General features: G+C 33.7%; 4 protein-coding genes and 1 long non-coding RNA gene across 8 annotated transcripts; 4 read left to right on the forward strand and 1 right to left on the reverse strand.

Moving 5' to 3' along the window:
* Positions 1-5,380: 5,380 nt before the first annotated feature.
* LOC147073583 (putative cytochrome P450 6a13) lies at positions 5,381-38,167 on the forward strand. Its single transcript, XM_085944634.1, has 10 exons — positions 5,381-5,633; positions 8,475-8,626; positions 10,098-10,224; positions 10,714-10,835; positions 11,841-12,022; positions 12,273-12,302; positions 12,817-12,887; positions 26,654-26,875; positions 28,022-28,273; positions 29,952-38,167. The coding sequence occupies exons 1-10, from the start codon at positions 5,381-5,383 to the stop codon at positions 30,122-30,124; spliced, it is 1,584 nt and encodes a 527-aa protein (XP_085800760.1). The 3' UTR covers positions 30,125-38,167.
* Positions 20,927-22,594, reverse strand: LOC147073584 (uncharacterized). Its single transcript, XR_015070406.1, has 3 exons — positions 22,532-22,594; positions 21,948-22,139; positions 20,927-21,532 (listed from the first exon to the last, which is right to left on the reverse strand). It is a non-coding gene; the product is annotated as an uncharacterized LOC147073584 (long non-coding RNA).
* Positions 38,168-47,274: 9,107 nt separating the features above from the next.
* On the forward strand, positions 47,275-53,573 carry LOC147073585 (AH receptor-interacting protein). The gene is made up of 6 exons (XM_085944557.1): positions 47,275-47,514; positions 49,232-49,417; positions 50,875-51,040; positions 52,031-52,217; positions 52,325-52,467; positions 53,022-53,573. The coding sequence occupies exons 1-6, from the start codon at positions 47,428-47,430 to the stop codon at positions 53,222-53,224; spliced, it is 972 nt and encodes a 323-aa protein (XP_085800683.1). The 5' UTR covers positions 47,275-47,427; the 3' UTR covers positions 53,225-53,573.
* Positions 53,574-68,973: 15,400 nt separating this feature from the next.
* LOC147073586 (uncharacterized) lies at positions 68,974-216,334 on the forward strand. Its single transcript, XM_085944840.1, has 5 exons — positions 68,974-69,530; positions 83,930-84,432; positions 198,686-198,791; positions 209,083-209,218; positions 215,052-216,334. The coding sequence occupies exons 2-5, from the start codon at positions 84,074-84,076 to the stop codon at positions 215,372-215,374; spliced, it is 924 nt and encodes a 307-aa protein (XP_085800966.1). The 5' UTR covers positions 68,974-69,530; positions 83,930-84,073; the 3' UTR covers positions 215,375-216,334.
* A 26,346-nt stretch (positions 216,335-242,680) lies between these two features.
* Rbpn-5 (Rab GTPase-binding effector protein rabaptin-5) lies at positions 242,681-274,746 on the forward strand. 4 transcript variants are annotated; one of them, XM_085944833.1, is made up of 15 exons: positions 242,681-242,902; positions 242,988-243,098; positions 250,046-250,183; positions 253,246-253,367; positions 253,494-253,619; positions 257,878-257,991; positions 258,952-259,012; positions 259,906-260,027; positions 261,194-261,426; positions 265,411-265,504; positions 266,358-266,521; positions 267,061-267,163; positions 267,415-267,531; positions 272,610-272,720; positions 273,228-274,746. In XM_085944833.1, exons 1-15 carry the CDS (start codon positions 242,848-242,850, stop codon positions 273,393-273,395), a joined length of 1,839 nt encoding a protein of 612 aa, XP_085800959.1. In that variant the 5' UTR covers positions 242,681-242,847; the 3' UTR covers positions 273,396-274,746. The 4 variants fall into 4 exon arrangements, with proteins under 4 accessions (XP_085800959.1, XP_085800961.1, XP_085800960.1 ...); XM_085944835.1 differs by having other exon boundaries at positions 253,494-253,607; XM_085944834.1 differs by having other exon boundaries at positions 242,991-243,098.
* The last annotated feature ends 13,612 nt before the right edge of the window (positions 274,747-288,358 follow it).

A 288,358-nucleotide genomic window follows, 5' to 3' on the forward strand; every position in this document is an offset into this window, starting at 1 on the left:
AGGTTGTTCCTACACGCAAACAGTTTTCCAAATGCACATCAGTGATTTGTGTTCTCACTCGGGATTTGATATGCTTCATATGACAAAAAAGCTGTTCACACGTGTAAGTGTTTCCAAATAGCGAAGTCATCATTAGAACATGTTTGTAAAATGCAGGATATTTCTCCTTGCCCCAATATTATGTTTTGTAAAACTCTTCCAAACCAACCTGATGGAATTTATCCTTTAACTGTTTATCGCAACATATTTCACAATATTACATTTGTAAATTTCCCGGTAATAAATTCACGTCTACGGAGAATGGCGTTGCAAATGCATCAAAAAGCACACGGTGCTTTTTAAAATCTTGAGCCAATATCGAATCTCAATTTGCGAAATTAGCACGACTAGCGGCAGCATTTGATATTATTTTTATTTTCTCACTGATCCACGGGCCACAAGTTGACACCCAGTGGGCTGCGGGTTGGCCACCCATGAGTTACACAGAACCTACCTACCGATAGTTACGTGCATTATAATGTAATTCTCCTAGGTACGAATATTATTTTCTTCTCAAAAAAAGGTTAACAATAGTTGAGGGAGGTTGCTTAGCACTGTGAATAAACTTCATTATTAAAATTTTATATTAACACTAGCTGACCCGACAAACGTTGTTCTGCCATATAAATTATTTCTAGTGAATATTTTGGTTGTTAAATAAAAAATAACGAATGTATCGTAAGTGTGTGGAAATGGAATATATGATAGAAAGAGGAATAGAGCGCTGTAGACGATGACCGCCGATAAAAACAAAAAAACATCAACCATTCATTTTCTCAATTCAAAATAAGTAATGATGTTCATAATGAATGAATTACCTGTGACAGGATCTCGTTGTTTAATGTTTATGCAATATCCGTCTTGTCCCTTCCAGAAAATTAGCGGATATTGGAGAGCGTCGTATGAACGGTGTGTGTCAGCGATGAACTCCAGATTATTGTTTCTTCTTCGAATCACGATTTCTCGCGTCGATGTGCGGTCGCCAACCATAATTCCAGCAATGTCGTCAACAACAGGCGCATTGAATCGACGCACGTGCTATCCAGCTGGTGTTTTATCAGGATTGATGACAATAGCGTGATTGTCACTTTGCAATTCATGCATGTTTGCTTTGAAGAATTTCAATAATTCATTGTGCTCATTCAACAGGGCGTCCAGTTCGCCGACGATGCGCCTGGCATTAGGCGAATTGAGGCTATTGTAGCCGCAACGTGCATCCACATGATTGATGTCCTCACCGCTCATGAAGTAGATTTGTAAAAATTTATGTGGTTCGTTTAGCATTGGCAGCAATGAGCCTACTTTGTGGTATACTTGGCCTTTGATTTTGAACGTAGAATGGAATTGTTGACCATTTGCCGCAGCATTGTGAACTATTTCTGTTGCTCCGAACGAAGTCTTTTGGAGGCATGAATTGAATGTGCGAATGGACTTCAGGAACAGGCTTGAATCTGGAACCGTACCGATGAGCAAGCCGTTCAATGGTTCTGATGGTATCTCAATTTCTGGGAGTTGCACTTTTCCTGATGCGCAACACATCCCGGCTGACTCATGTTTGAATTTGAGCGCATGACAATGGGGACATTATTTGTCCATAGCACCAATCAGCACTGTCGGATGAGCGGAATATTCAATATCTGGCTCGTACTCGAATGCGAGACGAAGAAATGAAGCGGATGGAAATGCTCGATGTACTTGTTGGCGTTGTCAATCATTTGCTCTGCGTGTGTTGACTACGAACCGGCGCGCTTGGCTCCGTTCCAATTGTCGTTGTTGATTTCGTTCAGCTCGTACCTCTTGTGATTGAGATGCACGCAATTGCGACATGTTCACACGCACGTTTTTGTTATCTTGTTGGATTTGTTCGTCTGTTTTTTCTGCTCTACTATTTCGCATGTTTGTTGCTTTATTCATTCGACGGCCCAAATGCCCCTCCTTGCGTCTTGATGGCATTGTGCACTGTAATACACGCACATAAAATAGATAAATTAAAATAAATCGTACAAAATTTTGCACGCACTGCGTTGTGATATGCCGAATGAAATGTCAAAATGACGCGATGCTTCTCTTGAATTCTACTCGGATGTAGCGCCATCTGTTATTCAACAACATAAATAATTTCGTTCTGTTTGAAATACGAACGACGGTTAAATTTGTTCATACAAAAATCATAAAATCGCGATTAAAAATGGGAGGGTGGGGGTAGGAGGATGAAAATTTGGATTTACAGGTATTTTTTGATGCAAAATAATAAAAAAAATACAAAAAGAAATTTTCAAAAAAATAAAAGAAAAAAATTTCTGGATAGAGATACCCTACTCACCTAGCGGTATGAAATATACTTGTTGACCTATTCTCATACCTAACAAATATACATAAAAAAATTCATAAAAATCGGTCGAGACATTTCGGAGGAGTTTGACCACAAACATCGTGACACGAGATTTTTATATATATAGAGATTATTTACCAGACATTTACTTAATATTATAATTTACTTAATATAATATTATCAAAACTAGGTAAGTACTTTCCTAAACAAGATGATATTTTCTTGCAATGTTATCGGAAAATTAGCCAACTCTTCAGTAACAATTAATAGAAAAATATTGGCCTTCGTTTAACAATATTGCTTTGTACCGCATCTTCCATGATGTTAAGAGAATTATTTTAAATATGTTTTCAATTTCAATTTAGTTCTCGAAAAACTTCATTAGGAACATGTCGTTTTCGATTTTTCTCAAGAATTATATAATTCTACTGCACAGGGGTCTCCCATTTTTCATGTTTATACTTACTCAATTATTTGACAGCAATTAAAAACCCACTTTTATATATCGACCGTGTTTAGGAAAACAGGCGTAACCCTCACAGAACAAATTTTACAGTAGGGGCAAAAAACGTTTTTTGAATGATTTTAGTTTAATATTTTAAAGGCACAGACATTGGGTACATGATGATTGATGATGTGGTGTAATATCTTTTCGATCTAATAATAATTAAAGAAGTTATTACAGAAAAATCATTAAAATTAAGCGTAAATGCTTTTTTCCTTAAATTAATCTTAATTAAAACATGAATTTAGATAATAATTCGGCATTTGCGACATACTTCCTTTTTACAGAACGTGTATTTTAGTTGTATAAATTGTTCATATCTAATAAAAGCACTTTTCCTAAGCACAGTCGATATCGTTTCATTAATTTAATTTTATATTTTATTGTGATGCTGGAAGTCATTTAGGGCGTGAGGACCAATTATTGGGCCCTATCGATCAAATCGGCCTAAGACCGAACCTGATGATAAATTTACACGTTAACTTAATAATATTGTATTACCAAATGTCATGGATTACTTATTATTAGTACTATATTTCTGGAGGGATATGAACCGTCTGCCGCGATCTTTTTTAACACGGGTCGTGATGAAATATTGAGAATTGAGAAGCTGCGATTTTGTAAGTTAATACTAATTTCCGATACGAGTGCTACAGTTACCACCCAACTCATCACCATAGATCAGGGATGGGCATACAAGAGGTCAACGAGAGCCACATTTTGGATTTTCATATATATATAAAGAGCCACACCATAGTCACATTCTCACATAGTATTAAATACACAAATTCAAATTTAAAATTTAATACACGCATCTTGTCACTTAGGTACATTTAGAAAGGAAAACTCGCGAAAGTACAAGTTTAAGGCGACCGAGCATACCGAGTGAACTAATTAAGTATACGACCCTATATTAAAAACTTATAAAACATTTCCCACCTAAACTCACTCTCATGTAAATGTAATATATCAATATCCGAAGCGATTTAATTGAAAACAGTTATTGCCCTCCCAATTGGCATTACCAATAACAGGTTAATTTTACATCTTTAATTTTTAAGATAATTAGAAAACGTTGTTAAAACCACAGTGATGTTCAAAATGTAAAAGAATTAAGATGATACTTCAGTGAAACGGCAAATAATTTTCAACTATAGGCGCGACGAAATTTCGGACAGGCTGGCAGTCAGAGAGCGAACGTCGAAGTGTGAATACGTCAATTTGTTTCGTGATGGCGACGGGGGTATTAATTCTTAAATCGTGTAAAGATGACTAAAAACGTTACCCATTTACTTTAAAAAGAAAACATGTCAATGAATATATTATTATTGTTACTAATATAACAATAAACAGAACATTAAATGGACACATGTTGGATTTATATGACAAATTATATTTCGTTCGGCATGCGTCATTTACACCCGCGACCCGCAATCCACGCATCGCCTAGCCACGATCTTTTTAGACCCCAACTGAGGTATAGCCTTAACGAAAGAAAATACCTATATTTTTATCAACAGATATTGGGAGCCACACTTAACCCAACGAAGAGCCGCATTTGCCCACGTCTGCCATAGATAATAATCTGTACAATTTGACGCTCTGTTTAAATACCCGATTAACCTTAATTAGGCCCTGATCAACTCGCTGAAGATATTAGTGGGTAATATTTTTTTATTTATTAATAGTTACAACTAGAACACAAATCGTTTGGTTTTGTCTGATTGTTATTATTTTTGTTATTGTCGATGTTACTAAAATGCAAACTTGGAAACAAAATCAGTGTTGGAAGTAAAGTGATAACCAGCTACTTAGGCTGGTTACTAACAGTCAGTATCAGCTATTTACCGTGAAAACCAATCGCGAATATCAGTGAATGCAGGGCTCGAAATGAACCGGAACGCACCGGAGCGCCGTTCCGATTAATAAAATCTCGTAGGAAAATAATTTGACCGTCTGAGCTAGATCGGCCATAAAACAAAAAAACCTAACACACGGAAACTCCGGTTCGTAAAATTTTCCATTTCGAGCGCTGAGTGAATGTGAACCTGCAACCCTAATCGAAGTTCACCGAGTAAGCTAATGTCATTTGTGATGGTATATCACGGTATATCAGTAGTGAAGGGTGGAAGTAGGCTGTTAAGATCGGACATAAATAGTGCAAATTAAACTTTGTCAGTCATACCATCTGTAATGTGTATTTTTAATTCAATGAAAACAAGTATGACTGAAAAAGTGTGCATTATTCTTTGTCAGATCGCCCATAGCATACCAAAACTATTATGGTTTGGTTTAGGCAGGGTTTCATTGATTTTTTTTTAAATAACCAATACTATCTGCAATTTGTAGTCTTCATTCAATGACAACAAATAAGTATGACTGACATTAGTGTGTACTATTTATTTTAGATCTTAACAGCCTGCCTACAGCCTTTGTCATGTTTTACATTGATGCTTAAACTGCTTTCTATTCTTCTAGATTAATATTAGAAAAAAAGAATAAACATGGATTTTCTAAGTCTGGACTATGTATGGCAGGCGCTTCTGCAAAACTTTACGATGGTTGCATGTATACTGCTGGGTGTCCTCATATGGCATCACTATACCAGTACGTTTGGACATTTTAGAAAGATGGGGGTGCCTTACATAAAGCCCACGATTTTTTTCGGAAACTTACTTGAGAGAGTTTTTCTGCGAATATCATTCCACGAGTATTGTATTAAAGTGTACAGGCATTTTGATGGATTACCGTATGGAGGTAAGACAATCATTCTTATCTTATTATTGACATGTATATGTCTTACCGCTCAACATGATATTAAAATTGTGTGCAGAAGTTCAAATGTAACGCAGAAAATGTTACTATGACTATTTTATCAAAAATTTTCACGTCATCGCTACGCTTACGGTAGCAGAGCGCTCTCAAAGCTTGTCGTCCGATCACCGATGTTAAGCAACATTGGGCGCTTATACTACCTGGATGGGTGACCGCTCTGGAACATTCTATTATAATTTTTCACGATCTAAGATTCAAATTCGCGTGGGTTCGAATCCATCTTCCGACAAATATTTCTTATATTTTAATTTTATTACTAATATTTGTATTTCTTAAATTATTAATTTATATTCTTAACCTTAGTAAGACAAATATACGTTAAAAGGGGGAGGATTGTACCTACAGAGGCACCTTGCGGAAAAATACGAAGCTTGCAATTTGAGACATTTTTTTGATAATTTACAGTTTCAACTGTATTAATTAATAAATATGTATCAGAAAACATTAAATCAGTAATTTAAATCAAAGATAAACTACTTACAATTGTAAAAAAAATGTGAATTTGTTACTTACATATTTAATTCCCCAGTTACGTTATTGTTACATTATATTTTATGGTCATATTTATTATTAGAATTTAGTTTATTAAGTTTTCATTTTTTTAACCTTCGTAAGACAAATATAGTGTTCATTGACAAGTGGATTCTATCATGGGCCCCACATCCTCAAGCGGCCCCCGAGGTCTGAATCTTTGGCGGGCTCACTTATCTATCGCTGAGGTTAAGGGCAGTGTGGTGTTCTAAAGCAGTGCTCCGCAACCTTTTCTCACCCACGGCACACCAAATGTCTTCACAAAATTTCGCGGCACACCACACGTAAAACAATTTATACAACAAAACAAGGATCTGTGGTATCAATGATATTGCTTGTATGTTTAGCGATTTTTTGTATTTATTAATACATTCACTTGAATTATGGTTAGTTGTCAGGTAAGGAATAATTATTTGTTGAGTATTGATACAATAATAATAAATTGTATCCTACAATCGCATGTTTTAAAATATTAGTACCAGCGTAAGAAAATAGCGCCGGAGGCAACTTTTTTTATTATTAGAGCAAAGTAATTTTTTTTATCTCACTTATCTGGTTACCTGCCACGCCAGGCCCCCAGGCTACAGCCCTGTCACCCCCCCCCCTGTGTGGGGGTCATGCACCAAAATTGCATTGATTTATATTTTTTTATTTGATAAATAATTCAATATACAAACAACTTAACACACGACGAAGAATTAAATGTACCTACATATTTCCATGTATTTGTATTATCAATAAAATAACTAATTAATATTGTGATACCCGAGTCTGTTTCAATGAACATAAAAGTTTTATATATTTTGATTTGATATTTGAAAGAGTAACCCGAAGTTCTTGGTCAAGACCCTTCAAGCAAGACTGCTTATTATTTTTAATTATAACTTGAGTTGAAAAACTTTACTCACATATATATTATGTCGGAGGATATTCTTTATTAATCAAAATCCAGAAAATGTTTAGTTCAAGTCCAGTTCAGTTATAGTTTCCTGTCGTTTCTCATTTCAACAAATTCCTCTCAAATTTATAGGGAAAGCGCTTCTATAGAATTTTTGGCATTGGTTGCAAAAGGGTTTCGAATTCAGTAGTATTGATTGTATGAAAGTAATGATGAAATTTTATTTCTTTATTTCTTTTGGAGCAAAGTTAAATGTTTTTGAGACGGATCCAAAATTAACAGCTTGTTTTCAATGGTTACATTGATTACATTTGTAGAGATCCTTGTCTTAACTTCTTCTAATTTATCAGAGCACGTCAATATATTTTTATTCTGATCTTGGATTGATTTATTAAGTTCATGCAGGTGCTCAACTATATTACCAGCCATCTACGCAAATTTGACATCAAGTAAGTTTTGTATATTATACAAAATTATTTGTGTGTTTTTTTTTGAAGCAATGCTCCACGGCACACCGGTTGCGGAGCACTGCTCTAAAGTAGTGTTTCCTAAATTATACACGGGAGTTGTAATTTAAGTATATAATCATTATAGGTATCACATCAAATTGCAACGCTCAATCAGATATTTAAAATATTTGGTAGCTCTGAAAGGCGACTTTCTTTACTATTAATAAAATAATGTGAAAAGTGCATTAGCAAACTAACCAAGAACTCAGTAAATAGATTTTTGTTTGCTTCAATATATAAAAGTGGAAACATGGCGAACTTATTTTTTTTGTATTTTTTTTTCCAAAGATCCAATTTTTTATGAATGCCTTCACTTTGTTTTTTTAAATCAGCGAATTCATTGGTGGTCCTTGCATTGATTTATTCACTCATTTTTTTTTAATTACAACCAAATAGACAAGTTTAACAACAAAATTATCGTTCCTAAACAAATTTGCCTTAAATTTCAATATTATGATTTGACCCTTTTATTTCATTTTTTCACGAAATAGCCAGCGCGCTTCACAATAGTATAGAAGTGAGGTATTATAAAATTCGACTACATATTTTCAGACAGGTTTGCAAACAACCTTTTATAGGACTGTTTTTTATGTAGTTTATAACTAGCAGCCGTTTTATAAACTATGCATTTGGTTTGAAATTAATTCTCCATTAATTGTGTTAAACTTTTCGCGCCTCCCTTTGCAACACTCCGCGCCTCCCAGTTTGGAAATCGCTGCAATATATAATAATTTTAAACTAAAAATTAAATGGAAGGTACATTGCCTAGGGACATCACTGATAATTCCCACACGGATAATCCAACATGGATTTGATCTTTTCCAGGATATTTTGAAGGTCGCCGTCCTTTGTTATTACTAAGAGACCCTGAACTCATCAAAACCATCATGATAAAGGATTTTGACTATTTCACAGACAGGTTTTCTTTTCTGGCCAGGGTTCCTATTTACGTTCAAAAGATGTTGATCAATTTGAAGGTGAGGAATATTATTATGCAATATTTGCCTTTTGATAATTTAATTTGAAGCTTAGGTGCACAATTCACAGAGTGTGATGGAACTAAGGAGCAGGTGTCAGTTTGGTGAATGGTGCGCGACCACTCACATATAATACAATGAAAATGTATAGTGTAGAATCTACTGGGCGTACCTCACCGGGTCAGGCTTGGACGGTCCATTTTATCACCATGCGAGGATCGGTGAAATGGCACGCTCTTTTCATGTCACGCATAGTTTGTTTTTGATGCCGTCAATTTGAAATCTTCACGATCGATTATTTGTGGTCAGTTAACAAATGGAAATGTAAAAAAACAATATGTCGTTGATCTACATTCCTAGATAATTAATGGTGTCACAACTAAACTTCGGAGTACAGTGGGTGTTCTCCAATGGTGTGCATTCAGCAGTAGCGATGGGTGGATGTACACCATCTGTAATAAGCATTCTTAATTCAACGAATAAAGTATGACTGAAAAAGTGTGCACTATTTTTGTCGGATCACCCATAGCATACCAAAACTATTGTGGTTTGGTTAGGCTGGGTTTAATTTATTTTTAAAAATAAACTAATACCATCTGCAATCTGTATACTTAGTTTAATGAAAACAAATAAGTATGACTGACAAAGTTTAGTGTGCACTATTTATGTCGAATCTTAACAGCCTACCTCCCACCCTTCGCCACTGCCATCTTCTGTGGGCTCTCCCCCCTTTCTCTGCTTCGCTTTACCTGAAGGCCACCAATTAGTTTAATGCCGGCGCTCCATTGGCACGCAAGTCAGACGATTTACAGTCTTCGGACCTTTTTTATTCGCGTGGAGCACCCCAGATCTGCGGACTTTTTAATCCGCAGACCAGGCTCGTTGGATTTCAATCATGTTTGATATTTTACTCTCTGAGTTGCAAGACTTCGTCCGTCGATCACTATGCAAATTCGATTTGACATTAATACGCAATCATTCGGACCGGAAAAAAAATCTGTAATTGTTTTAAACATTTTCATTGATTAAATTGTTAATTTACACATTAGAAAATGAGAGATTTATCAATTATTTTTTTATTTGTATTTATGAAATTCATAAAAGAAAACGTAAAACTTGTGTTGTTTTCACTGCTATATTATTTTATGCAAGTCTACATATAAATAACACAAAATTATAGGATTATCGGAAGACATTACGACAATCGAAACTTTTGACTTTTGACAGCTCGACTTTTTTATTCGTTCGTTGATCAGTAGCACAGCATAGACAAATCGGACAATTTATTGTCCTCGGACTTTTGGCTCGCCAATGGAGCGATGGCATAATAATGTTTTAAATATTTGGTTTTGGCTACCAACAGTATCTTCATATTCACCAGTCCACGACGGAATGCACCTTAGATATAATGTCGACAGCAGGGTAATGAAGAGAAAGACTAAAATAATATTGTTTCTTCTTTGATTCTCAGGGTAAAGAATGGAGGAGGGTGCGTTCAATTTTGACACCGTCATTCAGCTCAGGTAAACTCCGCGGAATGGAGAACCTGCTACAGCAATGTGGACAGCAAATGTCTGAGTTCCTCAAGAATCGTACTGGTAAGTATGTTGGTAATTGTGCCGCAGAGTACGAAAACAGTTTACGATTACGCTTGAAGACTGAGATTCGCGGGACAGTCAGCACTTTTGCGTGTAAACAGTTATTAACGCAATATGTAGTTTAATTTACACACTATTGGTGCCAGTAAATCCATGCAGGTGTACAGGCGCTATTTATTATACTAAACTTTTTGCGTCATGGTTATTACATAATTTACAATCATTGCTTTATTTATTTGTATAATAATAATAAATATCTTTATAAATAGCGACGGGTTTAGATGGACAAAATAAATAGTTAATTTAATTATGTACTTAATTAAGTTTGTATAAAAATATCGGACATGGGATGTGGGGACGGTCCCTACGAACCCTTAAGGTAGACCCGCCCCTACACATAACCACTAAAAACACTATACAGTAAAACGCCCCAATTTTACTTAGCACCCTCTTCTACCCATCTCATCATCTTCGTGTTTTTCATTTCAGACTCCGATGAAGCTATTGAGATAAAGGAGTTGGTTGGAAGATATACCTTGGAAGTGATTGGAAGTTGTACATTTGGGCTCGATTGTGCGTCACTGAGGGATCCAAATGCCACATTTGTGAAGGTAAAGTTACTTCTTATTTCTATGTTATAATTGTGAACATTTAAGACTTAAGACTTATCTGTGTCAGTAATTCGACTAGCAATATATGTCTACAATTCTCAATCTTTAAGAACTCAAAGAATCTTTATACAGTACGGGCGCCGTGAAGCAAAGATATTTGAAGACCACTGATCTACCCAATGATGCAATTTCCCAATGGTGGGCTATTTTTGTTTTTCGGCATGAACAAAAACTAACCGTAAATGTGAGTGAGAAAACATTCGGCACACGTATAATATTCACAATATCCCTTTACTGCATAATGTCGCAAATTTGCGACATTTCAAACTATTTCGATATAGCAAATGCCATATGTGTAAATTATTAAATAATATCCTTTTTCGATGCCTAGAAAACGGTTTTACCATAAACATCCTACTTTACCGATTTTGTTTGGACATTTCAAGAAATAAAGCATTTCTGCATTATAGTCTATGCATTTCTGCTTTGACAGTTGACGAATTCGTACGTACGCAAAAATCCGCATTTGTAAATAAATGAAAAAAAATGTATAGAAGATTGAAATTGGTTGAATAAAAATATCTACACATCAAATAAGGTGTGTACGTTAGTTTTTTATAATTGTTATCATTTGGTTTTGTATTTTGTCATTCTGAAATGTAGGATTTCCTAATGTCGTAAATCTGCGACAACACGCAGTAACATACAAAATTTAATGGAATTTTCAAACAAAAAAAAATTATTATTTTACCTCCATTCACAAGGCATTTTGACACCAAGAAAAAATAAAATTTTTCAAAAAAAAAAATCATGCAGTAAAGGGTTAAGCTATATTATCAAAACTGTTTCTTATAGCAGGACACAACTCCTCTCTTTAGTATTATTCCTCTGAGGTTGTGACAGTTTTTCATTCTACGGGAACCAGATTCACTCTACAAAAATGCTCTATCTCGTGTAAAAAAGATTAACTTCTATAATTAGATTTTAAAATGTTTGCGATTCCAGAAAGCAGCTAGATTTATGGAAATTCCGATGTTCAACAGCATGGTTTTCTTCATCTTTTTCCTGCTTTGTCCGTCATTATTGCGTTTTTTACCAGTCGGGATGTTCAATATTGCGGTGTTGAATCATCTCCAAGACATCTGCAACTGCACAAAAACTGAGCGGGAGAAATTTCCGGAAAAGAGGTAAGATTTATTTTATCAGGTCGGTTTTGTGCTCATGATGGTCGCGCGGCTTAAGCGTTGGCCTATAACGTTTTGGGTCTCAGATTCGAATCCTGGGTCTGGCAAGTACACATATTGTTTTTCAATTTGTGTTTGAGTCAGAGTATGGACCTAATAGGTTGCGCAAGTGGCTAACATGCATTTCTCGTAAAAGCAAAAAAATCTGTTAATAGAAACCTCCACTCTGTGAAGGCCCATATAATCTTATTAGAATCAGACATGGACAGAAGAATAAGGTTTTGTGTTGTAAGTGCGTTACACATTCATAAATGATTAAACTGGTACAAGCAGTGTTGCCAAGTCAAAATTTTTAATTACAGTAGAATGTGTAAAAAAAAATCAGTAGATTCGACAAAATATCAGTAGATTACTGTTTCGTACGCCGCAGGTTCCCAATTTTTCATGGTCGGCTCGTTTTTTTTAAGAAAAATAATTCACCGCGGGCCGCAAGTTCCCGAATTTTCAAAGACGACTCGTTTTTTTCCCGGATGGTGGGAATTTTGTGGAATGAAGAAATATCAGTAGATTTCATAAAATATCAGTAGATTCAGTATATTGCCAAAAATATCAAAAAATATCAGTAGATCTACTGAAATTTCAGTTGACATGGCAACGCTGGGTACAAGTGGCATATGATAGGTGCCGGTGTTGCCAGGTACTTCACACTTCACTTTATTTTTCATGACTAACTCGTCGGGCAATTCTTTATTATAATTTTAAAGACACAGTATTTTAATACACCTTATTTTTTCCAGGCGAAATGACTTCATGCAACTCATGATGGATACTGCCCAGAAAGAAGCAAATGACAACGTACAAGATAAAGGTTGACTCTCATTTTTACTATTAAGGGGCCGGAGATTCAAGTGAAAGTTGTAAAAAAAAACTTGTTACGAAACCTCTTCGTGAGGCGACCAGGGCTCGAAATGGACCGGAACGCACCGGAGCGCCGTTCCGATTAATAAAATCTCGTAGGAAAATAATTTGACCGTCTGAGCCAGATCGGCCATAAAACAAAAAAAAACCTAACACTTATTTTTATAACATACTCATAAATTTAGATAACTATAGATATATATTAGATATATTTTTTTTGGAATTTGTCTGTTTTTACACTTATTTTAGGAATTTTACAGGTTTTTTTTAAATTTCCAGATATCTCGAGAATTCTCGAGAATTCTTTTCTGGAAATCCCGAATCTCAAGAATTCAATATTTCATTCTTTCGAGAAATCCCGAATGTCGAGATTTAGATTTTCTCGGGAAATACCCAACTCTAATTGCAGCTAATGCAGAAAATCCCGTTTCGCGTAATATGATGTTACGAATGGTAGCAGTACTTTACTTACAACTTGCATTACTTTTCTTGATAAAGTATTATATTATACTTCACTTCAATTCAATCAAAATTATTGAACTAGGGTTTATTTTCAATGAATTATCGCATGATAATTCTATCATTTTTTTCCCTTTTCAATAGTAGTCAATCAAAATTCATCATCGTTCATTGACTAAGATCTTTGGCGGGCCCACCTACCTATCGCTAAGGTTAAGGGCAGTGTGGTGCTCTAAAGTAATGTTTCCTAAATTATACACTGGAGTTATCATTTTTTAAGTACCTATAGCAATCATCATATAGGTATCACATCAAATTATAAAGCATAACCACATATTTAAAATATTTTATAGTTTCGGAACAAAGTAGCCGCAGGCGACTTTTTTTTAAACTATTAGAGTAAATTTGTGATGTCTGTTATGCCCGGGCCCCCAGGCTCTTTATAAACTATGCATTTGCAAACTGCAAACCTGTGGCTACATTTGTGTTAAACTTTTCGCGCCTCCCTTTGCAGCACTCCGCGCCTCCCAGTTTGGAAATCGCTGAGATAGAGGCAGCCAAGTTGACTGTTCTTACAATGATTTCTCGAAAGCGTTTGACATTGAGTCGATCACGATATTCTAATGGAAATACTCCAACTAATTGGATTGTCTGATCGATTTCTCAGGTTATTCGGGAGTTATTTTAGGAATCGTCAACAATACGTATCGTACGGCCTTTATCAGTCACAGGTATTTGAAACATTTTCTGGTGTGCCTCAGGGCTCAAACTTGGGGCCATTGCTGTTCACGATTTTTATAACTGGCATAGCATTGGTAATTAAAAATGCTATGTTTTTGTTGTTTGCTGATGACTTGAAACTCTTCATGGAAGTTGTCACCTTGGACGATTGTCGTCAACTCCACCTTCATATAGATAATATATTAGATTGGGGCAGGCGTAACAAACTGGACTTCAATATTGACAAATGCAATGTTTTATCGTTTACTAAAGCTCACGAGTATTGTTTTTCCAGTAGTCGATGCATGGCAAAATTCTCTCGCGAATATCATCTGTAAGGGATCTTGGCATTTCGTGTGACAGTAAACTGACGTTTAGTGGTCATATACGTGCCATTTGTAAAAAGGCGCTACAACTGTTGGGCTTTGTCTTGCGTACTTCCCGGGTCTTTTCGGATGTTACGGTACTAAAAATTCTCTATAACTCCATAGTTAGAAGCAGACTTGAGAGTGGAATTTAGAAGGGATCTTTATTTGGCTACATATTTTTCCGATTTATATGGTCATATTCTTGGTGGTGTTAGCTTGTATGTCTCTGATAATTACATTAGGAATCGAGGGCATCCGTTGTTTGTTCTCCCAAGATGCAAAACTAACCTGCCATTAGTGATGCCAATTGGGAGGGCAATAACCATGTTTATTAAAATCGGTTTGGATATTGATATATTCCACCTACGCGAGGATGGGTATAGGTGGACGTTGTTTTATAAATCCTTAAAATAGGGTCTGCTTAACTCATCCGGTGTACTTCCTTGTACTTATCTAATTAATATTTTTTGTATTTACACTTTTCAACTGTTTAATAACTTAATACTGATCTATCTCTTTTTTATGTAATACTGTTTTAATAATATTTCTTTGTTTCTAAATGTCATGTTGTGAACGTCTTAAATTAATAATTTGTAATGTTCACTTTACGTAAAAATAAAATTTTAAATTTGAAATAAAATTTAGAGCTAGTACCTTAGAGTTGGAAATCACATATTCATTATTTTGCAGGAGAGCAGTTTTAACATAGTTAATTTCTAATCTAGTTAAAATACTGACTCGCGTTCGGACTAAAACTCAGTATGTTGGACTTCCGCACTTTTGCAATTAATCTAGGGGGAAGGTGTTCCATGTCAGCTATTTTCTGGTATTTTCGGAGGTTAAGCCTGAATCTTACGTAAGATTTATAGAAAAACTATTTATATAATTATGAAGCTTATTCATCGGCAAATATTTATGTTAAACATTTGATAACTGCATAAAGTATTTTTATGACGTAAAATAATATTCTTTGGAACCTTGAAATGTAATAATTGATAACGAAGCCATATTTTTGTGACATTAATAGACTGTGTTGATAACCGTTTTTTCCACTAAATATTATGTCAAAACGTTTATTATAGATAGCTTTAATGTTATCAAACATAATGTAGTAAAATATATTCAGTATAATTATAATATTTGCAGTTTCTGTTGGCTCTAAATCTAACGGAATCGACTGGATATTTTGTTATTAAAATATGCGATAATTATAGACATTCCAAATAATCTAAAGCTACGTATCAGAAGGGTTATCATTAATCATTGAATAAATGATGAAATATCTTGTTAAATATAAATTTATAATACTAAATAGATACATTTTAAAAACAACCATTTCACGAAATATTTGACCAACTCGATGGGACGTCAGACCGCCTGCAAATTTGGCGTTAGATGTATGGAATCTTTAGCTGGTGCTATTTTCACTTCATATGACCAAAAAAATACGCCAATCCACGAATATTGTATAAAAATATGTTTATAAAAGTGAATGCTACAAATTGAGCACAAAAATAGGTGATACAAACATAAATTCGGACAAATTATTCAAAAGGAAAACATATTTTGACATTTGAGGACAAAACAAAAAAAAATCTGAAGAAATTTGTATTTGCGTCAATTCTACGTTATGTCATACTAAATCATACATTACAATTTTTAACACTGTTGCAATCTATTTTGCCTAATATTGCAACATAGCAATCAGTTTTCTGTCCCTTTCTATAACTATCTCCCTCTACATTCAAAATAATTATGATTGTAGTAGGTATGTATTTTATAAATTGTGATAGATTTTATTTTATTTCAGTGAAATATATCAGGTCGTCCAGTATTGCCATATCTACTAAAATATTATTGGATTGATATTTTAGTAAATAATTGAAAGAAGTTTTTCACCATTTGTATCTACTATTAGTTTTACTATTTTTATTTAATAAATAATACACATGAGGTTTTACGAATTTCACATTTGTTATTAAACATACTTACATAATTTAGAACACCTCAAACACATCGCGAAGTAAAAATATCTATATTTTTTACTTAGCCAAATTATGAATCTACCTAGGTTAGGTACCTACTGATATTTATATTACAGAAAATTTAACTTTTACTAAATTATGAATTTGCGAGATTATAATAATACAGATGATTTTAAAGAATACTTTCATCAAATAATAACATAATAATGGATGCCTGTACTTACATAATATTTTCCAATGAAATATTTTTTTCTTTTAAATTAACTTTAATTTCGAAAGTTTAGCCTGGCAATACTATGAACGTCATTTATTTCAGCGGGAATGCGAAATTTTCATCCTCGGTTTTTGACATAGGTACCTAACAATATTATCACAATTATTTATATCGATTGTACTTACAAAAAATGCCACGAACTCACTATCCGATGGCTGGAAGTTCCAAAAAAAGACGTAGGAGAAAAGATGGAAATATTAATACATTAAAAACACAAAGGTTTGAATTTATTATTTTATAATTTGACATAATTATACATAGTTGAAAAAACCACATTTCACAGAAAATTTTGGTTCACAATATTTATTTATCTTGCAAAAGGAAGTTTTGCGTATTACTTATTAATACACACAATTAAGTATAATGATCATTTGTACTTATATTATGTTTGTGCCATGTCTTATTCGAAATTAGTGTGTCTGTGACAAAAATTATAATCTGGTACAATAATTAATAGCAGCTATACATTTTGTTTTCTGTTAACTATCTACTAAACTAATATTTTTGAATGTATTATAGTATTGATATATTGCCGAAGACTATGCCTGAGCATGGAAATCCTCAAAGCATACTACCTGAACCAGAATTTCATCCCACATTTGAACACGAACACGAAGAATTTATTATAGAAAATGAAATTGAAGATTCAAGCCCTAAATTCCGTGTAGAAGGCCGTAGAATTATAGACTTTTCATATTTTTTCCAACAACTTCAATTAATTAGCCACCATGATTCTCCATTTATTTGTAATTTATCACATTTAGAAATTTTGGGGAAAATCGGGATAACTTTAGTAGTACATTTTTTATCCAATGTAAACTTTGTGGTAAAAAATTAAAATTATATACCACTGAAATGAACAAAAACAAAATGAATCTGTGTGACGCATTTGTATCCAGTATAATCAGTATCGGCAGTGGATTTTCAAATCTGGAAGAAATGTGTTCAGCAATTGACGTACCATCGATTACAGCAAGAACATACAGAAAGAGTCAACAGAAGGTGTACGAGTGGTTTGAAGAAACCAAAAATAAGAGTATGGAAAACGCTGCGAAAGAAGAGCGACAACTTGCAATCGAAAATGGTGACGTCGATTCTTCTGGTATTCCCATGATATCAGTTGTTGCAGACGGCTGTTGGTCGAAACGTTCATACAGATGCAATTATTCCGCAGCATCTGGCGCTGCCACGATCATTGGTCAAAGAACCGGAAAGATTTTGTACATGTCAGTGAAAAATAAATATTGCGATTTGTGCGCCAAAGCTAAAAATAAAAGTATCCCTGCTCAACAACATAAATGCTTTTTAAATTACACCGGTCCGTCAGCTGGAATGGAATCTACAGCAATATTAGAAGGCTTTAAAGAATCTATTAATACACATGGATTGATTTATTCAAAATTGATTGCTGATGGAGATTCCAGCACATACAAAAAAATTCTTGATTGTCACCCATATCCGAATGTAACTGTCGAGAAAGTTGAATGTAAAAACCATTTAATTAGAAATTATTGTGGCAAAATAGAGGCATTAACCAAAGACACAAGATATCCCTTGAATGTAAGAAAAATCATTGCGTCAAGAAAAAGACGTCTGCGGAAAGCCGTCATAGGTGCAATCAAGTATAGAAAACTACAAGATAGTACTTTCGAAGAAAAGGTTATCGCTTTGAAAAAAGATTTAATTAATGGACCGCACCATGTTTTTGGAGACCATACTTCTTGTCTACCATATTTTTGTACAAATGAACCAAATACAGAGGACATGCTTGATGTAAATTATGTACCAGCATTAAAAGAATGCAGTCTATTTTCTCAATTAATGATATATAATTCTCGTTTGGTGCTAAATTCAAAAAGTTTAATTTATAATTTTTCTACTAATATTTCAGAATCTTTTAATAACATGATTGCAAAATTTGTAGGCGGCAAGAGAATTAACTACTCTCAAAGACAATCGTACATGGGACGATGTGCAGCGGCGGTAATCGCATTTAATACAAATAAGTTACATTGCACAATTCAAAAACAAGTTTATAAAAATAGCCCAAAAGCCTTCATAAATCGCTTAGAATCAAGAAGGTTGAAAAAAAATAAAAAAAAAATAGGAAAATCTTGGCGAAAACCAATACATTCTGTTCCTTTATCTAATCCAGATTATGGAGAGAGTTGCCAAAAACCTGATATGGACAAAAATCAATATCAATTGTTAAAAGAAACTTTTTTGAAAAAACTCAAACTGACAAACTATGAGAGGAGGGATATAGAAAGACGCACTGTATTACAATCTGAATGTGCAGAATGGCTAGAAAGGCGACGAAACCTTCTTACTGCCTCTGTTTTTGGAAAGGTGTGTAAGCGGCGAGAAAATACAAAATTTGGGCCTTTGGTAAAACGTTTATTATATAGCCAATCATTAGCCAACGTGAAAGCGGTAAAATATGGTAAAGAAAATGAATCAATAGCTTTACAACAGCTTAGTGTACAAGAACGAATTAAGATTGAGAGATGTGGATTGTTTATCGATGATTTGTATGATTTTATCGGTGCAACGCCAGATGGCATCAGCGATGATGATACAATTATTGAAATAAAATGTCCTTTCTCAGCTGCTGGAATAAGTGCAGATGAAGCTATTGTACAGAAAAAAATTAAATTTTGGAAAGTAGATAAAGACAGGAATATGGTAATAGATAAAAATCACGATTGGTACTTCCAGATTCAGGGGCAGCTTCATATTACTAAGAAAGATGTCTGTTTATTTGGAGTTTGGACGGGACATAATTTTCCTGTTAAAATAGAATTAATCAAAAAAGACGAGACATTTTGGATTGAAAAGATTGAAAAAAAGATATATCACTTTTATATGAATTGTCTACTGCCAGAAATAGTAGATCCCAGAACCAGTAGATCTATGAATATTAGAGAACCAGAAAGGCTGACTTTCTAAATTTTTATTTTAAATTTTATTATGCTTAATATATTTTCAACAAGTCTATATTACATCACTATTTTATAGTTCATCAAGATATATCTAATTTACTAATATAGTTTACTGTTACTAGACACCCACAACGAGTGTAATTTTATGAAATTCAAAATAATATGTATACTTACATCTAAATAATGATACCTAAAGATCTTGCTGGCGATTCCACTGTGCCATATATTGTATAAGCATTCGTCTCTGCAGCCGTGGAGTTTGGTCCCGTGTAAAAATTACATTTTGTTCTCAAGGTCAAAAACCAAATTGGTTGTGCCAATGGCTTATAACCATTCCTCATAAATGATTATAACTGATATCACCTCATAACTGATCAGTGCCATGCACGAGTTAACTCGCGGGATCTTTTAAACGTCATAACTTCTGAATGAACTGTTTGTGTATATTTTCTTAACAATATTTATCATTTTAGTGTGAAAAAATTCACGTTAAACATGTTGATTTGGTAAATTTTCACAAATATTTATCATTCTATTCTTATTTCATATTTTTTAAGGGATTCATTTTATTCCAAAAATAACTGACCTACAAGTACCCACCTGGTAAAAATTGGATTTGGATTGGATGGAATTTCCTAGTAGATTTTCCAACTAAACAACATGACGCTTTCTATATATTATTTACTGTTAGTTTTGAAATTATTGTATTTGAAATAAATAATGTATCAATAATACACATAGAAATCAATAGATATATAAAATAGATATCACAGTTTAAAAATCAGAAAGATCAATGCATATTACCATTGTTTATGTTACAATATAAAACAACATTTATCATTGAACGTAGGTACCAAGAAAAATAGACTTCATTAAAATGTGTCAATATAGTATATACCCGATATAATTATATAAATTATTATATTGTTAATTACTCTGTGGGGTCCATATATACTGCTTCAATAGTAATTTAATTTTGTACTTGATTTACTTATTATATGTACAAATGTAATATACTTACCTACTTATTAGGATATATCTTGGTGAATTTTAAAATAAGAGGAAATTAAATGGAGGTCATTGTGTCTAACTATATGTCAGTCGTTGTTAAATCTTATATAAATATTTATACATTATTAAATTGTTTTTCTGTTTTTTATTGATGTAAAGACATGGCATGTATTCAAAGTAATAACAAATTAGCTGTGTACTATTTATTTAACTTAATTAAAACCCCAAGATTGATTTCGTCTTACGACATATTTTATTCTTCTAAGTTTTACTATGACATTGTAATATGAACCATGGATATAGTATAGTACTTAAAAAAATCAAAACTGGTAATATATTATTTCAATATTTAATTGTCAATTTTCATTTGAAGTCAGCATTTAATTACTGGTATAACACATAATTATTAACTGATATCTACAACTTCAGATGGACAAATTAATTGATATATCATATTATCAGTTTTCATTTCCTTTCAACAATGTATTCATTCTAGCAGCTATTTTAAATATCTTACTAGTTTTTATGTCATGGCACCTTACAAAGGCTCCGAGCAACCGTATACTGAGCTTCGAGAACAGATGTTTACGACGGATACTGGGTGTGCGGTAATTTTAGAAGTAACGGGAGATAAAAGAACGCACCAAATAGCCTCCCATCACGCTGAGAGTGAATACGCAACTTTGTACCTGGCCCGGCCACGTGCTGCGAGTGCCTGAAGAGAATCCCAATCTGGTTTGCCTGTTCTTCAAGCCAACCGGATTCCGGCGTCCTGGATGGCCACTAAATACTATCTATATAGCATATCTGGCGGAGTTACGGGCTGCTAGTATGACCTGGAACGATGCAAAAAAACTAGAGTGACAGAGATTCTTGGAGGCGCCGCATTGTATCCATATGCTGCAACTAAGATGCGGATATAGCCGAAGAGAAGAAGTAATATACAGTATCTAGAAAACTTAAAGCCTTTGAAATGTGTGTGTATAGATACATGCACCTTTCATTGGTGTTGGAAAGACAATTTTTCTGATATCAAAGTGATATTGAGACTGAAAAAGACAAGACTTGGAGAGTAAGCTCTACCAAATGACATACCTAATATGATACAAGTAACTGATATGCACAATTATATTATATTTTATATTACGAATCAAAATAGCAACTTTTATATCATTATCGATAATAAATTTAGTGCAAAAATGTTTTTATAAAATTGTTTTATTTTTTAAACATTAGTCACTTTATATTTACCTTGTGTAATTGTACTATTAAATCTATAAAATGGGTGTATATGCTTGATGGTCGACGTCATAAATCACGCCATGTTCGAATCGTACGCCGAAAGTTGGATTTATTTCATTATTAATTAAAAGATTTATTTCATTCCATCTTATTCATATGAAACCGTCGACAAGCAAAGATCTCGGTAAACATTTTCTCCATCTGCAAAAAACATAACATAGGAACTGTTAATAGTGTGATTTTTAATCTTTTATAGTTGGCGACTGTTTGAAGAGTGGTAATTAAAACGGATTAGTGATAATACAAAGCATCAAAAAAGATTGATTAACTAAAATAAAGTAATCAGGTAGGTAACATGTTTAATAACAACTAGAACGCCTTAGATTATATCAAACAAATATATATGAAATCACAGGTTTTATATAATTCTGGAATGAATGTAACTAACCTCAAAAAAAGGATTGTATTACGTCGGAATTATGAAACATTGAAAGCATGTATAGACTAAGAAAACAATAAATAAACACTTGAATAATATATGCAAAACACACAGAATACTACGATAGTAATAAATAACATAATATTGTACTTACAGATAGTGTTTCTTATTCCTGATATAAAACACAATTGTTTTAGGTACCTTGCAATTTGTAAACATTAACATAATATTTGACACTTTTGACAGCAGAGAGATTTTTATATTAGTCTATGGCCAAGAATACGGATTTATTTGGCCGGCTAATAAAAAGATTTTAATAAAGCAAGAACATTTTAAATATGCGACAAATAAATAAAAGTATATATAATATAGTTGTTAAAAAAATCTGTGTACATTATAAAATATATTTAATATTATAAATACATATATTTTTTAAATTTATGTTATAATTTGTAAACGACGAAGCACGTCAGCTAATACGCATAGTAAATGTTTAAACTTCGGTAATCAAATTCGAATGTGACAGAAAGAGAAAGAATAACTTTTTAATCATATTAGCATGCGTAAAAGAGATGTAACATAATATCACTTTCACTTTAAAAATCATACCTAGTATTCAATGTCATAGTTCAACTTTAAATGAAAAAACAGAAACTCTAGGTAAGCATGTGTGCCCTTAAGGGGGATCATATATGCCAACAGAAAACCTAGCGGAAAAATTCGAAGCTTGCAATTTTAGATTTTTTTTTGATAATTTACAATTTCAACTTTTTTAATTAATAAATATGTATCTGAAAACATTAAAAAGATATTTTTTTTTAAGTCAAAGATAAACTTACAATTGTAAAAAAATGAGAATTTGTCACATATTTGGTACATAGCTTACGTTATTATTACTAGGGCCCGGATTTATATGCTAGTGTATGTTTTGTTAGGGTGTATGCACAGCTATGAGAGTTGCACAGAAATCTGTTTTGAAAGACACAGAATCCAAAAATAAAATTTTATTGAGCATATAAATGCATATTTGAGACTATAGAGCATATTTGAGACATTAGTGCATATTTCATAAATAAATGCATATTTTAGAGCTTTTAAATTTATAATTTAAGTTTTTTAAATTATTTTATCGAAATATAACTAAGTTAGGAAAGAAGATAAGTTAGATGCACTTGCATTTTTAATGCCATTTCCGAGCTGTGGATTTATCAGTGAAAAAAGTGAAGTTAACTCGGGCACTATTTTTTAAAGTTTGCCCAAGTGGACGTTGAGAGGTAGTTTTCCGCATATAAACAAAATACTGACACATACATATGCGGAAAAATTTAATGCCAGAGCATAATATTGAATAAAATAATGTAATTTTTTTTCGGGCAAAAAACAGAAAATAGTATTTAGGAATAGTTAAGTGTGTCGTTTTTGTTTTTTAAGTTATATTTGGTTTACATTGCATTTATTATTGAATTGTTTGTAGGTACTTGTGAAAAAACTATTTTGAAAATTGTAATTGATTAACATTATATTCTTTGTTTGTGTTTTTTGTTCTGATATCGTATTATGTTGAAAAATTGTTAACTAGTTATTCGATTTTTTGTCAGTAATATTGGGTAAAGTGGGTATTTACAATTTTTTCCCGCAAAAAATGTCAATTTTTAACTGCATATTTTATTGATTTTAAGTGCATACGTGCATGCATATAATCATGTTTTTTGTTGCATACAAATCCGGGCTCTAATTATTACATTATTTTTATGGTTATATTTATTATTAAAATTTAGTTTATTAAGTTTACAAATTTTCACTGCTTAGATTTTTGACTAATTCATAGTTTTAATATTTTTTATATCTATTTGGAAAAACATCGATTTTTATAAAAAATATAAATGTGTATAACTTGAAAGTTTATCTTTGACTTTAAAAAAAACAAAAAAAAATCTCAAATTGCAAGCTTCGTATTTTTCCGCGAGGTTCAGAGAAAAACAATACTCGTGAGCTTTAGTAAACGATAAAACATTGCATTTTGCATCCAGTTTGTTACGCCTGCCCCAATCTAATATATTATCTATATGAAGGTGGAGTTGACGACAATCGTCCAAGGTGACAACTTCCATGAAGAGTTTCAAGTCATCAGCAAACAACAAAAACATAGCATTTTTAATTACCAATGCTATGCCAGTTATAAAAATCGTGAACAGCAATGGCCCCAAGTTTGAGCCCTGAGGCACACCAGAAAATGTTTCAAATACCTGTGACTGATAAAGGCCGTACGATACGTATTGTTGACGATTCCTAAAATAACTCCCGAATAACCTGAGAAATCGATCAGACAATCCAATTAGTTGGAGTATGTCCATTAGAATATCGTGATCGACTCAATGTCAAATGCTTTCGAGAAATCATTGTAAGAACAGTCAACTTGGCTGCCTCTATCTCAGCGATTTCCAAACTGGGAGGCGCGGAGTGCTGCAAAGGGAGGCGCGAAAAGTTTAACACAAATGTAGCCACAGGTTTGCAGTTTGCAAATGCATAGTTTATAAAGAGCCTGGGGGCCCGGGCATAACAGACATCACAAATTTACTCTAATAGTTTGTTCCGAAACTATAAAATATTTTAAATATGTGGTTATGCTTTATAATTTGATGTGATACCTATATGATGATTGCTATAGGTACTTAAAAAATGATAACTCCAGTGTATAATTTAGGAAACATTACTTTAGAGCACCACACTGCCCTTAACCTTAGCGATAGGTAGGTGGGCCCGCCAAAGATCTTAGTCAATGGACGATGATGAATTTTGATTGACTACTATTGAAAAGGGAAAAAAATGATAGAATTATCATGCGATAATTCATTGAAAATAAACCCTAGTTCAATAATTATGATTGAATTGAAGTGAAGTATAATATAATACTTTATCAAGAAAAATAATGCAAGTTGTAAGTAAAGTACTGCTACCATTCGTAACATCATATTACGCGAAACGGGATTTTCTGCATTAGCTGCAATTAGAGTTGGGTATTTCCCGAGAAAATCTAAATCTCGACATTCGAGATTTCTCGAAAGGATGAAATATTGAATTCTTGAGATTCGGGATTTCCAGAAAAGAATTCTCGAGATATCGGGGAATTTAAAAAAAGCCTGTAAAATTCCCAAAATAAGTGTAAAAACAGACAAATTCCAAAAAAAATATGATTTTTTTTATTTGTGTAAGATGACAAACAAAATAGGAGTAGGAAATCAAAAATAATTCAAAACATTACTTATTAAAATGGAAAATCAAAAAACACAGACTGTCAATCGCTGCGCCTGACAATCGCGTACGAGTTTGAGACACAAAATTCCCAGATGTTGCAAAAATTGCGCTCATTTTGAGTCGACGTTGGATTAATTGTGTTAAATGCCCCGATCAGTCTTTGAAGGTTTTGTGTTTTCTGTCCACTTTTTTCACATAGAAAATCGTTTTTCAATTAATATTTGATAATAAAGAAATATTAAAAGTTTCAATTCTCGAGATTCGGGATGGAAAATCTCGAAAATTTCTCGAGAATTGCCGTCGGGAAATTCCCGAAACCCAACTCTAGCTGCAATGAAATCCAAATATCGACCCCGTTTAGTAGAAAAAGAGTACTTTGTGCTAATAAACAAGCACATCCATCGCATGAAAAACAAATTAATTTAAAAATTAATATAATCAAAGTAGTAGAATCTTGTTTATTTTTATAAACAAGTTTTTTTGTCATTGTTGTATTAAGTAGTACATTTTTGTCTATTTAAAAAGGTGTCACCAAAAAGTTTGAAAACCACTGCTCTATCTAGTGCTTATGACACATAATCAGTAAATACCATCAGGTTTGTTTCCGTTGAACGGCCTGCTCTAAATCCATGTTGCTCATTCATTATAAACGACTCAATCCTTGGAGAAATCATGCTGCGCATGATCATCTCAAGAACTTTTGCTGGTGCAGAGAAAACAGCTACCGGCCTATAGTTTTCCACTGATGACTCCGTACCACTCTTATGAATTGGACTATAATGAGGACCCCCTGTAATGTATTAATACATTACAGAGGGTCCTCATTATCTGAGTCGCCGCAAATACGAATTTGCATGATAATGCAAAAAAAAACAACTATAATAACACATAAAAAACACAAGCACGATAGCTCAGTGGTCAACTGTCACTTTTTATTTTAAAATTAACATTTAAATTCAAGTACCCTTAGTCGATAGTAGTATTTTTTTTTGATAACAATGTTGTTTGTTTTTATTGAAAGTTATGAAAGATGTAGTCATCCAGGCGCAGGTGATACTGTTTTTGTTTGCTGGCTTTGAAACCTCCAGTAGTTTGCTGAGCTTCGCGTGCACGGCTCTGGCTCAGCGTCAGGACATTCAGGATAAACTTCGCGAAGAAATATTAGAAGTGGCTGCCAAGAATGGCGGACATTGCACGTATGATTCCGTTAGCGAGCTACCGCTTCTTGAAATGGTGCTAATGGGTGAGTTTGTCTGGTAATATTATTATATTTTCTCATTGTCTGTGTGGTTGGAGTTCCATGACCTTTTTCTCTATTGAATACTGTTGAGTAGAAAGGTGCTAAGTACCAAAAATATAAAAAGCCCTATTTTACGTGGAATGGGTGCCAAGTACTATCATGTGTTAAACACCAAATAGGTTATGGCTCCATAAGTATAGAAAAATATTGTATAGGCACTTGGCCCTTTCTAATTTTACGACTACTGTGTGTTGTAGGTACATACAACACTATTACTTTTCAATTTTTTTTATCATATTGCTTTTTTTAAATATTGTAACATATGAGGTGATGTGGACGCTGCATTGTAATTTTACTGATAAAAATATATTTTCAACAATTATAATGTTTTTATGAATTTCTAATTTCACACGTGATTTAATAGCACCTATTTACTCAACGGTATTAATTTTTTCCATCAGCTGACTATGCCTTAACCATTTTTAACAGGGATAGTTTTTTGTCCTCAATCCTGATATCCTTTTTTCTTTTCATCACATTTACACCCTTTTTGCGCGAATTTACTGACCACATGGCTCCTGAACTCCTGACATCATTCTACAATGGTTTGAATTGAACACAAAATAATTCTAGGTACCCACCTATGTATCTTTCATCTTCATCGTTTTTTGACTGTCTCTTTTTGTTGAAATTGAACGTAGTTATGCAGAATGTAGCCAGTCCACAACAATGTCGAGCTGAGATAATGACACTTTAGCAACAACACGATATTAAAAATGTAAAATTGTAAATAGTATTTTATTTCATGAATATTTTTTTGCGGCTTGGCTATTTTCAGCAGAATGTAGAGAAAACCTTCTCGCATCAGATCTATATCATATCTCATTTTTTTATTTGTTGTGGACTGGCTACTTTCTGCATAACTATGTCCAATTAGCATCGGATGACGAGAAATTCTCAGTAGTGGTTGGGTACCTACATACAATTAATAATGGTCCGAGATTTTTGTATATGATACTGTTGTACGTGTGGTTAAGCAATCCGCCAAAAAACACCCACGGTAACAGCTTTTCAGTGCAATGTCTAGTCTAGTAATTAGTCTTAATGGTTAGGTACCTATTTTATAAACTGGGAACATTTTCATTCCAGAAACTCTCCGTATGTACCCTCCCGTCTCGAGAGTCGACAGAGTTTGCACAAAGCCATACACGATCCCCGGAACGAATGTAAACATGAAAGTGGGCGATGTGGCAGTGATATCAATCGTGGGAGTCATGCATGATCCCGAATTGTACCCGGATCCTGAGGTTTTCAATCCCGAAAGGTTCTCTCCTGAAGAGAAAGCGAGGAGACCACCCCAGCTTTTCCTACCGTTTGGTATGGGACCAAGAAATTGCATCGGTATGTTTATGCATTTACTTACACGAGGTGTTTATTTTCAAAAACCAAAAGTCCACAATCTAATTAGTTTTGACGTTTATCAACTAGCTGAATTACCTGCCTTCATTCGAGGAAGGTTCCGTAGATTTATATTTATCGTCAGTAATCATCAAAACTTGTCATTTATGTCAGAAGATTTTTAATTTAAGAGTTAATTTGGCACTGTTCTGTAAGAATGTCTGTTACGCCGAATGTGTGAAATTGCGATTTAGATAAAATCGGCAAAATTTTGCCTAAATGCAAGCCCGTTGCTTTATTCTTGAATTAGGCAAAATATCTGCCGAGTGTGTGAATTCGGCAGTAATTTTTCTGCCTAGTTCATGCATTGGGAAAATTAGATACTAGCGCTACGGTGGTGTTTTTTGCAACTAAACCAAATGTGTCAAAATGCTCGTGCATTGTTCAAAATAGATGGTCGCGCTCCGGTGGTGTTTTTTGCAACTAATCAAACTAACCAAATGTGTCAAACGTCATTGATTATAATATAAAAATACACCAATCAATAACTACAATGACGTTCATATCCATTTACTATGCCTAAAAAATTTAGAACTATAATATGATAACGGAAGAATTTTATTAAAAGGTATTTTCGCGATTTGATTCGTGCTTGGGTCTCAGGCAATGGTCGATTGTTTGTTTGTGATAGTATGATTTGATAGTTTGTTGACACTTGTTAGCTAACCTAAAAATGGACATTCAGTTGAATTCAGAATTAAAAAACCTAACCTAACCTAATAATAATAATATTATATTATGTCCAATTATAACTAATAAAACCATCTTATTAAATTTACTTTTTCTACTGTCATGTTGACAGTTAAAGAATTCCATACCCTGCCAAATTCACGCACTCGGCAGATAAATTGCCTAATTCATGAATAATGCAAGCCCGTTGTCCTATTCATGAATTAGGCAAAATATTTCCGATTTCGTGTAATATGCAATTTCACACATTCGGTGTAACATATATATTATGATCATTAAGCCCTGCCTAAACCAAACCATAATCGATAAAAAATATTTGTACATGCCAAACCCAGGATTCGAACCTGGAACCCACGGCTTGATAGTCCAACGCTTAAGCCGCGCGGCCACCGTTCAATTTATTTATTTTTTACATATTGTGGACATTACAAATTATAAGTTTAAGACATTCACAACATGACATCCATCATGTATGGTTTAATGGCATAATTTTAGATATTTTATAGATAAATGATATCTTTTGACAATTATCTACTATGGATTGGATTAGGTAAGGTTTAATTGAATTTTAAAAATTAACAGACCCTATCTGCAATTTGTAGTATTAGTTCAATGAAAACAAATACGTTTGACTGACAATGCTCAGTGTGCACTATTTATGTCGGATCTTAACAGCCTACCTCCACCCTTCACTGATGGAATATATACATATTTTTTGACAGATATTGACAATATTTGGGTTTATCAGTTTTTGGAAATAGACGCCTCATGAAGGTGTTAGGTGGTACTTAATGAGTTTTATTTTTGACAACATAATAATAACAATATGTAAAGTGTCTTATAGAAGTTTATTTATGGTAAAGAGACTTTAATTAGCAAAAGTAAACCTAACCTCATCTATGGTGACCACATTCTTTCGATTTTGTTTCAGGCTTAAGATTCGGAATGATAGCTTCAAAGTTCGCCATATTTTACCTTCTTAAAGATTTCAAACTTATAGCCTGCGAGAAAACCAAATTTCCCGTCGAGTTCGATAAGCGAGCCTTTTTACTCAAAGCAAAAGACGGGTTGTGGCTAAAAGCGGAACCATTGAATTCTGTGTGATAATTATAAAGTGATCTGTGTTAGTTAGTTAGTCTTTGGCCATAACTAACATAGCTGTCAACTATCACCCCCGTTTTACTCCGAGAAACATTCGCTGTTAGCTACTAAAGCTACATTATATCTTGAGATTGGCCTCTGAAACGTCAAGGAAAGAAAAATACATGTTGACAGCCCTGAAACATCTCTGATCACAGTTTTCTGTGAGCTGTCATACCAGTAACAGATGACTGTATAGCATTGAGATAAAAAAATGACTGTATGATATTATATTGTAATAAAAATAATTCGACTACTATAAAATGTAGTTTTATAATTATTAAGGTAAGTCAATAAAGAAGGAAAGTCTATTAGACATTTGATGGCAATAAAGTTAATAGTACCAACAAAATAACCAGAACATGAGATATTAACTTTCAGCACTTCCCTTAACATTGAGGACATGTTAGGCAGCGTCCAGACCCGTGTAATGTAACGCCAATTTGTCATATGGACGTAACTACGATCCTTACATGTAATCAAGCCCTCCGCATGAGCCGATTTTAGTGAGTAATGTTTTACCAAGTGCATAGCCAACTCGCCAGTATTGCCATAATATAATTTATAAAAACATCGCTTGTAAAATTATAACATTGGAATAAATATTCGATATCTGGCAACACTACGACACGCACACTGTCACACATATTTTCGAATAACCCAGGAAAGGGTCGCAGAGGAAGCGTGAAGGGGGCGAGGTAAGTGCGTGAAAAAGTTTGTCATGTTTTGAAGGACAAACACATGCAATAGCTCTATCTATATTTTTCTATAATCTAAGGGTAAAAGTCAATAAAGAAGGAAAGTCTATTAGACATTTGATGGCAATAAAGTTAATAGTACCAACAAAATAACCAGAACATGAGATATTAACTTTCAGCACTTCCCTTAACATTGAGGACATGTTAGGCAGCGTCCAGACGCGTGTAATGTAACGCGAATTTGTCATATGGATGTAACTACGATCCTTACATGTAATGCTCGTGGCGACGTTCGCGCTGATCAATCGGCTGTCGGTTTTTGACATGAACGCAACAACATGATTCGCGTCGAGATTCTGTGACATCCATACAATTCGCGTTACATTACACGTAGTCTGGACCCGGCATAAAATTCCAACCTAAAACAGGTTTTGATGGGCGCCACCTTTGTACTTAAAACACGGGATTTCAAATAATTATAATAATAAAGAAATGAGTTTAACATATTTCCAAACCTGCAAGGTTAGGTTAGGTTAGGTTGGTATACATGAACAGAACTGTGGTAACATTAAATCTATAAACAAACTTAAGATTAGAATAACAGACATTTGCCACCTTTAAATGAATGAGTCTGAGCCTGAGTATGTCTTACTCCCACTCCAGCGAAATTCTTATGCTCGCTCAACAAAAAGCGTTTATGTCAAGAGAATTTCGCTGGAGTGGGGGAAGAACAAACATTCGCTCGCTTGGTCTAAATGCGGCATTACTGAACGCCATTGTTGGCCGATCACATACTTTCACTTTTTGTCTGACCAGTTTGTTAAAGTTCAAATTACATTGGTAGATTCTCAGATCGCCAACAAGCCAACAAGCTAGCGACTATTTTGACAGAACATAGTTCGTTTTTTAACGGGAGGGCTCTACTGCGCAGACGCAGTAGGCCCACACGCCGGCGTGTAGCGTGTAAAGTTGACCGGCTTTCAACTTTTCCCGGTAGATTGTTTACAATCTGCTTGTAAGCTTGTTTGATGATGACACTGGGCGACTTTACAAGCAGATTGTAAATTCGCCAACAAGCAGCTCAATGTCATTGATGCTTAATGTCACAATATGAACACTGAATTTATACAATAACGAAACTTATGAGAATGTGCTGAGATGAGCTGTAACGTCAATGGGCCCGAATCCATCCAGGAGGTCGGTTTAATAGAGAAGGCAGGAAGGAATGTATATTTTTGAGACCCCTTGGTGGCTCAGTTTCGTTGCGTCTTCCACATTGTTACCCTCTGACGTTTTTTCAACATCGTACAATCATCACAGCCTAACTGAAACTTAATACAGATCAAAGTAGTAACTGTATCATATTATAGGCTGTAGACCTACATAACAGTTTTTAATATTATTATACATATATTTTAAGAGTTGGTTTATCAAAGAAACCAAATATCGTCACTGTTCTGGCAGAAGACACTAATTCGAAAAAATGACATATTGAGTTAGTTATACCAAAATGTTCCTTATTTCAAACTTTACCGTCTGGAAACCTTCTTAATAAATAAACAGTCTTTATTTTAAAGTCATCCTTTGTACAATTACTTAATAAACTCACATGATAGACCATTTCAAACATTCTAACAACTTCAAAGTCAAATTACTCAAAACTAGTATTCTCCAGTTAGTGTGTTCTACCAGAACAGAGACGATATGTAAAATTACCTTGATGATTTAGATCAGTATTTAAAAAACAAGAATAATTCTTGTGATTTTAAGTATTGAATTCTAGATATAACCATACAAGGTATTACATTGGATATTATATCTATGCATAGGCATCATAAACAAGTAATTATATTCAACGAAGATTTGCATTATGATTAGGCACGCACACAAGGGGGGGTTAAGTTAGGTTAGGTTAGTGATTTTAAGTATTGAAATCTAGATATTATAAACATACAAGAAGGTATCAATTTGGATATTATATCTATGCATAGGGATGATAAACAATTATAATCAATTCTTTCTTTCTGGTCTGGAATTATAAATTGGTGCTATTATCTGGGGCATCCAATGTTTGCTTTAATATACCGATACGGCATGTGTAAAAGATAGGACAGCACGGATGACATAAATGGACACTAACGATCCTAATAATTATGTGCATTCGATAGCCACTTGTGGATGTGACAGCTCGCAATAACACTTAAGTGAACACCCTTACCCGCAGGCCAGGTTTTTATCGATAGACTCAAAGTATGGAGTATCTGGGTATGATGAATGTATCTACCTATTGGAAAAGTGCAGTATTCGGGACAGTAGGCGGGGTAAATTTGGAAGTCAGTCACATCTGTTATATTTTGTTCACCCCGCCCCGTCTCGCTGCCTTATAAATCAATAAAAAATATAGATAATTTTTCAAAATGGACCCCCCTAACCATTTTTTTGTGTGCGCACCTAATTATGATATAATGCTTATAAACATCAACTTAATAATATAGTGTACAAGGATAAACTTGTACAGACGCGCGCCCCCTTTCTTCGAACAATCCTTTTTATAAAGTAGTGACTAAATAAATATTAGTCTATGTGTAGGCTCAAGCCTCGTTGATAATTCTTGGTCAAATTTTTAACATATGAAGAAAAGAATATACTTATACTAACACAATACATTGCTTAAATTTTAACGTAAACAAAGAAAATATAGTATTTATTTTGTAGTAACACAGTGCATTAGCACAATCTTACCATGAGTAGTTAATAATGCACTATAAATGTACACAAAATGTGTCCGGAAATTTGTACATATGCAGTTCGCCGTATCACACTTCACCGTGAAACGTGGTATCGGAAATATATGGTCGTATATTAAAGATCGTCCAACCTCTTTCGTTGTAAAACACGGTTCTTGTCGGTTTACAGGAAGCCAGCAGCAAACAAATTTTGAAAATAGGCGATATACTGGATTATTTGCTAGGTTAGGTAAAATTGAGACATTATTGTCAACAACGCGTAATTTTTTCATGTCTTTCTGAAAAGAAAGCCCACTGCGAACTGTGCTACGGTGAAATGTAATACGTACAATTTACATGTAACCACACAAAATACAGGTGTGATAAATATCATGATGTTACCAAACGTTTCTAAGTGTTTAATCCAATTTGAAATCATATTAGAAGTAGAGATTTTATATTCTGACATTTTGATTATATGATGAAATTGATGTTTTGGTTTTCTTCACACACAGCTAGAACAAGTTTTTAACGTTTTAAAGAGGTTTGGGTCTAGGATAAAGCTGGATTTATACTAGACTTACGTGTCGTGTTGTGATGCATCAAAAGCACATCGGAACCCTATATTTTGTATGAAGGCGTGCGCATTATTCTGACGCCCTCTGTCATGACGCAAACTGCTAGACTCTGATCGCATCAGTGCCCCCACCACCGCTCTGACGCGACACTTTAGTGTGAACGCCGTCAATTATGGCTGCAGAAGACGGACACGTATCACGTGTCCATTTAAACCAGGGGTAGTCAACCTGGTCCCTACCGCCCACTAGTGGATGTTCCAGCTTTCATGGTGGGCGGTAGGGTTTTAAAAACATTTTCATTATGTTTTCATATAATTCAATTTAATTTAAATTAAAGTACGACTGGATGAAATATCCTTTTACTGCAAATATTGAAGAGGGTGACACAACTTGCCAAGAAGAACTGTTAGAAATTACATATATGGGTATGAAAATCTATGGCAAAATAAAAAAAATCCCTGTCCAACTATGTGGAAAATGATATTCAGTTTATTGATACTTTTTCCTACCTCATATTTTGTGGAATCAGGCTTCAGTGCTGTTAATCATATTACCATCAGCCTCAGGGATCTCATTAATAATTCAATTAATTAAATGTAATTTCATCGGACTTCATACTTATATGTATGCAAAGTATAAATAAAAAGATAGATTTAATATTACAGTAAGTTGTTTTATAAAGATTTATTCTGCGAAACTTAGTGAAAGTCTGACATAAAGTATTTGGTTAATTATTATTATATGCTTTAACTTGCTGTAACTCTGCTCTATAAATTTTATAAAGTAAAGTTACTTCCCTACTTTATAAATCACCATTACTGTGGAACCGGTGGGAGGTTATAAAATTTTACTACTAACAGAGATACAAAAGTGGGTGGCAGGTATAAAAAGGTTGCCCTGATTTAAACATTAAAGAAACAACATGGACGAACTTATCGAATTGATTCGAATTCGTAAGGTGTCGTACGATACAACACTAAAAACATATAAAGGACAATGTGTGAGAACTGCTGCCCGGGAGGCTGACGAAATGGTGTATGCATCTTTTCTATGTCGTTCGCAATCATGGAATGGATTTCTTCAAACTGTACCTTATTCATTCTAACATATAAGAAGAGTCTTTCTTCATCGGCCTCAAGTTCTTTCACAAGACAGTGAAACTCTCATTTATTCCCTCTTAGTTTGTTTATGGGATGAACCCAATGTCTTCTTTTCTTCTTTTTTCCCCATAAGTTGAGCTAACAGAAGAAATACGAGGTCTTCTTCAAAATCCCTGCCTAACAACGTCAGAGCCCATCACGACACGACACGTAGGTCTAATATGAATCCGGCTTAATTCTACCAGAACTTTTTTCTTTTGTTATAGATTTAACAAATTTGCAATTGGAGTACAATAAAGAATGGATTAACTTTTTCTTCAGCAAGCGAACTTCACATCACAAAAATTCAATATGGCTTGCCAGCCATAGTTTTTCAGTTTCTTATGTTTATTACTAACTATATTTTTGACATCTATCTTCACCCCAGGGATAAAAAGAAGTTAGAAAAGATTTAAAGCTATACTTCAGCTGGGGCACGGTCTAAAACAATTGTGACTACGCGACGTGAAGATTGTGCAAACGACGCGTGCAGAACAAAACATAATTTGTCATTAAAATTTAATACGCGTCCATTTAATGTTATGTTTACTGTTCTATTAGTAATAATAATAATATATTCATTGACATGTTTTCTTTTTCAAGTAAATGGGTAACGTTTTTAGTCATATTAACACGATTTAAGAATTAATTCTCCCGACGCCATCATAAAACAAATTGACGTGTTCACAGCTCGATTTTCGCTCTCCGATTGACAGCAAGCCGGAAATTTCGTCGCACTTATAGTTGAAAATTATTTTCCGTTTCACTGAAGTATGCTCTTAACTAAAAAGATTTAAAAAAAATATATAGGTGTCTAACTTAAGACACACCTTTTAGATGTTAGACGAGATATGTCCGTCCCAATGCGCATTGTACAAATGAAATTGACTTTTTCTTCTTTAATTCTGATACAAGTTGCGTGCTGTGTCACAGATAGTTGAAATGAATGTAAATAAGCTACCGATCTTACCAGTGGTTGAGGGGATTATCTAATTAAAGGCGCGAGCACGTCGGGTGCAATTCTGCACTGTAATTCACTGCAATTCTGCCCAAAAGTCAATACCAAAAATCAATTCCGGAAAAAGGTTAGAATGATTATGAAAATTCAACTCGTTCAACGGTTACAGGGATACACGTACGGGTTGGCTTGTATAATCAGTTATGCTGACATGCGATTCGAAAATAATTATTATGGACCTTGCCAGGCCCGCGGCTCTTTTCCTGATTATGCAAGAGAGAGAGAGAGAGGCTCCCGAGTCTAATAAACCTTCCAGCTCGATGCCAATGAGCATGCGGAGGAACGGCTTTGTTTCCAATACCTTTGCATGTTACACCAGCACCACCAGCCTTAAAAATCAATCAGAATATTTCTCGTGGTAATTGTGCCGCAGATGCTGTCATGAGCTTTTATAATTTTTTTTTTTATGAAAACAGGTTATTCCGCGTAGACAATTATAATAAATACATTTTTCTGTCGGCGCATAAGCTTGTCGATCCAATAATTATTGTTAATTTAAAATTTTCATACATTTTGATGCATCGTTATCACAAACTAAGATTATATTAGGTAATATCGTCACTGTTCTGGCAGAAGACACTAATTCGAAAAAATGACATATTGAGTTAGTTATACCAAAATATTCCTTATTTCAAACTTTACCGTCTGGAAACCTTCCTAATAAATAAACAGTCTTTATTTTAAAGTCGTCCTTTTTACGATTACTTAATAAACTCACATGATAGACAATTTTAAACATTTTAACAACTTCAAAGTCAAATTACTCAAAACTAGTATTCTACAGTTAGTGTGTTCTGCCAGAACAGAGACGATATTAGGTTGGGGTAGGTTAGGTTATGTTATATTAGGTTAGGCTTGGTTTGGTATAAAAAGTAAGTTATTAAATCTCATGACGGTATCTGCGGCACATTTAGGTACCTTTCTCGTTTTTTTTTTTTATTATATTTAGGTTTTACTGTATCAATTAAAGAAATTAAGCCGTTATCAAAATTGTCTTGCATTCATTAGATTTTTATGATCGGACAGAACAGGAAATTGAGTTTGCCAATCGCGACAATTTCATTTATGTATTTGCGGGATCCATAGTCTTAGATTTTCATGTCTTCAATTTTTCTACATAAATTGTTTAGTTCGATGAACGATGTAATCTCCCTTGCTATTACGATGATTCGGTAGCGATGATGTAGTCCCATCTGAACTACTTCCAATAATTTGGTTTCACTATATTGGCCTTCTAATCTTCTTGCGATAGCTTCCATTTCTATTATATAATCAGTGGCTCTTTCATTCGGCTTTTGTCTGCGTGCCAATAGTTGTCCAAATAAGTCTACATATCCTTCAAACTGAAGATAGAGGGCACTCTTTAAATCCTCCCAGGAATGAATTTTCTGCCTTACCATTCGGTACCATTTCAATGCTTTACCACTTAGAATAAGCGGAAAACACCTTAACAAAGTTTGTGTCGATGTACCCCGACACTCTCTTAATTCCTCCAATCTAAGGATAAAGTCATGCACCGGAGTCTCCCCATCAAAAAGGACGTTATAGGAATCCAGACAATCTGTATATCGTATATTTGTATCGTCCGGTGTAATAACTGTCGGAATGACCTCCAGATTTATTTGATCTTTGTTCCAGCGGTTAACTTGAGCTTGCATCTCTGCCAGTTTGCACTAGAATTAACTAGTTAATTATTAAATATTAAATCTGAACTTTATTATGAGATCGTAGTATATTTTTCCATTGGATTCCTGGTTCCATTCATCGTTATCACTGCCCTGACTGGGACTCCGTTGAATGTATTTACATACGCATCACCATGCGGGTTTTCCTCTGATGCAACTGGAGCTGAAACTGCCAAGGTACAAAAGCGTGATTACTGAATCCTTTACAGAGGGCTTTAAACTGGTGTGTTATAGCCCGTTTACACGTGCATAATAAGAAAATGCAAGCGTAAACATGTATTAGCGTGCAAATTGCAAGACTGCATGCATGGGTCGAAAAATTTCAGCGGCTTCTGAATAGCGTCTGTATACATGCATAGATCTACTGGCACCAATAGTGTGTAAATTGAACTATAATAACTGTTTACACGTAAAACATGTGACTGTAGCGTCAATATCATTCGTCAAGCGTAAGCGACATGTGTTGTTGTCGCTGTGTGGTGCTATTTTATAGGTTCAGACAGGTAGTGAAAATTGGTAAACGTCAAAATGCTCTAGGCAGTGTAGTTTGTATTTTTTCCGTCAGGTTCGTCACTATATTTTCACTGCGCATGCGCAGATATCACGAAACAATTCAGAAGCTGCTGAATTTTTTTGATTCATGATGCAGTCTTGCAACTTGCACGATAATACGTGTGTATAGCGCCATTATATTTCTACTGCGCATGCGCAGATATCGTGCAAGTTTCAACTATCGGGTGAAAATTATAGCGTCTGTACACATGCATGGATTTACTTGCAGCAATACCTGGTGTGTATTTTGAACTATCGCGATAATAACTGTTTACACGTAAAAGTGATAACTGTCTCACCAATCTTACTCTTCAAGAGAAAGCATGACGTGATATTGTCAATTTATAGTACTATTTGACAGTTGTGAAAATCGGTAGTTCGTTTTTTTACCGAAAAGTTCGCCACTATCGTCGTGTGAAAGCTTCCGAACTTTTTGATTCATGCATGCAATCTTGCAACTTGCATGATAATACATGTGAATTTTCTTATTATGGCCGCGTTAATACGTACTGTCAGCAGTAAATCCATGCACGTGTAAACGGGATGTTATAGTCCGATTTTCACGACCTGTCAAATAGTACTATAAAATGACAACATCGCGTCTTGCTTACTCTTGAAGAATGAGATTGAAGAGACAGTCAGCACTTTTACGTGTAAACAGTTACTATCGCAATAGTTTAAAATACACACTACTGCTGCAAGTAAATCCATGCACGTGTATGTACAGTAAAAACAAAACAATGATTCGGTTGGTCGATGGTGTACGCGCAGATGTTTACCCCTACTAGTGCTCAGTGACGTCCCTAGACAAAATGCCGCCCCTGGGCAATGCCAAAATAACGCCCCATTTTGTATACAGTATTTTTTATCATCCGTGCACGTGTCATTTCTGGTCACCATGGACGTCAAAGGGCAACGGAAGTAAACTAGACATCGCGAACCCGACAAAAAAATACAGCCATGTTAAACCTGTTATGTTAATTAATACATTTTGCTTCCAACCAGTGAACTGGATTTTTTTATGAAAAGATATTTTCGTTATTACGTACTAAGTTTAGGTAGCTATTTCTGTATCTATCAAATGATTCTCTTCGATTTGCCGCCCTTTGAGTACCTGCCGCCCCCAAGCGACGCTCAATCTGCCTACCCCTATGGGACGTCGCTGCTAGTGCTACTAATTACCTGGCAGCCGATGTACTCGTAGCGCTGACGACGGTATACGTATTCGTACGCATACAATCCACGAATCGAATCATTGTTTTATTTTTACTATAAATGCGCTATAATTTTCACCCGATGGTTGAAACTTGCACGATATCTGCGCATGCGCAGTACAAATGTAGTGGTGAAAAAAATACGAAACTACACCGTGCAGAGCATTTTAACGTTTACCGATTTTCACAACCCGTTCAAACCTGTCAAAAAGCACATGACAACAACGCGTATCGCTGAAGAATGAGATGAGATTGGCAAGACAGTCAGCACTTTTGCGCGTGAAGTGGTCCCAGTTAATCCATAACAGGTGCTATTAGATTCGCAAACCTGCTGTTATTATTATAATACTTATATGTTTTTTTATTTAACAACTTTTCAGTTTCGAACTGAAAAATGTTCCAATGGCTTCATAGAAAAAAATATCTAGCCATGTGATTTGCGAATAACTACCGCAATCTACGAAAAGTATTAATAATTGTTACAAACACACTGTATTTAGAAGAGTACCTACCTAATTCTCCTAAATTAATCCTAGCACTTTTAGATATTTCAAAGATTATTAAAAATCACTGGTTGTTAATAATTAACATTATTCAATGCAAGTGCTGTACCTATTAGCAATGCTGTCTTGCTGTTATAAAAGTATATTATATTCTGTCAGTGCTTCCCGCCTCGTTCGACGTGTCGAGCGGAAACAGTGTTGCCATCTTTTTGTCCTCAAATTATAGTACGCGGGCAAAAAAATTATAGTATTTCGGCAAAATTTATAGTACGCGTTGTCATTTAGAAAATCCGAGGCCCTTTTGTTATTTAGGTACCTCTTCCGACCAAAACTGCTTACCAGAAAATTCGAGTTGTGGTGGGATTTTTACCTCTTTCGAGCAACACAATTTCTTCTATTACGAAATAATTAATAGTACTTCACACCAATTTACAGTATCGAAATTTTAGTGCTTTTGGCGTATTTTTTAATATCGAAATTAAGTCTTTAAGATAAAAATATGTATCTATGCAAAGAGATTGAAGACTGGAGAAACATGCCATCATTTATGTACTAAAAAATACGAATCGGAGAAAGAAAGTTGGTATTCTGGAGCTGTTACTTCAAGTTCGTGTCGTAAAACAACATGGCGGATATAATATTGTTATTCTCTTGATCTTGAAAGAAGTAAGATAAATTTCGTCGACGTTTTAAGTAAAAAAAAACATGGTCTCTTGCAGTGCAATAGGATGCAAAGCCAGAAGAAATGCCTTCAAATTATTTATACATTGATAGTGTTTCCTAAAAGATCTTTTACAATAACAATTCACAACTTTTACACCAAACGTCAAATGGTTGTTTATTGCGAAAAATCCAGGGCCGTATGTATAGTATTATTTTGAACCCAAAATATACAATGTGTTTTTCACAGTAAAAACTGTTAGTGCTAGTTAATGACACTCATTATTTACATAGATTTTATATTTCATTTCGGAGTCAAATATATTTTTAAGAATACCAAACAAAAAATTATTGTATTTATATGAAGTATGTAATGGAGTATAAAATGTAGCAATTTTATAATGTTGTATAAATTAAATTATTTCAGATTTCCGAAAAATGAAGTCCTTCGGAAATTGTGGATTGATGCAGTCGGGCGAGAGAGCTGGGTGCCATCTCAATATTCATTACTGTGTGGGAAGCATTTCTTGGAAAATGATTTCATCAGAGGTGGACACATTAAGCCTCCCCCAAACCAAAGCGAATATTCGCAGCGAATTCGCAACGCCCTCGCTATCGCTGTCGCTACCGCTTGGATTTGATGCGAATTTCGCGTTTGGCCCCACACCAAAGCGTCAGCGACGCAGCCATATACTAAATAATTTTATTTACGCGCCAGATTTAAAATTGTAAATATTATTAATATTTTACGCCAATTATTCTATAATTTTTATGAATTAAATATAAAAAATACACGTACACTATAGCGCTTTCAGAATTGCTACAACTTTTACCCACTTTGCGTAAAGTGTATTTTAATTATCTGAAACAAGGTGGCAGCATTGGATGCAGCCATAGACTAAATACATATACGAATGTCAAAGTGACAGTTGTGTGTTGACAAAATGTACACGTCTTCTGAATGCTTATTACACGCTGAAGATATAATGAGATGGCGTGCGACAAATTACATCGACATTTAATATAACCTTACTTTATGACAGGGCAAGATTGCCATGGCTCATAGGTAAGATAGATTTACTCAGTTTCATAACTGCACATATTATAAATAAGCATTTACCATGAAGGGTTAACAGGATTTGAAGGTAATATGCTATTGAAATAACATGTCTCCGTTATTTGAATTGTAGGTTTTGACTATTTTGCGTTTCTACGCAGAGAGAGCGTACCAAAAACGGGTAGGCCAAGTCTTCTGCGCAATGAGCCAGGCATCAGTAAGCAGATGCATAGGAAACGTGTCCGATGCTATAATAGCAGTGCTTAGTAATACTTACATACAGCGCTGACAGTCTTTAGTGTTGTGTTGATACCCTCTGATCAATTTATACAATATTACAATGTACATGTCATGTAACTAGAGTAACTGCGCATAGACACAACAAGTAAATTACCTACTCAATAAGAATTTAACGGGAATATTATTTTGTGTCGGTAAAAATATTTTTTAATTTCAGACTTCAAGAAAGGGCAGGTTTCCCGAAAATCATTGGGTGCATTAACTGCACCCATGTGCGAATATACCCGTCATACTTGGAGACTTTCAAAAATGAGCGCAGAAAATTTTCTGTAAATGTGAAATTCGTAATAAATATCATAACATGACATTTATTTTTATGCAGGTATCTGACATGTCTGACATGGACATTCTGGCAGTGAGTGCCAGATTTCCTTTGAGTGTTTATGACCAATTCATATTTAGTGGATCGTTGGTAAAAACTGAAATGAAACATCTACAGAACGACAAGAATTGGGAATTTTGTTTTATTAGGGAAGTATGTTAAACTTTACTTTACTATGGCAGTACCAGTAACAAATATTTTTGTTTGGTTTATATTCATCCGTATTTTGTACAGGTACTTCAAAGGAATCAAAATTTTGCATAGGTATGAATATGATATTTAATGAAACAGTTTTTTAATTATTTAAATCCTGATTTCTAATATTTTTACAACTTTCAGTCGAAAACATATTCAAATTAACAGACTGTGTATATTGAAATCATTCTAGTGCCACCATAGGCCAGCCAGACTCACTACACGGCTGCCCGCTGTTTGACCAGGGATGTGATTGAGTGTTTTTGGATAATGGACCACACCAGATCGCATAGCTACAGCAACAAGTGCAAGACCAACCGTGGCTATACATACAGTATACATGTATATATTAAATATAATTTATGTATATTTATTTATGGCTTATACACTGAAACAAAATATGTCACTTAACTGTACTTGAATTTTTTGCAGGATCATTCAATAAAAAATACTTGGCTTAGGTTAAGAAAGTTTTAATAATCATTTTTGCACAGAATACAAGAAAAATATTTATATAATTATTAGAATTACAATGAGCTTTAAAAGTAACACGATATTGTAATAAAATGGACAAATATGAAAAAAAATAACAATAAATTGTATATAGATAGGTGACAGGGTTCAGATGATTCTGGCAGTGCAGGCGACTCATTTAGGTGTCAGTATTGTTACTTTCAAATGACAATAACACCGTTCCAATGTGATTCGGTCGTGCCAGAAGACTCTGTCCTTCCTCTATTTAGTAACCGGGCGTTTTACAACTTTAAATGAAAATTAAGTGGGTATATAGATAGTATATTTTTTCTAGTATAATATTATTTAATTAGGTGACTTTTTATTTCTTTATTACTTGAAATGGTGTTTATATGGTAGATGGATTATAATGGTTTTGAAATATAGTTATTTTTGTTAATGAGTCATTTACCTTGACAGCTGTTTCGGCACATAAACTCATTTTCGGAACATTCAACAATAATTTGTGATTATAAAAGAGCTACAGGTCACGTAGCAAATTAAATACGCTTAGTTAAATAATAAATACATACCAAATATTTTACAAAATACACCACATACATCCATCGAATATGGTATATAAAATACAGATTCAAGTATCAAATAATTCTTGGATAAATAGATGTTTATGTAAGTATATGTTTTTTTAAATACTTACATGATACTGTGTTGTATAACATTTAAATTTATATTTTTGATTTTGATTTACATACTTAAATGTACCTACATAAATTTGTAATGTACAGTAGGTACTTAATTACATTTTTAACATTAGGAAATTACCATTATTCGATTCTATCCACCCGCCATGTCTATAATCACCCCAACGCTGGATAGAAAGAGACATCACACAAAATTGGCTGTTTGATAATAAATGGTAGTTGAAAAATATTTTAGAGTATGATTATGTCCATAGAAACAGGTTTTAAGTCATTCATATTTGTCCGAATAATGTGTAGCAGAAAAATAGAAATTTTAAAAAGGGTCTATTCAGTATTCACCCCATTCTACGGCAAACATTTTTCTTAATAAAAATAGGTACATCAATAGAGGAATCATAAAATGGACCTTGGCCCTCGCCCACGCCTTATTCATCCTTGTATATTATATTATCACACTTAATGTTTTGGAAAATTCATTAACATTGTGCACAAATGCCACTTTTGTTGATTGACACTTCACTTAGTTGATCTCTTTGTTCACGTGAAGTACAATAAAAGTATGTAGCAGCGAAGAACTAGAGACCGAAAATAGTAGAAGGAGCTAGAAGAGGCTTTCATCTAGCAGTGGAATGACCCCGACTGATGTTGATGATGAAATATTATTTTATTCCTGTTAATGCCGGGGATTTCATTTTTAATTTCTTCTGGTGCTTTGTACCTACGTTGAAAGGTTGAAGATCTTTGCTAAAATTAAATTCATCACAAAGCATTAGTATATCTCCAACATCATTCAGGTAGGTATCCATGATGATAATATAATATTATGTACTTAGAGGAGGTACCTGACCTTTATATTTACATGCACATAAAATTATTAATCTTATTGCCTAATGCAGACCAAGATATACCTACCTACATAATATTACATGAACAGAAGTTTAAGAACATCTCAATTAAGTTTAAAATGTTTGTAGGTAGGTATACAAATTAATGTGAAACAGAAAACATTGGTTATGTTAGGTAGGTACATGGAACATGTAGATATTATCTTGGTTCGCGGTCGGCACTGGGCAAAACCAGTTTATTAGCTCAATATACCTATACATAATGAAGGAAATATATACCTAGTAGGTATATAGGTACATAATATCGTTTTTGTGATTGAGGTCTCTTGAGATCAAAAAACAAACAACCTAGGTACCTATGTCCTACTGTAAATAACCCGATAGTAAGTAGTATGTAAGGTTTTTGGTCTAAAACCTTACAAAATACCACAATGACGACATGGAGTACCTACTTATCTACCTATATGTATATTATATCTTTAGCTACAATAGAAATGCTATGCTGCATAATGTTAGATGCAAAAAAATAATCTTAAAGACTACCTATCTAACCTAAAAAAATATTATCAACGAATATAAAATGGGTATTTACGTGACCGATACCGAATATGATTGAAGTAGGTATTGTAAATGATACCTAATTATAACATTATTGATATGACTGCTCGAAAGTCGAAACCAAAACGTCAAACGATCGCAATAAGTTAGAACTGTCAGTGCCCTAACAATCAAAGTTATAAAGTTTCTGTTATTAAAGGCTGTGCATGACGCAAATTAATAATATGTATTTTTTAAATATCGGGACCTTAGATTAAAGTTATTTATTTATAATAGCGTATTCATCCTGTCAAAAAACTTTACATACTTTGGTTAGACAAAGATAAAAGATATTATTATGATGACCTTCATACCATTTTCAACAATTTCCCTGCCAATTTCATCCCATATCTTATCTTTCTTTCTCATGTTTTGTAGTCACTGTCAGAGAAATTATAAAGGATTGGATATTTCCGGACCAACTCGATCAGCTGCTCAATGTCTTCGCCATTTTGATTTTACTAATTCCCTTGGCGAAATTGTCCGCCGCGAATAAATTCGCTGTCGACAGAGTTCCCGAAAATCGCAGCGAATATTCGCTGCAAATTCGCACTCAAGACGCAAGGCGGTCGCGCAAGCGTGCTCTGTCCCGTAAGCCAATACGAGCTTGATTGGCGAATAATTCGCTGCGAATATTCGCCGCGAATATTCGCTTTGGTTTGGGGGAGGCTTTATCCAGCTGAAAGAGTCTGACTTTCATCCATTATATTTTAAATAAAAACATTTTCGTTTTAAATAATCGAATTTTTTTGTATGAATTCATATTAAATAATATGCAGGGCTTCCCTGATAATATTATGTTAAATATATAAAATATTGCAATTAACTATATAATCAAATTTTCAACATACCTACCCGTATTTTGACTGTGTCTAATAGGTTTATATAAACAAGTAATTTTATACACAATAATATGTCAAAAACGAACCCATCTTATATTTTTATTTCATAAAATATTTTCAAAATACACATGTGTAAATAGGTAGGTAATAATATATAATGACTTTATTTTTGTTTGTACTGTAATTATTTGTGTTTTTTATTTAACAGTTTTATCTAAACAATAATGCTATGTTATTTTATATAGAACAATATGTAAAAACAAGACCATATTTCTTATTCCAATACTTAACCATTTGCTATTAACTGATTTGTGTTTAATTTTTCAAAATATTGTGTTTTTGTGTTATTAAAAATAAAATACTTACTTCCATTGGCATTATTCTTTCTTACCCTGAAAAATAGGTTTATCGTAAATTGGTTGTAAGCTGAAGTGTTGATAAAAAAATACTCAGTGGGGCGTTTTTATGTCCGAGTATGGCCCATTTGCAGAAAAGTGTACCTAATTTCAGAGAGAGAAAACTTTGTCTCACAAAACGAGTACGCACCAAAGAGATTGGAAGAGAGGAGTCCAATCTCTTTGGTACGCACTGACATTATTTGTGTGCTACCTCTGTGGGAGGAGTCCAATCTCTTTGTACCTATGATTTTTCCCATATTCAAAATAATTATAAACTATTACGCACTATAATCGTACATAGTACGCAGACTAAAATTATAGTTTTGTGTTATTATAGTGTAATTATAGTGTTCCAAATCCCAAATCACGAAGGCAATAGTAATAAAAAAAATGTATATTATTATTTTAATCGGAAATAAGTCTCGCTTTTTGTATGCTGACTAAATAAGGTTTGCCTATTTTTAGGTCATGTATTCCTTATTTATTTTTTATCGCACCGCTTAATTTTGCCTAGGTAGGTGTATTATATTATTCAGACGCGATTTTTGTATTTTCAAATCAGTGTTCTGTATTGTCTGTGACTGATTATGGTATATGAATGTGTACGGGTGTCTATGAAAAACATCTGTCATACTGTCAAAGTGTCAAAATACATACAATCCAATTTATTCTAAATCAACTGATAAGGAATTGAATATCACCATGGATAATTAATAAACGATTGTAATATTATATCCTTATTAATATATAGTTCCTCTCCAAAATGTGTTCACCCGCAGACTTAAAGCTTATAAAAAAGGAAATTCTACATCCAGGAAAAGGTTATAGACAGCTCAGAGATGGTTGTAAGGTAATTAATAAATCAGTATAAATTATTATAACAATAAAATCCAATGGTGCTCATTGTCCAGATGGAATACTTTATTATAATTATTATTAATAGATCTTAATTGGTTCAAATTTATGGTGGTTTTCAAGAATTATAGACATCTTTCCAATCAAAAGGAAGTCACCTAGGTGTCTTTGAAACACCAGAATGAACTCAAATAATAGTTATATTGGGAATGAGAAGTTTCCCAAGACTATGATAGTGTACTTAATTTTCGTGATTAGCTCCTCTAAACACTATAAGTACAGTAAGTACTCTCTCAGTAATCCGCCACCCCAAAAACCACCTAACAAGTGTCGAATTAGTGAAAGCAGTGGATTATAGTGCATACATACCTACAAAATATGGTAAAAATTAAAATAGGTGCCTATTTCGTAAAAATAGTTTGTTTGAGAAATTTGTACTAGAAAATTACAGTTTTATTTATAATTAAAATCAAGTATTTACTAAATTATACATATTTATAAACTAAGTTTATTAACTAAATATAGTTAATCACTTGACACAACCAGTTGTTCAGTATGGCAGATATTCTTGAAAGGCTTTTAGCATTCCTGGCTTTACCTATGACCAAAAGCTTCATTTTGTGTGTCCCGGTTGCATTGGAGCACGGTATAATAATTATGATGCGGTCCTTGGGCACTTTCCTCCCTGATAAATTACTTTCTTCGCGATGAACGTACGTTTTACGAAGGAGAAGTTTCCAAAATAAACCCGTCTCATCTGCGTTGTATACTTGTACGTGGTGGACTACTGAATTTGAAATCGAATACCGGCGAATTGTGGAGATTGATTTTGTACTTTCAAATAGAAAATTGTCAAATTTCAAATAGTAGTTGTCGGATAATCGAGCGGCGGATTACTGAAAGTGTACTGAATAAGTATGTTTATTTTGATGACTACTTAGTGTCATACAATATGGAAGACCTATTGAGCGACAGTAAATAATTATAAAAACGAAAAGAATAATAATACACATTTAGGCAGTGCTCAATGTGTTATAATATACTGATAATTATAGCTTCTGTACACGTGCATGGATTTACTGGGGAAATAACAATAGTATGTATTTTAAACTACAGTGAAACCCCGATTCTACGGTTTCAAGGGACCCTAAAAAAACGATAAATGCGGGATATATAAAAAAACTCATTTTTCTCCTGGATTTTTTTGACATCTTGAATTATTTTCAGTTTCTCAGCTAGAGTTCAAGTTTTTTTCATGTGTGGCATTTTACTTGCGACTTATAAAAATTCGTGATACGAGATATGACGCAAGAATGAGCGCCGACCGACCTTTGCAAACAAAGGTCTTAATATTTGTGACGGGACCATAATATTTAGATGATATATCGAGGAAAACGATAAATCGGGGATCGGTTAATGCTGGATTATTTAACATTGTTTTTATGGGTGTTTGGCGGGACTTTCAAAAATGAACAATCCTTGCAGGAAAACGATTTATGCGAGAACGGTAGATCGGGGTTCTACTGTACCACTAACTTTATATTTAACACAAAAACAATAAATATCAGTAACACGAGCTCGCAGTTTTTATGAATGTTATCAATCAAATTCATATTTACCGGCGACGTTTTCAAAAAATATTAATTTTATTTGGGTTTATTGAGGTTTTCATTCAGCATAAGAATTATGAAGCATTGTGTATTTGATTCTAGGTTCATTTTCATTTCCAAACGCGTAAAACAAACCCCGACAAGACCCTAATGGATGACAGCCGTAAAATAGGAAATAAGCAACCCATGGTTCTGGTCTTGGGGAAAAAATTCAAACTGGAGGCATGGGAAGCTATGGTTCAGCGGATGGCGGTTGACGAAGTCGCTAAGTTTACAGTCGACAAAAGTGTACGTATTTAAAAGATATCTCAAAATAGAACTATGTCCATGATACATGCCTAGCTGCGAATGCTGATGTCTTACTACCTCGGTTATCTGGATTTTTGATTATCTAGATGTCTTTTTGATCATCAGTTTCGTACGTATAATTTAAAACATCCTAATTAATAAAAGGTACCCCACGATGGCCATGCAATAACGACGATGATAATACATCAATTATTGCATTATTCTGAGACTGTTTTAAATTGGGTATAGACCCTTCAATTTCCCACCCGCGACTGGGCATAGGTACAGTACTAAAAATTCTCTATAACTTCTTAGTTAGAAGCAGACTTGAGAGTAGGTCTATTGTCTGGGCCCCGCATCAGTTGAAGTACGGCCTTATAGTGGAGAGGGTCCAGAAGAAGTTTTTGAGACTCCTTTACTTTTGGCTGTATGGATATTATCCGTGGCTGACAAAAGAAATGGCGTATTTCAAAAAAACACTACCTTATTCTTAGGTCAATAATTATTATAAAGCAATCATTATTCATAAGATGTTTATCACACTTGAATGGTCAAAGACATAGCTTATAATAAATATCTTTAGAATTATCTTCAAATGTGTTAATCTTGCCGATTTTTTGAATAATAAAATGCCTAGTTCTTGTCAAATTTGGGATCACAGAGATTATCAATATAATTTTTTATCGTGAATATTTTACAAAAATTATCTCGTAATAAATTATGCTAATGGTTTTATAAATGCGTTTAAAAATTAATAAATGTAAAAAATCTTAACACCGCTGCACAGTTATGTACCGAAATATGACTATATTCTAAAACATTAGAGCGAGAGGTTTAAAAGAATACTATTTTATGTAACAAAAATACTTTATGCAGTCATCAAATGTTTAAAATAACTATAAAGGATAATAAGGCTTCAAAATTATATAAATAGATTATCTACAACGTTTAAGGAGTGTCCAGGATCATGGTTTGAAAATACAATAAAAACTCAATTTTGACCTTCGACGAGCATGTCCCCCCTTAAGATATTGATATATTCCACTTACGTGAGCTGAATTTAGGTGGACGTTGTTTTATATGTTTTTAACATAGGGTCTATCAATCTAGTTCACTCGGTGTGCTTCCATGTGCTTTTATTTTTTCTTATTTTATTATTTACTTACATCATCCTGTGTTTTTATTTGAGAATTGTTATTACTTACTTTATGTCATGTCGGGAACGCTTTGAATTTATAATTTTGTCATGTTGTCATGTAAAATAAATAAATTTGAATTCTAATAGGTGTTGGATGTAGAGCAGCAAATGATTTTACGTGTTTAATTGCAATAATTGTGATAGCATAATTACAAAAATATGTCGATTAATATGTCGAGTAATTCCAATCGTTTCGCGACTATTTCATGGCCGTGTAAAGAAAGAAAAAAACTGATCCATATTAATTATTTGATTCCAGCTGGTCATACAATACCCGTTTGTTTCGAAGACTCTGCGTGATTTAGAAAAAGACGCGTGCGATAGAAGAACTCACTTCTGCGGTGTCACATTACAAAATGAAGGCATTGGTTATAAGGATCTAAACGAGTTTATCGCAAAACCGTGTGACTTGGAGTTTACGATAGGTAAATATATTTTTATTGGAAACATATCTTTTGTATCATGACAGGAAAATGTGGAAACCGAAGATATAGTAAAAACCTTTTTCTATAATGCAAAATGATACTTAGAAGCGTAATTATTCTAAAATTTGTAACAATATATCGCATGTTCTTTCTCATTGCCACTAAGATTGTCTAATAGGAATAATGTATTATGTTTTTCTCAATCAAACTAGGTTGCCAATATTAGTATTGTAAGTTAAGACGTATATCTTATGGTTTTGCATTATGCTTTAAATATTATAGTGCAGCTGAATAATGAAGACAACCAAAATGTGATGTTTGCTGCAAATGAATCCACAATGTGACATGCGTTACAGCTAATTTAATCATTAATGTTACTCAGTAGCGAAGGGTGGAGGTAGGCTGTTAAGATCAGACATAAATAGTGTACATTAAACTTTGTCAGTTAAACGTATTTGTTTCCTTTGAGCTAAGACCACAATGTGTAGATAGTGTTTATTAGTTTTTAAAATTCAATTAAACCCTTCCTAAATCAAACCATAACCACCCTTCGCCACTGGTGTTAATAGTCTTTTTCAGGTTCACATTTATATATTCAAGAGATGGTTTTTTTAACGTATTTGTCTAGGTGTGAGAATGAGGGGCTCAACACACACCAAAAGGAGACTCATACGGTACTGCTCAGTAAAGTTATGAAATGTTTGCCTTTAATTATCTCAGAAAGTAAATCGACAACTGGAAAGTAAAGATTTCAGATCGATTCGACCGATAACAAAAAAAGATATGCGAGTGGTGATAAATTTGGCCGCCCGTATCTAGTTTCGCCGAGTTATTCCGAGTGTGCTTTGCAGTGTTAATTTGCATTGTATTTTGGTTACCACTCACAAGACTGACATCCGGGAAGTCACCACACCGCCATCTCTGGGCTTTGCGCCTAAACAATCATAAATGTGGCATGGTTAAGTTGTGAATTTTCTTGCTGTTTTCCAGAGCTGCTGAAGGTTGAGTTTCCAGAGGAATATGAAAAGGATTCCTGGCAACTGTCTGATGAAGAGCGGTTAAATAACATTCCGATGCTGAAAGAGAAGGGGAACAATCTCTTCAAGAAAAAGCTCTACTTGGAAGCAGCTGATCACTATTCCGAGGCTATCGCTTTGTGCGAACAGCTGATGATCAAGTTAGTTTTCTGAAACATTCAAATATTCTTATATCAATAAATATCCAATAAGCAGCATTTCCCAAATAGTTTTATATTTTGTTTATTATTTTTTTTTATATTCACAGAGAAAAACCTCACGATGACGACTGGAACAAACTGGACGTGTTAAAAATTCCACTGTTGCTCAATTTTTCACAGTGTAAACTTTTCGAAGGGGACTATTACGCCGTAATCGAGCACTGTACGACTGTTTTAAAATCAGACCCAGGTAAGATTTCATAAAGCAATCATCACCACTTTTACTCGATAAACGTACTAGACGTCTACATAAATTGTCTCTACTCGCTTCTCCTCAGAGACAGTGTTACCAACTGTCATTCACAATGCTAGAAAATAATGCTAGAATCCTAAGAAAATAATGCTAGATTTTTTTTAAATTGTAAAAGTGTCTAGAAACTAGCAAAATAGCTTTCAAAAAAATGTGTCACAATTATAAACATCATTCTTAAACGCCTGCTAGATACTCATGCTTTACCACAAGTTTACCTGCGCAAACCGGTGGTTTGTATCGGGAAGCCCGTGTGTATGGATGGGAAAACTGTAGCTCGCGCAAACCGAAAAGTGTTCTGTATTTTTTTCACAAACTCTACCACGCAGGCAAGTCGCTGCCATTTAGCCGGCGCATTAGAAGAACAAGGATCAAAAAAAAAAAATAGCATTTTACAACTACTAATATAATAAAAATTTTAAATCAATGCAGGAAAGAAATTTAGTAATCATTGCAACTGTTTGCATATTTACCGAGTTCTGTGCTGTTTATAGATAACGTGAAGGCTCATTTCAAGCGGGCCAAGGCTCAAGTGGCAGCATGGAGTCCTGCCGCGGCCATCACTGACTTCAACCGAGTCATAGAGCTGGATCCGTCCCTCACGGCGGCCGTCAACAAAGAACTGAAACAACTCGAAGAACTCCAGAAGGAGCACGATCAACAGGATAAAATAAAATTGAAGAATATGTTCTCTTAAACTGGCCATCCACGGTCGCTCTATTTGAATCATGTGGATTTGGTTCAATTTATGTCTCCAAGTTGTAAAAATGGTGTTCGATTCGGAGTGACAGTGAATGTTTACGTTAAAAATATGTTTTATATGATGTGGCCTAAATGTCGCAGGTTTTTGTTTGCCATAATGTTTGGTTTGGATGTCAGTTTTATCGAGTGCTCTTGTTTCGAAAGATATGTTTTAACATTTTGACTTTAGTGCTTGTCTATAAATGATGTCATGCCTTGAAAGGGAGGGCGGTTTCTATAATATGATGATTTGCCATGAAAGGGATTGGAGGGGCCTAAAATTGTGTAATATATTGTAATGTCACAAACAGTGACGTCCCGTAGGGGTAGGCAGATTGAGCGTCGCTTGGGGGCGGCAGTTACTCGAAGGGCGGCAAAGCGAGGAGAATCATTTGGTAAATAGAAACAGCTACATAAACTTAGTACCTAATAAATATCTTTCCATAAAAAAATTAGGGTACTGTTCGGTTATGAGGAATACAGCGGAAAACACATTTTATTAGCCGATATACTGGATTATTTGTTAAGTTAACCTAACCAAACCTAACCTAACCCAACCTAACCTAACCCAACCTAACCTAACTTAAACTAACCCAAACTAACAAATAATCCAGTATGTCGGGTATTTTAAAAATGTGTTTTCCGCTGTATTCCTCATAACCGATCAGTACCAAAATTAGCTCACTAGTTGGAAACAAAATGAATTAATTAACATAAAATGTTTAACAGGACTGTAATTATTCTGTTGGGTTCGCGATATCTAGTTTACTTCCGTTGTCCTTCGACGTCCATGGTGACCAGAAATGACACGTGCACGGATGTTAAAAAAAAGTATAAAAAATGGGGCGTTATTTTGGCGTTGCCCAGGGGCGGCATTTTGTCTAAAGACATCACTGGTCACAAAACCAATGTAAAGTATTTTTTTTAACTCAGAGTAAAATATTCCATGTTATAGACATTCTCGTGTTGGTGGAAACATAAAATACTTGCTAATATAGACGAATAAATTGTAAATTATTGTTGCCAACCATACTATAGTAAATTATAATACAGTGCATTTAATTTGAACAAAATGGAAAACAGTAAGTTTATACCTTTGTATAATCATTATAATAATCAGCATAGAAGAAGATGGCAACACTGTTGTAAATAAATTCATGAGAAGGTAGAAAAAAGCATTGTATGTAAAAGAAAAAATGCCCTTTGAGTAAACAGTGCAGATTATGTTAATAAACAATTTACAGGGATTGGTTGTTAGTCTTTTACCAATCTCATTGGGTTAAACACACCTTGAAAAATGTATATTCAGATTGAGTCTGCACCCACGGATTCAGATACACGTGATCTACCAACTATAAAGATTTATGTGATTAGAACCATCCACACTTTAAGGCACACCAACTATCTTGGGAGATTAGGAGTAACTTCGAAATTACGGAGCCAGGATGTGGCAGGTCATGGGGAAAGGGAAAATCATGACATCTACAGTAAAATCATTCTTTCAAAATTCGAGAACGCAATAAAATTAACTAACGAAAACTAATTAGTATGTATATATTATTATAAAACATAATACTTTTAAACACACCTTTCTATGTAGTTAGAGGAAACTGCTGGTACAGTTTTATTCTACATAATTTACATAAATTCTACATAAATTACTTGATAATTTTTTTAAATGTACTTGATAACATAATTATAATATTACAAAATGTAACTTAAGTACCTACCTAACATAATATTAATTTATTATAAGAAAGTTCCAACCAGGAGATTGGAGCAGACGGATTTTTTAATTGTTTGACTTTGACATGAAAACGTTAAATTTGAATTGACCAATGTTCAAAAATTTTAAATCAATAACCTTTTGAAAATATACCAATCTTAATGATTATTATTGATTCTTAATTTCAGAGCAGAAAATAGTTGAAAATTCTGTTCTCCAGTTCTGTGGCATTGCTCTGCTACTCCATGCTCCATCCAGCTCCGAACTCTGCTTCAATGTTCTGGTTCCAACACATTGTCAATGCTATAGTACACAAACTCATACCTAAACCATATTAACAAAACAAATAGTGTAACAAAAGTGGTCCATTTCCTTGGACTGTTACACAATGGAACCCCGATTTTATATGCCTGGAATTCATGTTTTCCCGCCATTTGCGTGTAATTTCTGATATTTCTCGCAATTTAGTTACCTACCTGTTTGAAATGATCAAAATTTAATTCAAAATAAAAATTCTATTTATTTCAACGCATTCAATTCGATGCATGACAATCCGACCATGTCCGATCCTAATAAGATCATATGGGCCTCCACAGAGTGGAGGTTTGTATTAACAGATTTTGTTTTTACGAGAAATGGATGTCAGCCACTTGCTCAACCTATTAAATCCATTCTCTGACTCAAACACAAATTGAAAAACAATATGTGTACTTGCCAGACCCAGGATTCGAGACTTGGACCCACGACGCTGTAGGCTGACGCTTAAGCCACGTGGCCATTGTGAGTGATTTGTGCATGTGCATGACAATCATTGAGATGAATTCCAGACATGTGTGCATTTCTATTTATAAATGCTGCAGTGCCCAAGACCTAAGTTACATAATGCGATTGTATAAGGTTTTTGTTGTTCGGTTTTGTCGTTTCTCGTTCAAATAATGTCTCGACAAAGAAAAACATTGTCAGTTCAATTCTTGTAAGAGTGAAAGAACACGTTGACATAATATGCTCCAAACCAATTTCTACCTATACATTTATTTTTTCTGTATTTTCAATACCCCTAATATACATATTTTCTCGTTTATTTATGTTTTTTTTGTCAGTCCCTTCAAGTCGGGGTTTCACTGTATTTTAAAACCATTACAAAATTTTTGCAAAAAGAGAATCAGGTGTACAAACCTAATATTTATTTTTGAGTTGTGTTTATTGAGTCGAGAATAAAGTTTATTAATGGCCTCATTGCGTATGGCTGATAGACTCAAATGAATGGCGGAGCAATTTTAATAAGTATTGATCAATATTTTTTAGTATTTATTACTAAACATTTATAATCATTAAATTTTGATTGGTGTTGGCACTGAAAATAATATGTAAAACTGTGAAGTTCTGTGTTGATTGTTTATTAAATAAACAATAAAGCATGAGCTTGTGTTGGAACGATCATTGACTGTGTGTACTTTCTTTTGTTAATTTAACTATAGTATTTTTAAGTAGATAATTACTATTTTTGATGTTATAGAAATATAACCTTAATTATTTGAAACAAAATTCATAATATTGTTATTTTTCTATATAATATGTGTGGCACTTAGAATAATATGTTTGACAATCAACAATTTATTATTTATTTTATCATAGAAATCGTCTTCATAGAGCTTTGTCTATGTTGATTAAAATTCGTTCTGTCTGTCGGTCTATATGAATTGAGAATGATATTTCAAATTTTTAAAACACTAATTTTTTTTAAGTGTCAGATAATGTGAATACGTGTATTAAATAAGGCTCTAAGTACCAAAAAGTAATATTGCCTGTAGTTACAAAATACCGAGTCATTGCAGTAAAATTTCATGAAGCAGACCTTTTGAAAAATGTAGTTTTACAGTGTGAAGCAATCACGGCAGCTTCTATAATTTTAGGTATTAAGAACTCGCAAGTGTCAACACACCATCGTCAGCTATTTTATATTGAATGCCGTTGACCACTGCAGTGCTACTTACATCATTATAAATAAAACACGCCAACGGACTTACAACGTCGACAGGTTTAATTATTTTGCTGTATTTTTTTGACTTGCTTGAGGCACTTAGACTATAGTTGAAGTTATTGGCGTTGGTATGTAGAACATTTTTCTATAAAAATGTCAGTTTTTATGTTTTTGGTGCTTAGCGCCTTAATTAATACACGTATTCATGTGATATCATGCTTCAGTATCACTGATAACCTAGACCAGTTATGTACAATCGGTAGCTAGCTGACACTTAGTAGCCCGAGAAGATATTTGAAGGGACCTTTGAACAAATTTGTTTTAATTTTTTTTTTCAAATGTCAAATACAATTCCGTTTTGACATGTATATTTTTAATTTTTTTTAAAGAGTAATATATATAGGGCCCCGCCAATGTTTTTGAAATAGTTAAGGTAGCAGTTAGCTCCTAAAAGGTTGGATATCGCTGATTTAGACTGACAGTGGCGGTGTTATAAATTTCGACAATCACATCATTCTCTTTATTTTTGAAGATAACAATGCAATAAAAAACTACTATTTTTTACTATATATAATAGGTATTATACTTATCAATCATAAGAAGGTAAAATGCAATAAAATGTAAACAGTGTCTGTGTCAGTGTTATGGATCAAGTAACATATTCATAAAAATGAGTTATAAATGCCATTTGATAGTGCGTAAATCTTTAATTTCGATAATGCTGCGATCACATTATGATCACGTCATATGCTGGTACGGCGACAAATTAAGTCGATGGTTTCGTCATTCCGCAGAATATTTTGAATGATCACTATCTCTATAAATTCAATGATGGAGAGTGCCAACTCTAATGTATTAGTATTTTGAATTTTCGTAACAGTTTCTACGTGTGCGTATGTTAAAATTATTTGCAATACTGCATCCATAGATAATATTTTTAACAGAACCCAACCAACAGACCATAGATAACAGACGTAAACACCAGACGTAGATAATAATTTCATAGAAAATCCATAGAGAAAAGAGTGCGCGTTTTGACATGAGTCGAAAATGTGTAGGAATGCAGAACATAATAAAAAACGTTCATTGAGTCATGTGGTTGCCGATGTAGCGCGGTACGCGTGAGGTGACCTTATTGTTGCTGTGGTAATTTGTTTTTCTAACTGACAATGTTCGTTTAAAGATTCAAAATGTGCTGTGGAATGGGAGCATCAGCTGATAACATTTTAAATAACAAGAAAAACAACATTACACACTTTTTTCCCGTAGCAGCAGCTTACTGTGACAGCAGATAACATGATGATAACGCATTTGACGTATAGGAATCATTTAAACAGGCAAAAATGTGGACCAATATTTCATTGAATGCCATTGTGTGGATTGCTTACATGTTTTAAAATATATAAAGTAATTATCTCATTTTCATGTAAACTTTACTTGAATTTTAATTAATTTAAGTTTGTACTAGACAATTTCAATCATTATTTGCGACCCGGGTTTCGCCTTTCGGCATCTTCAGGCACTATGCGCACTCTTCATTGCAAACACATAATTTGAAACAGCCTCAGAATTTGCGTCATAAAATCACAAGGTATCTCCAGTCCACTGGATACAACCATATACGTCTATTCAATTCTAAACTATCCCAAACGCCAATTTTTGAAATACGTTTTTTTACATCAATCGATTATCTATGAAGTTTCCAACATTTCTGTATAAACCTAAATGCATAGGATTATATTAAATTTAAGAAACAATTATTTTCATGCCACTTCTTAAGTATCCTAAGTGACATTATTTGCCAATGTAGTGAATTTTTCATAAATTTTAAATTGGAAAAAATTCCCCAACATTAATTGTAATTTGAAACACAAAAATGATTTTTTAATATTTTGATATTACAGAACTAAAATCAATTTAAGTATAGGTTCGTAATTTCTAAATTTCGCTTCCCTGAACATTTTATGGTTTGGCGTTTAGGATAGTTTTCTTCACAATAACACAGAGTCCTAATGTGACAGCATTTTCATTGCGGCCTATGATGTCAGTGTCGTCCCCATAATATGCCAATATTAAACGCTATTGTAAATATATAAGTTTATTGACATTGATGTAAGTTTCCGACGCGATATTGAAAAGTAATGTGGCTAGTCGATCTCCTTGTCTGAGACCTGTAGATACATTGTAGATTTCTGCTCAATTAAACCGAAACAATATATTATAATATTGGGGGTATGTGTTAAATCTTTTTCGCCTTATGTAAACGCAATTAAAAAGGATTGGAGACTACTGCTCTAAGATTACAAAACCTTTTATTAAATAACTTGCATATACCTACCTCGTCTTTAATTTAGCATAATTTAATAAACCGCCATAATTTTAATATGTGCAATATGTATTAATTGTTATTGACAAAATGTGATTTATTTAAATACAACTGTGTGATTATGGAATTAAAAAATAATGTTTCTTCATAATGTTTACTATTTTATTCTGTATGTATCCAAGAAAACTTTTCTCCCTGCAGTAAGTCAACAAAGAATTCATCTTCCTTTCCTCTACTCTCGTTCCAACCCTATTGGGCTTTATGAAAATAATTGTTTGATTAATCAATTTTTATAAAGAAATTGTTTATATTAGTGGTGATGGGTGGAGGTAGGTAGTGCTTGCGAAACTTTGTCAGTCAAACATATTTGTTTTCATTAAACTAATGCTCCTTTCAGATTATACGGTTTTGACCGTACGGCGACACTCTTTTAGTGGTGTGAAGAAGAGCATGGCCCTTTTCACATTACATGGTGATGGTTAAAAACGGAAACGACACCGGCGACATGGCGCACGGATGGCTACCGATGACTCAGTGATGTACGTGACCTAATACACGCTTTCACATTAAACGGTTTTAAATCGACAACACTCAACCACAAAACTGTGCATAAACCATGTAGTGTGAAAAAAGCGTAAACTTGTTGCCGATTTGGATTTTTACCGTTCGATTTTTTTCCGTACGGTTAAAACCATATATTATGAAATAAGGGTAAGACTACAATGTGGAGATATTGTTTGTGAGTTTTTAAAATTAAATTAAACCCTGCATAATCCAAGCCATAGATAATAGTAAAAAAATATTTGTTTATCTATAAAATATCTAAAATTATGTACTTATGGTTTAATGGCATAATTTTATATATTTTATAGATTGAAGAATACTTTTTATCAATTATGGTTTGTGTTGGGCTTAATGAATTAAAAAAAACTAACCAACACCATCTGTAATATGTATTTTTAATTCAAAGAAAACAAATAAGTATGACTGAAAAAGTGTGCACTGTTTTTGTCGGATCGCCATTAGCATACCTAAGCTATTGTGGTTTGGTTTAGGCAAGGATTAATTGATATTTAAAAATTAACCAACACTATCTGCAAATTGTAGCCTTACTTCAATGGAAACAAATACTTATTAACATACATAATTTTGAAAAACACTTTCTGAGAAAATATATTATAACCAATAGAAAAATCTTTTTTGAAAAAAGTAAGCCACCCCGGCAGGGAATCGAACCTTGCATCTCCCGGGTTTACGCCCCATCCGCGCATTATCTCTATGCTACGCAGTGACATACTAATTGCGACAAACTTTAACTATTGGCCAATTTTAATACCCATATATATATTCAAAAAAATATACATAGGTATACTCAAAAAAGATTTTTTCTATTGGTTATAATATATTTTCTCAGAAAGTGTTTTTCAAAATTATGTATGTTCAATAATTAGAATGGTACATTCTTAAATCTTGTGAATTATTCGTTGAATAAAAGAAATAGTTAATCATAAATTATTAGCAAGTTCAAGTAAGTTACATCATAAAAAATATTGGAGAAATCCACGACGTCGGTTAGTAATCGAAGTAATAGGTATCTACTTTGATTTAATAAACAAAAATCGATTGCCAAAGTAGCTTGATTTGGAAGAGCGGTGATGAGTGGGTATTAAAATTGGCCAATAGTTAAAGTTTGTCGCAATTAGTATGTCACTGCGTAGCATAGAGGTAATGCGCGGATGGGGCGTAAACCCGGGAGATGCAAGGTTCGATTCCCTGCCGGGGTGGCTTACTTTTTTCAAAAAAGATTTTTTCTATTGGTTATAATATATTTTCTCAACAATTATAAATACCTCAATACAAAAATATGAAAATCTACCCTCGATAGCCGCCGATAGCAGTCTTATGTATAGAATAGATCTGCCCACAAAATTGGCTGCACTAAATACGAAACAAAAACTTGGTGAATCTAGTAGTAGTAATTCTGACAGACAGTAAATTGGTGGACCGCAATGTATGGCGTAATTGAAAAAAGTGATAAGTACAGCTATATTATTGTCTGCTATGTTCTGTGAGTGTTATAGAGAACATCATTAAAAAAAACTATTTTTTCCCAAAAACTGCTCGGCACGTCAATCGAAAAATAATATTTGGGAAATTTTGGCACGCGTACGTAAAAAGGTTCGCCAACCCTGTACTATAGCGACTGCAGACAATAGAGATTTCAATTGAAATTCAGCAGGACCGAATCAACGCTGGTAATCCTTTGAAATCAATTAGTTTGTCATTCTGTGGATAGGTCATTGTGAAACACTACTTCCTTGGAAGTACCGCGAGTACAGTGCGTTTATAAAGTCATTTAACCCCATCACATTATTAATATAATTAGGTATTAATTTTCTGTACTGAAGGTAAATTTAATTATGGAACTCTGTAAAACAGTTATCTTCATAATATGCGTCTATTACGATGTTCCATTTTCTTAGTTCATCCATATGTTGCAAAAGTATGAACTATAAAGAGACATCGTGCAAAAGGATTCAATCGTTGAGTGTTGGGTGTACATCACAGAACAGATAATAAATATAATTCCGATAGGCTATATTCAATACGCTACATTTTTGAATTTGTGAGTATCCTACGAAAATGAAACACGCATAACGCACGTGTAATATTATGTGTAATACACCAATATTAAATGAGCGTCAATGCATAAATCGAGAGCAGTTGTCAGTATTCGACGTATGACATATTTTTGACACGTGTTTATCCTGGATTCTTTCTTACTCGAGATCGGTTACCTGCTACTCTTTATCCGTTAGGTATTTCAGTTCCCTGTCCAGGACCAAGGGATCTGAGCAAAAGGCGACTATCATGATCTATGGCTGAATCTCGTTAATTCCAGTCAACTGTGTCAAAGGTAGATGATGCTTTGACGACTGCAAACCTTCGTGGAGAAATTAAAAAAGAAGTGGATGGAAGAAAAAACTGCGTTGCAAGCTCAGATTAAATAAAATAATTAGATGGAGTGTTTATATAAAGAAGTACTAGGTAATAAACAGTTTGCTAGAGAAAGCTGAGCACATTGTGCTACGTAATATTTATTTAAATTTTTTCAAAGGTAAAACACCGATTATTGAAAGTAGATAGGTATGCCAAACTAAAAAAATACCCACTTTGAGTTTGATCCGCATTTGAACCCGGGACCTCTCACCCTAACCGAATTAATATATAATTACAATAATTAAAACACCGATGACAGTACTAGGTATTGTGCCTTTTGTTTATGAGATGCAGTAGTGGCGAAGGGTGTAGGTAGACTGTAAAGATCCGACATAAATAGTGCACACTAAAATTTGTCAGACAAACGAATTTGTTTTCATTTAACTAAAGCGTAAATTACAGTAAACTACTTTACGAGCTGTTTGTTGGCGAATTTAAAAGCGGGCGATTCAGCTACTGCGATTGTGATGGTGACACATAAAACTTTCCATTCGCTGAGAAGCCACAAGCCAGCGACTATTTTGACAGAACGTAGTTTGTTTTTTTACCGGGAGATTGCTAGTACGCTCTACTGCGCAGATGCAGTAGGCCCACATGCCGGTGTGTAGCGTGTAAAGTTGACCGGCTTTCAATTTTTCTCGGTAGATTGTTTACAATCTGCTTGTTAGCTTGTTCGATGATGACACTGGGCGACTTTACAGGCAGGTTGTAAATTTGCCAACAAGCAACTCGTAAAGTAGCTCAATGTAATTGACGCATAGACAACAATGAGTAGATAGTATTTGTTAGTTTTTTTTAAATTAAATTAAATCCTGCCCAATCCAAGCCATAGTAAATAATAGTAAAAACATATTTTATAGAAGAAGAATATTTTTTATCGGTTACGGTTTGGTATACGCATGGCTTAAGACGGTACTTCAGTGAAACGGAAAATAATTTTCAACTAAAGGTGCGACGAAATTTGGACTGGCTGGCAGTCGGAGAGCGAAAGTTGAGCTGTGAACACATCAATTTGTTTTGTGATGGCGACGGGGGAATTATTCTTAAATCGTGTAAAGATGAATAAAAGACGTTACCCATTTACTTGAAAAAGAAAACGTGTCAATGAATATATTATTATTATTAGTAATAGAACAATAAACATAACATTTAATGGACGCATGTTGACTTTTTATGACAAATTATGTTTTTTTCTGCACGCGTCATTTGCATAATCTTCGCGTCGCGTAGTCACGTTCGTTTTAGACCGTGCCCCAGCTGAAGTATAGCCTTAATGAATTAAAAAAAACTAACCAACACCACCTGTAATATGTATTCATAATTCAACGAAAACAAATAAGTATGACTGACAAAGTGTGCACCGTTTTTGTCGGATCGCCCATAGCATACTTAAACTATTATGGTTTGGTTAGGTAGGATTTAATTGAATTTAACGAAACCAAATAAGTATGACTGACAATGTTTAGTGTGCATTATTTATGTCGAATCTTAACAGCCTACGTCCACCCTTCGCCACCGGATGACAGTTATGAAGTAATATACATGTTTTTTACAACGTTTTTATGAGGTCGTATTCTTATTTGTCCAGTGGTTGTTTATCCGGTACAAATCTTGCAATCGATTTTTAACTAACTTCCTGACTAGCTAGACATTTGAAACTTTTAGAAGATCACGATGCCAATGCATTTTTTTAAATACGTCTTGCCATCTTTAAGTAGAATTGAATTCATTTTCAGTTAATTCTGTTTTGTAAGAAAAGTTATTTCGGAAGAAATCCGTAATCCAATCCACTATTATTGGTTGCTAGGGGTCTGGGGTCCTAGCAACAAAATTATTAATATATACGTGCGTTACTATGGAAATCAATATGAATGTCAAAATGACATTTCAGTATTATTTCTATCAAGTACAATTTTTTTTATCGTTTAAGCTAGTCAAGTCAAGTTTGTATGATTCAACAGAAAATTTAAAAACGTTGTACATAAAAAGTCCTTTTTATCTTGTAATTACTTTTATTAAAATCAAGAAAACAATCTGTTATATTTTTACCAATTGTAAAGGTGTTTCAATCACACACAAATCCTCTCATTTTATTCAGAGAATTATTTATTAAACTGTTGTTTCGCAAGTACACTGTGTCGATAAAAAACAGTCGTATTTCACGAAGAAGTACCAATCGGGGTGAAATATTCCCGCTAAGCTCCGCCAATTAATCAGCAAACCCTGTGAAGAGAAAAAAACGATTTTCTTATCATAATCCCAAATGAGTTTTCACCGAATTGAAAATATAAAAAAATTTCCGCCGTAATGGGAAAATTGTAAATCTTAAGCATCGACGAATATATTTAGCAAGAGTAATAAGTAGGGGATGTGATCGAACGTGTGACCCATTATAATATTTAGGTACATGGATCAATGAGAAATGGGACCAGTCTCAGGAAATAAAAAACTAGAATTGAGATCGCAAGGAGCGCCTTTCTCAAAATGAGACGCCTCCTTAGCAATCGAGATCTTAACCTAGGTCTGAGACTGCGTATGGTACGTTGTTGTGTTCTCTCAATTTTTTTCTATGGTATGGAAGTATGGACGCTAAACCAAGAGATGTCACGGAGACTTGAAGCTTTCGAGATGTGGCTGTATAGACACATCCTCAAAATTCCTTGGACTGTCCGGGTGACAAATGTTGAAGTTCTCAATCGAATGGGGAAGGACCGAGAAGTTCTACGTAGTATCAAAACCAGGAAACTACAGTACCTCGGCCACATTATGAGAGGACAAAAATACATCATCCCCCAACTTGTCATTCAAGGAAAGATCAATGGGAAGTGCAGTAGATGACGGCGCCAGATTTCGTGGGTTAAGAACCTCCGTGATTGATACGAGTCTAGCTCCACTGAACTGTTCCGGGTAGCAGACGACAAAGATGAGATCGCCTTGATAGTGGCCGACCTCCGCTAGGGCATGGCACAATAAGAAGAAGAAGGAGATGTGAGGTTTGAAATTAATGTTGTATCTTCGAGTTCTTCTATATAATATAGAAAACAATCAATCCATACATAATTTTGAAAACACTTCTGAGAAAATATATTATAATCAATAGAAAAAATCTTTTTGAAAAAAGTAAGACACCCCGCAGGAATCGAACCTGCATATCTCGGGTATCGCGCCCACGCACATAGTCCAATATGCTAAAGGAGTCATACTTAATTGCGCCCCCTACCTATTGCTAGGATTAAAGGTAGTGGCAGTTAAGTTTACAGTAGAATTTTTCAAATGGTATTCCAGGTCAAATTAAAGGTATTCAGTGTATTTTTAACGATTTTTTATAATTTTTAAGAGCGTAAATAAGTGAAACGGCAAATAATTTTCAACAGTATGTGGAACGAAATTTCGCAGTCGTCGCCAATCGGAAACTGACAGTCGAGGTGTGAGCACGTCAATTTGTTTTGTGATGGCGTCGGAGGAATATATTATTCTTAAATCGTGTAAAGATGACTAAAAAACGTTCCGCATGTAGGTACTTGAAAAAGAAAGCATGTCAATGAATATGCTATTATTATTATGAATATAATAATAAACATAACATAAAAGGACGCATGTTGAATTTTTATGACAAATTATATTTCGTTCGGCTAGCGTCATTTGCACAATCCGCGCATCGCCTAGTCACGAAGACGACACACAATAATCAAAAATTGGATCGCACAACCATATGTTTTAAAATGTTAAAATCCCTCAAGTAAAATGGCGCTGTAGGCGACTTTTTTACTATTAGAGAAAATTTGTGATCTGTGTTTATCTCACTTATCTGGTCGATCCGCCATGCCGGGCCCCCATTGAGCCTGGGCCCCCAGGCTACAGCCCTGTCAGCCCCCCTCTTTTGGGGGCCATGCATTGGGAACAACTATTTGCGGACCGTCAGAAAGTTTCTGCAGATCGGCGGTTGGGATTTTAGACGTCAGGTGAAGTTGTACATACAATTTTCGTTCTTCCGTAAACAAATAATTAATACCGATGCATGTGATGGAAATGTTGTCATATTTTGCTAACGTTTCAGCAGGTATCCTCTTAAGTCTTAAATATTACTACATACACATATCAGTTATTTATTTAGGTAATATCATTATCATCATGAATGGTACTACAACCCTTGGTGGGTCTTGGCCTCCTTCAAAAACTTCCTTCATTCTGGAAGATCCAGCGCCGACACTCTCCAGTTGATTACCGACATTGGACTGACATTGGAGACAATCGGCGCCAATTTGGCCAGAGTGCAGGACATCGTGAAAATCAAATATTTTTAATCATAATCATCTTTTTTAAAATTGAAGTTACGAGTACTTAATAATATATGTAGCTATCATTATTTTATGGTAATAACTATGTAGAGTCCGATATATATTTAAAAAAATATTTGATTTATAAAATCTATTTTTATTTAAATTTGTCAAAATAATGACCAATTTGGTAGGTATCAGGCATTTGAGTGAGTAAAAACACATATAATGGCCCTCTATCTTCTAAATATCTTGAAAAATATTATATTTTAGCTTTAATTTTAGTACTTATATATTTAATTTATCATTTACTTCTATCATAGACTTTTAACCTTTGTCGTTTTGTATAAAAAAAGGCTAAAAAAAATCAAAAACCTAAATTTGACATGTTTTCTTGATTCCATTGATGCACAAAATTAACATAAAATATAAATAAATAATAGAAGAATTCAATACCTACAAATATTTAAAGGATTTATGTATTTAATTTGAATGAATAATAAATGAGTTATATCAATTTTAGTAATCAGTGTGCCTTTTTAAGTGATCCTTAAAAATTCATTCTGTCTCCAATGGGGCGCAGTCCAGCCATCTCAATTTCGGCCATCCAGGTCTTCTATTGCCCTCGGGGGTTGCGTACATAGCTCGCATTGCTGCTATGCATCTCTTGCTGCTATGCTCTCCTCCGGCATTCTATGCACGCGGCCGATCCAGTGCAGTCTTTGCATTTTCATATGCCACGTGATCTTTTCGCCTCTATAAAGTGTGTAAATAAATGAAGGCGTCCCCCGGAAAAGGGTCTATATGCAAAAACAAAATTGTTCAGGAGAGGAAAAAAACGTTTTATTCGATCATGCGGACTTTTGGAGTATATCTGTGATAATAATTATGTTCATGAAAGCACTCTTTATCATTGACAATTTTTTTTTTGATAATAAAATAAATCATTATAGACCCCTCTTCTACGGTAAGCATTTTAGTATCTCAAAAACTGTGGCAGATAAAATAATAAAACTTTCCAATAACGTGAGCAATGCTATATAGACCCGTTTTAGTCAATAAAATCACTTTTTGACATGATGTATTATATAGACCCCTTTTCGGGGGACGCCTTAAAATAACTAATTCTTATAAAAGTTCACATTTCAAAAAATAAATGAAAATAAAATTAACATTTTAATATACAGAAGAGTTGAGTACACATCAAAAAAGTTCATTTACTGTAGTACATGAACGCATGAACGCATGAACGGAGGTATTGAACATGTCAATAGGCAAATTATTCGAAATATAATGAATTATTATTGGTATTGAAGAATGCACTGAGTAGTTTGATTTATAAATAATTACAAGATAAAAAGAACATTTTATATACTTACAACATTTTAAAATTTTCTGTTGAATTATTATGCTCAATATGCTCAAACTTGTACTTGATATGAAGTAAATAAAAAATAAACAAACAAACAAATATAGAATACTGAAATGACATTTTGACATTTCGTTTAATTTTCGTTTTGATTTCCATAGTAACGCACGTATATATTAAAAATTTAGTTGCTAGGACCACCCCCTTACCAACCAATAATAGTCTTTTACTTTTTACGGATTTTTCTGAAATAACTTTCCATACAAAACAGAATTAACTGAAAATGAATTCAATTCTTCTTAAAGATGGCTAAAAGTATTAAAATAATGCATTGGCATCGTGTTCTGATATATTCTAAAAGTTTCAAATGTCTAGCTAGTCAGTCGGGAAGTTAAAAATCGATTGCAAGATTTGTACTGGACAAACAACCACCGGACAAACAAGAATACGAACTAATAAAAAACGTTGTAAAATCAACGGGAATCATGCATTTGTATAACATACTTAGCCGAAAAAAAATTCTAACCACATTAATGATAAGTGGTTACAAAATTCTTTCACTAAATTTCTATATACAAGCTTTGTTCAAATATAAATCAATGTATGATAATAATATATTATACAACAGTATATGAAAGCTTTTTTTCAAGGTCTTTTACAATAATAGACGGAAATTTATACAGCGATCTTCGTTAATATAAACTTTTAAGAATATTTTTGGCTTCGACTACCATGATTTGCACATTATTTACATATTTATTTACATTCCCGTCCGTTTCCCAGTCGGCTCTTATCGGAGGGCTCGAACCCCCGACCAAAACGCTCCCTACCCCACTGGCGATATTCCGCGAGTTATCGGCGTTAAAAAAAAGGTGCAAACCCCACTGACTGACTGACCCAAAAAGAAATTATTAAAAAAAAAAAAACAACGTCTTGGTTATAGTTTCTTTTTACACCTGTGAGCGGTTTTAATGCCGGACAGTTTTGACGTGAAACGTACCTATATGAAAACCGGGCATTTAGTTTACGCGAGAACGCCGACGCGGTATGACGTTCGTGCTGGAGCGCGCCGGGAAATGTTTTTGATAACATTGTATTTACGATTACCGCATTATAACACAACCCCGGCCGTGCCGTACAAATCGATAATATAAAATAACATGTAAAAACAGTTTTAATAATCATTGTGATTTAACATAATACTAAACACTGAATGTAATATAAGTCACCGGAAAATCTAAAACTGAAAATTGATTAGGTGGTACATAATATATTTTACGTTACGTCAAAAATAAAAATAAAACCCTTATTTTAAATCACAGATATTATAATATTATAAAACCTCCAACTAAAAAACATACTATGTTATTTTACACAAATCATAATATATGAAGCCTGCTTACATTTTATTGTGTATTAATAATATTTATTGGTTATCCTAACACCCCCCCATTTGAATAAAAATAAGAAATTATTTTCGGTTTTTAATTAATTAAATTAAGTGCTTAAATAAAATATTGTTCAACAATTAATTAATTAATTAATTTGTGAGTGTTTTATTTTTATAACAAAACAAATTCAAAGTAAGGCATTTGTTACAATTTTAATTAGTATGTATGTAGAAAATTCTAATGAAAATGTAATTATAATAATAAACTTAATTGTTTTTTTTTCATGTATTTAATTATTATTTAACATTTATTTTGTCTATTGTCATGAATATATAGATATTGATTTGATAGCATTAAAATGACCAACGTAAAATATGTATTAATTATCATGACTTCCTTTCTCATTTGATTACTTCAATTATACAATATAATGAGTGACTATTAGCTATTTTTAAGAAACAACAATCGATTAGGTAATGTATATTACACTTTAATGATAATTATTTATGACAATTTTAGTGTTTTTTTTCTAAATAAATAATTGTATTATTCCGACAATATATAATACAATATTTTTAATAATAGAAAATACCCAATGCGGCAACGTTTCGGGATGGTTTTATATAATATGTAATCAAAAACGACAGGCCTTTCAATATTACTCCATCATACTAACGTATTGCTGTAATATGTATAAAATAAAATAATTTTCATTTCTAATTAATATAATGTTAATTTAATAAATCAAACCTTTCATAATTGTATAGGTAATATCTTGTCTAAAAAGGAAAATATAATAAGTACCTATAACATAATTGAAAAAATAGTCAGATATATTCAATTTTACTCAATTCAAATTTAGAACATGATAATATTATCAAGTATTAACATTTTTGCATTTTCTTTAACAAATTAGGCATTAATGGATTGACTATAGACACACAATGATTTCCAATTCTTTCATCATTTTCACCAGGTGAAAAAAAAGAAGAAAAATATCTGTCAGTCTATAGATAAAACGTGATTTATATTATCTTTTGGGATTAATATAATTAAAATATAACATGTCTATTCTTATTTCGTTTTATTTAAAATTAAATCTGTGAAAGTCTAAATAAAATACAAAAAATGATAATGATTATTTATTTTATCTAAAAATAATTCATTTTACATTAAAGATGACAGTACAGTTTGGTTAGGTTAGGTTCTCTTATAAAAACCTAACTACTTATAAAGTTTTATATATAAAAATGCTAACATTTTTGAAAATCTATTAATAAAGTAGTATAAAGGGATTCATTAAATAGTTAATTAATTAAAATAAAACACAATACACCTATATCTTATTTAATTCAAGTAATCTAACAATGATCTGGACCGATTTCGTTTGCTTTCAAGGATATTGTCAGTATTCATAGATTTGATATATTTTTTACAAGATTAATATTTTGCTAAACCTATTCATAAGTAGTTTAATATGCAAACAATTAGATTTTTCGCGTTAACTGAAGATTCCACGTAATTAGATTATTTATATAAATAATTGTTCATACACAACTTGAAAATGTCCCACTAGAAGAAAATCTTTTTTAGACACCCGACGGGACTTGAATCTGTAACCACTGTATTTGCGCCAGTGTATTTTCCAATTAAGCTAAGGGCATCCTACTTAATATTTTTTTCTAGTAGGTATTTGTATTTTCAATATAATATAAAATGTTACATTATCAAATCTTGTGAATTATTCGACGAATAAAATAAATAGTTTATTAAATAATTTTTGTTCGTATGAATAGTTGTAAAAGTTGAAAATGTTTTGGCAATCAAAAAAAACCGGCCCTGATTTTTATTAAATAATTTGGATAAGTATGATAATATATTGTGTTTTAATTTAGATAATGAAATTAAAAAAAACTAATCCACAATGGCGTTAGGAACGTTATGGTGAAAATGAGTTGTTTATGGGGTTAGATTGTTTTGACTGTTATCTTTAGCGTCTCAGTACATCAGCTATTTTTGTGAAGAAAAAGATGACAAAAACAAAAATGGTGAAGAAACCCATTCTAATAAATAGAGATGCATGCTAAACGTTTGAAAGTACGACAAAAAAAAACGCTGGGAATACTGCACTGATTTTCATACAAAAAATGGCACTTCACTAGACAAACGTCAAATTGGACATTTGAGTCGCATAAAAAAAGTCGTAACATTTTGAATTTTTTACATTTTTGAGTTAAATATACCAAGTGATCCTAAAGTCATTAATCTGTATAATGAAAAAAATACTTTGGTATCAAAAGTCATTTTAAACCATGTGCAAATCGTTGTCAAAGTTGATTGTTGTTGTCTCACATTTTTTTAATGAACAATGTGAGTTCTGCCACCAAATCAGGGAGCTCTATTTCTCATAGTATGCTGTATGTCTGCAGCCTTAGGAGTATTATATATATATATGTGAGTTATGACTCTAGGCAACTCATTTTTATGAGAAAATCGCGTCTTTAGATTAAAAATTGTTTTTTTTTCAATTTGCTTAGCTTAGGTCAGTCGATATAAACGTGTTTGTGGGCATATCAATAAATAAATACTTATATAATTAACACAGCGTTACGTGTTACCCATTGGAAAAAATATATTATCTGCAGTTACATTGTAAAAGTAGTCATGTTCTGAGAAATCCATTCGCGGATCATCATAGACTCGGAAGTGAAATTGATTTCATGCCGAAACCAGTTTTGTTTGCCCTAAAAAATGTTTTCACTATCTTCGAAATTGATGATAGTGCAAACCGGTTAACGAGACATGCATAAAACATTTTATAGACAGAGATGTTGTTCGCCATATTCTGTCTGGTTTTAATCTACTACGATATAAATAAATACATGAACCTTCTTGTATAACCCTGTCCTCACGGTCAGTGACGTCCCTAGACAAAATGCCGCCCTTAGGCAGTGTCAAAATGCCGCCACATTTTTTTATACAATAGTTTATAATATCATCCTATCATGTCTCCAATATCTGAGAAATATGTGTTGTATGGATACATTACTAACAATATAAATCTAATTTAAATGCCATCTCTGCTTCAATAGACAATATTGCGAGTCTACGGTTTCAGATAGGTACATTTAAAAATACACTTGACAACTTCCAAAACTGTTGAGTTACTGGCAAACATATTTGGATAAATTTTAAGTATGTAATTTAGGTATGCACGTGTCATTGCTGTTCACCAAGAACGTGCCGTCCAAGGACAACGGAAGTAAACTAGACATCTCGAACCCGACAAAAAATCCTTATTCGTACCTAATTAATACATTTTGTTTCCAACCAGTGAGCTGAATTTTTTAATGGAAAGATATTTCCGTTATTACTAAGTTTAGGTATCTATTTCTATATATATCTAGTGATTCTCCTCGATTTGCCGCCCTTTGGGTAACTGCCGCCCCCAAGCGACGCTCAATCTGCCTACACCCACGGGACGTCACTGCTCACGGTTCGGCGTTATGTTTACGATATTCCGAATTTTTCCTTACTTATATTCTCATTGTGTCCGTAAACTTGTACGTATGCAGTTCGACGTATCACACTTCACCGTGAAATGCAAATAAACAATTGCAGATGGTAGGTATTTTTTAGTTTTTAAAGTTCTATTAAACCTTGCCTAAACCAAAATATAATTGATAAAATCATGCCATTAAACCATACATAATTTTAGATATTTCATGGACAGAAGAAAAGTTTTTGGTACAGTTCGGTTATGAGGAATACAGCGGAAAACACATTTTGAAAATACCCGATATACTAGATTATTTGTAAGGTTAACCTAACCTAGCCTAACCTAACCTAAACTAACCCAAACTAACAAATAATCCAGTATATCGGGTATTTTCAAAATATGTTTTCCGCTGTATTCCTCATAACCGAACTGTACCATTACGGATCTACATAGCCTACTTGCACTCTTCGCCTATATATGCAAGACAGTATGCTAAAATGAAAACCACTAACCAATAAACTGACTATCATATGAGAATAGGTTACATGTAAATTGTACGTAAAACATTTCACCGTGGCACAGTTCGCCGTGAGCTTTCTTACCGGAAAGAGATGACCGTATACTAAACGGTCTCCAATTTTATTAGATTCAAAATAAACATTAATTCAATTTACATAGCTGATTTTGGCAAAATTCATGAATTTAAGAATGAAAACCTAACCTAACAAATAATCCAGTAAGTATATCGGCTATTTTCAAAATTTGTTTGCTGCTGGCTTCCTGTAAAGTGTAAACCGACAAGAATCGTGTTTTATTTTAATATACGACCATATATTTGCGATACAACATTTCACGGTGAAGTGTGATACAGCGAACTGCATACGTGCAAATTTCCGGGCACGTCTCACTATTTGGTGGTTTTTAAGTCACCGTGAAAAAATCTTTAGACACAAAGGGGGCCGCAAGACAAAGAAGTTTGAAAACCACAGTATTAATAGCTTAGATTTATTGAGGTTAATTTTTATTTCATAAAATAATTACCCATGTAAACCTTCGATGTACTAGTGGCGAAGGGTGGAGGTAGGCTGTTAAGTGCCGCCATATATAGTGCACACTAAACTGTAGATATCAGTCTTACGTATTTGTTTTCATCGAAATAAGACTACCTACAATTATTTACAGATGGTGTTGGTTAGTTTTTCAAATTCAATTAAACCCTGCGAAAACTAAGCCATAATAGATAACAGTAAAAAAAATACTCGTTTATCTATAAAATAACTAAAATTATGCTACATAACTTATATAGTATATATTTATAGATAGAATAATATTTTTTTTATCTATTATAGTTTGGTTAGGCAGGGCTTAATGAATTTAAAAAAATGAACCGACAATATGTGTAATATGTATTCTTAATCCAACGAAAACAAATAAGTATGAATGAAAAAGTGTGCACAATTTTGTCATATCTCCCAAAGTATACCAAAACTATTATGGTTTGGCTTAAGCAGGATTTAATTGATTTTTAAAAACTAACTAAACTAATTTCTAAACTTAATTTACTAAACCATTTGTAAATTATATAGTCTTAGTTCAATAAAAACAAACTATTTATGGCGGGTCTTAACAGCCTACCTCTACCCTTTGATACTGCCAGGTACCTACATAGAAAAACTATGTTATAGGTATCTAGCTATCATAATAATACAATACATGAGAAATTACTTAACAAATGTTATCTGAAAACTGACGATACAATGAAGTATTATTTGCTGAACACGCGTATCCGATATAAAAAAAGTTCATGAAAATATATTGTTTTCTTATGTGCGATAAATAATTTCTATATGAATCAGTTGTGGACTAAGGGCAAAGCATTTTACCCCTAGTGTAAAATAGCTCAAGCAGTGGAATGAATTAGGGGAGGTGAACATTAAAATAATATGTAAATATTAAAACAAAAATATAACTTGTTTTCTTTTTAAGACATACTTACAGCATTTACTTGGTGTTTGTTCATGATAATTTATAAAATATACGTATTTATCAGTTGGTGTTTACCACATATATGTATTATTATATATTTTCCTTTTAATAATACGTCAAACGATCACTTTCCGACTGCCTTTCTACAAGGCATGCTCACTTTTCACTCTCTTGAATCTCGTAGGTCACTTCTGCTCTTGAGACATATTTGCCTGCTATCACGAGGGATGGTTTTCAATACTGGCGTCCTAAAGAATTTAAATTTATATGCGCTTGTCAATTATCTACGTGGTTGCCATGACTTATTATGGGTCAGAACAGTTTATTTGAGTCAAGCCAATCAGGCACCATTAGCGAGGGTTGCAAGACTAGTCAATGCGCTCCCTACAGACATATTCAATGATGTACTCTGCATTTTATTTTTGAAGCTTTATTTTACTGCTTAAATTTTGTTTCTACTTCTCTCTTGTCAGAGTAATATTTTTGTTATAATGTAAATCTCACGAAGTTATGAACGTCCTGAATTTTGACTTGTTATGTCTACAATTTTGTTTTCTTAAATAAATAAATAAAATTACGCATAGATGGTGAGCTTTATCAAGTATGAGTTTTTGTTTGAGTTTTATGTAATATTATTGTTAATTCTGTGTGGTGGATGTATGAAAGAGCTACGCAATATATGAAAGGGATATCTGATACAATTCCAAGTTACCTTTAAGGGGGGACATGCTCAGCGTAGGTCAAAATGGGGCTTTTATTCTATTTTCAAAGCATGGTCCTGGACATTCCTTAAACGTTGTAGATAATCTATTTATATCATTTTGAAGCCCTATTATCTTTTATATTTATTTTAAACATTTGATGACTGGATAAAGTATTTTTATTACATAAAATAGTATTCTTTTAATCCTCTCGCTCTAATGTTTTAGAATATAGTCATATTTCAGTACATAAATGTGCAGTGGTGTTAAGATTTTTTACATTTATTAATTTCTTAACGCAGTTATAAAACCATCAGTATAATTTATGTCGACATTATTATAGTGAAATATTTACGATAAAAAATTATATTGATAATTTCTGTGATCCCAAATTTGAAAAGAATTAGGCATTTTATTATTCAAAAAATGGGCAAGATTAACATATTTGACGATAATTCTAAAGATATTGATTATTAGTTATGTCTTTGACCATTCAAATGTGATAAAGATCCTACGACTACTGATTGCTTTATAATAATTATTGACCTAAGAATACGTTAGTGTTTTTTTTTGAAATACGCCATTTCTTTTGGCTTTCCCCAGTGGTTAAGCTACAACATACGGCCGTAGCCATAAATTGACAAACGATAGCTGGAGTAGGGAGTAAGATCATGATAACGCGCGTGTTTGAACATGTACCGTTTTAAAAAAAACCTAACCTAACCTAACCGAAAAAAAAATCTCTTTTTCCGCCCTTAAGTTAATAGTGGGTGGCCCACGATCGCCGACCGGGTGGCGGATTCGAATCCTCTCATCTCTGTTTGGACCCAGAGTATGGACTTAATAGGTTGAGTAAGTGGCTAACATCAATTTCTCGTAAAAATAAAATATGTTAATACAACCTATCCTCTATGGAGGCCAATATTATGATCTTCTATCGTCGTATATGATCGAACATGGTAAAAAAATGGTTGTTGGGAATATTTAATGGGAAAATCGTATGACGAGCAGGCAAAAATTCTGTGTGTGAAGAAAGGAAAAGGATAGCATTTAAATAAATAAGAAAAGTAAGTTAAATAATATGCCAAATTAACCATAATGGATAACGTGAGAAAAAGTCGAATAAACGCTTACGAGTTAGTAACTACAGAAACATAGAAGTTCACATAAAAAGTCGTCCAAAACTCAATTGCTTTTTGGCTATTCCGAAAAAGACTTATTTTCACCTTTCTTACAGAATAACATACATACATACGCCCACACATACATACACATAATATACATATATATAATTTAATATTCGTAATTTGAAAATACCTCAGTTATATACCTACTAGATTTTTTTTAAATACGACGTCCAATGTGTTTTATTATATATATTCAATAATATAGAATGTTAAATTCTCAAATCTTGTGAATTATTCGTCGAATAAAAGAAATGGTTTATAAATATAATTATACATTACCATGTTCGATCGTGAGAGGATCATTTATACCACAGAGTGGAGGTTTCATAAACAGTTTTTACGAAAAATGGATGTTAGCCATTTGCTCAACCTTTTACGTCCATATTCTTGATCCAAACACACGTTGAAAATACAACGAGCAACATCGTTAGACCAGGGACTCACGACATTATAAACCGATACGTTACCGCTTGGCCATCGGAGGTGTCCCTATTCCTTACACACGCAAAATAAGGGTACTTACTCACATAATAATATATAACTATACTAACTCATATTTGAAATATTTTAGAAGAGAGTTCTTTAAAACAACCTACTTTAGTTATTTATTATTTGTATAGATAAATATATACATCATATTTCAATGAAACTATTGACGAAAATAATGATACATAAATGTGTCTATATTAATAATTAATAACTTAAATATCATGTTTCAAAGAACACTTAGGTATATAAAATATTTCAATTGTCTGCACTCAGCTGACGATATAACATATTGTTAAGTAATACGGGGAATGGTACAACTGGACGCCAGGACAATTGGACACCGCACTGTCGTAGACACGTCGTATACAGAACGTAGACGAGGAATTTTAACCAGTTTCTATCTACTACTTAGTAGTTTTAATTCATTTTACTCTTAACATAATGTGTTTTTATTGCGAATTGAGAATTACCATGCTTTATATAAAAATAAAAACTCTTTTTTCGTTGGAACTTAAACATATGCACGATTAAATCATTATTTGTATCGCTACATTTCAAAATCAGCTAAGTCCACCTTTAGGTATTTTTTCCTTTTTTGTGAATTGCTGAAGAACTACTGCTTTCTAACATTTCTGCATTATCAAAATGTGGAGTTTATTAATTTTAAATATTCTATACTCGAAACAATATAAACTTTCACCCTTGTGGCTGTGTATTTGAGAAAACAAAAAGCTGTTTTTCTCCTATTCATCTATTGTGGACTTGGCTGATTTTGAAATCTAGCGACACATTTACGTGTGCATATTTGAATTCTCACCAACTATTAAATCAAAATATAATAAGTTAAATATAAATAATAATATTAAATATTTTTTTAAAGTACCTAAACGTCTATTTATTTTCGAATTGCGTGGCGTCCAGTTGTCCCGGCGCCAAATCGTCCTAGACCCGTAATACGTTATTGGTGTTATATTTTAAATCATTTATAGGAATTCTAAACTATTAATAATAATTGTTATGTCTACCTTGTTTTTAGATAATCTATATTGTCGATACGATCAGTGGCGGCTCTGAATATTATTTCCGTCTCTCAGTACTGGATCCCGACTCATGATAATGGCATACGCTGCACTACCATATAATATTTATAATACGGAGTGCACAATTTATTTGCAGGCTCGGCTGCCAACCCCTCTCAGTAAGTCTCTGGCTAGGCCGAGAGCAAAGGCATGGTTCCGACGTCAAAAAAGCGCGGGAAAAAACTGAATCAATAGTTTGACTAGACGCTGTGGAAATCACACCAAAGTAAAATGTAACGTGATATGAGAATATAACAAAAAGGCAAACGAGATAATCCTTTTTGTGAAAGCACAAGATAAAATCTTTGTAAAAGTTCCATTAATCAGGTACCTACTTTTCGTGATATGGAGTTACACTGTTTTGATTGTCTTAGTTAAATATAAAAAAAGTTTAACGTCTCATTATTTTGATGCCGTTTTCTACCGAAGGTTGGCTACCAAATTTACAGTACGTCTTCCCAGCGACGTATGCAGGGCAAGTGTTGCCTTGGGGCGGCACTTAAGACGGTAATTCAATGAAACAGCAAATAATTTTCAACTATAGGTGCGACGAAATTTTGGACTCGCTGGCAATCGGAGAGCGAACCTCGAGCTGTGAACACGTCAATGTGTTTCGTGATAGTGACGGGAGTATTAATTCTTAAATCGTGTAAAGATGACTAAAAACGTTACCCATTTACTTAAAAAAGAAAACATGTCAATGAATATATTATTACTGTTACTAATAGAACAATAAACAGAACATTAAATGGACGCATGTTGGATTTATAAGACAATTTATATTTCGTTCGGCACGCGTCATTTGCACAATCCGCGCATCGCCTAGCCACGATCATTTTAGACCATGCCTCAACTGAGGTATAGCCTTAATAAAAGGACGAATACAAACTTTTGAAAGCAGTGGCATAATTCATGAAGTGGACAATGCTGGAAAGTACCGATATCTTGGTTTAAAAAATAAATGACACACACATGACTTTACTCATTAGGAGGCTTCCAAACTTGTCAGTATCTTAGACATCCACGTGGCTAAAACCACAGCTGTTTGAGAGTATGTTTCGTGGAAATGCTCTAACCGTCTACTTGTCGAATCGTCACCCCTTCCCGTCGCCTTAAAAATCAATTATAAATTATTGTATTATATGCACAGTGACGTCCCTAAGTAAAGTGCCGCCTTTAAGCAGACTTAGAATGCCGCCCCCTTTCATTTTTGGTTATAAAGTTACTAAGACCTTAAAATAAATGACTCGGGCGAAAGTTGCGTGTCCCCTTTTATACATTTTTGGTGATAACATTTTAATTAGTTCAGATCTGGCGTGGGTACAATGTTGAATAACTTCTGACGCCCTTTACATTTTTTGTGTTTATCAAGTTTAGAATATTATGTAAGAAACTGTATCATATTATATGGTTATAGTTTATTATTATTAACATAAAGGAACGGCTCTCGACGATATGTCTGAGAAGAATTCTGCAGTTTTTTGGACATATTGTCAGGCGCTGACCGGACAACCTTGAGAGACTGGTAGTTTTGGGTAGCCTCCAGGGAAGGTGAAGCAGAGGAAGAGCGTCTGCGCGATGGAGCGACCAAGTGAAAGAGCTGACTGGGGGCACCATCCATTCTGCCCTGAGAGAAGCGGAAGATCGAGAAGGATGGAAAGTCTTGGTCGCTCAAAGGATGGTGAAATTTAAATGTGGTCACGATCCTCAGCCATGAGTGCACGACCAAGAAGAGAGAGAGTTTATTAACCCTTATAACTTGCAAAGTTTGGTAGGTATAATATACCTACATAACAGTTCGGTGAATATATAACCTAACCTGACAGCTTCATCGAAAACCGCCACAGCTTTCAACAGTAAAATATTCGTTGTTTCATTCGCCGCCCTTTATAACGTGCCGCTCCTGTGCAACGTATGACCTGCCCACCCCCACGGGACGTAACAGTGTGCGCGCCTGTCCGTACATTAAATTTGCGTGCGTCTAGTCTGTCCTTTCTTCATTTTTACCGTCAAATTTTCTGGTATATAATATATGATTTTGAAAGATAAGAGATCTTATAAGGCGTCGTTTAAAAATGGTTTGCTAAAGGTTTTGCCCTTTATAACTTCAAAATTGCTATTCTCCCATTTCCCGTATCGGAGATGCAATACCCGAGATAAACATATTCACTGACCACATTTATGTCTTTTAGAAGCAGACTGGATTGATGTGTAGTATTATTACGATATATGGACATCTATTTGTTTATCTTTAGACCCATTGATACTCTTTTATTCTACCCGGGAATAAGACAGCCATCTAGCGGGTGATTTTGAAATAAGAAACAGAATTTAATAACAAATGAATGATGCTTAAATATTATATAGAATAAGTACAAATACAGTGACGTCCCGTAGGGTAGGCAGATTGAGCGTCGTTTGGGGGCGGCAGCTATTCGAAAGGCGGCAAATCGAGGAGAATCGATGTAGAAATAGTTACCTATGCTTAGTAATAACTATTAATTAATATAAAAGGTTTAACAGGACTGTAGTTTTTTTTTGTTGGGTTTGCGATGTCTAGTTTACTTCCGATGTCCTTGGACGTCAGAAGTAAATGACCAGTAATGATACGTGCAGATTTGTGAATTATATTTGAATTATCGGTAGGTACCGTTACACCCCCGAATGGTCCCCATTTGGGGATGTCTCTGTGTATCTGGAGAGGCCCGAGATGGTATCAGATCCAACAAATAGTAAGGGTTGATTGCAAAAATAATTAAATAATGTTAAATATCTGACCGGCAACATTGTCTGAATGCCGTTAAAAATACGAATAGCAACGCCGCATTTGTACGGCTCGTAAGCAACCGTTTGTTTTAGCGGAAGAAGCATTTTTGACAGCAACGCAGTACACAGTGTTAACCTCGCTATCCGTCAATTGAAAAGAATTTGTATAAAAATGTAACCAGGTAGAATATATTAACGTAAATATACCTTGCCGTTTCCAACACAATTCCGGTGTGTTATTTGTTCACCTCCAAGTCCCGAATCCAGACGAAAATCCATACAACGAAGCAAAGTGACAGAGTGTTTTCACTTTCGAAAATGAAGGGAAATGACAGCACCTACATACTTACATAATTTAAAATGTATCCAAAAATATTTTTGCCAGTCATTCGCGAGTTTTAGAAGTTATCAGGTGTATTTTTAAATGCATCTATGCAAATTGTCTGTCGAAGCAAATATGCCATTTAAATAAAATAAGATTTAGTGGTAATTATATTTTTTTAGTAGGTAATGTATCCATACAACACATTTCTTAGATATTGGAGTCACGAAAGGATGATAAAAAATACTATATAAAAAATGGGGCGGCATTTTAGCTCTGTCTAAGGGCGGCATTTTGTCTAGGGACGTCACTGTACAAATATGTTGAAAAAAACCTTATCAATAGAGATGGAGTCTAGTTAGTCTAAAATGTATAAAATGTAAGCAAAAAAGAACCCCATGGCCACTGATTAAGTTAACTGCAAGTGACTGCATTGCATGTTTATTTTAAGAGAATTTCACACTTCTGCAACGACATTAAACTGTAAAATAAGATTCATCCAAATAGTGTGCAAATATTGTCAAAACAAACATTGCATAGGTACCTACCTACATACTGCCGTATTCATACACTTTTGAACCGCATTCAACGCAGTAAGCGGTTTATCGGCCAAATAAGAAAACTATAAAAAATGCATACGTCACGAAGATGCGTACAGGAATGAGCTGTCAGTGTCACTTTAATATACGTCTAAAATGAGTTCATCACAACAAGCGTTTAGTAGGAGACTTGAAACGTGTCGTTGTGCTATAATCGGATTCATGATGATGCTAAATGATGCTAAATGCTTGTAAAAATGTATACAGATCGTGGATCGATGGAGATGTATGTAATATGTCAATGAGTCCGCGAAGCTGTATTGCCATATTATGGAAATATTTACTGGGAATTTATCATTTTGTGCATTAAGAAGTGTAAAATAAATATGATTTTATAACTAATAAATTATTTAAAGTTCGTGATAATTATGCATTTATAATTATTAAATTTATATGGTACCGTTTGCACATTTTTACACCTATTCATAATTTCAAAATTTTAAATTAATTATCGGGAAATTTAAATTTAAAAGTTGGTAACATTAGCCACAGCATGACGCGTATTACGTTAGCGACGTGACGTCACTATTCGACAGATTCAAATTAGGTTTATGCATGCAAATTTGCAGTAAATAGCTTGAATGCAGTTTGCTGTTATACGCATACGCCAGTTAGGATTACTACTTCTACTTGACCATGTTAAATCCATATAGGTACATAATATAGACCTCCACAGAGTGGAGGTTGTATTAACAGATTTTGTTTTTACGAGAAATGGACGTTAACTACTTGCTCAACCTATTAAGTCCATACTCTGACTCCAAACACAAATTGAAAAACAATGTGTATTTGCCAGACCCAGCATTCAAACCTGGGACCCACGACACTATAAGCAGACGCTTAAGCCGCTCGGCCGTCGTGGGTGGTGTTTTATAGGATTGCATAGTATAAAATTGATTTAATATTTCAGGCATTTCACATATCGTATCAAAGCAATTTAGCGTGGAAAGATACTCGTTCGTCAACTATATGTAGGCGGCCAAAAGCAATACATTGTCCATTGTTTTTAGGATGAATTATTACGTATAGCACCAATAAATGCGTGCATAGACTAAAATATATAAAAGAAACATTTTTGGTTGCGTATTTGGATTTTTAAAGCAGTTCGATTTTTGAATCTAACATTGGTAACAAGTTCATTATTTTACAACGTTTTTATTAGCTCGTATTCTTGTTTTTCCGGTGGTTGTTTGTCCAGCACAAATCTTGCACTCGATTTTTAACTAACTTTCCGACTAGCTAGACATTTGAAACTTTTAGATTATATCAGATCACGATGCCAATGCATTCTTTTAATACTTTTAGCCATATTTAAGCAGAATTGAATTCATTTTCAGTTAATAATGTTCTGTGTGGAAAGTTATTTCAGAAAAATCCGTAAAAAGTAAAAGACTATTATTTGTTGCTAAGGGGGTGGTCCTAGCAACTAAATTATTAATATATACGTGCGTTACTATGGAAATCAAAATGAAATGTCAAAATAACATTTCAGTATTCTATATTTGTTTGTTTGTTGGTTTGTTTTTTATTTACTTCATATCCAGTACAAGTTTGAGCATAATAATTCAACAGAAAATTTAAAAACAAAAAGTTCTTTTTATCTTCTTCTATTGGCAGCCCCAAAAATAGAATGGCGAATAAAATGAAGAAGAAAAATAATGAACTTGTTACTTACTAATGATAGATTCAAAAATCGAACTACCTTAAAAATCCAAATATGGAATGTGTTTTATATAATGCCTGGTCCACACCGGCAACAAGTCGCGCGACAACTCGTTAAATTTTACGATAATTATCATAATTGCTTAAGAAATTTTACGATAATTATCATGCTTATCGTAAAATTTAACGAGTTGTCGCGCGACTTGTTTTCGGTGTGGACCCGGCATAAGACTCATTATAATACCTGCCTAGAATCTATTGCATAGGTACTAATTTTATTATTTATCTTGGATATTTTCAGGTTTCGTTTATAGTTAATCGAATAATAAATTAACGTGTGTCAAATTAATAATTAAATTAATTGTGATATTAAATTGTGCATTATAATAAATAATAAAGGAAGTGAAAATTTTCAAACAAACAAAATAATAATATATTTAACAAAATGGCTGTTCACAATCTCTTAAACGCGCGCTTTTTCGCGCTGAAAAAGTCCGTGATATCTCTGGTGGCGCTGCTCCTCATATCCGCTTTGGCCGCGCCGCCGGAAGCGTCCGCAAAGCCGACATTTTCGTTCGGGTTTCCCGCCGGATTCTCCATCTCCAGACTTGTCGGGGGCGGTAACGAGGTGACTCAAGAAGGAGGCACTGGGAACGCGAGATCCACGACCGGGGTTAAGGCCTACACCGGTCTCCGCCTCGCCAATGACTCCTTGATCATGATCTACTGGTACGATCAGCTCGTTGCCATCGTGGAGCTGGGGCCGAGGAAGCTGTTGCTGAACTGCGAGCTCATCGAAGTCTAGTAAGTGTCTGCCTACTTTATATTATTTTTATCCATGCCCATTTTGTATTCCGACTCACCACGTGAAAATTAACTGACAGAGTAGTGTGAACATTTTTGGGGGGAAATTGTTAATCTTTCAACGGAAGTAGTCACTCGTGATTTTGTAGTTTTTTTTTTATTTATTAAATCTCGGAATTCTATACTGTCCAAACTCCGTTTAATATTTGACGACAACGTGTAAACGTGTGAACATGCGTTGATTTTCGATGTCTTGTTTGTAGCTGCAAAAGTTTACAAACAATTGTATAACTTGTTTATGGGGAAGTGTTTGTCTGTCTGTACCAGGTTTATGTATTTATTTTATTCAGATTTTCAACAGTTGCATTCTTCGTAAAAACACAAATGGAAGATATATCTATATACAAAATGATTATGCGAATTGCGTTAATACACTTAAAACTGTAATTTAAAAACAAATAATTACAAGATAAAAATAACTTTTTATATACCACGTTTTAAAATTTTCTATTGAATCATATAAACTTGACAATTCTATGTATTAATAATTTAGGACAAATAAGGCAATTGTCAACAAATCATTTTTTTGCTATTTTGCAACAAACAAACAAAATATAGAATACTGAAATGTCGTTTTGATTTCCATAGTAACGCACGTATATATTAATAGTTGTTAGGACCACCCCCTTAGCAACCAATAATAGTGGATTGGATTACAGATTTCTTCCGAAATAACTTTTCAGACAAAACAGAATTAACTGAAAATTAATTCAATTCTACTTAAAGATGGTTAAACGTATTAAAATAATGCATTGGCATCGTGTTCTGATATATTATAAAAGTTTCAAATGTCTAGCTAGTCGGGAAGTTAGTTAAAATCGATTTCAAGATTTGTACTGGATAAACAACCACCGGACAAACAAGAATACGAGCTAAGAAAAACGTGATAAAGAACGTGGTAAAATTGGATCGTTACACAAGTACAAGGTATACATAATTGATTAATGAATATTATGTAGAGAACATAAATATAGAAATCGTTAGAAAAAATAAGACGAAAATTGGTAGATAAATACTAATTAGTAATATTTCCTCTTCACAATTATTCAAAGAGGTGATATTTATAAACACATAAGAAAGACAGGATACAAATACATTTTAGTCTATAACCTGTGCAAGTTTCGTCAATATTGGTTAACTCATTTAGTGCTGACAACGCGACTGGCGCGTTTGCATTAGTTGGCCATTATATATAATTAACATGATATGTAAATGCGGTTATAATTGAACAAACCGACAAACAGACGCAGGTATACTTCATTTTACAATGTTTTTATTAGCTCGTATTCTTGTTTGTCTGGCGGTTGTTTGTCCAGTACAAATCTTGCAATCGATTTTTAACTAACTTCCCGACTAGCTAGACATTTGAAACATTTAGAATATATCAGAACACGATGCCAACGCATTCTTTTATTACTTTCAGCCATCTTTAAGCATAATTGAATTCATTTTCAGTTAATTCTGTTTTGTTTTGGAAAGTTATTTCGGAAAAAATCCGTAAAAAGTAAAACACTATTATTGGTTGCTAAGGGGGTCCTAGTAACTAAATTATTAATATATACGTGCGTTAGTATGGAAACCAATATGAAATGTCAAAATGACATTTCAGTATTATATATTTATTCAGTATTAAGTACAAGTTTTTTTGATCGTTTAAGCTAGAATAGAATTGATAGAATAGCTAGATAGAAAATAAGTTTATATGATTCAACAGAATTTAAAAACGTGGTACTTATATAAAAAAATATTTTGATCTTGTAATTATTTATGATTAATACATATTTTAAATCATTTTTGCGGAAACCTTTTGGGAAACGCTACTCAAAAAATCTTACTTACCTACGCATGAGTACCTACCGTTAATGAGGGGTTAAAAATATCTCTGGAAGCCCACCTGATGCGCAGTGATTAATTCATAATAAATTTGGGGAAATCTTCAGAGGGCAGTTAACGCAGTAATGACGGGGGCTCCCGGTGAAGTTAGTGGAGCCGCACTGCGGAAAGTGGTGACCCATATAATACTAATAAACCTACCTAAGGCTCATATCGAACCTGTTTTGCGTCATACCCACCCCCTAAACGTCTACCCGCGTTATTTATTTACTTTTGACCTGTGCAATTATTAGTGTCAGCATATTCACTGACAATGAAGTGCTGTTGAAGATGTTGGTAGGGCACACTAATTGGGCACAAGTTTATTGATTAAAATTCAAACGCCTGTTACAAAACATTATATTTGTGTGATTATCAGTTGCGCGGAACGTACGTACATCATAGTATTTAGATTTACGATTCTCTAAATTGATTTAAATTCAGTGCTCGAAATGGATAGGAGCGGACCGGCCGCAGCTCCAGTTTGTGATACCTTCGAGACTGTCACATATTTTTTCTTAAAGTTTAATACGAATCGTATGGTAGGTTACAACAGAAAAAATCTAACTTATCTAAAAATATAACTACTTAGTAATAAATGAATCACAAAAAAACCCAGGAAAAAAATATAAAGATGTACTATGACTTCACCGGGAATCGAACTTGGAACCCCAGGTAGAAAAATCCAGTACCTTGCGCATTGGACTATAAGAGTATGATATGTGCACAAGTGTACAATATCCTCTTCGGATATCACTATCGTTTCCCTTCCCACTGATAATACCTACGTCCTACATAGTATATGACAGATTATAATTAGAAGAAAAATTCATATCAATATACAGATTATAATTAGAAGAAAAATTCATATCAATAGGTACCTAATAGAACTAGCGACGTCCCCTAATAATATGCCACCCTTAAGCAGACTTAGAATGCTGTCCCCTTTTCAGACTATCTTAAAACAAATACCTACACCAAAAATCTTTAAATAATTGAAATACAAATAATCTAATGAGAATTAGACCATTTCTGCGAAACCTACTCTCAAGCAGTGGTGGTTTTAGGTAGGTACGTAGAGGTCTGTGGTACTGATATGTTTGGAGGCGTGTGAAAATGTTGCCTGTACAATAAACAGCCATTACAATTGTTGGTAAAATAATATGGCAATAGTAATGTTCGATATTTTTTTAAATTAAGAATATGTCAATGCTCTCTAATGAAGTGGCTATATCGTCTGTTTCATGCAAAACCGCCATTGTTATAAAAGGTTGTAATATTTGTATCCGTTCTTTCGTTTGATACCCTCTATAATGCAGTGGCGAAGGGTGGAAGTTGGCTATAAAGATCCGCCATAAATAGTGCACACTGAACTTTGTCAGTCATACTAATTTGTTTTCATTGAAATAAGACTACAATTTACAGATGGTGTCGGTTAGTTTTTAAAATTCAATTAACCCTGCTAAAAAAAGTCATAATAGATATTAGTAAAAAAAATACTCGTCTATCTATAAAATATCTAAATTATGCAATTAAATCATATATAACTTTGGATATTTTATAGATAGAATAATATTTTTATCTATTATAGGTTGAATTAGGTAGGGCTTAATGGATTCAATAAAAATGTGCCAAGAATATGTGTAATATGTATTCTCAATCCAACGAAAATAAATAAGTATCAATGAAAAAGTGTGCACAATTTTGTCGTATCGCCCAAAATATACCAAAACTATTATGATTTGGTTTAGGCATGGTTTAATTCATTTAAACTAACCGATACCATCTGTAAATTGTGGTCTTAGTTCAATAAAAACAAATACGTATGATTTAAAAGAGTTTAATGTGCACTATGTATCGCGCATCTTAACATCCCACATCCACCCTTCGCTACTGCTATAATGTGACCCACCTATGCAACGCATGATCTGCCTATCCCCATACGCCGTCACTGATTGCAACAGTCCATTCGAAAGATAGATGTTTCCGAAATATTCACACAGCTAAATGAGTCGCCTAGAGTCATAACTCACATTTTGCAATTTTGTCATTTTTGAGTTAAATGTACCAAGTGATTCTAAAGGCTATCTATATAAAGAAAAATAGTTGGGTATCAAAAGTCACTTTAAACCATGTGAAAATCGTTGACAAAGTTGACTGTTGGTGTCATAACTCTTCTAAACTCAAATTTTCAGTGAATAATGTAAGTTCTGTCACCAAGCCCTTTCTAACTAATCAGGGAGGTCTATTTCTTATAGTGAGCTGTGTGTCAGCAGCCTTAGGAGTATTATATCGTATCTGTTCTGGCAGAACACACTAACTGGAGAATACTAGTTTTAAGTAATTTGACTTTGAAGTTTTTAAAATGTTTGAAATGGTCTATCATGTGAGTTTTTTTTTTTTTGACCATGTCCGATCTTAATAGGATGATATGGGCCTCCACAGAGTAGAGGTTTGTATTAACAGATTTTTGTTTTTTACGAGAAATGGATGTCAGCCACTTGCTCAACCTATTAGGTCCATACCCTGACTCACACACAAACTGAAAAACAATATGTGTACTTGCCAGACCCAGGATTCGAACCTGAGACCCACAGCGTGATAGTCCAACGCTTATGCCGCGCGGCCACCGTGGGTGATTATTTATGAATTGATTGATTGAATATTACGTGAGTTTATTAAGTAGTCGTAAAAAGGATGACTTTAAAATAAAGACTGTTTATTTATTAAGAAGGTTTCCAGACTAAAGTTTGAAATAAGGAACATTTTGGTATAACTAACTCAATATGTAATTTTTTCGAATTAGTCTCTTCTGCCAGAACAGTGACGATATATATATTTAAAAAAAATGTAAATCGACTCACTCACTCATTAATCTTCAAGGAAGTTCAATACTTTTATTCTAACTACAAAAAATAGTGCTCCGGTGGTTTATTGCGATTATCTCAAAACTTTGGAATATGTGAGTTATGACTCTAGGCAACTCAAATACCTAATACATATTCAGTTGGCCGCGATGTGCTTCATATAAGAGATTTTATTTAGAGCCGAGTTCTGTTCGTGACTTGAATCCACTCAGAGGCCGATAAATAAATTCTATTTTCACTTGTACAATGCTCGAATGACCCAGTCTCTATCGAGTGGATAATAGCAACTGTCAACTTATATTGCAAAGTCGATAGTGTTACTGTCAACCTAATGGGGCGACTCTTATCACACTGTTACCGGACAAAGTTTAACAACACTCTGGTACTAAAATTGAACAATTTTCTATTCAATGTACAATAAACACAATATTAATTTTTCATTGTTAAGGGGGGGCATGCTCAGCGTAGGTCAAAATGGAGCTTTTGTTCTATTTTCAAAGCATGATCCTGGACTTAAACATTGTAGATAATCTATTTATATAATTTTGAAGCCTTATTATTCGTTACATTTATTTTACACATTTGATGACTGCATAAAGTATTTTTATTACATAAAATAGTATTCTTTTAAACCTCTCGCTCTAATGTTTTAAAATATAGTCATATTTCAGTACATGTATTTGCAGTGGTGTTAAGATTTTTTACATTCATTATTTTTTAAACGCATTTATAAAACCATCAGTATAATTTATATCGACATTATTATAGTGAACTATTTATGATAAAAAATTATATTGATAATCTCTGTGATCCCAAATTAGGCATTTTATTATTCAAAAAATGGGCAAGATTAACATATTTGAAGATAATTCTAAAGATACTAATTATAAGCTATGTCTTTGACCATTCAAGTGTGATAAACATCCTACGAATAATGATTGCTTTATAATAATTATTGACCTAAGAATAAGGTAGTGTTTTTTTGAAATACGCCATTTCTTTTGGCATTCCCCAGTGGTTAAGCTACAACATACGGCCGTAGCCATAAATTGACAAACTATAATTGAAGTAGGGAGTAAAATGATGTTAACGCGCGTGTTTGAACATGTACCTAACCGATAAACGGTAAACAGCCTGAAAAATGCATACATAGTTAAATATTTCTAATGTTTATTTCTATAATATCAATCATAAATAACACAATACAAATTCCAAAACTCTTCAAGAGCATACTTCAGTGAAACGGCAAATAATTTTCAACAATAGGTGCGACGAAATTTTGGACTCGCTGGCAATCGGAGAGCGAAAGTCGAGGTGTGAACACGTCAATTTGTTTCGTGATGGCGGCGGGGGTATTAATTCTTAAATCGTGTAAAGATGACTAAAAAACGTTACCCATTTACTTGAAAAAGAAAACATGTCAATGAATATATTATTATTGTTACTGATGAACAATAAACAGAACATTAAATGGACGCATGTTGAATTTTTATGATAAATTATATTTTGTTCGGCACGCGTCATTTACACAATCCGCGCATCGCCTAGTCACGATATTTTTAGACCTTGCCCCAGCTGAGGTATAGCCACAGAACAGATTATTTCTGAGTTCCCTGGGTATAGCCTTAACGATCCGTTCGTTATAGCACTTATGTATTAGTATGCTTAAAATAAATTTAATTTGTGTGTAAACACGGGTGCATCAAGCATCCATCGCGTTCTTATGTTTTAACCTGAACGTCTTATATTTGTATTTGTTGAATAATCGTGAATTTGGCTGTCCTGCGTGGGACAATCTATTTTTACCACGTTTTTATTAGCTAGTATTCTTGTTTGTCCGGTACAGATTTTTTTCTTGTGTGTCCAGTATAAATTATTTCTTGTTTGTTCAAGATTTGTATTGGATGATTGAAGATAACCAACTTCCCGACTAGCTAGACATTTGAAACTTTAAAATATTACCAGAACACGACGGCAATGCATTCTTTTAATACTTTTAGCCATTTTTAAGCAGAATTGAATTCATTTTCAGTTAATTCTATTTTGTATGGAAATTTATTATTGTTGGTTGCTAAGGGGGTCCTAGCAACTAAATTATTATACTAAAATATGAAATGACAAAATGACATTTCAGTATTTCTATCAAGTACAATAAAAAGTTTTTATTAATACATAGAATATATAATAGAAATAGAAAAGTTATTTCGGAAGAAATCTGTAATCCAATCCACTATTATTGGTTGCTAAGGAGGTGATCCTGGCAACTAAATTATAAATATATAGGTGCGTTACTATGGAAATCAAAATGACATTTTAGTGTTCAATATTAATTGTTTGTTGCAAAATAGCAAAATAATGATTTGTCGACAATTGCCTTATTTGTCCTAAATTATTAATACATAGAATTGTCCAGTTTATATGATTCAACAGACAATTTAAAAACGTGGCATATAAAAAGTTCTTTTTATCTTGTAATTATTTCTATCTGAAAATGTTGCCTCTGCTATAAAGCGCCATTGAGTGTTTAAACTATGCATACTATATTCAACCATGTTCGATCTTAAGAAGATCATAATACAAGATCATATTATGGTTCTCCATTGAGTGGAAGTTATATTAACAGATTTTTTGATTTTATGTTAGCCACTTGCTCAACCTATTAAATCCATATCCTTGGTCTAAATACACATTGACACTGACGACATGTAAATTTTTTCCAGACCCATGATTCGAACCCGGGACCTACGACATTGTAAGGCGACACGCTACCGCTCGGCCGTCGTGGGCAATGATATAATATTATATCCTAATAATCCTTTATAGTTATGTTGACTACAGAGAGATAAGCTACACGCACAATTTTAAAAGCCATTTTAAAATTATTTCGTTTTTTCATGTGTTTATGTGTTTACATGTTTTATTGAGACTTCTTTATCCGTAAAAAAATGTTATTACCCTATTCAGGGTAATTCCCCGACCCGTGGTCTAAACTATTTGAATATTATCGATTTATGGTAAGGTGAACTATTGGCAATGAATCGACAATGTACCTCGTAACTAGATACTAGAAAACTTCTTAGTTTGTCTATGAAAAGTCGATCTGTAACAATGTCATTTTGGCATAACAGTTTTCTCGGCGCGACGTTCTTCCGTGACGACTTATTTAACTTTCCCGCTTTGTGAGATGATAATGACATGGAGCACGCGATGCAAAGCGAAGGTATTTGACCTTTTGACAATAAAAGTTATAAAAAAAACCCATTTAAGGTAGAGGCACGCGTTCGCTTTTCTTCTCGTATATGTATATTATTTCCTGTAATAATAATATTATATACGCGGAAGTGATGTAAGTAGTATAAATAAATCAAATGTATTTTATGCTAATTATTCAAAATTGAATAGCTTTTATGACTCCATAAATTTATTAAATTTGAAAGACTCCGATATGCGTGCGTGTCACGTACGAACAGCTATATCTACATTTGATCACTTCATCTTCCACTTCACTTCAACTTTTTAATTCTGGTTTTAACACCTAGAGTAGTTTTGCGCATACTTTATACTACGTTGTAGTTGTGAACCTGTCAAGTAGCATCGCACAACGACAATTAACATGTCTCGATTACGCTTGAAGTATGCGATTGGCGAGACAGTCAGCACTTTTACGTGTAAACAGTTATTATCGCGATAGATTGATTTATACCTCGTTTACACGTGCATGGATTTACTGCTGACAGTACGTATTATCGCGCATTACAGTAAACACACGTGTAAATTTGCCCTATTATCGTGCAAGTTGCAATATTGCATGCCTGGATCAAAAAACGTTCAGAAGCTTCTGAATTTACACGCAATAATTGGTACTTGCATGGCGGATGCGCATGCGCAGTAGAAAAATAGTGGTAAACCTGCCAGAAGAAATACGAACTACACCGCACAGAACATTTTGACGTTTAGCGACTATCTACAAACCTGTCCGAACTTGTCAAATAGCTTGAAAAGACAGTCTAAGACGAATAAACAGGATTTTAGTTGCGTTTTTTATATTACGGACATTCGGCTTTAACGGACACCCCCTCACCCGCATTAATCCGTTATATCGGGGTTTTACTGTATTTTGATACATATTTCGTTTAGAATTCTTCAAAAGTTTAATATTTTTGGCTTATTTGGCATAAAATTATAGTATAATTTACTATTATACATTGTTTGCGGAATCATTCGGTTGCCAACACTTACGTGATGTTGAACAGAAAGAAATCCATTGGTGATGAAAAATATGGCGTGGTTTTTTCGTGGTTCACTAGAGCTTAGCCTGTGTTTTTTATCCGCTTTGTAAATAATTATACAAAATACCTACATATTATATTATTAATTTTCCTTGTAAAAGATTTAGGATAAAATATGTATATTATTTGTCAAAACCACCTTTTTATAGCCCACACAACCTTGACATATCAGTTTGTTTATTGAAGTTAGGAAAAATACAATATTTAATTTGGCCGTACTTAATTATGCAGAAAGGAACCAACCCACACAAAATAAAAATATAATGTTGGCTTTAAAGATTTGCATATAATTTTTTTATGAGACCCTTTTTTGGCCAATCTGTCATAATAAGTGATAATTTTATTATTCTGAAATGCAGTAATCTTTAATGCGGACTGACAACAAACTTAAATCGTGGGAAAACGCTTAAAATTTGTTTGGAGTATATTATGTAAACGTGTTCTTTCACCCCATTTCGAGAATGTTTTTTTCAGGGAAACTCAGAAATAATGGGAACTGAAATACATATGAACCTTAACCTTGGTCTCGGGCACCGCAATCGAGATCGCGCGTTTGGAATTCATGCCGTTGAATTCAATAAATTAAAAATGATTTTTTAATTTTAATACTAACGTAATTTTAAATGAATATTTAACATGTGTTTCAGACGTAAATAGTGGGAAATACAAACGCCAAATCGGGAATTAAATGTACTAAAATAAAACATCACGCAAATAGTGGGAAATCTTGAACTCCACCCATGTAAAATCGAGGTCGTACTTAATTTGGAAACAACATGTGGATTAGTTTCTTTCTGCATATGTACCATTGTTAATTTATTATAAAGTAAAAGTTTATTCTTAACAATAACATATTAAAAAAAACCACTAAATATTCTCAATTTCACAAAATAACCTGCTTACGGCACGACATGTGTATCTCGCCTATTATAAATGATGCCGTGTACGTCAGAAATAGTTTTTTTTTCTGCCAGTTTCAGCAGGTATTTCAACAGGAAAATTATTCGGTATAATATACTGAATTACCTTATAATAACGTATTATATTATATTTTATTTATTGTATTGTTGGTGGCCATAACCTTGGTTAGTGTTATGCGTACTCTTTCCTTACTTACATCAGTTACATCCTTCTGAACCATACGTGAGATGCTTTGTTGGTGCGTGTTCATAGTAGCCATTAGGTTTCGAAAAACTTGATGAGGTCAGAATCATCAGACATTTTGTAACATTTATGATAATTGTATTGTGACGTTGCCAGATCATAGCTTTCGCAAGATTCTATTGATCAAAACCTTTTGCTATACTACTTTATGAAAATTGAGCCTAACATAGATGAAAATGACGTTAAAATGCACCTCTGTCGGCACGTTCACAATACGATTTTTGAACAGTTACCTAATACTGAGATCGCCATGCACTTAAATGTGCTTTGACTGAATGTACATGACTTTAAATTAAGAGTGCCCGTTGGATAGAGGAGTACGTTGAGGAAAAATTTAAAATTGTAATACATATTTAACAAAAGCTAATACAAAACTGCCGAACAATCTAAGTGAAGAGATCTTCATGTTGGCCATTTGACGCCGCAAATTTTATAAATGCAACAAAATTGGCCTTTGTGGCGACCAGGTCGGACGGCCCAATGAGCTCAACAGTTGGTTGAACCGACTAGAGCGTCTCTTCCCTTTAGAAGTATATTTTCCAACATTCCCAGAGTATTTGGTTTACATCCTTTAGTAGTTCTCCGCCACATGGGCATGCTGGTTGGTGTCCAAGCTCAAAGAGCACGGCAGCGAATCCACCGTGGCCAGTCAAAAATTGACATATTTTTGGAAATAACAAATATATTGTGTGCCTGCTTGGGTCTAGGACGATTCGGCGCCGGGACAACTGGGTGCCATGCAATAGAATGGAATTCGAAAATAAATAAGCGTTCATGAATTATAGGTACTTTTAAAATATATATTTAATATTATTATTTATATTTAAATTATTAAATATTTAAATATGCACACATAAATAATGATTTAATTGTGTATGTGTTTAAGTTCCAATGAGAATAGAGTTCTTTTATTCTTATATAAAGTCTCAGGCATGATAATTCTCAATTCGCAATAAAAAACATTATGCTGCAAAATGAATTAAAAGTAATAAGTACCTAGTAGATAGAAACTGATTAAAATCACTCGTCTACTTTCTACATAAAATCGTAACGTACGTCTATTTATTTCATTCGACAGTGCGGAGCCCAATTGTCCTGGCGTCCAGTTGTCCCATTTCCGCCTGCTCTTGGTGGAGGCATCCTACTTTCATTGCCAAATCTTTGACGCCGTATCCAGCATCATTATTTGACGTATTGTCCGCTTTTTCATTGATACTTTTTCAGCATCAAGCTTTGGATGCGGGGCACGGTGATAGTCACCAATAATTACTACCTTCTCAGCTTTGAGGAATATCGTGGATGTACCGCGTAACTGTGTGTGTGTAAGTCGAGATGGAGAATCCCGGCCAGTAACTCCGATCAGGTTACCGCATTACGTTCGAACATTATTAATCAGCCTGTCTATGTAGTCGGCCTTGGGTATGATCGACCAAAATCCATAGACTAAGAGGACATCCATGGACTGAAACCGTATGCGGTTTAGATCCGTGTGCCATACTAAACTTATGATTTTTGTTCATGAAAATATATTTTCACTAAATTTGTAAGTGTAACTGTATGGTTTAAACGGATACGATCCGATATTTATAATATACTTTGTGAAAATATATTTCCATGAACAGAAAAGATAAGATTAGTATGGTATACGGTTCGACACCGCATACGGTTTCAGTCCATGGATAAAGTCCTAATAACTGTAGCATATTCAAAACAACAACACATTTTTTTAATATAGCCTTAGGGGTATTAATTCTCGTGCTTTGGTAATGGATTTTATATTCAAACACAATTATGTAATAATATAATATGTATCATTATGGTAAAATAATCTGATTATAATTTCTTCCGGTGTATTATATAACAGAAAGCATGTGCTGATTTAATAGCAGATATTGTATTAATTATATTTGACGCTTTTTCCTGATCAGCATGTATATTATAATGTAATAACAACTGGTTCAAGTCAGTGCATAGAAATAATTATTTGTAATCGTATTTAAACACTACAGTGTTACCAACATGTAGCTCAAATATATCCTCCGTTTATAATGTTTGAGACTTTCACGGTTGTTTTTTTTTTATCGTAATAGATTTTTGGGTTTCCACCGTATGTACTTCGTCCTTCTTTCCTCGACGATCCGGGCTCGTTGCAGAGGCCATTATCAAGAGATATGTGTTAGAAACATGCATATGCAAGACTGAAATCACCACGTTCTCAAGTGAGCTTTGACTGAGTTTACTGAAAGACTTAATTTAATAAAAAAAAAGTGCCATGGGACTCATGGGAGAGAAAGCCATGGAGGCTCAACAGAAATAAATAAACAAAACTATGTGAAAAGATCTTCAAGTCTGTAATAAGACGCCGGAATTTTTTTTAATGTAATATAATTGACCTTTGTGGCGACCAGATTGGACCGCCCGATGGGCCCAACAGCTGGTTGGACCGACTTAAAAATCTCTTCCGTCTCGGAGCACATTCTCGGTCACTCCCACAGGATGTGGTTTGCATCCTGTAGTTCTCCGCCACATGGACATATTGGCCGGGTAATAAGTCCAAGCTCGTAGAGCTTGGCAGCGAATTGACCATGTCCTGTCAAAAACTGACTGGTGTAGCAGTCAGGAGTCAATTTGGTTATCTCCAATCGCCATTGTATATTCGGAAGGAACAAAAATAAGACGTGTGTCTGCCCTTGGTAGAAGCATGCCACTTTCGCTGCCAGGTTTTGTGAGAGTCCAGTTTTTTTATAATCCAACAACCTCAGTTTGGGTATATCACTCTCATTTTCTCTTCCGGTATACTGAGATTTTTTGTTGTTGGTTAGTGGTTGGCTGTCTTGCAGAACCATACATAGACGCGTCCCTAAGATACGTGCCTATCTTTAGGAGGCCAATTTCGCTAACTTAAATTGCGTAGCCTACTGTATCCAACATAATAATTCGTCATATTAAAACAGATAGTAAGTCTACGAAAAAAGGCAGTGACCCAGAATGAAACCATTTAAAATACGGCTAAGACTCGCTTAAGTCAAGCTAAATTAGTAACTCTGAATGGTGCTTATTGCCAAGTTAATCCGGATGGTTATGCATTGTGCTCTTAGTTAGAGCATTAACCGTTGTTATATCTGGTTGACCTGTAATTTTCAAAATTATGATATCAATGTCACTTTCATTACACGGGTGCCGAAACCATTACTGAAAATTCATGCAACTCATAAAAACCGGAAATAGATGACGGAATCGCAAAAATTGCGGAAATCGTTATTAAAATTAGGTATTATGATGAAATTTTAGAGTTTTTTGAACGTTGTCATTTCATTATCTATATTCTATGTTCATATACGGTAAAGTCAATTTTATTCGTTATCTTTGTATATATCTAATCCATTATCAAAATTATATTATAAATTCTATATATTATGTTGGTTAGTTAGTCGATAGCTACTTCGGTTGCCTCTCCATTATCAAAGCTATAAACAAAAGCGATTTGTGCATTTTACTTAGTACCTAATACCGATTATAGAAATTAGTGTTATACTTACTTAAGTAACTTAATAGCGCCTGTAAACGTGCATGTATTCAATTGCACCAATATAATGCATTTTAAACTATCGCGGTAATAACTACACGTAAAAGTACCTACTCACTGTCTCTCAAATTTCATTCTTTAAGTATAAGCGAGACGCGATGTTGTCATCGTATTGGTGCTATTTGACAGGTTCGTACAAGTTCGTAAATAATCGGTAGACGCCAAAATAATATATGCGGTGTAGTTCGTATTTCTTCCGGCAGGTTCGCCACTATCGTTCTACTGCGCATGTGCAACGCTATGCAATTATCAATTATTGCGCAAAAATTCAGAAGCTTCTGAACTTTTTTAATACATGCATGCAATCTAATAATAGTGTTTACACGTGCATTTGCTTGTTATGACCGCGATAATACGTACTGTCAGCAGTATTTATATCCATGCACGTGTAAACGGGGTATTACTTTAAAACTGGTTATTAAATTTAATATTGTATGGTGAGTTTAAATACATAACTGATAATGGTGTGACAATTGAAATAACTATCGACCAAAATAAACCAGTCTGTAGAATTTAATATACTTACTAATATATCATTTTGTAAAATGGAATTCTAACAAGCCTAAATGTTATAATAATTAATACTCGATTTCTTAAAAAAAAAAAACATTCATAAACCACAATCGATTATTTTGGTATATTGGCCACATTTATACTTATGTGAAGTATTTAATATTATATATAATATTATTTAAATATATATAACTAAGTAATTATTATTATTTAGAATTAATAATAAGCCATGTAATTTTGGTCTCTCTTCAGTAGGGATTGCTATGTTTTATCAACCGTCATAAGTCTTGGCTATCTGGAATTCTACTCTGCCTTGTATAATTATGAGGTCCGTTTATCCACAATAGACACATGCATGAAAAAATAAATACTTTATTTATATTATAATAATCCTCACTGATATAAACATAGACGCGATTGTGTAGTCATGGTAACATTACGATATTTTTTTGTGTGCAAATTCGGACGTCTCGAATGTCATAATATTATTATGTCGCATAACATCATTTTTCAATTGAAAGTAGTGAAAGTGAACTGTGAAGTCGTTGGTGATCAGAGATCATTTTCTCAAAAAGATGAAATATGTATCATCCTAATGAATAATTGTCGGACATTGGAAATTAGTAGCATCGATTCATGCAGATTCAAACACGCGCGTTAACATAATTTTACTCCATACTTTAATTATAGTTTGTCAATTTATGGCTACGGCCATATGTTGTAGCTTAACCACTGGGGAATGACAAAAGAAATGGCGTATTTCAAAAAAAACACTACCTTATTCTTAGGTCAATAATTATTATAAAGCAATCATTATTCATAAGATGTTTATCACACTTGAATGGTCAAAGACATTGCTTATAATAAGTATCTTTAGAATCATCTTCAAATATGTTAATCTTGCCGATTTTTTGAATAATAAAATGCCTAATTCTTGTCAAATTTGGGATCACAGAGATTATCAATATAATTTTTTATCGTGAATATTTTACAAAAATTATCTCGTAATAAATTATACTAATGGTTTCATAAATGCGTTTAAAAATTAATAAACGTAAAAAATCTTAACACCACTGCACAGTTATGTACCGAAATATGACTATATTCTAAAACATTAGAGCGAGAGGTTTAAAAGAATACTATTTTATGTAACAAAAATACTTTATGCAGTCATCAAATGTTTAAAATAACTATAAAGGATAATAGGGCTTCAAAATTATATAAGTAGATTATCTACAACGTTTAAGGAGTGTCCAGGATCATAGTTTGAAAATCCAATAAAAACTCAATTTTGACCTACGACGAGCACGTGGGCCGTTACACTACAATGCAGTTGATCCAATCAAGTTGACAATGTGGTCTACACAATATGTAATCCATTCGGCAAAGCAAGATTGTTGATTGTATATTTGTACACAAATAATATATTGCCAGAAATGTCAAACGATTTCCATTTTACAGTGCATACGAAAGTCTTAAAACGGCCCTGCAATATAACAGCTTAACCATCTAAATCAATGGTAGTCAACCTTTTTATACCCACCGCCAACTTTTGTATCTCTGTTAATAGTAAAATTTTCTAATCGCTCACCGGTTCCACAGTAATGGTGATTTATGATGTAGGGAAGTAAATTTACTTTATAAAATTTATAAAGCATAAGTTACAGTAAGTCAAAGCATATAATAATAATTACTTACCAAATACTTTATGTCAGACTTTCGCTAGGTTTGGCAGAATACATCTTTATAAAACATTTACTGTAGTTAAATCTATCTTTTTATTTATACTTTGCATACATAGAAGCATGAAGTTTTTACATAGATACATTTAATAAACTATTCACTGAGGCCGATGCCTCTACCGCCCACCATGAAAGCTGGAACGCCTACTAGTGGGCGGTAGGTACCGGATTGACAACTCCTGATCGAAATCGTTTAATTTTTAAGTATTTTTTGATGTTTACGTTTTATTACTTGGAGTATATCGCTTTTAATGTTTTATGTATGTATTCTATCACGTAATATTTCATATTATTATTTATCTTTTAAAACGATAAAAGCAATAATAATTTATTGATTTTCTAATATACGTAAATGGGAAGTTTTTTGTGTTCATTAAAAGCATTACTTCATTGAACATTCAATTTCCCATAATCAAGTAATGCTACCTATTATAAATAATGAAAAAATATTATAGTCTTTCACAACAATTGTATTGTGTTTTAAAATATTTGAAATGGGTAAATTATTTTAGCAAAACATTGCCATAACAACTAAATATATTACAACATAATAAAGAGGTTTTTATTCGTAGTCAAATCAATTTTGTTTTCGTTCGATGTTCGAATTTCGCCGCGGTCAGATACAAAGATTCATTGCCAACCGCAAAAGTGCATCTGTTTTTTTTTTTAGTAACTTTTATGGCGTAAATAAACTTATTGGTCTGTTGGCGATTTTTGAAGGCCAGGCAAATATTAATTACACAATGTTTTTCTCACTTGAACGAGCAAGGTCGGACACTGCGCTGATTGGACGAATTTTAATTACTTATTTATTAAAACGAGTTCGATGGGGATAATTAATAAATTATTATATAAAACATTTTTTTAGTCTGTCATGGCTTGGTGGATAATCTTGTATTTGCCGAAGCAGATAAGAGCTTTACAGGATGACATTTAATTTATCCTCTAAGGCAAAAGGGCTAAGAAATTCTTAACTGAACGATGTCCTGCTTAACAGTAGAAACTAATGTGTAGTAATGTAACCAGCGGTGATTTGCTTTGACACAGATGATGCAATCGTTTCGCCAGAAGATTTGAAAGGGGGTCTTGAAACAGTTAAAACCACACAAATACAAGTATTAAATTTTATATATAAACATCTTATAAAGATGCGTATTTATTACAAATTGACTTTACAGTATTACCTAAACCATAACAATCCCTATAACCTACAACTAATATCATAGGGGTTCATTACATAACCACTCAAACTGATAGATACTTATAGTTACACAAAAAATAAAGCACTAATATTATTATAATATGTTATCAATGTCATCTGCAATAATAATTATTTTTAGTTAAAGGTGTGAATTTAGGAAAGAGATTAAAATTTTAATAAGATATGTTGCTTGTTAGAATTTATCGGATGTTTTTTTTTATCGTGTGTCCTCAAAACCAGTCAGTACCGCATGCTTACAAGTCCCTAAGACCACCACTGAACGTTGTATAAAGTGTCTCCACTGTGAATCGACAGCTGTTATCACCTCTAAAGTGAACTTATTGTATTGACTCAAAGATGGAATTTTGTCTTGAACATTCATTTGTGCTGTATGAAATTTAATAATATATGCGTTAATACAAAGTGATAGATAATATATCGTCACTGTTCTGGCAGAAGACACTAATTCGAAAAAATGACATATTGAGTTAGTTATACCAAAATGTTCCTTATTTCAAACTTTATCGTCTGGAAACCTTCTTAATAAATAAACAGTCTTTATTTTAAAGTCATCCTTTTTACGATTACTTATTAAACTCACATGATAGACCATTTCAAATATTTTAACAACTTCAAAGTCAAATTACTCAAAACTAGTATTCTCCAGTTAGTGTGTTCTGCCAGAACAAAGACGATATATTCTATTCATTCATATATATATTAGCACTATAACAGGTTGTGATATAGTAGTGAAACAGTAGTGTAGTAATCGAAATGAAGTAATCACAAACACACAGGCTTTGAGAAAATCGCATTGTGACCTCACCGGATCGAATTCGGAGCTCCCTGATTATTAAAAGCCATCGATTTACACACTGGACTACGATGGCTGCCTATAAAATCATCATAATTATTGGCATTATGATCTCTATTTCTCATTTCCTTAATGTCAGTGATGCCTTCAGCTTTATACATCGTCTAACAAAACAAGCATAGTTCTTCCAATTCTTCTTTTCTCGTTTTGGTCTACTTTACAACGATAAATATACAATGATACAACATTTAAAAAATACTATCATCACTCAATTGTATGTCACATAAACGCATCACTAATATTATTCAAGGTAACGTCAGGTAGTTACTTATTTAAGAAGATGGTGAATTATCTTCTCAGAGTATTATTAAAGTCAAATTAAGCCATGGACCTTGATGCAAGTTTTAAAACACGATCAAGGTTATTGGTAATGGTCCCAAAGATCACTGAACAAGTTTTCTGAAGGGCACGCAGGTATTTTGATACTTGTTCGACCAGGCGCGCACACAAGGGGGGGATTTCGGGCCATCCCCAGAAACGGAATGAATAATTTACAAATGGAATCACTTATAATAATTAAAAGAACATATCAAAAATCATATATATCAAAAAATTCAAAATTTCGGATTATATTCTAACATATCTTTGGTATACAACCAAGCCAAAAAAAAAAACTGTTGACTTTTAAAACAACACAAGTCCTGGACTCGTGTTGACAATGATAATTCATTGGAAGTCCTGTAGGACATACATTTTGTTTGCGGGATGGCAGAATTCCAGTAACAATGCCTACTTCTAAGGCCTATCCTTAAGGCAATGTACCAATAAACAAGAAAAAAATGAATGATATAAAAAGCTTGATAAAATATATTGATCCAACACCACTTGATTTTTATAATGAAATAATCAACTGGAAAACGACAGAAAGTGAAGAAAGACACGAAATCGAAGTTTTAGATTAAATGTGTTCTTTTTCTTAATGTGCCATCCCCTAGCGGAGGTCGGCCACCATCAAGGCGATCTTATCTTTGTCGTCTGCTACCCGGAATAGTTCAGTAGAGCTGCACTCGTACCAATCACGGAGGTTCTTAAGCCACGAAATGCGGCGCCGTCCTCTGCTACGCTTCCCATTGATCATTCCTTGAATGACAAGTTGGGGAATGCTGTATTTTTGTCCTCTCATAATGTGGCCGAGGTACTGTAGTTTCCTGGTTTTGATACTACGTAGAATTTCTCGGTCCTTCCCCATTCGATTGAGAACTTCAACTATTGTCACCCGGTCAGACCAAGGAATTTTGGGGATGCGCCTATACAGCCACATCTCGAAAGCTTCAAGTCTCCGTGACATCTCTTGTCAAATGTGTTACCAAATTTATTAAAAAATGATAATAAAAGCAGTTTTTCAAGATATGTAGGTAAAATTAATGTTATTATTTTAGTATATTTTTGGCTTGATAATTAAAACACCCTATGTCCAGCATTTAAACCGCTCTCTCTAGTTGATTTAAAAAAAATAAAGATTTTTTTATACAATCTAATGTGTTTCATTTATAGTATTACCTCACATTTTTTTATATATTTTTTGAGTGAAATAAACAGTTTTCTTTGATTATGTCGGAACATGCCTTTTTGGACTTAAGTATCTTTTAAATAATCAGTGATTCAATTATTTAAGTAACTGCCAAATTAGTTGGTGTTCTTCTTCGTCAGGACTTGACTAAGGACTAAGGATCGAGACCGGGATAATTTGACTGTATCACAGCATTCTGAACGGGTTGCCCCACTCATCTCACCACGGCCTGTGGTCACTTGAAGACCCGTGACAATCATAATTTAGTGCAACTATCTGAGGCATCCAACGTGTGCTTTAATATTCCAATGCGATATGTCCCAATACAAGATAGCGCGGACAATAGAAGCGGACACTAACAATCCTAATAATTATGACTGATAAGCCACGCATTCGATAACCACATATCGATGCGACAGCTCGCAATATCTCGTAGGTGAACACACTTAGTTTGTACTTGCAGGCAGGACACATAAAATGAATGGGAACTAGCTTACCCTACTGGTTGTGGTATAACAGGCTAAATATCTTGAGTGTAGAAAAATATGGGATAAACTTAAACACGTGTTAAGAAATATGCTATTATCAATAGTTAATAATATGCATTCTAGTTTGACACGTTAATTTAACGCCCTTTCAATATTTGGGTACAGTCAACGCGGTTTTTTTTACTTGGGTTTAATGGCGGTCAGGCCGTAAACCACCTTGCTTCAGAACAGATGTTTATAGCTAGACTCAAAGTACGGAGTGTCTGGGTATGGGGAATGTATCTGGAAAAAAGTGTGTTACTCTGCGGTTTAAGCGGCGAGAAGTCATGAAGTAAATGTGAGGATGTTTGGAGTAAATGTGAAATTCAGTGGCACCCGCTAGATTTTGTTAACCAGAAAATGTTAAAAAAATATATATTATGGATTATTTTTCAAAATGGACCCCCCAAACCATTTTTCTGTGTGCACGCCCGTGTTTGACATCTGAGGGCTGAAAATGTACCAAAACGGTCTGAGTGCTTCATGGAAAATAAAATTAAAATAAACAACTTAAGTACTATAATATTATATTATACTATGTAGATTTTATTTTGAGTAAGTACAACTATCTTTTTTAATGAATAAACTTGTCCACCCAACATGGTAATACTAATAAATGCTATTGAATAAATTATTTGTTTTGCATTTTTTTCCTTGAAATGGATTAATTATATTTATTTTAATGACAACTTATCCTTTTTTCATTCATTACTAAGTAGAGCATACTATACTTAATGGGACGTTATATTATAATATACATAAACGGACTTTTTACGAAGAATGATTGTCAGAGATTCGACTAACTCAGAGGGGGGCAAACTGCGGCCCGCCATCATTAATTGCACTTACGAATAAATTTTTTAAATTAAAAAAAAAAATATTGACATAGATTAAAATTTGTTTAGCAATAGTACGCGATCCATTTTCAATAGATATTGATGGTGTACCGACAGAGCTACAACTTAATATTATTGATCTGCAGTATGACAATGATTTAAGATAATTGCATCGTCGTGAAGAAATCTACAAATTTTACAATCCCCTTAATTTAATGCCCGAAAAATGTTCGTTATTTTTGGATCAACCTATATATGTGAACAAACATTTTCGATCATGAACCTCAATAAAAGATAATAAATATTGTATATTATCTAAAAATTGTATTTTACTTGCGGCCCGCCGCTCATTTTGAAGTCTTGAATTTGGCCCTTCATCCAAAAAGTTTGCCCCCCCCTGGACTAACTCATTGTGTCCTTGCTCTTGATCAAACATATTATTTTGAAAAAAGTAATTATAAAATTCTTCCCAGACGCGGGATCGAATCCACGTCTAGAGTCATGGGCCTCAAAACCTGAAGCGGGCCCCTAGGCTAGAATCTTTGGCGCCCCCCTGTTAAAGGCAGTCTGACGATTTACAGTTGTGTATTCCAAATAGTGGTGTGAATTTTTATATTTCTTAATACACACCCACTTGAATTATGGAGTTGTCGAATATCGACAAACATTAATCAAAAAATGCATTTTACAACCGCATATTTTTAAATTTTAGTATGCTTCAAATTAAATAGCGCCGCTGGCGACATTTTTTAGTACTCGTATAATTTTTTGATGTGTGTTTATCTCACTTGGCTGGTCAATCCGCCACGCCAGGCGCCCCTTAAGCCCGGGCCCCCAGACTAGAGCCCTGTCAGCCCCTCCTCTTGTGGGGGCCATGCCTAGAGCTTCATAACTTTGCACTCCGACTCTAGGATGAAAATGATGTAATATATTCTAAAAATATTTCGTTTACATATATTATCTATTTATTTATTTATTACTACATATATTAATACAAGTGAATATCATTTGATCTAATTTTATGCGACGTACTCAGGCAAAGAGGCGTATCAGTATAGTAAGTACAACAAAGTTCAAAGTTATATAACGTATACTCTACGTGCTCAGAGACATGTGCTCTACCAATTTTATTATTACTGTATTATGGAAAAAAAATCAAACGTTTTAAAACCACTTCTTTTATTGTGTCCATCCAAGACAAGGACCTCAAGCTTCCTGGTCCACGCTACACCTGGATGCAGTAAGCGGATATACCATCACGTATTCCTTATTTTTTTCTGTGTTAATTTAACAGTTTGTAGGGTCATCAGAGTATCCCCACTTCCTTATATTATTATCCTTGGTGTTGGTTACTTTTATCCGTATGTGTCTGGGTTACATGTAAACTGTACGTATTACATTTCACTGTAGCACAGTTCACCGTGAGGTTTCTTATCGGAAAAGAACTCGTCATTTGATAAAATGTTATACGAAATCATGTTTAACGTACTGCGGCGCACGAATAAGTATCCCACGATGAACTGCATACGTAGAACTTACATGTAACCACTAAAACGTCCCACCAAAACGAGTAGCTGAAACTGAACAATTTTATTTTCCGAAGCGGCATTGTCAACGATAATCATTAAATGACCTGTCTATGGTCATTAACAATAGATAATTAATGATTAGTAAGCCGTAGATGCACTAAAACTGTTTACACGTATTCGTTTCAGACATTCATTGATCAGTCAATAAACGTAAAAGAGAAAATGGATTTGCATGAGAAGAATCGTATATATTTACAATTAGAAATCCGTTTACATACTTACGTAATTCGAGATGCATCTTTATGTAGCTTTCTATATGCGTACATACGTACAGACTCTGTGTTTGCATCAATTAGGTATTGATTTCACAAGTAATCAAGTGACTTATAGCATTCATGTTCAAGGCGTTGATGGCGGGATTGATGTTAGTAGATCGCACCAGGAATTGAACCGTGAAAATTTAAAAATGCGTGTAGATTCTGTTGTAATAATAAAATACGATGTCATTGTGATTTTGTAGAGGAAGTATTAAGCGCGACATATATTATGGTGCACGTCGCATACTATCACGTGACGTCACAGTAATCTGCAGCTACGGAAAAAAGTGTGTAATATCGTTTTTCTTGGTGTTTAAAATGTTATCAGACTGATGCTTCCATCCCATAGCACATTTTGAGCCTCTAAACAAACATTGTCAGTTAGCAAAATCTGCAAAAATCACCACAACAACAATGAGGTCATGTCACGTTGTACTGCACTGCATAGACACCTGCATGACTCAATGAACGTTTTCACATCATTTTCTACATGCTTACACATTTTCGAATCATGTCAAAACCGCGTGTTTTTTGATTATTGAATTTACAGAGACTCGTGACTAGATTACTCCATCATCGAATTTACAGAGATCGTGTTCGTTCAAAATATTCTGCAAAATGACGAAACCATAGACTAAATTTGTCGCCGTGATAGTAGGTAGGCGACATGCATCTTAATATAATCACAAATTTAGTCATTCCCTTTTTTATTTCCTTACGCAGCTTACAGTCAGCGCTCGAAATGGAATATTTTACGAACCGGAGCGCTCAATATTTTATGAAAATAATAATTATAAATATAATTTTCCACATTGGCATCAAGTTGCTGGCAACCTCATTAAATTTCGATTAAAATAATTTTTTCAAACAATTTTTGATAATTATCGTGAAATTTAATGAGGTTACCAGTGTGGACAAACTTTTAGATTTTTACGTTAAATGGCAAAGTTAGCTCATTGTCAAATTAATATGTCTACGAGACGGAGCGATAATTTTGGTGATTTTACGAACCGAAACGGCTCTTCGGTGCGTTCCGGTCCATTTCGAGCTCTGAGCTTACTTGAAAGTCGTTTTAAAATTAACGAAGAAAAAACTTCAATGACTTCTTCATATCACTTGATTAGTATTGCCTGACTGTCGCAGGAATGAGAGAAAGATAATATTATATGAATCACTTATAGGTAGTTTTTCCTTCCTCAATAGGCTTTTTCAACAGTGGAGAATAGTTTGACAATGAGTGCCTAAAGGATATCATACACATATTATTATTTTCACGACAAAATGGAAAATTGAGTACTTAAGTATTTCTTTATGATGGTTCGACACGCCCCAGCGTCCTCAGCCAAGTATAACAAGTTTGTTCAAGTTTTGCTGCTAATGAGAAAGTATGACAAATAATTGCCAATTTTGATACTAAATCATCACAGCCTACTTGAAGTTGGAGATGCCTGTCACAGTAGCGAAGGATGGAGGTAGGCTGTTAAGATCCGCCATAAATAGTGCACACTAAACTTTATTAGTTTTACTTACTTAGTTTATTGGACTAAGACTACAATTTACAGATAATGTTGGTTAGTTTTTAAAAATAAATTAAACCCTGCCTAAACCAAACTATAATAGTTTTGGTATATTATGTATTTTGGGCGATACGGCAAAATTGTGCACACTTTTGCATTCATACTTATTTTGTTTTCGTTGGATTAAGAATACATATTACACATATTGATTATTTTTTGGCTATTATCTATTTTGGCTTGGTATTTGCAGGGTTTAATTGAATTTAAAAAACTAACCATCACCATATGTAAATTGTAATATTATTTAAATGAAAACAAATACGTATGACTGACAAAATTTAGTGTGCACTGTTTATGGCGGATATTAACAGCCTACCTCCACCCTTCGACACTGCGACGGTGATATATACATAGTAATGGATATATGTGTTATTTAAATGATTTAAATATAATATGTCAAGAATCGATTCAATGATTGATTATATCGAGCCAAACTCCAAACAAACGAATTCCGAAAGAATTAATTTTAATCGTACATTTATAATTCGAATACGTAACGTACAATTATAATTTTAGAAAATTTAGACAGACCTCAAGATTATGACATTTGTACGAGTTTTAGATATTGAATGATTATTTTGAATTTCGTGACCGTTTGGGTGGTTGCCAAGAGAAGACAATATGGCAGTATATAAATTTCCGGTTCCGAAATTATTGGTCACAGCCTATTATAGGATTATCAAATAAAAGATATTATATAATGTATATCATTATACTGAACTTTTTTCTCAATAGGTTGATTGTGTCACAAGCTGTATGGCATGTTGCACCATCTTGTTGGAACCACATATCGTCCAAATCAAAATCATACTAAGTTTGAAAGTATATTTTAGATTCTAATGGATTTAAATTCGAATTCAATCAAGTACCTTCGGTCGATAGTATTAATAGTATATTTTAAAATATAGGGTTGATACCCTGGTGGAAACCACATTAGGCCCTGGTTGTGTGGGTTACATGTCAATTGTACATAAAACATTTCACCGTGGGACAGTTCGCCGTGAGCTTTCTTATGAACATTAATTCAATTTTCATAGCTGATTTTGGCAAAATTCATGAATACAAGAATGAAAACCTAATCTAACCTAACCTGATCTAACCTAATCCAACCTAACATAACAAATAATCAAGTATATCGGCTATTTTCAAAATTTGTTTGCTGCTGGCTTCGTGTGTAAACCGACAACCGTGTTTTATTTAGAGATGAATTTTATGTCAGTATTATAAATACGACCCAAAGAGGTTGGACTTCGTAATTTCCATGTGTTTTTCTCTACCTGGCACTTTGCATTAAAATAAACTCATTAAACTCGGTCAGAGCTCACTTTGAGCGTTGTCTTGTCCATCTCAAAGTCTTGGGCATCTTCTCCCAGGACACTCCCAGCTCAAGTATTTCAGATGCTTCACATCACCAATTGTAGGGTCCCGCGATACGATCGATTAAGACCGAGTGAAGTGCGGAGCGGTATCGGTGGAGGGCGCTTAACTCCAATGGTCTTTAATATACAGCGATATATTTCTGATACTTACGACATTTCACGGTTTTTCAGTGTGATACGGCGAACTGCATACGTACAAGTTTCCGGACATGAGTTGTGTATACCAAATCTTCTCTGTTCTGGCAGAACACACTAACTGCAGAATACTAGTTTTGAGTAATTTGACTTTAAAGCTTTTAAAATATTTGAAATGGTCTATCAAGTGAGTTTATTAAGTAATCGTCAAAAGGATGACTTTAAAATAAAGACTTTTTATTTATTAAGAAGGTTTCCAGACGGTAAAGTTTGAAATAAGGAACATTTTGGTAAAACTAACTCAATATGTAATTTTTTCGAATTAGTGTCTTCTGCCAGAACAGTGACGAAATACTAATACATTAGTTAACATTACCGCGTGGCCCAGTTTTTGAGATACCTGTTCTGTATAATTTATATCATGGATTATGTAAGTACACGTGTTGTCTCTGGTCATAGATATTCAATATATATTATATTCGATACGGGGACGTATATATAATATTAAGTAGTATCTAAGGTAATATTTTAAACAATTTAGAGTTGATTAGTATGCAAGATTGAACGCCAAGATTGAAGCCTAGGCGAGGCGAGGCAGAGAATTAGAGGGCAATCTGTCTAAAGGCCTGTCGACTGAGGATTAAGAAAATTGGGAGCAATTTACTTAGATTGATACCGTGTAATATATACTGCGATGGAACGGTTTCGCAATGGGATTATTATCATTACAAATTTACATAATGTCACCATACGATCATTGACTTAATGGACACTTTCTTATATACAAAATATCAAAATTACAGTGGAAACATACATAATTTTGAAAACACTTACACGAGATTAAAGTAATACCAACTTTGATTTAAAATACAAAAGCCGATTGCCAATAGTGGCTCAATTGGGAAAGCACTTCAGTGAGTATTAAAAAGGCCAATAGTTAATTTTTTCGTAATTAAGTATGACTCCTTTAGCATAGTGGACTATGTGTGTGAGCGCGATACCCGAGAGATGCAGGTTCGATTCCTGCCGGTGTCTTACTTTTTTCAGAAAGATTTTTTCTATTGGTTATAATATATTCTCTCAGAATTGTTTTCAAAATTACATATGTTCAATAATTAGAATGTTACATTCTTAAATCTTATGAATTATTCGTTGAATAAAAAAATAGTTAATTATAGTGAATACATTTGAAGGATAAGTCAAAGCCACAGAACAGATGAATAAATAGAATTCAGATAGGCTATACCCCAATACACTACATTTTGAAGCAGGGTTTTGAACGTGTGAGTCTCCTACAAAAATAAAAAAAACGCATTATGCACGTGCAATAGTGTCTGTAATACACCAATATTAAATGAGCGTCAATGCGTATTCGACGTATGACGTATTATTGACACGTGTTTAAGTTTATCCCGGATTCTTCCTTACTCGAGATTGGTTACCTGCTACTCCTTACCCGTTAGGTATTTCAGTTCCCATTATTTCTGAGTTCCCTGGTCAAAACCATTGGAATGTAGATATAATTTATTTTTGATCGACTACATACAATATTCTTCTCTTATTGACGGTTGTTGACCATATTGAAGTACAGTAAGGACCAGATTTAGTCTTAAAGGGAGCCTGGGCTAATAAATTAATTAATATCGCCGGCAAATTTTTAAATTTAAAATGTAGGTTATATAATTTAAAAAAAAGCAATAGTCTCTTCGCTTTTTTATGGAAAATGATGTCATATTTTTGAAACACAAAAACACACGTAGTACCTACTTCAAGACTATAATTTGTGAGATCCAAATGCCGGCTAGAAATCAAAATAAGTAAGTATCTATTTTTAGTACCTACCTTGATTTAAGTCACAAAAGCCGGTAACTAATATTACCAAAATTTGAGAAACTAATCAGTTGAATGACTATTCGTTAATTTCTTCGTAATTAGTTATTATGCAGGTGGCTAAATTGGAAAGCACATTGTTCGGAATCTGATGGATGTCGATTCAAGTGCTGCCCGTTACCATATATATATATTTTTTTAATTGATGTGTTTCTGAGCCGAAGAGTGCAGGTAGGATGTAAAGTTTCGACATAAATAGGTCACACTAAAGTTTGATTTAAAGTTTTCATTGAACTAAGAATATAAATTGCAGATTATATTGGTAAGTTTAAAAAATCAAATTAAACCCTGCCTAGACTTAACCATAATAGTAGAGGTATGCTGTGGAGATCCGAAAAAAATATAGTGCACTTTATTAGTCGTACTTTTTATTTTCACAGACGGTCTTAAAAAATTAAACCCTGCCTAAACCAAATCATCAAAGATAAAAAATGAAGCGCCTAGTTTCAAAACCCCCTAAAATGATTTAGGTAGTTTTGAGAAAAATGAGAAAAACTCATATCTATTAAATCTGTGAACTTTATGTACCTATTTTTTATTCTAAAGAGTATTTTGGCTTATCCATTTTAGGGGTACGTATTTGAAAAGCACGCCCTTACCATTTTAACGGGTTTTGAAATTTACCCTAGTTTTTCATCATATACGTATTGACGGTTTTTGGCGTTTTATAAAGTTCAATATTTAGCCGTCATATAGGTAACAAAAATATCCATCTAAATACATACTTAACTCAAAATCAAAAATCAAAATCAAAAATTTTCAAAAACCGTTTTAGAGGCATTTAAAACTAGGCGCTTCAAATAATCTTCTATCTATAAAATATTTTAAATTATATATGATTTAATGCCATAATTTTAGATATTTTCTTGGGAACAATGTTGTATTCTCAAATCTTGTGAATAAGTCGTTGTTTAAAAGAAATAGTTTATAAAAGATTAATGGTGTATTTTAAGATAACAGAAAATAAATAATAAAATAAGTAAGTAGGTACTGTCATGTTATTTTATAACATAACACACTAAGTCAAGGAAGTCTTTACGAGGGCAACACTACGCAAAAGTACGACCGGATCGCGCCTGCGCACGGGATAGTTTGTACGGAGTTCGTGACACTATTTCCGGCGCTAAACGAGATAGCGGGCTTTTTACACGAAGGTGAAGCGGGAGTCGATCTCTCAGTCTTGACCTTTCGAAGGAAGCAGACGTCTTGGCCAGTTCCGAGCCTCGGACCCTGGGCACAGGGCTTTCGATTTCCTGACGTTTTGGAGACGTGGACGATGATCATCTGAAGGACGTCCCCCCCACGCCAGGAGATCGGAGTAACTCCACGGTCCCCACACGTTTGAAGACGCACTCCTCGATTCCGTCCTGGAAGGAATCGAGGGCAGCGAAAAGGCTGGAGAGCCTTTTGTATAATTGGTATTTATTGTTCATTTATGTTACGGTCCACCGAAGTAGTCTTTGTTTCGAATTAGCTTTTGGGTTTTTGTTCTTATTTATTTAAATATTGTATCGCATTAGGTGCTCGTGATTCACTTAAGTAATTATACATTTTTATACACTGTAGCCCGCAAGTTATCTTATTTATTAATATACAATTGTTGAAATTTCTCTACTTGCTTTTCATTTAATTTTCCTTATCACTATTGTCTCTATGCATCATCATAGAGTGGCGCTCAATCCGAGATACTTATATTTATTCCATCTTTATGTACTTTATTATTATACAGGAACATCCAACGAATGAGTGTAGTAGCCGGACAGGTAACTGAGGTCTTAGAGGTAATAAGTCAAACCATCCACGACCCTGCATCCTATTTCCCCGAGTCTCATGCTTATCCCTATCCTACATTCCCATCCATACCTATTCCTTACCTACACATAAAATCATTATATGACAGTACCTAACAAATTTTAAGACGATTTTAAACTAAAAATGAAAGAGAAGGACGTCTCTGCATATATCTGTCCATATTTATGTTTTGACTAAAATAATAGCATACACACATTTTCCGACGTAAAACAAAAGAGTAACACTGAGAAAACATTGCAATTTTTTATGAAGCGTAAAAGTATATCCGCCAAGTCGAGCATAGACAATTAAAATCGTCCACAGACGCAGCGCTATTTCTTTCATTGTTGTGAAAATTGTTTTTAATGGCAGCCATTGTTTTCTAACTAAACAATGAGATGAAAGTGTTAACCACTATTGGACCACTTTTAGCAGAGAAAATAGAATTAACCACGCGTGTTAGAGCCGTTGCTAAAGTGCGTTTTAAACAAGTGCTAAATGTATAGCATAATCTAACTGTATTGTATTGTACTAATATCATTTATGTTTCATTATTACGTGAAGAAAGAATTTAGAGTTTAAGAAAAAATTACCCAAAAAAATCGTTACAAAATTATTTACATTGTAATTTATTTATTTTTATATTGTTTGCTAGAAGAGGATTGTTGGGTTATATTGTACACTTTTGTGACAGGCGTATCAAATAAATTTGTTGATATTGTCGTCAGTTTTAAACATAAACCCATGAGACCTGAGGGTCACTTACTGTTAAAAGTAGCAGTACGGAATTGGAAGCGAATTTAAGTCGATCTCTGGAGGCTTCGCGACAGCCAGAGGCCGTTGGAAAGTATGCTTGGTGATGAGTTTGTCACCTGGCCCGTCGTCGATTCTTTCCAGGGTCATAGCGTTTCGTGATTGCTGCTCCTGGCGTATAACACATAAAAACACAAACAGAGAAAAATATAGCTGGCGCTTGGGGTGTTGTTAAATCTATAATATTCAAACACAGAACAGACAATAAATAGAATTCCGATTGGCTATATACCAATACAGTAAATTTTGACGCAGGGTTTTGTTTTCAATGTGTGAGTGTCCTACGAAAATGAACCACGCATTATAGTAATAAATAGACAAATATTAAATGAGCGTCAATGCATAAACCGAGAGCAGTTGTCAGTATTCTACGTATGACGTATTCTTGACACATGTTTAAATTTATCCCGTATTCTTCCTTACTCGAGATCGGTTCCCATTCTGTTCCCATTATTCATGAGTTCCCTGTATCTAAATCATCGAAACGAAAGAGAGACCACTCTACCTACAAAACCCCGAGAGCGGTTTTCTCTCAGTAAAAATACGCGTGTGGAATTCAATTCAATTTCAATTCAATTTATTTATTTTTACATACTGTGGACATTACAAATTATAAGTTTAAGACGTTCACAACATGACATAAAAAAAAAAGAGATAGATAGTATGTTATTAAACAGTAGAAATATGTACATACAAACAATGCTGATGCAGTTCCCTCGAGTATAGATTAATCTTTTTTACTTTGCCCTTGATCTGTTTTTAATTTGGTATTTATTATTTTGTAATACCTAGGGTGGCCTGGCCCTTGCACCTATGTAAAGTGACAGGCTGGCCACCATATTTTGTTGTTTATATTATACTCGGGGGAAGGTTGGTCTCAGTGTCAATTGGAGACCTGACGAACTGATTGATTTTGAGCTACCCCACGATGTCATGTAGGATTTTTTTTATTATCTAGTTTATCCACAAAACAATTAGCAGGTAACACAGGAGTTCCGCTATCAAAGCATTGACCTTGAACTTTATGTCAAGTGCCAGGCTGTCCACCATTTTTGTTGTTTATATTATACACGAGGGAAGGTCGGTCTCAGTGTCAATTGGAGACCTGATGAACTGATTGATTTTGAGTTCCCCCACAATGTCATGTAGGATTTTTATAATTATATAGTTTGTCCACAAAACAATTAGCAGGTAACACAGGAGTTCAGCTATCAAAGCATTGAGTACCTTTATATGAATCCGCGATATAACGGATTCGCGCGGAAGTCTTTGAATTAATCACCGGATGGCGTTGATTTTTATCTTTCGTCGTTAATTGGCAAAACTCCGTGACCCGTGTCTGTATTCACTTCGGAAAATGCGGATTTACGATAAATTCATTTGCCGTCGGTCTGATTACTCTGAACTTGCATCCATTTCCGCATTGTTAACATTTACGATGACCCGAACTAGACAGTATTCTCCTCGTAAAACTTAGTCACGATAAAATTATACAGTGTGTTCGCAAATACGCTGATCTCTTTTTAGAAGCTTATAATATCAAAGTAAGGATATAATTATTAATTCGTGTTATTTTCAATAACTTACGATATGCGGACATAGTAGTAATTATGAATAGAACTAATCATGAATACTTAAAAGACAAACCTATAAGTATATGCGGTTTTATTTGACGCTGATGACGTACTTAATCGATTCGTCAGAAGATTTAAAAAGAGGTCTCGAAACAATTCTCAATTTATACTAAAATTTTTAATTTTTTTTTTTTTATGCAACGAATAATTAACAAGGTTTTAGAATGTAACATTCTAATTATTGAATATACATAATTTTTAAAACACTTCTGAGAAAATATATTATAACCAATAGAAAAAATCTTTTTGTAAATAATATAAGAAAGTGAATATTTAATAAGATTATTAAGACTAATTATTAAATTAGCTATAAGCAATTTGAAGATCCATTTTAGCACACTTCACACTATTACCAAACACATCTGACAAATTCTGCCAAGAATCTCAATGCGTCCCTGGAAAATAATCTTAGAGTAAACTAATAGTGTGAAATATCTTGTAAATAAACCTGAACTGTGAAATGATTACTTTAATTATTAACCTAAGTTAAATATTTTTAACGACTACTATCTTATAATTTAGGCTCCATCGGTTACTCCATAGATTTGGTGTTTCTTGTCTCGCATAGTTACCTACATAAAACACACGTAATGGTTGTGGGTTTATGTCCCACACGCTTGGCCCCCACAAGGGGGGTGGGGGGCTGACAGTGCTGTAGCTTGGGGGCCCTTATATAAATAAGTCAATATGTCATTTTTTCGAATTAGTGTCTTCTGCCAGAACAGTGACGAATATGTATATATTATCTTTAAATCCTTTTAAGCTCATATCCCAATGTTTATTTGTTTATACTCGTATTATAATTCGTATTCGTTTTATCGTCACTACTTCAATTAGTATAATTAAGTAACCCCTGGCTAACAGGCCTACGTAACGCAAAACAAAATCAATCATCATGGCAACCTGCTTTTTGTCCACTACATCTTAAACGTCTCCTTCATTTCTTTAAGTCCTGGACCGCTGTCATTCACGTTGGCCACGTCCTGAAAAAATATAATGCCGACCACTCAATCACTCCTACACGTTTGCGGACGACATTGGTACTATTTCGTCGTATTTCTTTGCATAAAATATTTGAACTCGCATTCAAAGTGGGGGGAGGAGTTTATTTGCTTTCGGATCAGTGCTACCAACTATTTACAAAAACATTCTAGATGGGATAAGAAAGTAAAATGCTAGATTTTCTAGAATTTCTTCGAAAAAATATTTGAAATAATATATTGTTTCACAGCAAATATATCTACAAATAAAAATTAATGCTGTCCATCGCTTAATGCAAGATATAAAGTACAAAAGGCCAGCATGATGTTTTACAAGCTCTCAAAATAGTAATATTAAACAATATTTTTTCCTGACACTCGCCTACTTATACTTGACTGAAGAGTTTCTTTCTTCATTATTAAAATTCAGCACATGAACATGTCATGTTGAATTGAACAAGTAATTCCGATTTTATCAACCCAATAGCATCTTGCATCTCACCGTTTTAAGTTCATTTGAGAAAATACCCGTTCTGTATAGCAATTAGTTGTTGGTATGCTTAAAATAAATGAAATTAGCTTGAAAATATTTTAGTCTTTTTTTTCGGGAATAACTTGAATAACTGATGCCATTTCTGTGCCGCTGAGTCTATTTCTATTATTCTATCTATTTTTGCAAAAATCGGGACGTCTGACAACGCTAGCGCAGGTATACCAATAGCAGAGTAAATCGTATTGTACATCAGTGATTGTTTATTATTAATGATATGTTGCTTATAACTTATAACACGTTTTTAGCATATTGCTACAACATTATTTGATACTTTGCATACAAAATAGATTCGTAAATATTGGATAATTTATTATTATTCTATGGTTATATTAATTGAACAATACTAATGTGATTAAGAAAGTTGTCTATGATTGTTTTACTAATCGTCCATATTAAACAGAAGGCTCCAATTTTAGACCAGTGCTACTTTAAGTGTGTGACGCAGGTTGTTTGAAAAAATGAGACAATCGTAATTCAATGCACACGTAACAGCTTCAACTGAAATTTCACAATGACACCTTAGCACGTTTCGGCGACTGTTTTCTTCATGTGATTTGAACGCATCGTTGTCATTATATCGAGTATACTGGGTGTCTTTCAAACTCTTTCAGGTGTTCCCCAAGGATCAAACCTCGGACCAATTATGTTCCTCATATTTGTCAAAAGACAGACATTTTTAATGACGTGCTATGTATTTTGTTTTCGAAATGCTATTTTTTATGTTTTATTCTTCTCTCTTGTGAGGGTAATATTTGTTATAATGTAAATCTCATGTTGTAAACGTTTTGAATTCAGATTTGATATGTCCACAATATTAAATAAATAAAATTGTAATATGTTCTTCCCGTATCGGCCTACGGTGACTATCACTCTCTTATTTTGGAAAACAATCCTTCACATTTTGCAATGTGTCCGGGTCCGGACCCTCCCCCCCCCCCCCCGAGGATGACACCAATGAATGTTTTCTATGCCTATCTGATCTAAATATATTAGAGAATATTTCAGAATGATATTAATTTGAAAGTTATTAACATTATTAATGTCATCAACATGAAAGTTAGATTTTAAAAAACATTGTATGCATATATACCTACATTGTGAGCGAAAATTCCAAATTTGAATATAATGTATTATCCACTGCTTTTTCACTTGTCTGTGTACCGAATTGCAAATCTCTAGCTATACAGAAAATATACGAATATTGAGCGATATAGTATAGACCACAGTTTCTCAACCTATGGGTCGCGACCCCAAGTGTAGTCGCCAGGGGTTTTCTGTGGGGTTGCTGGCTGAAACAGTAAATATAAAAAAATATTGATTTTGAACCAAAGTATATGTGGTTACGTGGTAAGTTGCACTTAAAACATTTCACAGTGGCACAGTTCCCCGTGAGCTTTCTTATCGGAAAGAGATGACCGTATACTATATGGTCTCCAATTTTATTAGATTCAATATGAAAATTAATTCAATTTCCATAACTGATTTTGGCAAAATTCATGAATTCAAGAATGAAAACCTAACCTAACATAACCTACCAAATAATCCAGTATATCGGTTATTTTCAAAATGTGTTTGCTGCTGGCTTCCCGAAAAGTATAAACCGTCAAGAATCGTGTTTTATTTAGACATGAATTTTATGTCAGTACTGTACGACCCACAGAGGTTGGACGGTATTTAATATACGGCCATATATTTCCGATACCTACAACATTTTTCACGATTAAGTGTGATACGGTGAACTGCATACGTACAAGTTTCCGGACACGAGTATAATAATATGTATGACAAGGTCAAACCAATAAGATGAATTCTTGTAACTGGAAAACAACTCCTCGTCACGTTGTAACTTATTTCATGAAAGATTTCTGAAAATTCTGGTGTGAAATGCACCAGTCAATCATAATGTTATCATGCTTTCCTTTCGAATTTTACAACCATTTGCTTCTGTATATTATTATCTCTGCGATAGTAGATTTTCATCGCAGCTTCATTTGGAAACCAAAACAAGAAACAGATTAAATGTTTAGAATGACATGAGGTTGGCATTAACGAAAACTCAACCGCGAATTTTGAAACTAGTTAACGAGTTACAATTTCAACCATTGCATTACATAATAATATGCTTTAAGTTAAAATTCTATTGAATTATATTATACAGAAAAATCTATTTTCGATGTGTTTTTACCTTATTAAAAAGGCTTTTTAAAATTTATCGTGGTCGCAGGTCACATGGCTGCAAACGCAGTGACGTCCCGCGGGGGTAGGCAGATTGAGCGTCGCTTGGGGGCGGCAGTCACACGAAGGGTGGCAAATCAAGGAGAATCGTTTGGTTTATATAGAAATAACTAGGTACCTAAACTTAGTAATAACGGAAACTTTCCATTAAAAAATTTAAATCATTGATTGGAAACAAAGTTTTAATAGGACTATATTTTTTTTCGGATTCGCGATGTCTAGTTTACTTCCGTTGTCCTTGGACGTCATGTTACGTCCTTCGTGAACAGCAATGACACGTGCATATTTTCGAATTATATTTGAATTATAGGTAGGTACATACTTACATAATTATGTGTAAAATGTTCGCCAGTCACACGCAGGTTTTGGAAGTTGTCAGGTTTATTTTGTAATATATCTGTAACCGTGGACTTGCAATATTGTTTTTTGAAGCAGAGATGGCATTTAAATTAAATTACGTGGTTTATATATTGTTACATGTATACAACTTACACATTTCTTAAATATTGGAGTCATGTTGGATCATAAAAAAATATTGTAAATGTGGCGGCATTTTGGCGCTGTCTAGGGCGGCATCAGAGAACTCAGAAATAATGGGAACTGAAATACCTAACGGGTGAGGAGAAGCAGACAACTGATCTCGAGTAAGGAAGAATCCGGGATACATTTAAACATATGTCAAGAATACGTCATACGTCGAATACCAGCACAGCTCTTGGTTTATGCATTGACTCTCATTTAATAATATTGGTGAATTACACATACTATTGCACGTCTATAACGCGTGGTTCATTTTCGTAGGACACTCACACATTCAAAACCCTGCGTCAAAATGTACTGCATTGCTATATTATAGCCTATCGGAATTCTATTTATTATCTGTTCTGTGGGCGGCATTTTGTCTAGAGATGTCACTGCGAAAAAGGCTTGGAAATTTATGGTATAGCTATAGATAATATAAAAAAAGAATGATTCAGAATTGTGATGCATATCCTAACTATGCATATCAGTCTTTGTGAGATACATAAACTATATTGTCCGAGTGGTAATGTTTCTTTATTAGCAGATATTGCAATTCATATTAAGCCGTCGCTTGCATTTGCAGACTAATTAAACAGGTAATACCTATCAACAAAATATTACATTCTAATGGTAGCTATTGTGCAAAAGAAACTGGCCTTCATAGCTATAATCGTTACCGAAGAAATACGTGCTGTAATGTGAAAGGATATCCCATAAACATAGTATGCCGGTAATGACATGCATAATAAGTTTATAGTCACTTAGGTCTTATAGACATTTCTGCGGGTAAACAGTACAGCACAGAACAGAATAAATATAATTCCGATAGGCTATATATCAATATAATTAATTTTGACGCAGGGTTTTAAATGTGTGAGTGTCTTACCAAAATGAACCACGCATTATAGACGCGTAATAGTCTGTGTAATACATCAATATTAAATGAGCGTCAATGCATAAACCCAGAGCTGTTGTCAGTATTCGACGTATGATGTATTCTTGACACTTGTTTAAAGTTATCCCGTATTCTTCTCCTTACTCGAGATCGGTTGCCTGCTTCTCCTTACCCGTTAGGTATTTCAGTTCCCATCACTTCTGAGTTCCCTGGTAAATAGTTATTGTCATGACAGTTTAATTTACACGCTGGCAGTTGATCCATGCATGTGTACACTATACAGGCGCAATTATATATCTTTTTTTTTAAATTTCAGTGAGACGCGTTTGTTATTGTTGCGTTTATGTTTTATGTACGGTTGCATATAAATTGTACGTAAAACATTTGACACATTTCGCCCTGAGCTTTCTTATCGGAAAGAGATGGCCGTATAATATACGGTCTCCAATTTTATTAGATTCAATATGAACATTAACACAGTCAGTACTCAAAGCACGCCTGGAGTATGACCATTAGATACATATACATTCACTGCTGACCAGTTAATTACCACATTTAATTATCATGATAATTGCTACACGCCAGGCGTATCTTGAGCACTGACCGAGTTGTGGTATTTAACTGGTCAGCAGTGACTGTGTTAATTCAATTTTCATAGCTGATTTTGGCAAAATTCATGAATTCAAGAATGAAAAGTAACCTAGCAAATAATCCAGTATTTCGACGATTTTCAAAATTTGTTTCTTGCTGGCTTCCTGTAAAATGTAAACCGACAAGAACCGAGTTTTATGAAGACATGAATTTTATGTTAGTACTATACTTCGACCCAAAGAGGTTGGACGTTCTTTAATATACGGCCATATATTTCCAATACAACATTTCATGGTTAAGTGTGATACGGCGAACTGCAAACGTACAAGTTTTCGGACACGCTGTTTTGTGACTGACAACAAAATCACATCAGCAAATTCGACGTGTTGTAGTCGAGATGAGTTTCTATGATGTGCGATCGGACTTAGAATCAAGATATACACATCTATCTACCCAGTGACATATCTAGTCAAATTGCCACCAGATATTAGTTTCAGTTTCAAATTTTATTTAAAGTCATCATATGCGTACTTCGGTTACAGTATTTCACTAGTTTCTATGGATACTAGTCCACGCGTATCCATGTTAAAAGTGAATCTGAAAAAATACAGACTCGTGGATTACCGTTTAAATTAGTTAGTTGCACACAGTATTTTCGCATGCGTATATTTAAAGCTGCAACCATTTCAATTAAATTACAAAATACAATTCCAGACTTATGAATGCAAACATTCAAGTTGCTAAAACTTTTATGTATGCAATTATATAATGATGAGTAAAAATACAACACAGCCTATCGCAAAATGATTGAGTAAAAGACACATCTTCAAAAAATGGCTTATCATTATGGAATTGAATCGTAATTATTCACGTATGAAGGGGGGACATGCTCAGCGTAGGTCAAAATGGAGCTTTTGTTCTATTTTAAAACCATGATCCTGAACATACCTTAAACGTTGTGGATAATCTATTTACATAATTTTGAAGCCTTATTATCCTTTATATTTATTTTAAACATTTGATGACTGCATAAAGTATTTTTGTTACATAATATAGTATTCTTTTAAACCTCTCGCTCTAATGTTTTAGAATATAGTCATATTTCAGTACATAAATGTGCAGTGGTGTTAAGGTTTTTTACATTTATTAATTTTTATACGCATTTATAAAACCATCAGTATAATTTATATTGACATTATTATAGTGAAATATGTACGTTAAAAAGTTATATTGATAATCCCTGTGATCCCAAATTTGACAAGAATTAGGCATTTTATTATTCAAAAAATGGGCAAGATGAACACATTTGAAGATAATTCTAAAGATACTAATTATAAGCTATGTCTTTGACCATTCAAGTATTATAAAAATCCTACGAATAATGATTGCTTTATAATAATTATTGACCTAAGAATAAGGTAGTGTTTTTTTGAAATACGCCATTTCTTTTGGCATTCCCCAGTGGTTAAGCTACAACATACGGCCGTAGCCATAAATTGACAAACTATAATTGAAGTAGGGAGTAAAATGATGTTAACGCGCGTGTTTGAACATGTACCGTTTAAAAAAAATCGGTTAGATAGGTTGCCTATCGCAAAATGATTGAGTAAGAGACACATCTTCAAATGGCTTATCAATATGGAATTGAATCGTAATTATTCACGTATTAGGCAAATGCACCGATTCAGGAGTACATATGCAGGTCAAGGCTCGAAATTCAAAATTTTACAAACCGGATATGTAGGTATATTTTAGAAAAATTAGCGTGTTAGATTTTTTTTTTGTTATATGCCTACCTAGCTCAGATAGTCAAATTACATTTTTCAAGAGACATAGCTATAATCTCGTGAATTTCATGAATTGGTCCAAAAATTGGTAAAAAAGCCGCCATGTTGTGACAAAAGTATTTATTAACTAAATTTTCCAACAGCTTAAATTGTTTAAATCAAACTACATTATTTTTTACTATACAGCGTCATAATATAATAAAATTATGAAATGAAAAGTGAAAATCAGTATCCATTTATAATAGAATATTATCAATATAGTTTTGCTCCCGACGTGGAATATAAACTCGATACAATCAAAAACTCAATTTTTTTTCCTGATAAGAAGTTTGTCACTGCACGTGGAGATAATATAATAATTCTGGAAAAAAGACGTAATCCACGTAAATCAAATTTTACACGACGCACAAAAACGTTTTTCTTTTGGTTTTCAGTCAAAGTTAAAATACAAAATAGACATAACCGTGAGTGCATTATAAATAATAATTTTGATTTTATATTCCTAATCTGATATTAATTATTGAGTTAATTAAAGAAAAATCAACAAAAATCATGCTTAAGTCGTTTTTCCCACTTCACTTTACTTCCTTCCTTCTTTTTTTTTAAATTACCAGCTAAATGTAGATAATAAATTGACATTTGCAGCGTAGATGTGTCTTTTAGACTCAGGGTGTATTTATTTAGTCATGTAGGTAGAGTAAGATATGCTTCATAACTTTGCACTCAGACTCTAGGATGAAAATGGTGTAATATATTCTAAAATCAGTAACGTCCCGTGGGGGTAGGCAGAATGAGCGTCGCTTGGGGGCGGCAGTTACTCGAAAGGCGGCAAATTGAGGAGAATCATTAGGTATATAATATAGAAATAGGTAGGTACCTAAGCTTAGCTAAAATTCAGCTCATTGGTTGGAAACAAAATGTATTAATTAACATAATAGGTTTAACAGGACGGTATTTTTTTTGTCGGGCTCGTGATGTCTAGTTTATTTCCGTTGTCCTTGGATGACATGTCCTTGCTGAGCAGCAATGACATGACACATGCAAGTTGTCAAGTGTAGTATTTTTAAATGTATTTGAATCCGTCGACTCTCAATATTGTCTATTAAAGTAGAGATGGCATTTAAATTAGGTTTAGTGGTATATTTAGTTAGTAATGTATACATATAACACCTTTCGCAGATATTGGAGTCATGAAAGGATGATAAAAAATACTGTATAATAAAATGGGGCGGCATTTTGTCTAGAGACGTCGCTGTCTAAAATAGTACATTTATTAATACAAGTAAATATCATTTGATCTAATTGTATGCGAGGTAATCAGACAAAGAGGCGTATCAGTATAGTAAAGAGTGCAAAAAAGTGCAAAATTATAAAACGTATAGATACTACTCTACAACGTTATTATCCAATAAAACCTATTTAAAAAAAATGAGGGTTATTTTCCTTTTCCTTTCTAAGGTCGATATCATGTCTATTAGTATTTAAAATATGCTATCAACGCCATCTGTTATTTGACCTTGGCTTTGACAAGTGTCACGTCACATCAATCCCCGAGGAAATAATAAAATACCCTTTCCAAATTTAAATAGAAATATCAAAGTAAACTATTATTTTGTATTCGCCCTAAGAGGTCACGTAAAAAAGTCGACATGTAAAAGAGAGGTTAAAAAAACTGAATAAAATCTTACAAAACAAAACGCGTCACGTTTCTTTGTAACGAAGTCACGATCTCTTTATTTTTGTCTTGTCTCTTGTTTTATTCGCTTTTTTCAAGGACATAATAATATTGTCTTTGCAACCTAATAAAATTAAAAATAATATCACGTTATAATTTATGGAAGCATATTTTTTTTAGCTTTAAAAATATTATTTTAATTAATTGCAACACTTGTTATGACGTATATAATTCTAATATGTAAGAAGATCAACATGCTATTTATTAACTATTTCTTTTATTCGACGAACAATTCACAAGATTTTAAGAATGTACCATTCTAATTATGTTAACTTCCCGACTAGCTAGACATTTGAAAGTTTTAAAATAAATCAGAACACAATGACAATGCATTTTTTTAATACTTTTAGCCATCTTTAAGCAGAATTGAATTCATTTTCAGTTAATTCTGTTTTGTATGGATAACAATTGTACGGAGTTATTTCGGAAAAAAAGTAAAACACTATTATTAACTATTTCCTTTATTCAACGAATTTTAACACAAGATTTAAGAATGTACCATTCTAATTATTGAACATACATAATTCTGAAAAACACTTCATTCTGAAAAACACATCACATAATTCACAAAAAGACACCCGGCAGGAATTGAACCTGCGTCTCTTGGGTATCGCGCCCTGTGCATTACCAATATGCTACGACTGGCATGCTTAATTGCGACACATTTTAACTATTGGCGTTTTTAATACTGCTCACAAGCGCTCTCCAAATTAAGTTTCGGTCGGCGATTGGGTCTTGTATTCTAAATTAAAGTATTTATTACTTTAATTACTAACCGACGTCACGGATCACTCCAATATTTTCTGTTGTAACTTACTTGAACTTCCTAATAATTTTAATTAACTTTACTATTTCTTTAATTCAACGAATAATTCACAAGATTTTAAGATTTTACCATTTTAATAATTGAACATACCTAATTAAATTAAATACTTACATAATAAAAAAGATTATTTATATTGGCTATACTTTCTCATGGGTGTTTTCAAAATGATATGTGCTATTTATTGTTTGTTAGTATCTAGATTGCATTGTAGCAAAACTAAGAGGTCATTCTAGCTATTTCTATTGTGAGCTGTCGCACCCACAAGTGTTTATCGAATGCGCATGGCTTAACGCTCATAATTATTATGATCGTTAGTGTCCGTTTGTGTCGTTCGCGCTGTCTTGTTGTTTATACATACCGCATAATCCGGGTTACAATCCTCAGCCATGAAGTCCTGAAGAAGTAATAAGTATATGTTTTCCCAAACAATTTGTATTTTTTTTTCGTTTATGGGGCGGTCCGGACCCGAAAACCCCCTTTGTGTGCGCGCCTGGTACCTACCAATATATTTTGTGTTCAAATTTTAAAGAAACTAATATCATAAGTATTGGGCAGTGTTAAATGCTTAAATTTCGATTTCAATCTCTAATTCGAAATTCAAAAATGGTATGTAAGTAATTAATATTGCAAATGGCGGCCATTAGTCCGACGTCCGGTCTGCTGTCATTAAGTTTTTTGAAGCTCACATACCACCCCGTTAAAATGGCGTGGCTGTGGTCGTATCAAATTTATTAAACGGCATTTCGTTTCACGTTGTACGTGCCTCAGCTATAAATTAACGTTAAATATTCATTCAATTTCAAACGCGGGGGGAAACAGTATGGCGACGTAAGTCACAAATTGATTTGTTACTCATTTAGATTTGACTTTATTTCTGTGTGTAACCTTGTTCCTGTCGATCGATGAAAGAGAACTTGAAACATTTGTATAGCAGTGTATCGATTTAATGATTAAAATATAGGTACCTAAATGAAAGAATTTATAATGATTTTGTTAATCTATGTATTGAGTTAGGGCCGAGAAACACCTGATACCACACGTAGAACTCAACCTTATAGCACCTGTATACGTGCATTCATTTATTTGCAGCAATAGTGAGTATTTTAATAAACTATCGTGACAATAACTGCTTACACGTAAAAGTGCTGACTATCTCTCCAATCTCATTCTTCAAGAGTAAGAGAGACGCGATGTTGTCATTTTATGGTACTATTTGACAGGTCGAAAAAATCGGTTAACCTCAAAACGAGTCTCTCCGCGGTGTAGTTTGTTTTTTGCCGGCTGGTTCGCCACTATTGTTCTAATTCAGAAGCTTCCGAACTTTTTTGATTCATGCATGTAACCAATGCAATCATGCAACTTGCGTGATAATACATGTTTACACGTACATTTTCTCGTTATGGCCGCGATAATACGTACTGTCAGCAGTAAATCCATACACGTGTAAACGGGCTATTATTTATTATGTGCAAAGATGCTGCAAAGAGAGAATTTTATTTTATGAAACTGACAGTGTCTGCAAAAAGAGGTTGCATCTATCTGGTGTATGTGTCAATCCTTAGCTATCCTTTTACGTGTTGACCAAAATCTACTCATTTCTAGGAATACTGCTCCAGTATTTAGCACTAATTACATAAGTAATGCGTACCTACTCATTTAAACATTTCAAATATAATGCTGGAGACGTATGTTATGAGCCGCGTGAACTGTCAATCAGAAAAAAAATGCTTTTTGCCTATTTTGCCCAACCTCCATTTTCATCAGCAAAGGGCTTGAATGCTAGATTTTCCGAGAATGCGGGATTGTTATCCCAGTCGCACATTGAAAATCCTCTCGACTGGGATATACTTAGTTATAAATCAAAACTGGGCGCATTGTTGCACCTTTCTTCTTATTGTTGTGAAATTTGTTGCTTGCAACTCTAGCTGTCTATCAAACTAAAATGTCGCTTTCAGGCTATATGCAGAGAGGTATATTAAATTACATATTGTGTTTTGTGAATACCAAAAAAATTACATCGACATATTCGACGTGTCGCAGTCGCGACGAGTTAAGATGTGCGAACCGGCTTAGAGGCGCTGCGTGGTATCCATATGCTTAACGGCCCACATGCGCCACGTAGGTCAAAACGGAGATTTTATGGTATTTTCACAGCATAAGCCTGGACATTCCTTAAACGTTGTAGATAATCTATTTATATAATTTTGAAGCCTTATTATCCTTTATATTTATTTTAAACATTTGATGATTGCATAAAATATTTTTATTACATAAAATAGTATTATTTTAAACCTCTCGATCTAATGTTTTAGAATATAGTCATATTTCAGTACATCCATGTGCAGTGGTGTTAAGATTTTTTAGATTTATTAACTTTTAAACACATTTATAAAACCATTATAATGGAGTTCTACCACGTATACGCCATTTAAATTAATAAAAACATTTTAAAAAAATACTGAATTCACGTCATATTTTGCTCTTGAGACCAAGTTGAAACAGCCTATTTATGGGATAAATCGTGAATGTCACCCATTGTTTACCCATTTAAGATTGTAGGTGTATAATTAACATAAAGAGGTCATTTAGGGGTCGTCCATATATGACGTCACGTCCTAAGGGGGGAGTCAGGTATAATTAATTAATTTGTGACGAAGGATATCGTAGAAAAGTGATCAAACAATTTCTCTCGTGACAACGTAGAATAACGTAGTTAAAAATGTGACGTAATTTACACAGGGGGGAAAGATTTTGTGACGAAGTGTAATGCTAGGGACAGAGGGGGTGAGTTAAACATACCGAAAATCGTTGTTGACGTTATTTATTAAAAATATTTCAACCCTGAAAAATGTTAAATGCTATCTATTTACGTAGGAACGCCATGGATAATAAATACGCGGGTAACTGTTATCGACCTAAAGTTGAATATGATAATGCCAAGTCCGACATTCAGAGGTTGCCGTATTGATTCTGTGAATAACTTAGTTTCCCATATTAGGTACTTGTTTCGCATTAGTAAGTCTGACTGTCACAGTGGATCGATCGTTGCTGCGGAATAATTACATACGTTTACTTAAACAAGAGTTGGTAATAATTAATTGTCGTTTCATGCCAGGGCTCGTAATATACGAGAGTGAAACGGAACAGAGCAGGTGAGTCTAACCTCTGACATGTGAAATGAATGCATAGTTTGCATAACTAAATTTACTAACTAAATAATATCTTATATTATATTTAATAATCTTAATATAATTGTATAAATGTCATCAATCGAACAGTAAATGCGATTTTTTGGCCGTCATCTTGGTATTTCTTGAGTTTCTAGTTGAAAAATAGGTATCAAGCTTAACTTAGACTGAAAATCAGACAGTAAATTTTTTTTACTGCCCTTCTTCTTCTTATTCCACGGCGCTACATCCCGGGGTGGGATTTGGCCGCCTCCACAACCGCTCTCCACTCACTCTGGTCTCTCCCCACACTTCTCCAGTTACCGGGTCTTCCTATATGAAGCCAGTCCACTTCTACGGCGTCAGCCCAGCTCCTTCTTGGACGGCCTCTGGGTCTCTTCCGTTGGGGTAGCCACTTCGTCATGATCCTTGGCGCTCTAACTTCAGGCATTCTCTCCACATGTCCCGCCCATCGTAGTCTTTGCGACTTACAGTTTCTTATGATTGTTTGCTGTTCAATCAGCTCTTCCAACTCGTGGTTCATTTTTATTCTGTAGTTCCCATTTTCCAACATGGGTCCAAAGATTTTTCGGACTATTTTGCGTTCGAAGACAGCTAATTTGTTTTCCTCGTTTTGAGGATTGGGATTTGGATTGATTTTATACTGCCCTGCTAAGTAAAAATACAGTGTTTTTGGTTTTAGTGAAATGAGAACCCAAGTTTTAAACTACATTTTCTCTTATATTATGACAAATTAGGTATAGGATTGTCTTGACAAAATCTATGAATACTGAATAGACAGAGTCAATCCAAAATTTTTAAATAACATAAAAAGAAAAGGTAGGTAGTTTTAAAAAAAATTGGGTTCTCATTTCACTAAAACCGAAAACACTGTATTTTCACTTAGCAGGGCAGTATAGTGAATTGAAATTTTGGCCACCATTTTGGTATTTAATAGTCTCTAAATTGCAAGATATCAAAATTTAATTAAAATCAGTATTCAGCACAATAAAATACATGTCATAAAGTAAATGTTGATGACGGCGACTTCATATCTGTTGATTTTATATAATAATGAAAGAATCTAAAAATTTAAGTGGCATATAAGGAATGGTCAATAAATGGACCACAAGATTGTCAGTGTTTTAACCCCCGTCGTCACACAAAATTTGTTACCATACCTATATCAAAATTACGTAAAAGTTTTGAATTTGATCTTGAAAAACAAATTCGTTGAAAATTATCGATTTCATTGTAATATTCTCATACTATTTGGTTGGTTGCATGGCGTCATATTTTCCAAACCCCTTCTCTGTACCCTTCATCGTAAGTCATTATATTATATCAGACTTTCTAGAATAAACATAATATCTCAAAGACAAAACAATTTTTTTCGACAATCTCGTTTAATAAATACTTATAATTAAACACACATTTAATAAATACTTATAATTATTCTCTATACATAGCTTTTTTTAATACAATAAAAGTTCAAACACATTACGATGCACATCGCGTACTGTCACGGTGACAAATTTAGTCTACGGTTTCGTCATTCCACGGAAAATTTTTAATCATCACTATCTCTATAGATTCAATGATGGAGAGTTCCAACTCTAATGTATTAGTATTTTGAATTATTGTTCGTTATTCATGGAAATTTCAATTAATTTTAACAGTTTTTACGTGTGCGTACGTTAAAGTTAATTGCGATATTGCATCCATAGATAATATTTTGAACAGAACCACACCTGCACCTTAATAGAATTTTTCAGAATTTAATAGTAAACCATAGAGAAACCCACTACAAACAAAGAACACGTGATTTTGACTTGAGTCGAAAGTGTGTAGGCATGTAGAAAATTAAAATGTGTCAACGCAGTGCGATGGATAACCTCATTGTTGTTCTGGAGATTTCGGCAGATTTTGCTAACTGACGATGTTCGTTTAAAGGTTTAAAATATGCTACGGGATGGGATCATCAGTCTGATAACATTTTAATTACCAATAAAAACGACATCACACACTTTATTCCCGTAGCGGCAGCTTACTGTGATAGCACATAACGTGATCATAATATATTTGACGCATATTAAGTAACGTTTTGGACCACACTTACGTATACCTCAGTGACAAAATAACACACTATCCGGGACTTCGGGACCCATCATCAAACCGGAATAATTCCGGTCAAATCGGGACATATGTTAAGATTACCCATTCTCTTATGTACACATCAACAATCTTCCATTTTGTATTCCGTATAATTTTCACTTACATTGTTGTTATGTCATATATTTTCAATAGTCATTCATTTGTTTATAAATTAATTGCGCAATTCTTTTGTTTGTTTTAATAACATAACAATATGCAAACAATCGATTATTTTAAATGCGAACAAATCGACCTTGATCGTGAACGAAACTAGATCAAAAGACAATCGTCACTAGGGCAAATAAAAACCGGTTTCGTAACAGCGGCATGAATGGGACACCGACCATTGTAAGTATGGCGTTGAGAAAAATACTTACCGGTTAAAATGTGTTATTGCAAGTCCGTTTTATCAATGGAGATCTTACGCTATTGTGAAAATTTGGGCCGGAAATAAAATCGTGAAGCCAACCAGTTTTAGATTTACAAATGATGATTAATGAATGAGACGGAAGTGTGTGTAATAATAAAAAATAATGCAGTCAAAAATTGAAAAAAAACCTTCTTCCATAGAGATGGAGCCTAAATGTATGATATTGAAGCACTGAAAGGACCTCTGTGTAACTATTATATACACAATGCGGCTATCGGCGGTTATCAACGGTAGTTTATCATATGTATGTATTGGAGCGGCTAATTGTTTCAATAAGTTAATTGTATAAACCAGGGGTAGTCAACCTAGTGGGCGTTCCAGCTTTCATGGTGAGCGGTAGGGGTTTTAAATACATTTTCATTATAATTGAACCAGATATCTAGTATTTAGTTTCACAGCATCAGCCTCAGGGATCTAATTAATAATTTAATTAATTAAATATAATGTCATATGACTGCATGCTTCTGTATGCAAAGTATAAATAAAAAGATAGATTTAACTACAGTAAGTTGTTTTATAAAGATTTATTCTGCCAAAATTAATGAATGTCTGACATAAAGTATTCGGTAAGTAATTATTATTATAATTATGCTTTAAATTGACGTAACTCTGCTTTATAAATTTTATAAAGTAAAGTTACTTCCCTACTTTATAAATCACCATTACTGTGGAACCGGTGAAATTTTTGCCACTAACAGAGATACAAAAGTGGGCAGTAGGTATAAAAAGGTTGACTACCCCTGGCCTAAAAGTAAAAAAGTGCTATATTTTAACAGCCCCTCTCTTCGCTGTGTTAACTTTTAGAGCAAGATAGACAGTTTAGACGTAATATTGTAACAATTATAATACCTAAATACATACATATTATAAACTACCGTCGATTACCGCCTTGTGTATAGAATCGACCCACCGGTCGTATTAAATTAGCTACAAGTGGCTTCGCATTCTAGGTTCGTTTGAATAGAACCATTATAATTTCAGATTCATCTGATTAGTTAATTACATAAATGAATCTGTGTACGTGTATTACCGAAATAAGCATTGAATGCCTAATTAAATTCATAGGATTGTATAGTGTATAATTAAATCCGACTTCAATTTGACATTTCACGCATCATTGCTGTATCAAAGCAAACTTTTTAATTTAAAATTTAGCTATAAATAGTTGTGGAAATGTATAGTATACGTTTTATAACTTTGCACTTTTTTGCACCTTTTACTATACTGATACGCCTCTTTCCCTGATTACCTCGCATAAAATTAGTTCAAATGATATTCACTTGTATTAATATAATACCTAGTAATATGAAAATAAATAGATAATAAATGTAAAAAATATATTATTACTTAAATCATTTTCATCCTAGAGCCGGAGTGCAAAGTTACCTCGTCAATTTTATAAAGACAGCAGGAAGCAATACATTGACCATTATTTTTAAGACGAATAATATCGTTAAGACACGCGTTGTTTTTCAATGTGTGTTTGGACACATAGTATGGACCTAATATATTGATCAAGTGGCTAACATCCATTTCTTGTAAAAAATATAAAAATCTGTTCTGGGATTCAATCTCTACTCTGTGAAGGCCCATATAATATTTTTATGAACGAACATGGCTTAAAATATAAATACCAGGGAACTCAGAAATAATGGGAACTGAAATAAGTAAGGTAAGGCGATAGCAGGTAACCGACTCGAGTAAGGAAGAATCCGGGCTAAACTTACACAAGTATCAAGAATACGTTGTACGTCGAATACTGAAAACTGCTCTTGGTTTATACATTTACGCTCATTTAATGTTGGTGTATTACACACACTATTGCACGTACATAAAGCGTGCTTCATTTTCGTAGGACACTCACACATTCAAAAACCCTGCATCAACGTGCGGCGTCTTGGATATAGCCTATCGGTATTCTATTTATTATCTGTTCTGTGATAGATATATATCGTAAAACACTGACAAATGAGTACGTAAGGTAAGGTAAATAAAGCAACCGACTTCAAACCAGAACACGAGCCGCCATTTTGTTTTTAGGGATGCAAATAGTAGAAAAAATAATGAAATCAAGCTCCCTTCAAAATTATTCCGATTACTTAATATAATTTCTGAAAGTCTTTTGCCGCTTGGTTATTTAAATTTTAATTTGAAGGTTTCTACTATTCTATTGGAATTATTTTAGCGACCCGGGTTTCGACACAACTGTCGGTTGTATATTCACCACGGGTTGAATATGCATATCCCCTAAAGATCCCTAAAAGCGACATTGGAGTAGTTAAAAATGACTAAAATGGAATAAAACTTACATACTCAACTTAAAATTAATTAGAATCTAAATTCAAATAGTTTTCTGCGTATATGTTTTATGATTTGCATGGCCGCGGCTTAAACGTCTCGTAATATCATTATTAATCACCCATGGTGGCCGCGCGGCTCAAGCGTTGGACTATCGCGTCGTGGGTCCCAGGTTCGAATCCTGAGTCTGGCAAGTACACATATTGTTTTTCAATTTGTGTATGAGTCAGGGTATGGACCTAATAGGTTGAGCAAGTGGCTGACAACCATTTCTCTTAAAAACAAAATCTGTTAAAATACAAACCTCCACTCTGTGGAGGCCCATATGATCCTATTAGGATCGGACATGGTCAAATTGATTGATATTTTTAATTAGGTTATAGAAGTGGTTATGTACCATTATAAACAGATTTTATTCAAAATTGTTATTTATGAAAACCAATTATTATTTTTATCTCGTATATTCTAGAATATTTGGGTCCATGTTTGCCATCACGGCATTGCGGTTTTGTGCGTTAATATTTATAATATATTATCGAATGATCGATATAATGACAAGATTGAAATTTTTTACATTCATCTAAAATGTATTAACACTATTAAAACAATGACATTGAAATTTAATTGTACTTTCGTAATTTTGTAAATGAAATTTTATTATAATAATGTATCATTATATTCATATCACTGATGTGCGTGCATGATTACGTGTTAAAATGTTGCATGGCATCTTGGCTTGCATACAGTAAACAAGTTTTAATTCATTTGTTTCAATGTCTTTGTCTTTTTCTTGTAAATTACAAAGCACGTATGCAATTCGTTATTATAAAATGTATGACATGTTATAAATGTCGGCCATTAAGCACACTTCGAAATATATTATTTATAATTATAAATAATATGATGCTGCCCCTTGCATGTTAAATTACAATGAATTACTTGAATGAAAATTGGCTCTCCAACTAGGAAAACCCAATGCAAAGAAAGGCCAATAATAATTGTGTGTCTTTTATGAATGATAATAATTGATAACTGTGAATGTAGCGAGCATCTTATTGATTTATTGGCTACTAATCAGACAGTTGATTTTTTACATCATTACCCTAGTTATAATTATTTAAGTAGGTATATAGGTGTTTTTAAAAAAAATATTATATGGTATTATCGAATAGCTCATACCTGTCGATTGCTAACATATGGTATTCCTACTAAGTTTAATTACAAGGTAACGAACGACATAATTATAGAAAGCACCCGATATAAAAATAAATATGTCTATATTAAAAATCCAAAGTCTATTAGATAAATACTTCATTTTAATAATAAAAATATCCATATAATACGATGTAGGGGGTAATAATAACAAAAATCAGATGCAAGAAATGAAAATATAAATAATATTAAATTCTATAGGTTTTAAAAAAAAAGGTTTTGTCGATAGCTATTTCGGTTGTAACACCATTATGAAGACTTTTTTTTAAAAAACCTGTAGAATTTAATATTATTTTTATTTTCATTTCTTGTAAAATGGAATTCTACCAAGTAAATGCTAACTCAATTAATTATAAAATCAGATGTTTAATAAACGCAAACTTTATGTCATTTTCTAAATTGCTGTGTCATAAGAACATTACTATCATATTTTTTTTTAAACCATGTCCGATCCTAATAGGATCATATGGGCCTCCACAGAGTAGAAGTTTGTATTAACAGATTTTTTTTACGAGAAATGTATGTCAGCCACTTGCTCAACCTATTAGGTCCATACCCTGACTCACACATAAACTGAAAAACAATATGTGCACTTGCCAGACCCAGGATTCGAATCTGGGACCCACGGCGTGATAGTCCAACGCTTAAGCCGCGCGGCCACCGTGGGTGATTTATAATGATATCATATAAATGTTACATGCATAAATGTTATATGCACAATTACATTCTATTCACACATTGAAATTCTGGGGAACGAAAACGCAAATAGCCTTGCAAAAACAGCAACTCTTGAGAGGAGCAGTGATAAACTCCCCATACCGTATACAGACGTTTTTGAAACATTCAAGAAAATAGCCAAAACTGAAACAGATAATTTATTAAAAGTGTTTGGTCTAACAAAAGGGAAAAAGTACTTTCAAAGTTATTACAATTCTTAAACCAAACCATGGTATACCAATAAAATGCTAAATAGGGAAACAATCGTCACAATCAATCACTGCAGAGCGGACCATTATAATCTTGCCTCATCCCTGGCTCGCTTGGGTATAATAAATGACCCGGGGTGGAAGTGAGACTGAAGATGTTAACCACGTTGTTTGGCAATGTGCTCTGTATGACACCCAGAGACAGCGGCTTCTTAAAGATTTAAGTAAACAAAAGTACCAATTGCCACTGGATCTCACGATATTTTTGGCTCAGCCGAATATCAAGGCGTTCCAGTGTGTCCAAATGTTTCTGAGTGAGTGTGGCCTACAAGTTTAAACTGTTTTTGTTCTTTTTCTTTTTTTTTCCTCTCCTGTAAATTTGTATTGTAATAACTAATAACTGTATGAGTATTTATTGTAATAATATGTATTAATACTGTATGTTAAAAAATAAAGCTAAATAAGACTCAATTGAGACTTCGGAGCTTAATAAAAATATATATATATATATATATAAATGTTGAAAAAGGAAAACTCTAACAGTTTCATAAAACAAATTATGCTCCAAGCTGAATAATAAAGATATTATAAGTATTAATTTATTGTTTTTTTTTTATTATTAAATACTGAATACATATTATAAACATGGTTAAATGATGTTATAGAAAAACATCAGAAACGAGTACCGAGTGTGGATTAAAACTAACATCGTTGAGTGCTTTCACCTTTAAGATATCGATCCATATTTAGATTCATGCTAATTACTTCTTATGCTTAATTATGTTTTAACGTAGGTACTTTAAAATTCCGACAATCAGGACTCAGGAGGGGAGAGGGATCATACGTATTAACATTCAATCATTTTCGAAAATTGAAGTTAACGGCCCCACCAAGCCACAACCCGGTCTTAAGGCTATACCTCAGTTGAGGCATGGTCTAAAAAGATCGTGGCTAGGCGATGCGCGGATTGTGTAAATGACGCGTGCCGAACAAAACATAATTTGTCATAAAAATCCAACATGCGTCCATTTAATGTTCTGTTTATTGTTCTATTAGTAACAATAATAATATATTCATTGACATGTTTTCTTTTTCAAGTAAATGGGTAGCGTTTTTAGTCATTTTTACACGATTTAAGAATTAATACCCCCGTCGCCATCACGAAACAAATTGACGTGTTCACAGCTCGATTTTCGCTCTCCGATTGCCAGCGAGTCCAAAATTTCGTCGCACCTATAGTAGAACATTATTTGCCGTTTCACTGAAGTACCGTCTTAACCGGGCGTATCACAGGACTCTACGTTTGGTTATGAAGCATCTTTTTTTATGACTTGGAATGTATCAGGAGCAGTTATACAAGACTGGGGTCGCCATGCACTCAAATGTGCTTTACTGAATTTACATGACTTTAAGTTAAGAGTACCCATGGGAGAGATGAGCAGGTAGAGGCAAAAAATATAATTGTAGTAAACAAAAGCTAATAAAAAACTGTTGAACAATCTGAGTGACGAGATTTTCACGTTGGCAATATGATACTGCAAATTATCTAAATGCAACAAAATTGGCCTTTGTGGCGACCAGGTCGGATGGTCCAATGGGCCCAACAGCTGGTAGAATCGAGTTGAGCAGCTCTTCCCATTTCGAATACATTTTAGGACATTCCCAGAGGATGTGGTTTGCATCTTGTATTTCTCCGTCGAATAGTGTATCAAATCAAGGTCTAAGTCACCACACTTAGGTACATTGTCACTGTATTATTATTATTTAAAAAGTATCATGCTATATAAAGTAGTGGCTGTATATAATTTAAATTAAAAAAGGCTTTTTTATTAGGTATGCAAACTAAAATATTTGGCCAAATTTAAAAGTAGCCCGGCTACAAAAAAATATCCAAAAATAGAGCATTTTAATAGCCAATATACTTTTGTAAGTAGTGCCTTTTATGTTAACTTCTCACGAAAGTCAAGCACTTATGACGTCTTGGGAAGATTAGAAACACGCTATTTTGTTGGCTACCTGTATTTTTATTAAAAGTTGTGTTTAAGATTCTAAACTTTTTGTCATGCCAAAAAGTTTGTTTATTGCTCAAAATAGTTATATTATAGATGCACTCTGGTGTGGACCCTGGCCGCCTCCAACATTGCTCAGTATCATCTCGTCTTACTTACACTGGAACGCTAGTTGGATACATCGAGATTCGAGAGTCTGTAGGTCCATCTCTAGTGTATCCAGTATCAAATGGCGAATGGAGACTGATTTGTCTCCAGACTATTATACCAATCAATTCTTAACTTGGACATTATGGCTTCGCTGGCAGGTTTTATGACTTTAGTCTTGTTATAATTTAACAAGGCGTAGAAATATACGATGCAAACTAAATTCTCTCCTAAAATGTTTACGTAAAGGGTATAACTGCTCAACTCAGTTCAACCAGCTGTTGTGTAAATAGGATCATCCGACCTGGTCACCACAAAAGCCAATTTTGTTGCATTTATATTTACAGCGCTCGAAATGGAAAAGTTTACGAACCGGAGCGCTTGACAGTTTTCTGAAGAACAATACATAGTTATCAAATTTTATGTGTATTTCATAAAAATAAGTGTGCTAGATTTTCTATTTTAATATGGCCTATCTACCTCAGACGGTCAAATTATTTTTTCCACGAGATGGAGCATTAATTTTACCGATTTCACCTACATGAATGGTCCATTTTGAGCCCTGATTTATAAAATTTGCGACGTCATACTGTCAACGTGAAGATCTATTGCATTATAATTTAGATTGTTCGGCAGTTAGCTTTTGTTATGTGCTACAATTTTTACCACGTTTTTATTAGCTCATATTTTTGTTTGTCCAGTACATTTTTTTTCTTGTTTCTCCATAATTTGTATTGGACGATTGAAGATTTTTAACTATCTTCCCGACTAGCTAGACATTTGAAACTCTTAGAATATATCAGAACACGACGACAATGCATTCTTTTAATACTTTTAGCCATTTTTAAGCTGAATTGAATTCATATTCAGTTAATTCTGTCTTCTATGGAAAGTCATTATTGTTGGTTACTAAGGGGGTCGTAGCAACTAAATTATTAATATATACGTGCGTTACTATGGAAATCAATATGAAATGTCAAAATGACATTTAAGTATTCTATAATATTTATTCAGTATTTATATCAAGTACAATAAAAAGTTTTTTTTAATACATAGAATTGTCAAGTTTATATGATTCAACAGAAAATTTAAAAATGTGGTACTTATATGAAAAGTTCTTTTTATCTTGTAATTATTAATATTCTCCTCCCTTCCATAGGCTCTTTAAACTTAAATTTATATAGATTCAGTCAAAGCAACTGGTCCTGAGACATTTCCACTTATAAAAATTCACTTCAACCATAGGGTCCCATTACACGCTCAATTAAGACCAGTGGGTCTATTCTATACTTATCGAACACTAAATTGATAAATAGTATCAAACTTAGGGTAGGTTTGTATCAAAATATTAGCACTTATTGTAAAAATTACACGAAGCCAGTTTTTATTGTTGCAATAAGTGCGATATTTTAACAGCAGCAAGATAGGTGCTGTTAAAATATAGCACTTATTGCAACAATAAAAACCGGCTTCGTGTAATTGTTACAATAAGTGCTAATATTTTGATACAAACCTACCCTATGTTTGATAATATTTTTCACTTTATCACTTTAGCGGTCGATAAGCATAGAATAGACCCACAGGTGTCGATTAGTGGGCGGAGGTGCGTGTAGATTTGTCTATGATATTATTAATTTGAAAAAAAAACTATTTAAGCACTTACACATATTCACGAGAATCTTCCAGGTATTTTATTAGTACATATTCTACTAGTCTATCATGCAACCGTCATAATGTAAGCAAATAACTCTGAACAAATATCGTTTGCAGTCAATTTTTATTAAAACACCTCACTGTTTTAAAAACACTGGCACGCATATATTATTACAATTGCGTACAGTAAAAAATGGGGTTGATTATTTTTCGATATTTTTGACATTTTGGAATGGTTTATAATGTAAACAATGGGTATTACTGGAAACGGTTAAATAGCTTATATTTTGATGATTTTTTTACATGAAAATACAACATAGGTATATAAATATACATAGTATAAAAAATTTGTTGATCGTTTTAATTTTTTTTGTTTATCGATTTTGAACCCTGTTCCGTATTATTTAAATCAGAACTGTTAGAGTAATGATACTCAACCTTTTTTTTTTTCGAGCCAAATATATATATTTGTAAAGTAACGCGGGCCGCATCACTACTGGTGTGACGAAAAAAGTCATGAAATCCCTCCTTTTTTACAAAACATTTTTGAGATTTAAAAAATTATGCGTGTTTTTAAATTAATCGTATGCAATAGCAACACTCTTATACCAGATCTGATGTGGACCATAATGACAATCCTCTTCGGGTGTCGAAAAGAATCGATATATCAAGATATACGAAATTCCTGATAATAAATGTGTTTCGGGCCGCACATAAAAGCTTAAAGGGCCGCATGTTGAGTATCGCTGTGTTAGAGTGTAATTAAAGATTCGTTCCCGGGTTAGCTTTCAGAAGAAAATTGAATGAGGTCAACAAATAAAAATCGGTTCGATATCAGTGCTTTAAAAAATGATTATTATACTAAATTATATAATATATATGTAGATATTATATTTAAAATTAATTTAAAAACTTAAATAGTAGATGTCTATATTTTTTCAAGATATTCTTACCAGATGAAGCACCGATAAACAAGCAAGTATGGCCGTGGTTGGAGGAAATTCTTCGTGTTTCATCGGAAGTAGCGGCTTATAGTGTCATTAAATGATGTTTCGTTTAAAGCGCGCAAATTTATACGATTTAGACTGTCCAAACTATAATTAATTTGATAGAAATATTTGCAGGTGTGTACGTGTGTTAGTTACGAAGAAACGATTATGTTTTCATACATGTGTATTACCTTGTTCGTGGACAACTGTGGGTCTATTCTATACTTATCGAACACTAAATTGATAAATAGTATCAAACTTAGGGTAGGTTTGTATCAAAATATTAGCACTTATTGTAACAATTACACGAAGCCGGTTTTTATTGTTGCAATAAGTGCGATATTTTAACAGCAGCAAGATAGGTGCTGTTAAAATATAGCACTTATTGCAACAATAAAAACCGGCTTCGTGTAATTGTTACAATAAGTGCTAATATTTTGATACAAACCTACCCTAAGTTTGATAATATTTTTCACTTTATCACTTTAGCGGTCGATAAGCATAGAATAGACCCACTGATGTATATTTGTTTAGGTTATAAATGTAAATTGTACGTAAAACATTTCACCGTAGCACAGTTCGCCGTGAGCTTTCTATCGGAAAGAGAAGATCGTATACTATAAGATCTCCAATTTTATTAGATTCAATATGAACATCAATTCAATTTTCATAGCCGATTTTGGCAAAATTCATGAAAAAAAGAATGAAAACCTAACCTAACCTAACAAACAATCCAGTATATCAGCTATTTTCAATTTTTTTTGCCACTGGCTCCCTGTAAACTGTTTTTTAGACATGCATTTTATCTCAGTACTATACGACCCAAAGAGGTTGGACGATCTTTAATATACGACAATATATTTCCGATACTTATAACATTTCACGGTGAAGTGTGATACGGCGAACTGCATACGTACAAATTTCCGGACACGATTTGTTTAGACAAGGCATTAAAGGAGTCAAATCCGGCGTTACGTATGAAGATTGATGAGCCTTTAGATTACTATTATAGAGTAAATCTATAGAAGGCACTGGTTAATACATAGCAATGAGACGATAATGTACTTTCTTTTGATTTTAAATTAGGAATCATCGACGCATAGACAATAAAATACGCGTTACTATACATTATTGGTTACTTGACCGACTTTCCAAATCTTCGTTGACCGTCTGATCGCCGCATAAATAAAATAGTAATCGTACGGTTATAAAATCGATCAGAAAGCAGTAATAAATGGCGTCGCAGGCTGCAGCTGATACCATATAATCAAAAAAGTTTCATCCATAGAGAAAGAGACATAGATAATAATCTTCGTAGTCGACCGGAAGTGGAAAAAGTGTATAAGTAGATGCCCATTGGTATTGTAATTTTGCAGTGGGTGCCAACTTGCTATTTTAAAAATATTTATTTAAGTAAAAAAAAATGGCGACATTTTGGTTGTAGAAAAGCAAAATTAACGAAAATACTTCTATCCATTATAAATAATAATTCTAAATCGATTGTCTATCTATTATGGTTAATATCTCAATGGATTGAAATTATATTTGCACTGTTTCAAATATTTACAGAAAAATGCTTTGTTGTGACGTACTATCTGAGGTCTAAGTGGATTAACGACCACAGGGACATCCTAAAACCCGATGAATTGACGAACACATAAAGTTATGAAGAATTAAGTACCGAGAAGAGTGGAAGAAGGTAAGCGAGGTCTACATCCAGCTGTTTTTTGAGCCTGGCTGATGATGATGATACTATCTGAAATGAAGATTCCCTGCTATAACAGTGCGAATGGTCACTTTGATCTTGCATACGGGCTTGTTTACACGGGCTTAGTACTAATCAGTAGTACTCGCACTAATACCGACACATGTCATTAACAGCATTAACAACCTAACCTAACCTTACTCAATAAACAAGCCTTAAAACTTAATCTCTTGGAAGTTGTGTTATTATCGAATTGACGTATTATGTAATAGACATGTAAAAAAATATCTTTACATATTTTAATCTCTAATATTATTAGTCAACGTTGAAATATTAATATACATATTTATAGTTATTACACCTTTGAATCCTCTTAAGGAACAGACCCCATGTTCTATGAAAGTGTTTCTTCAATACCATGCAAAATATCAGGCAGCTATGCCACCTGTCATCAAGGCTATTCTAACCAATCAGGGAGCTCTATATTTCTCTTAGTGTACTGTTTATATGCAACCTTAGGAGTATTATATATATTTAAAAAAAAATTAAATCGACTCACTCATTAATATTCAAGGGAGTTCAATACTTTTATTCTAATTACAACAAACAGTGCTCTGGTAGTTTTTTGCGATTATCTCAAAACTCGATTTTTTTAATATGTGAGTTATGACTAGGGAATCCAATCCCGAGCCAAAATTCGGATCCCGGGATTTCGGGATTACAATTTGACAATCCCGGAATCTCGGAACTGGTCACGGGATCAGCATTTTGTTCCATTGTTAATATAAAATTTTCATGTTTAAAATAACATTGATAAAATCGGTCAAAAATAAATCTAGTACTTATAATTTATACTATTTACGACATTTATTGTTAATATTGTATATCTACGTTCAATCTTGGAAATACATAAGTTTAATGGAGTAAATAATAATGTGAATTTAATATGAGATTGCTGTTTCTGATAGTAAAGACTTGAATTTCTTTCTGATAGTAAAGAAAAATGAATGGATTAGCGTGATTTAAAATAGTAAAGCAAATAATCATGGTGTAGGTACTTATGGCCTTTCCGCTTCATAAATCTAATCTAAGATAATAAAGTCAGCCAAATATGAAACTGCCGTAAAACGTATGAGATCATGGTGGAATTACTTTGTTAAAAGTGCGAAGCATTGTTTTTTTCCAATTTTTCTCATTTTTATTAATTTATGTGAAAAAATAAAATGAATCGGCAACTTACACATTGGTATAAATCAAACTTCATTCAAACTCAGTTTATTTCTAATGTAGTTATTTGTTATTAAAAGTATTTTTTTCTGTTATATTTTTATTTTTATTTTATTTTCCATAAAAATTGATAAAAAAATCAATCCCGAAAGTTTCGGGATTATGTTTATCAATTCCGGAATTCATAGGTATCGAAAATAGCTCGGGATCCTGGGATTGGAATCCCTAGTTATGACTCTAGGCAACTCTTTGGTCCGAAGTGTCGCGATACTCACTCCATGTTTAGTGACTCACTAGTGAAAAAGTGTCGTGTGTTTCATAGCATTGCGTCAACAGTTAGTAGTTGATTTACCATTTTTGTACGATTTTAGTTTACCATTTCTGTCGTAATTGATCGCAATTACCGAACATTTGGCGAGCGAACGTCTTATCTCTCACTATTGGATATCGCGCCGCTCTACGTGACCTGTATTTTTACCAGAGGTATTTTACTCACTTCGATTTAGCCAGGTCAGTTTTTGTTCGCGGGAGACGTTTCGTCAAATAACTTTCTCCCATCGCATGAGCGGACTTGAACGAAGAGTGTTTCATTAAGGGCCCACATGCTCTACGTAGGTCAAAATGGAGCTTTTATGGTATTTTCAGAGCATAACCCTGGACATTCCTTAAATGTTGTATATAATCTATTTATATAATTTTGAAGCCTTATTATCCTTTATATTTATTTAATTTATTTATAACAGATAGATAGAAATGGCGTATTTCAAAAAAATACTAGCTTATTCTTAGGTCAATAATTATTATAAAGCAAACATTATTCGTAGGATGTTTATCATATTTGAATGGTCAACGACATAGCTTATAATCAGTATCTTTAGAATTATCCTCATCGTGCCCATTTTTTTAATAATAAAATGCCTAATTCTTGTCAAATTTGGGATCACAGAGATTATAAAATATATTTTTTATCGTAAATATATCACTATATAATGTTAACATTAATTATACTAATGGTTTTGTGAATGCGTTTAAAAATTAATAAATCTAAAAAATCTTAACACCACTGCACATGGACGTACTGAAATATGACTATATTCTAAAACATTAGAGCGAGAGGCTTAAAAGAATACTATTTTATGTAATAAAAATACTTTATGCAGTCATCAAATGTTTAAAATAAATATAAAGGATAATAAGGCTTCACAATTATATAAATAGATTATCTACAACGTTTAAGGAATGTCCAGGATTATGCTCTGAAAATACCATAAAAGCTCCATTTTGACCTACGCTGAGCATGTGGGCCGTTAATGAACGTAACTGCATTGAACTAGTGTATTATTGCAGCCTGATGGACTCTATTCATTAGAGTATTAACAAGTATGAATAATTACATTAGAAGATCTACGCCACTGGTTTCAAACTATAGTCTGGTAGCAACTACAGCAGGGGTTCACAAACTTTTTCGTCAAAGGGACAATTTTTGCTATACAATATTACTCAAATCGAGTCAGTCTTATTTCTTCATTCTGTGAATCAATCTGCTTTTTATTTCCGCCTTTCACGCTATCGTTAGTATGAAATAAAGCTTGAACAACTATTTTTGTATATATATAAGCATGGCCCCCATGAGAGGGGGGTGACTAGTCTGGGGGCCCAAGCTTAAGGGGGGCGCAGCATGGCGGATCGACCAGCCAAGTGAGATAAACACACATCACAAAATTGCACTAATAGTAAAAAATGTCGCCTGCGGCGGTATTTCACTTCACGCATACTAACATTTCAAAATGTATCTACTTGTGTGATGCAATTTTCGATTATTGTTTGTCGATATTAGATAACTCCACAATTCAAATGGGTGTATTGAAAATACAAAAAATCGCTATAAAACAACCCTAAATTTTACCTTGAACACTATTTGTATTACACAACTGTAGATCGTCACACTGACTTTAACCTCGTAGAGGGCCCGGCCCGCTTCAAGATATGGGGGCAATGTATATAAGCCTATGTCACTGGCGAGGGGTGGAGGTAGGCTGTTAAGATTCGACATAAATAGTGCATACTGAACTTTGTACATACTTATTTGTTATTTGTTTTAACTAAAAATACAATTTGCAGATGGCGCTGTTTATTTTTTGAAATTCAATTAAACCATGCCTAAACCAAACCATAATAGTCTAGGTATGCTATGGGCGATCCAACACAAATAGTGCTCACTTTTTCAGTCATACTTATTTGTTTTCGTTAAATTAAGAATACATATTACAAATTGCGATGCTTATTTTTTTGAATTCATTAAGCCCTGCCTTAACCAAACCATAACCGATGAAAAATATTCTTCTATCTATAAAATATCGTCACTGTTCTGGCAGAAGACACTAATTCGAAAAAATTACATATTGAGTTAGTTATACCAAAATGTTCCTTATTTCAAACTTTACCGTCTGAACACCTTTTTAATAAATAAACAGTCTTTATTTTAAAGTCATTCTTTTTACGATTAATTAATAAACTCACATGATTGACCATTTCAAACATTTTAACAACTTCAAAGTCAAATTACTCAAAACTAGTATTCTCCAGTTAGTGTGTTCTGCCAGAACAGAGACGATATCTAAAACGATGTATGGTTTAATGGCATAATTGTATTTATTTTATAGATAAACGAATGTTTTTTGAATATTATCTACTATAACTTCGATTAGGCAGGATTTAATTGAATTTTAAAAACAAACAAACACTATCTACACATTATAGTCTTAGTTCAATGAAAATAAATCCGTTTGACTGACAGTGCTTAGTGTGCACGATTTGTGTTGGATCTTAACAGCCTACCTCCACCCTTTGCTACTGGCGTATGTACATTAAATTTATTGTCTAACAAGAACTTCTTGTCTACGTGTTAAAACTGTGAACTAACAAGCCCCTAATATGCAGTAAATCGTACTTCCGTTTCAAATGAGGAACGCCCCTAAATTTATGATTTCATTTTACGCTTCCGTGGTGTACTGATCTATCAATTTACGTAATTTGATGCTTTTTATAATAAAGATATATATAAAAGGCTCTATGTTACGAGAGCTTACCCCGGAGAAACGTCAGATTTTTCGAGTCTATACCTGAAACCATCTAAACGCCACTTTTTGAGCATTTACAACTAAGGCAAACCCGCTATTATAAGCGTAGACAATAAGTACAAATATGAAAATCATTTACAATGAATAAAATTCAAACATTATTAATAAAATTCGCCGTTTTCAAAAATCAGTATAGCATAATAGAGTTTGCGAATGCATTTCATAAAATTAAAATAAATATAATATTACCTTTGACACGAAGACTTAATCCTTCGTATAAAAACGCTCTAAACATGCGAAAATAAGGAACATTGTTCAAAATAACGTTATAGATAACAATATTTATATAAAATTTAGCCGTGTTAATTAAACGATATTGTTATTATTTCAGATAATTCCGACTCAAATTTGATCAATAAAATAAGGAAAGTGGCGTTTAGATGGTTTCAGGTATAGACTCAAAAAATCTGACGTTTCTTCGGGGTAAGCTCTCGTAACATAGAGCCGTAGCATCTAAAAAAGAGCTGATACATTATTTAAACACACGTTGCCGCCATGACAGGTACGTCACTGAGAAGTCTTCCATATGCGATTACAACGACTTCCGGCTATCGACGAGATCTTGTTGTCAGACAGTATTGTATTCAGGCTACTGACTATAGTTAGCAACGAGATCGGTGTCTTTATTAACAGTATATTTATTGATATTTAGCAAATACATAATTGGCTGTTGTAACACTATTATCATACATCAAAATTCAGACTAAATATTTGAATTTACAATTGGGTGTTACGTTAACACGTGCATTCTACAATATAATTCAATGCAAATATTTGACACAATAATCACGAGCGTAAATGGTCAATTACAATGGAAATTTACCGCGTTTTGGATGTGCCTTGGATTTATTTATGATTGTAATTAACGAAATTGAAATAATGATTGCTGGCAGAGCAATAATGGGGACACTCATCTGAAGCATCACGTTGGATAATTATTGTAGTCAATTATAACTGAGTTATATTTGCGAAACACAATTTGGTCCTTTTAAAAAAATCAGCGCTCGAAATGGAAAATTGTACAAACCGGAGGGCTCAATACTTTGCCGAAAATATTAACATAGTTATCTGATAAAATTGTATGTAGGTATATTTTATAAAAACAAGTTTGTTAGACTTTTTTATTATATGGCTTATCTAGCTCAACGCATCTATTCTATACACAAGGCTGCTATCGGCGGCTATCAAGGGTAGTTTATCACATTTATGTATTGAGGTATTATAATTCGAGGGCTTAGTGTCAAACAACACTATCTACAAAAGTGCAACTTTACAGGAGAGCCAAAAATCGTTATTTTAGATTCTTGTAACTTAACAAGGGAAATGTTTATTTAAAACCTAATGTTAATATTTTATAATTTATTGTGTATTGTACATTTATCTTGCTTATGATGATGTTAAAATTTATACGGATAGTTTTAAAAAAATATGACAACAAGGGTAACTTATGTAATTAGCGTTAAACTTTACTGACGATTTAATAAGAAATTAGAAAAGATTGACATAACGTTGTTTGACTTTCATGTAGCCGTAAATGTAAAATAACGTTATCTCAAAAAAAAAAAAAAAACACTTTTTTGTAGATAACGTTGTCTAACTTTAAGCACTCGAATTGTTACAATAAGTTAGCCGTCTAAACTGTCAAAACTATCTATCTCTTTTTAAAAGTTAACACAGCCAAGCGAGTTGATTTTAAAACATAGCACTTTTTGCAGTTCAGACGGTTAACTTTTTGTAACAATTCCTCCTCAATACATAAATATGATAAACAACCCTCGATAGCCGCCGATAGCAGCCTTGTGTATAGAATAGATGCGTAAATGGTTAAATTAATTTTTCCACGAGACGGAGCGATAATTTTGGGGGTTTCATGAACCGGAACGGCGCTCCGGTGCGCTCCGGTCCATTTCGACCACTGAAAATATTTAACATTGATTGATGCTAAGTAGACAATAGGGTTGTCGGAGTCCGATAGAGTTGTGTCCTTTTCATGGCCCCCACAGATTGAACTGGGCCCCCAGGCCAGGATGTATGGCGGGCCCCCCCCTATCTATCGCTAAGATAAGGGCATTGTAATTTTCGACAGTAGTGTTCCTTAAATGGTTTTCGCAGAAACGCAGAGTTAAGGTTATTCTGTGTATTTTTAGCGATTTTTAAATACATCCAGTTGATTTATTGAGTTGACGGCACTCATCGTCATGATATTATGAAGCACTGATCGTACCCTTCTTTTGTGGTACTAGCCAAAGATCATGCAACCCTTTGCCATATTAAATAAATAGCCAATTTGTAAGTCCGGAAATAGGTACACTTAAAATAATTGTATAATAAATTTCTACATGTGAATTATCAGTTTATTCCTATATGAATCATCATACTCGTAACACATCAAATTGGATCGCAAAGCCACATATTTTAAAATGTTAAAATGTGACTTTTTTACTATTAAATGTGTGGTGTGTGTTGTTCTCAGTTAACTAGTCGAGCCGTCGCGCCGGGCACTCCTTAAGCCCGGGCCCACAGACTAGAGCCCTGTCAGCTCCCCCCCCCCTTATGGGGGCCATGGTCCTTTTCCGCGTCCATATACAGGGCCACACGAAGCATAGTTGCCGCCCGGATGCTAACCCAAAATTGCCGCCCGCAAACATAAAAACATTAAAAAAATGGAAATAGTGGTAAACAAATCATAGTAAAAGTCTGTTTACTGGAAGCCAGGAGGGAACAGCGGCAATTTTCATAGCCGATTTCGGCAAAATTCATGAATTCTGATAACCTAACCTATCGTCATAGATTTTTGTGTTTCCACCGTGTGTACTTCTTCTTTCTTTCCTCGACATTTCGGGCTCGTGCAGAGGCCATTATCAAGAGCTGATGATAATATGTTTTATTCCCAATTACCCCAGGACTGCTATTGTTTTTAATCCACTAGGGTCTGCAGTTTCAAGCATTCGGTACGAAAATGTTGCCAACCAAATAAAACCTTTAATAGCACAATGAAGTAAGTCCAACATTTTTCATTATATATTATTGTAGTCGATATGCTCGTCACATTGTAGAAGCCTAATGCGATAAGTCACTCTGCTGCATTATGCTTTTATAGGGTAGAGGACTTACTGCACAAATTTATGATTTATCTTTAAAAGTACAACATTTTTGGACTTGTTGCAATGTGCTTCTCGTAGATATTAGTCTCATTTAAAAATTGGCATCAAAAGATCATTTTCGAAAAAAGTGGAGATATCTGCTGTCTGCTTCTCAACCACAGATATGTTTAAATATTTTTGCGTTAATTCTTCATTTTGCCTCCCTTTGACAGTGACATCCCTAGATAGCCCCATTTTTACAACGTTTTTATTAGGTCGTATTCTTATTTGTCCGGTGGTTGTTTATCCGGTACAAATCATGCAATCGATTTTTAACTAACTTCCCGACTAGCTAGACATTTGAAACTTTTAGAATATATCAGAACACAATGCCAATGCATTCTTTTAATACTTTTAGCCATTTTTAAGTAGAATTGAATTCATTTTCAGTTAATTCTGTTTTGTATGAAAAGTTATTTCGGAAGAAATCCGTAATCCAATCCACTATTATTGGTTGCTAGGGGTCTGGGGTCCTAGCAACAAAATTATTAATAAATACGTGCGTTACTATGGAAATCAATATGAAATGTCAAAATGACATTTCAGTATTATTTCTATCAAGTACAATTTTTTTTGATCGTTTAAGCTCGTCAAGTCAAGTTTATATGATTCAACAGAAAATTTAAAAACGTTGTATATAAAAAGTTCTTTTTATCTTGTAATTATAATACTGTATTTTTATCATTCTTTCATGACTCCAATATATATTAAATCTCTTGTATGGATACATTACTAACAAAATATACCTATAGGTACTTACCACTAATACATACAAAATTAAATTTAGATATAAAAAGCGAATAAATCTTAGACTATAGATACATCATCGAATAAATATACCCAAATCATCAGAGTCTGAGGTTCTACATGGTTCTTATTTTACCCACATTTGGTTTGTACCATTAAATTTAGCAATATACAGATTTATTATTTCCACACCATTTTTACTAAGTACTTATACTATTATTGTAAGCATGTAAACAAAATAATTTTAGCTATCTATGTTTATATATACCAAATGATTCTCCTCGATTTGCCGCCCTTCAAGTAACTGCCCGCCTCAAGCGACGCTCAATTTGCCTACCCACACGGGACGTCACTGCCCTTTAATAAATAGTATCTCTCTTCGGTAGTATGTATTGTAACACACGTAGGTAAGTCTATAATGGCAAAACCATCCTACCTAACCTAACGGGTGTATTATTACAAGAAAATATAAATACGTATGAATTGAGCAGACTGCGTGATGGTGATATTATCTAATTTCCAGTACTTTAAAGACATGCGAGCACGACGTCAGAAGAAATGAGATTTCTACTCATTAGCAAACACATCATTAATTTCTGTATCAAATAAATTTCTAGATACCTCTTTTTTTTGTGATTGATCACCTACCACTGGTTTTCACTGCGTACCAGTGGCGAAGAGTGAATTTGGAAGTAGATAGGTTATGGAGGTCATAATGCATAATAGGTGCAATAAAGGTACTTCTCAGTCCGTAATATAATACTATCGTAGAATTAAGTAAATAGATGGTGTTTTTTAGATTTTTAGAATATATTAATAACCATGTCCAAGCTTTTTCGTACAAGGTGGTTGTTAGTAATTTTGAACAATCACAAACACCGGGCGTGTAGCGTGTAAAGTTGACCGGCTTTCAACTTTTCTCGGTAGAGTGTTTACAACCTGCTTATTAGCTTGTTCGATGATTAAACTGGGCGACTTTACAGGCAGATTGTAAATTCGCCAACAAACAGCTCGTAAAGAAGCTCAATGTAATTGACGCTTAAGAGAAAGGGTAGGTTAAAACTTGGGTTTTCATTTCGCTAAAACCAAAAGTCTTTCTACTTAGCAGAGCAAAGCTAATACGATATAATTTTGAATATAATTTTAACACTCAGATACAACTTTGAACTGAATATACTTACGTAAATAAGACGTATATTTCATCTGATTATAATACTAGCTAACGGTAAATTTTACTTCCTTGTCCCGCGAACAATCCGGTTTGGAGCATTTACTTACTGTAGCGAAATCTGATGCCTACGGTGGAATTGTAATTTTTGCAAACCAAACACGCGATGCCTGTATTTTTTAAATTGCAAAAAATTGGTGCCTATGTGTCTGGCTAGAGAAATAATAATTAATTTAACGTCACACACGCTACCGTGAGATCGTAAACTCTCTTTCAATCAACAGCAACCCGCCTCAATTTACTGTAAAATATTATAATCTATTATATTTTAAATTTGCTTCTTTTTGGCGCCATGCTCTATCAAATTCTAAGGTCGAAGACCAAGTTATCATCTGTGTCCGGAAAAATGTACGTATACAGTTGGCCGTATCACAGTTCACTGTGAGCTGTTGTATTAGAGACCGATGGCCGTATAGCATTGATATCAAATTAATGATGTAAATAAAATACTTAAAAAATACGTAATAAAAAAGCGGAAATACGAGGCAAAAAATAATAATTTAAAGTAGAAACACGATAATATTGTATATATTTATATAAGATTCTGAATGAATTAAAGTAGGTTATCAAGTAGGTGCTGAATTAAGATTTTTATTGAATCTAATAAAATTGGAACATTACGTCAATACTATGTGGCCATATCAAAGGATGGCGAAATTAAAATGTTGTCACGATCCTCAGCCATGAGTGCACGAACAAGTAGAGTCAATCTTAATCAATTTAAATCTTTCAATGATAATATTCGGTAGGACACGAATGACAGTATTTGCATCATTCGTTTGTTTTTTTGTTTAATTTTGAATAAAGTATAGGTCTGTACAGGCCTACAAACTTATCTGAAGAATGGGATGGGGAGCCACTTTCTAAAACTACCCAAACAAGACTCGTAACTGGACAAAATCTGACATTCGAATGACATTTTCAAAATGGCACCCTATGGTAGTTCGTAGTTCCATTTTTGGCCATTCTACAGATAAGTTTGTAGGTCTGTACTAGAGGTGAGTTGGAAATACTATCACCAGTTTGTGTACTCAAGTATCGGATGAAACTACCCATACTCAGTACGTGTGGCCCAATAAACTTGTTCCAAAAAACTTGTGATGATATCATTGCGAGTTTCGCTGGCTAGTTGGTAGACTTTCAATACTATTGACATTAAACGCGCGCGAGCAAGATAGCACTCGAATACAATTATATTTTAATTTATTAGTCTATGCATGCGAATGACATCATCTTATGTGTGAGAATAGGTCATAAATTTTCTGTAGCAGCATATTATTCCCTCGGAAATGTGGTGAGGTGACTGAGGTGAGGCAGTTCACAAAAAAACACCGTTCTTCATTATGTTAACAAATATATTATAACCGAACAGAAAAACAACTCATAAATTTAAAATGTGTTTAAAATTTTATAATAAAAGGGACATTTCGAAAAGCCCAGCTCAGTGTATTTTTAGCGATTCTATTGAAGCCGATATTTCAAATACTAATATGGAGTTAAGTTTTAGTTCCAGTTTAGTATGAGACTTATGTCGCATACGCACGCCAAACGCTCTATATAGTATTCCAAACAATAGTAAGTATTTTGGAACAAGTTTTGATACTAAGTATTTTTTTATACTGTTAGTAAGTATACTTAGTCTTCAAAATCGACCAGTTTTCCCACCTCTAGTCTGTACCTACTTGAAATGAACCATTTGATTTTGGAACGGTTATAGGTATTTTATACATAATATAGGAAAATACCTCTAGATTTTACATTTATTTTTATGAATATATTCCTGTCATTTATCAAAAAATAATTTTATATGACGTCTATGTCTAAAATAATTAATATCGTGAACGCGCAGCATTTTAGATAAATATAGAGAAATTATTAACTGTTCTTAATAACAAGTTGGAATTTTGAATTTTGAATAGAATATACATGACACATTTCTCACGATATAGAGTAAAACAAACGGGAATGTAATAATTTTATGTAAAATAACACAATGCTGGGTGGTTATTAATATTATGTTAAACTATTCATTAATTACGCAAGTTGAATGACTTTGCTATGTGGAAAGAGTGTTAATCGTTTCTGTTTTATCTTGTAGGTATCTAAAATGATATTATGTAAACGGTCAATCGCTGTTTACTATTTTATAATTCAATTTCTGCATAAAAATTACATAGTAATGAGAACCAGTTCAGATTTTATGTGCGCAAGCGCGAATCCATAACAGTTTGAAAAATAATTACTGGAACGTATAATTTATAGACGACTAACGTTATGTTTAAAAAATAGAGACTGCTACATACGACAGGTGTATACGGTTGTGCATTTCTGAAGGGTGAAGCTAGGTTATGGAGATTCAAAATAAATAGAGCACAAAATTAAAAGACATTTTGGCTACAATGCACTATCAATTTCAAATAAATTAGTTAAACGTAGAATGTAGATGAAAAACTGACCATGAAACGAGAAAATTATAGTAATCTCAACCTATTATCTACGATCTCAATTTGTATCATATTATCTATGGTACTGCCAAATATCGAAATATTCGAATAATCGTCAATGCATTCAAACACACCATCATTCCACCCTTTAAACAATCAATGTTACTGTCAATATATTGTAGTGACACTGATAGCTTATGCTAGCGACAGCCGTTCAATTTTGACACCCGTCTCCGAATGATTTCTGACTAATGCCGTGCACTATATCAGTGGTGGCGAACCAATGGCACGGGAGATGATTTTTCATGGCGAAGTGAGAAAAAAATAATTAATAAATAACAGATCTCATTGTATAAAAAATAGCAAGAAAATACTCTTCAAGAATAAGAATTACGTTTAATGTAAATATATATATAATTGCATAGGTCGGTCCTTAGGCTTTATGTGTAACATATATTATTATCGCACTGACTTCATCAGGCGGCAGGGGTTACCGCGCTGCGAGCCTCTGATTTTGATCGATTTACAATACTTGACACCACTGTAGCAAGAGAATGCCTCGTCTGATCGGAGCAATTCTAGTGTCAATTTGTGCGCAAAGAACAACACTAATTAACATTTATATCCATAAAACTGGCTGCACCAAATTAAAACAAAAACTTGGTGGAGCTTGTAGTATTAATTCTGGCAGACAGTTTCAAAATAGGTGGACCAAAATGTATGGCGTCATTGAAAAAAGTGGTAAAGCTATATAATACGTATGTGTGGTATGTTCTGTGAATGATATCTAGAGCATCATCATTTTTAATGGGATTCTTAAAAACTTTTTTCCCTCACTAAAAACTGCTCGGCACGCCAGACAGACAGTCGAAAAATAATAATTTGGAAATTTTGGTATGCGTACGTAAAAAGGTTCTCCAACTGTGAACTATCTTCTTCTTTGTGTGCCATATCCGTTATCGGACGTCGGCGATGAATTTGGCCATTTGGCCCCTGTCCGTCGCTGCTCTGAATAGGGATGGAGTGCTGAGCTCAAACCAGTCCCTGAGGTTCTTGAGCCAGGACGTTCTTCTTCTACCAGGGCCTCGCAGGTGCACTATATATATATTGTCTATATTACTTCGTGTACTATTTATAGGCAAAGTGAACTCCATATTTCGTCATTAGATGCAACGTTTTGCTTTCCACACAATGCAATACTGCTACGCGGATCTGCAACAAGTGGATTATGGTCATTAGTCACCCCGATTTGTCTAAATCTAAATATAATATATTATTATGTAACTCCGTCCAATTTGTCAACAGATGGAAATTGTTGAGTTATAAGCAGAATATAATTGAGCTGAAAGTGCAAGTTGAATTATTATTTAAGTTCCTGGTTTCAATAGTTTCCTGGCGCTAATAATAATCTATGGCAATTTATTTTAATGACGTCTAATGACAGAGCACGTTTCGAAAACCTTGTAACTCTATGGCATTTGATTTAGCAAAAAAAAAAAATAGTTTAATCAGTCAAAATCACAGTCACAATTTTATCTCGACAATAATCTTGGTTAATAATTATATTTAGTTTACGAGTGGCCGTAATAGAATTATTATTTCGCGGGTGCTGGTTAATTCTTGACTGAATGACTTCGTCACGTATTTACTCGTGTGGAATCAAATACGAACAAAGCAGTGGCGTGCGAATGGTTTCGTTATTTATTATTATACTATTATACTATTTTATACTTTATGTCAGTGGTTTCCAAACTTTATGTTACTACGCCTCCCTTTTAGAAACATCTAATCTTGGCGCCTTCCTCCCTTTATTTCATTAAATAATACAGACACCTTTTTAAATAGTCAACAATGTACCAATACGAAATGGAAATAAAATATATAGGTATATAAAAATAAACAAGGTTTTACTAATTATATTATATTCATTTTTAAATTACGTATTTTATTTTCATGCGATGAATGTGCTTGTTTATTAGTACAGTCAATTTCAAAGTAGTCAATCCAAATTCATCATTGTTCATTGACAAATGGATTCTATCATGTGCCCCACATCCTGAAGCGTGCCTCCAGGCCAGGATCTTTGGCGGGCCCACCTACCTATCGCTGAGGTTAAGGGCAGTGTGGTGCTCTAATGTACTGTTTCCTAAATTATACACGGGAATTATTATTTAAGTATATCAATCATCATATAGGTATCACATCAAGTTTCAACGCACAACCACATATTTAAAATATTAATATATATAATATATAATAGTCCTGAAGCAAAGCAGCGGCGCAGGCAATTTTTTTAAAAACTATTAATAAAATTATGTGAAAAGTACATTAGCAAACTAACCAATAACCCAAGTAAATAGATTTTTGTTTACTTCAATATATCTGGCGCAGAAATCATTTAAAAGTGGAAACATGGCGAACTTTTTTTTGTAATTTTGCTCAATTTTTTTTATGAATGCCTTCACTTTGTCTTTTTAAATCAGTGAAATGCATTAGTGATCCTTGCATTGATTTAGTCACTGAACTTTTTTTTCAAATTTCAACCAAATAGACAAGTTTAACAACAAAATTTTCATTCCTAAAGAAATTCAAATTTCAACATTATGATTTCACCCTTTTATTTCATTTTTTCACGAGATAGCCAGCGCGCTCCACAATAGTATATTATGTATATATTTTCAGACAGGTTTGCAAACAACCTTTTATAGGACTGTTTTTTCATGTAGTTTATAACTATCGGCCGTTTTATAAATTATGCATTTGAAAACTGCAAACCTGTGGCTACATTAATTGTGTTAAACTTTTCGCGCCTCTTTTTGCAACACTTCGCGCCTCCCAGTTTGGAAATCGCTGCTTTATGTATTATATTGTAATTCCTAAAATCCACTGGATCGATAGATTAATTACGTTTGGTAGAACTACATGGCAACGGTCAGTGATGCCTTTTAGATTGTTTTACCTAACAGAAGTTGTAACAGTTTTAAACAGACAACTGTAAGAAAAATCTGATAAGAGCATGTCCGCGAAATCAATCATCAAACATCGGTATTTTTAGGTACGTGGTATGAAAGTCTGACATGTTTGGAGGCCCTCTTGTGAAGATATATTTTCCTGTGCGATACGTGGCCATTCGGTATATCAAAACAAAAATAACATATGTTCCGGGGATTTTTATGTCGTCATTATTATTTAAACTAAAGTTTCAGCACTTTCTAACAAAGCGACGGCATGACTTATTGATGAAAAACCGCCACAACTCACAAAAATTGTAATATTCGTATTCGATCCTTCATTTGACGCCCTTTATATTATGCCACCCCAATCAACGCATGGCCTGACTACCTCCACGGGTCATTACTGGCAACTTTAATCAAAGTGTATAGGTACTATTATAGATTTAACAGCAGCTGACCAGCATTGCCAATTTAGCGTTTATCTTGCCAGATCTAACATTCTTCGATAGACATCTAGCTTGCAAAAAACGTATCTGGCTTGTGGCGTTTTTACTATCATTTTTTTATGCCTCCAAGAATTTTAATTGTGCTGAAAATACGTTAGATATTAGTTTATTTATTATCATGTGCATCAAATTTCTGACTATCAAATACCTACTTAATGCAGGTGGGTCGGTACCAATTTTAGTAGCGAGAGAAATAAAACAACATAATTTAACACGTTGAAACAATAGGAGCTTTCATGGCCCTATAGTATATAAATCATTTAATCTGTGCTTAAGAACGTACATAAGTGAAACGGCAAATAATTTTCAACTGTATGTAGAACGAAATTACGGCCGCGTTGCCATTCGGAGAGCGATAGTCGAGGCGTCTGCACGTTGATTCGATTTGTCATGGCGTCGGATGAAAATATTCTTAAATCGTGTAAAGATGACTAAAAAACTTTACGTATATACTTAAAAAAGGAAACATATCAATGAATATACTATTATTATTACGAATATAATAATAAATGTAACATAAAAAGGACGCATGTTGAACTTTTATGACAAATTATATTTCGTTCGGCTTCCGTCATTTGCACCCGCGACCCGCATTCCGCGCATCGCCTAGTCACGGTCTTTTTAGACCATTTTTTTTTTTTTTTCCCCTACCTTTTCTTCTAACTGAAACCTTGTGAGGTCTGAGAGGCAGACCTCGGTTTCCTGACTATTATTTCTAGGGTTGGGTCTTGTAAGTACATTAATGCCCTTTCCCGCATGTAATCTAGCTAAGTATTGAGCTGTTGAATTTACATTTACTTTCGCTTTTCAAACAAGTCTTTCGAGGGAAAACAGTTAAGAAAAACCCTCTTCCGAATATTGTCCTTATGGGTCCAACAAACAAAAAGTTCATCCTTTAGCGGGATGTTCGGCTTGAGATTATGATCTTGTGTGGATCATTTTATAACATCAAAGATGTTCGCCCAGTCCCTAGGGGGTATACCCCGTTTTCTGTTTTCCACAAGTTTAGCTCTCACCTGGGCTTTGAGCCCGAGTCTCATTCTGATGTACATTCTAAAGCTACCTAGTTTAACTCTTAGGGCTTCCAAACATTCTTTTACCTCTACCGCTAGACCCTGGAAGGGATCCGGCGGGGTCAGAGTACTGCCGGCCGCATCCGCTGTGGAAGAGGTACCTGTAATTGACAGAGGAGGGGGTGGATCATCAGGATTTGGAGAGTCAGGGGGCATCATCTTATGACGGAGCCTAGCTTCCTTGCGCTTGTGCTTAAAATTTTGAATTTTGTTGGCAAATAGTGTAGGTTTCTTATGAGGCCCTTCTGTCAGTCTATTCAAGAAGGTCTCTCTGTATTTAGTTATGGTTAGACCATGCCTTAGCTGAGGTATATATAGCCTTAAGTGTGTGACACCAGTTTGACGATTATCGGAATGACATGAAACGAAACTTGAACGTCGTTGACACAATATAGGCATTTGTTGTTAATTTTGAAATATATTTCTATTAAAGTGTGTGGATTTTACACGTATATATAATATTGTAACTTTATTTTCACAGAATCTAGCGTTTTTTCCTGCTAAATAGCTTGTTTTCGTACCCCGTCTGGCATGTTTTTATTAACGACAGTTGGCAACACTGCGGTTGACTATGATGATCCCTTCGATTTTCAATAATGTGCACGCCACTGGGCAAACAGTACTGCTTCGAAAATAACAAATCAGAGAAAGCAAGTGAGATGCTCGAAAATAATATGATGCACGATATCGGCCTGACCCCGTGGCTTACTAACTGAGTACCGATTCTATGGTCACTGAGTACAAATAAACGACGTATATATTCGCTGACAATTTGCTTTGGTATATAATTCTGTTTTCTTTTCGATAAAAATGGACCGTTCCTAATTTAAATCAAAATAAAAGTAATACAAAGTTCTATTGATAGATGGCAATAGGTTGCTCCTAATTACGGTTTTGACTTACCTACCTACGTGTACCAGCTAATATTTTAAATGTATTTTAATATTGAATACGCGAGTTTAAAATATTATTCTGTAATGATTTGTGTTTAATAAAAATAATGTTACATTCTGAAATTCGGTATGTTTACATTCAGTACTAAACAAAGAATAAATTTAGGTTTGCTGCATTGGTGTATTAGCCCGTTTACACGTGCATGGATTTACTGGCGGCAGTACATATTGTCGCGATCATAAAGATAAAATACAAAAAATGTAAACACGTATTATCGTGCATGTTAACTAGCACCATCGCAATTTGCAATTCAGTGCCACGGCGTGAATATAGTCAGCCTTGGACCCAGGGAACTCAGAAATAATGGGAACTGAAATACCCAACGGGTAAGGCGATAGCAGGTAACCGTCTCGAGTAAGGAAGAATCCGGGTTAAACTTACACACGTGTCAATAATACGTTGTACGTCGAATACTGAAAACTGCTCTCGGTTTATGCATTTACGCTCATTTAATGTTGGTGTAGTACACACACTATTGCACGTGCATAATGCGTGCTTCATTTTCGTAGGACACTCACACATTCAAAAACCCTGCTTCAACGTGCGGCGTATTGAATATAGCCTATCGGTATTCTATTTATTATCTGTTCTGTGCTTGGACTTTATCTTATGACATATTACATATACTGAAAACTGTCTTACGTAAGCTTAGGCCAGTATTTTCTTTTACCGATATTTAAAAAAAACATTGCTTAACCGTATCTTTACGATTTAACGATGCTAATAAATTCCGTCCGTTCCGGTGATGTCACCTTGGGTTACTGTACGAGATTCACAACATTACAGTGAGTAAAAGGAAGACGCCTAGTTAATAAGTGTAACAAGATTTCATCACCATCATTATTTTCTATTTGATGTATCTGTAAAATTATCAGAAACCTATCAAAACAGCCAACAGGTAATAATAATATCTTGATTTCAACCCTTATTTTCTTATTTCTTTCTCACAATTTGGGTAGGTATGTATATCTCTTTTTGTCGCATTTAGTTTTAGATCTGTCTCTATTGTTTGCAATGTGCATTTATAATTTTTGACATTAATTAGACGTAATATTGATGACTCTGGGAATAGCCGAAATATGAAGATGACTAAGTGCATATTAACTATATGCAGCTTAATGGGGTGGGTAACCTAAGGTGACAGTAACGGGGGTGTTGAGTGTATTAAAATTTTACCATACGGAACGCAGAAGCGACCAACTAGACCAGTACTTCTCAAACTGTGGGGTGCGGCCTCCTAGGGGGCCCTAGAGCTCCTTCTAGGGAGCCACAAAATGTTTCAGTATTTGAAAAAAATCACTGGACGATACCTGATACAAATCAGTCAAAATCTCGAGGTCGAATTTTTACGCGATCACAATACTTTATCCGATATGGATAAATTTAATAATCTACTAATATTTATATATTATTTAGATTTTTTGTTAAACACAATTTATATTGACGTAATTGCGACAACATACCTTATGCGAAACAGCATTTTCATTATTACTGGTAATAAAAAATAAACACAGGTCGTGTCTTTCAACAGTAACTTTAAGGCATAAAGTCCACTAAAGCGGGCTTGCGGGGCGCTCGCGCATATTCTATGTGAATCATCGAAAATACAACGTAATCAAATACGCCAGCGCACACTGGATTTGACGACGCGTTGTGCCCGCCCGCCCCATGAGTCATCGTTGTGTGGCTTCTCAGCGGCACGAATTAACGAAAATACAACGTAGTCCGTTCATTGAACACGGCAAACAAAATCACGCTCCTAGAAGCGTCGTCGATAGACGGGCGAGAAGGAATTATTTAATAACAGTGAACTCCTTGTTTAGTTATTGCGTGTCCGATATTTTGCTGGTAGAATGATGTCATCGTGAATATTAATTACAAGCCCCGAGAAATTTAATTATATTTTTATTGCTTTGTTATGAGATACGCTGATAATAATAATTATTTTGTGCTCCTTGAGTCCCTTATTACATAGGTGAAGGGTAATGCGCGGGTGGGAGGGGGCCTACTTCGTAGAGAGCGCACCGAGCGCCACTTTGGTGGGCTTTATGCCTAAAGAAAATCCTGCGAATTATCATTTAAAACATTGTATCGGATATTGATTTAGTATGTAAAAAATATGCAATCATTCTTCTCTCATTAAATTGTGTTTGTAGGCTGTAGCTGTAATAAATTTGAAGTAAATTTTTGTTTTTAGATTCATAAGTAAGTAAATGAAATGTTCTATTATTTTTAATAAAAATGTACCTCTAATAAAAATTAACGGTAAATAAAGTACTGTTGGTTACTGACTATAATTTTTGGAGAGGGGAGCCTTGGATTTTTATTTCCTGATTTCGGGAGCCGAGATATGAAAAATTTTGAGAAGCACTGAACTAGACCACAGCAGTCGGCTTATGATGCTTGACATTTCAATCTATAAAATCATCAAAACATATTATAACAAATCATTATCCTTGAAACTGTTTCTAAATAATTTAATATGCATACAAAAAGAATGACAATTTTGAAATAAACAACCGGTATAGCCAATGTAATGTGTGTATAATTTATCAAAAATGACGAAAAATCTATGCACTGACCTCACCATAACAACATATAATTGGGTAATTTCGATTGGTAATTTCAAATAATGCATTTCGTTTATATTGTGGAAAATAATAATATGCAACATCATTATTATTTTGTCGTGTCTATTTTAAAACAGTTTATTGTTGTTATTATCTGTTTTTATCATAAAAATATATTATTTTTCAAGTGTTTTAAACCTTTAAATTTAATAATAAGCAGTATTTATAGGTAGATAATATCTATATCTACTTATGTGTGATCAGTGAAGTCACTAGCCAGAGTCCCACAATTAGGCAGAATTAATGTGCGGTCTCTTTCTATGTTTAGTCTCAATTAATATGTAAATTCATTAACTGTGTTTTATCATATATTATATTAACTTCACAGCGTCAATTACATTGAGCTTTTTTACGAGCTGCTTATTGGCGAATTTAAAAGCGGGCGGTTCAGCTACTGCGACTTCATGATTACACACAAAACTTTCCATTCGCTGATAAGCCACAAGCCAGCGAGCGATTTTGACGGAACGTAGTTCGTTTTTTTACCGGGAGGTCGCTACGCTCCATAACAATGTTTCCATTAAACGTCAAAAATGTAAATTTCAAAATGAGTAGTTCGTTTTTCCACCACCATCGCTCTACTGCGCAGACGCAGTAAGCCCACACGCCGGAGTGTAGTGTGAAAAGTTGACCGGCTTTCAACTTTTCTAGGTGGAGTGTTTACAACCTGCTTATTAGCTTATTCGATGATTACACTGGGCGAATTTACAGGCAGATTATAAATTTGCCAATAATCAGCTCATAAAAAATCTCAATGTAATTGACGCTTTAGGGGTAGTTTCTGATATAATATGTTTATATGGAACCATTCCAAATTCAAAACGCATTTTTCTGATATTCACTCATTTCATACTAGATGAAAAAAAAAAAAACAAAGGAAAGTCCATCTTATGTCAGCTGCATATCCACGATGGCCGCGCGGTTTGAGCATCGGACTATAGTGTCGTGGGTCCCAGGTTCAAATCCTAGTTGTGGCAAGTACACATATTGTTTTTCAATGTGTGTATGAGTCAGAGTATGGACCTGATAGGTTAAGCAAGTGGCTGGCATCCATTTCTCGTAAAACAAAATCTGTTAATACAAACCTACATGCTGTGAAGAAGGCCCATATGATCTTATTAGGATCGGACATTGTTAAAAAATACCATCTACTTATTACATACTAGTTTAACATATTCCGTCTTCAGTCACTTGCATACAATCTATGTTTATATGACCAATTCATTATCTTATGTCACAAAGCGTCATTTTTAAAACGTATTTTACCACGTTTTTCTTAGGTAGTATTCTTGTTTGTCCGGTGGTTGTTTATCCAGTACAAATCTTGGAATCAATTTTTAACTAACTTTCCGACTAGCTAGACATTTGAAACTTTTAGAATACATCAGAACACGATGCCAATGCATACTTTTAATACTTTTAGCCATCTTTAAGTAGAATTGAATTAATTTTCAGTTAATTCTGTTTTGTATGAAAAGTTGTTTCGAAAGAAATCCGTAATCCAATCCACTATTATTGGTTGCTAAGGGGGTGGTCCTAGCAACTAAATTATTAATATATACGTGCGTTACTATGGAAATCAAAATTACTTCAGTATTCTATATTTGTTTGTTTGTTGCAAAAAAGCAAAAAAAATGATTTGTTGACAATTATTGCCTTATTTGTCCTAAATTATTAATACATACAATTGTCAAGTGTATATGATTCAACAGAAAATTGAAAAACGTGGTATCTAAAAAGTTCTTTTTATCTTGTAATTATTATTTATTGATTGCTACGAATTTCAAAACCTATCGAAAAAATTTGGGTGCCCTGAGAATTTATAAAATGTTTATCACACTGTTTAGTTAGATCTAAGAACTATGAAAAGGGCAAGATAAACAGACTTTTTGAAAATTACATATTTTCTCTGTCGACTTATGCTAGATACATAATAATATTATATATTCAGTTTTTTTTGTATAGATATATAGTTTCCTGTATAGATCTAAGAATTGTCATCTAACAAAATGCGTATGTAGTGGGCAAGCTAAACATTAATTTATTTACAATTTTTTTATTCGTTTATGTACCTAATACGAAAATTTTAATTTCCACCATATTAATTTTATTTTTCATTAGTAAGTAGTAATCGAATTTTCAAAAAGATGAACTGTAGTAAATTTAAAATTTAAATTCCCAACAACGTCAAAAAGTTATCATTAAGTTATCCAGTTGTAATATTGTTAGGTGACGATATGTGTATACATATAATATAACGTAATATATATTCCGAATTTCTGTTTGGTAAATATATGTCATAGGCATGGAATCGAATCCATGAGTAATTCATATTCTCAAGTGTGCTAGCATTCTAGACAATAACAATAAATTGATCTCAATTCGAATCAAATAAAATTTAATCGTTCGCAATTAAATTTTAACTGTCCGCAATCAAAATTTAATTACCTGCTATCAAAATATGTATTTAGTACAAAACGAATGAGGGCTGGATTTGTTTTTAAGCGAAACGGGTGAAACCATTAAATTATATCCCCAACTTAGATATGACAATTAAAATAATGAACAGCGACATCATAAAACGATGAAAATCATATTTAAAAATGATAGAACCCAAGTAAATTAATATTATATTAAATATAATTAGTGATTATTCTTGCACTGGTTCTTTTTTCGTAATTAATTATTAGTGTCTGAAATGCGATGGACGCAAACCCAAATCCCGTCCGGTATAAAATACTTATATATTTTAGAAATAACATAATTTTGAAAAACATCGACAGAGTGGCACTTGAACTCAGGTCTTTCACTTATCGGCTGAGTGCTTTCACCTAAACTATCGAACCGTCTATGATTCATGCGAATTATTTCTTATATCTACGTTTTAACTAGAGGGTTCCAGCGGACACTTTTTTTAGTTGCTCCGCTCCAGCTCCGCTGCGGGACCTAATACTTTGCTCCAGGGTCTGCTCCAGGTATTTATTATATGTGTACAAATGGTAATTTTTTGTTAAAAAAGTTGTTTTAAAATAAGGTTTATTATTCAAAAACAAAATTTTCGCCAGCAAATCGTCTTTCATTATCTCCCTCTTCTATTAAAAAGTGAGGTTATTTATCACTCGGCAGTGTTCCGTATTTCAGCATTTCAAATAATTTCAGTGTTGCAAAGTTTCAAATATAATATTTTCATTGGATTTTAGGACGAAAATTTAATAATAATTAAAAAAAAACATCCGGAGCAGTGGAGCACTACAAATTTTCGGTGCTCCGGGTAAAACCTCATTGCTTCACTGCTCCGTGCTCCTGCTCCGAGCTCCGCTCCAATGCTCTGGTTTTAACTGAGGTACCTACTTAAAATACACAAATCAGGAGGCAATCTGCTATTGATTAATTAGAATCTCCAATTGGATAAAACTTATCGGATAGATTTGGAATCAAGTAATACTTTCGACGACGCACGCAAACTGTATTGTCGTGTGTTCAAGCCTTAAGATGCTGGTCTTTCATCCGAAGGCTCCTCCGGATTCAATTCCCAGTGAGGTCACAGTGTATTTACGTGATTTTCTCAAAGCCTGGGTGTTTGTGATTGTTTCACTTATGGCCTGTTGTATGCTAAAAAATATTTGAATATATTATACATAATGTACGTGGAATTCAGTCACCTGTGCGGCGCCTAGATGTCCGTTGCATTGTTGTTCCGTCGTCCAGTCGTCGGCGCCACTGTATTGCAATCGATCTATCGAATTTAATATCACAATGATAGTAGGTACAAAAAAAACAACATCTTAACCATTTCATAGTCTAACCTTTAGCCGTAACCTACCTATAACAAAACGCCGCGTATTCTCAGATGGGGAAACCCCTTAACTCTGGCACTTAATAATTGATCAGAAACGAATTGACGCGGGCAAGTCCTGCCCCGGGGAATACCAAGGTTTATTTATTCCTTACCTTCCGGTGTGTAGGTAAAATGTTTTTCTTTACCCAGTTTTCTTTATTTTGTCCGCTGGGAATGTTTAGACTTTCATCGTCGTCGAATTTTCCAGGCGGCGACAACTACATTATCTTCCAACGTCATCGCGCGTCAGATAGACTGTTTAAAGATATAATATAGGAGTTTTATTGATATATATTATTACTAAACAATAAATTAATATACCTGCTTATGTGGTTTTCCTACATTGATTTTTTTTTAAATTGGCTCTACAATCCTATGTGGATCTGGGCCGAGTTTTCTTGACCCGATTGGCACCCAAACACGAGTAATTCTCATGTTAAAAAAGGTTTACGCCATATTAGATCTATTTCTGTATAAAATGTCATTAGAAAGAAGTTCTCTACAGATTTAATATAATAAATAGCAGGAATTCTTACCAACCAGCATAAAATATTAGATTAAAAATAAATCATAATATGATATAGGTATTTAATTCAATATTTTTATATATTGTTATTTAAAAAATAGCACTTAAGTATTGTATTTTTTTATTTTAAGTTTGAAACATATTCTGTTTATTGAACTTTTAGTTTTACTAGTTAAAAATAATTAAGTATTCATGTTTCCAACCAAAATTTTAAATAGAATGCCCTTAAAAATCTATGCTACGAAGGTTATTGCCGTTTTTATCAGCATTGAGAATGAAAATATTTTCAAACCTTTGAAGCGATTTTAGATGCAGGAGAGGGGATAGTTATATTAAACTTATTGTAACAATTATAATACCTCAATATATAAATACGGTAAACTACCCTCGATACCCGCTGATAGCGGCCTTGTGTATAGAATAGATGCGCTGAGACATTCCCGTCCAAAAAAAAAATTTTACTTCACACCAAACGTAGGATCGCGTGATACGATCTATTAAAACCGGGTGTTAATATAAACTCCACTCTGAGATATATTGGTCCGCTTAGAAGGGAAAATAGTAATTTACGTTTAGGTACATATTAGTTATAGTCCAAATTGGGCAACGCCAAGCGCTGGACATACATTTGCTAATATCATCCAAGTATGCCAGCATTTTTAACTGTCATATTACTATAAAAGACTAGCCAAATATAAAAATATTTATTGCCCTCACTTTGTGTCCATCATTTAGACCAGTGGTTTTCAAACTTCATGTTATTAGTACGCCTTCCTTTAAAAAAATCTAATTTTGGCGCCTCCCCTTCTATTTTTATAAAATAATACAGCCACATTTTTAAATGGTAAAAAATGTATTAATACAATAAATGAAAAAAACTAAATAAAACTATAACAAGGTTTTACTATAGATATATCATCATCGTCTGGTTTTCGAATTTAGAACTAATCTCATCACACTATAAAAAGTATTGAATGATATGTCAAATTTAATGTTAGTATGTGGCGCCCTCAGTCAGCCAATAACTTATACTGGTGGATCTATAATATATATTATACTAAGTATATTATATTCATTTTTAAATTCATTTGTTTTTAATGCGATGGATGTGTTCGTTTATTAGCACAAAGTTTATCAAATCCAGCGCATCTATTCTATACACAATGCTGATATCGGCAGCTATCGATGGTAGTTTATCATATTTATGTATTGAGGTAATATAATTGTTACAATAAGTTAGCCGTCTAAACTGTCAAAAATGTCTATCTCGCTCTAAAAGTTAGCACAGCCAAGAGAGGTGCTGTTAAAACATACCACTTATTGTAACAATTACAACTAAATTATTGTAACAATTACAATACCTCAATACATACATATGACAAACTACTTTCGTTAACCGAAGATAACGCCGATAGCACCCTTGTGTATAGAATAGATGCGCAGGTGTCATTGAGGAGAGTACTCCTCGTAGGTCTTTTTTTACTACTAAACGGGTTCGATATTTGGTTTTCATTATAGCTAATGCAGAAAATTCCGTTTCGCATTGTAATAATGTGATCTTACGAATGGTAGGTATGGTAGTAGAGTATATGTTTCATAACTTTGCACTCCGGCTCTAGGATGAAAATGATGTAATATATTCTAAAAATATATTTTTTTATAAGTATATATTATCTGTCTATTTATTTGTTACTAGTAATACTACATATTATATTAATACAAGTAAATATCATTTGATTTAATTTTATGGCAGGTAATCAGGTAAAGAGGCCTATCAGTATAGTAAAGAGTACAAAAAGTTATAAAACTACTGGTACTCCACTTGCATTGCTTTGCTTGGCAAAGTATTATATCCTTCACTTCGATTCAAACAAAATTGAACCAGGGTTTCACTCTGAAATTTTTGTTTCAATGAAGTATCGCATTATAATTCTATCAATTTCTTCAATTATCAATTATTAAATTTTTCCTTTTAAATAATAGTCAATCAAAATTCATTATCTTGTTCGCCGAGAAATGGATTCTGTAGTATGCCGCTTTACAGTGGCGAAGGGTAGAGGTAGGCTGTTAAGATCCGCCATAAATAGTGCACACTAAACATCGTCAGTAATACTTATTTGTTTTTATTGAAATAAGACTACAATTTACATATTACGGTGTTGGTTAATTTTTAAAATTCAATTAAACCCTGCTAAAACCAAACCATAATAGATAAAAGTCAAACAATACTCCTCTATTTATAAAATATCTAAAATTATGCAATTAAATCATACATAACTTTGGATATTTTATAGAAAGAATAATATTTTTAATCTATTAGAGTTTGGTTAAGCAGGGCTTAATGAATTAATAAAGTGAACCAACAATATGTGTAATATGTATTCTTAATCCAACGAAAACAAATAAGTACAATTAAAAAAATGTGCACGATTTTGTCGTATCACCCAAAATATACCAAAACTATGATGGTTTGGCTTAGGCAAGGTTTAGTTGATTTTTAAAAACTAACCAATACCATCTGTAAATTATTGTAGTCTTAAATTCAATAAAAACAAATATTTATGACTAACAAAGTGTAATGTGCACTATTTATGGCAGATTTTAACAGCCTACCTCCACTCTTCCCACTGCCGTTTTATGAGTTATACACTTGCAGACTGCAAACCAGTGGTTATATTAATTCTATTCAACTTTTCACGCCTCTCAGTTTAGAAATCGCTGATTTAGACTATCTTCCGTGAGATATAATATACTATTTTACTTAGGTCCAAAGACAATCATATAAAAAAAACAGTTCTACATAATATGAATACGCGTATTAATTAAGGCTCTAAGTACCAAAAAGTAGTTTTGCCTGTAGTTACAAAATACCGAGTCATTGCAGAAAAATTCATGAACCAGACCTTCTGAAAAATGTGGTTTTACAGTGTGAAGCAATCACGGCAGCTTCTATAATTTTAGGTATAAAGAATTCGCAAGTGTCAACACACCATCGTCAGCCATTTTATATTGAATGCCATTGACCACTGCAGTGCTACTTACACCATTATAAATAAAACACGCGAACGGACTTACAATGTCGACAGGTTTAAATATTTTTTCTGTATTTTTTTGACTTACTTGAGGTACTTAGACCATAGTTGAAGTTATTGGCGTTGGTATGTAGAACATTTTTCTATAAAAATGTCAGTTTTTATTTTTTTGGTACTTAGCGCCTTAATTAATACACGTATTCATATATTATTCAGCCCTCGCTAATATTTCAGTTCCTAGACAAGTAAAAATTCCAAGACGTTTTTAGGGAGAGCGTATTGCTACATGACCCTTCGTCACACTGACCACTAACCCACTGACATTTAGGTTACAAATAATAATAATGATACGCGAATTTCGTTTCTTTGTAACCCTTGCTGGGGGAAACCCCGGGATAGATTCTCTCCTACGTTTCCTTTGATGGCTCCTTCTTATTTCTTTTCAAGGCTGTTTAGTGTAGTGTAGTAGCGACAGTGATGTCTAACCATAATAGTTAAAGGTTCAACTTTTATGAACGTGCTATAGGTAGGGTCAGTTACGTCTCTGGGGCCTAGACAATTTGCCGCCGGCTTCAATAGTAAAATTATTCGTCAGTATTAAATTTGAAGTAAGTAAATTACGGTTACATGTTATTGTACGTAAAACATTTCACCGTGGCACAGTCCGGTTATCGGTAAGAGATTTATTTATTTGTTTAGAAAAGAGTATTATGGCATTAGAGCGATTGGCCAATGCGCCATAATACATAATAAATACAAATTATAAAAATGACTTAATTACAAATAACAACCAATATAACAAGAAAGTATGTGCTTATGTAGATATTAAAGTAAAATGATAAATACAATTATAAATTTAACCTATTTAAGACGTCCACAAACATGAAATAGTTAATAAAAAACAAATCAACCTTAATGGCGCCATCAAATAAGTTAATCGCACGATACACAGCATCATGAAACATCACATCTGTCCTGCGACGAGGTAACATGAAGACCGTAGTGTTACAAGTGATATCGGTGGGAACATGAAAATAAATATTTGGAAACCGTATACTAGACGGTCTCCAATTTTATTAGATTCAATATGAATATTAATTCAATTTTCATAGCTTATTTTGGCAAAATTCAAGAATTCGAGAAGGAAAACCTAACCTAACAAATAATCCAGTATATCGTATATTTTCAAAATTTGTTTGCTGCTGACTTCTTGTAAAGTGTAAACCGATATGAACCGTGTTTTATTTAGACATGAATTTTATGTCAGTACTATACGACCCAAAGACTTTGAAGGTCTTTAATATATGACAATATATTTCCGATACAACATTTCACGGTGGAGTGTGATACGGCAACCTGCACTAACCCACCTTTTGAAACACACACATTTTCACATCTTTTACTATCCGATGAGTGCTATTATCCTAATTATTACGCTACCAATCTGTATATGAGTCACGCAAATTAGCTACATTACCTGAGTTAATTCAAATTCCATCGATATCTATAATTGATGATTTTTTCAAAAGTGTCTTACATTCGCTTCACTGACAGCTCGCCATCCGCTAGATTTCGGTTTGCCATCACTGGTATTGTACCTAGTATCTAGTTGGAGGTTGGCTTGCTGCCAACAAATGGCGCTCGTGTTTAGTTCGTAACTAGCTGTGTAGATGTAAAATATGGTTGTACAGAGCGCAACAGAAGAGAGAAAATTATATAGAAACATTTAATTTATGGTCCCTCGCAATACGCGTTAATCAAACTGGTATTTACTTGTGATTAACTAGCCGGGTGTTATAGTTGGCTTGTAAAAAATGACTTAAAACGAAGGTCAACATTCATAAGGCTCGACTGTCAGTTAACTTAGTAAGTATACTATATTTTATGAGAGTTTTATTAATGAACTTGCGGCGAGATGCAGAGATGTTGCCGTTAAATTAAAATAACTAAGAACAAGATAGATACTTAATCGTACATATGCACTTATGTAGGTTTCTTCCCTTTCGTTAGGATCTTCTGACTGATAATTGCATGCCCCCCCCACAAGGGGGGCTGACAGGGCTCTAGCCTGAGGGCCCGGGCTAACAGGGGGGCTGGCTTGGCGGGTCGATCAGTTAAAACACACACCACACATTCAGTCTTATAGGAAAAAGTCGCCTGCGGCGCCATTATACTTATATCAAAAAAACTAAAATTTGTGGCTATGCGATGCAATTTGGTGTGATGTGCTGATTAATATAACTAAATGGTAATGTATGAGTAGAATTTTATTTTATTAATGTTTTTAATGTGTTACCTGACTAATATAAAATGGTATTTTTTTCCAATATGGCGAAGGGTCGCATGTTACTTAGCTACCACAAAAGGGGGTCGCGATCAGGACGACTGCTGACAACTCAATAATTCAAACGGATTTATTTAAAAATACAAAAAATTGTTAACAATACATGAAATACCTACCCTTAATTTTACCTCGCGGAACTCTGAGGTTCCGCAAAATACCATTTGAAGAACATTATCTACTGTAGAACAACACACTGCCCATAACCTTCGGAATAGGTTGGGGGCTCACCAAACATCTTGGCCTGGGGACCTGCTACAGTATGTGGGGCCCATGGATAATTATTGCGACCTGGATGATTTTCTCGCGACATGGCTTCATCTTTCTCAACATTCAAAAATACGCAGGGTCTGTATCAGTGGAAAACCTGTGGTATTCTTGAATTGATAGTCCATCCATATATAGTTAAAAGGAGAACACTACCTTATTCTTAGGTCAATAATTATTATAAAGCAATCATTATTCGTAGGATGTTTATCACACTTGAATGGTCAAAGACATAGTTTATAATTAGTATCTTTAGAATTATCTTCAAATGTGTTAATCTTGCCCATTTTTGAATAATAAAATGCCCAATTCTTGTCAAATTCACAGAGATTATCAATATAATTTTTTATCGTAAATATTTTACTAAAATTATCTCGTCATAAATTATACTAATGGTTTTATAAATGCGTTTAAAAATTAATAAATGTAAAAAATCTTAACACCACTATAAATATGACTATATTCTAAAACATTAGAGCGAGAGGTTTAAAAGAATACTATTTTATGTAATAAAAATAGTTTATGCAGTCATCAAATGTGTAAAATAAATGTGACGGATAATAAGGCTTCAAAATTATATAAATAGATTATATACAACGTTTAAGGTATGTCCAGGATCATGCTTTTAAAATAGAAAAAAACTCCATTTTGACCCACGCTGAGCACGTCCGCCCTTAAATCCACAGAATAGAATATAATAAATATAATTCTTATGAAATTGAACCACGCATTATAGACGTGCAATTGTGTGTGTAATACACCAATATTAAATGAGCGTCAATGCATAAACCGAGAGCAGTTGTCAGTATTCGACGTATGATGTATTCTTGACACTTATTTAAATTTATCCCGTATAGTTCCTTACTCTAGATAGGTTGCCTGTTTCTCCTTACCCGTTAAGTATTTCAGTTCCCATTATTTCTGAGTTGAATCGTTTGGCCATCCACGAGACTCCCAGCATCCGTATTCATCACCATATTTCAAAAGCGTTGAGCCTCTGCCGTTCTCTTGACTTAACTGCCCTGATCTTTGAAGCATATAGGTATATAAATTGTAAATCACAAAATCTTACTGGACGCATTAGTAATTTTGGTAATATTTTTACTCCTCCAAAATAACTGCAGTTTCGACGTAGTATTTTTGACATTGCTAATGTGATTTATTTATCAGTCTTGCACCCTTGACATATATACTCGACCTGAACTAAATATATTCGCCGACCAATGACAGTAGCCCTACTTTTCTAGTACCGCCATATTGTAATGACAATGACATAATTGTAACATATCAAGTAAAAAAAAAAAGTAAATACACCACATTTAAACAAAATCGGCGTGTGTACTTATGTACGCGCGTTAGAAGTTATTATTCTTTGGCTTAAAAAAACAAAAACAAAACTTGTGATAAACTAGATTCTTCGACTAGCTCTTTATTATCTTGTTAAATTACACACTCAAGAAAAAGGTCCGCTTATTGGAACGCCGTTGGTTTATTTCTATACACTTTAACTTATATAATTATTTGTCGTTGTTTTTATTTTTAAAGTAACAACTGCCACTATGACGTTTTAGTTTGTTTACGTAAGGAATTGCAAATGGCCGACAGTAATAAATTCGCTGCCTAGCAACGGAACAATTCTAAACAATATACTGTATAATCGCCACTGTTGCAGTATCATTCTGTGGCGTGATGGTTGTGCGTTCGGCTGATAACCGAACAATCGTTGGTTTGAATCCAATCGAGTGTGTTTTTTTGTGTGAAAAAATAAATTATGTGTTACATGTCACACGCCAAAAATACACTCTGATCTGATTTTTCAAACGCGCCTAAAGAATTATAACCTCAAAAAGTAAAACACCACACCAAAAAAACCTCATAGAATTTCCAGCAATATAATCTTAAAATGCTTCTTCTAATCAGCCCTTCCAGATATCTAGTCAATATGGCCGATCGGTCCGATGGATGGTTGAAGTGTTGAAGTATTGACGTGAAGAATAACAAGGCATACAATTTAAGTATCACCCTGTACATCTCATGGGGATGTACATTTCGTGAGGAGTTATTCGATCCAAAATGTGCGGAACCATTGACCCCCTGCTATTTACATAGGGTTGCCAACTTAATAAACAATGTTTAAACATATAATAATACATTGCATGGTCATATAATCGAATAGAGAATAAGTTTATACATATCGTAACACGATTATGGTTATTTTTAACCCTTTATCACATTTAAAAAAACTTCCTACAAAAAAATATTTCGTTAAAAATTATCGATTTGAGTAAAATGTTTTCACCGAATATTTTATATTCAGAAATAAATTAGTTAAGCATATAATAATTTCTCGGTTTTATTATGTCACATTTTTTACAACCCGTGGGGGGTTGTAAAAACACCTTCATTACAAATCATCACATTATATCAAATGTAATTTTACGATACTAAATTTGAGCCCAAATGACTAAGTTTATTAGAGATTATTAGCAATTCACTAAACAATCGATGTCTTTTTTCCAAATTTGAATATATATAAAACTAATTTATTTAATTAATATTCTAAAAATTTAATAGTCCAAAATATTCAAATTACGTATGTGTAAAGACTAGGGCCAACCCTGTTTAACAAGCTTCCAAATACCAAGTTATGCAGGCTAAAATAGCGTGCAAGAAGGCGTCGATCGTATATAGTACATTGTTCCACTGATATACATTTTAGATACTGGAGTATTTTCAGTCTATAAAAAACAATGCTAATTCTGAAGATTGTCCTGGAATATTTCTTCCAACTGTATGGGATTCATGCCCACGATTTGTGAGCGTATATTTCTAAAATAATAAATAAATAATAAATATCTTATTGTTTTTATTTTATCTATACAAGGAGATGGCTCTCGTGGTGTAGTGCGTAAGGCGCTGGCCTTCCACCCGAGAGTTCTGGGTTCGATCCGGTGAGGACACAATATTTATGTGTTTTTCTCAAAGCCTGGGTGTTCGTGATTGTTCAAAATTACTTACAACCACCTTGTACGAAAAAGCAAGGACGTGGTTAAAAAAAAAAAAAAAACTATACAAGGAACACCACAGGTTTTATTATTTTGATGTGTAGTGCAAAACACCTTGTGACCTTACCGGGAGTTGAACCCGAAACCCACGATATGAGAAGCCAGCGCCATAAGCATTGGACTACAAGTATCGTCGTATTTTGCCGTGTCGAGTATTCAGTGGCTACAATGGTATTAGTCAAAAAGAAAGGAATTACCATTTTCATCAGCTAGCAGGATATTTTATTCTGACACGTTTATAGCGTCATAGAAGGCGGTCGTGCAGAAATCGCGGCTGTATATACATGAAATGGGGTAACTCAAATCATGGTCCCTCCGATAAACCGCTAAACTAACCGAGACCGTAGAATTTTCTAGCCCGAGTTCGAGAAACATTTTTTTTTTAACATCTATCGATTATCCGAAATACTTGCAAATGTAAATGATTAGTTAAATGTTAACTAATTAAATTTCAGTTTTCATATTATGTCACTAATACTGATGTTACACCCACTTAAGCATTGGACTATAACGCCGTGGGTCCCAGGTTTGAATCCTGGGTCTGGCAAGTACACATATTGTTTTTCAATTTGTGTCTGTCAGGGTATGGACCTAATAGGTTGAGCAAGTGGCTGACATCCATTTCTCGTAAAAAACAAATTCTGTTAATACAAATCTCTACTTTGTGGAGGCCCATATGATCCTATTAGGATCGGACATGGTCAAAAGAAAGAAAGAAAGAATACAGATGTTAGAATCTATATACATACATTTTCGTATCTTCTCAATTTCGCCAAATTCCAAAACTGCAAACCCGAGTATCAAGTTCAAGGCTTGCCAGAACATCAATAATATAATAGCATATACTGGCAAATATTAATTTTCATGTTCCCACCAATATCACTCGTAGCTCCACGGTCTTCAAGATACCTCGTCGCAGGACAGATGTTATGTTTCATGATGCTGTGTATCGTGCGATTAGCTTATTTGATGGCACCATAAAGGTTGATTTTTTTTATTAACTATATAATGTTTGTGGACGCATTAAATAGGATAAATTTATAATTGTATAAATTATCATATTTCATTAATATTTACACATGCTGTCTTTTTATTGTTATTTGTAATTAAGATATTTTTATACATTTGTATTTATTAAGTATTATGGCGCATTGGCCAATAGCTGTAATGCCGTAATACTCTTTTTGTAAATAAATAAATCAATAAATAATATTTTATTGTTTAATTTTAATACTAACTATAGCCATAAAACCGTAATAATATAATATATACATATTATATCCTAGTTATTATTGCATGGTACCCTAAACTTATTTTAATTAATATTGGATTTTGTTTGCAGCTCTGGTAAAACATACGCCCATTTGCGTCGTTAGCGGTGAAGTATTTATGAAATTTAGTAGGGAGAGATAATCACCGGCACTGCTGAAAAGTCATTATGTAAACTTTGAGTGGATAGCATTCTGGGCCGTTTGGTTAAGATTTTAATCATTATTTGGATTTAATATAATAACAAATTGTAGTACTACGAATTAATCACTTTCTCACGTTATATTACATAATTATTTTATGTAAACAGTTACCAATGTTGTTCATTTCAAACATGCATTCATTCATCAAGTGAACATACAACCCAATGTAATGTGGGCCACGACCACAACAAGAAAACTTCTAGACCCTCTTCTGTCTGTCAAAAACTACTTCACTGCCTAATGCACAGTATATATAATATCGACATAATTTAATAACTATGAATCGTATACATTTTATCAAAACAATCATTAATATATCGAAAGCCGATCGCCATAGCAGCTCAATGTGGAAAACGCTTCAGAGAGTATTTAAAACTATTAGTTAAAATGTTTCGCAATTAAATGTGACTCCTTTAGCATAGTGGTATATGTGCGTGGGCGCGATACCCGAGAGATCCAGGTTTTTCAAAAAGATTTTTTCTATTGGTTATAATATATTTTCTCAGAAGTGTTTTCAAAATGATGCAAGTATAAACTATATTTTTTTAATTTCTGTTTACCATACGTAATTGTGACATTTATCAGTTTTGTTTATTTTTTTCCGCGTGGAGCTACTTGTTTCATTCGTTATGACGTGTTGATTGGCTGAGTCTATTTATTATATTACTATGCATTTGCCCCTTAGCCACAGAATTATATGTACGTTTTTTAACATTGAAGTTAATTTCTCCAAACCAAAACCCGCCACGCACCACACTCGGTCTTAATCAAACGTATCACGGGACCCTAGAGTGGCGATGTGAAGTATCTATTTCAATTTTGCCTGAGAATGCCCTGGGAGAAAATACCCAAGACTGAGTTTGCTATGCTCAAGGTGAGCTCTGACTGAGTTTAAAGAATTTACTCTAATGCAAGGTGCCTGGAAGAGAAAAGCACATGGAAATTACGAAAAATAAAATGAATTTAAGGTATACATAACAAAGAAAACGAAATAGTAAATCATTCGGACAGCAAAGATTATGTGAAGAGATCTTTACACCCGCAGTAAGACGCCGCAATTTTTTTCAAATGCAAGATAATTGGCCTAGTAGCCTAGTAGCAACCAAGTCGGACGGCCCGATGGGCCCAACAACTGGTTGGACCGACCTGAGCATCTCCTCCCGTTCGGAGCACATACCCAGACATTCCCATAGGTTGTGGTCGGCATGGTATGTTTTTTAATAGTCCAACAACCTCAGTCTGGGTATATCGACCCTCCTTTTCCCATTCGGTATACTGAGATTTTTTGGTTGTTGGTTGAGAGTGGTTGGCTGTATTGCAAAACCATACTTAATTACGTAAGTCTCTAAGATACGCGCCTATATTTAGGTGACCAATTTCGGTAACTTAAATTGCGTCGCCTACAGTATATATATATATATATATATATATACATAATAATACAACAGATTATACTAGGTGGTAAATCTACGGAAAAAAGGCAGTGACCCAGAATGAAACATTTTAAAATTCGGTCAAGACACACACAACTAACTCGAGCTAATTTAGCAATTCTGGATCGTGTTTATTGCTAAGTTAATCCACGTGGTGCTACATCACGCACTTAGACTGCTCAACGGAGTCACTCCAAATTCATGTGTTACAGATATGGCCCCCACAAGTAGGAGGGGCTGACAGGGCTCTAGCCTGGGACCCCAGTGTGACGGTTTGACTAAACAACTGAGATAAACATACACCACAAATTTACTCCAGTAGTAAAGAAAAAGTGGCGCTATTTTATTGCATTTTAAAATATGTACGATACAACTTTTGATTATTGTGTGTCGATATTCAACAACTCCATAATTTTATTCAAGTATCTACTCTTTAATACATCTGTATTAAAAATACAGTAAAATCGCTAAAATACACTGAATACCTCCCCTTAATTTTACCTCGAACACCATTTTGGAAAACGCTACTTATAGAGCGTAACACTGCCTTTAACCTTAGCGATAGGTGGGGGCCCGCCAAACATTGTAGCCTGGGGGTCCGTTTCAGGATATGAGGGCCATGGTTACAGACCTCAAGTGAATTTAATAATTTTAGTATTTTAAAAAGCAATACTATTGCAATGAATGATTGGACGTAGCAATGGGATACGCATCCACTACATAAAAAAAACCGACAATATTAACCTATGCTGCCCTGTGTATCCACGTGTTCGGAAACTTGTACGTATGCAGTTTGCCGTAACACACTTCACCGTGAAATATTGAATCGTAAATATATGGCCGAATATTAAAGACTGTCCAACTTCTTTGAGTCGTACAGTACTGACATAAAATTGATGTCTAAATAAAACACGGTTCTTGTCGGTTTACACTTTACAATACTGGATTATTTGTCAGGTTAGGTTAGGTTTTTATTCTTAAATTCATGAATTTTGCCAAAATCAGCTATAGAAATTAAATTAATGTTCATATTGAATCTAATAAAATTGGAGACCGTATAATATACGGTCATCTCTTTCTGATAAGAAAGCTCACGGTGAACTTTGCCACGGTGAAATGTTTTACGTACAATTTACATGTATCCACACAATCGTCGCACGTATTCGAATAATTGCCAGTACGGGCATTTTCTAGTTTCTAGAATATCTAATTCGTAATTTTATATTTATGTTAACGCATTCGGCTGCAAGGTGAAGTTAACAATGAGCTGACTGGAAAATTCTTGTAGTTGAGTTAATAATGACTTTGTTTTACATATTATGCAAATTATAATCCTATGCATAAATAATTTTCCGTTGTCTAGACGTCATGTCAGTGCCATAAAATAACCGTTTATAATAAGTGCACAAGCCTTTCGTGAAAAACAAAGACAATTTCCATTGTATTTCTTTTTAATTGTATACAGACAAGGGTGCTTATACCTTAATAGTTAGACTATTAGATATTTCAGTTGCAAAGAGGTAACTATGCAAATGATTTTGTATTGGTCATGTCACTCAGTAAATATTGCAATACCGAATAAAAATACCAATACCGGTATTTCAGTATTTCCAATTGAATACCGGTATTCGCGAAAAATATAAAAAACCGAAACCAATAAAAAATATATACATAAAAATCTCTTTAAATTATTGATAATTTATAGCAAATAAATCTAAATAAGTAAGTACATATATGTAACTTTTAAAATAGGTAAAGGTAAGGTAGAGATGCTGACGTTTACAAATACATATTCGATGTTTTAGTGCAAAGATAGTGTATTGAGTCGAAATTGAGTTAAGGCTATACCTCAGCTGGGGCACGGTCTAAAACGATCGTGACTACGCGACGCGAAGATTGTGCAAACGACGCCTGCCGAACGAAATATAATTTGTCATATAAATCCAACATGCGTCCATTTAATGTTCTGTTTATTGTTCTATTAGTAACAATAATAATATATTCATTCACATGTTTTCTTTTTCAGGTAAATGGGTAACGTTTTTAGTCATCTTTACACGATTTAATAATTATTACCCCCTTCGCCATCACGAAACAAATTTACGTATTCACACCTCGACGTTCGCTCTCCGATTGCCAGCGAGTCCAAAATTTCGTCGCGCCTATAGTTAAAAATTATTTGCCGTTTCACTGAAGTATCGTCTTAACATACGCAACGTGTTCATCTGCATCATATCTTGAGGCAGTAAAAATATTATAATATACCGTATCATTCAAATATACATTATGCCCATTTTCCCATGAATCTCAAACTTTATACTTACTTTTTTTTTTTTCAAAACATACTAAACTTGACATACAATATCTTTGCACTAAATTATAGTATGTAGTTCAACTATTGGTACTTTCTTCTTCGAATCTTTCAATAAATTTACTTTATGAAGTATTCTGGGATATGAATGTGCCTCACTGGTAATTCCACCTAATGCTTTACTTCTTTACTTTTATCCCATAAGAAGTTAAACCAAACACAATATAACTCACTTTTTTGTTTAAAGATTTTCGTTTCATTGAATTTTTAAAATACCTATAGACCATTCAATCGTAGCTCACACTTGCTATAACTGGCCCTGCTCAAGTGCACAACTAACCTGCCATTTGTGATGTCAATTGTAAGGGAGAATAATATTTAACTAAATTAAAGTTATCTATATTGTAATATAATACTGAGGGTGAATGTGGGTAGATATACGTTGTTTTATAATGAATTACATTATTCAACTCATTCGTTAAGACTTCTCACTGCACCTACTGTATTTGACAATATTTCTATTTTATATTTTTTTCTTACACACTGTATTATTTATATTTTAACTCTCTTTTTTAGCTTGTTTGTTTGAAAATCATCTAACTTTCATACTTTGAATGAATTTAACGTATAACTTGTAATGTCGACAATTTTATTATTACAACGTTTTTCTTAGGTCGTATTCTTATTTGTCCGGTGGCTGTTTGTCTGGTACAAATCTTCCAATAGTTTTTTAACTAACTTCCCGATTAGCTAGACATTTGAAACTTTTAGAATATATCAGAACACGGTTCCAATGCATTCTTTTAATACTTTTAGCCATCTTTAAGCAGAATTGAATTCATTTTCAGTTAATTCTGTTTTGTATGGAAAGTTATTTCATAAAAATCCGTAAAAAGTAGAAGACTATTATTGGTTGCTAGGGGGGTCTGGGGTCCTAGCAACTAAATTATTAATATATACGTGCGTTACTATGGAAATCAAAATGAAATGTTAAAATGACATTTAAGTAGGTATTCTATATTTGTTTGTTTTTTTTTTTATTTACTTCGTATCAAGTACAAATTTGAGCATATTGAGCATAATAATTCAACAGAAAATTTAAAAACGTTCTATATAAAAAGTTCTTTTTATCTTGTAATTATTTATATTGTAACTCTCTTTGTTTTTCTTGTTCGTTAGAAAATCATCTAAATATCATACTATGAAATAATTTAACGTATAACTTCTAATGCCTAAAATTTTTTGTTGATATAGCATACTTTTTTTGGGCATTTACAGATATTTTAACATATTGTTATTATGAGTGGGAAAGTTGTTAGGTACTGACCCCGTAATTCCGAGAAGACAAATAAATATAATACATGTACTATTTTCTGACAATATTAAAACAATACAAGTTACAACGTTGCAGCCCACGTCATTATTATGAAGTGTTTTATAAATTTTACATAAAGAGAAAAGGCAGTACTGAACAGTCGTCTTGGAAATTTTAAATTAGGAATCCTAAGCGTCCAACAATATACTAATAATTTAAAACATAATTCACATATATTTTTTAAATTTTACTTTCTAAAATAATCATCGAGATACGTAATTAATAAAAAAAAAACTAATTTTAGAATATCATATCAAGCAGGTAGGTGGCCCAACTAATATAAAATTTATTTTAGAATTTAATATAATTATTATTGTAAATCGGAATTCTACTCAGATATGCTATCAATTTATCAAAATCATCAACGTTATGATCGGTTGGGGTCAATCCACTGCTGGAAAAAGGCATCTGATAGCTCGATCCGCTCTTCTCGGTCCCTAGTTCTTTGCTGCCATGTTGGATAAATAGTTACATATTTTTATTAGTCAGGAAACACACAAAATGTAATTATAAAATAAGATTCTGCTTGTCAAATAGCGTCGCAGGCGACTTTTTTTACTATTATACCAAATTTGTGGTGTGTGTTAATCTCACTTAATTGGTTGATCTGCCACGCTGAGCCCGTCCTAAGCCCGGGCACCCAGGGTAGAGCCTTGTTAGCCCCCCTAGCCATTGATGGGCACAAAAAGAGGTTTTTAAACAGATTTCACAAAACTGGATCAACATATTATTGCCAAACACGAGACCTTGGACTTCATAAGCCAATGAGTCACCGCTCGGCCATCGCAAGCACGTAACGCACGCAGTAAGTAACAATTTAAAAAAAACTGATAAAATGTGCGTTCGTTAAATAAATCATATTTTATTACATAATATTTTATGGTTACCTTTGTCATTAAAATGTATTTTATAATGTCTCTCTAATTTATTTTTTAAGTTATAATTTAAATCGTGGTCATTCTTACAATATGTCATATCTGCAAAATTGTTAACTTTTAAGGAGAACGAAAAAACCAATTATTTTTTTTTTATATGGAGCAATTAGTTTTTTTTATCCATATACTTTAGTTTTTTATTATGGTTCAAAAACGCACACGATGGTCACTTGGGTCATGTTGCCGCCAATTTCATTTAATGTTGTGATAGAAAAATGGTTTTTGGGACTGGGAACTGGATTTTTGGGAAACATGGGATAAATCGCAACATATCCGCAAGATTATTTGACATTGAATGGATATAAAACATGAATTCAGTAAAAATGTCAGAAAAACCATATTGTCAGAAAGAACACGAAATGTTCAACAGTGATTTTTCAGAAAAAATGAAAATGTGTAGGATTACTTAAAATAGTTTTATTTATAACTATTTTCCCTTGCGAATATATAGAAATAACGTGTACATGTGCCTCTTGTTTCGCTTGTGGCATAAATTTGTCCAATTGAAAATAATTATGTCAATAAGTAGTTTTACAAGTTGTGTCATTATTTTTAATGTATTCTTTATAAGTTATCATTATAAACATGAAATGATAGGACGAAAGCTGGCATCGGTGAGCAAACAATGCAGCACTCCGTCCACCGATCCACGAAGCCGTACTACAGTGGCGTACGTAGGCAAAACGTAATCCGGGGTCCGCATTGGGGGCTGTTCCGTAACACTTCTGGCCGTGGCGCGCCGTGTAAAGGGGAAACGGGAAACGTCGATAGCTACATGCCGCCCCCCCGCGCGTGCGCCCTGGGAACCAATTTATTATTTTCCCGTCCTGTTGCAGAGAATTTTTCCCGGTTAGGTGAGACCATGGTTTCGGACCAAATCTATAAAGAATCTATTAAAAATATATTTACAACTTGGCCGTGCAATATTCTCCTGAACTCTCCCTCAGGGATACATGAAAATTGTATTTGTATTTTTGATTAATTTAATAAAACGCATTTTTTTTTGTTTTACTTATTCCACTTTTTTATTTGATAAATTTGGACCGGTTACGTCCGTCTCAAAGGGACATTTTCAACTATATTCCTTTCCATTTATTACATTTCGCTGAAGCACAGTTCACCGTGAGCTTTCATACCGCAAAGAAATAAAAAATTACGTAGGTATTGTTTTCATGGAGCATTGCCAACAGTAATGCTCTAATTTTATTAGATTGATTGATTTGATATTACTTGGTATCAAATAATATATAATAATAACGCCTAAAAAATGTTTCTACCGAACGGAACTTGAATCTGTGTCCATCGGTATTATATTTTGCCGTATCACAGCTCACCACGAGCTGTCGTACTGTAAAGAGATGGCCGTATAGCATTGACATAAAAAATATGTGGTGTTCATGGATTATTACAGATAGTACTTAATGTTCCAATTTTATTAGATGCAATAAGAATATTAATATGTTATTGATTGGTATCAAAATATCTAATAACAACGCTGTCATTATTATCAGGCATTTGATACGTATGACTTAATACTTACGAGCTCCAATCAGATTTTTATATATAACTATATACAATATGATTGTATTTCTAATTTACTCACTTACCCATTTTCTTCTGTCTGACCCTTGTATTCCGGTGGTTTTTATTCCGTGTTTTATTTAGAAATGAATTTGATCTTAATACTATATGGCCATATATTTCTAATACAACAGTTCACGGTAAACTGTAATACAGCCAGCTTCATTTATTATATACAAATTTTCGGACACGAAAATCTACCGAAGAGACCTAAATTAATCATGAAATATCAGAATAAAAATAAATTACCTAATAAAAAACAGTTGAATATATTTTTTTGTTCTCCAAGTTCGATGTATTTACTTTCATAGTCTAAAAATATAATAATACTATATAGTAAGTTACATTATCTGGGGTTTAAACGTAAATGCAAGACAAGTTCAATTAATATGTATTATTAAACATAAGTACATAATTTTGAAAACACTTCTTAGAAAATATATTATGACGAATAGAAAAAATCTTTTTGAAAAGGGTAAGGAATCGAACCTGCATCTCTTGGATATCGCGCCCATGCACATAGATGACTATGATATATGCGTCATACTTAATTGAGACAAACTTTAATTAATGGCTCTTTTAATACTCTCTGACGCGCTTTCCAAATTGAGCTACTATTGACGGTCAGCTTTTGTATTTTAAATCAAAGTAGATATTACTTTAATTACTAACCGATGTCACGGATCACTCCAAGATTTTTTGTTGTACGAGTAACTTACTTGAACTTGCTAATAATTCAACGAATAATTCATATTATGTAAAATGATCATTCGCGGCCTCAGCTTTCTCGTGGTACTCACTTGTCGCAATCAGATCGAGAGACCTTTTGGTCACCCACGTGTCGAGTAATGTGGCAGTGAAAACCGCTGACAGCTGAAAATAACGCCACGTGGAAACACGGCTGGACAACAACCAGTACTTGGATGAACTTAAAACGCCGGTGACCTTCACCCAATTCCGATGGATAATTATGATGATGCTGCGGAGACCACGTAATGATGTTAGCACTTTCACGTCTAATTGCGATTAGGATGGACTTAAGTGAAAGGGAAACGACAAACGATTTATATATTTCGGAGATAGTGTTTGATTGCTCTGAATGAGTTTGGAGATATGTACACGTCTAAGAATAATGAGTCAGATACGTAATTGAACGGATGTAGTGGAGTATCAGAAAAACTTTACTGGCACCCTCAACAAAACTTAAATGAATATGACATACTGGTAAGTATATTCCAGGGTTGTGGAATCGTTTAAAAGTATAACTCCGAATTTTTGAAGGTAGTGATTTTTTCAATTACATATTATTTTATTGAGATATCGAAGTGCAGTCAGTGCCAATTTTCTTTGTTGCAGATAGCACAATCGATTCGTTAGATAATTTAAAAGGGGGCTCGAAACAGTTCGAATCGGGCATGCAATGAAGTTATTAAATTATAGAAAAATCGTAAAAATATGCCTACACAAATTGAGTATAAAATATTACCCAAAGCACAACAAAATCCCTAACAAACATCAAATTAATGGGCCTATACATTGCCGACTCAAGTAGAAAGCCGATACATTCAACGACTGGTCCTACTTTTCACACAGGGAATGGTTTGATTTGAATATATGAGTTACATGATAAATAATACACTAGCATTAACACACCTTCTACAAATGTAATGCATATGTCAATGCTACATATTTTTTGGAAATCGATATTACCACCGGTTTTTGTGTGATGGACTAGTCTGACTTTAACAGCTGATGAATAGCAGGAATGTATATTATATATTAATAACACTGATAGTTAATATATTTGATGTGAGGATTTTTTATAAGAATTCAATTTGAAACGAGAAAGGGTGAATCAATATGTCAAGCAATCTGGGATTTGATTTTGACAGCTGAAAAGTGGACCACTCGTTGCTTGTGCAAAAAGTTATGCTCAGGTTTTATTAATCTAAAGATGGCGGTGGCCCATAACATAACAGAAATTTATTTGTACATAAAAATCAACCATTATTTTTAGTCGACGGTGTGATTTATGGTTTTTATTTTATTTTTTATCATGAGAAGACTCAAAATCAGTCAGCCTCCATGTTTTTAAAATCGCCACAGAGTGCAGTTTACAATTGATAAGTAATTTAGAGTATGTTGATAATTTTATAAATGCTGTCAAAAATGCGCCGAAGATCGTGAAATCATCTGGCTCACCGTGGTCACAATATTGAAGCTCGATTTTATATAAATAAAAGGTATTTCAAGTTATTTCTATTTATATTTTTCTTTTTTATAATAATTTTTACGTTGTTTGGGCATAACATGTTAACTCAAAAATGTTGAATTTATACTTTGAATTGCCCACATATATTTCGGTTCATTTTATGTCTAACATTTGTAAATAAACAACTGAAGAAGGATATGCCAATAATTAGATTGTCAATAATTATTATTCTACTAATTAGGAAAATAATTACAAGATAAAAAGAACTTTTTATATACTTACAACGTTTTTAAATTTTCTGTTGAATCATATAAACTTGACTTAACTAGCTTAAATGATCAAAAAAATTTGTACTTGATAGAAATAATACTGAAATGTCATTTTGACATTTCATATTGATTTCCATAGTAACGCACGTATATATTAATAATTTAGTTGTTAGGACCCCAGACCTCTAGCAACCAATAATAGTGGATTGCATTACGGATTTCTTCCGAAATAACTTTTCATACAAAACAGAATTAACTGAAAATGAATTCAATTCTACTTAAAAATGGCTAAAAGTATTAAAAGAATGCATTGGCATCGTGTTCTGATATATTCTAAAAGTTTGAAATGTCTAGCTAGTCGGAAAGTTAGTTAAAACTCGATTGCAAGATTTGTAATGGATAAACAACCACCGGACAAATAAGAATACGACCTAATAAAAACGTTGTAATAATGTCACTTACCAGTGACCAAACTATGATTAGGTATTTGGTCATGTTTTGACCAAACTGACCGCTGTGTTTGTTCACATAATATCATCATATTATTACCATAGCATTTTGAGCATTTCAAATGAAATATAGATATCGAGTTATTATCAAATTGAAATAATACTATCTATACTCTATAGTGACCCAATTTTTACCGTTAACATAAAATTATCAAAACAGCAGTTACCAGGATAATTATGGCCAAAACAATACAGATCTATATGTGCTTTAAAATAAATATTAAAACTCCGAATAAGATAAAACTTAATAAACAATGATTTAATAATAAACATGTCCATAAAATAATAACATGGAATCCTTTAACGTTAACGAATTCACATTGTATTGTAAGTTTAGTATTTTCCGCTGGGTGCTTTTACAATAGTAGGTGAAGTATTCACCTTAAATAAAACTGTTATTTAAAGGTTAGGTGTTGACCCTAAATCATCCCTTGCTGTCGACTTTATTCACTTTGCCCATTCCTACCGTATCATCGGCGCATGCGTAGTTCTCATTTTAAGTTACTACAATACTACTCACAGTTAGGGTTGCCAAAAAAAAATGAGCTTACTTATCTTGCTTGTCCGGAACCATATCGCTGCTCTCTAAAACACTGCAGCGGAGATCACCTAGAGCGGAATGCAGAAACATTTGTCATAACTAAAATTTCCTTAGCAGAAAACACTATGCAGAAACATTGTCCTTAGTTAAGATCATTTCTATTGAAAATAATACCATATTTAAAAATTCTCTTTCCTACAGTTTATGTAAATTATTTTATAATTGTTAAACGATAACAAAAATATGACAAATGCATTTTATAAATGCAATAACTATAAATACATATTAATATTTGATTATAATACTCTTATGTTTCCGTTATAAGTCATTATACGTGATTCCACAGGCACCGCAAGATATTTTTTTAACATGGTAACACTAGCGTCAAGTGTCATTCTTCACCTGGCATTTTGTATTTCTGCGGGCTGGCGTATAAAAGTAAAATAATATTCTGCAAGTACATGCCAAACGAATTAACACTATCAATATCCATATTGAGATACATTGTTAAATGAATTTGAGTGTATGGACTGTTTTATAGACATGCGAATTTATTTTGACAGCAGCTGTCAGTGGTAAATGGTAACACAGAAGGGGGTGTGTTCATAACAAAATTAGTCTATGGTTAAGGATTCCTTAACTCCATACTCAGGATTGTCTATAGTTAAGTCATGCTTTTCGGCGACTTATCCTTAGGATCGAAATCTTAGATTGTGCATTTCGCTCCTAGTCGTTCACTTTCAGTATGTCATCTTCATTACCTCGATACTTGGGCAGATCAGGATATGGTTGGTGTCCTGTAACATGGTCTATGATCACCGGTTAAGCAGACCCACTTCTTTATGTTTGTCATGCATCTTGGAAAATCGACTTTTAATCTATTTTATCTCTTCTCTTACTCGTCATAACCTTTGTGGATGTGCACAACAATCACTCCGGAATTGGTACTGTGACATTCTGAATCAGTCTTTTTCATTTTTCCCTATCTTCTGCAAGCCATGTGGTGGATGATATCAGTTGTTTTGTAAATTCCTTCACATGATAACTTCACCTTATCGATATTTGAGGGGTTTAAAGTGCCAAATATACACACATATATATATATATAAACTTACATTTTTATTTTTACAAAGTTACAGAAAAACTATTTTATGATAAGTTTACATAATTCTAAAGATAAAATAAACAAAGGAAGAATAAAATATTTAATATAGCGTCATGGGTCCCAGGTCCGAATCTTGGGTCTGGCAAGTACACATATTGTTTTTCAACTTGTGTATGAGTCAGAGTAATGGACCTAATACGGTGAGCAAGTGGCTGACATCCATTTCTCATAAAAACAAAACCTGTTAATACAAACCTCCACTCTTTGGAGGCCCATATGATCTTATTATAAAAAATAAGGGCCGAGATTTATTGTTGTTGGTTTTCATCGGGGGGTTTTCGGACATAGCACACCACGCTGTCCAGACGGGTTGGTGTGCGTATTTCAGCAGGTACGTCTATCTCGGACAGCAGGTGTCCATAGACGGAAGCATGCACGATGAAATTGCTCGAAGAACAAAGTTGGGGTGGAGTGCTTTCGGACGTCTGAATAGTATCTTCAAAAGTGACCTACCATTGTGTCTTAAGCGTAGGGTGTTCGACCAATGTGTGCTACCCGTGCTCACGTATGGCTGCGAGACGTGGACCCTCAACACGAGAGATGTCCAAAGGCTAAGAGTCGCACAGCGAGGCATGGAGAGGTGTATGTTGGGCATCACGCGAAAGGACCGTCAGAGAAACGAATGGGTTAGGAAGCAGACAGGAGTACGCGATGTAATAGACGTTGCCAAACAGCTGAAATGGAGATGGGCAGGGCACATTGCTCGCCGAAAGGATGGCCGCTGGACAAATGCCGTCATCCAGTGGTATCTAAGGGGCACAAAACGGCCACAGGGTCGCCCTAAAAGCCGTTGGATTGACGAACTGGTAAAGTTCGGCGGAAATACGTGGCAGCGAACGACACAGGATTGATAGAGTTGGAAGAAGCTTGGAGAGGCCTTCATCCAGCAGTGGATTGACCCCGGCTTATGATGATGATCTTATTAGGATCGGACATGGTCGGAAAAAAAAGTTTCTTACCATATATCTCACAGTTTTTACCGTGTTACTTATTTTTCCTATATATCATGTTTCATCTCATGTTGTGAACGCATTTATTTAACTTGTAATGTTGACTCATTTAAATAAATAAATTTGAATTGACCAGCTGACTTGCAGTGATTCGTAATTACGTTAGATACCTCCTCACTTTCTTTCGACCTGTTTTGAACGGAAGTTGTACTGCAATTAGCATCTTATAACTTGTAAGTTAGTGACTTTCAACTCGGTGTGAACTAGTACACCCATCCTCAGTGTTCATTTTCGGAAAGTCACTTATTGAGAGTAGTTTCAAGGTGAACGCAATTATTTTAATTAGTTAATTGGAACCCGGTAGCGTCGGGATTTTATTTACAAAAGTGAGTAATAGAAGAAGTAATTACCTTCACAGCTTATGTAAAGTCGTTTTTAAGTGAAGGCCAGAGAATTTTTTTTTAAATGTGTGTGAACCTAAAATAGTGTTACGTTCAGAATGTTATATTACGGATGTATCTGTAGCACATATTCATGTAAAAATACATAATTTTCGAATAACCTTAAAAACTTTTATTATATATCAGAAAGATTTGGACCAAGTGGAATTCTTCAACAAACTTACACTATTTCGAAGTCATGGCTCATTTCCATTAAGCCAGAAAATTCCAATCAGTGTAGGGCAAGAGACTATAAAGTGTCTCGCAAGATTCCGTTCCTTTTAATTTATCATCATTATAACGGTGGTCGCGCGGCATAAGCGTTGGACTATCATGCCGTGGGTCCCAGGTTCGAATCCTGGGTCTGGCAAGTACACATATTGTTTTTCAATATGTGTGTAGGTCAGGGTATGGACCTTATAGGTTGAGCAAATGGCTGACATCCTTTTCTCGTAAAATAAGAAAATCTGTTAATACAAACCTCTACTCTGTGGAGGCCCATATCGTCACTGTTCTGGCAGAAGACACTAATTCGAAAAAAATTACATATTGAGTTAGTTATACCAAAATGTTCCTTATTTCAAACTTTACCGTCTGGAAACCTTCTTAATAAATAAACAGTCTTTATTATAAAGTCATCCTTTTAACGATTACTTAATAAACTCACATGTAAGACCATTTCAAACATGTTAACAACTTCAAAGTCAAATTACTCAAAACTAGTATTCTCCAGTTAGTGTGTTCTGCCAGAAAAGAGACGATATGATCATATTAGGATCGGACATGGTCGAAGAGAAAGAAGAAGATAAATTCTAATAAAAAAGTAAGTCTTGCATTTTTTGTACACGGATGTTAGTAAAGTAAAAAAGTCGCCTGTCGCGTAATTTTCTTTGGTAGCAGCAGTGGCGCGTTTAGTGACGTAGAGGCCCGACGAACTGACTACTTTTGAGGCCTCCTACGATAAACAATGAATCATCTAATTTTAATTTTCCAAATAAATCCATGCATGCATTCATACAATTTTCATTTTGTAAAACTTAACAAACATTGTAGCGGCGTGACTTCGAAAAGAGACCCATAGATGGTGCTGCCCATTGACTGGACGCCGCAAGCGCTATATAGACAGATTAACTCCGTAATTTTTATCTCTCACATTCTTACAGCCAGTCAGCTTAGTCTGATTAGCTCTGTCCCTTTGGTCATACAGGTCCACTATTTTGAAACTACGCACCTTACACTATCTAGATTTGTTTCGATTGATAAGTGTGGTTTCTAGTTGTCAAATGTGATACCTACATGAACTGAACTAATTCTTTGGTCGAGAGAGTCATTTTATCTTCTTAATCTATTTTCACGTACCGTTTGAAGTATTCTCTGTTATTGTTGATTAATCTCTGTGAACTCTGAATAAATACTAAAACCGGAAGCGTTTTTATGTTTGTAAATAAACTAAAAAAAAAACTATAACATGGTTTAATTGAAAGAGTTTCCTTTCTTACAAATCATAATCCATAAATAGGTACATACTTACAGCAGAATACCTACCAATTTAGTAGCCGATCTCTGTTAATTGCTTAGTATTTATGGGTGATACATTGAAAAGAAATCAATATCCATCCAGCATCCCCCATCTCAAAAGTCACCGCATGATGTATATATTATGTTTCTTAAACGTATTGGAGCGGTAAATCCACATAACAGATTATTAAATAGAATTCAGATAGGCTATACCCCAATAATTGAAACAGGGTTTTGAATGCATGAGTGCCCTACGAAAATGAACTACACATCATAGACGTGCAATAGTGTGTATTGCAACCTTCAAATACACCACTATTGAATGAGTGTCAGTGCATAAGCCGAGAGCAATTGTCATAACGAAGGAAACCCGTATTCTTAACACGTGTTTAAGTTTATTCCATATCCTTCTACACTCAAGATCTGTTGCCTGTTACATCACACCCGTTAGGTATTTCAGTTCCCATTAATTCTGTGTTTCGTGGGTAAATCATTAAGTAGTATCCATATTAGTATATATATCAATACAAAATATTAACAAATTCTTCTGAAAAGTTAGATTTAAAAATATTTATGCAGCGGTAAGCCTACATTACTCATTTAAGTATTTAAATATAGTTAAGTGGAACGACATGATGTTATGATTTATGCAAACATTTTCACTTTTTTTATATTATTTTGCAATATGTATGCACATATATTATGACAGGATGTGGATAAACACAGAGGTGTTTGGACATATTTGTGCAGAAAGTAATTAACGCACATAAACCACGCTGGGATATATTTAATTTGTAAATATTTTTATGTATGTTAATAATTAATTAATTAATTGTTTTTAAAAATATATATTTAATAAAACTCATTAGTGTTCTTCGTTTATCATGTCCGGGTCCTCAACACCCATTCGCAGGTAATATTATACATTATGCAGGACTCTTATATGCATCACTTTCTACACTTGACTATCCTTTCAGCATATCCGTTGCCTCGCAGCAGAGCTATTCTAACTATTTAACACGATAACACGCTTTCATTATTTGTGTCGCTACATTTCAAAATCAACCAAGTCCACCTTTTGGGTATTTTTGACTTTTTTGTGAATTGCTAAAGAACTACTGCTTTCTAACATTTCTGCATTATCAAAATGTAGAATTTATTAATTTTAAATATTCTATACTCGAAATAATATAAACTTTCATCCTTGTGACTGTGTATTTGAGAAAACAAAAAGCCCTTTTTCTCCTATTCATCTATTATGGACTTGGCTGATTTTGAAATCTAGCGACACTTGTATTAGTGCGAAATAGCACGGTTAACGCTCGGATCAATTCTGTATACAAGGCGGTTATCTAAATTAAACCATTTATGTCACTTTAATGTTTGTTAACCTAACCTAACCTTCAACCTAAAAAAGAACTGAAATTGTAAATGCGTTATACCTATATCGGATAGTTTTAATATATTATTCATTGTACAAATGTACATTTCTTTTGAAATTCATTGAAAATATTTCGCGCTTTCAACGACATTTCACTGCTAGCGGGCGTGTAATACGCCAACTTTGGCACAGGGACACTGGTGTCGCGACGTTAGTAATCATTTTCAAAATCGCCACTTCTCAACGTGTAATAATTATTGTCGTCTTATATCACGCTTCAAGCAGGCAGCACGGCCAACCGAATCCTCGTTAAAAAACGTTACACCTGACAGTTTATATCCCGGGATAATAAACTCTCAGAATACAACATACCTAGCACATTTCGCACCCTCGCAACTAAACTGCCACAAGTCAAAATTTACGTGTTTTGAGTTAATTACTACGTTTCATTGTCTATCGTTCATAGTATATGTACCGACAATTTCATATCTCTAAGTCATCAAATTCAAGTCAAAACTTCATTCAATATCTAAACATATTTCAAAAACACAGTACAAAAATGCGAAAGGTAAAAACTGCAAAGCTGATTTTCTCTGTTTGACGTTTTTTGGATTGTGGCAGTTTAGTTGTGATGGTGCGATTTATCACTTTAAAAAAAAAAAATTATACATAATATATTAGAACTGCCCTTAATATTAAATTAATACCGTTTTTGCTACCCACATTGAATTATTCAATAATGAAAACAGTCCACTCCGGTCTTATTACGATTATATTATCTAGTTTGCTTCAAACAACTGTATATACAAACATAATATTATATAAAAGTACTTATTCTTTGTCGTGTTACACATTTTTGTAGATCGTGCCTCTATGCTAAAGCTTCTTTAGTTATATCTCCGTACTGTCTCTAGCAATCTCTGAATTCTGTCTGAAGGAATCGAGATACACGTAGCAACATATACTGGTAAGGCCATCGAGTAAGCCTTGCGGGATTTATCTTTTCCGCGTCGACAAAACCGTAAGCATTGACTTTTAATTTTCTAAATCATACTAAGTATAACAATATTTTTCTACAAAGAGAGCGGGTCGTGTGGTAATTCTGGAGGAAATTCTACTTTTAAAAATTCAGACAACAAGTCTGGAGGGAAGAAGAAAAATTGTAAGACATAATCTAATATGGTTTTACTGTATTAATAGAGACACTATTACACTTAGCATTACAGGCGTGGTCAATTTTTATTTTCCGGCCGGATTTTAGAGACAATCATGATATCCTACAAAATATTGTTTTATAAACACATGGTTCAAAAATAGTCAACCACGTGATTGTTGAACATACATAACTTGAAAACACCTCAGATATATACCTACTAGAAAAAAAAATCACATTTTCATTTCACATTTCACGGGAGTTGAACCCGTATATAATATATCCATGAGGCGACCAAGATTCACGTAGGATTTTAGAGACAATCATGATATCGTACAAAATATTTTTATATAAACTTATAGTCAAAAAATAGTCAACCACGTGATGCATAACTTGAAAACACCTCAGATACATACCTACTAGAAATAATCACATTTTACGGGATTTGAGCCCGTACATTCTCTGGTATCGCGCCAATATGCTTTAACCAATTAAGCTACAGGCCTCCTACTTAATTACGATAATTTAAACTTGTAGGTCTTACATGAAATGCTTATCAAATTACGTTATTTATGACTATCGATTTTTGTTTTAAATCAAGGAATTACTAACCGACAAAAAATTAGTTATAATGTCTACTAAAGTCAACTTGAACTTGCTAACAATTTTTAATAAACCATTTATTTTATTCAACTAATAACGTGATTATTGCTGACATGAAATCAAACGTTATTAATATATGTACGTTATACGTGCAAAAAAATAATCAAACAATATTTTTGGAAAGGAAATTGACATTAGATGCTCTTTAGAATAAACCATATTCAATTATTATAATTTACTTACTGGACCACTAAGCTAAATTTAAAAAAAAAATGCTGAAATTATTAACAGTGAACAGATTGCATAGCTAAACTTAAAAATATAATATTATTAGTATGATCTTAGATGGCGAACAGATAATTAAGAATAAAAACTCTTTGCAGCAGATGGTTATAATCTACCTTTTTTGTGCAAAGTAATCAGCAATTCGCGTCAATACATAAATATATTAGACCTTGGTATATGCTTTCATAAATTCGTCAGAAAAACCATTTTGTTACCATCTTTTCCTGTTTTTGTATATATAGTTTGTTATATTAATAATAAACATATTCAAATTTATTTGCTAATACCATACTTTTCAAAAAAAATTGTTGACAGTGTTGTTAGAGTAATTTTGTTAACGTTCTTGTGCTCAATTATATACATGAATACGTAATTACATTTTCCTATATGCGATATAAAGAAATCATTTAATAGAAAGGTGATATCTATTTGTTGCATCCCAAAAATATTCCAACCGGGATCTAGTAAAAGAACCTTGGTTCCAGGATGGTTCCGCCTAGTCTTCGACAGTTGAAAACCCTATCAGCGCATCTATTCAGTACACAAAAGACTGCTATCTGGTAGCTATCGAGGGTAGTTTTCCATGTTTGTATCGAAGTATTATAATTGTCACAATTCAAATTCAAATTTATTTATTTTACATATTATGAACATAACAAAATATAAATTTAAAGCGTTCATGACATGACATAAAATAAGTGTTAACAATTTCTGAAATATAAATACAGAGCAATGTGAGTTAATAATACAATAAGTAATAAAATAAGAAATAAAATAAAATAACATACTTAAATAAAAGTAGATGGAAGCACACAGAGTGAACTATTGATAGACCCTAACTTATAAAACAACGTCCACCTAATTTCATCTCACGTAAGTGGAGTATATCAATCTCCAAAGCCATCTCAACAGAAAAAACTGTCTATCTCGCTCTAAAATTTAGCATAGCCAAGAGAGGTGCTGTGAAAACATAGCACTTATTGTAACAATTACAACTACCTTATTGTAAAAATTATAATACTTCGATACAAACATATGAAAAACTACCCTCGATAGCGGCCAAGAGCAGTCTTGTGTATAGAATAGATGTGCCGATTGGGTTTAATTTGAAAACGTATTTCACAAAAAACATATGCGTAAAAATATATGATTTTGAACATATCAACGGTATGTAAAAGCAATGATCACTTGAAGATGCCCTGAAAACCCAACATATAAAACGTAAATAATTTAATAAAAATGTTCTTTTTGATGCAAATACATGTAATGTATGATATATCACTAATTGGGGTGACGTAAAATACATTTTTGTGATCAGTTTATAATGTCGTGGGTTTAAATTGCCAGGTTTGAATTCCTGGTCTGGAAAATTCACATGTTATTTATTTTTGTGTGTTTGGACTAGAATAATATGGACCTAATAGGTTGAGCAAGTGGTAACATCCATTTATCGTAAAAACAAAAAAATGTTCCACCATGTGGAAGGCCATTTTTTGATCTTCTTTGGATCGGACATGGTAAAATATATTTCATCATCATCCGGGGTCAATCCACCTCCGAAGGCCTCCCCTAGCTACCTCCACTCTTCTCGGTTCCTAGTTCTTTGCTGCCATGTACATCCACCGAATTTTATGAGTTCGTCTATCTAGCGGGTTTGACGGCGTTTAGTGCCCCTTGGATACCACTGTATGACGGAATTTGTCCAGCGGTTGTCCACTCGCCGAGCGATATGTCCAGTCCATTGCCATTTCATCGCGTGCTTGTGTCTGCTTCCTTTGGACAACAAAAATATATTTATATTATTTGGGTAAGTCTGGTCCTGGCAGTGATATTCAACCATTGTGGTACCACTTGGTTCTACTTAACTCACGTAGCCTTCATTACAGCTCCCATATAATAGACAACAATAATACTTGTTCATTATATTCTGTCAATTGTTTTCAAGAGGGTGATTTACTGATTTACCTATTAGGATCGGACATGGTCGAAAGAAGAAGATTTACTGAAAAAGAACAAACTATATTCTACCGCTAAAATTTGAATATAAACAACATATTAAACCTGTTTTTCTTCTTGTTGTTACAGTGATGACGACGATAGGACTGTATTGCTGAAGCAGCTATCCAAGATGAATAGGCCTCTTCAGATATCCTTCAAGAAGATGATAAAACTAATGTCGCAGTGCCAACAGGTAACATAATATTCAAATTGAAGTCTCATTTGTCAATAAATGTCTCCTGAGTCCCGATACACGTGCAAGTAGCTCTCTTCGGTATAACAGTGGCGAAGGCTCCATTTTTTAAATTTGCCTATTAACCTATTTAAATAATAATTAAAAGATAAAAAGAACTTTTTATATACCTCGTTTTAAAATTTTCTGTTGAATCATATAAACTTGAAAATTCTACGTATTAATAATTTAGGACAAATAAGGCAATTGTCAACAAACCATTTTATTGCTATTTTTAAACAAACAAATATAGAATACTGAAATGTCATTTTGATTTCCATAGTAACGCACTTATATATTAATAATTTAGTTGCTAGGACCACTCACTTAGCAACCAATAATAGTAGATTGGATTACGGATTTCTTCCGAAATAACTTTTCATACAAAACAGAATTAACTGAAAATGAATTCAATTCTACTTTAAGATGGCTAAAAGTATTAAAAGAATGCATGCATACAAAGGCTTCAAGTAATTTGGTACATTTCACGCATACAACACATACAAACAATTACACAAGTATTGTAAAAAATACATATACACAATTTCAAAACCAGTGACATTTTATCACGTGATCTGAGGCTTTTTTGTACAAAAACTCACAGGCCCTAAGTTTTCTATATGTATACATTCATTTCGGGGCGCTGGGTTTATTCCGTAGTCTCGTGGTTTGAACATCCGACTTTAGTGATAGCAGAATTTTCTAGCTCGAGTTCAAATTGTGAAATATTGAAGATGAACATACAGTATGCGCTCGGTAATCCGGCACCCATATTTTTTCACCTATGCCGGATTGTCGAAAATGTCGGATTATTGGATAATTGGGTAATTCAAATTCAAGTGCCTACTGTAAATATGCCTGTAATATGACTTGTTTTCAGTTATCTACCACAGCCTATCTACCTTTAACAGGTCGCCTTCGCCACTGGTATTAATATGAGTAAAAAAAATAATGGAAGCATACTGATTGAACTAATTAAGTATACGACCCTATATTAAAAACTTATAAAACATTTCCCACCTAAACTCACTCTCATGTAAATGTAATATATCAATATCCGAAGCGATTTAATTGAAAACAGTCATTGCCCTCCCAATTGGCATTACTAATGACAGGTTAATTATACATACTTATTTAATTTTCAAGATATTTAGAAAGCATTGTTAAAACCACAGTGATGTTCAAAATGTAAAAGAATTAAGATGATACTTCAGTGAAACGGCAAATAATTTTCAACTATAAGCGCGATGAAATTTTGGACTCGCTGGCAATCGGAGAGCGAACGTCGTGGTGTGAATACGTCAATTTATTTCGTGATGGCGACGGGAGTATTAATTCTTAAATCGTGTTATGATGACTAAAAACGTTACCCATTTACTTGAAAAAGAAAACATGTCAATGAATATATTATTATTGTTACTAATAGAACATACGTTAAAGTGCCCACCACCACCCGTTATATATGCACAACCGTGGATATGCACGGCCGCTTTCTATGACGCTTTAAACGGGTCTGAAAGAAGTGATTTTAAGTGCTCATTCCGTCCCGAGACGGAGCCGCACGGGACCGATGCTGCAACCATGCACCGTAGTGCTTAAAGAAGAAAGTTAAGAAAGAAAATTTTTGTTTTTTGGACTGGCTCTGCTGTCCGCTGACGTTAAGCGCTTTGTGTACCCGCATACTGAGTGTCACGAATTGAAATAGATGAGTCTACAGAAGAGTCGGGACTATCTCGCTCCCCATACGATGCTGCAAATTTCTCGAATGCCGCAAAGTTGGCCTCGGTTGCTATCAGATCTCCATGACCAATTGGACCCGTGTGAGGACGGACCCTGGCTATCAGCTTCGCTCGTTCGAGTTCCATAGTTCAATCCCAGAGGATGTGTTCAACATCTTGGTGGTCATGCCCGCAGGTACAACCCGGCCCATCTACTATCAAGTACTAATAGAACATGGTGTGTAAAATTCCCACCTCCGCTCCCGTTATGTATATGCAGCCACGTCATACGCGGCCGGCTAACATAACCCTTACGTGTGCCAGATCAAAGAATTTAAGCCCTCATTTTGTCCCGAGCAGAGCCGCACGGGACTGGTGATGCAACCTTGCACCGAAGTGCGAGTACTAATAGAACAATAAACAGAACATTAAATGGACGCATGTTGGATTTATATGACAAATTATATTTCGTTCCACATGCGTCATTTGCACCCGCGACCCGCAATCCGCGCATCGCCTAGCCACGATCTTTTTAGTTAGACCCTGCCTCAACTGAGGTATAACCTTAACAAAAGCTTCGTTCTCACTGTCAATAATAAGTTTTCTCTTGATACCGACACAGTGACAAGCACAATCACGACGTGTGGTGCCGTACGTCATGTCTACACAATCAAAAGCTAAATCTGAACGGGTCAATCCCAAATACGTGCTCGGGTTGAGTGCTAATTGGCTTTAAAACAGAAGCTTATCAATGTTCGTAATTGTCACACATTCACAGTTCAGGGAATACAGAAGGGTCTAAAATAAAATACACGAATACTATTATCTCCTACGGTCAGTGCTGTCATTTTAACTTAGTAACAAGGGTCTAGTAGTCAGTGAGGTGTAGGGATTCCAATCCCGGGATCCCGGGATCCCGAGCTATTTTCGATACCTATGAATCCCGGGATTGATAAACATAATCCCGGGATTTCGGGATTGATTTTTTTATCAATTTTTATGGAAATTAAAATAAAAGCGAAAATATAACAGAAAAAATACTTTTAATAAAAAATAATTACTTACATTAGAAATAAACTGAGTTTGAATGAAATTTGATTTATACCCATGTGTAGGTTGCCGATTCATTTTATTTGTTGCCGATTTAATTATTAAAAATGGAAAGATTGGAAAAAAACAATGCTTCGCACTTTTAACAAAGTAATTCCACCATGGTATCATACGTTTTACGGCAGTTTCATATTTTTCTGACTAATTAGATTTATGAAGCGGAAAGGCCATAAGTACGCCATGATTATTTGCTTTAATATTTTAAATCTCGCTAATCCATTCATTAAGTCTTTACTATCAGAAACAGCAATCTCCTATTAAATTCACATTATTATTTAAATTACAATATTATTTACTCCCTTAAACTTGTGTATTTCCAAGATTGAACGTATACAATATTAACAATAAATGTCTTAAATAGTATAAATTATACTAGATTTATTTTTGACCGATTTTATCAATGTTATTTGTAAATATAAAAATTTTATATTAACAATGGAAAAAATTCCAATCCCGGGATTGTCAAATTGTAATCCTGAAATCCCGGGATCAGAATTTTGGCTCGGGATTGGATTCCCTAGTGAGGTGCCAACAAATGTAACTACATACTTGGGAATTTTTATACTAGTATACAGGGGTGGAAATCACCAGTCGCCTCACTATTTGGGCCCCATATAGAAAAAAACTGGAACTAACAATAATAAAGGTTAGATGCTATGTATTTTCAGTTCTATTATATTATGGAGTGAAGACGTAGACATTGGGGAATCCAATCCCGGGATCACGGAAAATTTTCGATACCTATGAATTTCGGGATTAGTAAACATGATCGCGAATTTTTCGGGATTGATTTTTTTATCAAGCACAATCAATTAGTATGTGTACAAAATTATGTTAGTGAAGAGTATGTACCTGCACATATAATATGGGTAATTGCCGGATGCTCACAGATAATAAATAACCAGTTTTAGTTGTCATACGCAATCGTAAGGCATAAAGTCCACTAAAGCGGACTTGCGGGGGCGCTCGCGCATGTTCTCTGTGAATCATCGAAAATACAACGTAATCAAATACGCCAGCGCACACTGGATTTGACGACGCATTGTGCCCGCGTGCCCCATGATTCATCGTTCTTTGGCTTCTCAGCGATACGAATTAACGAAAATACAACGTAGTCTATTTATTGAACACGGCAAGCAAAATCACGCTCCTGGGAGCATCGTCGATAGACGGGCGAGAAGCCATTATTTAATGACATTGAACCCATTGTTTAGTTTGCTGCGTGTCCAATATATCGCTGGTAGAATGATGTCATCGTGAATATTAATTACAAGCCCCGAGAAATAATATAATATTTTTATTGCTTTGTTATGAGAGACGCTGATAATAATAATTATTTTGTGCTTCTTGGGCCCCTTATTACATAGGTGAAGGGTAATGCGCGGGTGGGAGGGGGCCTACTCAGTAGTGAGCGCACCGAGCGCTTTTTTGGTGGGTGCCGAAGAACATCAGAAAAATAATAAATTCGTTTATCCAGCTAAACGCCACTGACGTTCTGGTACGTAAACGGTGTCTAACCGCCAGTGCCACGAACGTGCAGGCAGGCACTTGTTTCTACGCCAAATTTTATGAATGTTATCTTTTCTTAAATAAATTTAAAAAAAAAAACTGTTTTACTTTTACATTATTATCTATATATAATAAAAATATGAACTATGAAAAAAATTCCAATCCCGGTATCGTCTAATTGTTATCCCGAAATCCCGGGATCGGATTCCCTAGTAGACACTCACGGAAACAATACTCAGGAAACTTGAAGCCTTCAAAATGTGGATGTACAGACGCATCCTCCATATCAACTGAAAAGTTGCAAATTAATGTCGAGGTGATGATGTTGAGAATGAAAGAATGAAAAAAATAGCCAGAGAAATAATAACAAGAAAGTTGCATACTTTGCCCACATCATGCGGCATACCGAGAGATATTAACTTCTGCATATTATCATTGAATGAACTGGTAAAGAAAGAATGCTCTGACCAAAGAACCTCAGACTGATTTGAGCTCAACACTTCATTCCTATTTAGGATTTTCGATTAGGGATTGCAATACGGGTATTAAATTATTTATCGATACCGAAATACCGGTTAAAAAATCTAAAATAGCAGTATTTTCGGTATTAGAAAGCATACACGTTTATGTCTTTTGAAAATAAATTAAATGTTATTTTTTCATAATAAAATAAATATAATCGTAAGTTTTAACCAAACTGCCAAAACGCAAATATTAAATTGACTGAAACCAACATATTAAATGATATTAAAATAAAATCCATCAAATATACTTATAGAATTATCGCGATGAATTAACATATTTATTTTCTAAAAACAAAATATTCATGGCAAATATTTCCAATTATTATAATATAACTATTGATCCAACATTGATAGTACATCCAGCAAACGTTGAATTTGAAAGAGATTTTCCTGTACATAGACTTATAGTATTTATAAAAATTAGCAGTAATCTGTTCTAAAATATTATGATCTATAGGTAGGTAATAATAAATGTAGGTAGGTAATTTAAGTTGATATAACAAAGTGTTTTAAATTGATTACACTAGTTATATTTATTGATATGTACTTCTTTTTTCTATAATATGTTTTGACGAATACCGGTATTAATACCGGTATTCAATAAGAAATACCGGTATTGATATATTCATTCGATATTGAAATCCCTATCTGCGATGGATAGGGACTGAATGACCGAAGTCATAGCAGACGTCCGATAATGGATATAGCACTACATAAAAAGAAGATAGAAACATATAATATTTTTATATTAGCAAATATTACGAGATGGCAGTGTGACATATCAACATTCCCATACATCTTCTCTGTCTCCTTCTCTATCATACGTTTACGTCTACCTTCTATCTGTCTTCTGGTGTTGCAGACTCAATTGTGTATACGTGTCTGCTATACTTGCTTACAGCAGTCTGGCGGATTCTTTGTAGAGTCTCATGACTTTGCCGAGTACGCCATCGTTAAAATCGTTCATTTGTCAAACGGTGACGCTGAACTGATGGTTCATCCTCATCCATAATGTTTCTATTTTGTAATTGATTGTGTATTTTGCCTGAGGTTACAGTAGGTTACAGCATCCTATCCATATTATAATTATCCTGAAATCTCTTGGATAACACACTAATTTGTCAATACGATAATCACTCGAATTGCTATTACCTGTAAGCAGCTGTCAGACGATTATTATATTTTGTTTTCTTTCAAGTTTTTCTTTTTTTTTTCAAATTTAGAATTCTTTCTAACTTACACGTTTTCATAATATAGGTATATGAGGTTAATAATTTTATTGATTTTTCATTTGATATTATCGCTATCACGATTAGCATGGATCGTCGATATATTGCTGGATGAAAGACCTGTCCATGCTGTCTTGTGTATGTAAATGATACATATTTCCGCACAACTTAACTATATCGTTGATCAAATAACCTCTAGGTTTACTTTGCGGAAGGTATCTACTTCTTGGGTACCATTGGATGACTAGATTTATTCAGTGATTCGTTTAGACATACCTTTTTTGACACCTCAATTATTTAAAAGAGTATTTAGTTGATAATGAAAAGAATATAAATTCAATACACATATTGTGAAATACAGATAATTAGCTTTCAAAACGTTCGACGTCTGTGTACCCCTTCTATAATTTTCGTAACACTGAGTACCATTCGTCAAAAAAATTGCATATTACTTTAATAACAATCAAAATATATTTATTTTTTCCCTTTTTAGTACATAAACAAAATAATAATAAACGAACAATAAAATTCATTCATAATAAAATATAAATAAAAGTTATATTATAATAATAACGTTCATTACAATCAATGAGAAGGATGAAAGTGTTTATGTTGAGACAGATCATCATAATTTGGTTCCCTGGTTGTTAATTTTAACCTGAGATGCGGTTCCACATCCAAAAGCCAGTTCCTTTTTTTACTTAACGTCTACAAATGCTGATAAAGCAACTTCACATGGATATTATGAAGTTATAAAAAGCAAAGCTTTCTCTGTTAAAACTGGATACACAAGTTGCATTGCAACCAGAATGATGTTAAAGTACACTCCTTATATTTATTTTTCAAGAATCCGTCTGAAGCTAATTCCAACAATTGCTCTTCTTTCTCATGCGATAAACCTTCTAGCGTGGATGTTGTATTGATGTCATATAAATGCTTGTTACACCAGTGGGTCTATTCTATGCTTATCGACCGCTAAAGTGATAAAGTGAAAAATAATATCAAACTTAGGGTAGGTTTGTATCAAAATATTAGCACTTATTGTAACAATTACACGAAGCCGGTTTTTATTGTTGCAATAAGTGCTATATTTTAACAGCACCTATCTTGCTGCTGTTAAAATATCGCACTTATTGCAACAATAAAAACCGGCTTCGTGTAATTGTTACAATAAGTGCTAATATTTTGATACAAACCTACCCTAAGTTTGATACTATTTATCAATTTAGTGTTCGATAAGTATAGAATAGACCCACAGGTGCAGCCAAAGCCCGGTGCAGCGCGTACCCCCACCAAACTCTTCCCGTACCCCAGGGGGTACGAGTACCACACTTTGGGAAACACTGTTACATCAACAATATCTACATAACATCCCACACAATACGTGGTGTCGTCTTTTTCTATCGCGGCATGTAGTTTATATGCGAAATTACGCCATCTAATCTACAACCGTAGAATCGCCGTAATGAAAAACATTGGTTTGATATTTTTTCTAGAAGAAAACTTGATTTCTACGCGTTACCTTGTTCAAATATCGAACCCGATACTGGAATAATAAATTGAAAGTAATACCAACCTTTACATTATTAATTTATCCGCACCTCTAGGTCAATGAACACATTTAGGTAGGTAATAGGTAAACCATTACGTAATTCACTGCAAAGTTTGGGTAGGTCATTCTGAAAGAAGATCGGAAATTGCTTTTCCAGCTTAGGCGAAAAAAAACGTATAGTTCGAGCAATTACCGTTTGGCTCTGCGAACGGTGAGAACCTATGTTGTAATAGTAAGTAGATAGTCCTACTTCTATAATAGTGTCATTACTTTTAATGGCTAGTGTGTGAGTACATAGGCGGCTAGGGTTACATTTACAATACAGTTTAGTAGGCATTCTGCTATAAATAGACTCGCATTTCATCAACAATATACGAGTATTAATTTTGGAGTAGATCCTATCAGGACCGGTTTAATTTCACCCCGCAATTAAAATTCAACGAGGTATACTAGCATATAATATATTGATATAGAGGGCTATAATATTATGTCGAAGGGTTTTGTTTTGACTTTAATTAAAACCGAATGATTCAGGAGGATTGATCATTAAACATACATAATTCTGAAAACACTCATGAGAAAATAAACCCAATAGAAAAAATCTTTTTCGAAAACAGTAAGACACCCGGCAGGATCGAACCTACATCTCTTGGGTTTCGCGCCCTGTGTATTACCACTATGCTACGATTAGGGATTCCAATCCCGGGATCCCGAGCTATTTTCGATACCTATGAATCCCGGGATTGATAAACATAATCCCGAAACTTTCGGGATTGATTTTTTATCAATTTTTGTGGAAAATAAAATAAAAACTAAAATATAACAGAAAAAATACTTTTAATAACAAATAATTACATTAGAAATAAACTGAGTTTGAATGAAGTTTGATTTATACCCATGTGTAAGTTGCCGATTCATTTTATGTTTTCACACAAATTAATAAAAATGAGAAAGGTTGGAAACAACAATGCTTCGCACTATTAACAAAGTAATTCCACCATGATCTCATACGTTTTACGGCAGTTTCATATTTGGCTGACTTAGTAGATTTATGAAGCGGAAAGACCATAAGTACACCATGCTTTTTTTATTTTAAATCTCGCTAATCCATTCATTAAGTCTTTACTATCAGAAACAGCAATCGCATATTAAATTCACATTATTATTTATATTACAATATTATTTACACAATTAAACTTATGTATTTCCAAGATTGAACGTAAATACAATATTAACAATAAATGTCTTAAATAGTATAAATTATACTAGATTTATTTTTGACCGATTTTACCGTTATTTGTAAATATAAAAATTTTATATTAACAATGGAAAAAAATGCCAATCCTGGGATTGTCAAATTGTAATCCCGAAATCCCGGGATCAGAATTTTGGCTCGGGATTGAATTCCCTAGCTACGACTGCCATGCTTAATTGCGACAAATTTTAACTATTTGCCTTATTAATACCTGCCCATAAGCGATCCCTAAATTGAGTTACGATAGGTAATCGTTAGTTAATCAAAAATTATTAGCAAGTTCAAGTAAGTTGCAACAGAAAAATATTGGAGAGATCCGTGACGTCGGTTAGTAATTAAAGTAATAAGTACTTTAATTTAGAATACAAAAATAGTACTTATTTCACTTTTGTTAAATATTTAACTGTACCGGTTTAGTCTATCTCAGAAGGACATTGTCACTAGTAACCTACCATTGCTAATGTTTGAATACAAGTAGTATTCGACGCTGGGTTTAATTTGACGTTGTTTTTTGTTTTTTTGTTTACCTCACTCATAAAAATGCTCGCTGCTGCTTACATCATACAGTTATTTTAAATATCATAAAACATTACAATATTGTCTAGGTCAGTGGTGGAGAACCTATGGGACGGGTGCCTATAGTGGCACGCGAGATAATTGTGCATGGCACGCGAATGTTTTACTTTAAAGAGAAAAAATACCTATAATAATAATACATGACAAATCGCAATGTATGAAAAATAGCAGGCAAATACTCTTCAAGAATAAGCATTATGTTTAATGTAAAATAAAAATATATAATTGTAAATATTGTTAATATACAATTGTATAGGTCGGTCCTTAGGCTTTATGCGTCACATAATATAATATTATCGCACTAACCTCATCAGGCGGCGGGGACAAACCTCTGATTTTGATCGATTTACAATGCTTGCGACTACTGTAGCGAGTATGCCCCGTCTGATCGGAACAATAAATTTGTGCCTAAAAGAACCAAAGTAATTATTACAGTAAGAAACATTTACGTTTCTACCCACAAATATAGTTGTACCAAAAATAAGAAACAAAAACTTGGTGGGAGTTAGTAGTAATTCTGACTATGACAGTTTCAAAATTGGTGGACCGAAATGTACGGCGTGATTGAGAAAAATAAAAAAGCTATTATATGTGTGCTATTTTCCGTGAGTGGTTATTTTTTTAATACAATTCTTAAGAACCATTTTCCGAGACAATCGAAAAATAATATTTGGAAAATTTTGGGACGCGTACGTAAAAAGGTTCGCCATCCCTGGTCTAGGGTTTTGGCTATTTTTTTTTAATTGCTATTATGACAATACTGTCCTCGTTTCTTTTAGGTGGAAGGTGTCGAACGAATGGTGCCGAGAGGAAGGTCTATCGGGTCGGCAGCTGATCAGCAGCGACTTGCGAGAGCCGGACCAAGAGGACTCCTCGACAACAGTCCACTGTCACTCCTTAGCGGAATTATACCAGGTAATTTCAAAGTAATTTTGTAACAGTAAATAACCGTGTCCGAAGTGTGTGCCATTGGCTGTTTGGCTGGTGTGATGAGGTGATGAGTGATGAGGTGATGAGTGATGAGTGACTTGTGTGTCCCTGATAACTATCTTATAAATCGGTAGCATCAGTTGTTTGTTCTCTCAAGGATCAGAACTAACCTGCCATTGGTGATATATACCACATACGTGAGGATGAGTATAGGTGGACGTTGTTTTATAAATTCTTAAAATAGGGTCTTCTTAGCTCATTCGGTGTACTTCCTTGTACAGTGACGTCCCGTGGGGGTAGGCAGATTGAGCGTTGCTTGGGGGCGGCAGTTACTCGAAGGGCAGCAAATCGAAAAGAATTATTAGATATAATATCGTCTCTGTTCTGGCAGAACACACTAACTGGAGAATACTAGTTTTGAGTAATTTGACTTTGAAGTTGTTAAAATGTTTGAAATGGTCTATCATGTAAGTTTATTAAGTAATCGTAAAAAGGATGACTTTAAAATGAAGACTGTTTATTTATTAAGAAGGTTTCCAGACGGTAAAGTTTGAAATAAGGAACATTTTGGTATAACTAACTCAATATGTATTTTTTTCGAATTAGTGTCTTCTGCCAGAACAGTGACGATATATAGAAATAGGTACCTAAACTTAGTAGTATCCAAAATATCTTTCCATTAAAAAAATTAGCTTACTGGTTGGAAACAAAATCTGTTAATTAACATAAAAGGTTTAACAGGACTGTATTTTTTTGTCGGGTTGGCGATGTCTAGTTTACTTCCGTTGTCCTTGAACGAAACATCATTGATGACCAGCAATGACACGTGCAGATTTGCGAATTATATTTGAATTATCGGTAGGTACATTCTACTTACCTAATTAATGTATCTAAATATTTTTACCAGTCATTCGCGAGTTTTGAAAGTTGTCAGGTGTATTTTTAAATGTATCTGAAACCATGGACTCGCAATATTGACTATTGAAGGAGAGGTTGTATTTAAATTAGATTTAGTGGTATATATTTTGTCAGTAAAATGTATCCATACAACATATTTCTTAGATATTGGAGTCATGAAAAGACGATAAAAAAATACTGAAATGGGGCGGAATTTTGGCGCTGCCTAGGGGCGACATTTTGTCTAAGGACTTCACTGTCTTTGTATTTAATTAATATTATTTTATGTATTTACACTTTTAATAACTTCGCAGCCAGACTCCACGAGTTTGGCTTGATAGTAGATGGGCCGGGTTGTACCTGCGGGCATGACCACCAAGATGTTGAACACATCCTCTGGGATTGCCCGCTTATGGAACTCGAACGAGCGGAGCTGTTTGCCAGGGTCCGTCCTCACACGGGCCCAATTGGTCATGGAGATCTGATAGCAACCGAGGCCAACTTTGCGGCATTCGAGAAATTTGCAGCGTCCTATGGGGAGCGGGATAGTCCCTACTCTTCTGTAGACTCATCCATTTCAATTCGTGACACTCAGTATGCGGGTACACAAAGCGCTTAACGTTAGCGGACAGCAGAGCCAGTCCAAAAAACAAAAAAAAAATCATTCTTAACTTTCTTCTTTAAGCACTACGGTGCATGGTTGCAGCATCAGTCCCGTGAGGCTCCGTCTCGGGACGGAATGAGCACTTAAAATCACTTCTTTCAGACACGTTTAAAGCGTCATAGAAAGCGGCCGTGCATATCCACGGCTGTGCATTTATGACGGGTGGTGGTGGGCACTTTAACGTATGATTAATAACTTAATACTGATTTATTTCTTGTTTGTATAATACTGTTTTAATAATATTTCTTTGTTTCTAAATGTCATGTTGTGAAAGTCTTAAATTAATAATTTGTTATGTTCACTATATGTTAAAAAAAAAAAATGCATTTGAATTTGGAGTATGAAGACTTGTGCTTGCTATAGGAGATGGCGAATTTATATTTTCCTAATTGAAAATTCAAATTTACATTTATTATGTACAATGATAAAATATAGCAGTGAAGTAGGTATTATTAGTCCAAGGCACGATTATACAGAGTGACAGTTCTTTTCGACGATAAAATTCGGAGTGAGATATTCGTTCAATCGTGATAGCATATTTATTGAACTCCTCGCGATATAATATTGCTGACACAGAGTATCCCATGCCTTCGGTGAGAAATACGTTTTAGCATATTAAATATTAATATATACTGAGGTAAGATTAGATTCGTGTAAAAATTGTATATACAAATAATTAAATAATATTTTCGCGATCGATTCGTATGTCACAGATTTTGCAGACAATGCTTGTTCTCACAGGACTCGTTGATCGCCACAGCTGTTTAAAAATTCCAGATAATCTGAATAGAATTAATGAAATAATACAATCCCATTATAATACCAGTTTTACATCTCCAATGCTACATCACATGATATAAAAAAAACGTTTTTAAACAATACATCACCTATCTACTTAGCGACTAGTCAATAGAAATGAATACAGCGAAGTTCACACGAATTCAAGATCTACAAGAAATATTTTTTAAAAAATACACCAGTAACATTAATTAATTTCACTTCTTTATTAACAATTTAATTAATGTTTCCCAATAGTTTTTGCGTATTTTTTTTATACAAATTGTGAGGTTACCTGCCTAATTAAAAATAATTTCATATTGTGTTATTTCCGTAGACTTTACCTGTCAAGTACGTGCTGCAATGGTTAGTTTATCGACTTTTTGAAGCGATAGTTGAACTTTGAATATCGGTTTTTGTTAACAGTTTTTGTTTGATAATATATTTAAATATTATCTGTAAAAGACAATCTTGTTATTATTGCAACAACGATTTATGCAGTGCTATTTTAGTAACTACGTTTTTACAAGGATTTAGAACATATAAAAAGTACTTATAAACATTATTTTTATTAGCTTTTTTTACTGTGTTGAGTCGTGGACCCTGAATAGCGAAGTCAATTGACGCCTTTCAATTATGGCGTTGGAGTAGAATGATTCGAATCTCTTGGATTTAACAGAGCAGGAACCGATCAATCAGTAATGACTTGAAATAAAAGAACGCAATATATCTAAAATGCATTCTGCAATAAAACCAGATAACCTGGATTTGGGGAATGGGACAACTGGACGCCAGGACAATTGGACGCCACACTGTCTAATGAAATAAATATACGTTCGTTACGATTTTATACAGAAAGTAGACGAGGAATTTTATTCAATATTAGTTTCAATCTATTACTGAGTAGTTTTGCGGATCGAGAATTATTATGTTTGAGGCTTAATATAAAAATAAAAGATCTCTCCTCTCGTTGGAACTTAAACATATGCACACTTAAATCATTATTAACGTGTGCATATTTAAATTCACACCAAATATTTAATATGAATAGTAATATTAAATATATATTTTAAAAGTACCTATAATTCACGAACGTCTATTTAGTTTCGAATTTCATTCGATTACGTGGCACCCAGTTGTCACGGCGCCGAATCGTCCTTGACCCCCTGGAGAGTTAGTATGGCTTTGGGAATCCTTCAAAAGAGCTGAAGTAGAAGAAAAGCGTCGGCGCTGTGTACCGACCAAGTAAAATGGGATACTAGGAGTAAACTCCACTCTGCCCTGAAAGACTCAGGATACAATTTCATCCAGTTGTTTACTTCCAATGTATCCGTATGTTCATGGGCCCCACTTCCTGAAGCGGGCCCCTATGCCACGATGTTTGGAAGGCCCCCCAACCTAACGCTAGGATTAAGGGCAGACAGTAGTGTTGTAGTGTTTGTATTTTGAAATAAATCCACTTGAATTGTCGGCTCTCGGCATCATATTATTATGAAACACTGATCTCGACCCTTTTTGTGATAGCAAAACAACGTGCGACCCTTCGCCGTATTGGATAAATAGTCATTTTTGTCAAAAAACACACTAAAAATAATTATAAAATAAAATTCTACTCGTGAAATTGCACCGCATGCGACACTTTTTATTATTAGAGCAAATTTGTGATGTGAGTTTATTTCACTTACTGCCACGCCAGGCCTCCAGGCCATGCGTATTTCCGTTGTGTATGATATCGACCAACTCGTTATTGCCATTCTAGCATCCGGAATTTCAGTTTTTTGTCATTCATGACTTGTTCACACGTAGATACATATAATATGGCCCAATTTTATAGGCTGTACGATGTGAGGACACTCGTATAAAGCATACGTCCAGTTGTACGAGTATCTTCGCCTCCACCCCAGCAGATAGGCATATCATTGACGGGTTCGAAGATACCATGCATGGAAACTGTTTGGAATGTATGACATTTTCAACCAGCACTTTGGAAAAGTGGAAATATATTACTATATATCGAGGGCTTAGTGTCAAACAACACTATCAACAAAAGTGCAACTTTACAGGAGAGCCAAAAATCGTTATTTTAGATTCTTGTAACTCAACAAGGGAAATGTTTATTTAAAACCTAATGTTAATATTTTATAATTTATTGTGTATTGTACATTTATCTTGCTTATGATGATGTTAAAATTTATAGGGATAGTTTTTAAAAAATATGAAAACAAGGGTAACTTATGTAGTTAGCGTTAAAATTTACTGACGATTTAATAAGAAATTAGAAAATATTGACATAACGTTGTTTGACTATCATGTAGCCATAAATGTCAAATAACGTTATCTAAAAAAAAAAAACACTTTTTTGTAGATAACGTTGTCTGACTTTAAGCACTCGATATGTAAGCTCGGCTAGGCAACAAATCGATGTAATCGGAAATTGGATTGACACAATATAATAAAATACTGATTATATGTATATATATATATTATAATAATATTAGCATATATCGCGCGATGGAGCCTAGCTAGGTTTCATAAATAATCGACTTTCAGGCTAGTTTACATATCGCATTTTTTATTTGACTTGAAATGAAAATTGTACTTTGGTAAACGCATTTTTTAATACTACAACAGACTATGCTACTCAATGACAGTAGTAGAAGTGAAACAATCACAATTGGTAATAACAAATCTAAATTCAAGACGTTCACAACATGAGATTTACATTGTAATAAATATTACCATCACAAGAGAGAAGAAGAAAATATAAGTATTAAAAAAAATAGTTAAGTACAATTTTATACAGAAAAATAAATACATAGCACGTTACTGAAAATCTCTATGTCTTTGGGTAGCGCATTGACTAGTCTTGCACCCCTCGTTGATGGTTTCTGATAGGCTTGACACGAGGAAAGGGTTCTGACCCAGAATAGATCGTGGCTGCGAGCACCTAAGTAATTGACAGGCACATGTAAATTCAAATTCTTTAGGACACCAAGATTGGAAACCATCCCGCGCGATAACAGGCAAACATGTCTCAGTGCATCTATTCTATACACAAACCGCTACGGCAGTTATCTAGGGTAGGTTTGTATCGAAGTATTAGCACTTATTGTAACAATTACAATACGTTAGCCGTATAAACAGTCAGAACTCTCTATCTCACTCTAAAATTTAGCATAGCCAAGAGAGGTGCTGTTAAAACAGAGCACTTATTGTAACAATTACAACTAACTTACTGTTTGCAAACTAGCACCGCATATTGTAACATACGTACCGTACAATATGCTCCACGGTGAAACGTTCAACGAACACCTCGTCATTTGATTAAATGCTATACAAACACATGTTCCAAGGACAACGGCTCATGAAGAAGTGTCCTATGATCACTTGTATACGTACAAATTTCCGGACACGAAAGATGATAGGTTTAACAAAAATGCTAATATATTATTAACCTATTTTTACTTGTTCTTCTTTTAGGCACAAAGTGGTGTGGAACCGGTGATATTGCTGTGACTTACCACGACCTTGGAACGGAGCGCCGCATGGACAGCTGCTGTCGGACCCACGATCTCTGCCCCGTGAAGGTCCGCGCATTCTCCAGCCGATACAACCTAACAAACAACTCAATCTACAGCAAGTCCCACTGCTCGTGCGACGACGAACTCTTCGCGTGCCTAAAAGCCACCAACACCTCCGCCTCGCAGCTGATGGGCAACATCTACTTCAACCTCGTCCGGGTGCCCTGCCTCGAAGACATGAACAGCGGGAGGCGCTTCCGCAACGCAAAAGATGGTTTCTGATCTTTAGACGTCGTGGCGTACCTCTCGGACCTATGGAAAGAGCTGGTGCTACTTACGGAAGCCGTTTACAGGAATCTGCTACTCAGAATTGAATGATTGACAGTAAACACTCAAGAGAAAGTCAAGCAGTGTGAAGTTAGCAATGTAATTGCGGAAACGTAGCAAATCTACAACATAATAATTGCTATTAACATTTTAAAAATACGTATGCACTGTGCGATTATGAGTAACTTAAAATATTACAATGCAGTAACTCTAAGTGTATTCAATTACAATGATAACATTGGTAAGGTTCGGTGATACTGATATGAAATGGATTGGATTTATAAAGGGTCGGTTTAATACGCAAAGGGATGGCTGTGTTGATTGTTTAATCAGTGTTAAGTTAGTTAAAATAATTATAGCTGAAGTGAGTGAATAACTGTATTAATAATTATAGTAACATCCAGCGCTCGAAATGGAAAAGTTTACGAACCGGATCGCTCGACAGTTTTCTGAAGATATTTACATATATATCATAGTTAGAAGACATAGTTATCAAATTTTATGTGTATTTTATAAAAATAAGTGTGTTAGATTTTCTATTATATGGGCTATCTAGCTTAGACGATCAAAATATTTTTTCCACGAGACGGAGCGATTATTTTAGCGATTTAACGAACCAGAACGGCACTCCGGTGCGCTCCGGTCCATTTCGAGCCCTGGTAACATCACAGAGGCTTTTAATATTACCTACCAATATAACTGTGTTGTTCTGGTAAAACCATAATATTATGTAATTCTATTTTTGTCGTAAATTAACTTTAAACAGTTTGCTCTAACTTCGAATAAACGTAAGTGAATTATCAGTCAATTTTAAGCCATTAAAATACAACATATTTCAAGCTAAGAATATAATTGATTTAAAGTAATAATTAGTTATGTACAACTGCATAACATACTTAACAAGATATTTTAAAAGTTAATCACTTTCAAAAAGTCCTCTTCAGGGCTCGAAATGGACCGGAGCGCACCGGAGCGCCGTTTCTGTTCGTGAAATCGGTAAAATTATCGCTCCGTCTCGTGGAAAAAATAATTTGACCATATGAGCTAGATAGGCCATATAATAGAAAATCTAACACACTTATTTTTATGAAATACACATAAAATTTGATAACTATGTCTTCTAACTATGATATATATGTATTGTTCTTCAGAAAACTGTCGAGCGATCCGGTTCGTAAACTTTTTCATTTCGAGCGCTGGTCCTCTTCTGTGAAATTAATAGTATAAATATAGTTTTGCCAGAACAATACTGATATATTCGCAGAACAGAACTAAATTTCGATTGGCCTGTAATTTAAATAGGGCAAATGTGCCACAAAAGGTTGACAGATCGGCCTACATGATAACCTTCAAATGGTTAGAATATAACAGAACCTTTTTGGAGGTATTTTTTAGTTTTGTTTAAACTTCATTAAATATCTGTGTCCATGCAGAATGTTGCCCTTAAGGTTTGCTCCCGATGTGAATCATAAATTGATATGGGGAAGTTTGAATTTTCGTGCGCGTGTTCGAATTCAATTCTGATAATCTAAAAACATTAGAATTTAAGATGAAGATTTATTTGACACCACAAGACATTTATTTCAACATTAGGATTACATTATTTGGTGTATCACAAAGTAGTTCAACTCTGTGAGAATAAAGAGACCCATGTTCGTTTCCAACCATCAGGTTGATTTTTGGGGATGTAGAAACAGAATTCAAACCACTGTATAAAATTATAACACATAGACGGGATTTTTCATTGGGCATGATTCATTTATGACAACACTAGATGGAATAAATGTATAGTACATTGACAGTCTTTGGAAGCGCCAAAAATATCGGCTTCCTATTTACACATGTTTAAATGTGACACATCCATACTTGGCGAAAATAGGCGTCACTTTTTGGTACGCGTATGTCGGCGTTTGTGGCGCTTCTGAAAAACGCCAATGTCTAAGGACACAGTCATAAAGAATGATCGTTCACTTCAGCAATTGCACTAAACATGACTGCTGTAATTATCTCCTGGAAAAAAATGTCGAAGATATCTTGAATAAAAATTGTTCATTTACTTACATGATAATATTGTCACTTTAAATGACTACAAATAAAAAAAGTAAACCCCTAACCGACAAACATGGTTGCAATAATTAATTAATAATCAAACCTATGGGGTCGTCCATAAATGACATAATTCTCTCATTGCCGCAAAATATTGTACCCCCTATCTAAATAACGTCACATGATTTAATTCGTAAAAACTAATTTGTTGAAAATGATTGATTTCTGAATAATTTATTGTCCGAAAAAAATGATTTAAACTTTTTTGGTTTTGTGACGTCAAATTTTCTTCAACTATTACATCATGTCCCATATTAGGAGACGACGTCATATATGGACAACCCCTGATTATCTTCAGTATTATCTAGTATTTTTGACAGTTGACAAAGTATTAAATTTTTGTACCTATTTATTTGGTCAGTATTGTTCAAATATTTTTATAAAAAAGTATTAAAGATTTAAATAGATTTCTTTAATAATATATGCTTTACTGAATTTGTATGTCATAGGTATCTAAAAACGTAATATTGTTAATTCTTTTTTTTTATATAACCATTCATTGTACAGTGAATTAAATAGCCACAATTTATTGAGACATTTAGAATCAAAGTCGGCATTGTCTGCCAATTGCATACTATTTGTTCCTAATCGTGAATAAAAAACATTTTTGAATTGTTCTCTTCAATAAGATTGATTTTTAGTTTTCAATATTTATACACTATAATCCTGGACAGAATTTTCAAAACTAGATTCCGTATGCAAAATCGGTGAACACATAATATTATATTAAATGTTTCATATTCACAGAGAGGTGTCATTAAGTGGGATTTTTTTTTTAGTTACGTTACATAATTCTGATTCTGGGATCACAAGAAAATAAATACATACTATGTATGATTCAAAATCTTTTAAGAAAATCTCAAAGAAAAATTAAGAAAATGTTATTATGATGACAATACAACTTTCTACTAGAGTCTACTCAAAAAATTTTCATACTATATAGTATAGATAGAAGATAGAGTCTTCTATGTCTAAGTTCCAGTTTGCCTCTTTTCAAACTTATTAGAACAACTGTCTTGTAAAATCTTAAAATATGATATAAACAACATTATTATAGCATTTATATTTGATATATAATTGAAATTTGAATCTGTTTTTGTATTTAGAAACTGTAATTTTTATCACGTTATATCAAACGTATACATACGAAATTTTTATCAATAACAAAAAAAGTAATAATGCTCACATTCTGAGAACATGAACGCTGCCGGATTTTCTTCTAAATGGCTCAATTAATACAAAAACAATGAACAGTTTTTTTTTAAATTTTCAAAATCCTAGGTACTAAAAAAATGTTTCCACGTTAGAAATAGACGTTTGAGGTTTTGGTATCACCAAAAATGTGTAGTTTTTTAATAGGCATAATAATTTTATAACGATAATAATATTAGTCATAAGGCTAGTAAAATTTATTAATATTTTAATATATTATTATTTTGCCAATTAGTGGCTCATTGGGTGTTGCCAGAAATATATTATAACTAGTGTAAACAATATTATATATTAAGATTGTTTATAAATAATAATTAGGTTAAAATAATACATGCCTTATTTATATTTTGAAATAATTTCTGTATCGCATTGATTGACATAATTATGACTAAGACTTTTAATGTTGTATATTTTCTTTAAAAAGCCTTTAGATGTTGTACCAATGATTTTCAGTGTTTAGGTTTAAGTATACCCATGTATACCTTCTCATATATCTGTACGAATTTCCTACAGTGTAGCTGAGTAACTGTCTCGCTTTATCATTATCACGAAACAGTGAAAGAAGAAGTATAGTATATAATATGAGACACGCAGAGAATTTTTGTGTGACACGCAGGTAAAGTTCGAATTTTATATGCAAAAGTTATTTTTATTACATAATTTATCTAAAATATACTCCATCTGAATACTCTTGTTTATTTTTTCGGTCTTCAAATAGATTAATTGATAATTTAAAAAAAAATCTAAAATAAGTATAGGTACAATGAGCATTATGTCTGTGAGAGATAAGTGGGTAATATTTAATGGAACTCATTATCTGATACGTTTAACTAAATGAAAAAAATAGCAATCATTGTAATATGTGATAGTGAACAACTATTTTCGTCGATGAATTATTTTTTGTCAAAAGTAAAACATCGCCTTCGCAATGGTTTGATTGAACCATATTATGTAGGATTCTCTTATATAACGTATCTTCGATTAAGTATCTTCTTCAAATATTAATTGGGCAATAAATATATATCTAGTATATTAAGTGTGTATATTTATGGATTTATGAATTCTGTTTCTTTTAATTATATTTATCTGACACGTGACTATTTTTTTCACATTTTTACACACTTGTTAAAAAAGGTTAGCCTTACTACGTAGGATTGACACCATTAAATAGAGCTCAGTGGATGAATCATATTGACTTACCAACGAATACAAGTATAAACAAATAAGAGCTTCATAAAGTAAATGTCCCTGCTCCTTATTACATCTAGATTTTGCTCCTACAAATTTCCTTCTTTCATAAACTGAAGAATCTGGTCTACCTACATTGCAATACGAATGCGTTTTGGAAATTTACGTTCGTATAATTGACCTGTATTGCTAACGATGTCACTGAACTGACTGTTTGATAAGTCGATGTTTTATCGTCATTTTGATAAAAAATAGTGGACAAAAACATTATTAATAATATACGTTCTGTGTTCTGTTCATATCTATTTCGTGATAATGATAGTGTGAGACAGCTCTACACTGTAGTAATTTTGTTATTGTGTTATACCTTCTGTCAAATCGTTCAGTATTAAATAACATGACAGTATAATATACTGTCAATTACGAAGTATTGAAAGGAAATTTGTTTACTGCATGTAAGTATAATATGATTTTTGACAATTACCACTAAATAAATGTAAGTACTTTGATAAAATTTAATACAACATATTATTATTATACTATTTTTTATTATCATAAATTCACATAAATTATATTAGGTACCACAAAAAATAAACAATAACTATAATGTATGTAGACATTGTAACTCCATGCTATCAAAAATTTCAAATTAACACTGTGCCTGTATTTTACATTCCAATTTTAGTGCAGTGGGTCTATTCTATACTTATCGACCGCTAAAGTGATAAAATGATAAATATTATCACTGTATCATATTTTATGTATTGAAGTATTATAATTGTTACAATAAGTTAGTCGTCTAAACAGTCAAAACTGTCTATCTCGCTCTAAAGTTAACACAGCCAAGAGAGGTGATGTTAAAACATAGCACTTATTGTAACAATTACAACTAATTTATTGTAATTGTTACAATAAGTGCTAATATTTCGATACAAACCTACTCTTGAAAAGCAGTCTTGTGTATAGAATAGACGCGCTGGAGTACTTGTAAAATAGCCCAACGCGTTTTAGCTACTTTTACGGATTCAATCTCGCATTTAAACTGTATTTAATTGCATGTTTCGTAATTTCGTCACTAGTGTACTATTACAAATAAATATAAAAACGATTGAAATAGTTGAACATACATTCCCTTAATCTTTGCATTTACAGTTAATAAAAAACGTTTAAAATGTAACATAAAAGAGTCACATGTATGCATCGTTTAAGGCGGCCATTTTGAAGTATCTTCACGAATGATAAAAGCAATAAATAGAGATATATTATATAAGTCGCGACGGTTTTATGAGCTACAAGCCTTACTTTAGAATAAATAATGGGCATTTCAATATATAATGTTAAAAATTAATAATATATTTGATGTATATATGTATTACATAATATTGATGAAATTAATTTGTAAATGGTGGAAAACTACAATTATTAAATAACTATCTATAGGTTTTCAATTAAAATTAAATCAAACAAACAAAAATCTCCTCAATTCCATTGAAATATTAAGTTTTTTTTGTTGGTTAGGTGAGGGACCATGTATTATTACTATCTGTAATAAATACATAAAAATTAACTCAAAACGTCAAAAATAATGATATTTAATGAATAAAAAATATTTATATTTTATACGTCATGCAATCTTTCATAAGATGGGCATAATTTGTGCTAAATTATGCATTTTCGTTAATTTAATTATTTATTTGATAACAATAAATTTGAGAGGTAAATGGTGTTATTGTGATTTGTTAAAATTTGATTGATTTTTTTTAATTTTTTGTATTCTTGTAGACATATAATAAATTTTATGCGTCGAAATTTTGTTGATTGGGCTTTTTATAAAGCAACTTGAAACAGACCAATTATTTCATGAAAAAAATATCTTCAGCGATGAAGCTCATTTTTGGTGAAATGGCTTTGTAAACAAGCACAATCCACATGCTATTCTTGAATCACCTTTACATCTACAAAAATTAACAGTTTGGTGTGTTTATGGTCTGGAAATGTAATTGGTCCATATTTTCTTGAAAACCAAAATGTCAATGGAGAACGGCTACAGAAACAGCATTACTGATTTTGATCTGGACGATATGTGGTTCCAACAATATGGTGCAACATGCCATACAGCTCGTGACAGAATCAACTTATTGAGAGAATAGTTCAGTATATATATCTTATTTGATAACCATATATTATGGGTGTATAATTCTGGGGCCTAGTGCTAGAAGTGCCTATGCCAGATTTTGGCCATTTTGAATTAAGTATGAGAAAGTAATTTAAAAATATTCCTTTTTTTCAATGCTAGAAATGCCTATATCAGCCGATGTAAAATGAATGAAATAAGAGCACATAAAGTATATATATGAAAATAATGTGTCGGCATATTTTAGACCAAGAATATTTACCCTATGCTGACATAGCGATTCAAATTTTGAGATTTCTTCATTTTCCAGTATTTTCTAAAAAAAAAAAAAGCTTTATGATTATCCGCTTTGAGTTTATTAATTTATATTTTTTATAACCAAGTTTTCATGGTGTGTATTGGAAAAATTAATAATATTAGTTGTTGATGAGAAAAACACAATCGCCTGCACTGGACAATTGATATATTTGACATAGGCAGTTCTAGTATTAGGCCCCAGATATATTATACTGTAACATCATAATATCAAATTTTTCAATTCAGTTAATACTATTTACCTCTCGCATACTTACAACATTTAGTACAATACAATATACCATTGGATGTTGTCTTATTTTTTTTTTAAATTTTAAATGCATGCTGTCATAGATAAGTTATAATACTCGTATCACAGAAAAAATGTATATTATTGTCACTATGTATTATCATTTTATTTTTAAATTAAACTATTTACCTTTTGGATTCCAAACATACATAGTACATCACATACTATTGGATATTATAATATTTTAATAAATACGCAAACAGAAATAGTTTAAAACATAATATTGTAAATAGTATATTAATGTAATAATGTAGTGTTACTGAAAAAAAACATATTTTTAAACTTTGCTCATTGGCGTAGATACTTAAATAACAATAAAAGAAATAGTGGGTATATATATTTTTTGCTTAATATTAATTCCTTCACAAGTCAAATATTACAGTTGCCCTAAAACGCTACCTACTATCAGTGGCGCACCCAGGATTTAATATTGGGGGGGGCAAGGAGGAGAATGTAAATTAGTCCCATAGACTCTTTTTCTTCTTCACAGCTTAATTTCTCGTTTATCGGTCTTTTGTCTATTGTACTCGGTGTACCTATACCATGGATATTTGGCGGGCCCCCTACCCACCGCTAAGATTAAATGCAGTGTGAAACACTACATTAACATTTTTCAAATTGTGTTTTAGTTCAAATTAAGGGTACTTATACAGTGAATTATTGGCGATTTTTAATACATCTACTTTAATAATGGAGCTGTCGAGTATCGACGCATACCTAATAATCAAAAAATATATTGCCATGTTCATGGCCATGAAGTGTAATAGCGCCGCAGGCGACTTTTTTTTACTATTATAGCTAATTTATGATGTGTGTTTATCTCACTTATCTGGTCAACCCGACACGCCGGGCCCCCCACAGCCCGGGCCCCCAGGCTAGAGCCCTGTCAGCCCTCCCCAGCCATGACCTGCACAACTCCGGAATTCGGGTGGACACCGAGAAATTTTTGACATTTCCATTAGATATTGAGTTTCTAAAAAAACCCGACATTAGTGTTCGAAATTTTTGTGTTAGAAATTAAAATCTAAGTAATTTTTCTAAAGAGGGTGCTGAAGAATTTCAAATCATTTTTTGCCGTGTTTTTATTTGTCTAATCTATTGGCTTTCAATTTCAATGTTTTTGGGGGGGGCAAGGCCCCTTGCCCCCCCCCCCCCCTGGGTGCGCCACTGCCTACTATCATGTCGTGTTAATATTTATTATTTATTTATTTATGCCATAAGTAAAAATGTTTAATAGTTAATACTAAATTTACTGTTGTTGCATGTTATTCTTTAAAAAAAAACTGCGTTTATTCCGTGTTAATAAATTATACAGTGTATTATTTTATAAATTTAAAATATTACAATGCCGTCCTGTTTCTAAATTGCATTAAATTTAGCGCTTTAAATTTTGAAATATTAGTATTAATTCTGTATATATTACATAATACGTGTTATAATTTTAATTTAAAGTAATGTAAAAAAAAGCGAAACAGACAAACATATTGTACTTAATTGTCATGTCATGAAACAATAATTGTACGTAATCTAACATCTGTACTCAAAGACAGTGTGTCTTAAGTATGATTTGGCCAAAAATTAATAAAGATTTTGTGTTTAATGTCAGCGGTGTGTTTATTTGACGCAAACGATTCGTCGTAAAATTTAAAAGAGGGCCTCCTAAGACTTATGAACCAGCTTGTGTATTATGGTTTTTTTTTTAATTTCTTAATAACCATGTCGTTGCTTTTTCATACAAGGTGGTTGTTAGTAATTTTAACAATCACAAACACCCAGACTTTGAGAAAAACACATAAATATTGTGTCATCACTGGGAATCGAACCCAACCTCTCGGGTGGAAGGCCAGCGCCTTACGCACTGCACTATTACTGCAAAATTAAAATGATAAATTGATTATAAAAGCATGGATTTATTTATAAAATTAAAAATTGGATCAGAATCGGTCAGTGGGTCGGGCCTCTACCTCACTAAATGAGCCATTGCTTGCTTAATGTATGATAATCTTTCAGAGCTAATGCACTTTCTGTGTTGTTAACAGAAAGCCATATGTATTGTTCTGAAAATCTTAGAGTGTTCTTTTTGGACTTAATATACACTGGCTCTCAGGTACAGACTATGTTATGATAATATGCTATTAAAGAATGTAAAGAATTGCATGAAATATAATATTATACATTATCTAGTTGAAATTTGGATTAAACGATTAAAAATTGAACCAATTCTTCACCGTTTGAGTCTATCATAAACAGAAAATCGAAACGCATAAACTTGTTTGAGAAATCTTAAATTGTGTTTTTCCGAGTGTTCTTTTTAGACTTACGATACACTGGCTTTCGCGTGCATATATATGATATATGAATATTTTAATATGAAATTAAATTATGTAATGACCGTAATATTATTGGTTTTAAAACATTTTTTTTGTTATTTTTGCAGTAACTGAGTTGTTTATGTTGACAGTAATTGTTACCGGCCATGAAAATGAACCTATTCTCAAAACGATACTAAAATACTGGTTGATAAGATAGAGTTATTTTATTTTCGTTATGAAGATCAGTTCATAGTCCGAAACAGCTGTCAACATTGTCACCGTATTTTATATTTTTGTTTTTTTTATCAAGGGAGTGGGGAATAATATTTTTCAATCTTGACAATACTCTCGCAATACTTCGATAACGACACGACCGTCGCCGCCGAACCTCAAGTTAAATTTATCAGATTAAAATTTTATAAAAATGCACCAAACAAAGCAACTACATACTTAACTAGTTTTTGCAGCTGCAATCGTGTGTCATTAAAAGTTACTTATCTTGTAAGTTAAAACTAATTTCCGTTGTTGGAAAATGGACATTACTTGCATAATACCACTTGACATTGTTTGCAATTCAATTACCAACTTACTTTGCAAATATATATTCTTTTTTATGTCAATGCATTCGGTGATGCATTACGACTGGACGCTCAAGGTTACAAAACTAACTACTTAACTAAAATATCATAATATAATATACAGCAGTTAGTGACGGAAAATATACGTAATAAAATAACACTACAATATTACCTTTCTCACAGTGCTTTATAGCAGTGTTTCCCAACCGCTGGTCCGCAGAAGCTTTCGGCCGATCCGCAAATAATAATTGTCCCCCATTTTAAAAAGCATAATAGGTATGCCAAAAATTCCAAACAAATCGTCGTTGAAAAAATGTAATCCCTTCGTGGAATACGTAAATCGAGAATAAGTAAAACTAATGGAGTTGTCTTTTGGTATTCAACCATAAAATATGTACACATATTTTTAGTTACAAATACACTAAATTATCATCTACATTTTCGACATATTTTTTTATGTGAAAATACTTTTTCGGTTATGTCATTAAAAAACGAAACAGAGAAACCGAATGGATGTCAATGCAGCGATTTGTCTTTCCGAAACAACACTGAAGCCATAGTTATCAACTATCCTTACAAAGATACATCAACATAATATTATTTCGCACTACATATTTTTTTAAACTAACTTGTTATTATTATAACCACGTTATTTTTTGTTTGTATTTGCATTAATATCATCATAAATCAGATTTAAAAACTAATAAACTAAATACTTTATTAATAATAGTTTTGTCTGCGTTAGTGGTCCCCAAAATATTTCTCCTATTTTTACCGGTCCACATGTGTTAAAAGGTTGGGGAACACTGTTTTATATGCAGTGTTGACCTGTGTGTCCCTGATAACTATCTTAGAAATAGAGAACATCAGTTGTTTATTCTCCCAAGGTGCAGAACCAACCTGCCACTGGTAATGCCAATTGGGAGGGCGATAACTATGTTCAACGAAATTGCTTCGGGTGTTGATATATTCCGCCTACGTGAGGATGAGTATAGGTGGACGTTATTTTATAAATTTTTAAAATAGGGTCTGCTTAACTCATCCGGTGTATTTCCATGTACCTATATAATTAATATTTTTGTATGTACATATTTGTTTAATAACATATTATCTATCTCTTTTTTATGTCATGTTGTGAACGTCTTAAACTTATAATTTGTAATGTCCACAATATGTAAAAATAAATAAAAAAATAAAAATAAAAATTGAAATTGAATATAATGACGTCGCGTTTAGGCGGGTTACATACTGATTGGGGCGGCATAGTCTAAAGGGCAGCAAATAGAAGATGGATGGTAATAGGCAATATCTAATAAAACAATCATGGAATACAAAAAAGGGAATTGGGTTGCTTCAGAGTGAGATTGTTAAAAGGTATAATTATTATTCTCGAGTGTGAATAAATATGGGATAAACTTAAAAACGTGTGAAACAATTAATATGCACATATGTTATTTTTATATATTTACGGCTGCATCATAAAATAGATACAGAATTGTCATGTAAATGAAATGCGCGTTCCATACTGATAAGATGTGTAGGTATTTCTTGAGTTTTATGGCATCACCGTTATTAAGTAATAAACAGATACTGGCTTCAAATCTGGTTGCATGGGTCTGGCTTTCGCATTAATATGTTATGTCAATACAACGTTTCGGAGTTGAAGTAGGTAGAGTTTTTTTTAAAAGAGAATTCTTACACTAACAAAATAGACATAATTATTCTAAACGTCAGAAGGTAATCCATGTCAGAATTTTAAAGATTTTTATATCACTTGAGGCGTCTAATTACAAAAAGCGACAAGTCCACAATTCAATATTTTCGGGAAACAACGTTTTTATGTTTCAAGCTTCAATTATTTGTTTTAACGTGAGATTATTTTTTCCGTTGTATTCTATGTCGAAATTAGAACCTAATGGCAATTTGTTTCAGCCGATAAACTCTTAAATGTAATAAATATAGGCAAAATAAAATTTTACGTAGCGCTACTTGTACCTCACTTTTTAATTTATTCCGCATAAGGCACATAATTCCGTGGCACTGTCATGAGTTTACCAGATGCTACAGCATGGGAGACGCCCTTTTCAATATTGAACGTTCCCTTATTGATTGACTTAAACACGCGCAAAATCAACCAAGCATTAAATATTATGAAACACGGACTTGGCGTTTTTTTTTAAATCGAGACATAAAATATTTTTTTTCTTAGGGTTATGTCGCGTTTTGGAATTTATAGATCAATACATATTGTGTAAAATTATACAAAGAATACGTGCGTATTTTTTTCTCGATTTTTGACCAAATGTGGACTTATCGCTTTTTGGAATTATCCGCATTGTCCGTTTAAACTGTTTAAAGTATAAATACAGTACAATTTTTAAAAAAAAATCAATGTTGTTCAATGTATGGTAAATTTCGATTGAACAGAAAATTTCCCGTGCCGTTCTCAGGTCACCAATGTTACCCTGTGGACGAAATACAGATATCAATAAATACCTAAATTATTTGTTAGCATGTTAGATAATGTCGGAAGTGAGTTTTATGTCGTCGCGGAGTCCTCGAGTGGAAGATATATTATTTTATGACAGTTTAGGCTTCAAGCAGCGCTAGGAACAATTCGGTAAACAACATTTTTATTTATTATGCCCGGAAAATTGGGTCAATGTAATTCATATCATTCCGGACAGATCGTCACCACACTCCAAGATCTACATCGCAAAGGACAGACGATTTGAGATATAGTTACAGTATATATTTACACATAATTCTGATAAAAGTGTGAATACTTAACATGGTACAGTCAACATTGTAAATACATTTTTGGAGTTATGGCCCTCTTTAATAATTTATGAGTTACCCTAATACCTAATAATTACAAGATAAAAAGAACTTTTTATACACAACGTTTTTAAATTTTCTGTTGAATCATATAAACTTGACTTGACTAGCTTAAACGATCAAAAAAAATGTACTTAATAGAAATAATACTGAAATGTCATTTTGACATGTCATATTGATTTCCATAGTAACGCACGTATATAATATTAATAATTTAGTTGCTAGGACCCCTTACCCCTAGCAACCAATAATGGTATCGAAATAACTTTTCATAAAAAACAGAATTAACTGAAAATGGATTAAATTCTACTTAAAGATGGCTAAAAGTATTAAAAAAATGCATCGGCATCGTGTTCTGATATATTCTAAAAGTTTCAAATGTCTAGCTAGTCGGGAAGTTAGTTAAAAATCGATTGCAAGATTTGTACCGGACAAATAAGAATACGAGTTAAGAAAAACGTTGTAATAAATACAGGAAAATACTGTCTCTTATAACGGGATAAATGAGTATTACTAATTTTTTATATGCAGCAATGAAATAATATTTAGTTTTTATATTAAATTCCTTGCTACTAACAGTTATCGTCATTTATATGTCTTTATCCCTATCAACATGGAATTAAAAACGGAAATTTGCCTAACCACCTGTTTATTAATATATTAATAGTTATGTACTCACATACTTTATTTCCTCTAGCTAGAAGCATATTTCGAATATCAGAATGAATTCTATCAAAAACTCCATAGATATCGTATTTCAAAATCTACTTATCGTCACCTTACTAGTAATACTTCGTAAGTCCAATATTATGGGAAAATGAAGTTTGTTCGACAAAATTTAAATAAAAAAACATTTAAAATCATATCAAAACCTCGGTTCTCTATGCTGTTCATATATCGACAATTTTTTTGAACTCGAAGGTCTCGTGGTTTCAAACATGGAATTAAAACCTCGTATTTAACAAGCAGTGTTAGTAGATTCATCGATTAGAGATGTGTTTAAAATATTGTTTTAATTACTTACGTTTTTTCCTTCCCCTCAACATTCTTCTCAAACAGACTTACGAGGTTTTAATAGGATGGTGACGTTATGTTTTTAATTAATTCCAGTATCCTCCACTTTGATTCTTCAATTTCTTTATATACTTAAAACTCATTTTAAACCATATTTCACATTGGAAGTCTAGTAAAATATCCATTTCAAATTCAAATTCAGTAAAAAAGGAGATTAAAAATTACATATAAATACCTAAGTAAAATAACGAGTTAGGAGCAGTTTTTACATCACTACAAACTAACCTATTTATAGGTGAATGTGAAACAGGATTAAAACATACAAATGCTTTGTATAAAAAATATAAGTATTTTTATTTATAACATTGGATTTACACTGCGTGGATATTTTTTCATTGAAACTTATGTAAATTTGTCTTCCTTCAAACACTAAAACACTAATAATAAATACATTCAATGATAGCAATAGTGCATCATTTTTTAGAATAATACCTCATTCATAGAATGGTTCTATAAATGCGGTATTTGAATGAGAACAAATCAGGTCAAATTTACATAAGTTTCAATTTCTATTAGAATGCTGAAATTGTTACCTACGTAGAATTTACAATTGGTTATTATAACTTTGAAATCGATTTACTCAACTTGGTCATTGGTGCACTTGTAAGTATTCATTCCATGCTCAGCTTCTCAAGTACCATTCCCTTTCATGTAACATGTACAAAATCCTCATTCAGTTTATTTACTATTTGCTAATAAGATATTTTGTTTTATAGATATTGTGTGGATTTGGTTTTAATTGTTTCACAGTTATAGCTTATTGATGATTTATATATAATAGTGTATATAGGCACTAAATACACTTGTCTGTGTTTAAAATAAATAAACAAATGACTATACATCTTTAATGAGTCATACTATACACTATTGTTAAGTTGGTAAACTACAGATATTAATAATAATTAACATTCGATTTCCTAATTCAAGCAATTGACTTCTTCACTCACTTTTAGATATAGGTACTTACATTGTGCTTATGCAATTCACTTACTCACATGTTTAAAACGATTTTACAGGATTTTAAAACTAAATAATAATGCCAACATGTTCTATTTTCCCACACGCCCTACAATTTGGCAAATAAATCTCTTTGTGAGGTTTTCTTCGAATGAACCTGGATTACAAAATCATTTGTAGCAAATTATGCCCCGTTTACACGTGCGTGGATTTACTGCTTGGCAGTATTATCGTGCAAATTGTAAGATTGCATGCATACATCAAAAAAGTTCAGAATGTTCTGAATTTTCATACGACAATTGGACCGTGTCTGCGCAATAGAACGATAGTAGCCAATCTGCCGGTAAAAAAATTAGCCACACCTTTTTACACGACCTGTCAAATATGTAGTACCATAAAATGACAACATCACGTCTCGCTTACTCGATTGGCGAGACAATCAGCACTTTCACGTGTAAATAGTTATTTTCGCGATAGTTTAAAATATGCACTATTCGTGCAAGTAAATCCATGCACGTGTAATCACTAGGTCCTCATTATGTCCTTTTTTGCCCACTTTCGTGTGTTTCAGCTTCATATATTATAATATAAAAGGTTTTATTAAATATTGTTGTGTTTCAACCACATCTTCTAATAGGTCCATAATGTGAATATTAATAGCATTTTCAATATAGCTTTTACTACGTATCTACAATCTACTATATATTAATACGTACACCAGAATATTAACTTTAATATTAAAAGTATATAAAAAATCTATCCACAAAAATGCTTTTTGTTGACAAAATGTGACAAATTGATAATAATTATCTGTAAAAAGTATCCAATAGTCACAATGTTAAAAATAATATATTATTATGAAATATACTACACCACTATTTTGCATTAATTAGCACCAATAAAATGATACGATTGACGTCATTATACTGTGTCTTAAATATTAATTATTAAATTGTCATTCGAAGAATGGTTTCTAAATTAAAATCTAATTAATAGCTAGAAGCTTACTTTTTCGATTATAAATTGTAAATAGTATTATAATAATGATAGCAATCTAGTGAGTCGTTTGTTTATCTGACGCTACGTTGTTCAATTATCATTATAATGTATTTATTACTTTTAGCATCATTAAAATTGCATTATTTTTACTGTAATATCAACACTATCTTGCGTCATTGTCAATTCAATTTGAAAACAATATAATTTAAAAGCAAAAACAAAATGTCATCTCTCCCGGAAAACTAACTTACCAAAAATGCATGTTTGTTCAGAAATGGGTTAGATATATAAAATACAAAAAAATGTGCATATTTAAAAACATAATTATAATTTTAAATATATAAATATATCCCAAAAGTATGAGACGTTAAAATTAGCGAAAAAAAATATCTGAATGTCTTAAAATAACTCTATTTATGAATATACATAACTATCCGACGCCCGGATCACTGCAACTTTTAGTTATAACGTACTTGCAGGTCTATTCTATACAAAAGGCTGCTTTCGTCCGCTAAAACCGCTAACTAGGGTATGTTTGTATCAAATTATTAACACGTATTGTAACAATTATAATTAGCCGGTATTAATTGTTGCAATAAATAATACATTTTAACGGCATGCCCCCTGCCTGTGCTAAAATTTAGAGCATGAGCGATAGAGAGAGAGCGAGAGAGAGACAGTTTCGACTGATTAACTGATTACAATACAATTACAATTATAATATTTCAATATAAAATGTATGTAACAAATACTAACACATTATCACGTTAGCACGTTAGCGGTCGATAGTCGCCTTTTGTATAGAATAGACCCATTGAACTTGCTAAATCGGTTAGTAATTAAGGCAATTGATTGGTTCCTTGATTTAAAACACAAATACTAGTAACCAACATTAACGTAATTTGATAAACGTTTCATGTAAGAAGTACTAGTTAAATTAAGTAGGATACCCGCCAGAGCTCGAAATGGACCAGCGCGCCATTCCGGTTGATGAAATCCCCAAAACTATCGCTCCGTCTCGGTGGAAAAAATAATTTGACCATCTCAGCTAGATAGGTCATATAAGAAAAAAAAAATAACAAACTTCTTGTTATAAAATATACATAAAAACTACCTACGTTAAAATTTTCGGAAAATCATTGAGCGCTCCGGTTCGTAAAATTTTCCCCTTCGAGCGCTGATACCCGTTGCTTAATGGTAAATCACATTGGCGCAAATTCAGTGGTTACAGGTTCAAGTCCCGTCGGGCGTCGTATTTTTTCAAATCTAGTAGGTATGTATATTCAATATAATAGATTGTTACATTCTCAAATCTTGTGAATTATTCGTTGAATAAAAGAAACGGTTATTAAATCCTATTTGTATTTGTAGAGTTTTTTTTTTCTGGATGGGATGATTTGTTATTAAATTCTTCACCGAGTCATTTTTCTCGTATTGTCATTTATCCTCAAAATTAATCCTCGGCTCGTCAGTCCATTTTCAATTTATTGAACAACAAAAATTCGTTTATTGTCTTCAGTTTATAAACAACGTATTTAGTTGTTTTGCTATTTTTAATTAACATCGACTCACTGATTAATCACAACAGACAATTTAATAGACAAAAATGATACTTACACTACATGTTGAATTGTGTGAAGATAAATAATTAAAAATCTATACTTACGTAGAATAAAATCAAACTATTATATTTGTGTTGACGATTGAGATAGTTAAAATAAAATTGTTTCATGCTGTATTTATGAAAGCACTTAAATTATTTATTGTAAGTTAATAAATTATTACAACATAAGAACATCGTTTGTTACAATAACTCGCTTATGGAAAATATGTTTTGAAATAAATTTTTATTAAATGTTAAAAAGTGTTTTATTTACTTACCGAAAAAATTCCTACTTACAAAATTTAAGATGTATCAGTGGAGAGAGGTGGAAGTAGACTATTAAGATTCGATATAAATATTGCACACTAAACTTTATCAGGCATAATTATTTGTTTTTATTGAACTAAGAATACAATCAATCGCAGATGCTGTTGGTTAGAGGGCTCGCACATCAGAACTCGCCGCATGCTCATTTTGTTTTTCGTCGATGTGACGTCATCGTAAACCAAGAAACAAACGTTATCAAATGGAGCTTCGCAGATTGGCCGATGCAACTCGACGCTGCGACGATCCTGCATGCAACATGTCGCATTCTGCTACAGCCTGCATGTTGTATCTAAAAAAAAGTCGACTCCGCGCAAGCGCACAGCCCGCGGCCATCGGCCATTTCTGTCTCTATCTCTGTCTACACTGTCATTGCTCGCTCATCGTTGGTCACCGCGTTTGACGTTTGTTCATTTGTTCGATTGTTCAACACAATAAAAATGGGAGACGAGAGACTCTCCGATGCGGCGAATGTCGATATCGCTAGTCAGATGTGCGAGGTTTTATCAAGGAACACCGCCTGCCCGTTATAGTCATAATAATAGGCATAATATTATAGTCAGAGTTGGTTGGTATTTTTTTAAAATTGATTAAGAACTGCATAGGCTATCATCATCATCAGCCGGGGTCCATCCACTGCTGGATGAAGGCCTCCCCAAGCTTCTACCAACTCTCTCGGTCCTGTGTCATTCGCTGCCACGTATTTCCGCCGAACTTTACCAGTTCGTCAATCCAGCGGCTTTTAGGGCGACCCTGTGGCCGTTTCGTGCCCCTTGGGTACCACTGGATGACAGCACTTGTCCAGCGGCCGTCTTTTCGGCGAGCAATGTGCCCCGCCCATCTCCATTTCAGCTGTTTGGCAACGTCTATTACATAATTGCATAAGCTATAAGGGATAAATAATATTCTTCTATCTATAAAATATCTAAAATTATGTATGGTTTAATGGCATAATTTTAGATACGTTATGGAGATAAACTAATATTCTTTGATTAATCAGGGCTTACTTGAATTTTAAAAACTAACAAACATTATCTACACACTGTAGTCTTAGTTCAATTGAAACAAATACGTTTAACTGACACAGTTTAGTATACACTATTTATGTCGGATCTTAACAGCCTACCTCAACCCTTCACCACTATGTATTCTGTGGTAATGTCTCTGCCGCATGTCGCCGTCGATAGGTTTAAAGGGCTGACTGTAATAAACAATAAAAAGCTTTCCTACTAGGTATTGCAAAATAAAATTTACATGCATTGTTTTTATTTCAATTATCAGTAATCGACTCGCTTGTAAGTAATTATTTTGAGGTGTCAGTATAAATAAATATGCCAGGAAAGGAAAAGACTCAGCGACTTTAAGCACTAAATGATCCATAAATGATCGAGGAAGGGTCATATTTTTTACAAATAATACATGAAACGTATTTATAATGCTAATATATATATGAGAAAATCAATAATATTCAACTAAATATAACATAATACAAAAGCTACAAAACAAGTTATGTATTTCTTTCTAAATTTTAATTTCTGTCTATTCTGACCAACTGATATTTTTTATACTTGCTATTTGTAAATAAATACTTCCCAATTCTAGTTTTTAACTTGCTATTGATATTAAATAATTGTCACTGTTTTAATAAAATACTTTATGTTTTTGAGTATCTCCAGACTTACCGAATAATTAGAAGCCAATAAACTACTCTCGGTTGACAGAACGTTTTTATTTAGTTTCGTTATACTTAATTATGTACCTACACAACCGAATTATTGTTATTTCTGATTTATAAACCATAATTAACTCTTTACCTAAAAATTGTATCTTATTTATTGGATATAAAAAAAGAATGACCATGACACATCGTCATATTTGATTTGTTATATTTTAATTAATAAGCTATCGCACTTAAGAATGTCGTAGGTCCCAGGTTTGAATCATGGGTCTGGCAAATACACAATTATTATTGTTTTTCAATTTATATTTGAGTCAGAGTATGGACCTAATAGGTTGAGCAAGTGGCTAACATCCATTCCTCGTAAATACAAAAATCTGTTAATACAAACCTCCACTATGTGAAGAATCTTATTAGGATCGGACATGGTAAAGAACCAGTAATTATATTAAAAACTGCAAAATGTGCATATCTACAAACAGGTAGACATTACTAACAATAATTATCTATTATTGTTGTCAACCTTGAACTATTTCTTTGGCTTGTAAATGAGAGCCTAAGAATAATTGCTTTAAAAAATAATAAATTTGATTTTAAATTATACTTACTCATTGTTCTCTCTGATGAGATGAATTCAAAACAGGGTGTGAACTGCAAGATAAATTCAGCGGACTACATGCAGTGCTGAATAAAAATTACCAACATTTCAAAGTTTCCAACAGCTGGGTAAATTCTTTACTTATGAATAATGTTATAAATATGTTAATTTAGTACAAGAAGTCATCCAAGTATTACAAGAGTATCAACAGTACATTTCCCTCCGAGAACCATCAGACCTCCCTAAGATAAAATAAGAAAAGCGCATTAGTACCTAAGCATTAAAATATAAGATTTTAACGTGGAAAGTGAATCAGTTCAACAATAAAATAATAATAATATATTATGTGTTAATAAATCCAATTAAACAACATATTTATATGAGATTTTTTTAACTTACAAGCCTCTTTGTCAGCAAAAATAATTAAATTCTAAACTCCCCACCCTATCCTAAGCAAGTGACTTAATATTGTGTATCCGTTGCAGAGGCAAAGTGTGGAGGCATAATATGGAGATCCAGCATAAACAGTGCACACTTAACTTTGTCAGAAATACAAATAGCAGGGTGCTGGTTAGTTTTTAAAATTCAAACCTGCCTAAACCAAACCATATAAGAATATTTTTTTATTTAATATATATGGTTTGCTTTAGGCAAGGTTTAATTTAATTTAAAAAATTAACCAATGCCATCCGCAATTTGTATTTTAGTTCAATAAAAAATATACAAGTATGGCTGACAAAGTTCAGTTTGTACTTATTATTTATGTCTGATCTCCTCAGCCTTCTCCCACCCGAAGGTATATTTGCTGTAGGGGAATATTACTCGTGTCCAGTGACGTCCCGTGGGGGTAGGCAGATTGAGCGTCGCTTGGGAGCGGCAGTTACTTGAAGGGCGATATAGAAATAGCTACTTAAACTGAGTAATACCTAACGAAAATATCTTTCCATTAACAGGACTGTAATTTTTATTGGGTTCGCGGTGTCTAGTTTACTTCCGTTGCCCTTCAACGCCCGTGGTCACCAAGAACGGATGATAAAAAATACTGTATAAAAAATGGGGCGGTGTTTTGGCGCTGCCTAGGGGCGACAATTTATCTAGTTTAGGGACCTCACTGCTCGTGTCTGAAGATGCTGAACGGTGAAACCCGGATGTCTAAAACCTATTCAAATGAAATAATACTATAAAACTTATATCAATTAAAATTTAAATTCAAATACCACCATGTACCCGCAATCGATAGTAAATTTCGGTATTAAGAAAGCACACTCGTTTACGTTTTTGAAAATGAATTATAAGTTATGTGCTGCTAAAATGTAACAGAGATGAAAAAATAGTAAAACAAATTTTATCAAATATATTTATATTAGTAATTGTCGCGATGAATTAGCATAATATTATATCGAAATATTAAACATCCGTGACAAAAATGTTCAATTATTCTATAATTATTATTATTAGGTATTAATACCGGTATTCAGTAAGAAATAGGTACCGAAAAACCGGTATTGACATTTTCATTCGGTATTGAAATCCCTACACGTAGGTAATCATTTTTTACACTTTACAGAAGTATCTTAAATCACCACTGCTGGTACGCCACTGAAATTCACATCACCTTAAATCAGAAAATACACACATTAATAAACATGAGATACCTTATATTATTATATGCTAGATAACATAATTGCACGATGGTTATCTAGCAACACTCCCCAAGACGATACATAAGCAATTATTTGTGTATTTTAAACTATGATTACTTTAATTAAATTATTTGTCCTTTACCTATATGCCAAAGATGCAGTGGCAGTTGTTGTTGCAGTTAGCATGTTGTTTTAGAGACCCGACGTGCAAATCGACTATGATAGTTCACCGGCTTATGTACTGTATGATAATAATAACAAGATAAAAAGAACTTTTTATATACCACGTTTTTAAATTTTCTGTTGAATCATATAAACTTGACAATTCTATGTATTAATAAATACTTTTTTGTACTTGACAGAAATACTGGATAAATATAATATACTGAAATGTCATTTTGACATTTCATATTGATTTCATTTTGATAATAATTTAGTTGCTAGGACCCCCTTAGCAGCCAATAATAGGGTTTTACTTTTTACGAATTTTTTCCGAAATAACTTTCCATACAAAACAGAATTGACTGAAAATGAATTCAATTCTGCTTAAAGATGGCTAAAAGTATTAAAAGAATGCACTGATATATTATAAAAGTTTCACATGTCTAGCTAGTCGGGCAGTTAGTTAAAAATCGATTGCAAGATTTGTATTGGACAAACAAGAAAAAGATTGTACTGGACAAACAAGAATACCAGCTAATAAAAACGTGGTAATAATATAGTCTCACTCTTGAAGAAAAAAATCAATTGTCTCCTCAGAATATTTAAAATTGGAATCATTATTCGTAGTTAATTTTATAATTAATTAACTATGGTAATACTGGACCCTATGGTAAAAAAATAATAACAACAAGTCAGTATAATAGCGCCGCAGGCTACATTTTTTCAATATTTTAAAAGATATAGATATGCTTAGCATTATAACCAAGTGAGTCAAAAATATTAATAAATTGTAAACGCGCGATTCTGTTTTGTTCTGATATATTGATAGAATACATTAACATGTATGTTCGATGTTGATCTGTGACGTTGGTGTTTGTCATTCGTGGCAATCTAGAGCAATACTAATTCGTTAATTAAATTAGTTTCCAGGCCTGGGACCAGTGGTGTAGTACTAAATAAAATAGTGCCAGGCCACTGTTTTTAACCCTAAACAATCCCCCCCCCCCCCCACACCTTCCGATTTTCATCGGGACGCGAAAGATTGAATTTTATCAGGGCAATGATTTTTCGCAAATGCACTTTGGAATTGGACTGACCTAATCGCTTCTAGAATTTATTGAAGGCACCTGCCTATTTAAGATAAAAAGAAACATTAACAACGATAATTTTTCTTATTTTCACGTGATTCAAAAGTATTGTGCGTAACATAATATTGATAAAGAATGTTATCTGCTCCGGCTTGGAAACAAAGTCCTGCGCTAGGACTCTGATCGTAGGGTTACTGACAAAAGTTGGTAAGTCGATAATTTAGGTATTTAGAGTTAACAACGGATTATGTGTCTATATATAAAAAATTACAAGATTAAAAGAACTTTTTATATACCACGTTTTTAAATTTTCTGTTGAATCATATAAACCTTACAATTCTATGTATCAATAATTTAGGACAAATAAGGCAATTGTCAACAAATCATTTTTTGCTATTTTGCAACAAACAAACAAATATAGAATACTGAAATGTCATTTTGATTTCCATAGTAACGCACGTATATATTAATAAATTAGTTGCTAGAACCACCCCCTTAGCAACCAATAAAAGTGGATTGGATTACGGATTTCTTCCGAAATAACTTTTCATATAAAACAGAATTAACTGAAAATGAATTCAATTCTACTTAAAGATGGCTAAAGTATTAAAAGAATGCATTGGCATCGTGTTCTGATATATTCTAAAAATTTCAAATGTCTAGCTAGTCGGGAAGTTGGTTAAAAATCGATTGCAAGATTTGTACTGGATAAACAACCACCGGACAAACAAGAATACGTGCTAAGAAAAACGTGGTAAAAAACAGCTCGAACATGTGAAAAACTACATATATCTGGGACAACACGTATCTATAGAGTATAGATGGATGTATATTTGATGAAATTGTTCGCAGAGTAAAGCTAGGCTGCAGTGCTTTTGGCCGCCTGAATAATGTCTTCAAAAATCACCTTCCACTATGCCTAAAGCGGAAAGTGTTCAACTAGTGTGTGCTTCCCGTAATCACATATGCGTGTGAAACATGGACCCTAAGTAAAAGAGAGATCCAGAAACTTAGTGTAGCACCATGTGGTATGGAGAGGTGCATGCTGGGCATAACGCGAAAGGACAAAAAGAGGAATGAGTGGATAAGGAAGCAGACAAGGGTTTGCGATGTAATAGAGTTCATTAAAAGCCTTAAATGGAGATGGGCTGGACACAGCTCGAAGAAGAAGCAATCGTTGGACAAATTTAGTCATCCAGTGGTATCCAAGAGGTACAAAACGTCAGCAAAGTAGACCTAGAGGCCGCTGTATCGATGAAATGATAAAGTTCTGCGGAAGTATCGAAAGAAGTGGAAGCAGTTTGAAGAGGCCTTCATTCAGCAACGGATAGATTCAGGCTGATGATGATGATGATGATATAAATATGTATGCCAGAAGTTCATCTGATATATGTATAGAACATGCACATTTTAAACTTTTAGAGGGCATGTCAAACTTCAAATTGCAATTAATCCATAATATGATTTCGAGACTTCACATTTTAGCAGTTACCCCACGTATGTTGGACTGTAGCTATAATATCCTATAGTATATATAGCCTTGTGGTAAAACTGGGTCTGATGCGGTAAGTAATATCTTTACTTAATAAACAATCTTTTACATTCAAGACATGTTAATTTCAATGAAACTTTGGACAACACTAGTGCCATCCCTTGTTCAAACTTCCAACTAAACCTTGCCGCAAAGTTTGAGAAGCACTGCCGTAGAGTACAATGTGCAGTGAAAATATGAAAACAACGTATATGGGTATATATATTTTAATTTTCGCCGTACACTTCTGGACCATATTTTATGACAATTTGGCATATCTGCAGTGGACTACAATGGCGTAATGTCCACATATCGTAGCACTGCAGTGGTACTTAGGCCTTTAGCCGTATTGTAAATAATTTAATAATGGCGTAAAGTAGGCAAATTAAATAATACCTCGTTCTTCATACGTGGTTTTACACCTGCGGAAAATTTTCAAAACAAAGCCGCGGACTTAAATTATCGGTCATTTTCATTACGGTGGTTTATCCTGGTTATATGTAAATTCTACGTATTACAGTTCACCGTAGCACAGTTCGCCGTGAGCTTTCTTATCGGAAAGAGATGATCGTATACTATACGGTTATCCCTATAGCACCGAGATGAAAAAAATACGCGTTGTTCTGTATTTCTAATTTCATTACAAACTTATCTGAAGAATGGGATGGGGCAGCCACTGTCGAAAACTACTTAATCAAGACTCGTAACTGGACAAAATCTGACATTAGAATGAAAATTTCAAAATTGCGTCCTATGGTAGTTTGTAGTTCCATTTTTGGCCATTCTACAGATAAGTTTGTAGGTCTGTATATACCTATTTTCTACTGTCTTTCCCTTGTATTTCGTTAGTTTTTATTATGTATTTTGTAAGTATTTTAGGTACAAGTCGGTTTACAGGAAGCCAGGATTTTGGCAAAATTCAGGAATAATTCTAGAATGAAAACCTAACCAAACAAATAATCCAGTATATCGGCTATTTTTAAAATTTCGTTTGCCGCTGGCTTCCTGTAAACCGACAAGAACCGTGTTTTATTTAGACATGAATTTTACCACAGTACTATACGACCCAAAGAGGTTGGACGATCTTTAATATACCTACGACCATAATGTATTTCCAATACAACATTAATTCACGGTGAAGTGTACTGTTACATACGTAAAAATTTCCGGACACGGTTTATCCTATGGATACGCAAAAAGTGTCCGCTTCCAAATTTTTGCATAACTACCGATATTTTTTATTTAATTAGACAAATTAAAATAAAACATACATTACTTACTTCACCGTGTTCGATCATAAGAGGATCCTCTTAGAGCAGTGATTCCCAACGTGGGGCAATTTGAATGTTTTGATTCATTTCATTTTTTTGAATTCAAAAAAAAAATCATTGGAAGACGAAGCATAGCACAAGCACCGCACTAATTTTTTTCAGAGTTGTACATGTACCTAACATAATAGGTATACATATTTACTTACGAAAGTTAAATTAAAAAAATAGTATTGCCTATGTGCATTTTTTATTTGAAGCAATTCATTTTTTTTTCAGAATTAGCGAGCATGGAGATTTTTGAAGCGTTGAAGTGGGGTTTGGCAGAAATCAGATTGGGAAACAAGACTAAGAGGATTATATGGGCAGGAGGTAGGCAGGCCATGCATTGCTTAGGGGCGGCAAATTAAGGGATGGATACTTACTATCATTACAACTTTTGAAAGCAATGCCGGTTTTTCATCACGCTAAAGATGCGGATGTTTCGTTAGAAAGTGCCAACATAATAGTCATGTAAGTCAAATAAGAAATCACGAGAGCGTCTCCAAACTTGTCAGCGCCTCAGACCTTCACAAACCTAAAACCATCGCTGTTTAATAGGAGGTTACGTGAAAATGTTCTATGATATGCTTTGGGTAATATATTATTGGTGGGTACTCAATTTGTGAATAATAGGTACCTACGCATAATTGTAAGATTTTGGTAGGTATAATTTAATAATTGTATGACTGGTTTGAACTGTTTAGAGGTCCGTTTAAATCTTACGACGAATCGTAAGTCAAAGTCTGCGTCAAAGAAAATCGCTGCTGGCTCGACTCATAGATTCCATGCGCTGGAAACCGATCCTGATCCACCGATATGCTGAACTTTGCTCAACTGGATCTTTTTTTATTTATTATTTTTATGCAGGCATGTATGTTACAAAATGATTCTAATAAATAAAAAAATGAATCATCATTAATTTATTTTGATCAGAGTATAGGTATAATCATTTTAACTGTCTTTAGAAATTATTATCGTAACTATTGGGGTGGTAGGATGCTTTTGAGAAACACTGGCCTAGCTCATAGTTTCATCCAATATAATATAATATTATGTGTGAAATTAGTATAAGAAAGTTTTTTTTCGCTGAAAGCTGTAGAAAATAGAAGAAGAAAAAGACAAAGGACGGAATAATAAATAATATGCGAAAATTACTATATAATAATATTATTATCTGCTTTCAAAATTATAATAATAATATGATAATATAAGATTTGATACAAGGAGTGCCATCTCTGAGTGACTAGATAATGCAGATCCGTCGGTAATACAGGTCACATTTATTTCGCGAATTTTGTGACGTTTCTACTGCAGCTAACTTCACTCAATAAATAGTCATGATTTTGGGAGTGAGATAAACAGTGAAATCCTCTCAAACCCTTATTGTACAATGATTTTTATTGATCGAGGCCGAAAATCACACCAGAATCCAAACACGGCGTAGCACGAAATCATTTTTTCAATAATTAAGTAGTCGAAAAACATCATCATGGAAAATCCACCGATCTCTCAAGTTAACAGTAATCAGGGAGGAAGTGACATAGGTGATTCTACTTGCGATGATTACAACAGGTTTTCGTTTTTTTTGTTACAGTAAATGTAATCGTTAATGTCCGTTATTAATTCTAGAAGAATCTGTCGCCGAAAAAATGTCCCCAAGAGGATCGGAAAACCAGCAATTGAGAGATGAATTTAACTTGCAAAGAGCCAAAATGAAAGACCTCTATTTACAAAAAGAAGGTAAGTAATTGATGAATTTAAAAAAAACAATTTGACAGTTTTGTCAGCGCTTAAATTTCTTAGCCTGCCGTCTAATGACATCAATTATAGTGACTTATTATTGAAGATATAATCATAATATATCAAACATTAGCAAAGTTATACAATGGAAGAAAAAATGTAGATAATTTCTGTCAAATTACAGTTTTGAATTTGGAATGTTGACAACTCTTGTGATGGGTAGTAGATATAAAAATATCTCCCCACAAGTTTATGTTCTAAATTTATTATATCTCAGATATATTATTACTGTCTTGGACAACCCAAAACAGCTGTGGTTTTTTTTTAAACAATTGAATACGCTTATGACTCATGTTTATCAATCCATCGGTAAGTATTTATTTAATAATTTATTTTATTAAATAAAACGAACGGTTATATTGATTACAAATAATACATATAAAAATTGATTAAACCGAAAACGCTGCAACCAGTAAAGTTTCCATTGATAAAATATTAATATATAAAGCGCCGCTAGATAATAAAAGTAATATAAAGAATTGCAATAACATAAAATAGAAAGAATATTAATAATTATAAATGGATAAGTTAACATTCTTATAATAATATAAATATATCAGTGATATTACCCAAATTTATTTACTAGTGTAATGCCTTGATTACACGTAACGAGTTCAGTGGCAAGACAGTGTTATCGGCTGACCGTTCGGCCTAGTAGGATGGCGAGACAGTCACTCGGACCCTTTTCTATTTACTAGACCGAGTGCCCCCCCCCCCCCACCCTACCGGCACTGACTCGCTAACCCGCTCGGCATGCTTAAACACACTGTGAGTACTCGCCACTCGTATTTTTGTATCATTGGAGTAATATTTTTTAACAATTTATTAAAACCTTCTACATCCATTTTCAGAAGCGCTCTAAATTCATCAGCGTCTTCTAACTCCAATTCACTAAAAAGAGTGTATGTTGCACCACAATCTGGTCTAGTTAAAATCCATTGTCTTGTCCTAAGATGTTTATCTTCTTCGCGCAATAATTCATTCAATTCTTCTATCAGGAAAGGTATGAGCAGCTTAATATATTTTTTAATGTACGTTTTACGATCTATGTTTCGGTACACAAAACTAGCCTGCTTTTTGATCGAAAGTGAACTGACTCGCCACAAAAGTCGAAATACGTATCAACATATCTCTCTCGCCACACCACTCTCTCGGCCTAGTCATTTAGACATTTTTCTGTCTCGCCACTGTACTCGTTACATGTAATCAAGGCATAAGAATGAGAAAAAGAGAGAAGACATACATTTGAACTGCGATCAGTGGGTCTATTCTATACTTATCGACCGCTAAAGTGATGAAGTGATAAATATTATCAAACTTAGGTTAGGTTTGTATCAAAATATTAACACTTATTGTAACAATTACACGAAGTTGGTTTTTATTGTTGCAATAAGTGCTATATTTTAACAGCACCTATCTTGCTGCTGTTAAAATATCGTACTTATTGCAACAATAAAAACCAACTTCGTGTAATTGTTACAATAAGTGGTAATATTTTGATACACACCTACCCTAAGTTTGATACTATTTATCACTTTAGTGTTCGATAAGTATAGAATAGACCCACAGGTCAAATATAAAAAATGTTGGAAATGGGCCGTGAGGAAGCGAACGTGTTATTAAATGGATCAGTCCTGAAGAAATAACTACCATAATTATTACTAGAGCGTCGAATGAAAGAGTCGGAGGCGTAATCAGAAAATGTTGTGTTGCGTAAATTTTATTGTATAATTAGGTTCAGTATGATGGAGACGCATAGGCTATAAACAAGGTGTTATTATGCAAAATCTCTCTGAAAAGATAAGATAAGAAATGACACATTATTCGATTGAATAAAAAAGGCAGCTAGAGCTATGACACACCACAAAGTAGGTACATAAAATGAAATTTTTGCACATGGGACGCATGGTGAAAAAAATTACCCTCTATGACTTATCATACAGAAGATAAGTCCAGGAAAAACAGGTCTTTGAGAAGCCGAATATCATAACTAAAGAATTTAAGGACTCAGCTTCTTAAGAACAAAACACCTCACTGTTCCGGCCAGTCTCATAGGTGGAGATCACTTTTTTTATCACAGAACCTTTACAGAGGAAAGAGGAGACAACACTTAAGGTGCAAAGCCCACGAATTCAAAGTACATTTAGTCACTATTAGAGATTTAGTTAAACATAGGCGCCTCTTATGCCGATCTTTTTTATTATTGGCCCTACCGATATAAAATTTTCACTGATCGATTCTACGTGGTCGGTTTTCAGGTAGAAAAGTTAAAAAAATATACTGTTAAAACATTGACTGCTGACTAGATAATTACTTTTTAATTACCACATTTAAATAGCATGCTAATTATACCGAATGGCCATATTAATCGTTACGCGCTGGGCGCGTCTTTAGCGTCCAATGTATTAATTTGATTTCTGAGATAATAAGGCAAACATTTATCGATGTCATTACTAAACTGTGAAGCGAAGATTCTACATAAATAGTGCACACTAAACTTTGTCAGTTAGTTATACTTATATGTTTTCATTGAACTAAGAATACAATTTACAGATGGTGCTGGTTAGTTTTTAAAATTCAATTAAATGCTGCTTATACGTAACCATAATAGTTTAGGTATACTATGGGCGATCTGACAAAAATTGTGCACACTTTTTCAGTCATACTTACTTATTTTCGTTGAATTGAGAATATATAATATTATAGATGGTGTTGGTTAGTTTTTTTAAATTCATTAAACCCTGCCTCACCACACCATAATCAAAAAAAATATTCTTCTATCTATAAAATTTTAAAAATTATATATGGTTTAATGGCATAGTTTTAGATATTTTATAAATAAACGAATATGTTTTGTCTATTATATACTATGGCTTGGATTAGGCAGGGTTTAATTGAATTTTAAAAACTAACAAACACTATTTACACATTGTAGTCTTGGTTAAATGAAGACAAATACGTTTGACTGACTAGTGTGCACTATATTTATGTTGGATCTTAACAGCCTACCTCCACCTGTCGCCACTGATGTGCGTAGAGTGTGTCATGAAGCCTCCCGCAAACTCCACACCCTCGCCATGCCACCTGCTTTGGGTTTTATACCCAAGAATGTAGATCTGTAGTTTCTTGACATACATAATTTATGCTTTTAGAGAAATACTTTTATGTGAAATCAGATATATAAATTAAAACAGAATAAATTGGGTAATGCTAAATCAACATTTCCTGTTTTGAACAACACAGTCCGAAGATTTCCTCACAGTTATTCTTATAGAAGATTGGTTGTTAGCTTTTTGCCTAATGCATTCTCTCCGTGCCCACCAATGACATTAATATGGACGAAGCATCTGGAAAATAAAATAACACTCACTTTGTGTCGGGTCTGCCGGATGGCGAAATTCATATTTTAATATCGGTATCCTACGCTCAAATGAACATTCTGCTTGCAAGCGGTCTGGCGACACCGCTGGGTCTGCCCATACAAAATTTCTGACTGTCAGGTTTCGACTCCGCCGTTATTATTGTGTTACAAAATGCCAATGTGCCTGGTTAAAAATTGTAAAAAAAAATCTACTATACATACTATCAAAAAAGATGGGATATCACTTTTCATCTGTTAGTATTATTTATTATTGATAAAATTCCATTTGATGAATGTTTATTCAATGCAATTGAATGACAGAAACCATTGGACAGACGCCTGTGATGCACTGGGCTCACTTGCGTCTAATCTCCGAGAAGTCGTAAGTAACCGAGAATTCTGTTTCTAACGCAATGACACTAATACCCCATTACAATAAAGGTTATATTATAAATTCTCGGAGCTTGTATCGCATAATGGAAATGGATACGTCATATGGTCACGTGACGTCTACCTATACATCTGTGAATGACTTTCATGCACAATTTCTCGTGCGCGCCGATATGAAGTGAGCTGTCCATTTAATATGTCATTGGTGCCCACACATACAATATAATGATTGAATATATTATATGAAATTAATATACATAATTTAAAAATCTTGTGAATCACTCGTTGAATAAAAGAAATAGTTAAAATTTTACCCAACCGCCACATGATTCAAACCTGCGACTCATTGATCATGAGACAAGCATGGTAGTTCATAATGGGTACAAAATACTAAAGTTATATTTTTTAATAAGATTTTTTTCACACATCGTTAATGCGTAACCAGACAATTATACGCACGGACAGATTCACAAGCATCTTCATAAAACTATCACCTACTCACATTACAAAAAAATAGTTTTTCAACCACTCTGTTGTTTCACACCATGGGGCCGCGCGCTTAAGCGTTGGACTATAACGCCGTGGGTCCCAAGTTCGAATCCTGGGTCTGGCAAGTACACATATTATTGTTTTTCAATTTGTGTCTGTCAGGGTATGGACCTAATAGGTTTGAGCAAGTGGCTGACATCCATTTCTCGTAAAAAACAAAATCTGTTCATACAAACCTCCACTCTGTGGAGGCCCATATGATCTTATAGAATCGGACATGGTCGGAGACTGTTTCCCTACAAATCACGTTTGTTTTACTCGACAACTCGATCGAGTGCCTTCAAGAGACAATCAATAGGCTACATAACAATCCTACATAAGTTTGAAAGTCAACGCGAAAAATACCAATGTTTTGTGCAATAGCACCTGTTCCGATCCTGATTTCACCCTGATTAGCGGTGGGCAAAACATCGAGAGTGTCGACAGCTTTAAATATCTAGGGTGCACATCATGGACGATGGTACTTCACAAACAGGACTGGGGCAATATTCAATTTGATGCGGAATGTTTGGGACTCAGCTATATTTGGTTAAACCAAAATACAGCCTGTTCAACACTTGCATTCTGATTGTACTATTCTACAGTAGCGAGTCATGGCATCGTATGAAGGCTGAGAGTAACTATATACTGAGCTTAAAGAAGTTTGCGGCGGATTTAGGTGAATTAAAAAGTAACAAGGAGATAAAAATTCGAACCAAGCATCCTCTCATTACTTTCAAGTGAAGATGCGACGTTGGACCTGGCTCTGCACGTGTTACGGATGGCAAGCAACGTGGAACTGAAACGATAATTTATTTATTTTATCAGAAAAGAGTATTATGGCATTACTGGGATTGGTCAATGCGCCATAATACATAATACATAATATATGACTTAATTACAAATAACAACCAATTTAGCAAGAAAGTATGTGCTTATGTAGATATTAAAGTAAAATGATAAATACAATTATAAACTTAACCTATTTAACACATCCATAAACATGATATAGTTAATAAAAAATAAATCAATCTTTATGGTGCCATCAAATAAGTTAATCGCACGATACACAGCATCATGAAACATCACATCCGTCCTACGACGGGGTATCATGAAGACCGTAGAGTTACGAGAGATATTGTTGGGAACATGAAAATTAATATTTGCCAGTATATACGGATTGTAAATGAACCCACGGAAGCAGTAAAAAGAAATGCTTTAAAAGAGCAATCACTCTTCAATCAACTTTCATGAGGAAAGGTTATTAGCCATTCAGTCGACTAGTTCCTTGCTCTGGATCAAACACTAATTGAAAGAACATGTAAATTTTGTCAGATGTGGAATTCTTATGAATTATGAGTGAACAGAGCCACTAGAGAAATTTGCAGCGTAGGTAAATCTTGATATTCAGTATGCGGATACAGAGGACGTCTTATTGTCACTAAAACTAGCTGAGTCGGTCCAACCCAAGGCCTGAATAAAAACAAACCATAAGTGCGAATTTTAAATGTCATGGAAGGCTGCCCTGCGTATCCACGGCTGTACATATATGACGGGTGGAGATGTGGAATGTAAAATCAGCTTCATAACATTGTCTCTGAAGCGAGTGTTCAGTCGATTACTCAAGTGCTGATAGTTTGATCAAAATGCTAAAAACAAAAGTGATTTCACTTGCTTATACCGTTATGTTATAATAAATACATAATATTATGTGAATAAAAATTAAATTTGTATGACAAAGAAAAACCATTGTGTTCAAAACATTCAATTGTTCTGTTCTGGGATTCCAGCCAAAAGATAGTGCATTCTAACATATTGTGATACTATCACTATGCAATGATAAAAAAACTACACATGAATGTTAGTTAAAATATAATTTAATATTTACTGCCTACCTACGTATTAAGATTGTCATATTTACAGATAAAAAGAATATTTAGGTATTTTATTTTCCTTAATTTATTATAATGCAAAATAATTGATTTTCACAAATATATCATACCTGAATGCCTTATCGACACTTTTCTGAGCCTGAGGCTTGATGCAGAATGCTTGGATAATTACCGATAATTTAAAATCACTCCCTGTGACTCCACCAATCATTAGACTTTTATGATGTAAATATTATTGCTGATAAGGAGCTTATCTCAAATTTAATTGTACACATAAATATAGTCATTAAACAATTTTATTGTAATTGGCATTTCAATACTTATTTGAGAAATATAATATCATTCTTACCTTTATCATTTTTTTTTTCCAATATATGGTAGTCTTTTGCCAGTTGCACTGAGTACGTTTGAAAAGTAATTCACATGGATTTTTTTTAAATACATGTATCCATTGAAAACGGTTTTTATTTTGTCGAGTAATCTTTTTTTTATATCAATAATTATAGTTGGATAACCTATTCGTTAGCCACAAAATGGTATTATTAAAAAATATATATTTTGAAATTGGAACAATATGCAACTCATTCGAAATGTCAGAATGTAATGACACTTCATTATTACAGTAAAGTTGTTTGACGTGTCTTTGAACACTAATTGTGCTATGAATACATTAGTATATTGATAATAAAATAATATAGTATATTTTTAATTCACAGAGGAAGTGAAACTGGCTAACCATGATAAGAATGAAATGCAGCTCGAGTTGGATATGATGAGAAAGCAGTTACAACACTTTGAACTTGTAAGCAACAGTCAAAAGAGTGAAATTCAATCATTGCAGCTTTTAGTACAAGGTTAGTATAAGATATAAAAGTTTTTTTTATAATCTGTTCATACGATAACAACACCCTGTCATTGTTATCAATATACTTCGATGTAGTCTGTTAAAATAGATTATTAGTGTTTGTATATTACACAAATAATTATGTAGGTGGATTAGTTAGCGGTTAAAATAGATTTATATGAAATATATGGTGATAATTTTGTGGTTTACTTTATTCATGTAATAGTGAAATAAATAATTACTTAATCATTTGAGTAGGATAACCGTGAAATATCTAAAGACTTGGTAAATATATTATGTATGCACACCATTTTGTTTTGATTTAACTTATATTGAAGAAGTAGCAGTCTTACTTATATAGTAAAAATGGCTGCATTGCGCATTAAGGAGTGATATAGTTAAAGGAAAATTAGTAAGAACTGACAACTAATATAATTGTTTAATTAAATAAGGAAAATTCACACACAAATATTGATAGACCCGTGTTTATATGAAAGTTATTTGAATGGGCCATATTGTGGTGATTCCATAAATTGTCATTCAATTTTGTAAAATTCATAAATCTTTGGACATAAATTTGATTTCTATCTAATACGCTAGTATTATCGTTTATTTACCTCTGTGTAAGATTCTTGCTGTCATAATAAGTCTAATATCTCATAATTTGTATCAATACAAAAGAAAATTTTAGAAAATCATCATTTTGTGTAGTTTGTCATGTTTTCTATTTTTTTTTTATATTGATACCTATTCTATTTAAAACTAAAATTAGACAGTTTTTACCATTCCTACTACCTACTAGAAAAAATCTTGGTAATATGCCGCAGATTGCCCTACCTAACCTAATCGTAAGCGTCAATGACATTGAGCTTCTTTACGAGCTGCTTGTTGGCGAATTTACAATCAGCCTGTAAAAGTCGCCCAGTGTCTTCATTGAACAAGCTAACAAGCAGATTGTAAACAATCTACCCAGAAAAGTTGAAAGCCGGTCAACTTTACACGCTACACGCCGGCGTGTGGGCCTACTGCGTCTGCGCAGTAGAGCGTAGTAGCGACCTCCCGGTAAAAAACGAACTACGTTCTGTCAAAATAGTCGCTAGCTTATTGGCTTCTCAGCTAATGGAAAGTTTTGTGTGTCATCATCACAATCGCAGAAGCTGAATCGCCCGCTTTTAAATTCGCCAACAAACAGCTCGTAAAGTAGCTCAATGTAATTGACGCATAACCTAATCTTAGTGTGTGATAATGATGCATCGAAATGTATGAGAATATCAAATTTTAAATTAACAATTATTGGATCGAAAAACGTCTGCGCCGACAGAAAAAGGTATTTAATATAATTGTCTACATGGAATAAACTGTTTTCATAAAAAAGATTATAAAAGCTCATGTGCGGGCATCCAAAATATTTTTTGAAAAAATATTACACCCGAAAAGAGTAGATTCGCACCAGTGTGCTTTAAGTCGGGGCCGTTATATTTTTTCATAAATGATTTTTTCTAGTAGGTAAATGTCTGACGGTGTTTTCAAATTATGTAGGTATGTTCTAAAAATATAATAATGTTGCTTTCTCAAATCTTGTGGATAATTCATTGAATAAAATAAATAGTTATTACTTAGATTAAAACTATTTAAGATAGTGTAATCTAAATCCGGTATTTGCTGTTATTAAATGTAAAATAAATCAGCATTTTGAATCCAAAATTAAGCACATCGTCCTGAATTTGCAATCTTTTTAATTCGTTAAATTCTACGATTGATTATGCTGGAAACCTGTTATTTCAGTATTAGTTTACACACGCTTTTCATTTGAAATAACCTATTTTTGTGAACCGACAACTTGAGAGTAAATTTCTAGTTGTTTTTCAAATGCGCAAAAATTGTATTTAACTATTTATACATTCATTTTCTTGTAACAGTAGAACCTCGATATAACGGACTTCGAATATAACAGACAAAATATCCAGTGAAATGTCAAGATTGTTAAAAACATTCTGTTAAATGTTATACGTGTTTAAATCCATGTCGCCGCTTGTAAATAATGTTCTGCGCATGATTATCTAATAACTTGTATTGACTATTTCGTCAGATAACGAAATTCAACTATATTAGTCGCATTTTCATAATTTTAGAGAGTTGATTATAAAAAAAAACAGCAGATTTCAAAAGTGTAAACAAAACATGATTCTTTTTTCAAAGCAGGATTACCGAAAACAAGCGCGTCAACATCGAACATAAATGTCTATATCATCCGAAGACGAATAAACAGGATTTTGTTTTTGTTTTTTTATAACAGACTTTCGGCTTTAACGGACATCCCTTCATCCGCATTATTCCGGTATATCGATGTTCTACTGTGTACATATATGAGAAAATTACATCAACTTTTGTATTTTTTTTTACTATAGTGGAACAATTTAACCTTGAACATGCGCAGATGCGATGTCTTCTAGTATGCACGAATTACAATGAGTGAACGTGATAGTTGTTACGGTTTCTATTCCCGACTCCGACTATGATTTATTTTCTGTCAAAACTAACTAACTTCACAATGTGATATGTTTATAGTTGGTTGTTTTAATTTTTTTTAACCATGTCTGATTTTAAGCAGATCATATGGACCTCCACAGGGTGGAGGCTGTACTAACAGATTTTTTTATTATACGGACATGGCAATTTTTTAGAATTACAGGATCGGAAAAGACCAACGTAACTATTAAACTTTTTACCTACAATCGTAATGTGTCATATTGATCATATTATTTAAAACACAGAATATCTTTTCATAAATTATCCCATATATTAAAAAATCTCTATATTGAGATTGAAACAACTAATCCCGGGATTAAAACTATGTCCAGGATGACATACCCTTATATAAACCCCCACAGTGTAATTTCTGAGGATTATGTCAACCGTTTAGGTTCGTGCGGCTGGATCCAAATATACATATTGATTTAAAAAAGATGTGATTTTTACACAGTTAGTGGGATTTGAACCCACGACTACTTCATCAGGAGTACACTGTCAAAATGATTGAGAAATATATTCAAAATGTATGTTTTGTTACAGAAACGGTTGAAGAGTCATCGAACGTCAGTGCTTCAAACGTAGACATGCACCGACTCCGGATCAAATGCACCGAGCTGGAGCAGCAGGTGAACCTCCTCACCAGGCAGGCCACCTCCTCTCCAGTGAGTACTTTTTCATTTCATTCCTCTTCTTCTTAGATTTGTATTATTGCCGACAAACTACTTGAGACCATTATCTCACCTCAAAATTCATACTAAATGCACTCTACTGTTCATTACCTTTTCCAGGACATATTATTAGCACCATCTGCCCTGGTGCAGGCTGTGACAAAGAGGATCGCCCGGCGACTGGGTACAGACCCAAACTCCTCGTCCGAATCCCTCGAAGACTCCATGAAGAAGGTAAACAAATATGTCAGTATCCGTTACGCCAACGCTTTACTTATTTATCTATCTATCTCTTCTTCTTTCGAGCCTTCTTATAATTGGGCTGCATTATGCGTTTGTAGATCAACCACCGTAACTTAAAAAAATGACAATTCACTAGCCTAATACTACAAGGTTCTAAGTGTTTCGTCCTTGAGAAAACAAACCCAACAATGAAGTAGCATTCTAAGCTGCCACATTGTTACTTTTATTTCATCAAAGACAAACACTTGGAACCTTGTAGTTCTCCGCTCGCGAATTGCTAGTAAAAGCTTGCACTCATAATATTTTAAGATAAACTAAACTTAAAAGCTATAACAGCTTTCTGAAAACTTTGATATGGCTGGCTATTCATGCATACTGCTGCCCAATTAATGTAGACTGACCCCAAAGCTATATTTGTGATTTCACACAGTGTCTGTGGTACAAATCTCGCGGCTGAATCAAATTCACACATTGTTTTCAATGTGTGTTTGCATTTAGAGTGTTGACCCAATGACAATGACAAAGCCAATCTTTAGTATACAAGCCAAACTCAAAGTTTGGTGCCAAAACTCTGTGGTCCTATTTTGTTATGTTTTTCTTACTAGATGTTTTAATATATAGTTATTTATCGTTGCATAGCTTCTAAATAATCTGTAACATGATGTATATTTTACTTAAAATACTTTTTATGATAATTTGTATGATTCAATCATAATATAAAATCTTATTGATTTTTTATTTTAAATCAAAATTAAGTCAATTTTTATTTTGTCAGCTGCAAAATAGGACCACTGAGTTTTGGTGCTTAACTTTGTGCTTGGGTTTATACTGAAGATTGGCTAAGGTTGTGCGAATGGCTAGCATGTATTGAACTATTCATAAGTATGTAAAATGTGAATTTGGAACCGAAGTCATTGAAGATACTAATCAAATTGTCACAATGAATGTTTCATAGCCCTACTGCTACAGTAAAGAGTGGACCGCATTGTGTATTTACAAATTGAGTGACGTGTATAATAAACTCTTCAACTTAAAAACAGGAAATAATGTATATCCATGTCAGACTTACATCATCTCCTAGATTAATATGTGTTCATACGATACAAGCACTGCGTTGTAATGCATGCATCACAGACAGGTGATAATTTCTTTGTTGGCACTTAAGACAATTATCTCGGAACGTAGATTGACAATGTTATATGTTTTTTTTTGCATTTCTATCTAAATGGATTAGATGGAATAATTCAGACCGATAGCAGCACTAACAAAAAGTTAGTTTTTTTTAATGTTTGGAATTGGACGATAACTTTTACAGTTTCCACAAAAATTCATGCGGTGCGGCGACATAATATAGTACGAATTGCACACATAATAATATTCAATTTGGAGGCACACATTTTTAATCTTTGCAGTTTTATCGTAGACGTCTTGTAAGAGAGTTTTAAATTAAGTACATCATTGTACCGATCGTTTCGGGACCATGATCAAGAAAATATTCTTCATTTAAAAATTACCGTCAGCCAAATAATCAGTCAAAGCAGATATGAAATGTTTCTAAATATACCTATTGTAAATTTATATTGTATGCCCTATCTTTCGTATTAACGGACAAAATCAAGTTTGTCGATCCGTTCTGCATGTTCATACTGCTACCAGTACGATTTCTACAGCTTATTGTATGTATTTTATAAAAAAAATATGTTGTTGACCATATATTGAAACAAATTGAGCCGTAAATCGAAATTGTAGTACACTTAAAAAATACCGTAAAGGGCCAAGACGGCGCTGCGTCAACACAGCTCTTGATTCCAAATGTAGACAATTGGATACATTTGGAATCGAGTAAGACCTGCGTTGCTGTGTGTCTCGGCCCTAAAGCGAAAAATCGTACAACTGACAAGGTGGAAGTGTGCATTGATTATTTGGTAAATGACGACTGTATCCATCATATTTGTGATAAATTGATTTCTTCATTTGTTATAAAAATAATGGTTATAACTATTAAAAAAAATCATTGAAAAATCTGATTTCTAAACTAGAACTTTGATCAAAAGTTGAATATCTCAAAAAAATTAATAATGTTACGGTATATATAATTACCAGTAATGTCTCAAATTCTGATCTGTCCGCGAAGATGTTACGAAGATGACAAATTTTATTTGCCAAAAACGTCACTCGGTGTATAAATACATAATGCATGTGTCCCCATTGAACTGTGTTACTTATTTCAATTCAATATGTTTAAGCATGCGCCTTTAGTCGTCTGTGAGTGTCCTGCACTAACAACGTGATATTTTCCAAAAACTATGGCTGTGCTAAAAAGTGTCGCATTAATCTTTGATTACTGTTATTGGCTTGCCTCCGTGTTAAGAGTATTGTTACAAATGCGGTAGATACAACAGATGACTTCCAAACAAGTCATCCTCAGAGTCTAAGTCTAAAAAAATCTGTTTGGAAATCTCCTCGGGAGGACAAAGATCTACACCAGTTTGTAGAGCGAACAATTATGGTAAAATACGGTGTTTTCGACATGTAAATCATACAAGACGTCGTCTATTGTATTTCTATGGTATTATGGTAAAACTAGTTGTTTTTTTGTCGAAAATACACTATAAAAATCATTTGATATAATTTTTTCACTCTATCTTTTGGTAAAAATACATAAGCTATTTTTTGCTTTTATAAATTGATGTGAAATACTGCATAATGTTTTACCCAGAAAAAAGGACCTCTGTTAAAAAAAGGACCTCTGCGCATCTATTCTATACATAAGACTGCTATCGGCAGCCATTGAGGGTAATTTTTCGTATGTTTGTATCGAAGTATTATAATTATTACAATAAGTTAGCCGTCTAAACAGTCAAAACTGTCTATCTCGCTCTAAAATTTAGCACACCCAAGAGAGGTGCTGTTAAAACATAACATTTATTGTAACAATTACAACTAACTTATTGTAATTGTTACAATAAGTGATAATACTTTGATACTAAACTACTCTCGATAGCAGTCTTGTGTATAGAGTAGATGCGCAGGTGCAGGTCCACTTATAATGTTAGCTACAAGTGACCTTTGCATTGCATGCATTTGCAGGAAAATTCACAATACTGCTATGACATTTATTTGCCGATTTGTAAGGTATATGAAAAGACAATTAATAGCAGCCAATGATGGTGTTAATCGTCATAATTATTTAGATGAAAAACCCTCTAAAATTTGTGTAAAATCATTTAATCGCACTCGAGTAAGTAATCACAATGAAGATAAAAAATGATAGCCTTTGCCTGACTAAGAAAATCGTTAACGTTTGTTGAGTTAACCAATTTCATGCTTCATGCATGTGCTAAATAATTTCAAATGTAATAACGGAAATAGCGTATAAGGCTCGTTCTATTTATAGTCCAAATTCTTTGATCTCACTAGTTCCCATTTGGATCGTATTATAATATAATGGATGTATTTAATTAAAATTATTTGTCTGTAAAATTGCATCTAACAGAAACATCAAGGCCGACTATAGACAGGTGATCATTTTTGAAAGCAATGAGGTAATCCGATCGCATTACACGTATCGTATCACAATGTATTTCAATATGAAATAATTATCATTTTCTACAAACAGTTCACCATATTGTACTCGAAGTATGAGAAATAACTAGCACTACGATAGAAATTTACAGTTTCATGTCACAGTCTTGACTATAGCGGGTCTTACAGAAAGGTGTTATTGTGAGTACTACCCAAACTACGAGGATTTGTACCAACCCAAACACTTTTGTTCAATTAACAAGTGTTCACTGATTTAAGTTACCCCATCTTCACCTGTCATGTATATGCAGCCGCGGTTTGTGCATGAACACTTTCCAATGTGTCTGAATGAAACGAGGGTTAAGAAAGGGTTAAGAAAAACTGATAATTAAGTATCCTCTGTACTCGTGTACTGAAACTCAGCTGAAGCAAGGGAGTCAGAAGTTAAAAGTGACGAATTTATGAGGGATCGGAATTATACCAACCTCCATACGACAGAGCAAACTTTTCAAATGCCTCAAAGTTGACCTTGGATGATACCAAGTCAGCGTGGCCAATTTGGTCCGTGTATGGACGGTTGGACCCTGGCAAACGGCTCCGCTCGGTCGGATCAAAATTTAAAGGTCTATCTGAAGTTTGGCTGAGATAACTCTGTGTACAATGCAACAACTGATAATGTAATGTCAATACTCTGTTGATAGTGGATTTTACTGTTTCGTTTTGAAATCTCCTTTAGGCGCAAGAAGACGCCGATGTGTTGAGATCGCTTGTCGTCCCGTTGGAAGAGGAGATCACAGCGCTCAAGGATAAACTCCGAGAGATGGACTCACAGCTGCAGCAAGTCAATCAGGTAGGCACTCATAAATTTTTCTCTTAACAATGAGGAAAACCTTGCCCATTAGACGGGGCGCAAATTAATGAAACGAAGCTGACCAACATTTGAATTAACTGTAACTCTTTTTGAATGACTTACACAGTCAATTGCATCTTTGCCTAGATGGACCCTGAATTATGCTGATTTTATCGTTTCATCAATTATTACTAAATACATTGACCATTACGAATACGAGACATCTTTGACTTGTACCGGAAGTAAAGCATTAGGCAGGAAAATACATCAAGCCATTATTATTTAAATATTCAAATAAACAGTCATAAATTTGCATATTATGACAATTGTCAGGTATAAACGGTGATAGCTTTTTATAATAATTATAGAGGGTCCTCATTATCCGAGTCTCTGCAGTTACGAATTAGCAAGAAAATGCAAAAAACACAATAGTTCACAGTCGTCAACTGTCACTTTCACTCTTTCAATCCCACACCCCTACGCTATTTATATCTTGCTCGTGTGTCTTTTTTGTTTCTAAACGTGTCCCAATTAAACCCATTTACCAAGTAATTTTGGTCCCCGTATTAAACGTATTCGCTTTAAGTGGTATTTTTTCAGTCCCAATTGCTCTCAGATAACGAGGACCCTCTGTACTGTCATGTTTCAATGCTCGAACTTACAAAATATTATTTTTTAAATTCAACACAGCGTCAACTGATAAACCAAATTGATAATATTATCAGTTTCCGAGGAAGAACCTGGTTTTGGTTCTCGACCGATTTAGAATCTGTAGATTTTTGGGAATGTGGCCACTTTGAAGAGAATCCGGACTTGATCGCAGTCGTAATGATCATGACATGGATTTCTGTGATATTGCCCTTCCTACCTTTTCTGTGAATATTTGAAAGTATGACAAACATGCGAAACATGTGTCTTTTCGCGATTATGAAAATAATAATTGTGTATTGTAAATTACAGGTCAATGAAAGCAGAGCGAAGTCATCGAAGGCATCCGATTCTATGAAGTCTTCAAGTAAAGGTAATATATTAATATTGTCTCATCTTTCTACAATTAGTCAGTTAATAGACATTGATCTATCAGTTGAAGTCATTGCCACCCAGAATTCGAGTGCTTAAAGGCAGACAACGTTATCTACAAAAAAGTGTTTTTTTTTTTTTTTTTGAGATAACGTTATTTTACATTTACGGCTATATGATAGTCAAACAACGTTACGTCAATCTTTTCTAATTTCTTATTAAATCGTCAGTAAAGTTTAACGCTAACTACATAAGTTACCATTGTTTTCATATTTTTTTAAAACTATCCCTATAAATTTTAACATCATCATAAGCAAGATAAATGTACAATACACAATAAATTATAAAATATTAACATTAGGTTTTAACTAAACATTTCCCTTGTTGAGTTACAAGAATCTAAAATAACGATTTTTGGCTCTCCTGTAAAGTTGCACTTTTGTAGATAGTGTTGTTTGACACTAAGCCCTCGAATTCTACTGTGTCAGTAAGCAATTAAATAAAGAGTAATGTCCAAAAAAGTTCCTTGACCCAGCTGTATGCAAAGATGACTATTAATTATTGCTCACTACCTACTCAAATACGACATGATCAAAGAAGCCGGCTGGCCTATAGTTAGTAGTTTCCTGCTTACGTAAAGAAATTTTGACATTCAAGTTATTTTAAAGCCCCGGACAATGGCGTCAAGTCCAGGATAGTGCTGGCCAGTCCCTGACCTGGTCTACTTCAACGGGGAACACAGAGCATACAATTTATAATAAATAAGAGCTGGGTAGGTGGAGTCTGTAAGGATAGTTGAAAGTTGAAAAGTATGGAGATGGACTATCAGTTGAATTGTTATTAATTCATAGATAATGACTGTATGTGATGATAATGATTACTGTTTGTTCACAGAAAATCTAGCGGAAGGGGGTTGTGATATGTGCGCCAACTACGAAGCCCAGCTGGTCTCCGAGCAGGGAAAATCAAAAGAGCACCTCGCCAAAGTCAACAAATTGGAGATCTCATTAAAAAGGGTAAATTTATACATTATTGATGTTTACGTAATATTTTTTTGTTAATTCTACGATACATACATAATTTGAAAACATCACATGCATATACCCACTAGAAAATATCTTTATTTGAAAAAAATACAATGTCCGACGGGACTTGCACCTGTAACTGTTGGATCTGCGGCAGTGTGCTTTTCCAATTAATGTTCAATATATAAAATGGTACTGTTCGGTTATGAGGAATACAGCAGAAAACACATTTTGAAAATGCCCGATATACTGGATTTGGGTTAGTTTAGGTTAGGTTGGGTTGGGTTAGCTTAGGTTAGGTTAGGATAGGTTTGGTTAACCTAACAAATAATCCAGTTTATCGGCTATTTTCAAAATGTGTTTTCCGCTGATTCCGCTATTCCTGATAACCGAACAGTACCATAAAATGTTACATTCTCAAATCTTGTGATTTATTCGTTCAATAATGGAAATAGTTTATTAAATTCTATGGTATTTGAGTCATTTACGTTGACAGGCATATCGGGCAAAATCCCATCTTCAGAACGATCATTAACACATGGATTTACAGCTTGAAACAGCTGTCAACATAGAAATATTTCAAATATCCTAGAATTATACGATATGTATAAACCAAAGAGGTTAAACTGCTGTAATAGGAGTACATTAGAACCTCGGTTATTCGGATTTCTATTTGATCATCAGAAAGATCATAAGAGATGGGTACAAAAGGGCATATTTTTCGATTGTCTGATTTTCGATTTATTGTTATCTGAACAATATTCATCCCCTAAAAATGGAGGAGGAATTTGTAGTAAGCAGAAGCCGGGGTAGAGATCTACATAAAAGAGCAAGGGTCATTTTAAGTAATTGAATATAACATGTGTATACCGTGGACATAAAGTGTGTATGTCAGTGCAGCCCTGAATAATATGTCTCAAAGCACAAGTGTCCAGCTTACTACTAATGAATCTGCAATGTAAAAAGACTTGCAATTAATGTGATGTGCGTAGAAAAAGGTTTTCCTTCAACATCTTTGGTATGTATAATCTATTAAGTACGTCAAAACTTGTATTCTCTCTCAAATGATATTTTTCACACAGAATCGTAACTTTAAATGAAATTCTCTAACATCAGTAAAATTTCAGTAATGTTTGAAATTAAATATTTATTTTCAGGCGGTCGAGGAGCTGGAAAGAGAGTCTTCACTGCGCAGAGACACGCTGGGCGAGTGGCGGTCGGCGCGGGCCGAGATGAAGACGCTGGCGGAGTCTCTGACTCTGCGGGTCAACGCTGCCGACACCCGGCTCGCCGCCACCGCCGCTGCTGCCTCCCAGTCGCATCTTCAGCTTCTAGACAATGTCACCAAGCTCACCGTGGACAGGGAGACGCTGCAGGAGAGGTTGGATAGGTAATTCAGCTTGTTTAATTCCTGTGTCCAACTTTACAGAAAATCACTTAATATTTTTATTATAATATGCAATTTATTGTACACAAATATAACAAAATGTAATGATGCGCATACAGGACCCCCGCATCAAATCCCCATGTCCTAATCATCCCTGCAATATATATCTGGTCTGCAATTTATCCCAATATATATGCGGTGTAAATGGGAACTCTTTCATTCTCGGTAGTGTTAACCCGTGTGTCCCTGTTAACTTAGCATTTTTTGTTTGCTCCCAAACAGTTATTCTCAAGATGCAGAACTAACCTGCCATTTGGTAATGCAATTGGGAGGGCAATAACTGTATTCAATCAAATCCTTCCAGATATTCATATATTCCACTTGTGTGAGTTGATTTAGTCTTTTTTTTTTTAAATAGGATCTACGTTGCTCATTTTGTGTATTTTCATATTCGATCCTAAAATCATAAATGGCCCTCCATAGAGTGAAGGATGTGTTAACAGATTTTTGTTTTTTTTATGAGAAATGGACGTTAGCCACTTGCTCATGATACTGTTCTGGCAGAACACACTAACTGGAGAATACTAGTTTTGAGTAATTTGACTTTGAAGTTGTTAAAATGTTTGAAATAATGGTCTATCACGTGAGTTTATTAAGTAATCGTAAAAAGGATGACTTTAAAATAAAGACTGTTTATTTATTAACCCGGCCGGCGCCGATGTCACACACCTTGTACAAATCGGCCAAATTCGCAATGCGCATGTGTATAAATCGATGCCACCGCGTCCATATTTATCATACGGGACTGATTTTTTCACGTAAATTTGGCCTGATTTGTCCTTCTCCTGCCACCTATGACATATTTTAAAAGCATTGGTTCTAAATATAAAATAATCACCAAAGTTTCGAACCAATTCGTACGGCCAAGTTTTGCCGGTCGACAGAAATCAGTTTGAACTGCGCGCCGCGTCTGCGCAGTATACGACAGACTTTCAACCGAGCGGGCCATTGCGCGGGATTGTATTTATCGCATACAAGTTGAATATTTACCGCAATCGTTGATAAATACTTTTTTTGCTGTCTGGTGTACTTATCACATTAAAACTGGCATGATTAACTATTGAACGTATGATTTTATTTTATCGCGATTTTTAAAATACTTTTTGTACTGTCTACCGTGTCCCATTTTAGTGAATGTGAAAATTAATACTGATATCAATAACTATGGTGTGTGAGTTTAATGGTTTCTGTGATTTGGCGTTTCTTAATACTGTAGTTAAACATTTTAAAAACATTTCATAGTTTTATAGTGCGTAAATATGGAGGAAGAAAATGTGCGTACTAATGAGGAATTGGACTCAGATTATGACATGTCGGAAGAGGAATTGGAACAACATGAGACTGATCATGATGTTGACGATACGGACTCTGACGAGCCAATTGAATTTTTGCGGTCATGGAGAACTGGTCCGTATATTCCAATAGTTCACGAATTCAATGATTGTCGATCTGGCGTGACATCGAACGACTTGGACGAATCCTCTCCCGAATGTCTTTTCTTTGAACATTTTTTGAATAAAAATATAATGTCGGAAATAGTGAACCAAACGAATACATTTTTTAACCATTCGTACAGTGCGGGAGACCTCGGACCGAAATCGCGGTCACACAATTGGACAGACACGTCAGTGCCGGAGTTGTATACATTTTTTGCCGTATCAATGCTGATGACTCGAAATAAGCACACGTCGATAGAGGAACATTGGAGTACCGATCCTTACCTGCATGCAGACATTTTTGGGAAAATAATGGCTAGAAATCGATACCAGCTTATTTTACAAATGCTTCATTTTTCTGATCCTAGTGTGACCGCCTCAAATGATAGACTAGCTAAAATTAGATTACTGTTAGAACACACAAGAACAATTTTTAGGGAAACGATGATACCGTATCAGAATCTTTGCATAGATGAGAGCATAATCGTGTTTAAGGGTAGATTAATTTTTAAACAATTCATTCCTTCCAAAAGACATCGATTTGGAATAAAAATGTTTGTGATGTGTGACGTAATGACAGGATATATTATTGACTTTATAATTTATTGTGGGGAAGGGACTGACATACAAGACAATGAAAATCTCGGTATTTCCGGTGCGGTAGTGACAACGCTAATGAAAGACTATATCGGGAAAGGTCACACCTTATGGTGTGATAACTGGTATTCGAGTCCGGCGCTCTTTAAATACCTTCACTCTCACAAAACGAATGCTTGCGGTACAGTGAGAAAAAATCGTAAAGATATGCCAGAGTTCAGCAAACTGAAAAAGGGAGATACCGAGGCTAAGTACAATAGTCCACTTTTGGCTCTGAAATGGCACGATAGGAGGGATGTTCACATGCTATCCACCCTCCACGATGCATCATTTGGACCAACGGGAAAAGTGAACTATAGAACTGGCGAAAACATTGAAAAACCAAAATGTGTTATAGATTATAACAAAAATATGGGTACGGTAGATAAGTCCGACATGATGCTTAGCAACTTGTCGTGTATGAGAAAATCGATCAAGTGGTATAAAAAGGTCGCATTCCACATGATCGACTTATATTTATTAAATGCTTTTTATTTATATAAATTTATTAAATCTGACAAAAAAACATTGGGCGATTTTCAACTCTGTGTAATAAAACAACTAGTGGACAAATATTGTGTGAGAATTTCAAATGCACCCCTGCCTAAGCCGACAGCGTCAACTAGCGATAATCCCGTACGATTATTGCCCAAAAGTGCAACGGGACATTTGCCAGAATACATTTTACCGACACAAAATACCGATAAGCCTAGAAGAAGATGTTTCGTATGCGGGAATTCTAAAAAAAATCCGAAAAAAACAAAACTCTCTCGCTATATGTGCCCAACGTGTGATGTTGCGTTATGTCTGTCACCTTGCTTTAAAATATATCACACATCTAAAGAATTTTAAAATAGGTTTATTATTGTATTTTTTTTTTTTTTTAAATATGTGAGTTCGTGTTAATTTATCAATAATATTCAATAAGTGAAGTGTTTGTGTAGTTTAAATATATTAAAAGGGTCCCCTTTATATTTGTTTACGACTCAACCCGAAGACATTAATATGTGATTTATCGATATGCACTTGAAAATTAGTAACGCTCGATTCGTGGGAACGTATGCACAAGTGTCGAAATATTACACACCGCGCAGAGCTCTAACTAGTTGCTACAAAATGGCGACTAGCGGTAAGTTCTTTCAAATTTGGATAGCATTCGTTTGTTCGAGTGTTTCTGATATTATAACTGATTTATTACGGTTTTTCAGTGTGTCGAAATTATCTTAATGGCTTTGGGTTCTCGACTGGAGCTGTGACATATTTTTTATTGCTTTTTTTAGTATAGAACAAAGACGATAATGAAATTCATGCGTAGTTATGGTGCGTCATACGATTTTTGAGGCAGGTGCCGGGTTAAGTAGGTTTCCAGACGGTAAAGTTTGAAATAAGGAACATTTTGGTACTAACTCAATATTTCATTTTTTTGAATTAGTGTTTTCTGCCAGAACAGTGACGATATTAGGTCCATATTCTGGGTAGAAACACACATTGAAAAAGTGTTAATTTGTCATACTCGGGATTCGAACACTTTCAGCTATTACAACTATTACAACCTACAAACTTTGTTTTTTCTATTCAAATAACCCAGACTTTTGTTTAAATATTGTTAAGACTTATTTTCTTTATTTTATGTCATGTTATTAATGCCTTAAAATTGGAATTTGTTAAGTTCACTGTATTATATAAAATAATAAATAAATTTGAATTTGAATTCTAAAAAAAAAGCAAGATCCAGGTGCTGAGGATTAAACATGTACAACTGACATACAATTAAAAAAGCGCAGGGAAGCGCATGACTTCACTCAAACACTAAAGGAAAAACACTATATTTATTTTGAATATGTTATTTTTTCAGTTTACAATTACAAAATGAGAAACTGTTGGGAAAATATTCAACGTGCGCCGGCGATCTGAACATCCAAAGTATCGACCTTCCTAACACAATTCCGGTAAGGTTATTTCTTTTCAATAGCGTTATACTTAGGTTATGGTTATAACAACCGCACTTTTGATCCTAGAGTTCTTGTCACATAAAACAATCATAACAAGAGAAAATTAGGCTAACAGAATAAGCGCTTTGCGGAAGTATTATCAACAAAAAAAATAGTGGAAATCTCACATAGAGCGTACTGCTCCCTTACAACAGTGCCCCGATAACACGCATATCGACAAAACACTAGCTGCCATCCGAGAACCAATCCAAAAACCAATTGATACGATAACAACCAACTGCGGAAGTCTCAGGATCACATATTGATGAATAAATCCCTCTTATCATTGTTGCTGCATGTTTCCAGTGACAAAGACTGCCTGTTGTGAATGATTATAATAAACGAAAAGAATGACAATTCACACTTAGTCATTGATCAATTGTTCAGAATATATTCAGTATTTTTGTATTGAAACTTCTGAATCTTTCTTATTTCACCAAAGTGTGGAGCTAGTTATTTTCATATAAATATTAGTTACGATTACAGACCAATAATTTCAAAGTATTTAAACGTTCCCTGCATTATAATTTCATTACTTGAATGTTACTTACAATTCACACTATTCGTTTGCAATTGAAGTGTAAGTTAATTTACCTTAAATTAAATTATTTTTTATAAGTCAAAGTAAATGTTAAATAAATGTTTAATATCGAGTTTTCTCAACTGTATGACTTATATCCAGTTCTTTATATCGTACATATATGACTGCATCATCTCTTTCTGTTAAGCTTTCCAGACATAAATGTACCCAATACTTATCACAATATAGAATACAGAATAACATATGCAAATGATGAATTGTTGTCTACAGGAGCTTCAAGAATATGCCCTGAAAATCCGTGAGGAGTTGATAATTGCAGTGATGGGTCTGGAGAGAGCTCAGGAGTCAGAACAGACACTGGGACTGCTGCAGGAGCATGCCGAGGAATTAGAGAGGCACAATGATCAGCTCAAACACGACAACGAACAGTACAGGTAATTTTACACTAATATTTATTCAAGTGAAACTTTTTTATGTACAGTACAACAATTTTATTGGTAGAGTGAATCCGGCTGATGCGTAATGAAATACCATCATTACCAATTCAATAATCTCAGTTGGCTTCGAAACGATAACTTTTCTGTTGATAAGCGAATGCACTATCAATCGCAGCATTAAAGCTGAGGCAAATGTGAATATTTTGGTTACCTGCGTAAATCATTCGACTCTCATAGAAAATTCAAGAATAACTAAACAGAAATCACCATGTTGATACATAAATTCAGTTCATCATCCTTTTATGATGAGATGGTTTACACCGATGATGATAATTCCATTTGCAGTTGCCGTATGATGTTGAAGATTGCGAAAATGGAGACCATAACAGATGGAACCACTTCTATTGCGTGTGCACACCACGCACACTCTGAACAATAGTGCTTATTCCCTTCTTAACGTAATACTTTACTGAATGACTGATTTTTTTCTGCGAAAACATTATAGCTAACTTATATTTAATTCCTTTTCCTTTCAGAGCAAGATTTGAAAGTTTCGCCGATGAGAGAGAACAAATGAAAGTAATCGGAGATCAGCTCAGAAGTACACACCAACAGCTCACAGATGAACTAGATAAAAAGGTTTGCCATCAATGATTATGTAACACGTAATAATTATTGTCTTTGATGCTTGTAAAAAAATACCACTCTTTTCATCTCTATGTCATTTATATAGGTCCATACGTATTACCACTGTTTCTAGAAAGTGGGTGTTGATCCCATTATAAATAATTAACTAAATCTTTAATTTGAAGATGATTCTTGAAAATATATATTTTTCAGATCTATGTGTGATTGTTATTGGTGTCACGTAATGTTTTTGTTGATTTCAGAAAATATTAGAGAATAAGGTATTGGAACTTCGAAGTAGGGTAACGTCGTTGCAACAAGACTTAGACAATAGTGAAATGGTGCAGCAGGACTTTGTGAAACTCTCTCAGTCCTTACAGGTATGACAAAATTCGTACATACATACATTATGTAGATATTACAATAATGGCATTGACGTCTTAGCTTCAACTAGAGAATTAAAAATATTATAACAGCATGCCCCGCTTCTCATTTTTTTGTCCAGTAAAAATTCTAATCCCTTAATTACAATAATGAATTACATGTCCTGTGCAGTGGCGGCTGGTCTAACATCATACAAGTGCACTGCACTCCTTACATTGCTTTGAAACATCGCTCAACATCATGAATCATTTTTTTTCTTCCGAAGTTTTTAATATTATCACTCACTTATTTTTATGCAAACCATAATACCAAATAAAATAAACCATACCCATATTGCCAGTAGACAATATGCACTGTATAACGTCATCTTCACTCGAATCATTTGCATCCCGGCAGTATATTTAGTATACTTAAAATTAACCTATAACTATTATAAAACAACGGAAACCGTGCTAATCGTTTTCGCCATACATAAGTTGCCGAATATCGTCCGCCGATCACAGAGTATGATGTTATATTGGTCCGAGTACAGAGCAGTAACAGATATTTTAAAATATTTGCTCTTATATTTTACTCTTCACGGATCGAAATAATATTTGGTCTCAGATTTAGCAATCTCGTTTGTAAAATGCCTATAAAAATTAAAAACAATATAATTGATTATTTTCTGATTTTAAAACGGGTAAGGAATAAAATAAACTGTCAGTATGTAGTGTCATCAAATATATCCTCCCCAAAGTATGCCCCAAATCACGCATCAAAACTCCATATCAAGTCAGCACACTAATAGTTCGGCTCTCCTGACTTACAAGATAATAATAATTGCAAAACGCATTCTGTCGGTTGAACGGAGTGCAGTCAAGGGACAGGGTACATTTTTTTTACCTGGCCCGGAGATCGAAGCGGCGGATCCCAAGTGAAAATACCGTTGGTCAGCCACCGCACCCCTTGTTCCTCTCCTCAGCAGACTAGATCCCCCCAAATGGAAGAATGCCCTTTGAAGATCATTCTCAACCTACCCACCATTGAGAGCGCGTAATACAAGTACCTAAGCGGCGTCCCGTCGCACGTCGGCGGGTGGTGAGCAAACTCGTGCGATCGCCCGCCTCCCAATTATTATGTCTCTAGTAACACGCTGTTATCAATAAATATTGTAATAAATAACAAAGTGCCCGCGAATCTTAACCTCTTTTTCGCGACGTAATTTCGCTCATGTACTTGTTCGAGCGCGCTGCGATTTTTACGATTCCTAAATCATACCGAAACGTCATTAAAAATGTACCTAAAAATCCACTGAGTGGCTCTAGCTATAATAAAACATTCCTTTTAATTTTACAGCATGTGAAAATAAACAAAAAGATCGTAAATTAAGCAACAGAGCTTTAAGAAATTCTGTCATACATAATAAAGCATGCTTGGAGTACATACCGCAGAGTGAAGCGGCCTGTATGATACCGGAATAAGTGGTAGACACTTGCGCCGATGATTAATGTTCACACGTTTTTTAACACCAACACAGAACGCACACAATCGTTATTGTTATATTATTTCCTTGTCTCATATTTCAGTCACACCTAATTAATGTTTATGGCTTAACTATATTTCAAAAATTGATTTTGTCATGGTAGTCATAAAAACAGGGCACAGAGCATAAAGCGACATCACATGCTTCACACATAACGTTCGTCATTTTTCTTTTTTTATCTTTAGTAGTTGAAGCAATACACACACGACATCTTCGATATGGTTTTATTTTATTTACTGTTGGAGGAATTTTACGGGGTAAATGTCTTAGGAGTTCTGTTTTTAAAATTCTTTTTGGGTTATTAACTACACGAGTAGTTTGTGATGTCTATGGTCTTGAGGCACTGCCATATGTTTCGATTAATTGTCGGATTACATTTAATTGAAATTCAGCTAAACTAATTTTTTTACCGGTGATAACTTTGTAAAGAATGCTACTATTTAATAAAAATAAATCTATGATGTGGAATCCAACCTTTTTATACCACTTAAGACTCTTTCGCATACACGAGAGGCTGCTCAACATCATGTCAGCTTTGTCTACCGTGCCCATATTTTTATTATAATCCACAACGCATTGTGGTTTTATAATGGGTTGTCCTGTGGCCCTATTAATTTTATCTGTTGGTACCATGGAGTCATCGTGCATGGTACTGATCATATGCACTTCCCGCCTATCATGCCATTTTAACACGAGCAATGGGCCACGGTTAAGAGATTTTACTTGTCCTTTCTTCAGTTTATCAAATTTTGGCATTGACTTACGTGTTTTACGTACCGTGCCGCAAGCATTTGTCTTTTTTTTATGTAGAAACTGAAATAATTCTGGGCTGCTGTACCAATTATCACAAAATAGTTTATGCCCTTTACCAAAATAATCCTTCATCAAAGTGGTGACAACAGCCCCAGATATTCCTAAAAGTTCACTATCACTTATTTCGGTTTCTACACCACAATAAATTATAAAGTCTAAAATATAACCGGTTTCCACATCACAAATCACAAATAATTTGATTCCAAACCTATGTCTTTTTGACGGTATGAATTGTTTGAATATTAATCTCCCTTTAAAAACAATGATACTTTCGTCGATGCAGAGATTTTCGTTTGGTAGCATTGTTTCTTTGAATATTTTTCTGCAGTGGTCAAGAAGTGAGCGCACTTTATAAAGGCGATCTCCAGTAGGGGTTTGGGTATCAGAGTAATGTAGCATTTGTAGAATCAACTCATACCGATCTCTTATCATAGTTTGGCCAAATATTTTAGAATTTAATAATGGATCAGCACTCCAATGTTCTTCAATTGTGAGATGACGATTTCTTGTCATCAACATTGATACAGCATAAAAAACATACATCTCTTCTGGGCATGTATCATACCAGGCATGGATCCTTGCATTCGGAGTGTGGGCCTGTGTGTTGAGCATATGGTTGTGGTAATTATTTGTATGGTTAACTATGGTATTCATTATTGTTTTGTTAAGGAAATGACGAAAAAATTCCATTTCTGTGGAATTTTCATTGAGCTGTACACTAGGGTTAACGCCTGAGTTGAAACTATCAAAATCGTATGTGATCGGCACGAAGGGACCCGCAGTCCACGATTGGAGTAAACTGTCTGGTGCTGCACTGGTAGACGGTTCAGCCACTCCTTCATCACTGCCTATATTGGAAGGCTCGTCAACATCGTCGGGATGTTCTACTAGCGCAGCTTCTTCATTATCACTTTCCATCTCATAGTCCGAATCCAAACATTCAACATCAGGGATAGACATTTTTATTTAAACACTAAATATACTATTATAACTTAACAGTTTTGAGGAAATTTAAAGTTTTAATTCACTACACAATAATATTAAATTTTAATCTTAGTTCTTTATTCGACTGAAATGAGAAGAATTTTAATCATCACTTTCCTTGAAATAAAAATGAGTGGCCGTGAATTTTGAAAATCTATTTTACAGTTTTTAATTTAAATTTAAATATTTTACTGATTATTATTTACCTATTCTCAATTTTTCGTATGTATTTCCATACAGTACAAAAGATTTATTATAGGAATTTAAAATTATTTATGTGTTAATAATTTCGTTTTCACTTTACAGCCACTGATTTAATTCATAAAATCACTTTTCATTTAAAGAATTAACGCACATAATTAATTAATAACAGAATGGCGCACCAATAATAATTTTATAGAAAACCGTAAAAAACTTTGAAATGTATCAATCACAACACGAAGCAATCGACTGTTGAAAATTATCACCGCACTAGCCGATTTCATGTATGAGATCATATTGCACAATTCGCGCCGGCGCAGATTGTACAAAAGATCTAGCGGTAAATTTTGAAACCAATCATTGGAAATCTGTTTTACTCCAATATCGACAGGGTATGTGTCTTTGCTTGATTTCGAATTATTTAAAAAGTCGTATTGAAAAATATCACAGATGTCAGTAAAGGAATAACCCAGCTAGTTTTTCAAACAAATTTCGACTGTGTTACTCGCCGAATTACGAACATACAGAGGTAGAAACTTATGGGCACTTCTGGATGCCCTTAGCGGTGAATGGTTTAACTATCACGGGCACTTCTAGATGCCGTTAGCGGGACGAGGGTTAATAAATAATGTGTAAATGCTGCCACGTGGCCATAACACGAAGTGAAGTGCAAACCAATCGATAGTCACGTGTTATTAAATAATAAACCCATATCGCCCACGCTAACTCGAATGCTTTCTAGTACCAAACATGCGTTCTATGATAACATTACTTTATCTTAGTCCATGTAAACAAAGCTTGTATAATTTAGTGTGAGTAAAAAAAAAATAGTTCCGCGCGGAACCGTTAAACTAAAGTTTCTGTGTTATAATTATATCCCCCATGATGTCACACATTTCCCCCAACTTGAAATGATGCTGGAGGGAGGATTCTACCAGCCTACATACATGTGAGTCCTTCTTCACGGTATTAGTAGGTGTATTGAAATATTTTGACTCACGTGTATTCCAATTTAAATCAGTATACTCTTCAATCTGGTGAAGGGAAGACAGTATTGTCGTAAAAATAATTTTGCTACAGCATTTCTGGAAAATTAATATTCTATTATCTTGTGTCGCGAAATGTCGGTTATTTATAACAGAGAAAATTATTAATTCATGATTGCTAATAATGTTAATAAATGCTATTTTAAAAAGTGCAGTTTTATAATAATAATCATCATGGTGATTTATACAGTGTGCCAAATTGCTAAAGATAATGTAACGGTTAAGATGGTGTTTTTCTACTAAAAGAGAAAAAACCGATTTTAAAACAGAATAAATCAAGAAAGACTTATCTTACATCATGTTTTGTAATTATTAAATGTAAAATATACAGATAATTTCCCAAATGGCAATAAATCTCATTTTTCAATATGGTAAGTTTCCAGCACACCTCAAAAATTGCAATCCAAAAAATCACCGGCTGCCACTGGTCCTGTGACAATATTCAATGCAAATGCGGTACCTACTATGTATGTTAATAGTCTTACTTATGGATGGACACTTTCAGGTGGAATTGGAACGTATCAGAGGATCCGATGTTGAAGTGAGGTGGCAGCATGATGAAGATATCGAAGAATGCTCATCGTGTCACGGCTCATTTAGCAATGTCAAAAGAAAGGTAATATGTTTATCTTATTATTATTTGAACTGACATTAATTATGTGTTACAACTCAATTATAATTATTTTGAAACAAAGGTTTTGTTAATTCTGTGATTTTTAAGTTTTACCACGTCATGTAAATAGTACGTAAAACATTCAAGAATGAAAACCTAACCTAACAAATAATCCAGTATATCGACTATTTTCAAAATTTGTTTGCTGTTGGCTTCCTGTAGTGTGTAAACCAACAAGAACCGTGTTTTATTTAGTCATGAATTTTATGTCAGTACTAAACGACCCAAAGAGGTTGGACGGTCTTTAATATACGGCTATATATTTCCGATACATTTTACGGTGAAGTGTGATACGGCGAACTGCATATGTACAAGTTTCCGGACACAGAGAACAGGACGTATTGTCACCATCATAAGCTGGCGTCTATTCACTGCCCCATTACCTCCTCGCTATCTAAGGTAGTCTTTCCACTTTTCTCGGTCCCAATTTTTTTACTTTTTGCATTGCAGCAACACTGTCGTCACTGCGGCCGCATCTTCTGCCTGAGCTGCCTGACCCGCAGCGTGAGCTCGGGCCCCCGAGGCCGCGCAGCGCCCGTATGCGATGTCTGCCACACCCTCCTCGTCCGCAACACCGCGCCCTACTTCAGCACCGAGGTGCCGCACACCCCCGATTGATCACCGCGAACCCTCAATACTCACCTCACGTCCCTCCTAATACTGTATAACTCCACTATACCTAGGGATAATATAAAATCTAACCTCAAACTTGTTCAGATCTTACCCAATCATGGGGTTGATACACATGCCAGTAGATAAGCATTTGCGAGTACCTGGGAAATTAATTACTAGCATACCAGTAGTTGCGGTCACACCCGATACGTAGCTGTCAGTTGTAAGTTGCAGATGTGACACAAAATGAATAATATTATTATATGTGGCACTATACTATAACTTTGTATTGCCAGTTGGACACTCCTGAACAATGACATTATTAATGGACAACGCACTCAGTACAGTAGCTAGCAAGTAAACTCACGCATAGCGACATTCGCTCATGTATAGGTTGACGTCACGTGACAAAATTTCGCAGTTTCCATTATGCGATATCACGCATCGGTAATTTATAGCAATATCACCTTTATCGTAATGGCGTTAGAACAGTGTTTCTAGTGTCAATGTTCATTTGAGCGAACGATATTGATATTAAAATATGAATTATGCCATTCGGCAGACCCGACAAAAAGCATCGGGAATTTATAGCAATATCACCTTTATTGTAATGGCGTTAGAACAGATTATGCCATTCGGCAGACCCGACAAAAAGTGAGTGTCATTTTTTTCCCCAGATGCTTCGTCCATATTAATGTCATTGCTCCTGAATGATTGTTAACCGTTCGTTTAACACATCGGGTCCTTGCTCTGGATTAAACACACGTTGAAAATCTCAACATGTGATTTGCCAGCCAGCCAGCCAGATGCATTCATGGCCTCAGAGACAAGCACTCTGCTACTATTCTGCTTTCTATTAAAAAATTTAAAAAAAAAATACAAATTGGTTTGGTGCATATTTTTGGCTTGTTTATATAAAACTTTCAATTCTGTAAATAGGTTTGAAGGTTATGTAAATGCAATTGTAATACATTTTGTAAATCCGAAATGCAAAATGACTATACTGTGTGCTGACTTCTAATTGGCTGACATAAAAGATTGCCCGCAAATTGTATTGTGTAACCCTGGCCTTGTGTCCTGCAGATGTGTATATAAATAGAAATGCACACATGCGTCTGCATCTTACTATCCATTTCAATGATTATCATGAGTTTAATATTGAATGTGATAGCTTTAATTGAATTTTGAATATTCACACACATATTACGGGAAAATGAAACGTAAAACCTGATATTAATCGTATTAATATGAAACGGAACTGCAGAAACTACACGCAAACATCGGAAAATGTATATTCTACCATTTTCTCTGAAAAATGGCATTACGTTATGATAAGGGTTATTATATTGCACTGTATAAAAAGATAATGAAATATAGATAACGTGTCTTATTCGTTGGTCTTTACCAATGCGGTACCAATATACATTCTCCAATTTATTTTTTTAAAAAATCGATTGGAACATTCAAGATGTAATAGAATCCAAACCTTTTGTTAGTCTAATATCCAGAAAACTGACAGCTATAACAGTTTGTACAAATGTAGCAATCCACCAAAAGTATTATTTGTTGTCAACAGATGCACAACACGCAACATGCTTCTGGTATGCCAGTTAACAATTAATTATTACTCATACATTTTAGATGAATAATTACGGGTATGTGTATTTTAGCCTTAATCTAAATAACGGCTACCTTCGTCTACTCTTTAATAAATCATTCAATACTATAAAATTAGAAACGGTATCTTTTCATATTAATTATTGTATCACAACCAAATAATGAAGTGATTATTAAAATTATGTCTACGCATGCATTGCATGTACCAGTGGCGAAGGGTGGAGGTGGGCTATTAAGATTAAGATCCGACATAAATAGTGCACACTAAACTTTGCCCAGACGTCCACGATGGCCGCGCGGCAGAAGCCTCCCAGGTCGAATCCTGGGTCTGACAAGTATGTACACAAGTACACATATATATTGTTTTTCAAATTGTGTATGAGTCAGAGTATGGACCTAATAGGTTGAGCAAGTGGATAACATCCGTTTCCCGTAAAAAGAAATTCTGTTAATACAAAAAATCTCCACACCGTGGAGACCCATGGGTACAAGAATATTTTTTTATCTACTATGGTTTGGTTTTGACAGGGCTTAATGAATTTTAAAAAACCAACTAACACCATCTGTAATTTGTATTCGTAATTCAATGAAAACAAATAAGTTTGACAGAAAAAGTGTGCCCATAGCATACCTAAACTATTATGGATTAGTTAGGTAGGGCTTAATTGAATTTTAGAAACTTAACAGTACCATCTGCAAATTGTATTCTTAGTTCAATGAAAACAAATAAGCATGACTGACAAAATTTAGAGTGCACTATTTATGTTGTATCTTACAGCCTACCTCCACCCTTCGCCTTGATATTCTCAGTCAAATATAATACGTTTGTCCAGCTTGAAGAATGACAGTTGGAGAGTGTGGTAAATCACTGACTGCCCTTTATATTACAGATGCATGACGTGGTCTAAGTCAGATGTACATCCGAGGGTGGCCGTTATCACTAAAATATTTCCCCAAAACTAACGAAATTTTTTCCCATCTAAAGGAGTATTCCATGCAATTTTTCCAAGCCACTATTTATAGTAATTATAGTACGGCAAAAATCTCGCTTTGTTAGTTAATACCGGTATTAGGATTAGGCAAATGAAATAAATGCCTTATTTTCATAGTAAGAACGTTTGTGTTAATTAAATAATTATATTACTTATTATAATATTACAAATCAGTATGAATTTATATTCCTGCATGCTCATAGTTTAAGTATAAATATGTACATACTAGTAGGTACCTAATTCAATATTTGATCCAAGACCTGGTTAAATGAATGCACTGTTTCTGTATTCCACATCATAAAATGTAATATTATGTACAGACCTACAAACTTATATGAAGAGTGGGATGGGGGAGCCACTGTCGAAAACTACTTAATCAAGACTCGTAACTGGACAAAATCCGACATTCGAATGAAAGTTTCAAAATGGCGTCCTATGGTAGTTTTTAGTTCCATTTTTGGCCATTCTACAGATAAGTTTGTAGGTCTGTAACACACCGTCGTTTCAGGAAAAAAAATCTAACCTAACCAGACTGCAAAAACATGGTGTTTTTAGTTTTTAAATATTGTTACATAAATTATTTTTTTTTTTAATCTTCTTTTGGTGTTGTCTTCGGTCGAAGGTTGGTGTTGGCAGTCACCCTCCTTATCCTGAGCCAGTCGTATCAGAACACGTTGGCTATCAACCTACTCACAAAGGTTGTGTTGCCATGAGGTGTTTTCTTCGGTCGAAGGTTGGTGGCCAACTTGCAGAACACCAGGGAGGGTGTACAACACTCATAAAGGTCGTGTTGCCATGAGAATCTCTTTCTACATACGTTTCTGCTGCGGTCTACCTTCCCTGCATTATTAAGTGGAGTAAATCATACTTCTAATAGCGGAAAAAATGTCCTAAGTTGGAAGTTTTTCTGCGCTTGATGTTAGCTATAACCACTCGTCTTATAGGCTTATTGATATTGCGATTAGCCCAGGATATCCTGCTACAGCAATATTTCTAAAAGCCCTCCAGTCTTCGTATTGTCTGTTCTGTTAACGTCCAGGCTTCGACTCCGTAGACCAGTACGCTACTCATTATCCACAGTAGATCAATTGTCGCCACATCTTTCGCAAGACTGGTTTTGTCTCTTAACAATTATTAATATAATAAATTTATTCAGTGGATCATAAGAAATAATACATAGATGTATTCTGTTCTTCATATTTTCATAATTATCATGAAACAAGAGTGTATTTCTTCATAATTCCCTTCCTTCTGCTGCTACAGCCCTATTCCCATTTCCCTCTAGTTGTGGACTCTATTGTCATCAAATTCGACTCGACATTATTGATCTATCTTATATGTAGTCAACCTACCTCTTTTGTTTATTTTCCGGCTTTCTGACACAGTTTTTTTTCCATGCGTGACTCATCCGTCTTATTTACATGTCCCAATCATTTTGATGGACAGTGATGATGTGTGGCTCTCGTGTACAGGTGTCCGTGTTTACACCAACTATGTGTCATTGACAGACCACTGAAAAAGTCCAGTAATATATCCATGTTTTTGGTCATGCACAAGGTTTCCAAGCCATATAATTAGCTGAAAGCACAAGTATTCTAACTCACATTTGAAATATTTTAGAAGGGAGTTCTTTGAAACAACCTACTCAGATTATTTTTTATTTGTATAGATAAAAGTATACATCATATTTAGTAGATGAAAAAAAAAGTATAAATGTGTCAATATAAAAAATAATAAATAACTGGGATAGGATGTTTCAAAAAACACTTCTGTACTGGATACATTTCACATGCTCTATTATTCTAAATTCAGATTACCATCACATTACGTGACCGCATCTGCTATAACCGTCGGAACATTCAATAATAAAACCTACAAAAACATTGTGTCAATTACCTGTCTCCCTTCCAAACCAATAAAGTAAAAATAAAAGTGAGATCACATCACTTAAAAATGTGTGAACTTGCAGAAAAATAAAAAAATTTAAAGTTTTATTACGCACGAGGTTGGTGGTGTGACATGTGATAAATGTGAGGTGATCTTAGTGTGGTTCTGATACTTTTTGGCAGATTTTGCTAACCGACACTATTCGTTTTCGGATATAAGCATCTCTCGGATTACAAAGTAAAAAAACATCAGTTTTTGCCTGTCGTGCAAGCTTAGTTGCTCGGCCAAAGTGAATACATAGGCGGCGGCGTGTGAAACTTAAACGTATAACTGTGGGAAATGCCCAAAAAAAGACACTTTCTACGAACATTTCACACATGGTTATATGTTTTGAGTTTCACACGCCGCTGCCGCCCACTCGACCACTGTGTTCTAGCACTTACAGTAAGGCTCGCGTGATGTGATGATAATGAGATTCTAGCATAAGAGACAGTGTTCCATTGAATAAATTTTATAATACTACGGTGTGTATATATTTATTATTTTAAAAAATAATACAAGATGTAGGCATCCTCATTATCCAGGTCTTCAAATCATAAAGTCCCCTAAATAGAGACAAATACGTAAATTTTAATGTAAACGATGTTCGCTTCAAGCGAATTCGGCACATAGATTTTAATCAAAAATTGAAATTATTAATAAAGATCTATGTTTTGTGAAATCGTTTTTTTTTTTGTCGGCAAATTATTGTGAATGTTATCAATCTTTGTGATGCAACAGAAAGAGAAAATTATTTGTATGTCGATCATAATTTATTTAAATATTAAAATGTATTGTTTAAAATATTATTGCGAGATATAAAAATTGTTATTCTTTTTGAGTGTACCCCCCCCCCCCCTTATTCATCGAAATCTATTTATCGTTAGTCATAATTATTTATTAAATCTAAAAAAATCTCTTCATTTGAAAAAAAATATATATTTTTAGTAACAATCAATGAAATTTTATTTATGGAATGAATTATGAAATTAATGTGTATAAAATTTAAAATAAGGAGTGAGATTTTTACAAATCTTTCTATGTTCCCGGAAATTTTAGGCACATATAATAATATTATGAGTTGTGAATTATTATTGATTAATTTTTTTATCGAAGAGCGTAATTTTGCACTTCAAGTATGTAGGGGCAACTATCATCACATTATTATCAAATTCCCAGTGGATGTAGTTAACAGGTTCCGAATAGTTGATAGTTAGAAATTAATATTTTATTAAACCTGCTCTAGTTTTATTGGAGAGGAAGCAATGTATGTGAGAACCGCCAATTGCCAATACCGTCTGATAGCTGCTCTCCATTCACAGTTGTGTGATAATAAAATCAATCAATTCTGGAAATATTTAAGTACCGATCAATTCCCAATTTTACAGATGGCAACGTTATGTAAAACTAAGTTTAATATTATAATACAATAAATCTGTGGTCTCAGAGTAAAAATGCTAAAGTCAGTTTGATTGCAGCAGAGATAATCGGTTTTTAACTAAATCAGTTTTCAAATACTCTTGCTTAGAAGTTAATTGGTATATCATTTTTTTACATTATTTATGTACCTATAATAAAGTTTTTGATATCGTGGTATATAATGACTTAAAAATGATTTTCTCAATTTAAGCTATTTCTACAAAATAAAATATCTATTTTGCTTACATGTGACAAAATCTATGATGCACAAAAAAAGAGCACAATTCTTTACACACATTGGTTTAAAATTTCATTTTCGTAAAAATGCGACATAATAACATTTGCCCTGCAACCATAGAAATAACATGGCTACATCACTTTCCATTTACTTGCATTATGATATCACTTGTAGCTAACTTATCTCAGTATATCAGAGGTCCTTTTTATGCATCAATATCATACAATTTAGGCTCTATCCTAATGGAGAAAATTTTCTTTGGCATCTTTACTATTTTTCTTTCTCTCGTTAAAAAATGCACTTAGGAGGTATTGGCAATTCTCGGTCGCTAAGTGATTTAACTGTAACAGATACTAAAATATTATTAGCGGTGTATAGTTCTATAATAAGCTCCAGTCTTAAAATCTATGTTAACTATTATATTTATACATAAATTTCCTGCTCGGTTTTATCATTCTTCATCACAATACATAGTTTGTAGGTTATAGAATCTTGATAATCAATAAATAGGCTATATTTTATTTAAACTACAGAGGGCATAGAAGAATAGAGATCTGCTTGATACGGTACCATTTATTTTTGAAACAAAATATGGAATATCGTCCCAAACCTTCTATGTCCAAATTACCAAGTTTTCAGAGATAATCTTGTTGAGTTTTTGATTATTTTGCATTCACAAGCTTTCCATATTATGTCAGTAAAATTTAATCTGAAAATCAAGTTAATCAAAATCTGAACTTGTATGGTTTTAAAAGTGTACACTTGTTTGTTTTTGTTTAAAAAAAAATCGTTGATTAAACATAGTAAGTCCAGAATAAGTATTGACAACTTAAAATTTCTACATCACTTTATATATTTATTATGTTTGAAAAGGAAAACAAATTCTAAACATACATATTTATCAATCAATAAAGAAAATATATTTGAATAAAATGAGTCAAACCTGTTGACAACAGTTTTTTTATTCTTACCTCTCCTCAAAATTCGACATTTAAGCAATTTTCTCTCTTGACCTCTGCTGTGATATATTATACAACATAAGAGTTTACAGGTTTCTTAAAGAACCTATGTGTGGTGACCCAAAATGGGGTCAATTGGCATATTTATTGGGTCGTCAAATATTTTCAATAACAGTATTAATAAGATATTACAATAAAGTAATTTTAAAGGCCTTTTGAGATACTGGATGCAAAACGTAACACTCAGTATTCACTAAAACGTATAGTGATGACTCCCCACATGCTGTATTTACTATCTGGCAACACTGTCTGATAGCATTTCTATATTTTTAATAAATTAACAACTTGAATAGATTTACGCAAAGGGCGCAATCACACTTTTATTGAATCAATTGAAAAAATAACATGCATCATGCAGGGAAACTTGTCTCTATCCTATTCAAAGAATTTGGACTATAAATAAAAAGAGTCATTTGAAATTAGAAAGAAACCATGATTAATTTGTTAAACTCGACGAATATTAACATCTCAGTTGCCACTTTGATTTTCTTACTCAAGTAATGGAGGCCATTTTTTATCTTCATTGTGATTACTTACTTGAGTGTAGTATTGTTAACTGCTTTTTTACTCATCGTGACGGATTATCTTTTTATACACGTTGCAGATTGTAAAGTAAATATAGCAGTAGTCTGAAGTTCTCTGCAATGGGAAGTCACTTGCAGCTAACCTAATTAGTTGGCTAGTGGTCCATTTTTTGCTTCAATATCATAAATTTATGCTCCATCTCTACAGATGAAATTTTTTATCAACATCTTTGATCCAACTTATTGAAGAAAATATTAGCTTTGCCAACCACTAAAAAACTGCAGAATGCGTCTCAGACATATTGTCGAGAGTCGTTCCTTTATCTGCAGTATCTGGATTGACTAGTTTGTCCTATCTATGCTGTCGAAGAAATACGAACCATTCAGCACTAACACCACATTTCGAAGGCATCATTTGCCTTCCGCTCCATGACTCGACACCGTACAAAAATCATTTTTGTGGCAATTGAAATACCCGGATCCATCCATAAAGTGGTAAGACATGTGTCATCATATTTTTTGCAATCCGTGTGCGCCTTCGTAAGATTATCAAACCAAGATTCATATTAATGCATGTAAAGAAAGTATTGCATTTTGCATTATTTTATTGTTATTAAATCTGTATCTTTTCTTTGATCGCCAAAATTTTTAATCAACCAGGATCGTGGATAGAATCAATGACTTATAATTGAGGCGTCTAATTCCAAAAAGCGATAAGTCCACATTTGGTCAAAATCGTGAAAAAAATATGCACGTATTCTTTGTATAATTTTATACAATATGTATTGATCTATAAATTCCAAAACGCGACATAACCCTACGAAAAAAAATATTTTAAGTCTCAGTTTATTACAAAAAGCGCCAAGTCCGTGTTTCATATTATTTAAAGCTTGGTTGATTTCGCGCGTATTTAATTCAACCAATAAGGGAACGTTCAACATTGAAAAGGGTGTCTCCCATGCCATAGCATCTGGTAAACTTATGACAGTGCCATGGAAAAAGTGAAGTACAAATAGCGTTACGTCCAATTTTATTTTGCCTATATTTATTACATTTAAGAGTTTATCGGCTGAAACAAATTGCCATTTGGTTCTAATTTCGACATAGAATACAACGGAGAAAATAATTGGAGCTTGAAACATAAAAATGTTGTTTCCCGAAAATATTGAATTGTGGACTTGTCGCTTTTTGTATATTAGACGCCTCAATTGACATATTCCTCCATCTCAACAAGCCTGGCTCTATTCTTCTTTGTAATAAATATCCGTTATATTAATGCAAAAAGTTGTGAGTAATTAATCCGAATAGCGTATAATGTAAACAATTAATTTCTCAATAGTCATCTTTATTGGTGTTACAGGTTATAATTTCTAATGCTTATAAAAACAGTAATGGCAAATTTTTGTCTCTATTTTGTGATAAAATCCCTGCGCACGTTTTCTTAGAACAGTAACACGTCAATACAATGTTAAAAACATAATTATCAAAACGGCTGAAAACAAAAACCGCCTTATCAATATCATTGGCTGTCCAATTCAGTGTGAAGATTTCTTAAGGTGACGCATCAGTGAAACGCCAAATAATGTTCAACTGTACGCGCGACGAAAATTTGTACTTGCTTCGCATTCATTTAGAGAACGTGGAGTCGGACGCACGTCACTTTGCTGCGTGATGGCGACGGGCCAATTAATTCTAAAATCGTGTAAAGATGACTAAAAACTTTACCCATTTACTTTAAAAAGCAAACATGTCAATGAATATATTATTATTGATACTAATAGAATAATAAACAGAACATAAAATGGACGTATGTTGGATTTATATGAGAAATAATATTTCGTTTGACAGGCGTCATTTTCACCCGCGACCCGCAATCCGCACATCGCCTAGCAACGATCTTTTTAGACCGTGCCTCAACTAATGCATGGCCTTAACGAAGGTGAATTTGCCAGATGTGGGCTTCAATCCTGTGACCCACGGATTTAGACGAGATGTCTTGGCACTACTCTATTGTGGATAGTCATTACGTCAATGTCAAACAATCCTAGGTGTGAAAGAAAAAAGAAGATATAAAATCATTACTTTTCAGAAGAGCTAAAAGATTTAGTTTTTGGACAACTTCGTATAGGTTTCTTTCTGTGTGAAATTTACTGATTCAGGGCATTAATTCAACTTCATATGGCTAATTCTCCTTTTGGTTTCGCACACAAAATTAGCAAAATAACATTCCTTTATGTATTTGTAAGATCACTCACGCAATATGGCGTGCATTTTTATGTTCATTCCGATTACTTACTTGATTGCAGTTATAAACAGTTTTACACAAATTTTTCAACTAAATAATAATGTTTATGCGTAAGTATTACTGGCTTTTTAGCTACTCATCATGACGAATTGTCTTTTTATACGCCCTAAATAGATGTCATAGCAGAAGTCTGAAGTTCTCTGCAAATAAACCTGCGAAGGGAAGTCACTTGCAGCTAACTTAACCAGTGGGCCAGTGGTCCTTTTTCTTACATTTAGGTTCCATTGGTTTTCAGTATCTTTGGCTATTCATAACTCATTTTGTTTTAGTAATTAGCCTCTTGATCTATACATTATTAAACTGATTTCTAAGCATTTAAAAGTTTAATCTCGATAAAATTATTGTACCAAGTTTTCCATTGTACCGATTTGTGCCCGATTATTTTATATCTGTTCAACGCATTAAATAGAATAAGAATCGAAAATGTATTATTATTGATCTGTTTGTTTTAAATGTAGTGTGGAATAGATACTAGAGACATCTAATAATGGGATTGTTAACTAGAGGAAATAATTTAAATTGCTTAATAAACCGGTGATTACACTTTATTCAAGTCAGAGCAGATAGGGATTAATTATTATTCTGAAAAGATAAATTTAAAACTAATTTATTATATTTAGGAAACTGACAATTCAGCACAAATACAATACATATATGTACAGTTTTATTTCCTAAAAAACCATAAACTACATACGGTACTGAGGTTAAATATATTATAATTATTACAAAATGAATTAGGAGCAGTTTCATGTCACCTATAAAAATATATCCTGTGTACATGAAACAGGATTTAAATATCTAACCACTTCGTATAAAAAGATATAACTGGTGAACATAGTGTATAATTAATATAAAATGTATAATTTGAATGTTTGGCTCGACTTGTTCTACTTCAAACATTAAAAACATAAATAAAATATTTTTTCATAGCAATAAACGATTATTAAATTTGTGTACATGACAGCATTTACAGAATTTTAAAAACAGTTATGTAGCATATTTTACTTTGAAGTTAATTTAACCGGTTCTATACCTTCAGCGAGTTTTCTCACTCTGAGGCCACACATGCAAATTTCACGAGTTATCTCGTCCTACTTTCCTCAAATTCCTAGCCAGTCAATTGATTTGGATAATCTAAAAAATTAAACAGTGACATATGTTTGAATAATTATGAAATACTAAGCACAAATTATCGGTATTACAGCGATTTTAGTAAAGCTTCGCTCTATATTCAACATGTGTTGTTAAAAATTTGCTGGCTGTCAGATACTGCCATAGTAATATAGTGAGGCATAGAAAGGTTAAAAACACAATATAATAAAGAAAATAGTCATAAACATGTAAATCAAGAAAATATTTATCATATTGCTTCTATAATTCTGTTACTAGATGTCCCTTGTACATATTAAGCGGGAACTACACCGGAAACTTTTGTCGCCAACCTCATAAAATTTAACGGCTATGTCTCGGAATAGGGTAATAAAATCGAAGGTGTTGCTACTTGTTGAGGTTGCTCGTTTGTCCACACAGAGAGGCAACGTGTCGCGGCAACGTCATTTTTTCTTGTAAGCCCCGGAACGTTCGCCTGATTATTATTATTTATTCGCATTTGTCGCGAGTGCGGGACACCTGCTATACCTACCTATCAAAACGCGCTCGATATTTGTGGCTGGGACTCATACACACTTTAAAATGTAGGTACATATTACAGTGAAATAAATATTATAGGTACTTATAGCTACCTATATTGCAATCTCAAAGGCGTTGGTGATCTTACACGGCTAACCGAAAATAGGTGGATGTAGGTTAGTACCTACTTCAATTTGGTCGATATAAACCTTAGAGAAAAAAACGACATCCAAATTATTATTTTACTTTACTATAAATTCTTAATAAAAAGATAAACCATACCAATACGATAATAATCGATATCATTGTCTTAATCATGGCATATTATTTTAAATCAAACCTCGATGCAGATGTAGGTAGGTACATGTAACATGACTCCGAGTACAGGAAAGAGTCAGGAAAAATCGACTAATCGTAATCATTCTTACCCAATGCCATTGTTCTTACCTATCAAAGAATTATCGTTATATTTTTTATTGCTCGCGTGTCGCGTGTTATAATAATGATGCAATTAGGGATTTCAATACCGGTACATATTTCATAACCGGTATTCAATTATTTATCGATACCGAAATACCAGTTTCAAAAATCCAATATACCGGTATTTTCGGTATTAAGAAACCGTAAGTACACGTTTATGTTTTTCGAAAATGAATGTAATATTATTTTGTCATTACTTACTACTGCATACTATATTAAATTTAATGTATAGGACGACAAAGTAGTTAAATAATATTAAAATAAAATCCTTCAATTAATATACTTATATAATTGTCGCGATGAATTAACATATTTCAAAAAAGAAAATATTCATGGTAAATATTTCCAATTATTCTATAACTATTGATGCAACGTTGATAGTACATCCAGCAAACATTGAATTTCAGCAAGGTTTTCTGTACCCGGACTTATGGTATTTGTAAAAATTAGCAGTTCTAAAATATCTATACATTATTACAAAGGTCATCATAATAAAAAAATGTAGTTAGGTTCTTTAGGTTGCTATACAATAGTGTTTTAAATAGATGTTAATAGTTATATTTATTGATAGGTAAGTACTTCTTTATTCTATAATATGTTTTGACGAATACCGGTATTCAATAAGAAATTCTGAAATACCGGTATTGATATATTCATTCGGTAATCCCTAGATGCAATTGATTTCGAAGCACCGCATGTACACATACAATTTAAGATTTCATTCCACTCATATTTTACGAACGAGAATATGATGATTATCATTAATAATTTATTTAAAGATGTTAAAGCATAAGTTATTGTTATTATTATTAAAATATATTTCGTAATGCGTCAAACATTTTTTTATAAAATCATATGGTACTTATCAAATAATTCATTATATCGGCTATTTTCTAAATTTGTTTGCCGCTGTATTCCCCATAACTAACTTGCACCCATTTTTGTCAATATACTTAGGTACCTACTGATATTTTTTTAAAATATCGAAATATCTACTGAGTTTAGAATCTGGCAACATTGTAACAAATCAGTATTCGTCGTGGTTGGAATTGCGGCACTTGTGATTGGGGTGTGTTGGGTCCCATACACACCTTTCTTCTCTGTAATGTTCAATAGCTGTGATAATTTTATCATTGTCCCAATGTGCCATGATTTACCAGTGTGTAGGTATGTAATATGACTAATATGTAATAACTAATAACAAAAAAACAAAAGAACCACCGCCGCTGTTTCACGTGTTCACGCAATGAAATATATAAAATGAATGACACTACAATAAAACTAAATCCGTCCAAAAAATATAGATAGGTACCTACTTTGTGTACATTTGTGGGCATATGGCTACGGGATGGGATGTTATCAGTCTGATAACATTTTAAATACCAATAAAAACGACATCATTACATACTTTTTTCCCGTAGCGGCAGTTTGCTGTGATCAGTAGAATCAGCAGATACAGTACGTGATCATAATGGATTAATTTGAACCTTTATAGCACCGATTTTCAAACTGGGAGGCGCGGAGTGTTGCAAAAGGAGGCGCGAAAAGTTTAACACAATGTAGCCACAGGTTTGCAGTTTGCAAATGCATAGTTTATAAATCAGCCGCTAGTTATCAACTACATAAAAAACAGTCCCATAAAAGGTTGTTTGCAAACCTGTCTGAAAATATGGAGACTAATTTTATAATACCTCACTTCCATACTATTGTGAAGCGCGCTAGCTATCTCGTGAAAAAATAAAATAAAAGGATCAAATCATAATGAGGCAATTTTTTAGGAATAACGGACGATAATAAAAAAAAATGAGTGAATAAATAAATGCAAGGACCACTAATGCATTCACTGATTTAAAAAGACAAAGTAAAGGCATTCATAAAAAATTGGAGCTTTGGAAATCAAAATTTAAAAAAAAAATAAGTTCGTCATGTGGAAACACTTTTAAATGATTTCTGCGCTCGATATATTGAAGCAACAAAAATCTATTTCTTGGTTAGTTTGCAAATGCATGTTTCACATTATTTTATTTATAGTTAAGTGTGCTTTGTATTGCTATAAGTAGTGCTTTGTTTCAGGGCTAATACATATTTTAAATATTTGCTTATGCGTTGCAATTTCATGTGATACCTATATGATGATAGATATACTTAAATGATAACTCCCGTGTATAATTTATTAAACACTACATTGGAGCACCATACTACCATAAACCTCAGCGATAGGTAGTTGGGCCCGCCAAAGATCCTGGCCTGAAGGCCCGCTTCAGGATGTGCGGCCCATGATAGAATCCATTTGTCAATGAACGGTGATGAATTCGGATTGACTACTATTGAAATTGATTGTGCTGTTGTGTGTGTAGCACATTCATCGCGTGAAAAACAAATTAATTTAAAAATGAATATAATATACCTAAGTAGTAGTACCTAAAACATTGTTTATTTTCATATTTTTTTTTCATTTTTGTATTGGTACATTGTTGAATATTTAAAAAGGTGTCTGTATTATTTAATGAAATAAAGGCTGAGGCGCCAAGATTGGATTTTTTTTAAAGGGAGGCGTAGTAATCTGAAGTTTGGAAACCACTGCTTTATAATACGTACGCGTTGTTTCTCAGAATTTTTTTTCGAGATTTCGGAGAGTCCGAAAATACTGTTATTTTGATTCTGTAAAAAATGTCACAAAATGCGTAATAAATAATAATCAAAATAAGTGCTAGACATGCTCCAATTGATTGGCAATCGCTACCTACACGGGAGAATAAAGAGTAAAAAATACATAGTCGATATCACTAAATTCCTGTACCTACCTACTTACGTAGCTCT

Source organism: Rhyacophila brunnea, unplaced genomic scaffold (assembly GCF_057557595.1).
Source record: "Rhyacophila brunnea isolate RB1 unplaced genomic scaffold, BYU_Rbru_1.0 scaffold_17, whole genome shotgun sequence".
In the NCBI taxonomy this organism is placed as follows: Eukaryota; Metazoa; Arthropoda; class Insecta; order Trichoptera; family Rhyacophilidae; genus Rhyacophila; species Rhyacophila brunnea.

Excerpts from the sequence above, each read along its gene's own strand:
- LOC147073583 (XM_085944634.1), top strand. The coding sequence starts at position 5,381 with ATGGATTTTCTAAGTCTGGACTATGTATGGCAGGCGCTTCTGCAAAAC. Across the intron at positions 12,023-12,272 it reads GAGAAATTTCCGGAAAAGAG|AATCAGACATGGACAGAAGA; the intron begins GTAAGATTTATT and ends TAATCTTATTAG. Across the intron at positions 26,876-28,021 it reads TCTTGAAATGGTGCTAATGG|AAACTCTCCGTATGTACCCT; the intron begins GTGAGTTTGTCT and ends TTTTCATTCCAG.
- LOC147073585 (XM_085944557.1), top strand. The coding sequence starts at position 47,428 with ATGTGTTCACCCGCAGACTTAAAGCTTATAAAAAAGGAAATTCTACAT. Across the intron at positions 51,041-52,030 it reads TGACTTGGAGTTTACGATAG|AGCTGCTGAAGGTTGAGTTT; the intron begins GTAAATATATTT and ends GCTGTTTTCCAG. Across the intron at positions 52,468-53,021 it reads TGTTTTAAAATCAGACCCAG|ATAACGTGAAGGCTCATTTC; the intron begins GTAAGATTTCAT and ends TGCTGTTTATAG.
- LOC147073586 (XM_085944840.1), top strand. The coding sequence starts at position 84,074 with ATGGCTGTTCACAATCTCTTAAACGCGCGCTTTTTCGCGCTGAAAAAG. Across the intron at positions 84,433-198,685 it reads TGCGAGCTCATCGAAGTCTA|TGATGACGACGATAGGACTG; the intron begins GTAAGTGTCTGC and ends TTGTTGTTACAG. Across the intron at positions 209,219-215,051 it reads CCTTAGCGGAATTATACCAG|GCACAAAGTGGTGTGGAACC; the intron begins GTAATTTCAAAG and ends TTCTTCTTTTAG.
- Rbpn-5 (XM_085944833.1), top strand. The coding sequence starts at position 242,848 with ATGGAAAATCCACCGATCTCTCAAGTTAACAGTAATCAGGGAGGAAGT. Across the intron at positions 242,903-242,987 it reads TCAGGGAGGAAGTGACATAG|AAGAATCTGTCGCCGAAAAA; the intron begins GTGATTCTACTT and ends TATTAATTCTAG. Across the intron at positions 243,099-250,045 it reads CCTCTATTTACAAAAAGAAG|AGGAAGTGAAACTGGCTAAC; the intron begins GTAAGTAATTGA and ends TTTAATTCACAG.